We start from the raw sequence: 239,202 nt of genomic DNA, 5'->3' as shown, positions 1-239,202 counted from the left end.
CCTATTATGTTCGAGGTTCTGTTGTGTAAGACTTTCAGTCTGGCCTTGGAAGAGATTACAAAATATCGATGCTGATGTCTCTGAAGAATGAGTTGGTGTTAACTTTTCAACACATCCTCATACTGAAACAAAAGAACAGGTCTACTTCCAATAACTCCCACAACAACATATGAGTGTTTTCAGCATCCTCTATAGGACGGATGGGGACCAGAAGAACGACCATTTTATAATAAACCGCTTTCCAAAACCATTACAAATCCCTGTTCAAAATAATGATGTTTTATGGTGTGGTCTGCCCTCAATTGCCCTGAATTTCAAAAACCACTTGGTTAGGGTTAGGGAAAGTTCATGGTTTGGGTTAAAATGAAATGTGGTAAAATGTTATGTTGTCATCATGGCAAGAGTAAACACCACGATATGTTTTTTTTTTAAAATGCCAGACTACTGGTCGGAAACATGACACTTGCAGTTGGAAACAGGAAGCGAACAGCGTTTTCCTACAGCTAAGTCCACCAGCTAACTATCTGATCTATCAGCTAACTATTTTTGAGGAGGTGCATTTTGGTACTACAAATTACAGTAAGAAACAGAAAAAAGTGTTAAGTTGTTTTAGTTGGTAAGTACAAACTCATTATATTTGGGTTCATACATACTGTAGATGTTAGACAATTCTTTAAAGGACAGAAAACATCAGTGTGTAGTTTTGTGTATATAACTACATATTAGCACACTAGATTCTTTCTTTAAAAATAAACAACCTAATAAGCAAAGAGTCTAATTTACTGAGATTCTTTGCTAATTAACAACTATATATGAACCCAACTATAATGAGTGGGCACTTACTTACAAACGAAACCAACACTTTTTTCTGTTTGTTTATTTTGTTTTTCTTATAATTTGTACCAAATTGCACCAAGCTTTCTGTAAAATGTCCTAAAAATTAATCATTAAATACCTGCAAATTACTCAGAAAATTTTCAGGAAATTAGCATAAAATTAAGGGATCTGTAAAATAAAGCATTACCAAACAAACAAACAAAAAACAATCAACAACAATAAAACTACTAATAATGTTAATAACAATAATAACAACAAGCACCCAGACTATATCTTACGTATTAATGGGACATTAATAGTCAGTAAAAACATTTGATACAGCTCACAAATGGTAATTGTAAGCCTACCACTAAAAACAGTATATACAGTGACTAAGAATAAAATGAAAGAAATTCCTCCTTAATGATCATATAGTCACATATTCTGTAACGAAACATGCTCTAATTGGAGACAATCTGTAACCGCGACTTGTTAGAAGTACAGGAATCAGCAGCTGGTGTTCTGTGCCATCAGGCATTCCTTTAAACTCCAAGGAGGGTTGAATTGAGGGCAACTGGATTTAGTTGTAGATACTTGTGAACGTTTTGCCTCTCATCCGAGGGGCCTCTTCAGTTCCAACTGACTGGCGGGGAGTCCTAGGTATTTAACCTTTACAAGTCGTTGGAGTCACCTGAGGCGAAATGTGAATGGTTGTTAAATCTCCTGGGAAGAGATGAAAGGACATCATTGTAGAACTGAGGAAGCCACTTGGATGAAAGGCGAAACATCTTCAAGTATCTACAACCAAGTCCAGTTGCCCTTTATTCAACCCTCCTTGGATAACCATAACCCGGATGACTGAAAAATAACCTTTTGATGCATGCCCAGTATTAAAATGATGGCCATTATTACTATGTGAAAATTGAAGGTACCGGATATTTGGGATTTTAGACAATGAAATATTTCTTATAAAACAGAGCAGGGAAATAACCATCCTGTTCCCCTCCAATGACAAACCTCTGTTACAATTCAGTGTGAGTAATGTAATAATGTTTTAATAAGACCTTCAGTGATGGAGGAAGTACTCAGATCCTTTACTTAAGTAAAAGTACCAATACAGCAATGGAAAAATACCCCATTACAAGTAAAAGTCCTCCATGTAAAATTCTATTTAAGTAAAAGTACTGATTATTACATATGACATCATTAGATTATTAATACTGAAGCATCAGTGTGTAAGCAGCACATTACTGTTGTAGCTGCTGGAGGTGGAGCTAGTTTGAACTACTTTACATACAGTTACCTAGTTTAGTCCAGTGGTTCCCAACCCTGGGGCGCGGGCCCCTCCAAAGGGTCACCAGATAAATCTGAGGGGTCGTGAGATGATTAATGGGGGAGGAAAGAAGAAAAAACAAAGTTCTGATACAAAAATCTGTTTTCAGTTTTTGGACTTGCCTCTAAATCTTTGATTTCTGGTGAAATATTGGATCATTTGAACATTTATTGAAATGAAACAATGTGAAGTTTAGAGGGAAAAATCACTATTTGGTGGAGCTGTTAACAACTCAGACATCTGAAATGTGACCCGACTACACACTGCTTATTGTAATACATCAAAAGCCAAAAAGGTTGGAAACCACTGGTTTGATCTTTAACAATGTGTTGTATTTTAAAAGCTTGTTATATTATCCATTGTGCCAAATCTTCATCTGAAAAGTAACTAAAACTGTCAAATAAATGTAGTGGAATAGAAAGGACAATATTTCCCTCTGAAATATAGTGGAGTGGATGTATAGAGTAGCATCAAATAGAAATACTCATAAGTACAAATACCCCACAATTGTTTGTAAGTACTGTACTTGAGTAAATTATTTTACTGTTACTGTAAGGTGCTCACTGTGAATAGGAAACCTCACAGAACGTTGTAAAATGACATTGATAAACCTGTGACTGTCGATTTTCATTTGTTGATGCTTGTGTGGGAAATTTTCAATTTTAAACTTCATCATTTGAGTTTGAATGTAACTGTAAGAGTGACTTTCTAACAATAAAGTCATAATATTGGAGCAAGGGAGCTTTTGAAAGTAGGTGAAAATGAACTGTGTGATGAAATGAGTATCTCAAACATACCTTAACCTAAAACCCCTAACCCTAACTTGTCTATATCAAATATTTTGGGTTGTGAACACAAGAGTTTCCTGAATATTTTCTTCACAAATTTGGCTTGAGTTCAAAACAGATATTAGAATTTAAAGACTTTTATTGAAACCAATTAGCTTTTGAGAAATTTAGAGTATCCAATTTATTAATTGTTTTGAGGGAAAGTGGGAGGAAACCAGAGAACCCGGAGTAAACCCCACCACCTCAGTGGACAACAGACTCAGAAAGGCTCAGGACCAGGACTTGAACCCTCACCCTCCAGCTGTGAGGAAACACTGTTGACCACTGAGGTGACCCTGAGAGCTCAAGTCCTGCCCCACATGGAGGTAACCTGGATGTGAGGCCGGACTGAAGCTCTTTACTGCGTTCATCTTCTCTAATGACTATAGAGGCGACATACTAGAAAACGTTCATTTGGGTCGTTCTGGAGTGAAGGTACAATTGGCCTATGTGGTCGTTTCATTACGAGGATGTGTTGAACATTTTGTTCAGAGGAGTGAGGAGAAGGAAAGTTGGTTTGATTTGAACTGCAAACTAAAAAAACAAAAAACAAACTCTCTTATATGGTCTTTTGGAGCAAAAAAGATTTTAAAAACTCAATATCAGCCTTAATGACTGGTTCATGTTTATGTTTTTTTTTTACAGTGTAGTCTGGTGTGCGGGTGTCCAAAGGCTTCCAAACCACCCCACAGCCGGGCGGCTGATTGACAGGACTTGGCTGGCTGTGGACCCTCCTTCCCAGCGTCTCCTCCTCTCTCTCTCCTCTCCTCCTGTCCTCTCTCCTGCTCTGCTCTGCTCTCTCCCTCTCTCCTCAATCGCGGGGCTGCGCTCACCGACTCGACACCGCCAACAGGGATGCAGCGAGGGCGCAGCGCAGCCTGAAAATGGCACCACCACGCGTCCTGTGGATCTATCCATCCCTTTTCCTCCAGTGCTCCCTGCTTCTTTTTCACGCGTTGTCGCCGTGCCGAGCCTTACGGAATTACCCGGAGAATGAAGGTGGGTGTCCTGGTTGGGTTATGTGAACCTTGTAGCCTAGTTGGTTGTGCGCCGTGGTGACGGATAGGGGAGCCCCATCCCGTGGTTCCACTTGCCGGGGGAAGGAGCGGCGGAGACTGCCGTTAAGTGCTCGAGTCGGTTATGAATCATGCATAAAGAAAAGCGGAAAAAAGGGAGAGAGAGGGGGGAGAAAAAAACTGTACGTCACGTTTTTCTTTTCCGAGCATATTGACATTAAATTTGTATGACATATACACACAGGCGACCCTGCCATGCTGAAGATAGAGGAGGCTGATGTAGACATTTCACTTAAAGCTCCTCCACATTTTATTTTTTCGTTCACTATTTTTTTTCTGTCAGTGAAAAGGCCTAACTTATAACGATTATGCCAAAACAACATTGACATCTCTGTCAAAATCCCTTTTAATTATATCTAGATATCATTATAACACACTGATAAATGATTTATTTTCTACTGTGGACTCCAGCCTTCTGCTTCAGTCTGCAAATGAGGAGCAGCAATTACATTAAATTTGTCACACGCTGCTGCTGAGCCTCTCTCAGTTATTGTATTAACATCGATGCTTGGCCTGAAATTAGCCAATACATTTACTTACTAACTACTCCTGACTGCTTGGTGGGCTGAAACATGGCAGCTTGCTTGTTTAATGAGAAGTTCAACTTGCACTAAGTGGGGGTAAAAAAAAATCTGTATAGAAATATAGTTTTCACACAGACGATAGTTTATAAAACAGGTTATCTGAAGCAAAGTGGGGAGAGTAAGCGGTGTTGTGATGCCTGCTGACTGTCAGACAGTCTGACTGGAGAAGATACAGATTGTCATTCTGTGAATCATTTCCCCCCTGTATTCCCCAAAGCTTCAGTCAATCCTGTACTGTAGCTCAACAAAGCTCTCCATCGCTGTTATGAGCTGCCTCTCTTACTCACTCACTCTCACACAACTCCACAAGCGTACACAGGATAGACAGAACAATCAAATGATTCACATCACACACACACACACACAATGACACAAAGGCCACATTAAAGGTTTGATGGGACCTCCTGTCTCTGGATGACTTAACAGTATAAGCTGTGTGTACATACACACAGCGCTGAATGTATGTCACAGCCCCGAGGAGTTCACGCAGAACAAAGGCTCAGGAGGATAGATGGGCAACGAGTGTGAGGAAGAGGAAAGACGGTGAAGGAGTGTTTTAACAGTAGGAGACAACGTATGTGAGGGAAACACTAACACACTGTTGAAATATTCATTGAAAGGAGCATGAATGATGAAACCAACTGGAAGCCAAAGGAAACTCCTGTTGATTTAGATAAACACACAGGGGCATCTGTGAGTTGCGGCACATGTGTATGTTTGTGTGTGAGTGTGTGTGTTTGTGTGATCATGCTCAACTTGAGAGTTTGTGAGGTGACTGACTGGTCAGATTGATTCGATTACTAACACACACTTTTCAAAGAATGTACCAGGCAGAGTGTGTGTGTACATTTCTGTGTGACTCATTTGGTCTTTTATCTCTCTGTCCTGCTGCTTCAGACTATTGGCCTAATTGGCACCTTTAAGCCCTGTGTGGTGTGTGTGTGTGTGTGAGTGGGTGTGTGTGTGTGTGTGTGTGTCCCGGCAGGACGGTAATCCAATGAAGTCATTTTTGTTGCACTCTATGCTCTGCTTTTACCTTTCGGCCTGCCAGTTTTCCTGCTGTGACTGCACGCTTAGCTGAGGGATTGCTCTCTTCTTGATGTGTGTGTGTTTGTGTTTGTGTGTGTGTGTGTGTGTGCGTGTGTATGTGTGTGAGCACCTTGTGTTTGTCTATGAGTGTGCGTATTCTCCACCCACGCTCGGTAGTCGTGTTATTCCAGGAAATCCTCCCTCTGAGTCTGTCTAGTAGCAGAAGCGAGACTGTCATAAAAAGATGCAGCTCTCAAGGCTCAATTAAGAACACAGTCCCTTTGATAGAACTGATAGTGTTAGCAGAAAAATAGTGTTAAGCTGACAACAAGCTTAGTTTACTACCGGAACTATTGATCTAATCCAAAATTGTTGGCATTTACAAGAAAAGCAGTAGCGAGGGTGGACTGGCGGAGCATGGTGCTTCAGCAGAATTGATAGAATTGTTTGAAATAGCTGCTAACTGCAGACTGGGGAAAATGATCCATAGTGAGAATGGCTTCATTCATAAGTTGTTGTGATGAAGAGCATCCCTTTAAAGGTCTTTGTTATGAGATAGAAAGAGGAGTGGGAACGGATGAGTTTTTGTGCACCAGCAGAGGGAGCCCCACACACCCTCTCTCTGAACCCTGAGGGCACACTGATGTAACAGCAGGGTGGATGCTCACCGGTCTTCCCTTGGTTCATTCTTGTCCTGCTGCCCTCCTGCCATCTTAACTCTCTATATCTATGCACTCTTACACAGTGGAGTGACACGTGTCTTACCTGCTTTTGTTTTATTATTACGCGTTCAGGATCACAGTGGGGAAAGGAGCCGACTATCACTTCTTTCTATTTTCGTGCCTTCCCTCTATCTCTAAATATACCTCCTCAATCCTAGAAAACACAGATGCATGATTGGAGCCCTATGCTTCCTTCCACTGCGACTGTTAGTATACTAATAGAGGCAAATGAATGACTTCATTCCAAGTTCCGCCTGAAAACTATGTGCAAATGGGTATAAAACTGAATTAATAATTAAGTGAAAGCAGGGAGGGAGAGGAGAAACAACAAAAGACGGGAACATTGTGAATCACCTTTGGTTTATGTTATAGTTTACTGTAATCAGCCTTGAAACTATGGTACATTTGAGGCTTTACATCGGATTGGCCTCAGGGTGCTGAGGGAAAAGGGCTTGTATTGCTTTGTAAGGTTAACACGAGGGTGAGCAGTTAGTGCAGAGGCAAGCATATGTAAAGCATGCCCTCGACTTACACGCACATCTTATGATTCACACAAGATCCTGACTGTGGTATATTGTCGGGTCAAAGGTCTCCTCTGGTTTAATTGCTTTAATCTATAATGGTTGCTTGTAGTTATCGGCAGAGCCATACCTCACTGAGTGTGTGTGTGAGTCCAAGAGATTGCCGTGCTCCCATGTAACAACCGTGACCTTGGACAGAAGAGGATATAGATCTCCGCTCTCATCAGAGAGCAGCGGAGAGAGACAGCAAGCGCGAGCACCCTCCTGTTTTTCTTTTCTCTAATCCCCTCCTTTCATATCTGCTCTGCTTTGCTCTATTTTCCCTCCATCTCTCTCTTCTGGATTGTTTTTTTTTTTTCTTTTTTAGTCTTTTTCTTCTCTTCCCTCTCCCTGTCTCTTTCTGTCCTCCGGTAGCAGTTGGACAGGAGCCTGTGTGTTTTCTATAATGAGATGGAGCTCCTATATCAGCTTAACACAGGCCCATTCTCGAGCACACACATTCATGTACATAGATGTATGTGCACATGCATGCGCGCACACACACGCGCCCACATACACTCGTCCTACCCTAATGTATGGCTAGGGGGCAGTTTGGTGGTCTTGGTCCAGAGAATAGTGTCATGTATTCCCGGGGCTGGCTGATAGATGGGGTTATAAATACAGCTCAGTGACAGAGAATGATTCTGCTGTGAGGGCTTCACCTCATGGATTCATTGTGTGTGTGTGTATGTGTGTGTGTGTGTGTGTGTGTGAGAGAGAGAGAGAGAGCGAGAGAGAGAGACAGAGAGAGAGAACAAAATTATAAATAAGAAAGAAAAAAGACAAATCCACAAGAGAGAATCAATGAGACAAAACAAAACAAAAGGGGAAAAAAAGGACAAAGAGAGATATGTTCAAAACAAACCGAATAACACACCCATTTATCTGTGGTCTAGTGAGCAGAGCACCCATAACAGCACCCAGAAAGGCTTTGTGTTGTATTCAATGATAGTCAGTGGTTGCTCAATTTGATTTTGTATTCAGCCCCACCCATTCAAATGTAATTCACTTTTGTTTTTTTGTCTTTCTGTCTTTCTGTTTTGAAGGCAGAGGGGTGCTTTCTTTTGTATTCATCATGATAAACCGTTAACCCTTGAAAGCCCCTTTGTCCATGTTTAAAGGAGCAGTTTGACTTTACAGGAAACACGCACGTTTGCTTTCTTGCGGAGAGAAAGATGAGAAGACTGATATGACTTTCGTATTTGTACAGTGAAAGCTATAGCCAGCTGCTCATTAGTCTAGCTTTGCACAAAGTGTGGAAACATGGGAAACAGCTAGCATGGCTCTGTCCAAGAGGAAGAAAATCTACCTACCAGCACTTCTAAAGCTCGCTAGTTAACATTATATCTTGTTTGTTTAATAACCAAAAAAAAAAAAAGGCTATACATGTTTTTACAGGGGGTTGCAGGTTGCGACTGCGTCATTATGAGGTTTGAAACCAAAGGAGAATCCAGGAAATTACTACACCCGCCCATGAAATAGTCCAGCACATAACCCCCATAAAACCACAGATAACCATTTTTATTACACTTTGGTGTTTACACAGATTAAACAAAGAGGATATATGTGTTAAATTGTGAGGTTTTGAGGTACCAGGCTAGCTGTTCCCCTCTGTTTCCAGCCTTTATGCTAAGCTAACCGTCTTCTTGCTGTAGCTTCGTTTTCACTGTACAGACATGAGAGTGGTATCGATCCTCTTTCCTCTCTGCAAGAAAGCAAATTAGAATATTTCTCCAAATGTCAAACTATTCATTTGAGGCCAGAAAAAAAAAAAAGTCTGGTAGCAATTAATGTGAAATCACAACCAACAAATTCTGCAAAATCAAAGTTTATGTGTCAGTCAAGCTGATATTTGCAGACTATGTTGTTTGACAAAAATGCACAGGCTTCATTTTAATTAAATATTGAATCAGTGTGTATTTTAACTGGTGTTATGTAGATACACAAGAAAGAAACAGATTTTTTACACATTACCTCAGTTCTCACCATGCAGGTGAACATGTGTGCATCTTAACCAGCTAGAATTGAACTAGAGCGGTTTTTAGGCTTGGATGATTTCTGTCAGAAACAGAGTTCTTTAATGTCAAAGGAAGAAAGGAAGCTTTCCCTCAGTGTCTGATGTCTGATGGTTGTAGTGAAGTTTGGGTATAAGTGGCCCCCGCCCCCACCCTCTGCTGACCCCTTCCCCCTCTGAACAAGCCCTTAACTGCTGGTCAAATCACTGATCACTGGGCCTTGACCACTTTCTACCCGCCACCCTAACACACACACACACACACACACTTCCCTTCTCCTCCTTCTCCCCTTACTGCCCCTCCTCACTCACACACACCTCCCACCTCCTGTTCTGACCTTTAATTTGGCTAAATTCAATTCGGTTGTTTTCTTACCTCCACCTCTTCCTCTCTCTCTCCGTTTTAGTCTCGTTTGCTCTGCTGGTTTGGCTCGTGCTGCGGCTGTGAAAGGCTGCATTATCCAGCATTAAAAACAAACACCCGAGGGTTTGGGTCAGACGTAGATATGGAATGTTTGCTGACCAGCACGCCAATCTTTTCTCCGCTGATTAACATCTGTGAAGATATTATAAGAGCAAAACACCTGAGTTGGAATTTAAATGTCGGAAAACATTCACACCGCTTTCTCTTTATTGTAATTTACAGAAAAGATTCGGTTTGCCGTTTATTGCAGTTTTCTTGACAAGCTACCTCTTATTGCGGTGTGTATTATGACTGTGTAGTATAAAGTATCCTGATGCTGTAATAGCAGTGGATGGCTGGTTGTATTAAGAGTCCAACTTTGACACAGTTGGCATTGATTTCTTATGACTGTGATCTTTCCCTAAACTGAACCGAGTAGTTTTAGTCACCTAAACTTGAACAAACATTTACTGTGGAAGCGGCAGACCAGAAAATGAGTCTTTTTTTTGTAACTGCCATTTGTAACAGTTGTTCTGTTGAAAGGAACAGCAGACGAGAATATGAATCATTTTGGAAATCGATGATAAACAGTATATTTTGTTTTTAAATTGGAGGACTTGTTTTCATGATTGCAACTTCCTATTTGTATTGTTGTAGCCTCTCAGATCTCGAGCTACAAATGTTCTTCTTCTTGCCCTTTTCTGACATGATTTGTGGAGTTTTTGTTTGTGTGTGATATGTAGTTTCAGTACGCAAGGACAGCTTGTGTTATCCATGCATGGCTATCAGCTGAGACTTTGAGTCATGTAACTGCTTTGCTGGACAAAAATGAACAGCAAAAAAGCTGAAAAATGTTTCTTATTTTATATAGAATTCCTGAAAACAAGAAACATTTTTTAGCTTTACTGCTTTATAAAGAAGCAATATCCTTTTTCATTTCAGTGTTTCCTGTTTTTTGATGTTCAGTCTCTGTTTACTGCTTGATGGTGTCTACATCAGTGCAAATTGATTTAGGTTTGATTTGATAGAAGCAGATGGGCAGGCAGACAAGTTTCTAGACAGACAATTACTGTAGGTGTGTGGCACTGACAGACGTAGAGGTCTGTGTGTGTGTGTGTGTGTGTGTGTGTGTGTGTTATATATATATATATATATATATGTGTGTGTGTGTGTGTGTGTGTACCGATAGTAGCAACCTGTCTAAGCACACTTTTATTTGACATGTGATTTCCTATCCATCTCCACCGCTGTGGCTCACTCCTGAGGTTCCAGGCCAATTTACCCTCCTGTGACCAACCACTGTGTGACAGCACTGTGTGTGCGTGTGTGTGCATCCACAGGGTGCCAGGGCTATTGTCCCATCAGGAGGAATGTCTTAAGAACTAACAGAGCACAAAAAAGGTCAAGATGAAGCCCAAAAACTGTGACACACACATTGAGAATTTAAAGAAAGACACGCTGCAGAATTAGCTGTCCTGTGTCTTATTAAGGAAAACAAAAGCTCTATCTATCACTCCTCATTCACTTTTTTCATTCCTCATGAGGTATCTGAATTCAGTTCTGTAAATGAACGGTGGAATGCGTCACAGGTCGAGTGTGTGGAGGCGTATGTATCTGTGCTTTGTACTGTGAGTCGTTTCTGAATTCTCAAGGTCTCCAGTTTGTGCATGCTTGTGTGTGCACGAATTTGCGCGTGCATCGGTATGTTTGTGTGTGTGTGTGTGTGTGTGTTTGTTGCTCTTTGCTCTTGATGAGTTGTTGGCATACTAGTGGAAGAAGCTTATTAAAAAAACAAGTGTCTGGATCCGACTGGGTGTCACAGTTCAACACTGCAAGCATCCAACCAGCAGACAAACCCTTATGCACACACACACACACAAACACACCCACACTCCAGAGCCTCTTCAAGCGACAAACTAGGGCAGTGCTCCTGTCATAGTCTGTCAGAATGGCATCTTTTCTGTTCTGCTGGTGCTGCCAGTGTATATGAAATAGCAGAGTAGGCTAATATACCTTCTGCTACAGTGGAAGGGGGAGGGAGGTCCAAAAAGGCAACCTCAAGGAGGCAGAGATCATCACATACATGAATATTTTTATATTTTTAGCATTGTGCACCATCTACCTTTTGGGTCGGCTGGGTTCTTTCAAGGCTTCAGAGAATGAGGTTTTCAATAAACCATGTGCATTACTTTTAAAAGTCACTCCACTATAGCAGCTGCCTTGAATGAGAGCTTCTTTACAATCATCACATTTTTTCACATTCATGACTTCAGTATAGAGGGCATCTTATGGCTGTTATCTTGAAATATAGACTATAGCTATAGAAATTTGGTGTCTTCATTGCTGCTGGCTTACTCATAAAAATCCGAGCCACAGTTTAGGCATACAGTAAGAGCTTTTGATTAATGGTGCAGTTGTATTTGCCTGCTTGTCTCGTTTTTGTTTTTTTCTACAAACATTTGGCTGGGTTGGTCTGTTTGTACTGGATTTAAATGAAGCAGAAGGCCCTCTCTTCTCTTCTTCATCTCAGTCTAACTGAGAGAATATTACACAAAAGTAAATGATAAAAACAGAGCAGAACAAAGTGAATTGATTTAGTTTGTCCAGTTGCATTTTCACTTGCTTTGATCAACATTTAAATAATTAAAGCCGACTTGATATGATAAACATCTCTATCATTCATCACAACATATGCACTGCATATCCAATGTGTCAATTTAGCCACACAGAGTGACACTCATCACAGTTTATTTTTGTTGATTAGCATTTTAGTCATTGATTAAGGAGATTTTCTAGCATGTTTGTACGTGCACATCTCTATGTGGAAAAAAAAGAGTAAACAGGTCATTTCACATTTCATACATACATATCTGTGTCTCTCTTCTTTGACTCCTCAACATCCCGTCCACTCTGTCTTTTCTGCACCAACTGAGTCACTAATTTAGGATTTCCTCACTTTGGTTTCTGGCTGTCTGAGTGCTTCTGCATGTATTTCTCTGATGTATTTTGCCTTCTCCATCTTATCATAAGTAATGGAAGATGAAAGCAACAAGCAAGAATCAATTTATCCTCTGGGCACCAATGTCAGACTTTCACTTTCGCTTCAGTGTGTAGATCATTTCAGTGTTAATTGCTATGCAGTATATTATTATATCTTTCCTGAATAACTATGTGACTCGAGTAGAAGATGCACCTGTGCAAATAAATAGAGATCAGAAGCCTTGACATGGTGTTTACTTGCCTTATTATCCCACTCATTTCTCTTTTCATAACCAGCACATTAAGTGTTTATAAAAATACACTCAGAGAGTTGTGAGATGAAGCTGTTTATCACATTGAGCTTGTTGTTGTGTAAAATCCTTTGTGTCAAAATAAATTCTTATTCAACAGTAAATTAATTAACGCAACAAAACTTTTGTCAGCCTTGATTTTCAGTTTAATGGGAAATGATATACAGTTATTATTTTGAACCATTTATATACCATTTATCCATACATGTTGACATCTAATTGAATTTTATTCATATGTTTCACAGAATCAGCTTTCAGTGATCTGCTCCTGTCTGTCACTCATTTGTATAGCTATAGGCTAATTATGGGAGGATACTTAATATAACTGATTTTAATCTATATAATTGACCCAAACTGGAATTTGACTTTGTGTTTGTTGAAGTGTGGAGGATCAACATAATATTTCTCTGAACAGAATGGTTAGAAAGCAGGGGAAATTGAACTGAATCAAAGACGAATTAGGATTTGAATCTATTTAAATCCACTGAATTATTCATATACACAGTTTACAGACTGCTATTATACTCAAAGAAGAATAACATTTTTCTTCCGAAATCAAGCTACATTCCAACCCACCACCACCGCAAAAAAATCTTATTGAAAAATTACATTTATTGGAGATTGGGATATGCCTGCTTCAAGGCCAGTGTGAATACAGATGCATGCAATTTTGCTGCAAACTAACAATGTCTGAAATGTGGTAACATATTTTAACTTTAACTCAACACCTTAAAAGGGGTCAAGCTTCAGGGTTTAACAGGAATGGCAAAGGAATAATGTTAACAAAGATAAATAAGATAATTTTCATGTAATGATATGTGCATCAGGTCAGAATGTTCAAGGCACAATCCAGTTCCAAAGAAAGCGAAGCCCTTCCACCAAAAATCACTCTGAATTTGCTCGATTGGACTTCTAGCAAATATTAGACAATAATCCAATTTTGGTTTATATGTTTGCTAAAGATGCAAAAAGAGTGTTAACATCAAAAATATTTGTAAGTATAGGTGCATGAAGTATCTGATCAGCTAAGAAACAAAATTTTACATAAACTAAAACTTAACCTGTTCCATTATGAAAGGGAATATACCTCAAATTTATGTTGGGAAAAAACAGAAAAAGTCATCTGTAAACAATTTAAAATGAATGTTGAATATCTCTGTCTTCTCGCTGACCCACCATGACAAATGTTTTGTGTTGCATCTACCTCAATGAAAAGCTGCCCTCACAACCGCCCCTTCCTGTAATATTCAAACCAAGTGCTTACCGTTGCTTATATGCTTAATAAAAACAACTCCGGGGAAGGAAGCTCGTCTATGACAAAATAATGGACAGGAAATATCACCAGATAAGGATTGTAAGGATATAACACACAGCCTCAATAAAATGACATGAACAGGGGATGAGACCACAGATTGAGAGAGAAAACCAGAAGAGAAATGACTGATTGAGAGCCTCTGGTGGGTTGTGGATGTTTGGAGAGAGGGCTGATGAAAACACAGCATGGGTGTGTAGCAGTCTTGGTACGACGCCTGTTTGTTCCTAAAGTTCAGAGCTCAACTCTTCACACTCCTTCATCCTGCTCTCCATTGGCCTGTTTGTTGCCCTGACAACACTCTCACTCGTTGAACTGCACTCTCAGTGGAGTGGAAGCAGGGGAATGTTTGTGTGTATGTGGCGGCACTAATACTGAGATAGTGTGTATGTGTGTGTGTACAGTTGTATATCTGTTTTATTTATTGCATGGGGGTGCATTTGAGTACAGTATGTTATCTTCTTATAGAGCAAACTGCAAAGCTTGGTCCTACTAGAGCATAAAATTGAATTGTGTTGTGTTTTCTGCTTCTTCTTCTTCTAGTTTTATTTATCTTTGTTGTTGTTGTTGTTGTCTTAAAAAAAGATATTTCAAACTTAATGACTCTGTCTGATAAACTGAAGGATGAAATGCAAAGTGAGGCAGATTCATATGTAGCAATTCAGTACTATACATCTATACTGTATGGTTTCTTTTTACAACCAAAGTGACATTATAAGGGGTTAACAGTAATGTAACTTCCTTTAATATTATTATGCTATCATTTTATATCAAAACCCCAGAATTCAATTGTATTTATTTTGAATAGTAAAAAAGAGATAAAAATCTGATTTCAAAAATTTTTTTAAAAAGTATCAAAAAGCCAATTTTTGCTTTTAAAAATACCATTTGTAACTCTTTTTTTTAACCTCAAAGGAATAGTCAGCAGCTCTTATGAATTTTTCTCTTCACTTAGTATCATCAGAAGATTTTCTAAGCTGTGTTTGTCACAAGAGAACTTGATCACTGTAAAATGTGATGATCAGCTTTTTTTTGCAGCAGGAAAAAACTTTTTGGTGTGTAGGGACATAAAACCTGAGTGAATGTGTTGGTTTTAAAGATTCTGGCTATTTTTAAAGATAAAAGCCAAAAACAATGACTTGTATGTTGTATCACCATGTTGAATGTAGTGTAATATTTTGTGTTCTGAGCAGAACAGATCTAATGAACTCATTATGAAGTCACATATTGTACTCTATATTGAATCTGTGTGGTGGTCTTATTGTGCAATCTTTTTCTTTGTGGCACTGGCACCATCTTAAGGTATGTGTGTCAGTTGTTTGTGTGTGAGTGTGTGTAAGCATCCTGGTCTCTTTGTGTGCCAGTCTGGATGTTGGCAGCACTGTTTGATTCTTGGCAGGTGGATCACAGCTTCTTGCAGCCCTGCTGAAGCAGTGGATACAGACCAGAGAGACAGAACGGCAGAGAGACGTTAACAGACAGGAAAGGAAAGAGAGAGAGACACCCCAGAGGGTGGAAACAGAAGTGAGAAGAAAAATAGACAGACACAGAAGGAGATGAAGAGACAAAGAGGAAGAGGTTGAAAAATGTTTGGTTTTTCTGTACACGGTTTTATAAGTAGTAGCGACTTTTTACTGCATTTGTACAGGAATTTCCGATCTACACGTTCTCGCCACCCTTCCTCCTCCTCATCTTTCACTTTCAGAATGTAAACCTCACAGTTTGGCGCTGAAAATCAATAAGAGAGCATGTCTCCCTGTAACCGAACAACTCTCACAATTATCAGGTCACATGTGTATGTGTATGGATTGTGATGAAAGCCTGGGGAAGAGTGTGTCTGTGTGTGGATTTGTTCGTGTGCTCTTTGAAGTGGTATTTTTAGGTAGAAAGGCTTGTGAGAGACATGATAACAGGTAGATTTTTGTTTCCATGGTGTTACTTAGTGATCAAATTTGGATGGTGGCCCACTGTCATGAGATGTCATGTTTAATAGTTGATCAGCATGGATATTGGGTGTGTTTCTGAATGTGTGTGTGTGAGAGAGAGAGCGAGTGAGAGAGACACTGGTCATTAGATCGAACATGAGCCTGGCCTGAGTGACTGAGTGATGAGCTTAGTGTTTTTATTCCAGGCTAAAGCAGGCCTGGCCCAGGCTTAGATTTCACACACACACACAATTTAGCCAAATCCCTGGAGAAAGAGAGATAAAGAGGAAGACAGAGGGAGGGAGCATTTAGAAACATAGGCATGTTAGACAGAGGTGTGGCTTCATGTTGGTTTGAGGAAAAATGTTATATTTTCGTAATTTCTCTGTTTTTCTCCTCATCTTTGGCACACAAACACACACAGGTACGCTCATGCATTCTAGCTGTGTCAGCAGACAGGAAGCTATAGGTAATACATAATTGATGAGTCCAGTCATTGATTACAAGTGATAAGTGGTATTGACAGGAGGTGTGAGGAGAAGAGAAAAAGTGTCGATGTATAGGGTTATGTATGTGCGTGTTTTCCCAGTGGGCTGTAAAATGGCTTTAGAAACATTAACAGCCTCAGTAACATATTAGCTTACAAAGCGATACTGTTAAACATGTTTCCCAGTAATGAGAAGAAACACAGTGAGTTCAGACACAAAAAAGTGTCTAAAGGTTCTGTTTATCCAAATTCTGAAAGAACATGTTGTCTCACTCTAGTAGTATTGAGCAATGCAGATAGTTTTGGTTTTGAGACACAGTATCTGTTTCTGAGATCTCTGCCTCCAACACAATACAATGGGGTGATGAAATTTAATTTGTGGTGTTCACAATTTTGGAAAGTACCATATAAAAGAACAATTCAACATTTTTGGAAATACACTTATTATTTTTGTTCTCTGAGAGTTAGATGGGAAGATCAATACCACTCTCATGTCTGAGCGTTAATTACAGAGCAGGAGCCAGGAGGCGATTTCTAAGAAATAGCTCATAAAACCACAACTTGTCTCTTTTAGATTTCTGTTTGCTATCAGACTGAACAAACAAGATACAACATTCTAATTATGAGCTTTAGAGATGTTGGTAGGTGTTTTTTTTTGTTTTTTTTAAACTTTTGTCAGTACCAGGCTCCTAGCTGTTCCCCCTGATTCCATTCACCTCCATTGTTTTGGGGTGCAGGCAGAAATCTCAGAGGCAAATATCTAACACCTGGACAAATAAAGTCAAAACTACCTGGTGAGAAAATGTGTGCTTTTTGGGATTTTTTTGTGGACCCTTTAAAACTATGGTTCTATCAACAAATATCAGCTATTCTACCAACTATTAGGAGAAGCTTTTAATTAATTGTAATTCTATAAACCTTGTTCATAGGTAGCTTTTGTCTCTGTACAGAAATATGAGTGTGTGTGACTCTCCAGGAAATCACATATTATTATACTATTATGTCCTATTTCTGTACGCTACTTAAATGCCTGTGAACTGAGGAAAGCAGTCTAAATGGTCTTCTTTAGTCTGTCTGAATACACACACGGGCTGGAGGCTGCCTCTGACCTTTTGCTGCTCAGCACCTCTCCTCCACTGTTTCTTTCTCATCCCTCTCATTTTCTCTCTCTCTCTCTCTCTCTCTGTACTTCATTATACCATGCGCACTATTTTCTCTGTAGCTGTTTTCTCACGCAGACACTGCTGGGTGCAGCCGCACGCAGATGAGTGTGCCGTTACACGCGCATATACGCACATATACACACACTAATACGGCATGACATGCCTCCCTGTTGTCACGGTGTGCTGAGCTGAGGAGAACGGCTGCGATTCAGTTAGGGCTGATGAACAGCATGGGTGCAAAAGGAAGAGAAAGAGAGAGATATGAAAAGAGGAGGTGGACCAATTTTACAGTCTCTTTGTGATACCTACAGGCAGTATGGATACACAGAGGGGCATGTAAACAGGCACCCACCCTTTCCAATTGAGTGATTAGTCTCATTTGCATTCAGGAGGACAAACTGTATTTTGGGGTTTTTTTTTTTTTAAAGTTTTGAATAGTTTTTCTAGGTCAGTGCAGCTACCTAATAAAAACTAGAGGCAATATGTAAATGTGCTGCTTTTAAGTGATGCAGTCAGTTTAAATTGTGTCAGATCAGCAACTTAGATGTCTGATCTGTGGACTGAAGGCAGAGGTTCAAAGATTTCGATAGCGGGAGGATAACCTGGGAGAACCACAATGTGTGAGACTGAGAGAGAGAAGAAAGAGAGAAGCAGCCGTTTCTGCAGATGGATACTGATTAAATATTGATGGTCAGCGGTGTTGAGGGCTTGATTAGGACTTGACTGAGCCAAGCCTCAACAAGCACACACACGCATGCACACAAACTAACAAGTGACAAACACATACACACACACACAGGTGAAAAAACTTACTCCAGAATCTGGGCAGGTTTTCATTATACCTCCTGTTGGTTAACCCGCCACCTTCCTCTCTTTGCTTTTCATTCACACCTTCCTACATCCTCCATCCACTTCCTCCTGTCACACAGATCTCTTAAACAGGAAACATCTTGTTTAATTATGAGTCAGATGGAAAATCATGCAGAGATTTGTTCCAGAGGATCGCACGAGCAGAGTCACACCGCTAATCAAAAAATGCATGTAAATGTCGAAATAATTGGTTAAAACCAGCAATGAGTCCTTTCTGAAAATGTGTTTTTTGGAATTTGGGTGAAAACAGTGGTTATCGTTTGGCTCACAATGGATTTCTGGAAGTTATGGGGGGAAAAAAAGTATCAAATTGTCCCTCTCAAACCACTCCTGCAAGCATAAACCACTTCAAGCCAATGACGGAGCTGGGATAAAGTGGTTCTGACCAATGGAACAGCTGGTTGGCATGCACCCTGATTTGCTCTAACCAACGCATGTCATGACTGTGTACTTGACAGAGTTGTGCATGAGATTTAAGACAAGCGCAATGTTTTATGCCATATTTTTTAAAAAGATTTGACTATTTGAAACACACACAGGTGTGGTTTGAGAAGTTTTTGTAAACATTTTTGATACATTTTATGTGGTATGAAAACTTGTCGGCATTGGAAGCCGTCGTAACCACTTTGAATACAACCTGACTACAGGCTTCTTTCTCTTTTATGAACACAAACTACAAACCTTTTACAGCTATTTTTCAAGCCTGCAAATTGTGAAGTGGTTGATATTCAAAAGATCACCTCAGTGTTTTAAAATGTAAATGTAACTAAAACATTCTATAGCCTCGGGATCCTGATGCTGTTTCAGATTCACTGACTGACTTTCTGTCCCCTTGAACCATAACAGCTGCAGCACAACCACAGTAATCTTAAAATTGAAATTATAGGTTTACCACTGCTTGTGATTCCACTGCTGTTGTACTCCAACACAACATAAGACACCCTTGTTGTATAAAACATCAAAACATGTTAGAGTCTTATATGGAAGGTTTATGTGGTGCATTCAAGAAAAGATTATCTCCACTCTGTGAATGGAAAACATTATAAAGAGGGTTTTTTTTCAGTGAGTGTATTTATGTGTTTATTCTCTCTCTTCTATGCTCTTGCAGTTACGTTGCTGGACTCCATGTCAGCCTTGGCCGACCTGGGCTGGGAGGCTTATCCTAATGAAGGGGTGAGTATATGCAGCACAACACACACTCACTCAAGCAAAAATCATCCTCTCTTTATGTCGCAGCTGGCACTAAAAGTATAAATCTAATCACTACTAGCGGGTTGTGTTGACATGTTTCATTTTCAGGGGACGAACAAGGACTCAGAGCTAGCAGCAGCACTGGAGTGTGTGTTTTAGAGAGCACCGGGTTCTTGAGCGCTCCTTGCTAAATCGGGAGTCTGCAGGGGGAATTTACAAATTATTTCCGCTGCGCTGAAAACGCTGTGGCACTGGAGCCTCCATTTATTACGGGTTGTGATTTTTGGGACAGAGTGAAGGAGCAGGGTGGAGGGGTAAATATTCTTACGTAAGAGGAGATGGTGTGTACAAAGTTGGTGTTATTTGCATGTGTATATGTGTGTGCGTGGGGGTTGCATAACCAGCCTTTTGCAGGTATAGGGACCAAGGGAGTCTGGAGTGCAGCCACCATGCGTCAGAAAATGACAACAGAGAAGTGAGAGGAGGGGAAGAGGTTGAGAGTGCAGGGGAAGAACGATGAAGTGCATTCAATAAAGAAATAAGAGCAGGTTCTGTATGTCACTCTAGCGCAGGAGCTGTTGAATGGCACTGAATGAATTCTATTTCCCCTTGAGTCACACTTCCTCTCCACTATTCAGCGTCGGTGTGTTAAATTGCAGGATGCCACACGCGGTTTCATGGTTGTGCGCAGCAGAGAGGCAGCTGAAGTGAGCAGAGCTAAGCAAGGTTGTTTTCTCAAGCAATCAAGGGTATCAAGTTCACTTAATTGAAATGCTCTGATTGTGTGGCCATATTGTGTATGTTTGTGTATGTTGTTTTTTTTCCCTTCACTGAGGTCCTTATAGAAGGAGCAGAATGTGTTCCATCTGTGGCTAAGCCAAAAGGTTCAATCTAATTTTGAAAACCAGAGTGCACAGATTACTTTTATTGAAAATATGGTTCAGTTTGTGGTGACTCCATCATGGCCCGGAAAGGAACATTTGTTGTTAGTTTACCCTCAAAGAAATGTGTTTGCTGGAAAGTAAAATATATGTTTAAACTCCGTCCTGTATAACCTTTTTCATGAACTGTCATCACAGAGGGGATCTGGCATCTCCTCCTATAGTGTGTACAGAAATTCAAGCGAGAGAACAAAGAACGTATTTTATTGAAATAGCACTTGGAATAATGAAGTATTTCAAGAGACATGAAGACATTTCAAGAGCGGCTCACTGTGCCTCCACTCAACTCCTCTATCGTATAAATACTACAAATAGATCCTTGTTAACACAGTATCGACTGAGACATTGTCAGAACAAAAGTGTTATGTTTGAGTTTCTTTACTGTCGGGTAAGGCACAAGTTTCATTAGCTGCTTTATCTGACCAAGGAAATTATGGAGTCTTTGCTTTCATGGTCGTTGTCGTTCGGTCTTGTAGTACATGATGGTGATGTTATCTTCCTCTTAGATAAACATGATCCTCCCTGCCCTTCCTTTGTCTAACCATTGTCAGTTTAAAAGACAAACACAAAAGGCTAAATTGTATGAAATAAACAGCTGTTTCTGCTTTTTACTGTTCTAACAGCTGGAAGAAAGGCTGGCTTAAAGAAAAACAAAGCAACTGAAAGTGAACGTAGCAAACTGTCAGAGGTGAACTGAAATGAATAATAGAAGATTCTCCTATGTGTACCCATTTTTAAAAATCAATATAACATAGCCGATTTATTGTGACATCCTGGCATAATTACTATAAAAATTGACAGCATGGTCAAGAGTATTTGACTCACAATGCCAAGCAGCCAGTTTTGCTTTTTTTGGTTTGTGAACTTGACACAACATAAATACAAACCCTTCCTAGAAACTCCAAGACACATCGTTAAATCTCCTATAAACTATTAACCAAATTGGTCTTTGAATTCTCTTTGAGGTAAAAAAAAAAAAACACAACCATTGTGAAAGTTTTGTCATTATCTGCACACATCCCTGCCTGCTGATTGATCTTACCTGTTCAACCGGTACAACTGATTCTTATTGTTTGGCTGTTTTCTTGAATTTAATCTCCGATTTTGTGAGATGTAGTTTGGCTTTGTGAGGCTAATTGCTTGTTGGCACATAGAAGAAGCTACTTTGATATTCCTGGACAGACAGAAGCAACAAACATCGTTTTGTGATAATAAACAATCTCCTTTGGTGCTGTAAAACAATCCAGCACTGGTAGAAGCTGCCAGTCTTGTTGGCAACAGTGTTTGTTTACTATAATTACTATAATATATACATATGTCTCAATATTAAAGCAGTAAAGGCTTATTAATAGAAATGCTACAGGAATTTCATTGAAAGAAGAAAAGGGGATAGAGAGTGATAGGACAGTGATAGACTGAGAGAGGAAAGGTGCCAGGGCTGTGAGAAGGTCTAATGTTTCATATAAAGGGGATTATCTAGTTGACCTTTGATCTTTAAACCTTGGGATTGGTCTCAGCAAGAGGCAATTCCCACCAATCCGAGACCACTGTCTACCTGAATTAGTCCAAAACCACACTTGACCCCCATAGGTCATGCTTAATCCAAGCCGTGCAGGGCCGGATGTGCCTGAGACTGAGTGGAGCGACCCACTTCTGTCACCAGGCGAGGGTGTTCCTGGTGAGGAACACAAAACAGATACGTCTTAATGATGTTTAAAAACGGGAGGCCCCACAGCATCTCTTCTCTGCCAGAGAAGACCTCAGCTTTCATTGCCTCCCGACCCGCCTCCTCCTCTTTCTTCATCTTCAATCTCTGTTTTTCCCTCTCCTCTCACTCTGCATCCTTACACTAAGCCAGAGCTTGTTCCAAAGTTTGAAGGCCAATTATGTCCTCGTAGGTGTACCCATCAGATGATTGCAGGAGGAGGGATATTATGTTAAGCTGGTGAATGGTTGAACCTAAACCCTGATCTGACGTCTCTGCTTCACTTCAAAGCAATCAAGCGGGCTCCGTGCTGATTGGCCGAGGTGATTGAGGGTTCAGGCAGGAGAGTTTCGTTCTGAATGTTAATTAGTGTTCAGACTGAACCAACACACCACTGGCAACAGTTTTAACTGTGTGTGTGTGTGTGTTTGTGTGTGTGCACATGTGTACTCCTCAGCCTATCCAAACATTTTCCCAGTTATGCTTTTGGTAGATTTTTCCCTCGGGCGGCTAGTGTATCATTTGCAAATATGGAAGCCAGCAGGTTGTTTTCATGTTCATAAACACACCTGTGCTTTACACCAGGCAAAAGTGATGATGAACATGCTCGCCAACTAGGGAAATAAGTCGCTCACCAGGAAATGGCAGTAATCCAGCCACTCCAAACTCTGCCTACAAAGAAATAAACAAAGACATCATAAAGCCCTCTTTATCCCTCAATGACTATTCCCATAAAGGCTTTAATCACCAGTCCCCAGGGACTCAGCTTTCTGTGTATGCCTGTGTGTGTGGGGGGTGTGTGTGTGCCCGTCCTGTGATGTCCGACTGGTCTCAGCTCTGCACAGATGGGTCTATTTAGCTGCCAGGCGCGCCTGTAATTTACCAACATTCATTCCTCTCTCTCCCCTCTTCTCTCCCTTCCCTTTTCTGTCTCTTGTTTTGTTCTTTTAATTGAATCGACTGCAGTTGATCACAATGACTCTCAGTTGTTCTGCATGCACAATGTCAATAATACATCCTTTATATGTAACCTCCAAACTTTTAACTGGCTGTCAGGGACATTTGTGTCAGCTCACTGCAGCAGTTTAAACAATCTTCAGCCTCCTCCTCTTCTTCTTCTCCTCACATTTCTTCTTCTCCCTTGTGTCTGTTTCTCTAGTTGAAGGACTGCTGGGTCAGGATCAAGAGAGAGTTGGTTTTGTTTGAGCTCCAATTCATACACAGTTGACGTTTCAGCGGAGGCTGTGGAGATTAAAAGCATCTGAGTGTGTGAGAGAGCTGGAGAGCGTGCGCGAGTCTGTGTGAGAATGTGTGTTTTTATGTGGATCTGTTTTAGTGCTCAGGACTCAGAGGTGAAATGCGTCAAGCTTTTACCGGGTTGTTGGGCCGTCACATCAGATTAACCTCAAGAATCCAACCTTAGTGTGGGCTCCGCTTGTCTGAAAGTTTCTCTTAGCCTTTTTTACTGCTTTGGTTGCTTGTTATTTGCCTGTCCTTCCTCTCTTTCTGTCTTTGTCTTTGCCTCTCAATTCGTCCACCATTCAACTTTCATTTAAATTGTAGGAGACATTAGGGATGACAGGTCTGCATGAGAGTGTGTGTGTGTGTGTGTGTGTGTGTGCATGCTTCAGTGTATGCAGGTGTGTGTGTATACATGTGTTCATACCATGTGTTTGTATTATGTGTTTGCATGATCGGACTACTGTAAAGTGATATGTGCTCATCACTATGGAGCTTAAAGCTTCAGTCTTAAGATGATGACAGGAGCTCAGAACCAAGATGGTGGTCCTCTCATCCCTCACCACAAACTAGGACTCATCCAGTGTGTGTGTGTGTGTGTGTGTCCAAGAAAATCCAGTTAGCTTCCCCTTCAATGGATCAGATATCTTGAGTCACTGAAACCACATTGGTTTATTTTCCTTTTCTTTAAGGAATAGAAATGTTCTTTCTATTTGTGTGTATGTGTGTGTGTGTGTGTGTGTGTGGTGTGTGTGGATTGTATATGTGTATGCGTGCCTCTCTACATCTCTGTGTGTATGTAGATAGCAATGTTTTCCTGCTCATGCGAGAAGTGTTCTCAATTACTGCCTTAGTCAGAAGTGGAAACAGATGGTAGCAGATGACGGGAGACAAAGTAGCTCTGTCCTACCTACTCCTTCTCGCTTTCCCTCTCTCTCCCTCTCATATTCACACACATATACACACACTTCTTCCTCTTAAGCGCTAAATCGTGCATTCACTTTAGAAAAATACGCTCACTCTATGCACACGTGCAGCATAGACAAAGACAGTCCTTCAGTCATCTTGACACAGATCATCACTCATACTCACCCAGACAGAACATGCAGGCTTAGGGTTGGTTTGCGCTAAACCACAGTTCATTGAACCTGGGCCCAGTTTCCCATAAGCAATCTTTGCACTGAGATCTTCTTTGTCCATTGAATAGCGATGAAATGAGATGATCTTATGGCTAAGTGGTGCTGTTTTCAAGCTGGCTCTGATTTGAAATGTATGTTTTAGCTGAAGTGGATTTCTCAGTTTCTCACCTTTTCTCATCCCCTCTCTCCTTTCTGCTATCCCTCTTTTACTCTCCCTTCCTCTGTCATCTCTTTCACCCATTTTCTCCTCCTGCGCCTCCCTTCTTCACCTCTATTTCCCCACTTTTTTTTTTTATCACTTTCTTACACATCCCTCTCAGGTGTTTCCTTCCCTCCTTCCTTTTTTACTCCTTTCTTCCATCTCTTCTTCCATCTTTCACTCACCCTCTCCATCTGCCTCCCTGCTTTCCATCTTCCTTCCCTTTAGCCCCACTTCTTTTTCTTGCTCTCCATCTAAAAAAAAAAAAAGACACCTGATAAAGGCGGAAGATCCCAAATCCGTAGCACAGTAAAATAAACATGTCACAGTGAACTTTCTCTCTCCACCTCTTCCTTCTCATCCTCTAGTGGGAGGAGATTAGTGTGATGGATGAGAGGAACACCCCGATGAGGACCTACCAGGTGTGTAACGTCATGGAGGCCAACCAGAACAACTGGCTGAGGACGCGTCACATCAGCCGGGAAGGAGCGCAGCGCGTCTACATCGAGATCAAGTTCACCTTGAGGGACTGTAACAGCCTGCCCGGGGTCCCTGGTACCTGCAAAGAGGTCTGCACCACGCAGGATAATACACATGCAAGCTTTTTAACACACTGGCAGCATGGTAGTTGCTATATAATAAATGTTCTTGCAACAGGTGTGTGTGTGTTTAAACCGTCCTGGTGAGCAGGCCATTGAGTTTTGGCTCCATCTGTGCTGTTGTGTAGCTGTGTGCTCTCTGAATTCTTTTTAGGAGGAGGCAAGTAAAAATGGATTTCTTTATTTTGGAGATCAGTAGCACAGGAGTAGGTTTGATTTGAAACATGGTAGAGGCAGAAATTGGAAGGAGTCTGGGGTTTTTCTCAAAAAAATCACTAATGCAACCCTACAAAATATTCTTAGAAGTGTAATGAAATTAGTATTTTCTTTCAGTTCTCAAATGCGTAACTCAGAAGAGACATATTGTATTTGTTATGGATACAGTTGATTAAAACGCACATCATGACATTTACAAATTGAAATAAATTCACCCCACAGCACACACACAATAGCAACTCTGTGTATCCAATCAACTCATTTGTTGATTTAATCAGGAAATTAAGTTGAATAACAATTCTCCACATTTTCAATTAAACCTGCCTGATCTTCATATTTTATTTATTTGATACATTTTATTGTTTGCTTTTGCTGTTTTCCTTTACTGCAGCAGAATGAAATGTATCAAGACAAAATGAAACATATTTTTTTCCTTAGACAAGGTTGAACAAAAGAGAATTTATTGTTTGTGGAGTGCATACATATTCATAGCTGGATGTGAAATTAATGCTAAAGCTCTGCATTACACACTGTGCTGCAGCCAAAAAAAAAGTATTTTCAGTATCTTTTAATTTCCATTTTCCATTCAATACACTCAACACAAAGTCTTTGATGGCTGTGGAAGAGGTGGGAAAAGATTGACATGAGAGAATAGCTGTAGAATGAAACAAACGATGCTCTAGAGGCTTATTTTGTGGCTTCTCGTATATATTTTAACTTCTGATATAGTTTTTTACTGTCCCCTATTCGCTTATATCGGTCTGATGTCACTGCTCCTCCATATTCATTCCTCTCCACTCTGCCTGCCCCCCGCACCTTTTCACTGTCATTACATCTCCAGAATGAGTGGTGGAGATAGTATGAGCCAATATAGAGCTGCTGCGCTTTCATGGAACTGCTGAGAGTGTTGCTGACTGGCCATCAAGACAGATGGACTGAGATTTGAGGAAAAAAGCAGCAGAATAGCGAGAGAGCTGTGGGGGCCTTGTTAAAAATTCACATTGGATGGACTTTCTCACTTTTATGTGTTTTGCTTTTACTGTGTGTTATTCAGCTCTGTATTATAGCTTTTCTTAACATCTCTAGAGTGCCAGAAGTTGACAGACACTTTTTGTTTTGCAGACTTTCAACATGTACTACTATGAGTCCAACAATGCCAACCTGTGGTTTATCAAGGAAACTCAGTATGTCAAGATTGACACTATTGCTGCAGATGAGAGCTTTACACAGGTATGGACACGTACCACAAGCATGCATGCACACACACACAAACACACACACACACACACACGTATATAAAGCTGGGAATGAGAGAATATAAAATAGTGCAATGCATTTCCAAATAACCTTAGAACTACTTAACTACTTAATGACACCAGTTCTTTTCTCCACTTTATTTTTTCCACGCTTAAGGACTGTTTCCTCTCTGTCCTCCTACTCTCAAATAAAATGAATTAGGAACAATAAGTCAAAGTCTTCCCAAGGCAGTCTATCTCTTATAATGTAATAATATAATATAATAATATTTTTCATACTTATTTTGGACCTGTGTGCATGTGGCCATTTGATTCTGTAATAGCTCAGTTACATAATTAGATATTCAACTATTTGCTACCCACTCTTAAATAAATCAAGGTCTGAATATGGGTTACATTTAAAATTAAATATCTTATTTGATTTGCTTGCAAAATTGTTTTGAGAATATAATCATCATCATAATCATTACAGCTAACACAGCTAATTAACACTAGCTTTGCTGCTCCCATTCGAACAAACTAACACATGTAAAACGTCTCCTGTCCTCAGGTGGACGTTGGCGACCGCGTGATGAAGCTGAACACAGAAGTGCGGGACATCAGCAACCTGAGTAAAAAAGGTTTCTACCTGGCCTTCCAGGACCTGGGCGCCTGTATCGCTCTGGTCTCTGTCAGGGTCTTCTACAAGAAGTGTCCCCTCACTGTGCTTAACTTGGCCCAGTTCCCCGACACGATAACAGGCGGAGACACGGCGCTGGTGGAGGTCCACGGTTTGTGTGTGAATGCCTCCGAGGAGTTTGAGGCTCCCAAGATGTACTGCAGTGCAGACGGAGGGTGGCTGGTTCCCATCGGGAGGTGTGTGTGTAAACCGGGCTTCGAGGAGAACAAGGACGTCTGCCAACGTGAGTGGGGTGGGGGGTCCCAGAGCATGTGTGGGAATGTGTGCATTTGTGTGCGTGAGAGAGAGAGACAGAGAGGGACAAATTTAGAGAGCAACTGTGTATCTGTGCCATCATGTATTTGAGTGAATTTCCTGCATAGCTTACATTTGAGTGCATATTCAATAGCGTGTATCAATGTATTGCGCAGGTCTTATAAAAGGTTGGCCTTCTAAAGTGAAAGAAACCTGAGCTTCGTAGTAGTGAGATTTCCCGACAGCTTACAAAAACACTTTTATAAACAAAACACAGCAATCTTATCCATTCTGCTCTAAAATGTGAATATGTGAAGTGTAAATATGTGTGTATGTGTGTGTGTGTGCATCTGCGCATGCCTGTGTGTCTTTCTGGAGCGTGTGTATGCAGAGGCATTTTGGCACACGACATTTCTGCTGTGAAACTGAGGATGGAATGACAATGACTCTTGTGTATTTAGGTTACCGATGCACTTTATGTGTGTGTGTGTGTGTGTGTGTGACTTTGTGTGTGTCAGCGTGGGTGTCATCACTCCGAGTGACTTTTATACAGCTCCCAACACTGCAAGGACAGTTCTTGCAGAGAAAAGGGTAGGAGTTGCTTTGAGGCATCTCATCTTTTTTGTTTTGAGTGTGTGTATTTGTCAGAGCTGAATATCTCATTTTCCCTGCTGAGTAGAGGAGAGTGGTATGAGTGTCTGTGTAAGAGAGTGCTTATTGATGTGTGTTTGAGTTGTAGGAGGGCAGGAAAAGGTATGCCTTAGGAAGCAGATTATTGAGTCGTAAAACTCCACAGATAGTGTGTGTGCAGTATGTGCGCTATCTTTGTGTGTACATACTGCGAGTGCATGCATTTGAGTAAGTTAGCTGTATTAGACTCACACCGTCACCTGTCCCCACGGGCTCACTCTCTCCCCCCGAAACGTAAATGGAATCATAGATATTCATCAGTGCAAACTTGGAATTGGTGCACATAATGCAATTTCAGTTGTTTTGGAGAAGCAGCAGCCAAGACGCCCAGAAAACTTGAGAGGGGTTTGCCTGCAGGTCTCCTCTGTGGGGACGGTTCCAGTGCGGGCTCTGTTCTCAGGGCAGCTCCACAGCCAGGACAGGAAATAACACGTAGGGTTTTTTTGCCCTATACATGTCCATGGTTGTTTTCAAGAGCCATACATAGCGGTGACAACGTGACTGTGACCTGTTTGGTTTAAAGTAATTAAATAAGGCAGTCCATGTTTAGTTGTTTTAATAGCAGCTATATCAAAGAAATGTTAAAAAATGTAGTGCAATGTATTGTTGTTGTGAGCTGTGCTCTATGTGCTCTATATTCCAAAGTTGGCCTCTGTGTATTCGGTTACCGTACTCCAGAGTTGACTGTAAGTAGCAGAGTTGACTGTAAGTGCCTATAAAGTATTGTGACGCAGCATTAACTCTGACTCGGTCTTCTCTTGCACACTCACTATCTTAAGCATAGTATTTACAGAAAATGTGAGAATTTATTGGAAACCTGGTAATTGTATTTATTCAGTATCACTATGGACAAAATACTAAAGATGCATTGTTTTGAGTTACATACAGACAGGATTCCCACAGATCCTTAAAAAGTCTTAAATAAGATTTTCAGATTTTAAGGTCATAAAATGTTTTAAAAAGTCTTATTTTTAATTACGGTAGGACTTAAATTTTGAGGTGATGCCTAGATGCATGAGAAATATCTCCCCACAGTATTCACTAATTTAAGAATGGTTTGGTCGCGACTCCCTCCAGTTCTGGATAATAATATTTGTAGTGCGGAGCCGCAACAGCCAACATGAAGGAGAGGAGCAGACTTTTAATTTGGTGAACACTTGTTAAAGTGGATGAAAAGTTGATATACTGTGATGTGTATGTGTCTTAGCTGGTGTTTACAGATTTAACAGGCTGTTAAAGTGAATGAAAGGTAGATATACTGCAAGGTGTAAGTGTCTTAATGGGAAGAATTAACTACAGCCGACTGTGAGTGAAAGAACGACCAGAACAGCTTTATTGTTTCACAGTGTTGTAAAAATTAACAACTCCAAGCAAATTGTAATTAAAATTTAAATTTTAAATTAAAATGCTTCTTTTAACACAAAGAGTTTTATCTAATGTAAAGCATAACAGTGGGACACAGTTAATTGCATTTGCCATTAATTTGATTACTTTATGAGATTTTATATATGATTATTATATGGAGATACAAAAATATTCAGAAAAATATCCCTATTAATATTGTCAAGTTGATTTCAAACATGAAGCTCAGCCCTAATGTGAATTCGTTTTGCTGTAGTAATGGTATAAAATTTTCTTTGTCGAGGTCTTGAAAAGCATTAAATTTGACGTTTGCAGCAACGCTGTACATAGATGCTTTTACTTTTAAGTTTCAAGGAAGTAACCCTCCCTGTGCTTTGTCGCAGCTTTAGATGATATGTATGTGCAAACTCTTTTCTGTAAAACTGCAGCATATTGGTGAGTAAAATGTTCAGTTTGAACGACACCCGTTCTGGTCATTATTTGAAGCTTCCTCTACAAACCAGTGACGGACAAATGTGCATTATCCAAAACATCAACTAGTCTCAATGTTTTGCTCCGTACTAGTTGTGCTGTGAAAATAGTTTATGTTATCAGTGTGTGTAAATCTAAATAACTGTAACTACTGAATGTTATCTAGTCAGGATATCTATTACGCCAACAGTGGCTAGCATTAGCTCATTAAGTCAATTTCACATACACAAAGCAAACTTTTCCACATATGCTATATTAATATAAAGCTTGTTTTGTTAGATTTCTCATATATCAATAGATATAAAGGCTAGGGTCTTTAGGCTATCAATTGTCAGCTTTCCATATTAAATTCACTTGATCACAGTTAAATAATCTGTCTGTCTGCAAAGAGAAACTGTGAATAAAACTGTTTGTGTCTGTGAGACCTAAAGAAAGGCTTCAAGCAATAAGCAGTGTTTGTTGAATCAGTGAGCTATAGGCTATATTTGTTTATGAATCTATCAATAAATATCACCATATTGACAGAGTTAATCACTATGTGCTACATTGACAGAATAAATCAATACATTCAATATTGAAATAACACTGCTACTTTGATAGCCTATAATTATTGAATCAGTATGAATCATTATGTTGGCAGTCAACCACTTTATGGTATGTTGATAGATATATATCGCTATATTAAAAAATTCATAGGATACTATAACGTTACTGCGTTGGCATTATTTAAAATATATCATTGACAAAATCACATGAAACAGCAACATGTATTTGCTGTGAGAGCCGACAGTTCTGTGGTCTTTGTTTATGATAGTGGAGGTATCGTCTTGTGTGCTTTGTTTTGTTTTGGTGGCATTTCCTGTCCTGACGGTGGAGCTGCCCTGAGAGCGGAGCTTACACCGGAAGTGTCGCCACAGAGGAGGCCTGCAGGCAGATTGTCTTGGAAAACTTGGCAGTTGGGCCTTAGAGAGAAGTGAAAAGGAACAAGATGTACTCTGCAGTTTGCAGACTGGTAACACGCACAGATTGTGGCAGAAGTCTGGCTGCATCTCCATCATGAAAAGCCGACTGTTGAGCTACATGTCTGTCTTGTAAAATGACACGTGGTTGTTATTTGACAGGTGATCACAGAAATGATCTCACTATCCACAGTGTGCAGGCCTATGTCACATTCCCTATATTAAAACTTTATTTAAAGTCAGCCTGACACAGTAAAGCAGTTGACCTCTGTGATCTCTATGACCTCATCAGTCTGCTCCCTGAGTCTCATCTCTCCGCAGAGAATAAATAAAGCAATGTAAGAGCGTTTAACAAGCTAGCTTTAACTCAATAACAGTATGCTTGTGCGTATGTGTGTGAGTGCATGTGTGATGTAGTTGTGTGCAGAAGTAACACTGAGGTCTTATTGACAGTCTGAGGTCAGGGGTCAGCAAATATATGTGTCCCCCATCTGGTGCAATAAGTTATGGTCAGTACAGATGTGGATGCATGTGCTCTGTTTTTGTGTGTGTGTGTGTGTGTGTGTGTGTGTGTGTGTGTGTGTGTGCAAGCAAAACAGGTGTCCAGTGTCTGAAACAAAGGAAGAGAAGCCAGGTTTTTGGTTTCACTTCATTCCAAAGCATATTTTTCTAGTGTAGCAATTATTCTGGAAACAATCAACTAGCATTTTCCAAAAGATTTTAATTCCTTTGTAGTAAATTGAAGGTTCTCTGCTGCAGGGTTGTCTGCGCCACCTACTCAGTATTAAGAAACATATTTTTGTGGGATCGTGGGATGGATTTGCATAGCAATCCCCATGTCATATTTGTTTGTTGTCTGTGAAATAATGCCAAATTCATACCCTGGAAACCAGCTATCTTTGGTTAAAATTACCTCGGTGCCTGTACTTTTTCATCTGCACATGCCTCCATTCTGATATTGTTCCCTTCCCTTGTCAAAATTTCACTTAGCCAGCTAATGTAACTGCATCTGTAATCAGCCTGCTTTTAACAAAGACATGAGAGGACACAGAGAAGTACAACAACCCAGCGCGTTGTGCTTTAATGTGTCCCTGAGAGAACAAGGGCCAGGCTTTTAAAGAGTCCTCTCAGTGCTCGGCGTCAGCTCCAAACAAAAGGTTCCTGCCCTGACACAGTCTGAAGGTCTTCCATAGGGAAAACACACTCCGCTAATGCATTTAAATCACCCTCTCTCGTTTGCTGTCGCACAAAGAGATGAAGGGGTGAGGTGGGGGAGAGAGCCGAGGATAGGACTGGAGGGGCATTTGTAATTATCATCATCGTGCAGGTGAACAAGCCTTTTAATGGGCGCCTTGAATTCTCTTTCTCTTGTTCTTTTTGTGTGTGCTTGTTTTCTTTTCTTTTCTACAATTTAGCTGCTCCGATGCTCATTGTTGTCTTGTTCTAATGTTCTGTGTGAATATTCTGCTGGTATTTTTGCCCCTCTACCTTCCTCTTTTTGTCTCTGTGTCACCCTCGTTCTCTATCTCTGACTCCCATTCTCTCTCCCTCTCTCTCTCTGTTCCTGTCTCTCTCTCTCTCTCTCTCTCTCTCTCTCTCTCTCTCGGTGTGAGGCGCTAATGGAATCATTACTAGCCTTTCTGTGTTAGACAAACACCAGACACCTCCAATTACAGCCTTTTTTTCCCTCAATCTTCAGCTCTTTCCCCTCCTCTCTGCTATTTTCTAACCTTGCTCTGGTGTCTGCTTCTATAATGGGACTGTTCTTCCCTTCTCTCCCTCCACGAGCCCCCCATTTTGCTCCTCACCCATCCCTTCTGATACTGTCTTCCTTTTTCACCTCTCCATTTTTCTTTCTGTCTCCCTCCTCCTTCTCCTCGCTGCCGTCATCTCTTCTGTCTGCATTCGTTAAACATTTATAGATCATGGGTTCATCTTTCTCTTTTTCTATTTTCCCACCCCATGCGTCTTACTCCCTAAAGTGAGGCGCAAAATGTGCTTAAATGTGTGTGTATATGTTTTGATGTTGTTCATGTTGGACATTGGATTAGATTAAATCTGCTGAACTGCTCACACGGAGTGAGCAGGAACAGACTGTGTAACAGATTTGTCTGTCATGTGGTCTTAATTTTGAGAAACACAAGCACCAACAAACCATGTTGTGATAGCAGCTACCTGTCAAATTGATAATGATGTCATACAAGTGATCACAATTAATTTAATGATGATGATGATGAATTGATATTTTGTTTGCTGGTGTTATTATAGGTTGTTCTTACTGTCAACAAATCCTATGAAAAGACAACTATATAAGCCAACAATGTGTTAGTCCGAACCTCAATACTCTTTGACTTTCCCACTTTGTCTGTGGCACTCAGTCCCAAACCCATTAGTTTCTTCTGAAGACTTCAAAAAGCAGGTCACAAATATATTTCACTGTCTGAAAAGGTTAAGTAAATAAGGTATGGGTAACTTTTACAGGTTCTGTAATTTCTTAATAATTTCCATTGACTTTTCCTGGAAGAAGCGCATATAAGGTAAATAGAGACAATGTCCTGAGACAGAAGACAAAGTAAGTGAGCAGGTCTTATTTGTGTTTAAAGAAAGAAGCAAGAAACTGGAAAGGAACTGCTCAGATCTTAATGGCTGGAAAAAATGACAGAAAACCCAAGTGAATACTAATTATTGGAAACTTTCTCCATATTGAATTGTATGCTTGGCTATAATTTACAACTACACAGAAAGACAAAATTTGCATTTTCTGTATGTTCAGCTGACCTGCTGTGCACTGACTGAAATGCTTTTTAAATTAAAACGCCAATTAATTGGAATTAACTAATTGGAGGCATAGCAATTAAACACTGTCTCCATTTTTGATATAATACATACCAAATTACAAAATTCTTTCCAGGAACCTTCTTTGACATATTATTTATATCAAAAGAGTTTATGTGGGATTGACACAAAATAAACTACAATGCACATGTTTATTGTAAATGAGGAAGATATCATCCAGTGCACCGGTGTGGCCTATTAATAATTTTTTTTAAACAATTATGGAGGTTTATGGCACAGTGGAATATGATCTATCAGGCTTTGGTAAGTCAGATAATACTGTTGGTCTTTTCATGGGATCTGTTGGCAGTAAGAAAAATATTGAATATCACCAGACTTATCCTATTAACCTCGCAGTTATAATACATATTTCCCTTTTTGCGTTTTGTGTTATTTCATGCACTTTGTTTTTCTGTGTACTGAGGTGTGCACTAAACACACTGCTGCTCTTATGGCCGTGGCTTTGCTGCTCAATCACATGAAATCATACTCATCCACTTTGTCACCACTGGAGTTACATAATCTCGCTCTCTCTCACTCTTAATTCAAACACACACGCACACACACACATTCTCTCTCTCTCTTCCTCTCTGCCACACACATTTGCACACCCATGTCACTTCTCCTCCATCTCCCTCTGCCCCATGCAGAGGCCTCTGTCTATGTAGCCGAAGCGCCCCCCACCTTGTTGGCTCTCTTGCTTTGTTTTCTCTCTGTGTCTTCGTCTCTTGTGCATTCTGTTTCTGTTTTCCCTCTCTGTTTCTGTCTGCCACTGTTTCCTTCTCCTACCCCCTCCATTTCCACCTCGTGCTCCCTTGCCCTCTCCTGCTGTCTTTCTGTCTCACAGCTGGTAGGGGATGTAGTGAATTCTCTTCTCAAACCTCTCCTGCTTTAAACCCTAGGGGTACATGCTGAAGGGCAGGAGTGTGTGTGTGTGTGTGCATGTACAGCTGTGACTCTGTGTGTGTGTTCTCTCCTTCTCTGTGTGTCTGACAGCACCAATTACTGCCTCAGATGCCAGAGAGATGGAGGAGACGGAGTGGAGAAGGACAGACACCTGTCACCTCGACACAAGTTCTGTTGCTCTCATCTCTCCTCTCTCTCTTTCTCAGCGGGCAAAAGTAATATAGGTCAGCATGACATGTTTCTAGTCTGTCTGTCGGCTACACCTGTCTAATAGTCCTCTTCCTCCTTTTTTTCTTCTTCTTCATTTGTCTGTTTGATGCTGCCAATATGAGGCAACAACTTAGTTTACAAGAGGAACTTTTCAAAGTCACACCACACGTCCTCGTACTGATTCCACTTAGCTCTCCTGCTGTTCTTTTCACTTCTCAAATTGGACCGAAACCAAAGTGTGAATCACTTAGCAACAAGTCAAATGTCCCTCTGATCCGGTATGAATTGTCATCTACAGTATGTGTTCATTTGGAATACTGTTGATGCAGACACAATGGGTTTCAACTCGAAGATTTCCGGACTTAAAATAACAGTTTAAAGGAATAGTTCAATCTCATGTCTGTACTAAGTACAGTACTGGATGGTTAGTCTAGGGGGAAACTGCTATTCTGACCCTGTCAAAAGTTAAAAAAAATGTCCGCTGATACCTTTAAAGATGACTTATTAACATGTTTCATAAACATAAACAGAAATTTAAACAAGACACTTTGTGGTTTTAGAGGGAGTTTGTGACTATTTCTTGGCGATTTCCAGGCGCAGCAACTGTGTGTAGCATGCTGAAGTCTTGTCATCACAGTGAGGATGCCAGGTTTGGTTCCATCATGCCTGGAAAGAGACCAAAACAAAAACTGGTGCTCACCGACCGTACAAATATCTGGCACCCCAGATGCTGCACAGAAGTACTGGGCAGATGGAGAAACTGTTGCTCGCCTTAAAATAGCCACAATGTTGAACTATTCCTTTAAGGCACAGCCATGTACAAAAGCCAGGCAAACATCACACTGCTTTATCCCCTTACACACTCTAAACCCCGTTTGACCGTGACTATGAGATCATAACTTTTGGGAGGGATAACCACGGCTTGTACAATGTTTCAGAATAGTTTGATATTTTCGGAAGACATTGCTCAAGCTGTGAAGGGGAATTGGGCTTTCTGTCTGCCTAGTGACGAGCAGCGATCAAAGGCCTGCTGCTCAGCCGTTTAGTCGATCAGACCTGGCTCTGACCACAGCCCAGCAGGAAAGGATTTACAGTTCAAAAATATAAAAAGCTTTTGTTTGTTCTTCCCAGGAAAATGTACGTTCTGTAATGATAAGTGTAAGTTATATGATACATGTGCTGTAACGACTTCATCAAGATATGCACTCAGTTGCTTGTAATGAAAAGAAGACTATGACCAAGCTCAAGTATGCACACTTAAAAGAGACTAAATGCACACACACATATACGCAGCACACAATACACTTTCACACTTTATATCTCATAAGAGGATTCCAGCCTCTGTTCATAATGAAAGGTTTGAGCAGGGAACAGATGTAGGGAAAGGCTAATCTTCGCACCTGTGAAAGAGATTAAGCTCATTTACAGAGTGCAGTGTGTGCGTGTAGGTGTGTGTGTGTGTGTGTGTGTTGAAAGCTCAGTAGGGAACCTGCCTTTCTTTATTGCCTCTCCAATACAGAGCCCTATCCCTGCCTCTATCCTTACAGCAGGAGTGTGTGTGTGTGTGTGTGTGTGTGTGTGTGTGTGTGTGTGTGTGTGTGTGTGTGTGATGTGGACAGTCGAGGCGGTTGGTAAAGTGAGCATTTTTATGTTGATCACATACAGACTTTTGAAGGTCAAGGGCTCCCTCCTGCATGTAGTATGTTCACACACACACTCTCTCTCACACTCACACACACACACACACACACACGCACACAGAGTTCTCTCATTTCTTTGCTCTTCTCCTGGTGGCAGCTCAGGGAGCTTGAGAGCACGAAGGTGTGGGTAGGCAGAGAGTGGGCGGCTAACAGAAGGATTTAGACAGCAAGTCAAGAGATGTTTGTGTGTATGCAGTACACGCAATGTGTGTATCTGTGTGTGTGTATGTACACCGCTGCAGGCATTAGGGCATTAAGCTGTTGAAGTGTCAGGCAGCAGGGTGTTATTACTAGTCAGATGTTCTTAAAGGACAAACGTATATATATGGGCTGAGTAAAGGCCAGTCATCTGTCCTTCTACCCGTCTGTGTGAGTGTATCTTTCCACTTCTCGACTTGTCCGCCCGTCTGACTTCACTTTTAATTTATTTGGATAATGACAGCCACCTTTTCCTTCATTTCTCCTTTATTCGCCCTTTATCTCCTCTCACCTCTTTCTCTCCACTCACATGTCCCCCTAAACTCCATCCCTTTTCCCTCTCTCTCTTTCTCATCTCCTCTCTTTTGTGTTTGAATAAATGACACAAAATCACAAAGGCTTAGGCGCTCGCTATACCCTCTACACACCATAGTCCTTGTCTACATACCCGCACAGTACTGACCCAGATAATGTCTATTCACAATAAGCCTCTCAGTGCAGCTCCTCTCGCCATGGCGGATCACTTGCCAGACATAAGCTGAGATGCCAAAAGCCACCTTAGCACCAAGACGGTGTTTTGTGCCACTTAAGTGTTAGCCACAACGAAGCCCGAGGACATTAACATGGCTTTGGGAGACGGGACCTACTGTAGCTCAGCTGGGTCTGGTGCATTGGGTTGAGCTGTGTGAACAAACCCTGAGAGAGAGAGAGGAAAAGCAGGCCAAGGACTGAGAAACTGTTAACGCATGTTTCAACTCCTCACGTCCTTATATAGCACTATTCCCTACAGACATGTGGGCTAGAGAGGAGAGAGGTGTAGAGGGGAGAGTGTGTCTCCTCTGGGTACAGTTGCCATTAATTGGCTGCGTTCCATATGCAATTGAGTTCCAGTCAGGGATAAACATGTGTGCACTCATGGGAAAGTTGGTTTTCATAATTTTCACATTTCTATAGTATTGAGTCAGTGTTGAGTTTGTTCCATTTAAGATCTAAAGGCTTTCAAGAAAGGTATGTGTATGTAGAGAGCAGAGGAGGCATGCAGGCAGCCAGCGGGTCTGCCGAACAGGAAACACGGGAACAGGAAGGCAGCCATTGACCCTTCCCCTTATCCCCTCCCTCTCTTTCTAGTTTATGGATGGCTTCCAGATGTACGATCAGCCTGTCAGACTGATTGGGCCAGCGTTGCACAGGCGTTATTGCTCAGCTCCAAACACGACGTACAGATGTAGTCGTGGTTGAAGTCCAATTTGTTGCTGCTTTCGTATGCAGTACAGCTGCACTATTGTTCCACAGCCAAGAGGAGCCATTCAGAATTCAAATAGACTTTTCAGCTCCAGTGTTAGACAGAACAAAGGAGGGTTACACAGAACCTGATGAGAGATGTGACAGATTGTTCATTTTGAAAATGTGGCTGTTTAGACCAGCTGCTGCAGTATTACAGGTATAGATGGGGAATTTTCTATGACTCAAAGTGATAAATACACCTTCTACTGTAGCTGGAAAGATTGACTTGTAATACTGGCTTTATGTGCTCATATATTCTGAAACGTACTTATCAGGAAACAAGAGGAAGTAGCTGATTTTGCAATTTCTACTCATTGATGTGTGATAACTTATGATGCATTCTTAGTAGAGAGCAAAAGTATAACTTCTTCTGTCAGCTATAATTAAAACAAAATACAAAAATGCGTAAGTTTTAGGAAATTAAGTCAGATTTAGCACACCGTATGTAAACATTGTCAATAAAACTGAAAATAAATTAAGCCAAAAATAGAAACATAAATCCAGCACTATGCTTAAGCAGCATCACTGAGGTTTGTGAGTGTCATTATCTTTCAAGGCAGCATCATAAGCAGATCTGCCCATAGATCTAATTGTTTTGTCGATATTTATTTGTCAGATGAAAAGCTCCTGTGGTCTTGAACTGTGCAGATTTTATTATGGAGAGCACAAAAGGGACACACAGCGGCAATTTTCCCAAGAGGAGACTCTTTTGTGTGCGACACACTTGACTTCCTGCACGGGCTGAATGAGTGCCGGGGTGTCAAGGAGGTGTGTTAGGGAAAGTACTATTTATGGAATACTTAATTCTTAACAAGGTAAAACTCTGTCAGTCAGGTGGAAGGTGGCACTGGAGGTCACACATAAATACATGCGTTCATTAATAAAGATGTATCCTCAGAGATGTGAACATACTCACACATCATCATTAGTTTTACTCGGCCTTGAGTGAGGCAGTAATATCAAGTGTTCTTTTTTTAAACCCCTGACTTTTCTTCTCTTCACCTGCGAATGAGAAAACAACATACTGTGCAAGTGCAGATTTTCCTGCTGCCATCAATTTGCTGTAAAGTCAGCTGACAAAGTCGGCCACTGCCCACCAACAGATGAAAGACAGCGAGAATATGCCCTCCCATTTGACAGGTACATCCAGGCGTGTGTGTGCACACGCGTGCATGTGTGTGTGTGTATGTGTGTGCAACTGACACAGAGAATAAGGCACGGGGCTGTCTTTTCCTCCTCCGCCTGAGAGAATGAATTATTGAGAGTGATGAACTGAAAATAACGTGGGCAAGGAAAGGAGGTTCACAGCTCCTCCTACACACACTCTGCCGGTCACGGGGCTGGCCGATGTGGGCACGTTTACTGCTGTGGTGTGTGGATGTGTGTGTGTGTGTGTGTTTATATGTGTTTGTTAAAGCTCGTGGGTTGGGTTTTATGGAAGACGTTTAAGCTACGTGTGTACCTGGGCAGAGAGTGTGTTTTGGTGATGTGTGTGTGTGTGTGTGTGTGTGTGTGTGTGTGTGTGTGTGTGTGTGTGTGTGTGTGTGTGTATCGGCCTGCCTGGTTCTGTTTAAAGGAAGGAGATGCTTTGTGTTCCTCTAGCCTTTTATCTTGATAGCAAAACAGACAGAAGAATAAGTTATTCAGACTGTGAAGTAAACTCCCAACAGACTCCTTCTATTGGCCTGTCATGCTCTCTCTCTCTCTCTCTCTCTCTGGCTGTCCCTCGCTCATGACCCCTCTCATACAGAAACACACATGCACCTGGTATCTATTTAATCTGTTTTTAGACTGCCGGACCGGCTCAAAATTAGTGAGCCATCAGCTTGGGTTACCACTAGAAAAGTGTGTGTGTAGATGTGTGTTTGCTTTAATTGCACTGAAATTGAGCTTGCTCTCTTTCCCTTTTGTGTGTATGTGTCTGTGTGTGTCTGTGTGTGTGTGTGTGTGTGCCTGCCTGTCAGCTAGAGAGTAAATATTTGTGCAGGAGCTCTGGAGAAGGTCAGGGTCAACGTATGACAGACAGCCCACTGGGAAATAAGACACACATACGAAGACAGACTCACTCACTCACTCACACACACACACACACACACACACACAAATAGAGACACTAAAGTAGAGATGGTAAGAAAAAGAGAAGAAAGAGACAGAAAAATAGAAATAGACAGACCGGAGGGTAAACACAGAGATATATGGAGAAGAGAAAAACAGAGCGAGACGAGTATGGAAAGACTGAGATGGACAGAATGAGGAAGAGGATGAGCTTCATCCCGTGGTTCCCCTTGGCCGATCCCAGTAATTGGCTGGTATCCAGAGGACAGAGAGTAGATCAGAAATCAGCCTGAGTGTACTCATGTGCTTCATGTACTGGACATCACAAACCATTTCATATCCGGTCTGACTCTGTGTGTGTGTGTGTGTGTGTGTGTGTGTGTGTGTGTGTGTGTGTGTGTGAGTATGTTGGAGAAGTCATAAGATGCCATAAACACAGTAAGGGTCTGTCCTGAGGTGTCAATCAAGGAGGCCTATGTCTCCTGTCTGGACACAGCTCATAACTCTCGTCTGCTCTGCAACCACGTGATCCTGTGTAGTCTTTCTCTAACAGAAGTCTCTTGCAGGCAAAAGTAATTGCTGCCATACAGTATCTGCGTTTTAAAGGGGTACATAATAGTTCTCAGGACATTGTCTTGTTTGTCAGTTTACCTTTTGTATGTGATTAACACAAGTGAATGACATTTGGCTTGAATGGGGATGAAAACTTGTCAGTACTGTGAAACAGCAACTGCACCAATCTAAACTTTGAAACTGTCTACTGGGAGACAAAGAAAGCATTCACACTATACAGAGTTACATGTAAAGCACATATAACATCATTATTTTTTCCCCCAAGGTTATATACTGTATAACATCTGGGAGAATTTTCCTTTACCCACATCAAACACTGTATATGTACATGCTAATATAAGTCCACACATACCAAAGGGACTTACAACTGACATTCTTTTATTTGTGCATCTGCTATTTATCAATTTACTGTAGTTATGCAGTTATGTTTGCTCTGAACAGTTTTCTTTTTTCACACAGCATTATGACCCATATCTTGATGTAAATGCTTTTCAGAGCCTTTTCTTCCCTGCCAGGACTAAAATTCTGATGGAGAAACATTAAATCTCTGAAATTCTGGCCTAAAACATGATCAAATACAACTGCATTGAGTCTATACATATTGGAATCAGTTGTCAGAGCTTGAAAATAAAGTTTGTTCAGGTGTGTTTACCTTCCACTGCATCCCAGAGCGCTGGCAGGCAAAGATCCAGAGTGCTAGTGCCCAGTTTCAGTGAGCATCAGTCTAATTTAAGCACACCAAAATAGAGTACATGTGCTGTCCATTGTAGTCATGTTGCATTGCAAACCTGCATGTAAGTAGACTACCAAGTATCTCTGCAGTGTAATTTACATTGACATGTGACAGTTTGGGTAATGGTTTTAACGTTCACATTTCCTGTTGTTTAAAAAGAAGCTTAAAAATGACTTGAAATAACTGACAGTGTAATAGTGTTAAACTGCACTTCCAATCAGCCATGCTTAATTCTCATTCCCAAAACAGAAAGTATTCAATGGCAGTTCAAAATACAGCACCAGTCAAAATTTTGGACTCACTCACATTAACTTGAATGAGAAAGTGTGTTCAAACTTTTGACTGGTACTGTAGGTCATTTGTTTCTGCAATATTTTTGTACATTTTATCAAACGTCTACAAAAAGAACTTCAAGATTTGGGCCATTTTATTTTAAGATTACTTACCATTTAGTGTAATTGCTGTCATTTTTTTCTGACTGCGAAGATAATGATAGTCTCTTGGCATCACTTAATATAATCCATGCTTAAATATGAGTCTGTAATAAATGGGGAAAGATTGATGATTATAATTTACGTGTCCACTTCTTATGTAGTATGTAAGTCGATCAAATGGTATTTCACTAAAATTTGGTACATTATGCAAGAATGTGCTGTATATGTAGTTTTCCTGTGTTTTTGTTGTTGTCATCAGTAATTAATGGTCAGAATTTGTTTTTGAGCAGATTTAGCATCCCTGTGGACCTGTGAGTTATATACGACTATAATTATCTTTATAATTTTTGGTTGATTAGTTGTTGGTCACAACAAAACCAAAACATAAAGGCAATAAAATTGTGTAATGCAGCGCAGTGTTATTTTTCATACAGACAGTTAAAGTTTCATAAGCAGATACTATAATTTTTTTAGATAAGAAAGAAAGAAAGTAGATGTGATGTACGGGGGCAAACAAGCTTGCTCAGGAATTGTTTGTGTGTGTGTGTGTGTCTGTGTGTGTGTGTGTTTTAAAGGATTAGTAGTAATGGTAATATTATGGTGTTGTTATGAACTCTGATTGAGGATTAGAGGGTCTCAGCAGGGGGCTGGACTCTGATGCTGACATCTCTATTCCACACACACACACACACGTATACACACTCACAAAATAACTGAAATTACATGTCCACGTTAATATTGTGAAGTACCGTTCAGTGATTTATTCACACCTATATATGCATCTTTTTTCTATACACTATTCTCTATATAAGGTACAATGTTCTTTTTTAACTTGTTCCCTAAGTTTGTTTACCATGAGGACATGTTAATTCGACCGTAAGCATGTTTCACGGGCATGTACACATGAGCACAAACACACACATACAGATGCGACCTCGGTGGCCGTAAAGGACGTCAGATTCGATCTCGTCAGATTTCTCCACTGACGCTTGATGTATCAATTTTTAAGTAGCTGGCCTCAACTAACGCCTGGATAGCCTGCACACATACACACACACACACACACAGGCTGCTCTGTGCTCCAGGAGCTGTGGCACTCGAGGGGTACTAGAAGGGTTCCATCTTGAAAGCCTGTTGCCATGGTGACCATTATGGAGCTCATCTCCCGTGGGCCAGCAAGCTTTACACAACTTCCCTCTCAAAAGAACACACACACATACACATACACACACATACTATACCCGCCACACACCCAACCACCAACACACACACACACACACACACACATTAAGAGTTTTCTCCTCTTTCTGTCCTTTATGGTAAAGCCGGCGGGAAGCCAAGGTTTGACTTGAACCAAATGCAACAGAAAGCAAAAGAACAGAGCAATTAACAGTTAAACTAGCAGGAACAAATCACAATGGAAAGTGGAGGAGAGGAGAAGGCACACAGCCAAGCAGAGGAAGTGTTTGTTTCAGAAAAGTGGAGCTGATGTGATTTTGCCTATGTACTGAGCCGCCTGGTTGAGTGTAATCAGAATGTAATGACTATGACTGTGAGATATCTGGCTTGTATTTTTCTGTGTGCATTTGTGTGTACATCTGTACAGGGCCTTTCTAATGTTAACTGAATCCATTTCCTGATCTGTTCCGGTACAGTTAGCAACTTCTGTCATTCACACAAGTGACTCCTAAATGTCATTCACACATAAATGCAACTAAATTTCTCTGATTCCAGGAATTTGAAGTGTCATTTATCACAGTATACATCACTGGATTAACAAATGAACTGTAAAGGCTTGTTTGAATATATTATATTATGTTGATTTCATGCTATAGAATACATTTGTTGGAGTGTTTGAAAAAATCTGAACCTATCCTTTAAAGAGGAGGGGAAAGTGAGTGAAAATCACTTGAATCAATCGTCAGAAAGTTAATAATGTGTTTTACAATCACTTAATCTTTTAAGTAATTTATCAAGCAAAAGTCCTATTAACAGATTTTTTTGGCCACTTGAGGGCAATGGAACAAGCTGTCAACACAACATTGACATTTTACGACCATCTACAGTTAATATAGCTACTGTGTTGGCAAACACTTGCCTGTTCACACATCCCACAGACACAGAACAGAGTTGTGTTACTGGCCACCTGACGATTGTAAGTCATATTTACTCTCCTTTTTGCTCTGTTTCAGTCTCGACCAGCTCCTGACAAAATCATTAGCAACTTTAGCAGCTAAATGCTGCACTATGTTCACCAGCCAGTTGCTAACTTTGTCTGTCGTTTGTTGCTGGACAGCTAGTGTACAATGGGTTAATTCAGAGCTTTTTAGCTGAAGCAGCTAAAAAAACTGCTATGGCTGGAAACGAGGTTGATGACTGTGGTGAAAGTGAACCAAAACTGTGAAGTTGCAGGCCGTAAAACCATAACAATGAGCTGAAGCACGCTAAAAATCTCTATAAAGCTGAGAAGAACTGCAGAGTCAAGGGATAATTCTCTGTGGATGTGTCACTTATGCATGACCCCTTTTACATTACATGTCATTTGACCCATTATTAATATAAATATATTGATTAGTGCAGCTTTAAAGTAATATTCCTGGGGTTTGGGAAAGTGTAATAGGCTTATTTATCTATTTTCTGACATTTTATAATCGATTAATCCGAAAATAATCAGTAGTTGCCACCGTAAAAAGTATAGAATTGAATATATAATTGAGTAGAATGGAACTCAATCAGCTCATACTGTAGTGTACATTTTTTTCCCAGAGGAGACAGATGGGCTGTTCCCTTCTCAATCAGTATGTGGTGACTGAGGGTGTGTCTTGACTAGCAGTACTATATCATATCTAAGAGCTATCGATTGGCATAAATACACAGAGTCTCTCTGGTGACCGGATGAATATTTAATAAGACACTGGATCTGAGGCCACTCTTTGTCTTTAGAAAAAACATACACACACACACACACATCTCACACATACACACACCCTGTGTACAGCATTGTCAACTGTTACTTTGAAGATGATGCAAATTTTGAGTTAGCTTGTGGTTCTGCAACATAGTTTTTGTGTCTAAACTTTTACTCTCCTGTGTGTCTGCTTTTTGTGCGAGTGTATGTTTATATGAGCACTGTCTTACTGCCTCTCTCTTTTTCATATCTATGGTAAAGCATTAATCATAAGGGAACCAAGTCAAGTAACATGTTTCCCATGAGGCAGGCACTGGGAGTAGCTTGAGAGAAAAAAAAAGAGGCAAGAAAATTGGGAGAGAGGGAAGAGGGGGACTTTGAGAGAGAAAGAAAAACTGGAGGTGGAAAGCAGAGCAGAAAACAGCAGATCAGGAGAAGGAAGCTCCCCTTGAAGCAGCCAAGCCGCCATTCTTGCACAAAGTTTGTGATCAGGCATTTGTCGGGACGCCAGGCCTGGCATGGGGCGCCCTGTGTGTCCTCTAGTGCCGGGGTCCTTTGTGCCTCTGTGGCTGGCCAGCGCCCGGAGCCAGGACTCTCCGGATGAAACGTCCCCAGAGAAAAGCTGCTTTTCCACCCTGCTCCTACAGCCCAGCCAACAGAAACACACACACACACACACACACACACAGTCACTAGCACAGCACATAGGCACCCATTACCTTGGAAGCTGACAGGAAGGAGGAAAGAGAGCAGAAATCCTTTGAGAATTATCACTCCGTCTCCCTTCCTTACCCTCCCTTTCTTTCTTTTTCTCTCTTTCACACCTACACACACACACACACACACACACACACACACACACACATCCCTTTTCAGCGTTCTCTCAAGTCTTTTGGGGATTGTGCTAGTGGACTGTGCTCCCATATGATGAATGATTTGCCTAAAAATACTATCTATATGCAAGCGAGCACAGCGTCCAGGTGGAAGAACTTACCTCCACTGTGAGAAATCACACTACTTTTAGGCCACTTTTCCATTCCTCTATCCGCAGGTTAACCACTGCGTTGAATATATGTGCAAGTCTTTGAATGTATGTGTGCGCGCGCTTGTGTGTTAGTGTGATAATTTACAGCTTTTCTGGGACGAGTGACGTGTAGCTTGATTAAATCCATGACCTTCACCACCAGCACAAGCAATCAGCAGGCGAACACACACGCTTACACACACACTCGCAGCATACTTAACACCCTCTCGCACACAAGCGCTCGGCACACGAACATGCAATCAGGACCTGGCGGATTCTATCACATCATTGATCCAACCTATTCACGCACACACACACACACACACACACACATACACACATACACACATACACACATGCATGCATACATAAACACACATGTGGCATCTATTGAATTGCATTTCAGACACCCTCATTTTCCTTACATGGGGTTTTGTATACTGTAATGCTATTTACTACGGTGGCAGAAAAGGCTTTGCGAGGATGGGAATACCAGGCCTATGAATGTATAAATAAATACATGCGTAATCTATATTCAGATTACCAAAGGGAAAGTCAGGAATTCCATTTTACTGCCTAGGATGCAAAAGGGAAATCATTAAAGTCCCCAATCTATTTCAGCTGGCTGCTCCTGTTGAGCGGTAGCACAGTCTTCCCTCCCCAGTTTTATGACTCCACATAATGACTAATATGCAGCCACTGTAACAGCCGTAGAAATAGTCATATTATGTTATTGTAACTATTGCTGTGACTGCGGCTGTGTATTTTTGTTCCCCTGGTTGCCTGAAGATCTAATGCTTATATAAGAGGACTGACAGTTGAACTGCTGTTGCACTGTGTTATTGTACTGTACAACCCCGTGGTTATATAGGCCTACAGTCTGATGTAAAAGCATTTCACGTAGACCTAATGTCACAATATATTAAATCAAACTTTGTTTTCCTGTTCTTTGCCATGGGTGCTGCACGGCACATCTTATCGTTCGTACCTCTGTTGTAGCCTAACTCCTCATGTCGGTCTATATTTTTTGTACACTTTTTTTGTACACTTCTGATTCTCCTCAATTTTCACACAAGCTTAAAGAATAATTCTGGTTTATTACAACATCGGACTTAGTTTTGTAGTCTGTCCATCTTTTTCTATTGGTTATGATAACATTGTACCCATCAAGCTAATTGCAGAGATCTCTGAAATGTGGTAACATTGCTACAACAAGTTATCATTCCTCTTTGCGCAGAAAAACTGTGTGCACACACACTTAAGTAGTTGTGGTAGGTCAAAGCTGAACACAGTCTATAAACTGTGATGGATGTTTAATGCAGACTCTTCTTCCAATGTAGGTGTTTCTGGCAACATCTGACTATTTTTTAGCAACGTTGCCTTGTTCCCAGATCTTAGTAATTACTTTGGTTAGTACAGTGACAGAAACGATGGCCAAAACTATGACATGAGACTCGACTTGTAAAAAAACAAAATCATACTTTAAGGCATTTGTAGCGGAGTAGGGATTTCTAGCACAACGTCACCTACTTCCAAGGTGTGCGGAGAAGGAAAAGGTCAAACTCCACTGTCACCTTTATTGTCAGATCTACACACTTGGGCTCATGGCCTTCATCAGTGTCATCATATAGCACATTACAAAGAACATTTAAATAAGGTCTTCTTTAAAAGTTTTATGTCACGTTCTAAAATTTTAATAAGATCATATTTAAATATTCTCTGTAATGTGTTGTATGATGATCCTGATTGGTCTCATAATGATGTTTTCTTTATCTACTATTTCAAGTGCCAGGGTTTTGACTCTTTAAAGCATTTGTACCAAAACCTTTTAAAAGCCTAGTCTTTATGATTGATGGTTATTGACCGGCATGTAGAGCATCTGCAGTGATACCTCATTTAACCCTGTGTTTATCTGTGTTCTTGCTCCAGCATGCAGACCTGGTACCTACAAGGCCTCGGCCACAGACGCCTACTGCACCAAATGTCCTCCTCACAGCTCATCCCCGCAGGAACAAGCCATCGAGTGCATTTGTGAGAAAGGCTTCTACCGTGCAGATACTGACCCTCGTTCCATGGCCTGCACACGTGAGTGATAAAAACACTGGCAAAAAATTTAAACATTTACACATCTTATTAACCACACACACACAATCATACAGATGAAAGTTAATTTCCCACCACGCTGCATACTCACTTTTATGTTATAAAACAGCTTTAAGCTACGATGACTGATTACATTTCATTTAATTAGTTTGTTCTTGCAAGTCCTTACACTGCACGGCAGCTTTCTATTTATTTATGTTTCTTATCTATAATCCATCCATGCATTTTCCTTTTCCTCGGCTGCTACTGGTTTACACAACACTAAAGATACACATATATACGACACACAGACCTCAGATGTCATTGATATGGGTGATACTCTGGTAGAAAGCTGATGAGATTTCTCATTCTTTGTCTCTCTCTCTTTTACACACACACACATACACATATACACACACACACACATGCACACACACGCACACACACACACACACACACGCACACACACATATATACACACACACACACTATCAGGTTACGGTAGATTACACTCATTAATCGTTGTAGCAGGTGAGATGTGACAGGTGTTATCAGCTGGAAATGAGTAACGGTTCGAGCGCATATGTATAGACACACACACACACACACACACACACATCTTCTCCTGAATGGTGAAGATTACTGAGGAGGATGGAGAGGGAAAATAAGGAGAAAAGGTGAAAGAATTAGTCATGGAGAGACATGGAGAATGACATTTAAGACACAGGCAAAGAATAGAACAGCAGGGGAAATAGTGGACTATCAGAGGCATATAATCTAAATGTCATAAAAGGCCGATCAAGAAAAATGATGATGATGGACAGTTAAGTGTGGCATAAAGAAGTGGGGGATGGAGAAAAGAAAAAGGCAGAATTAGCAGGATCAGTCAGCACACCCTTTCGGCAGATTTATGACAGACAGCCTCAATTATCCCCAGCATGGCGTCCATCCCCCACGCCCAGCTTTCCATCATTCGTCCTGCACTTTTGAGAGGCTCGCCACTGGGAAGGCTAATCAGGAAAGTCCCAGGCTCTGGCAGGGGCCCCCTGGGGCTCGATGCTCAGGCAGGACATGATGAGATATCAGGCTGAATGGGCATCCACTGCTAAATTTCCATATGGTTGAAATACCTGCAACATGCTGTGCTGTGAGCAACCATAATCAGTGGTTTTCCATGTGAGTGGTTTCCATACAAGGAAGGAATGGCATGTAAAGGCTTACCATGGGGATGTGTTTGGAAGCTTGTGTGTTCTTTTCTGACAGTATTTAAAACTGATCTGAAAAATGCCCAAATGTTGATGTACTTAATTATTGAAAAAGAAGTTAGAAGTTGATTGCTAACTTTGGTGACAATGCTAGCACTTCCTGTAGCTGCTTCACAATAAGGCTGTGTTCAGATAGACAACAACGCTGCATGAAAAATGAATGGGATCATTGTGTTGATGCTGACACACGCCGCATTACATTCCTGATAAATGTATTTATAACATCAATGGCAAATTTCTACTGTTTACCTCACAGTAGTAAAAAGGTCAAATTATTGCCGGCATGATAACTTTCCAGAGTAATATCATAGTATTGTAAAGTATAAACATTTTTGGCATTTCATAAGCCTTCAAACTGATGAACCTGTTACTCAAACTGGACTTCCTGGATTGTACTTCAAAATCTCACCAGTACCTGAAGCAACATGTTCACACCAACACAACCCCTTGCATTTTTTACTGTCACTGGGCAGTTGAATGCCCATTAAAAGGGTTCTGAACTGTGGCTTTAAAAAGCAACAGACTTCATTAAAAGTTAGAACAGTAAAGGAGAGCAATCAAAACAAATCAAACAGTGAGGCTGACAGCTGACGCGTGAAGGCCATGGATGGAGTATGTTTCACCGAGCCAGTGGAGAAACAAGGGGTATGACGACTGTCAAACACAAGTGTTTCTGGGGCCCTAAACAAATTTATTATAAACCCAAAACTTGGTCTAGGGCCCCCCAAACATGCTGCTTAGCTGCTTATGCATCGGCTCAGCTCTCCTCCTTCATACCTCTTTGATCGATTCACACGCCCATGCTAGTGACTATGGAGTGTCATAACTTATAACTAACATACACAATGAAATAACTATTCAGTCACATCTCTGAGAGTGAGTATGTGGCTGAGAATCAGTATAAAAGAAGCATAATGCATCTTACAGATCTACAGTATGTTAACAATGCCTCAAATGCAAAAAGAATTTAAAAAATATATATATCATTCACACCTACAGCTACATATGCTGCATCTCTGCTACCTTGAAATTGATTACTGACACACTTTTTGGTCTCTGACTCTGCCATACACTAATCATTTCAGCTCAAGTTCAGAGTAATATCAACTGCTCTAAATCATAAAATGTACCTGACTCATGAGAAAATTACTCCGGGCACTTTCTATAGATCATTGTCCACTCACTATTTATTGTCTGCAGTGCAGCTCAAGAGAGTATCAGTTAACTTTACATACTAAAATCCTCCCTGCAGTTCAGCAGTCAACTATTTAACATTTTGTGAAACCTCTTTAAAGATGGGTTTAAACTTTGGAAGTCTATTATAATATATTATTGCCATACCATTACATTTACAATCAGCCAGGCTCTTTTAATCACTGTCTATTCTAAAGCAATTCATTAATCGAGCACTAAGTGTCCACCCTCTAGCTGGAGTCAGTTAATTCATTTTTAATTAATCAATGTGAATTCTATTCTAAATAGAAACTGCAATTAATTTGGTAATGAACATGAAGACAATGCACGTTAAGAGAATGCACATTTGGGGGGAAAAAATAATATTTGCCGGTCAGTATTTCATGAGCTGGGGTGGTGTAGATACTCAGTAGTAGATAGACTGTGACTTATCCAGTGTGTACTGTGCAACACACTCAGTGCACACAAACACAACTATGCCTTATTCTTCCCTCAGGTCCTCCATCTGCTCCAGAAAACCCCATCTCCACAGTGAACGAGACCTGTGTCACCCTAGAGTGGTCACCGCCCCGAGACACAGGAGGGCGGGGAGACATCACCTATAGACTCCACTGCAGAAAGTGCACGGGCGATGGCAAAAAGTGCACGCCCTGTGGTAGCAGCGTCCATTTTGTGCCCAGACAGTTTGGTCTGTCTTCAGCTACAGTGCTGGTCACCGACCTGCAGCCGGACTCCAACTACAGCTTCACCATTGAGAGCCAGAATGGAGTGTCGGACTTCAGTCCCACACCCAGAGGAACAGTAGTGATCAATATCACCACATCACAGACAGGTGAGTGTCGACATAAATATCAAAACTAACCCATACAGCGGGTGAAGTAACATCTCTAAAACATCTAAATCCTAACATGTAATGTATGTCAATAAATCTGTATTTGTTGACATAGAAGGCTCTTTCACTGTATAATATTGGAGCGAGGTAGGGCAATTTCAGATGTAAATTGCAGTAAAAACTTGAGAAGAAAGGATTCTGCAGGTGTTCAGTGATATCCAACTTGTTAAGGCTGTTAAGAAAATAAATCCTACGGGGAAGAACATATTCATCAGCCTCAATTAGGAATCTGAAGAATAGCAAAGAGAGTGCTTTTCAAAATTGTCTTCTGATTGCAGTGTGCTCACAAATAGTATCAGATACGTCATTGAGATACCACAAAATGACACCTCTGCCTGCACATATTTAATCATATGTGCATCTTTCACAATGTGAGACTACGGGAAATTTGTGCAACAGAAGTGCGTATGACAGGGTGGTGATGACTAATAGGCCTGTGTGTGAAATAGCAGGAGGGGGGAAAGGTGAAAGGGGTGTACGAGGTTGTTAACCTCATTAAGATCCCGACATGTCACAAACACTACTCTCAACTACTGTATGTCACACACACAAGCTCAAGCAAACACGCACTTTCAACCCACATGAGCATGTGCCCCGATGTGGGAAGGCTGAGTCGGAAGTCACAGGGTTGGGGTGTGCACATTAATAACACGAGCAGATCACGTGCCATACACACACACACACACACACTGTAAAATGCTGTGATCACACATATATAAAACACCTTGTAAGCTCTCATTAGCAAAATTACATAGCACAAATGTGGGCCTTCTCGTTATAGCACAGTAGGTATCCATTTGAAATCTCTCTCCTCGCCCTCACAGCCCACACACTCTCTACCTTTTTTTTCAATGCTTTTTTTGTATCATCTTGTTGAACTTTACTCTCTCTTTGTTGCTGATGCATTCCCCTCTTGTTCTTTGTTTTTCCACAGTGAGCGTAGTGTTGAAGGAGAGGCGGAGCAAGGACAGTGTGACTTTGGCATGGCAGGGTCCAGAGAGACCCAATGGAGCGATAGTGGAGTATGAGGTCATCTACTACGAGAAGGTGAGACACACACACATGCATGCACACACACACACACACACACACACACACACACACACACACACACACACATTTTTAAAGGGGCACTCCTCCAATTTTTATACACGAAAGATCAGTTTACGTTATGGTAAATTTTAAAACCTTTTGGAGCCTGCGTTTCAAACTTGAGGAGTTTAAAAGACATGAGCGTTTACAAAGAAGGGAAAGTTTAATGAAAGGTGATATCAAGTTGCATTATGGGAAGTGTAAGATCAGGCTCGGTTGGTCTGTTGGTCTTTCAGTTAGTCGCCCCACCACTTTGGTCCAGACTGAAATATAATGCTTTATTCTACAGGTCCCTTAATTTTATACTAATTTCCTGGAAATTTTCTGAGTAATTAGCACATATTTTACAAAATGTTTGGTGTGATTTGGTACAAATTATAAGAAAAAACTGAAAAAAGTGTTAAGTTGGTAAGTACAAACTCATTATATTTGGTTTCATATGTGGTTGTAAATTTGCAAAAATTCTGGATGTTTCTTAGAGTTTTAAGAAAAAATCTAATACGCTAATATGTAATTTGACACGTAAAACTACACACTGAAAACTAAGAAAATCTGCTGAACAGCACCTCTGATGCTCACTAATTAACACATTATACCTTGTCTGTTTACATACAAAAAAACAAAGTGTAAAAATGACACATTGTGGGGGTTTTTTTGGAGAGGGGGTTACGTGCTGGACTATTTCTTGGCAATGTGTTGTTTTTATAGTTTGGCTTTTGGATGGATTAAACGAAGGAGATGTCATTTGTTAATTAGTGAGCTAGTAGTGAGGTACTTAAGTAGTGAGGTGCTGACAGGCAGATTTTGTTACCTTTGGACTGAGCCATATAGATGTTTCCCCCTTTTCCCTCAGCCAAGCTAACCTATTGCTGGCAGCAGCTTTATATTTAACGCACAGACATGAGAGTGGTATTGATCTTATCATCTCGCACTCAACCTGGAAGCAAATAAGCATTTTTCCCAAAATGTTTTACTATCCCATCAAGCACAATACTCAATCGCTGGAATACCCCTTTAGAAGTTTTTAAACTCATCATGTTTCCCTCCTCTCCTCTTTTTCTCTTCATCTACACGTTGTCTAGGCTCATAAGATATGAGTACAGCCTTAGGGCATGTCTGTAATGACTTGTTCGTCACAAACATCTCTCTCTTTCAATCTCTCTATCTCTCTGTCTCCATATCCCTCACGTCTCCTCTACTGCTCACACCAAGCCAATTAACCACACATCTGTCGTACAAACCTTGTAAAACATGGCCAAGGTGATGAAATTAAGCCTCTGTGTCTGTATGTGTGTGTGTGTGTGTGTGTGTGTGTGCGTGCATGTGTGTTAGCAGGCATTAGCAGTAAAATAGCGTTAATCCGTGTTGTAGAGTGTCTTCCATTAGGTAGAGTATCAGCCTCTCTGCAGGGAATCAGCTTACTGACAGGCACACTTATTCTTTATTCATCCTCCTACACACGCAATCTACATGCGCGCACACACACACACAAGGTGGTCGAGGAACGAAGCGTGGTGAGACTTGAGTAACCACATATTGTCCCAAATTGTAGCGAGGATAAGATTTGGAACTTGACAGATGCTCATGTATAAATGTGAACAAATGGTCCAGTGATGAACAAATGAAAACTTAGTGAGCGGTATGTGGCCTCTGGAGACATTTAAATTCAACAATTTGAGGTTTCTATTATTTTCCTATCTTTTTCTGTCTCTCTTGATACCACAGTCCATTGCTCTCTGTATAAATCTATCTAGTATAGCCATATTTTGAACCTTTTTATCCACTTTATTTCTCTGAAACGTAATATTATCGACTGAACTCCGTATTTACTTCTTTCTTCCTCTTTCACTTTCCTCCACTTTAGAATCAGCGGGAGCAGAACTACACAGTTTTGAAGACTCGCTCCAACATGATGACAGTGGACGGGCTGAAGCCAGGGACCACCTACGTGTTCAGGGTGAGGGCTCGAACAGATGGGGGCTACGGGAGCTACGGTGGAGAGATCGAACTGGAGACCAGCCACGAAGGTAAAGACATAATAATAAATAAGTTTGTTTACTGGTAATGAAATTCTTTCTTTGGTTTTTTAATTTGTATTTTATGCAATTAGATCCATCACCACATTGTTATTTTTTAATCTATTTTCCAGCACTTCAAACACAAAACCCAGTGTTAAAATAAATCCAAATAAAATTGCAGGTGAGCAAGAAGGACAAAGAGGAACTGCAGAGAAAACAGTAGTGGTATATTATATCACAGTGTAGTAAGAGTCTGATTTGTCCCTCCTGCAGTGTAAATCAATCCACCGGATTGTTATAAAATAGCTCACTTTTCATCCAAATGACTTCTTCAGTTCTGGTGTCAGACAGAGAAACCTCGGCAGCCACACGGGTTGTCATCCATGAAACTGAACCAGCTGTTCTAAAGTATGCTGGAATACTTATCAGGTAAAAAGGAGACAAGCCAATTTCTCAAAGAGGAAGAAGAAAAAAAAAGAAACGGCAACCTTGTATTCCTGCACTGTAAAGAAAGGAGGAAACCCAGCATGGAAGCTTTATGGGTAATCCAGACACACAGAACTTTACCTTCACCGACCACTGGAGCAAAATCTGGAGGTTAATCTGACTTTTATTTTTTATCCATCTAGTGGATTGATTTAAACTGACTTACTGCCTGGACGAGTCATATTTTCAGATTTATTTTACTCTCCTCACTTGCAACTTAACTGTAACATAAGTGATCTGTGCAGAGCAGGGTTTGTTTACCTTTTCTATTTTAAAAAAAAGTAAGCGCTTACATTTAGAAATGTGTATTGTACTTAGACATTGGTAAAGTAGAGGAGGAATCTATGCTAGGTTCAATCCAGTCCACTGACGCCAGGCCTCACAAACAGCTCTGGGCATACTATGATGTATCTCCCTCATGATGTTTTCAAACTCTTTGTCACTCGTCCTTTTTTGCTTTGTACGCTGTCACCCACTTTCATTATCGCTTCATTATGCGCCCTAGGATTTTCTGCTTTAGAGGCCCTATAATGTGTTCTTCAAAGTGAACATTGATTCCCGGCGAGGCAGGCAGAGTGGCATAAATCAGTTAATGTATAGTGCTGCACTATAGATTGTCTGCGTAGCATACAACAGGCACACATTAGCCTACTAATCATTCAATAATCAATAAATGTAATTCAAAGCTGGATTTCTATTTCTCTCCTGCGACAAATACCTGGAATGTGATGTGTATGTGCCTCAACATTGTCCTCACTCATAGTTATGGAGCTCACTGGTATATAGAGGTGTTGATGAGCCTTCCTACAGGAGGTTCACAGTCAAGTTCAATACTGTAAAATGTAAGATTTGCCACATGCAGCTGACCCGATAGCAATCATATCAAAGTTATCTAATCAGATCAATTCTATTGATTGTTAAAGAAGGGTGTGTATGTGTGCGCCAGTAAATGTAATAGATCAATGCTTATCTGTGCTTGCCTAGGGGCATTCATTTGCCTCTCCAGCATACACACACACACATACACACATTCATATATACGTACACACAGAGACACACGTGTCTGCTCATGCTTAGCTAAGCCAGATAAATGGAGTATTTGTTTTGAGTAATGGCTCGATTGGTGTGGCGTAAAAATCGATGCATCTTTGCAGAAAGTTCTCGGCAGTAGCCTTGTTATGTGCGATGTTAACATATCAATTTGGACAGCGCGGCCGAATGGGAATGGCTTTCACGTCCACTCTCATACCCTCATAGGCAATGCAGCGAGGGAGAGCAGTTTTCATCAAGGACCTCGCTTACTATTCCATCCACCTCCCTCGCTCACTTTTACTCGTTTGGCGCTCTCTCTTTTTTCCCTCTCCTTCAACCTCTGTCTTTTATCTCCTTTTCTATTGCTATCATATTTCATACTCTCTCTCTGCTTTCTTCCACCACACGCACCATCTCTCTTGCTGTCTTTTTTTACTCCCTGCCCCACTTCAACTTTTCATCCCTCATTTTCTGCCTGCAAAAACATTCTCAGCTTCTTTACATTCTCCTTTGTTTATTAATCTATTGTGTTCCCTCTGTCTCCCGTACAGATGTTTTGGCTATCGGGGACCCTAACCAGTCCACCATTCTGGCCGTGTCCATCGCTGGGGGAATCGTTCTCCTCATCTTCCTGGTGACTTGCTTTGTTGTCAGCGGAAGGTAGGGTCAAAAAGAAGAAACACAAAGGTCCCCTGTTGGGGAATTATCTAAATACAGAGGGGGGGACTGGCAGTGAGTGTCCTGCAAATATTGTGATATGATTTTTAAGGATAAGTCTGACAATATTCTATATTTTTTTATTGTCAACAAATCTGTGTAGCCAAAGCTTGATATAGCTTTTTCCTCTGTTCTATAGACCTCCACTGTTGTCAAAAAACTATAAAAAACAAATAAAAGAGCCACACCTTTGCAGTAGGTGACATTTTCTTTTATTACTTATTTATTTACTATTATAAACATGGGCATTGCTGCTTTAAATACTTACTAGTCACCAAATCCGCAACTGAAAATAGTCCCCGCAAATGCACTATTTGCTTATGTTTGAGTATCGTTTTTAAAAGCCACAGTGACAAGCTGTTTTAGGAAATTATTGAGCCTTTTCTTTTTAAATGAAACATTTGTGGTCAGTTTTTAAAGATGTATGTCTTCAGTGGGAACTGGTGGGCTTGTGCCACAGACGGGGAGTGGGGGAGTTTTGGCCTTTTATGGGATTTGTTGACAGTAACAAAAATATAGAACATCGACAGCCATATCCTTTAAGTTGAAGTTGTATAGTTTTGGACCTCTGAAACACAGAATGAGCATCATTGGCCACCTTTTTTGTTACACCACTGACAGCCTCACTGGTGACGCCTTATAGGAGCACCAACAAAGAAGGTTTAAGTTGAAACTGACTGAACTTTGAGTGCAGCGTCTAAGGTTTTACTGTTGCAAGGTTTGCGTCTTTGCCGTCTCCATAGGAAAGCAATAGCTCATGCAGTCCAAATCTAAGAAGTACTTTATTGATCCCCGAGGAGAAATTGATCCTCTGGCCTTGACCCATCCTATACACACACACACACTCGGAGCGGTGGGTGCAGCACCTGGGAATCAACTCCAGTTCTTTTGCCAGTGCCTTGGTCAGGGGCGCTGACAGGAGTATTAGCCCTACATGCAACATACATGTCTTTGATGGTGGGAGGAAACCAGGGTTTGAGCCCAGGACCTTCCTGCTGTGAGGCAACAGCTCTAACCTCTGAACCAGCACATAATCATTTGTAGATGGCCTAACCGGTCATGTACATATACATTAATGTACACATACCATCAAGGTCTCCTACTTGGTCTCTTTTTATATTTCTGTCTCTCTCTGAGGGATTACATGTGGGTGTGCCAAAGCAGGGCCTCCAACTTTGACATTTATACTGCTGCCAAAGCCTAACTAAAGGCTTTGTTATTGTGTATGTGAAGAGCATGGACTCTCTATGATCACTCTCTTTGAAGGTTAGGCAGCTGTTAATGCTCTGTCTCAGTGAAAGCCAAAGAGATGAGAGGGAGAAAGAAAAATAAAAGAATGCCGATTGGTGAGAGGCGAGAAGATGAAAGGATTAGAGTTAGGAGAGGGCTCTTTGGAGGAAGAAGAAAGGGACCGGAGCAGGAGAGGAGAGGAGAAAAAGGGATGACATGCATCTGTGATTTACCGTGCCTGTAACTAAATGTTTATCCTCTATGAGCTCCGACTAGATTAGCAACATGTTAAGAGCTACACACATACATCCGCACGCACACAAACAGACACACACTAATGTACACACACTAAAAACATTAGTATTGATTCAGGTGATTGCTTATCAGGCTGAGTGCTCTATTCACTATTGACTAGGAGGGATGTAATCAGCGGAGACTGTCCTGTGTGGCGCGCGCACACAAACAAACACGCACACACACGCACACACACATACCTGAGTTCACATTAACATTTTTTTAATCAGAGGAGATTTCTGAGGTTATGCCTGTAAGAAGCAAAACAACCTGTTAAACGTAGTGTGTGATGTACACACATGATGACGGAAACACACACTCACACACACACACACTCAACTAATCAGGTTTCACAGGCTGGGGAGGTGTTAACTAGGTTTTACAGAGGGGTCGATGCACTGCCATCAATTCTAGGTCTCTCTCTCTCTTCCTCTCTGTCTGTCTCTATCTTCCTTCCATTTAGAAGCGGGGACACTTGGGAGGAAGTAGTGCTGATTACTGCTTTCTATTAAACAACATTCTGTACATCTGTCAAAATGTGTGTGTGTGCATGTGCATAGGTGGAGTGTGCACCGTGTTTGTAACTGGGGAGTGAAGCGAGGATCAAAGCCACGTCACTAGAGAGACAAGAGCAGGAGAGAGAGAGAGCTCAGGGGGGAGAAAGATGGACAGAAGTGAGGTAAAGGAGAGACAGAAGTGGAGGATAAAATGAGAGCGTATTAGATAGGCAGTGGGAATGACAGACTGCAGCAAGAGGGGTGGGGGGGTTGGTGGGGGGGTGGAAGTACATCTGAAGTATGTTTGCACCACTAGAGAGCTACATTTGGAGATGGTGTAAAAGATAGAGAGAAAGAGGAGGAGGCTTGAGAGAGATGGAGAGAAAAGGAGATTGATGGAGGGAGGAGGAGATCCAGTGGTGCAACGGGAAGAAGGGAGAGGTTTAAGGAGCAAAAGATGAAAAGGTAGATCACAAGTGTGTTTGAGAGCGGAGGAGGAGAAGGCGTAGCAGAGGTGGTGGGTGGGCAATTGCACTGTTAGGTGCAATAGGGGTGTCATCCTTCAGGTTCTGGAGGAATCGGGATAAAATCTAAAAATAAGGATTGCTCGCTCTCTCCTTGTGTTGTCCACCTTCTCATCTATTGAACTTCCCATCTAATCTGTCAATCAACCCCCGAGTCTCTTCTTATTTCGGTCCCTACTCTCATTTCACTCTCTGCTTCTGTTTTTCTCTTCATTTTGCCTCTCTTTTGGCTCTCTGACTTTCATTTCCTGTTCCATTCTTGAAATTTACATTTGGATGAAACCTTCCCCCTCCGTAATGTATCGAGAATCCAATGTGTTTGCTGAAACCAGTTCAATGTGGACAATGATTAAATTTGAATTGAAATTGACACTGAGAGTCAGCCAGGGTTGGAATGATTTCCCACCAGACGTTTGTAAGACCTTTTTCCCCCCCAAAATGCCAGCTGTTTAAATCATTTGCCCAACAATCACTTGCCTGGTTAGAAGAGCTTTTTTGTTCTTATTTTACACCTAGTTCACCTCTTGAATCCCCCAATGCTCACCACATTTTGAGCAGCCTGATAGAAGGTTTTTATCACTGAACTATAAAATAACAATGTATGCCCATACAGTCTCACCGTCTTTCTGTCACTCACAATCGCACACACCCACACAGGCACATACACACTCCCTGCAGCCGTTGCTGGCAGGCTACTGAACAGCTATGCCTCATAAACAGGCTGATTTGCAGGCCATTCTGTTCTGTCCTGTTCTCGTTTAATAAAGTGCTGTTATGCTATTGTTACCGTAGGAGGGAAAACATGAAAAAAAAACGTCGAAAGCTCCTCAGACGCAGCATGGCTCTGACAAATCACACCAGTTATTGCTGTGTGCATGCCATTATTGCACGGCGAGTACATGCGTGCTAGTGTGTGTTTGTGTGTGAAGTTGGTGCCTTTGTCCTCCCGAGGGTGCTTTGGCAGGCTGGCAGGTGCGAGCGATGGGTAGCTAGCGAGCGACTGGCATAACCATGGAATCAGCAGATGGCCTTTCACTCAAAAAGTGTTCTCCCCTTCGGTCCACACTTTCTCTCACTCCTTGTTAAACATGTTACAGCTTCTGCCTCCCAGCATCTGTGTGTGTGTGTGTGTGTGCGTGCGTGTTTCTGTTTTGTCTGCAGTCTAATGATTCTCCAGCCTTACAACCATCTCCTTTTCTGAATAGCTGCAGGGTTTGGTTATGTGCCAGATTCCCGTGTGTTTTTCTATGTTCATGTTTTTAATGTGGGAGTTGTGGTGAGAAGTCAGTGTGAAGTTGTTACATCTATGTGATGCCTGTTTTTTTTTTAAGCAGTCTCATCTGCTGTGTGCCTCAAAGTCTGCCTTTATGGAGTACATCTGTTGTCAGAGTTGGAGATATTCCGCAGGGAGTCAAGCGTTGCAATCTGTTAAGGAAAATGTCTGAAAAATCCTAAAATAATAAGCAGTGATTAATTGGATACTTAGTGCAAAATAAGATGTACAGTTATTTGCTGAGGTTATTTGCTCTTGTTGTTTTTGTGTTGTTGAGGTAAGATCAAGCTTGGATTTTTATTGATCACCATCTTGCAGGGTGGTTTCGTTTTTTTTATCCGTGACAAAAAAAAAGAGGAGAAAAGAAATACTATATTGTGTGTTCACTTTCCAGAGATGGATCCTACAAGCCTAGTTTTCTCTCCAACAAACGTAGGGAGAAAAAGAGCCACTCTGAGGAGCCTTTTGAATAATAAAGAATGAAAGAAGTAGCGAGAAAGACAAGGAGGAAAGTGAGATGTCATTATAATGTGGCTGATTCTGGCAGAAAGACTTCTCAGTCTCGCTAATAGAGAGCGGTAGCAGCTCTACCTTTTTAACACAACAGCATGTCCTGTTGATGTGCATGTTTGTGCGCGTAAGCTCTTTTACCTCCGCAACATTTGTTGTGTGGCCTGGGGTTATTCTTAAAAACTTAATGACACAAAAGGGGGAGAGGAAGAGTGAAAAGGGGAAGCTGAAAACATGCTGTTGATAGAGACAGGAGCAGAGTTAAGAGGTAGCAAGAGAAACAGACCTGTAAGTGAAGAACTACAGTAATTGACTGGAACACAGCTTTAAAATGGTGTGTGTGTGTTTGTATGTGTGTGTGTGTGTGTGTGTGTGTGTGTGTGTGTGTGTGTGTGTGTGTGTGTGTGTGTGTGTGTGTGTGTGTGCTTGTTTTTATTTCAAAGAAGTTGTGAGAAATTGAAATTAAAAACACCAAAGACTAGAAGTAAGAAAAAATGGTGAGGCTTTTTTTATTTTTGTAGCTTGGATGCGGGAAAGCATTACAAAAAATCAAATGCTTGGTTCTAAATAACAAAAACAGATACCGCAGAGGAAAAACAGGAACAAAGGCACAAATTATAGACCCATGTTTGCCAAATGGTACTTATGGTGAATTTGTCGGAGGTAGAAATCAGCCAATGCATTCCCTTCCCGCGTCCCAGCGTCGGCCTGTTTGCTTGATAATAGCACTAATAATGATTCGGCAGCCAAGAGTTTCTGTGTACACCAATCTGAAACAAAACAGACCGGTGTGGGGAGGTGTATGTGTGCATATATGTGATGATGATGCGCGTGTGTAATGTCATTAGACAGATTTGTATGTGTTGCTTGTATTCTGTTGCTTTCAATTAATGCAGCTAAGCTTTAGGGTGTAGGCGAATACAGCTTTGTCTGCAGAATACCTAGAAAGTAGCTACAAACACTGCAATAATAGCAGCTAGTTGCCGCAGGTGCAAAACTATTTCACACAGACGTTATGCAAATGAGCAGATGTTGCAGTGGGATTGCTCAAATGTCCTTTAAACAAATAGGACAAATTCAGACAAATTTAAAATTGGCTTTTTTCGACTGGAGTGTTAAAATTTATTGCACATTTAAATACATTTGTTGGATTCACACACACGCGCGAGCGCACATATTACGATCACGGCCTAATCAAGTTGTGTCGGTGTAGTAACATCATTAGGGGAATTATTTTCACACTGATCTACACACTGATCTGTTAGCAAATATAAAGATACACTTCACTTAATGATACAGATGACATGCTCCTCTGCTTTTTCTCTCCCTCTCTCTCATTTGACCTTTTCACCAGGTTGTTAAAAATTCTGCTACATTACACCAATTACCGTAGCCCAGCCCGAGACCTCTCCTTCTACCCTGTATTGCTTCTCCACGCCTCTCTCCTTCCTATTCCTCTTCCTTTCCTTTCCTTCCATTACCACTCTCCTTAATGAGCGAGAGCTAAATGAAATGTTTCCAAACAGGGTGTTAATGAAACATAGACAGATTTATTAGTCATAACTCTTCAGCTAATCATTTCCCCTTCCTAATAATTAGCCCAAGCTGAGTAAATCTTTTTACGTTGTGGTCAGAGAGTGCTGAACCAGTGCCAGTCGCAGCCAAGATGGAGGGAAGGCCAGAAGGGGAAATCTTACTCACTTGTGTTCCTGAACGCTTGGTTAGATCACCCAGACATCTCTTTTTTTCTTCCAGACTTTGTTTTTATTCATGCTGTTTTGACTCTTAATTAATTATCCACATCAGCTTTTATAAACCTCGTAGTTTATTAGCACCCAAGCAGTGAACGCATTTTGTTTTTCAGGTGGTGTGCAAGGCTTAATTTTGCTGGGAAATTATGAGAGTGAATTTAATCCATTGATTTCATTCCCAGTAATTATTTTTTATTTAATAGCTTGATATTAAATGGAATCACCATTATCATGAGTAATGACGAGAGCAGATACCCACAGCAGGGTGTGTGTGCGTGTGTGTGTGTGTGTGTGTGTGTGTGTGCACGTGAGTTTATTAATGTGTGTGCTTGTGTGTGTGAGGTGGGGAAAGAGGAGGATAGTTGTGTCATTTCATTGTGTCATGCTGCAGGGGTGACTAATGATTTACTGATTTCATTTTTCTAGTCATTCTGATTAGCAGTGGGAAAATAATGTGGAGAGACAGGAAATGAAAGAGGAGAGGAGAGGAAAGGAAAGAAAGGAGAAGAGAGGAAAGGATGGGGAAGGACAGAATAACTGCGTGTTTGTACATGTGTATCAGATCCTCTCTGACTCTTCCTTGTCCTGGAGTGTATCATTTTCTACTCACATCTTCCAGCCAGCAGCCTACCTCTAATCCTATAAAATGTGGCCGGTCATATAAAACAAACTAGGCGATACAATACAGCACACAACTACACACACTTTATTAGCTCTCCTCACGTCTCAGGCTAACATCAGTCCAAGGTTATTCACTTACATGAAGACAAACACACACACCATCTCTGTCTCTCTTTGTCTCTGCTTGTGTCACTAATACATCAACGTCCACACACACACACACACACACATACACACACACACACACCTTTGTTTGTCTTTGGTCCGTCTCCTTATACATTTACACATGCCTCACTTTGTTTCAAGGTTATCCCACCATCCATATTCAGCCCACTCTCTCTTTTCTTCAACCTTTCTGTCTTTAGTGCATAATCAAGCTTTTTATTCTGTCCTGCCAAAGTTTCCCCTCGTTTGATCTCCTCTTGCCTCACTCCCCTTTTCTTTCACTATTCTGTCCCTCTTTTATTATTTCTCTTCTTTCCCTCCTCCTTCCCTCTGTCCCTTCTTGTTTTTTTGGCTGGACCACCAGCCCTACAAACGTATTTGTCCCTGACTGACTGACTGAATGACTGAGTGATGAGGGTACACTATTGGTATCCCAGAATGCATTTCGCACCAACCTGCAGCAATGGCTGTTGTAATTTTCAGTGAAGGACAGTTAATGTCACTTTATTAAGTTTTAATATTTTTTCAGCGAGATAGTAACCATTTAGATTTCCAATATGTGGTCAGTTTATCCAAATAACGCCTGTTTGAAAATTTGCAGTGACATTTTTGGAGATGTGAATGGCCAACTGGCCCGCTGGCCCGGTGAGACCAGATGTTGTGATCAATACAGTCCTGTGATGCAGTCACATGACTGTCCTGCTTGAGTAGTGTGAACAGTCTGCTAGTATTGGCATACTTAATTGTTCATTAGTAGGCAGTATGTTAGTATGTGATTTCGAACACAGCCAGTTGGCTTCAGTCAATGCCTGGCGCACTTCCTTAGGGCTTAGTGGCCACATGTCGTCACTTCCTGTATCAGTTGTTTCAAATTAGAAGCCCTCTAGCATTTCATACACAATCCAGTCATATATAAGGTTTTGACCTAGTCTTGTTTGCTGTTCTCACACTCACTCCCTCAATTTCTCTGCTCACCACCTCCCACCTTATGATATTTTTCTTCCTCTCCCTCTCTCCATCTCTGGTTCAGATAGGGACTCCAGTGACTCAGCTGACAGTTCTGACAAGATAACTTTTTTGTGGAGTGCAGGTTGTAACAGCTTTAAATACTGTATATTAGAAGCATATGTGTGATCTGACAGGGGTCATTCTCTAATTCCACACTGCACTATGAAGCTGTAGTAGCCCCAGAAAACTAAAAATGACAAGAGAATCACTGAGTGCTGGATTTAATTATTTGAGGAAGTACAAATCAGCACAGTGGATGCTGTTGTCTCTCTCTCGTTATAGCCTGGCATTAGACTGACGGAGAAATGGAAGCAGCAATTGAGCCCGAGGCTAATAGACCAATAAGTGAAGACTTGGCAAAACAGTGACAATTTCAGGGAACTGAAATCTTTATGAAGATTATACCAGTGGGCTGATTCACAAAATGTTTTCATGCAGGACACGGCTCATCTGCATTTTGACATGCCTAGTAGCTACAGTATCTGACAACTGTAAGACCATTATCTTTAGGTCTCAAGATTCAAGATTTAAATGCAGGGTACATAATTTTGAGGTCAAGCTAAAAAGGGTGCAATAATTAGATTAACAGTACAAAACTACTTACAGTTGTGTGATGTGGAAACTTGAAACCTCTAATGCTCATACATTGAGAATAGACTTTTCAGTGAAGACATCTTGTGTCCAGTAGTTAAGCTTTTGAAATGAATAATTCTTGCATATTCATAGATTTGGGGAATTTTAATGAGGGAGAATGAAAAGATGTAATTTTAAGGATTTTAAGGAGGTTACAGAACTTTTTTTGTGGAAAAACCCAGCACTATCACCAGACAGAAAGCTGATCTGAAGTTTTGTGTTCGCCCCTTGTTCATGCGAGTTGTCCTTTGGATGCCCTGGTTTCCTCCCAATATCAAGGGGACATTGAATACAGTGGACTGTCTATTTGAATGTGTTTATCTCTTCAATCCATGTCTTGTGATGGACTGGCGACCAGCCCAGGGTGTACCCAGCATTCCCTTTGGTCAATGAACGCTGGCATAGACTCCAGCTTCCTGTGATCTTGAACAGGAATATGTGGTCGAAAACAATGAGAAAATGGCAAGAAAATGCAGCATTCATCATACATTTGCTGGACTGCCCTCAATTTACTGTTGCAGTGTGTTTAAGAGTTGAGATCTTATAAGATATATGCCATTCTTTCTTTTTCTCTCTCAGGACACTTCCTACAGCGAAACTGTTGACTGACACTCTTCTCTTTATCATCTGCTCTTAATCTGTCCATCAACTCTCCTATCCTTTGTCTTTCTCTCCTTCAGGGGAGCTACATGCTGATATGGCTATATACTTTGTTGTTCCACTTTCCTTCTTAATCCTCCATCCATGGATGCAGTATCTGACGTCTCCATTCCTTTGTGTTTCTATGGTCCTCTCTCCTACACATACAGTCTCCTCTCACTTTCTATTTAGCACTCTTTCTTCTCATAATGTCTCCTCGTTCTCTTCTTCTTCATCTTCAGCCCTTGTTGTTGCAACACAAACACTGCCCCACCCCTCTTTTCATCCACATCCCTTATGTTACCCCTCGGGCTTCTATTCCTATGGCTACCTCCCCTTCTCTCCTCGCCTTCGCCCTCCATCTGATTGCTTGTTAGTTGGTATGCAGGCTTGGACCCCCATTGTGCGTTCTTGCCTGTCAGCACTCTCTTTTTCCATCTCCCTCTCTCTCTCTTTATTTCTCTTTCCAGCTCCTTGTGTCCACTCTTTCTATCAAAAAAAAAAAAACCAAACACAGCACTCAGAGAAAAAGAGAGCGGAGGACGAGGCCTGTTGTGGAGAGGATAAATGGATGGAAAATTGAGGAAGAAAGAGAAGATATGTGGGTTATTGGAAAAGGGAATATTTTCACTTAAAGAAAGAATTAGTAAAGAATATAACACTCCAGTGAGATAAAGAGCAGCAAGGCAGAGAATGAGAAGAAGAGAGAGGGAAATGGGGGAGGGGCCATGGTGACCATAATATATAGATGGAGTTCTATGAAGGTGGAAGCTTGCTAGCAGAATGACAAATGGGTCTCGAGTGACAGAGTATTATATTAAAAAGTAAATTGATATGCAAATGTGGAGTGTGTGGCTTTGGAGGACAGGGATAGCCTGTTGTCCTCACTGAAGTGGAACAGAGAGAGACAGAGAAAGGTGAGAGCTGGGGTGTGATAGTGATATCGCAGTCCATTAAGGTGTGTATGTGTGTTGATATGTTGTTTTATGTAATGCCTGAAGAGGGCGCTTCAGTCTGTAGTGTTTAAGAAACTTGTTCTCTGAGTAAAGTTGCTTTTGAATGAATGATCTCGGTGCGTGAGGTTGCTTCAAAACATTTATAAGAGGAAGATAGCATTGTTGCTAACTGTCGCGGGACATGCAGCATTGGATGTTTTCAATGCCTTTACGTGGGATGAAGATGAAGAAGACAACTATAAAGCTGTGATTGCTAAATTCAAAGCATAGTCCACACCAAGGAAGAATGAGATTTATGAGAGGTACATTTTCCATAGTAGACTACAGGGAGACGACAATGAGTCTATTGAACTGTACATAATGGACCTCCAACTCAAAAGCCTCAAAAGCCAGTCATGCAATTTTTTTTTTTACAATACCAAATTGTGATTGGAATCTGTGGCAAGAAGGTGAGGATGCACGCGCAGTGCAACGAGACCGTGTGAGACTTTTAACTGTGAGCGCAATAGCAATATCCATGCACGATGGAAAGGCCCCACATTTGGAAAATGGCAAGATATAAAAGGCAAACAATTTGACAGTGAAGAATACCGGTTGTTTTCCAGGAAATATGGATTCACACACGTGACATTGAGCCCTCACTACCCACAGTCAAACAGGCGAGCGTAAAAGGGAGTGCAAATAGTGAAAAGACTGCTGAAAAAGGAGGATCTTTGGCCATTCTGAACTACAGAGCAGCACCTCTTGAGTGTGGGAGGTCTCCAGCAGAACTATGATTAACAGGAAACTGCACGCTCAACTTCCATCAACAGAACATAGTGGGAGGGGACCACACTACTGGATAAGACAAAGAAGGAACTATAACAAGTCTGCCAGACTGCTGCCACCACTAGCAGAGAATGATATTGTCAGAGTGAGAAGTGGGATTGAGTGGGGCCCGATGGCTAAAGTACTGAGGGAAACATCTCCTAGGTCCTATAAACTGGAGACAGAACAGGGTAATGTGCTGTGACGGAACAGACGACACCTCTTGGCTGTGCCAGGCACGTCATCAGTCGAGGCAGGACTATGGGATAGAACTGAGGGCACAGTAGAGGAGGCTGAACTGGTTGAGATGGATCTCAACACAGGTATTGACACATTAGGTGAAATCTGGCCTCAGGTTGCAAAGGACACATCATATATAAGAAAAGAGAAACTCCTTGAAAGCAGGAGCGTAGGGTGGTTCACAGACCTAAAAGACTAATTGAAGAATGTTAGAGATGGGTAAAAAAAGAAAGAAACATGGGGTTGGGAAAGTTAGGCATAGTACTGCTAAGGGGAGTAAGGATATGTATAAAGCTATGTGTGATTAAAAAGAATGTATAATGTAAGTGGCACTATTCAGTTATGTTAGTGAACATTATATGGTGCAGGTGATTGGTGCAGGTGTGAGCACTTTAAATCTGCATTAATATACAGCTATGTGTGTGTGGGAAATGTATTTACTGTATGAAACGGCAGAGTAAAGTGCAGTTGGATGGCAGCTAAATGGAACAATGATTTCTCTCACAGTGACAAATAGTGCTAACTTCATGCTGCAGCGCAGCAGTGTAAAGAAGCAGCTAGTGGATTTGCAGGAGGACTTTTTCATTATAAACTCTGTTCCAACTCAGAATTGTCAGTACTGTAAAGTAAATATTGCATCCACACCAGACAACTAGCCACACAACAAGGCTACTGTATGTGGTGTCTGTGACCAGACTAAAGCCTTTTTGGGCCAGTGTGAATACTGTATAATCGTAAAAACAATATGGGTTATGTATGCCAATTTTGCAACCACATATCCTACAATATACTACTAACTTTCTTTGCCAACTATATTTTTGAGGAAACATAATTGCTGCCTAGATTACAGTATGTGCACTGGCAAAGTTTCTTCCAATCCAGACAGTGTCCTGTGTCCCATATGTTGTTACTGTATGTTTCGGCTATGGTCACAAACTAACCCAGAATAAGTGACAAAAAAAGAGGAGTCACCCATAAACAAGGATTCATAATTTAATTTATTCTGAATTTAAGCAAAAAATAAATTCAATATGTAGGTTATGCAAAGTGTGGATGTGTGTACTGACCGAGCAGCAGCTACCATGGCTTGAGGCTGAAGCCAATGTGTATTGCCACCGACAGCCACTAGATGCTGGATCCAACTGACTCCCATTCAAAAAGCAATCAAACCATGGACGTTGCGGTTATATGGTATGCACCTTAACCATTAGGCCACTAGGGCACCCCATTAAGACAATGATTGCTCCATTAGTAAGATTTGAAGATTTATAGTAGACTTTGATGTCTGCCATGTTGGTGTTGATTGACTGTTATTGACAGTTCATTGCTCTCCAGGACTCGCTCCGAGTCGGACTATTGTCGCAATAGTTAGCACAGTTTCACTAAAGTAGCTAATGTTAGCCTGAGTGTACACCACTCAGTATTCCCAGTAAGTTCATCTGTAAAGTCAATGATACTGACTGTATGATATGTGCAAACTAAACACGAAACCTTGACACTAACTAACAGGTATAGACATGGAAGGAAGAGAGGAGAGTGAGGGTATAGTTACAAAGCCACTTAAATGGGCTGTCCCCAAGACACTCAGGTGTAGTTTCCTGGTGTCCTCTTGTACTCTGTAGACCCTTTTCACAGCAGACATTTTGACATGTCACAGCAGGAAAAACACAGGTGTAATCAATAACATTTATAACATCTACATTCCATTTAGATTAGCCAGTTCCAGGGTCCTGCTATTGTGCATGCTAACTCACTGGAATGGCTTACAGGGGCACTTAATGGACCTGAGTCCTTGTTAATGTTCATTAATTGCACATGTGTTTTTTCTACTATGACAAGATGTCTGCTGTGGAAAAAGGTCCATTGCCTCTAGAATGCAACACTAAACCGCATACACAGCAAACAGAGAGGGAAGGACATTACAATGTTTAAACACAGGGTTGATTCTCAACAAGTATTGTGTAATGTGTCTCGAAGAGATTATACAAGGAAGAGACAGATACCTGACTAATTCTTTTGATTGTAGCCGATGAAAAAGCAATAACATGAAACTTGTGAAAAGACAATCTTACAGAGAAAGAGCAATGACTACAATAGATACTTATCTGAAAATCTACTAAGTGGAAGAATTAGAGCTGAAGAGAATATTTTTGATTACATTTCGGAAAAGTGGACCATTACAATGAATTTACATGCCAAAAAAGTCACCCATTGTTTAAATTAATGTGAATATGTTTGTTTATATGAAATGCTTGACTACCCTATGACAACTATTGGTTCAAGGTGATATAGTATATGTTAATTGTTTCAAATGTGAAAACTAAACAACAAAATATTAAAAGAATACTTGTGGCATTGGAAAATGGCTTTCACATTATCCCCCTGAGTCCAGTTACAGTGCCGTTAATAGACGAATCACAGATTGGTCGCATTTAGTCGAAGGTATTAAATAAAATATCTATCTCAAACACACACACAGACACAGCTGTCAGGGGAAAACAAAAGCCACAGCCATGTCAGATTTTGTGCCATGTTTAAGACTGCAGCGCTAATGATTCATGACACTTCTAACTGGAGAGGAGAAATTAGTTGCTCTGTAATTACTATGGAAATGTGTTCATTTCCCATCAGACACACACACACACACACACACACACACTCTCTCACATATGCAGCCATGCACCCGTGAAGACACATACACACACTAACACAGATACACATCCAGCAATGATGGAGAAGTGTTTTGAGCGCAGGTTTTGCAGAACGTGTGTGTGTGTGTGTGTGTACGCCCTCATGGGATTATCACAGTTGGAGCAGAGGTGTGACCCATGTCCCCATTCCCCATATGCTCTAAACACATGCCCCAAAGCGCTATGTGTGTGTGAGTGTGTGTCAAGGGGGTAATGATAGTCCCTTGGTGTTCGACTGGCTTGAGCCCAGCTGATAACCAGGTGGGGTCCCCCCTTTCATAAGAACATTATGCCCCCTCCTCTTCATCCCCAAATACCAGCAACCGGTCTCTAACCCTTATGTGTGTGTGTATTCCCAAGACAGCCTATTGATGTCTGGGGTATACCATGCATTCAGCTGTGTAAAATCAACACAAGGATTAAAACACCAAATGACCGAGATTTACCGAGCCTAGCACCTTTCTCCACTTCTGTCTCTCTGTCTCTCATTCACAAACTCTGTTTTCTTTCTTTCTTTGTATATCTCTTTAATCATGTTTGTATGTTTTGTCTTTATCTCATTTCTCCTCTTCTTTTTACTTATCAAATCTTTGCTCGCTACTTCTTTCAATTTCCTTTTCCCTTCTGTCCTCCTCTCTACTGCTTCCTTAAATCACACACAGTCTGCTTCAGATTCCCAGTTACTCTTGGATCTCAGCCCAAATCAATTTGTCCTCATGATGGATAGACATACTGACTGGTTGCTGCTATACCTGTGCAGCACTCTTTCCTTTCAATCTCATAGAGAGGAGAGGAGGCCATGTAGTATTTATGTCGTGTTTAGTACCTCGTTATATGAAACTACTTTTACATTTTATGTTTTTTGGACTAAAATCTTCGTTCTGAATTCAAAAGAGAAGTAAATCCCACAGACAGTGTTATGGGTGATTAGGGCTGCTAAACAGTGTTTGAGGCTGAATCGCAACAAAGAGGAGAGAAAATACACTGAGAAACACAACAGCGCTGTGTGCACACGCGCACACACACACACACACACGCACAAACACACACACACACGCGCGCAGGCATCATTGCCCTGTGAGGTCTGTAAAACAAAATAAGTTCAACACTTCCTCACAGCTGGACAGCAGGATTGAGTTGATCAATTCGTCAATATTTTGTCTTGATCGTTGACCCGCGCTGCAGGGTGTGTGCATGTGTGCACAGGGGGGTGGGAAAAGGGCATAGATGTGTGGTTTTGTGTATGAATGGTAAATTTGGAGGCAGTGGTTAATGGCCAGAGGGGTCCATAGAATGGTAAAAAGGGGTGCTTTAATGCATGGATCTGTGTTAGCCTCTGTAGGGACACACACACACACACACACACACACACACACACACACACACAAACTCATTCACTCAACCTCAGGCATAACAGCTTGGAGGGAAGTGGGGAACTGACACGTAGAAGCAGACAAAAAGAGGAATAGTTTGTTTTTTTCCCTACAGGCCTGTCTTATACAGAGGAGTGTGTAGAGACAAAATGAAATATCTCATTGTTCAAGCACACAGCTATTGGCTGTGCACAGTGTAGCATAGGATTTTCCTGGAAATATCATAGATTCAATGTAGCAACCAGACATGTAAAATTATACATACGCGCTTAACAATAAAGAGAATGTGGACTTCCACAGATGTGCTATATAGCTCTACTGATGTTGGAAAAACAGTCTGTACTGTGTGTATAGGTTTATATATAGGATTATAAGCCAGCTGTTTATTTCTTTTTCAGGCACTGTGGATATATCAAAGCCAAGCAGGACCCTGATGAAGAGAAGATGCAGTTTCAGCACGGCCGAGGTAAACACTAAATCACACTAAGAGACGCAGAAGTGCACAATTTGTTACAATCCAAAAATGGGATTGTGTCAATTTGTTATCATAAGCTGCAGTGAAAAATTATGCCATCATTCCTAAACATGTAGTGCATATTGTATAGTTAGAATTAAATGGTTGAAGTTTTATTGCATGTCTTGGTTAAGTTTGTGCTCATGCAAGCCCCCTCACAGACATATAACTTGTCTTAAAACCAAACTTCACACCCACCTGCAATAAATCACATCGCTGCCAGTATTTATGGCTATAAACGACAGACAGAAGGAGGAATATTGTATCCTATTATATTAGATTTATTATATTTTAAGACGCCAGGAGCAAAAGTCCTGCAAACACCATGAAAGTTAATTCAGTTTAATCACTTACAACACTCAAGCTTGTTTACTGTACATATACCTTTAGATAAGAACTCAAACTTTTAGAGCTGAAGACCAGCACGCAGCTACTGTGTGGGATTCTTATCTGTATAAACCGTGATGTCTCACAGTTTCTTGCACAAATGTTTGCTGGCAGAATGAGGTTCCTCATGGGTTCCTTTTATGAGTCATTTTAACACCACTGCTAACAAAGTAGTTATGTGTTTAATTATGTAATAATTTTGTAATGCCACTCAAACAGAGCACCCACGCTCAAGCTCCCATTTCAACATGCATTCACACTGCAGATATGTACAAGTGTCAGCTATGGGAGAACATTTCTTTATCATATTACTCCTGTGAACTTTTTTTTTTGAAGATTCTGTAATACCCTACAGTAGCTTATATATTCCAGTACATTTAGGAAATATAGTAAGAGCATTCATCTTTTCTTTCTCTCCTCCTTTCTCTATGTTTCCACTCCTACAGTCAAGCTTCCTGGCAGCAGAACATACATTCATCCTCACACCTACGAAGACCCCAACCAGGCTGTCAGGGACTTTGCCAAAGAGATCGATGCTTCCAATATTCGCATAGAGAGAGTCATTGGAGCTGGTGAGTTGGCAATAAAACTGCAGTTGCCTACATTAATAAACTTAATAAAAATTATTAAAATGCAACCTAAATTAATATTTTAGTATTCATATGAGGCATGGATGGACTGTTTTTCTTGGGAACTATGCAATAAACATTTGAGTGAAGATAAGAAAGCACAGATATTCTCTTTTGCCAGCCATTTTAACAGTTGTATCATGCTTTGTTGTGTGTGTGTGTGTGTGTGTGTGTGTGTGTAGGAGAGTTTGGGGAGGTGTGCAGTGGTCGGCTGCGTGTGCAGGGAAAGAGGGAGATCTACGTGGCCATCAAGAGTCTGAAGGCGGGATACTCTGACAAACAGAGGAGGGACTTCCTGTCTGAGGCCTCCATCATGGGACAGTTTGACCATCCAAACATCATCAGGCTGGAGGGTGTCGTCACAAGATGTGAGTGATGAATAAAAACCTTACTTCATCTTGCGTGTGTGGGTGTATTACGTGTTTGGTTGTTTGTGTAATCATACACTTTACCTTCTCTATATGTGTGCTGTAGTAAGAGTGTGTGTGTGTGTGTGTGTGTGTGTGTGTGTGTGTGTGTGTGTGTGTGTGTGTGTCCTCCACATACCTGTGTGAGACACAGCAGAGCTGCTGTTGATGTAAATAAGAGTTGACCCTGGATCAGATAAAAGCTCCATTACCATGGTAACACATTGATGACGCATGGCAGTGTGCATGTGAACGGCGACTGGCTGCCTCTCAAACGTCCACTTGTTTACTTCACATTATTGTGTTAGACAATTAGAGCGAGTGTGTGTGTTCATGCACTGTAGGTGAGATAGACACAGGCCTGGTTCAACGAGATAGCTGATTCGTTATCGCTGGCCCTCGCTCTTTCCATCACCCTCTCTCTCCCTCCATCTATCCTTCTCTCGTCTCATATCCCCATCTCACACTCCTGCTTTCTCTCTCAGTCAGTGTCCATCTAATCTTATCATTCAATCGCTCCCTATTTCTCTCTCTCTTATTCCCTCACTTCTCTGTCTCATTCAGTCAATCCTGGTCTCCTCTTCTCTCCCTCTAACACCCTTTTTCTCTTTGTCTCTCTCACTCAGTCACAGAGAATGTGCACACTAAGCTGAGAACATTTGAAAAAGCATCTTTATGTTCACATTTACCCAACATTTTTCATACCCAAAAAATTGAGCTTTTTGAAAATAGTCTCTAGAGTGGATAACTCTGAAAACCAGCCTCAGATTTTAGTGTGGGCAGGGACATTGAAATCTTGGAAAACAATGTCATTAGCCTGAACGGGGGCAGTGTGGCAGTAAAGTTCAGAAGATGAATTTCCATCAAATTTAACCCGCTCTGTGGTTACACATTTTACATGTTAATATAGTTAATCACTCAATACAAGTGTTGTAATTAAGCCGTATATATGTTAATTTTGTCAGACAACTTAGTAATAATAAAATAGGGATCTGTCTCAGCACAGCAGTGCTTGAGTGCCTGGTTAACAGGAAGCATTCATGGCCTGCCATCAAATCACTATTATTTGCTTGAAAATAAGTCCAACTAAACTGCGAATTTGGCTGTATTAAAGTAGGTGATGGAGAGCAGGAGGGGACTGAACAAATGTTCAATCAGCTGAGACGGCAAATTAACCGTGCTGTGGCCTCGACACAACAGCTGTGACGCATAGTTTATGCAATTAAATAGAACAGAGAAGAACAGATTTACCTGTCGCTTTTGTATGGAGATCTTTGCAAAAACTACCTGAAAACATGAGTTGTTATACCTGAACAGCCTTTTCAAAATTACCTTGCTTTGCGTGGAAGTTAGTTTCAGACTCCCCTCCTGTTCATTCTTATCAGTGCGACTGCTCTGTTCCTCCTCTGGTCTGACACCTTGTTATGCAGATGTTTGTGAGAGATCTACAGAGAAGCAAAAGGAAGATGAAGACAGTCAGTACAAAGAGACAGAATTGTAAACATGCAGGCAGACAAATAAACCTCTGCTCCCCCCCCCCATCTTATCCCCCCCCCCCCCCCCCCCCCCTCTCTCTTTCTGTCACATACACACAAAAGATGTTCAGTCCATCACACACCGGTGCTCAGTGGCACTTAGGCCAACAACAAAGGAGCAAATGCATATGCATAGGCTTTTATCATGAATATTAATAATTCATAAAGTTAATTGGATGTGGTTTTTAGCCTCATGAATATTCAGCAGCATGCATATTAAGAATGAGACCCCACTGCATTTCTTATTCATTTCCTCTCTGTCTCTTGTCTAAATAATGCTTGATGTTAACTGTGACCTTTGGTTAGCAGGATTGAGGCAGTTTGTAGAAGTACTACAGCAACAAACTGAATCAAATGTGTTTTTTTTCATTCTGACAAACAGACATGTAATTATGGCACTTTATTTTCAGTGGCGCACGCTATTCCGATTTAAAACATCAGAATAAATTCGAGAATTACTGCCAAATTCTTGATATTTTGTGTCAGAGGACAATAGCACAGTCGACAGTGGAAAAACAATTAGGTTGTCTTTACTTTGCTGTGTTATATGAATATAAAAATATGTTTGTGCATGTTGGGTTTTTTTCCTCTGTGTGCATGTAATGAGTGCCTGTCTACTTCTACATGCGTTTCTTTGTATCTCCCTTCTCACCTGTCTTCACGGCACATTGAGAAGCTGATAGAGCCCCTCAGAAACAAATCTCACTAGCGGAGCAGTAATTTCACAGGTCACAGCCCAGGGTGTGTGTGTGTGTGTGAGCGAGGGGGTGAGAGTTGAGATGGGTCAATAATTCCTTCAGGCCCTTTTCTCTGGCACCAGCTGGTCCCTTCACACTGCCCTCAGTCTAATCAGGCAGACTGACCCTGCCTGCCCTGGGCTCAGGTGTGCTGGATTGGCTTGTTTTGGTGTAAGTAGAAGTAGATTTTAGTGGTAGTGGGAGTAGTATTCGAGTAGTACCAGAAGTAATTGCTGTTGTCACAGTTCTGTTGCGATAGGAGTAGTAGAGATGGTAGCATTAGCATTTGCAATATTATTAAAAGCAGTTGTAATGGTACTGTAGCAATAGCAAAAGTCATAGTATAAGCACATTAGACAATGTCATATATATATATATGTATAATAACTAAAACGGGAAGCAGGAAGACTTTAGAATGATTGATATGAAGTACATCCTTTTTAAGGCAACAACATGCCTTCTTCAAAGCTTAAAATAGTAACATGATAGTGTTTTATTTATTGCCTCCAGGACATCTGGATGTGCAAAATACATGTGTATATAATACATGCTACTGCTACTACTACAGTACCTCTACTCTAACAGAATCATTACTTCTCATGCTGCTATTCATTGTGTAGGTTATATACTCAAACCTACTGCACAAGACTTTCTGTTAAACATTAGATAACGCAACAGGGCTGCAACTAACAATTGTTTTCATTACCGATTAATCTGAAGATTATTTGCTCAATTAATGAATTGTTTGGTCTATAAAATGTCAAAAAACAGTGATAAAGGCCCATCACAATTTCCTAAAGCCCAAGGTGACATTTTCAAATAGCTTGTTTTGTTCCTACTAACAGTCCAAAACCCAAAGTTTACTTCATTTACGAAGATATATAACAAAGAAAAGCAGCACATCTTCAATATTTAGTAGCTCGAACTATAGGGAATGTTGGGCCTATTTGCTTATTAAAATATAGCTGCCAATTAATTTTCTGTTGCTCAACTAATCGATGAATGAACCGATCATGTCAACTCTACAACATAACTTTACAGGAAGCAGTAATGCCTGTATCACTAGTAGTATAAGTGTTCTTGTTGATATTGATAAAAAACAGTAAACTTTTTGTAGCAGTTATAATCATACAGTAGCACACAGCATGATAGTAGAAGTGGTACTAGTAGCTGCAGTAGTAGGGGTGATACAACCTGGTAGTTTTAGCAGCGGGGGTTGGTGATGAAGGCAGTCGTTGTAGTGGTATTTATTCCAATTTTTCACAGATGTATTTTGTTATTGGGTATGTGCATGAGAGTGTGTGTGTGTGTGTCCTCTCTGCTTAAAACCTCATAAGCCGTCAGCCCCTGCCGTGTGCCACTAATAACCTACTCTGCTGTCTGTCACCTGATTGTTGCTATTGTCATGCTAATTAGAGCACCACATGCAGAAAAAGAGAAAAAAATAGATCTTTCTTTTCTCTATCTGTCTCTCTACACATCAGGAAAGTGCAGCAATCTGCCCCCCCCCCCTCCTCCCTTCCCTCCCCCTCCATCTCCTTATCTTCCCTTCATCTCCCGCGTCCCTCATTTTATCCATCCGTCCTTTATGTGTTTTACAATCGCAGCAACAATCGGCTCATTTGGAAAACCCTCAATTACTGAGCTCCATCTCATCTGCCCGTATCGCACACACAGCTACACGCACACACACACACACACACGTTTTCACAAAGCTGCTCCACAAAGGTGGTGTTAAAACTGGCAAAACCGCACACAGGCTTTCTTTTTCCAGCCCGTCTTCTGTTTGAAGAAACTAGTGATTAGTTTTAACTGTGTGTCTTTGTGTGCAGAACAATAAGTGTTTCAATGTTTGAAATTATTCATGTTTTGAATACATATGCAGATTTGGAGATTGGACCACAGAGACAAATGAGGAAGAGGAAAAGCAGGAGGGGAAAGTAAAGAGGGAAAGTGACAACGCATGAGGGATGGAGAGGGGTAGGGTGAATGGATGTGAGAGGATACAAGAGCAAGGAAATGAGAGAAGATGGGACTTGAGAACAAATGAGGGCGACCGGGAAGATGTGTAAAGAGATTTGAAGGAAAGATCGGTGAGGAGACAAACATGAGGAAATGAGAGGAGATGAGAAAGCGAAGAGGGGGGACGAGAGGTGACAAGAGGAGAGGAGATAAGGTTATTGAGTTTCTGTCTCTTGGTTTTTCGCTGCACCCCCACACCCTCACATGGCGCTTCCCAGAACAGAGATCTGTCCTGTGTTAAAAGCATTGTATCATTTAGTTCAGACCCTTAACATTAATCAATACAGCAGTTATTTCATTTTCTCGTTTGTACCTTGGGCCGCCTCATTCAATAATGTGGTAATACAGCCCACTGGCGCACACACAGATAGCCACTCATAATGTAATTGTCCAGATATATACAGACTCTATCACTTTCGTTTACACTCACACCAACACACTCACACACACAGAAACAGCCTTTCATAATGTAATTTACCAGATACACTGTATATATGTAGTCTCTATCACTTTCATACTTTATACACAAATACACACATGCACACATTCAAGGTCTTGATGATCCTAGCTTTATCCTCAGGTAAGGAAAGACAACACTTCCTACTTTCACTTAATGAAGAGCTGTAAAAAGAGCAAACTCGTCTCTGATCCATTCCGTAACACACTCCACCTGGCAGAACATCAATACCCAATCTGCGCGCACACATTCATACACTGCAAGGTGTTTTTAGCTCCGTGGAATGGCTGTGTTATTTCTGAAGGCGATGAAAGGCAATAAATTCGAATGAATATGAATGTGATTAGTTAATTATGCGCTTTCAGGAGGAAATTGAGGAGCGCTTGTGGATGTTTGGCGGAGTGGAGCTCCATGACGAGTTCGAGAGGCTCCATCATCCTACCTGTGTGTGTGTGTGTGTGTGTGTGTGTGTGTGTTTGAAATGTGGATGCTGTGTGATCAAGTCACAACAAGAAATGAAAAGGATATATTATATTGTTGAGTACGAGTGTGTGTGTTTTTGCGCTGGCGCCTGACAAAAAAAGAGACGGAAAGAGCTAACACGCAGCGTCTGAGTGTGCGTGGTCGGTTTTATTGGGTAACCTCTGTTATCTTTCAGAGTTACAGAGATAATTCCATATGGCAGGTGTCCTGATGATGGCTATAGCAGAGTGTGTGTGAGTGTGAGCACATGCCAGGCTCGTATGGTCTTCTACGCCAAAACGACAGGATAAATGTGTTTCATTGTTCTTCTCTCGACTGCATCTAACACTGCAAGCCAGAAGGTAATATTCTCCTTCACTGGTAACATATATGGTCTTACATACACACACACACACACACATGTAGCACACAAACAAAGATGAGCTCAAACACATAATTGGTTTTCAGAGGTAGTACTTTATAGCTTTTTTTCCATTTCATGGCTGTCTACTTTGTAGAATATGACATTTAGATGAGAGTATGCCTATCTGTTCTGTATGGATACCCACTGAATAACATACATGTATTCACAGGGTCTATAAACCAAGACACACCAGCACTCGCAGGTGGATGGAAAGCTATGAAGAGTTAGTTTACAATGCAATTACGAGTTTACGATTTAATTTAGCGGATGCTTTTATCCAAAGTGATGTACATCTGAGAGCTGATACAACACAAGCGAGGATCCAGTCAGGAGAGAACAACGCGAGTGAGTGCCATAAAGCTAAGTTCGAGTGCGATAGGATGTAGGTGCTAACAGGCAGTGTACAGAGGCAGACCCCCCTTTCAGTCAGGATCAATCCCATCAACTGTTTTATCAGTCACTGTGGTAGAACACACGCACAAAAGCGCGCGCACACATTGTCCACCTCTGATCAGAGCTGAAATCAGCCAGTCATCATCATGCCCTCCCCACTTGCCATGCCCTGAAACCAGCTCTCTCTCTCTCTCTCTCTCTCTTACACACACACACACACACAGAGCAATGTACCACACACAGCACAGGCCCCGTGTGGAGATAAATGTGACCAGCAATCCTCACCCCCAGCAGAAGAAAATCCAATTCTCTTTCACTTTTATCCCTGAGACTAATGTTACTGTCAAAGAAGACACCCCCACCAGAGACCAGGCGACTCTGTTTGTGTGTGTGTGTGTGTTTGCTGCAGTGAGATAGTGAATTCATTTAAGGTGATGTATTGCTGTCTTTACCTACAATCTCACTGTAGGTCTCGGTAGTGTTGTTCCTGCCTTTCCATGACAAGCTTTTGACCCTTTTTCCTCTCCTCTCCTTCCTTCCTCATCTTCTCTCCTTTCCTTTCCTTTCATCTCCTCTTCCCCACCCCCTCTTATCTTTAAACCCTCAGGCTCAACCCTCTTTCCTTTAGTTCACTTATAACTCTACACCCCCCCCCCCCCCCCCCCCTATACAAGCAAAGGACAATTTTTTTGTCATGATGGTTTGAACATGCTGCCACATAAATAATGTAAGGTAATTAATATATAAATATACTGTATATAAAGTAGTGACAGAGTGTGCGTGGAGTGAAACTAGCTCCTAAAAACAAATAAAAGATAGAAAAAGAAAGCAGAAAATCTGTATTTCATTTATGAAAAGAAAGAAAGCAACGAGGGAGAGAAAGGAAAAAAGAAAAACTTTAATTAATAGAGTTTGAGTGAGCACTTCCTTTGGAAGGGAAGGGAAAGGCTGGAGTTTGGAAAATTTTCATGTCTATTACAATCATATTTTGGGAATTCTTTGAGAAAATTGACTTTTGTCTCCACCTCATCTATTTCTCTCTCCCCCTCTCATGCCGTCTTTATCTCTCCCCCAAGTTTTTTTCTCAGCCTCTCTAAGGTCTGATTGGGGAAGTGTGACCTATTCATCACAGCTGACATAGTCTGTGTTTACAAGCCATACACACATACACACTAACACACACACACACACACACACACACACACACACACACACACACACACACACACACACACACACACACACACACACAGGCAGGATGATGGAGCCTCTCATTTGTAACTGCACATTGTGTGTTTGTGATTGGCAAAGCTCGGCTGTAGGGGGTTGTACCTATAGGGAGAACCCTGTAAGACAACTGCTGTTTTTGTTGTGTGTGTGTATGTGTGTGTGTGTGCGCGTGTGTGTACATGTGATTGCAGGTACTTTGTTAATCATTTGTAAGCCCCACCAGATGCCATGCAGGGGACTGTAGTATGCGGGGCCTGTCAGTCAACCACCCCTCCATCACACACATGCACACAAACACACACTCATGCAGGTGCAGGTGCATAGCGATCCAACCACAACCCCCTTCCCCTTGAGGCTGATTAGTATTCATGAGATCTCAGGAGGCCCCCCATATACACACATACACACACATATTCTGGTGGATTGGTCCATTCTAATTATCTCTTGGCGTTTATGGAGAGGGCTGATTAGAAGCTGTCAGTGTGACTGATGACGACATGCCATGTTATCCCCCAGAGAGATTCAGAGAGACAGAGAGGAAGGCTGCTGGTCACAGCTGTGGACCGCACTACTTCTCTGTCCTCATCTCTTTATAGTTTGTGTCTTTCTTCCTCGTAATTCTTCCCCACTAACAGCTGCCTTGTTATGTCTCTTTGTAGGTAAGCCAGTGATGATCATAACAGAGTTCATGGAAAATGGATCTCTGGACACTTTCCTCAAGGTGAGTCACAGCTGCCTGGCTCAGCTGGAAAGAACACACTGCTCACATCCCATCAAGGTCAGGGCCACAACTCCTTACAAAGGCCATGTGGAAATTGATGTCCCAGCTGTAAGTGTTCGAAATTACAGAGTTCATTCCCCAAAAATTGCTGTAGTTGAGGACACATTCTTTTAAAAAATGTATAAAGGTACCTGAATGAAACTGTCTTTCATTTCTCAAAGCTGGAGAATTCAATCTATAAAAGTTTTACAGTGTCTAACAAGGACTTAAATTAACAAGTATCCCTAAAAATAAACAATACTATGTCAGCTGGTAAGAGTTTCTAAACTAGTAGACAGCACATTTAAAGGAACAATAATATCTGCCAGTTTTCAATACATAAAAATGCAGCATATCTTCACTAAATGATAGAGTACAGTACTTTATGAGCTACTGGATTGTGTCACCCCTTCAACATTTATCAAAGTTGCAAATAATATACCATCAATATACATACATGGAGAAAGCACTGGGAGTTATGATATATTCAGGATACATACTCAGACACTGAACCTTTGCTTTACCAAGTACGGATAGAGAAGTATAAGAATAGAAACATTCATATGGATGCATAATCTCTCCACACTTGACATGATGTTTGATATTGGGTATTTTCATAATCCTAGAGCAGAAAACAGTAGCAGACCGCTGAAAAATGGGCAATAAAGAAAGTGTATTGCTTTGTGTGCTCCATCAGGGGATACAATAATGAGCAGTTCATTTAAAATGTAATGTGACAGGCTACCACAAAAGTAAATACTGTTGTTAGTTAAGATAGCGACTAAGAAAAAACACTGAAAATCCCCTCCAGAATGCCAGAGATTTAAAAGAAATCGACTTTGTCATGAATGAACATTGAACTACAGTCAGCAGAAATATTTTTAAAAGACAATTATTATGCTGGTCAAGTTTCTGGGAAATATCTCTCTAAAGAGACTAGTTTAAAAATAGACAACTGACAAAACACAGAGTTCAAATCCAGGCCATAGTATTACAAAAGTAAGTCCTGAAAGGCAGATTTTACTCTAGGTAATTGCTGAACAAATGATCAGTGAACAAATTTCAAAATCGAAAGAAGGCTATGGAGGTATTGCATTGCTACTGAAATCGACAACATGACAAGAGTTAGTGGGCTCTGTCACTCAATACGTCATTACATTGATGTTTTTAACGAATTAGTCCTTCAAGCCATCCTCTGAAACATATCACAAAGCTGCAGACATATTAAGCTGATTTCAGAAATTGACTGACCTTTCTTTAAATTGACTGGAGGTTTTGGTGGGTTTCTTAAAAAGTTAATTATGTGCACAAATACAGTTCTTCACTTACAGATGCAGAGGGTAAGGATAATAATGTTAAATTTGATAAATGTGCGATTTATGATCTTCATACAAAACATGTAGCTAGAAATTGCAAATGTGCAGTATTGATTTAGCTGAAAAGCTTCGAATTGGGTTTTGCATACATCCGGATGAATGGATTGTTGTGGTCCTGGTGTGCCTCACATTGAAAGTCCCCCTGATTCATATTCAGAGTTGTTTGTCAGCCAGTAAAATCACTGCAATGCTCCAAAGCCATTAACCCTGTGATGATGGGCCCAACGCTAAATAGACACCAATCCCATCAGCAACACTGAAGCAAAATGAAATGAAAACAGGCTAAATTGGCATAAATCATAAAGTCCTGAAACACACACACACACACACACACACACACACACACACAGATACATGCATGTTGTATGTTACAGTATACATTGTAATGAGGGTCATAAAGAGTGTACACAGTGGCTCAATATAATAATGGAATCTGTTTTATGGTTTTTACAGCTGATCTGTGTTCCTGGCATCCACATGTGTCTTTAATTATGCTGACCATTTATTAAGCAGCCGTCCCTGAGAAATAACAAAACCACTGTTCTGTCAGGGAAGCTCTTCCTCTCTTAGTCTGTCCATCTCCATTTCACCCTCAGTTTTCCATATTTTCCATAGTTTCTCCTCATTAGTTTTTGCCAAAAAATTTTTTGCCAAAAATTCTCATTTTCCATCTTCACCTTTCTCATCTGTCTCCTTCATCTCCTTGTCTAACCTCTCTGCCCTGCATTTGTCTCCTTTCTCGTTCTCTGCCCTGCCCACCCTTCCTCCTCCTTACTGGCAATGCTATGTGGTGGGCAGATTGATAGAGGAAGTCTGTAGGTTTGTTAGACAGTCCAATCAATCAGCATCTCACAAAACCACCGGCTAATTAACTTACTCCACAGCTGCTGAGGGAGGGAAAGAGAGAGATAGAGAGAGAAAGAGAAAGAGAGAGAGGGAAGGATAGAGGCGGGGGGGTGCACAGATGCAGAAAGACGAAGGAAGATAGATAGATGGAGACTGAATCAAAGTAATACAGAGTTCTCTCTCAGAGACAGAGGCTGAGGAGAGACAGAGATGGATGTAGAGAACAAAGAGGCAGAGGGAAGGAGAGATGACATAAAGGAGAGAGGGTGACTGATAACATGGATGGGTTTTTAACGGGGACCGTTGGCCCAGGGCAGAAATAATTGGCAGAGGAAGGTGAGCTGGACCGTCATCGATCAACAGCCTCTGCTCTCTGCCAAAGACAGCTCAAATCTGAAATCCAGTGAGCTCTGCTTGGGCACGCGGTCAGTGTTAGAGAGGAAAGTTTTGTCTGCTCTGTCAGATCCAATCCTCTGCGAGCAGGATTTGTTTGTGATCCTGCATTGATCGCTGGAAGGAGAAATTCATCTTTTTTCTTGCTACCCTCCAGAGGGAGGTCAAAACGCAAGGTTAGCAGGAGCTGGAAGAGATTCAGAGTCTTGCTCAGGGACATTTCAGAAGTGCGGATTGCTGCCATCGCAGATGCCTGAATCTGCGCTTCCAGGAGAAGTTGTTGAAGGACCCGGCGCTAATCACGATGCCACCCTGATGCAGCTTAATGTCAGCATTTACACCGTGTACTGCGTATTAATTCATCTTTCTCCTTGTCTCTCCCTGCAGAAACATGATGGCCAGTTCACGGTGATCCAGCTGGTTGGCATGCTGCGTGGCATCGCCTCAGGTATGAAGTACCTGTCAGACATGAGCTACGTTCACCGAGACCTGGCAGCTCGAAACATCCTGGTCAACAGCAACCTGGTGTGTAAGGTGTCTGACTTTGGCCTGAGTCGGGTTCTGGAGGACGACCCAGAGGCTGCCTACACTACAAGGGTAAGACGCACACACAGGCTGCAGCTGTCATAAAAATGTTCACCAATTATAGTAGTTTATCCATCCACTGACCTCTGCATTACCTGACCCAATCTGATACAGACCTGAGGATAATAAGACCTGCTACAAAATATGCTTAATCCAAACAGACCCCAAAAAAAGAGAGAGAGGGAGACAGACACAGAGAGAGAGAGAGAGAAAGAGAGAGAGAGAGAGAGAGAAGGATGTACCACCAGTTAACGTGCAGCCACAATTAAGTAGAAGAGTAGCCATACATATCATTTTACCTTCACACTCGCCATCTCACCTCACTCATTTTTTCTCCTTTGAGGATGATGACCAACCATGTGATCAGAGCTCAAAGTGAGTCCACTTGGACCCACTCAGGTGTCAGAAAGAGTCAAGTCAATTTTATTTGTATATTTCAAAATCACAAATTTGCCTCAAAGGGCTTTGAAATCTGTACAGCATACAACGATCTCTATCCTTACAGCCTTATACGGAACAATATAAGAGATCAATAGATCAACAGACTCAAAAACATATATGTAGAATATGGATCTGGGAAGACATCAAACTGGGAGGAACTGAGCCACACAACTTCCTCTCCACCAGAGAAGTGATGAATTCTTCTCTACATGTAGAAAAAGTTTCAGTGATGACTGGATAAAGGCATAAGGCTCTAACACTGTATTATATAGTGCAGTAGGTTTGTAAACAGTTGAAGTTTTCTGTGAGGTCACTACAGACAATTGATGTGATAAACATGCACTGTTCAGAAAATTGAATTACGTTATGTTTTGAATTTCCTCTCCTTTGGAAAGCACTTTGTGCTTATTGCTTGAAAAGTGCTCTATAAATAAAATGATTATTATTATAATGCATACATAGGATGAACGCATAAACACAAACCCCTCCTCCCCTTCATGTTTTTGCCTATATATAGTCAAATCTGAAAAGTCTTTGGTAACATTGCCATCCTCTCACACAGCTCTGAGAGAATGAAGAAACTCAAACGTCAGTGAGTTAAACCGCTGTAGAGTAACTCATCTAAAATGCCCACAAGGAGATGGCATTATTCATATTCATAGGAAGTGTTGGGGATGTTATTTTTAATATGGCATTAGCATTGCCCTGGGAGGAGTGTATCAGCCGCTGACTGCTCTATTGCAATCACACACACACACCCACTGATGTCAGGAGGCCTAGATGGAGAGCCGCAGGCATGGGAGGGTGGGAGAAAGGGAGAGGCCGAGGCGGAGATGGGGAAGAGACAGAAAGAAGGGAGTGGATATCAAATAAGACTGAGATCGCGGGAGGCTCAGAGAGAGAGAGAGAGAGAGAATAGGAGAAGGCAGGGGGAAGGATCCAGTGAGAGCAGTTAAGAGAAAAAAAGATGATGGGGTAGGGGTGGACAGGGGGGTGGGGAAAACAAAAGTACAGTGACGAGTGACTTGGCAGCTTTGTCTTTTATTTGACTTTGACCAAGCGGAGATGGGGAATGCTAGGTGGTGCAGAGGCAGCTGCCGCATGTTAAAAAGCTGAACAGAGCCCTATAGACGTATGGTGTGTGTGTGTGTGTGTGTTAGAGCTAGGGAGAGAGGGCAGAGGGTATCTTACCTTGCCTATTGTGTCTGTACAGTGGACTTTATAGAATCCTTTTGATCTGTGCATCAACAACAAAGGCATAGTAATGAGCAGCATGAAAGGAGAAAAAGGAAATAGTTGACAGAAGAAAGACAGGTGCAAGAAAAAGCACCGGGGAAAAAGTAACTCTCTTCTGTGAGCGCAAGTTGGTGTGTAATCTCACCTGCTTTGTTCTTGAAGGTGGCGCTGCACCAGCCATTTCTGCAGTACTAACTATTTTCATATATTACAGCGCTTAGCCAGAACCCTACTAAAAAAAACAACCTTTCAATATTTACACCATTATGGCTGCAAGTTCAGATTGACATATTCAGCATGCCAAGAATGTACTGACTGTGCTGTGAACCATCCACAGGGAGGAAAGATCCCCATCAGATGGACGGCTCCGGAGGCCATAGCCTACAGGAAGTTCACCTCAGCTAGTGATGTGTGGAGTTACGGTATCGTCATGTGGGAGGTGATTTCATATGGAGAGAGACCCTACTGGGAGATGTCCAACCAGGATGTGAGTCACACACACATGCACAGTGTTTCAGTTACAGTGTTAACCATCATCAGTCAGTCTTCATCCTGTATCAGCAAGGATTATGAGATCATTCCTCATGCCATAAAAAGAGAAAAAAAAAAAAGTTAATCTTGAGGTTGCAGCATTAAAGCAGTGTTATACTGTTAGGTATAGTGCATGCTATAAAATATGGCACAGATACAATGCCTGCAAATCGAAAGCTGCACTTCTGTTTTTCACAATCTTCAGCTCAATTCATAACTATTAAAAGTTGTATTTCTCTCTCTTGTACTGTTGACAGAACCTGATATTTGCCTCTGTCTCCCTGTAGGTGATCAAAGCAATAGATGAGGGCTACCGTCTTCCTGCTCCGATGGATTGTCCGGTAGTGTTGCACCAGCTCATGTTGGATTGCTGGGAGAAGGGACGCAGCGAAAGGCCAAAGTTTGGACAGATTGTCACAATCCTTGACAAGCTCATCAGAAACCCAGCCAGCCTCAGGGAGCTGGCCAACAGCTCAGTATGGTCAGTAGGAGAAAGCTATAAATGAATTTATGAATTCAACATGTTCACTGACACATGCATTTAGTGTTTGGATATTTGGAGGAGATTATGGGATGGTTTTGAAAATTGTGAAATGTAGAAAATTACATTTCTTTCAGTTACATCACATCTTTGTTTTTGGTCTATGAAAAGTTATGAATATAGGGTTGTAAGTTTGCATATACATAGTCTCACATTTAGTCTTGACTTCTTGCCTTGCCAGTTGCAATACACACATCCATAGAATATCATTATTTTTACATTTACATTTTACACTTCAGGCATGTAGCTGCAGTTCAGAACCAGACCAGAGAACGAAGAGTGCAAGAGAATGCATTCATTCAGCCCCTTTCAGAGCAGAAAGAAGACACTCTAAATAGAAAAAAAAAACAAATCCCATCACAACTGAAAAGACAAAAGACACTCCAAAGCATTACTAACAAGGGCCTATATACTGCAAACAACGTGACCAGAAAGAAGAGTCTTTACATGGGTCTTATAGGCAATGGCACGGCTTAAACTGAAGCGTACACTGTATTGTTTGTAAGTGCAGATGGAATTAGTCCTGCATATGCAAGGGGTTTACTAAGATTATGTATGCAAATTAATAAACAAACAGATAATTTATAACAATAGCTAGCAAGCAAATATAAGGTGACACAAATCTAAGGGTTCGGCAAGGAAAGCCATGTGGGCTTGTGCTGTGGGGGGCAACGAGGGGATGAATCATCAGTCATACTTGGCACTAATGGGTAGGTCTAAAGTTCAGGGTTTATTTTTTCTTTTCACAGTGGATTGGAGTCTGTCATGCTGCGGTTGCTATAAAATTAAAGCTATTCTGTCCAAATGCAGATCCAGTACCATGAATGAGCATTAACTGGCTCCTAAAGTGTACTGTTGACAGTTTTTATTTTTATTAATGCCCTAACAAGATTTGGACTTAATAACAGTTCCAAGGACAAATAATTGACCTACACACAAGTCAAAAACTGCTATCTAACCACTCAACAGGCCAAAACCTCATTGAGTTGTGTGACGGCCCTGGCTGCTGGGGTGTGCTGTCAGTTACTCTGCTGGTGTGTGTCGTCAGTTGTGTCTATCTTTGCTGTTTTGAGGTGCCGCAGGAGCTGGTTGCAGGAGGCTATCAACCCGATTTGGAGCACCTGGACCCAGTGCTCCACAGGATATAAAAGGTCCAGCTTCCTGCGTGTCTCTCTCCCTCCCTGCCAGTGTTCGCACGATTTGTTTTGCTTAGCCTCGCTTTACTTTTTACACAACACTCTGCTCCACACCATCCACACTCATCCACATGAACACTACTGATGCCACTGACTAACACACCTTACATTCTGAAGTTACTTTGCAGTTTGTTTACTTTGCTACAATAAACTATTTGGTATTTATTGGCATTCGGTGTCCCTTCCCATTTTTGTCACAGCCTAGGGGGCTGGGTTATAACAAAATGGGGGCTTGTCCATTTTGTTCCCGTTTATGTTGCGCAGGCTAGTTAGAATATGTGTGGATTTGTTACATGTGTTTGGTAGCTCTCTGACTGTAACTAGTTGCGTGTTGTGTTAGGGCCCGAGCCCAAAGGGCCCTATTGTATTTTGTGTGTTTGTTTCTTTCTTCATCTTTCTTTCTTTATTATTCTGCCACTTAAACCCTAAATTTGACCCCTTAAACATGCTCAAAAACTCACCAAATTTGGCACGCACATCAGGTGTGGTGAAAAATTTGATAAAATGTAAAAACAAACCCCCCAAAGTACCAAAATGTGCTCTCTAGCGCCACCTATGTAACTAAAATGGCCGCCACAGCCCATAGGAATGTCATAGAGAGATCAAACCAAAACTCAATTATTCGTCTCATCAAGACCTACAAATCATGCGCTGACACCCCTGACCTAAATCCAACAGGAAGTCTGCAATTAGCCTGTCAATATAAGACTTTGCCTCAATTTTGGCCTCCGAACAAACGCTATCTCCTCTGAGGGCTTCAAACTTTACACTGTGCTGAACAAAAGTTGTTAAAAACTTTGTAATAACTCGAACGGTTTGGATTTTATAAGCCCTGAAAGTTGCAGTGCCACAACACATCAGATGTACCCCTTACAATGTAAAAAAATGGGGGAGGCATGGACTTTGTGTCAAACAGGGGCTTCTGGCGTCTAAACAATAAGTCTGACCACTTTCAACCCTGTATCAATGGATCTGTCACGAAATTTCCTACTAAGAATATGATTTTTAATGTAAGATTTGGCCAAAGTCATGGGATTTATGAGGAGATTGCACAAGAAGAGTACTCTGAAATTCCTCTCTCCAACTGCTCCTGGTGATGTCACTCCCTCAGTGCTGTGGAAACACACACTCATTATAAAGTCACAGGAGGAGCAACAAAAGACTCTTAAAATCTCAAAAACAGTAAAAGATAGAAAAAACATGTAAATTCAAGATTTGTAGGTCAAAGTCTTGTGACTCATTTTAAGTTCAAATGAAGTTTGTATCTATAACTATGTGGAAGCAGTAAATGTTCAAAAAGGTGTGGGTTCAGTGTTTCCCCTAGGTTGACTGTGTTGGAGGGGGGGGGGGGGGGGACCCATCAGCCAGACATTTCTCAGTTCTCTGTTTAACAGTGGCTGAGATTGACACTAAAATGAGAATTGCTGGTCCACCTTAAAAGTCAGTCCACCTTAAGTGAGCCTGGTCAAGTTAAGCTAACGCGTTGTTGCTAACTTCGGGGCTAACCCCTTTCAATAGATGAGTATTTTCTTTGTCTTGAGGAGCTGCAGCATTTATTAACTGACAAACAGCATGTACTGTACATTTACTGTCAGATTGACAAGTTACTGCTAAACTTTTCCTCTGCTCCGCTCGCGTTCACGTCATGTTTCTGCCACTCACCCTCTGCGCTCACGCAACTACACACGCACATTTACACACACATACCCACACACACAATCGCAGTGCCTTATTCCTTTACGGAGCTACGCTACTCTTGTACCTTTCACGTAGATCAAGAACGAAGAGAGGGAGGATGACTAAAGAAAATCCACAGTATTGTGGGTGTTATTGTGCTCGCACAGTGTGCGAGTGAAAATCATGAGTCGCTCGCTTATATTAATGATTGTCTGAAATTTTAGCAGCGGCATTGCTAAATGAATGAATATAGGGGAAACACTGGGGTTCGCTCACACTCTCCATTCAAATATATGAGTATTTTCCTGTGTCCAGCTGCAGTTACTTATTGTCTCTACACACCTGACAGTACACATGTAAATCAAACTTTGACCAGCTCATGTGGGTTAAAAGTCTTTCCTTTTCTAAAAATAGACTTTATTAAAATTAGGAAATTAATTTGTTTTACATACAAACTCATTAAGACTTTTCAATTTACTAATTGAAATTCAAGTGAATGGGCCCAAAACTTGCATAATTTTGATGCCACAGGTGTCAGCAAGACAGACATGTCTCACCCTGCAGAAAATTCTCATCCTCACACAGTTGAGATTTGATGCTTCACCATGACAGAGGAAGTTGCTATAACTTTATTGTAAATGCTCCAGTCTGCACCAAACCTTTGTTTGGCCTCCACCATAATGTCACACACAGAAAAGCCTACATGCAAACTCTGAGGCCTGGCCACAAGGCCGCCTCTGTTCCTTTGTTCCCTGGAAACAAAGGAATCCACTCACAGACTCCATTTCCACTGATGCCTTGCAATTTCACACCTAGGTGCAAACCCACCAGGAAGTGTCAGACTCTCTTCTCTGATTGGCAGAGACGTATCAACAATACAGGGAGTCATGGCAACGGAGCCGTGACGTCACTTCTTTTTAAAGCGTTTGTTGTGACTGAGGGAAAGGACACAGAGCATTTTGGCTGGTTGAACAGGGTAAGCTGGAGGATCTGCTTGGAGGTTTTGGGCAGGGCTTTGGTTTGAAATATGAGTTTGTAGATTGTTTTATTATCTCAGGCAGAGAGTTTTAGTGCTAGGGCCAAGTCGTGGTTTGCGCTGTTAACAGGTGGGCCGGATGACAGGTGTCGGTCCTCGTGTGCACGGTACTGATAAAGCGGTGTAGAGTTTTCCCTGGTAGGCTGTAGCTGTGTTCCTCTTTTGGGTTCATTGGGCGGTCTTGGTAGTGTTGTGGCCATAATAATGGCCATAATGGCCATTATTGAAGCGTTGCTTGGGAGCACATCCGTGGCTTCGGGAGGGTTGCTAGTTTGCTAGTCGCCCCCCCCCCCCGACCCATTTGGCTTTAGTGCATAAATACCCAAGAAGCCGCATGAAGACTAGGGGAGAGCTTAGGTAGGGGGACTGGGTATTCAGATAGCGGGGAAACTCCAAACTGGCTGGGGCGTAAGCCTCTTTGCACACAGGAAGACTTTGATGCATCTTGCTAGACCTGTGTCAGCATAAAATTGGGTGGTTGCAATCGGGAGAATCTGGAGTTGAAATGGCTTAGAGTGAGGCTTCATTGCTACTCCATCCGAGGAGGCTTTGGAGAGGTGCACAAAAGAGCAGTTGCTTAAAATTGCTGAACATCATTCAGTGGTGGTGGGGGATATACACCTCAAAAAAAATATTAAAATGGCTTTGAAATCGAAACTAGTTGAAATGGGGGTTATGACGGCAGACCCAGAGGTGCTTTCTCCAGTTGTCACCTCTATACCTGTTCAGACGCAGGGGCTGAATTTTGAGCAACAAAAAGAGCTTCTCCTGATCTAAATGGAGCATGAGAAACGTAAACAAGAGTTGGAAGTTAAAAATCAAATTGAGGTGGAGATGATTCGACAGCAGACAGAGAGAGCAAGGTTAGAGCTGGAGGGACATCTCATTCCGGGTTAAGACAGCAAGTGGTCCAGTGAGGATCAAGGCGGATAAGCGCCTAGGTCTGGTGTGCATCCCTTTGATATTAATAATTTGCGTTTGTTGCCACAGGGACCCAGATGCTTTTTTTGTGATGTTTTAGTGTGTTGCTAAGGCGAGAAGCTGGCCTGATGCGGACTGCACTTTAATTCTCCAATGTGTTCTCACTGGAAAGGCGCACAAAGCTTATCCATCCTTGAGCCTAGAAGATAGCTCTAGCTAGCAAAAAGTTATGTCTGCTGTGCTTAAGGCCTATAAGCTTGTGCCAGAGACATATCGCCAGCAGTTCAGGTCTTGGTAGAAGAGAAATGGTCAAACATATGTTGAATTTGCTAGAGATCTGACTAACCATTTTAAACGCTGGTTGACTGCATTCAAGGTTGCTACTTTTGATGACTTATGTGATTTGGTTATTTAAGAGCAGTTTAAAAATAGGCATCCAGGCCGTATCGCAACCTACATTACAAGAAAAAGGTCACCACTGCTGCTGAGGCTGCTGTGTCAGCAGATGAGTATGTGCTGCTCCATAAAAGCAGTTTTAGGGAGCGCACGGCTGCGTGTGATTCTGGATGGAGAGGGACTAGTTCTGGTGCAGCTTCATTCGACCAGACGCAGCCAGGGAAAGCTGGTTCGTTTAAGTTTGACCATAAGTCATGGGGCACCTTGGATAAGAGTAGAAGCTGCAACTACTGTCACGAAATAAGGCATTGGAGGGCTGAGTGTCCTGTGTTACAGACAAGAAATAAGGGAGTAAACCTAATGTTAAGCCTGCTGCGGCTGCTGTGCCTGTTGGTTCTGGTTGTGTCTCGGAGGTGCCTTCCTTTATTGGTTGTGAGCCTGATGTTTTGGCTGCGTATGCTCCTTTCATTAGAGATGGGTTTGTGTCACTAGTGGGAAGCGATGCTAAAGTCCCGATAAAAATCCTGAGGGATACAGATGCATATGACTCGTACATAGTGGACTCTGTGTTGTCTTTATCAGCAGAAACTGAGGGGGATGGGTTTAACCAGGGGGTGCAGCCAGCATTGCCCATTGAAGGGGTTCACTTTATTTTGGGCTGACATACTCTGTCTAGATGACGCCGGTTCTAGCGAGTATTTCCAGCCTGTGTGGTCACACGCTCAATGGGGAGGTTTAAGCCAGAGGGGTTACCCGACAGGAGGTGTGGTGACGTTGATTTGGAGGTTCCATCTCTGTCTGATTTGCCACTGTCGGTGTCACACAGTGAGCTGGTGCAGGAGCAGCAGAGTGATTCCTCCCTAAAAGAAATATGGGACCGTATTTTGTCTACTGCTGTGATAAACAGTGCGGCCAGTGGCTACTTTGTACAGAATGAGTTGTTGTATAGGAAGTGGGTCGCTCTGGGTGATGACTTTGTGGGAGATGCTGTTTTCCAGTTGGTGGTGCCGGCTAAATTTCGCCCTCTTCCTAAAAGTGGCCCATGATGAAGGTGGACACTTTGGCGTGAGGAAAACTTATTGTAACATCTTAAGTCTTTTTTTTTTTTGGTCGTGCGTAAAAAGGGGCGTGGCTACATACATAAAAAATCAAAAGCGAGTCTTACACGTAAACCTGTTGAAGCTGTATTACGAGCGTGTGACTGATTTGGATAAAGCTGTTAATGATAGTGTGCGCCCTACTCTCGTTGTCAGTTCAGTGTCTGTGACGCATGAAGGAGATGGAGTGCCAGAGCCTGATGACAGTTTGTTGTATAGTCATCTGAAAAATTCGGAGTCACTTTATAACTTGGAAAAGCTGTTGTAGTACTTGTCCGAGTCCAAATGTAGTGAGCTGTCTGAATTGGTACGGAAATATCCCTGTTTATTTGGCAACACCCCTTCTCGTATTGATGGGATACAGCATGATATTGATGTTGGAGATGCGCAGGTGATTAAACAGCATTTTTATTGCATGTCAGCGGAGAAGCTTAAGCACCTAGACTCTGAAGCCACTTATATGCTTCAAAATAACATTGCTGTGCCATCCTCGTCTAGTTGGGCCTCCCCTTGCATTTTGGTGCAGAAGCCGGACAAGATGCCTAGGTTTTGTACGGACCTGAGAAAAGTAAATGCTGTCACCAAACTAGATTCCTTTGTGCTGCTGTGAATGGATGACTGTATTGATCAGGTGGAGTCTGCCAAATTTGTAAGCAAATTTGATCTGCTTAAAGGATATTGGCAGGTACCTCTGTCAGAGTGCGCCCAGGAAGTATCTGCGTTTGTTACATCGTCTAGCTTCTATTCTTATATGATGTTGTCATTCGGCCTGAGAAACACTCCAGCAACCTTCCAGCGCCTGATGAATCGAGTTGTGTCAGGTTTGGAGGGCTGTTCCGTTTATCTGGACGACTTGGTAATGACACATGGAACTCTTACCTTCAGCGGATCCATGTGCTGTTTGAACGGCTGGCTGAGGCGCAGCTTGCCATTAATCTGGCGAATGAATTAATGAAAGTGTGAATTTGCTATGGCAACGGTGACATCTCTGGGCTGAGTGGTGGGGCAAGGCCGCATGGCTCCGGTACAGACCAAGGTTTTGGCAGTTGATAATTACCTGAAGCCTACAACAAAGAAAGAACTCCAGCATTTTTTGGGTTTAGTAGGCTATTACAGGAGCTTTTGAAAGAACTTGTCCACTGTTGTGTTTCCTCTGACTGAGCTGCTGAAGGCCAAGGCAAAATTTGTTTGGTCATCTGAGTGTCAGCAAGCCTTTGATAATGTAAAATCGCTGCTGTGTTCTCCTGTTTTAACAGCAATTGCCCAATCATAGCTTAGCAACCATAACTAGGCACTAGCTTTGGATTTCTCCACATGCTGTCAGATGGATACTTTTTTTTTTTTTTTTGCCTTTTTTGCCTTTTGAAAACCATTGATTGGCCAAAACTTCATTGAGTTGTGTGACGGCCCTGGCTGCAGGGGTGTGCTGTCAGTTACTCTGCTGGTGTGTGTCGTCAGTTACCGTGTCTATCCTTGCTGTTTTGAGGTGCCGCAGGAGCTGGTTGCAGGAGGCTATCAACCAGATTTGGAGCACCTGGGCCCAGTGCTCCGCAGGATATAAAAGGTCCAGCTTCCTGCGTGTCTTTCTCTCCCTCCCTGCCAGTGTTCGCACGTTTTGTTTTGCTTAGCCTTTTGTTTTACTTTTTACACAACACCCTGCTCCACACCATCCACACTCATCCACATGAACACTACTGATGCCACTGACTAACACACCTTACATCCTAAAATTACTTTGCAGTTTGTTTACTTTGCTGCAATAAACTACTTGGTATTTATTGGCACTCGGTGTCCTTTCCCGTTTTTGTCACAGCCAAGGAGGCTGGGTTATGACAGTTGTGAGTGTGCTTTGTATTCCAGCAGGGAGGACCCGTCCACCCCAGAGTTCAGTGTGAACACAGTGGATGAGTGGTTGGAGGCCATCAAGATGGGCCAGTATAAGGAGAACTTTTCCAGTGCTGGATATGTCAGCTTGGACTCAATCCTCTACATCAGTGTCAGGTACAGAGGGCTGGTGTCTCACCGCTCATCCATGTTAAATGAAACGCTCAAAAGGTCAAGATTGTCAGTAAAAGACGCATTACATCCCACTTGAGTGTCATTTGAAATTAAAGAATGGGATTCACACAAGGGTCTAGGACATGAAACCTCAGCAGCTGCTTGGTATTTGAAGGGCAATATAGATTTTTTTTCTTTTCTCTCATAAATAAATAATATTATATGTGCATTTTTTCTGTTTTCCTTGTAGTGAATTGGCTAAGATGGGTGTCACTCTGGCCGGCCACCAGAAGAAGATTTTATCCGGTGCGCAGGGCCTGCAGACCCAGGGGACGCACGTTCAAGTATAACAGTTTCCACACAAACACACAGTGAGACAGAGCCAAAATGGATACTCCTGTGAAGAGTTTCCCGCTGAAATGGAGTTGTAATGGATACTCTGTGCTCGGGCCTCCATTGATTTTGAGACACACTGAGATGGAGACAACATGGACGCTTGCCTCCTTCACCTTCTCGCAGTTTCACCATTCTTCCCATCCTCGATGGGCACTACCGGCTTTAGCACTGAGTCCCAGCAGCACAACCACCATTATGGAGCAACAGAGAGACACATGTCCAGCAACAAGGCCACATCTAGAGCATCCCCGACCATTTCACATAATATCAGCTCAACAAAAGAAAAGAGATTTTTAACAAAAGAATGACAAAAAACAAATTAGAATATAATTATCACTGTCTGTGAGGTGTACAGTTGGTTTTTACTGTCTTCTTGCTTCTGTTTTGAGTTTTCACCTTGAAGAGTTTGAAAAGGATCAGAAGATATGTATATGTGTAGATATATGTTTATAGGGGCTGTGTGTCCCACAACCGTAGAGATGGACCTAATGTTTGTATTGGTGGTGAGGTTTATATTGCTCAACCGTAATAGGAGTTATTACCTAGTACATGTATGGCCCCTTCCATTGCTCTGTGTTTACAGGAAGCCAATGAAAGAGCTGAGATTCTGAATGACATGAATGTGTGGGGTGAGGGGAACAGAAAAACTGGACCTTTAGAAATAGAGAAGGATATAGATTTTGCTAGCTCATGTAGGATGGAAGTATGATTTGTTTAAAATTGTTGACCAGGACAAGGGCTTCCCTAGCGACTGCTCTCAGACACACTTCCATAGCAACTAGACCCAGTGCACATTTGCTAGTTTGCTTGCACTTATGATGTAACTGAGTGCAAAGAAACAGCAGAAACTGCTTAAGGTGCAGTTAGCACAGAGACATTTTTACTCTTCCATAACTGACTGTCTATTTCAAACAACATTATCTTTTCAGCTGTTGCAGAATGATGTTGTTGGGAATATTTCAGCCCAAGAGTTTGCCTTCCCATGTTTCAGGTGTGTTAAGAACGTTATAGTGTTTTGTGGAGGGCAAAGGTGATGCAAAGGTCATGATAGAGTTGACACTGTTAAGAACGTGTAATTGTTTTTCCAGTGTTGTGCCATGTACAGTAACCATGAAATGTTCATCTGGGCAATATACCACCATTCTTACTATACTATTTCCTTTCATCAGTCCCCATGACTTGATGGTTACACAAGGTCAGTCACAGTAATTACAGTGTTTTGTCCAAATAGTCTGCTTGATGAAAAGGATTATTGGAATGGACTTTTTTTTTTCTAGAAAGATTAAATATATACGCAGTGTTGATTTTTACAGCTGTGCCACTATGAGGGTAAATTTTACTTAAAAAAAAAAAGATGATTTATGTGTCTTGTACTGTCTCACTTTCTTGTTATCAGTCACGTCAACCTATTTCAAGCATCCCGCATTTCAAAGCAACACCCATAAGATAAATTTATGAAACAATGTTTACAGCAAAAAAACAAATAAACTGGTTTGTTGGTTTATCTTTATCAGATGGAAACTGCTACTTATCACATTAATTACAAGGTTAGATATGATGGGACCCTCTTTGCGTGCACTGCATTAATGGCACTGAACCTGCTTTTAGTGTATTCCCAAACCCAGTTTTAATATATGTGGTACTCTATAGGACCAACAGTGGCATAAAGTACAGTATATATGATTGTATCATAGTGTAAAATATGTACAGTGTTGATTTCCAATGTTAGAATGTTTGTAATGATAATGATGATGATGACTATGATGTACTTTTATTGTGAAAAAGAGATTTCTGAGTACTCGTTCAGGGGCGGGTCATAAAAGTGAAGGGAGGTGATTCGTTGGTCTGAACAAAGGAATGTAGCATGGTTGCAAAGCTTCAGCTTTGATAGATGGGTGACAGTGACTGCAGTTTCTACCATAGAGTTAGAATGAGTAGAATGGACTTTCCTTATTGATACACTGGCTTAATTTGCATATCCACTGTAAAAAGTCATACAAACACTAACACAACTTTTAAACCTGATTGTTGGAGTGAGGGAAGTTAGTAAGGAGGGTGGGTGAAGTAAGAGAAGTCCTCAGGTCAAATTTCTATCAACTAACATCACAAATTGACAGTTCGCTAAATCCCTCTCCCAAACAGCAATTGCCCAATCATAGCTTAGCAACCATAACTAGGCACTAGCTTTGGATTTCTCCACATGCTGTCAGATGGATACTTTTTTTTTTTTTTTTGCCTTTTTTGCCTTTTGAAAACCAAAAATAAGAAGAGTAAAAGTTTACGGAATTAATTTAATAGTGTTTGTCTGCTCTAAGGCAATCTGCCAAACGCTACTTTTTCCAAACACATCAATTAGTCCTAATCCTTAAAGTCATGCTTTTCTTTTTTTTTTAAAAAGTCAGCTGAAAACAAAAGTCAGCCTGAGACGTTGTTTTCAACCTACTCATGGCACTACTATTAGCTGCAATGGCTTAGCTAGCTAGCTAGCTACAGTGCCAGTAAAAAAGCTGGCAAAATTGACGGTGACTGGCTAGCTTTGGTCTACCTCTATCAGAAATCAAGGACTCAGTGTTGTTTCGACAGGAAAATCTTCCACTCTTATTGTTAACTGTAATATGTGCCATGATTGAACAGAAAACTTGACAGACGTAGCAATAATAACTGAGGTTGGGCCTTAGTGAACTGTCATTTGGGACGGGACTGGGGGCAGGAGAGTGAACCTTTAAACCACTAGAACAGTGGTTCTCAAACTTTTTCACGTCAAGGAACCCTAAACTGACACAAATGTTACTTGATGGATGGAATTATGGTGAAAATAAATGATTCCCCTTTTTGCTGGGGACCCCCTGGAACCCACTCAAGGACCCCTGAGGGTCCCCGGACCCCACTTTGAGAACCACTGCACTAGAAGGCAGCATAATAAGCCTTTTTACTTTTTTTTGTCTTATTGTTTTAGCAATGGTAAAATAATGACAAAAATGTTTCAATACACAGAAGGCATACAAGTACATGTACAGCTAAACAAACATGACTTAGAGATACATTTCTTCTTGCCAAACCACTTTGCTGTATTGTCAAATATGCCAAATACAAAAAAATATTTGACACTTTCAGAGAACCTGAAAGTGTGAGTACATTCTACTCTCACTAACTCTATGATTTCACTCTAGCGGACTACCCTTGACCGCTGGCCTTTTAGATGCCTTATTTTCTGAGCTATCGTTCTTTTCTGTTGCCCTATAGAGGCGATATTAGGAGTAAAGTGTATGTACAGGTAGTATTTATCTGTGTTCTTAAGATGACCTCACATCAACACCCTGGTTTTGTAATATCCCAGAGACCTCCCCTCCAGTTGCACCTTCACTTTGATTGGTATAGGTAGAAGAAAGTCATTTTGTTTTGAAAGTATAATAATAATTCTTAAACCTGATGACCCCGTAAAAGTTAATGGGGAAATTGACAGTACTGTTATTATTTATTTGAGTAATAAGATATTCACTGATCAAAATGAAATGCAGATCATGGATGTGATTGGCTTACAATTTGATATATTTGGTTGCATAATTTGGTTAATATGCACAAGATTAAATATCGCCCAAAAAATATGGGTACATTGCTAAGGTTTTTTACAAGCTTGTTCAACACTCCCACTTAAGAAATTTTAAGAGTTTGGAAGTCATACCCCCACTTCAATTCCAGCCCTCAAAATCCCAGGTTTTTTGTCACTATTCACTCTATCAAAGTTAGCTATGTGGGTTGGTTTGCTTGATCTCAAACACAGTGTTTGTCCTTCATTCCCCACCAGGTCTGTATTGTGAATGTTCATGAGTGATTCTCATTCGAGACTTTCATCTCTCCGTCTTTCTCTCCTCCTCTCTCTCTCTCTCTCTCTCTTTCTTTGGCCACCATACAATGCTTATTTGCCCCCATGCCAGTTTCCTCTGCGTTGCTTGTTGTAAAGGGTGTAGGCATTCTAATGTCTTTCATGTTGCTGTAATAAATATGCTAATATTTCTAATTTCTCACCTGAAGCCTGCTGTGTCTTTTTCTTTCACACATTCTCTTTCCACCCCCCACCCTACCACCCCCTCCAACACACACACACCAATTTACTTGCACACTTCCACAGTACAATTACACTGGGACTTACAGAATATGACTGTATAAAATTCAAAGGGCCTTTACAGGAAAGTAATATAAAGGCCTCAATTATTTTTTTTGCTGTGTTACAAAGCCTGAAGGTATCACATTTTGTTTTGGTGAGCGCCTGACCAGTCATGCAGTGCATGACTGGGAAATTCAAGGGTAGCCTCATTTGTCCCCAGCTCTGAATGGTGATAGCGGTTGTGAAATTCCCATCATAACATTCTTGAATGGCAAAATATGGCCGCCTTGCAACCACATCTTCATTATCAGTGTGTGTGTGTGTGGTGTGGGTGTCCCTTACTGAGAGATAATTCTGTCTCAGGGGAGGGGGAAGGTCAGCGACTCCTGGCCTTGGTTAACCCCATAATGCACTGGCCCAGTCGCTGTCACTCTATGTTACCGCCATTACACCTCATTTAGCCCATCATATTAGGCTCCATATTCCCCTATCGCTCGCTCCCTGTGTCTCCCTCTTTTGTCCTCGCGCCAACACACACACACACACACACACACACACACACACGGCTAGACAAAAAATTCAGGGCCTGTTCTCCATTTCCTCAGTACCAACAGTATCTCCTCCTCCTGCCCTCCTCTTAATCTTTCTGCTAGCCTTGTGCATGCCCATTTTTTTTCTCCGATCCTTCCCCTACCTATCCATCCTGTGCAGACAGGCATAAAGGTTGTGGCTAGTTCTCTGATCTCAACTACCCCATTATCTCCCCTCTCCTCACTTCTCCCTCTTCTCATAGCTTTCTAATTTCCCTCACCTCCATCCATCTATCCATCCACATCCAAAAGTTTTCTCCACATGCAGCCCCTCTCTTAGAGGTCCATCGCCTTGTTCTGTCTCACTGCTATCAACACTGGGTTTTCTTTCACTATTAAAGGCCAATCCATAAGTTTGAGCTTTTGTCTCCAGGTGTCTCAACAGGGAGAATGTCATCTCACGTATTTACTCTGGATAACATGGAGGCTACTGGGAGCCAAAGGCTAAGGCGATTGATTCATCATACAGCTGCTATTGGCATCATGTGAAAAGGTCAGGTGTCCCTATGGAGAGCACTTTAAAAGGCCATTGGTGACTGATGAGCCTGTCATGTTTGTATCACATACATGCACAAGCACCCTGTCTCTCGCTCTCTCCATATAGACACTATATTTGCCTTCCTTTATGTTCCTCCTCTCTGTACTCTCTCTCCCTCCCTGACACACACACACACACACAAGTTCCCATGGGAATGGTAATTGGGCCCCTCTGTCATGCTGTCAGTTGTGGGTTTGAGTGTCCCCTCATGTGCAACAGCAGACATTAAAATAACACAAGAGACCAAACAGCCATAGATCCACCGTGACCTCTGCAGGGTCAGCTTGTTTACTTGTGTGTGTGTGTGTGTGTCCACAGATGTGTGAATGTTTGTGGGTTCATAATCCTTTTGAGACCAAAATTGATGCTTGTGTCAGTGAGTGTGTGAGTGGTGTAAGTATCAAAAATGGAGACAAAAAGAGTGAAAAGTAGATAACATCTGAACCAGAGGAAAGATTTCATCAGACACTGGTTAAATTTTCCTGGAGTTCCTGCTTTGTCGCTCTTGATTGCATTGCGTGTGTCCTCGCTAATCAAATATATGGCCGAGTTCAGATGGGCTCAGTGTTTCCCAGTCCGCACACACATGCACACATCAGTGCTCTTCTGTCTCATGAGGTTTTAGTTTGCTATCAAAGCGATTTCCTGTCTCAAATTTTCATCAGTAATCAAAGTTCCTGATTGAATTTGAAAAGTGAGTCCAGCTCTATAAATCACATTACATGCCTCACTCCCATCATGCCTGCTCTCATCAGCCACAGGAATGAGACGCCACCCTGTGTGTACAGTAAGTCTGTGTCATGGTCTGTGTGTATGTGTGTGTGTGTGTGTGTGTTCTTGTGAATTCAGTGGAAAATGGATGTTGACAGAACTGTGATTTGATCTGTGCCATTTCTTTTTGAACAGATAATAAAGAAAGGAGAGAAGCATGGAGAAATGACAAAAATAACACACACCTGGGTCTGATTGTACGTGGAAACAGTTCTTGGCATTTGTTTTAACATGCATTTGGTACCAGTTGGGTGGAGTTTACTGAATTGGTGCAGCTCAAAACAGCATGTAGGGAAAAGGGAATTAAGTGAAAAAGACCTTGAGATGCTTTTCAGGTTGGCACCAAAATCTGTGAAAAAGAATTTCCAAATACTGTTTTATCCAAGTCAAATGGATAACCACAAAAAGAAAACCAGCAAAAATACTACTTGTATTGGACAGCTGTCACCACCTAAAATCAGGAACAGGTTTAGAAATGAACCAGAAGCAGACAGAGGATGAACAGAATAAGGAGATAGAAGAATAATGTTTGAGCTAAAAAATAAAAAGAAGGTGAAGAAAAACTCAGAAGGGTTGGAGGGACTGAGATATTATTGACCACGTAATCCTTTACAGATGTAGAAATCACTGCTTAATTCTTGGCAGACATGACATGCTGAACTGCTATTGGATGACTCAAGAGGGACTCTGACCAGAGAAACTTACTCTCACTCAAATTTTGCTCTCTATTAATGGAGTAAAAATGATGATCTAAATTTGGAGCTAACATACCAAGACACATCTGCTGGTCTATAAATTACACAAACAAACACACACACTGTATATTTTTCAGGGACTCATATAAGGTATTTAAAGGAGCCTTATTTATTTAAGTGTAAACATACTGCTAATGTCTTCCTACTCAGAAATGTAGTACCTCTGCCCCTTGGTGAAATTCCTTTATGTACTGACAGCTGATTGCAGTATGTTGCATGATTTTCTGTGCATGTTGCAGTGTGTGTACAGTACATGTGTATGAGTGTTCTTTTGTACGCACCAAGTGTTTATGTGTGTTTCCTATCCTGTATAATCAAACACAGCTCTTTAAGTACCATCAATCGAGCTTTGATGTTACGGGCGGAAAGCATAGAAACCACAGAACCCCCCCTCTATGTGCTGAGGGTGGGCCAGGGGGAGCTGTTTTAATGTTGGTGCATCCATAGGAAATGTTTTCTAAACCAAATGGAGGTGTAGAAATTCAGGGGCCTACAATGAACTGTTTGCATTATGTAGCCCATCAGAAATGTGGTTCGGCTGGTGAAAATACATCTTTTGGTGGTTAATATCTACGGTTTTTTGTAACATCAAAGCTTCAAAACACTATGGTTCTATTCTGAGCATCATTCTGCATACTCATGGCCTTTTCATCACCCTATTCTTTGTCTTCAAAATCTGCTACTTTTCTTTTGCTTTCTTTTGTCTTCTGCTTTGTTTCTCATCTCAGTCCACTATTTAGCAAACATGTCAGCAGGACAGTGGGCAACATGTCTAAAATCTAAAGAAACCTGCAATGGCACAATTGTTGCAGATCAGATATAGATATACAGCAGATCCAGTAGAAACAATACATTTGGTGTTGTTAGAAGTTGTGCCACTTTTATGGTAAAAGAAATCTTTTCATAGATAGTAAATATACTTGGAATTTGTCTTGCGCACTTTACAATGTGCCTCTCATTCACCCATGCACACACACACACTGATGGTAGCAGTGCTACTATACAACCAGGACAACCATCAGGAGAAAATGTGGTTCAGTGTCTCACTCAAGGACGCCTCAACATGTGGACAGGAAGACTTGCAGATTGAACCACCAACCCTGCAATTGATGGACAACCAACTCGAAAATTAAGGTGTTGCTCAGGTGTTGTTGCAGAATTTATGGGATTACCCATATAAATTGTAACTTGACTGTAATAAGTTTTAGGTCTAGAATGAACCTAAAACATCTTTCTGAAAAACACAATCCATGTGTACTGTGTACTGAAAACGCTAATTTAATACCAGCATTCCATCGTTTCAACTATCAATATCTGGGGGTGAAAACATATCTTTATCATAGCTTTTATGCCCCCAAAAAACTGTTTGGTAGACCACTATGATATGATATTCTTAAGATACGAGGTGGTCCCTTAAAATTTTCCAGAGCTGTAAATGGAAAGTTCAGAGTATTTTAGTGGTGGGTTGGAATGACTTGAAACTGAAGGTCCCACTAGGACATCATTAGAAAATTAGAAAATCTGTGCCACTGTACTGCAGGTTAAATTTAGAAGTGCCTCCATATTGTGGTATTATTCTGGCTATGACTGGAGCGTAGATTACTAAACCATATGAACGATTAAGAAAAGCTGAGGACAGATTTCTAAATCATAAGAAGAATCTTAATAATAAAAAGTGTGTACCTCTACTTGTGCTCTATTTTTACCATTATAAGGCCACCCTGTCTTTCCTCCTCCAGATCTATGTGTCATCTACATAATGGCTGCCATTGACAAGTGGGCATGTCTACTTGGCATTGATTGGTAACGGCCTCTGGGGATGTGACCAGGGACATACGAAAAAGCAAAGGGGGAGTGGTGCTGTTGGGTGTGTATCTGTGCGTGGGTGCGCTTTTGAAATTACATGGTACAAATAAGGAACATTCACAAGGTGCAAAGAAGTGGAAAGACGTAAAGTGGAAAGATGTAATAGTAGAGTTTTTATTCACAACAAGTAGCCAGCACTGACTTCTCTGAGAAAAACAAAAGAATTAGCATAGGACAAAATGAGGGATCAACCAGTGTGTGTGACAGGCTGCTTAATGAGTTGAAGATGGTGAGCACGATTTTTGGTGGTCAAGGGTCAATAACCTACGTAAGACATTAAGCTCTCTATCGGACCATCTGAGGCACTTGAAAATATTCATTTGGTTTTCAGCACTTAGGTAAATTTGTTCATTTCTTGTTGACTTTCATTCCAAAATGACATATACACTTTTTGAAAAATGTACCTAGTGCTCGCATCTAACTGAAGTATATAATGAATATTGGTCACTTGGGGATTTATGCATATGTAATGCATCTGCTAGTAGGTTAAAACCATTTAAATGTTGGGTCATGGCAAGAAAAACACTCTTTAAATGTGACCACCATAAATTATTGAGTTTCTTGAATGGGTTTTTCAAAAGGTTTTTATACTGTCGGTTGGCTGGTCACCACTTTTGGCCCTGACTTGATCTCTAACGCTTTTCTCTTAATTAAATAAGTACAAACACAATTAGGCTGTTTAAAATGGCTGCAAATCTTTAGATCTCAACCTTATTCTTGTTTCTAGAGTGCATACAAGACCCTGTGATCCATCTACTAAAGTTAAAAGTAACAAATGGGTATGTTTCTAACATGAAAATGACATTAGCTGGGCACAGTAGTATCATCATTTATCATCTTTTTAGAAATATTAAATGTCATATTTTAAGATAATACAATTTTTCCAAACCTTATACAGATTGTTTTGGAATTCATTTCAATTCAATTCAGTTCAATTCCATGAACCCTTAATTTAGCAACCAAATGCACACAGTAGTTAGACTTGCTTGGGGAGAAGTAGAGAAAATAAACTTTGGAAGTATACAAGGAAAACCAGCAGGACGCCCAAATTACAGGTTAAAGAGAAAAACTAGTTGGTGGGTTTTTGTAGTGTAAAACCACAATCATATGGTTTGTAAAATGTCATGGAAAACTAAGCACAACTTTGGAGGCACACCAGCACATGCACGCACGCACACACACACCATCCACAACCACTATCCATGCCGTTCACACACAGCCACACACAGTGTGATGGCTGATGTTTGACCACACAAGATGGGTTACTAAAAGAGTGCGCGAGTGCTGACTCAACTTGTGGTCTGCTCACAAAAAATATAGAAACATTTAAGCCTTTCTCTCTGTCTATATCTTTGACATTCTCTGTGTAATATGAATTAAGTTTTATTGTTTATGTCATTACAACAGAGAATTTGTTTGTGCCTGCATGTGTGGGGTTGTATACACAAACACACACGAAGCACAAACACAGAGGTAAGGGGCAGGCAGTTGAGGCTCTAAATCAGCCACGCGCTTACTAACAGAGGTTTGACCCAAATAACAGTGTAATTTATGAAGGCTTTTAGGCTCCCAGGCAGCCATGGAAATAGAACAGAGAATAATGTGAGTCTGACCAGAGCCGCATCACTTCAGTTTATGTCCTAGTCTTTTATTAGGACACACGTCTGCAGTTCTTAATGATACAGAGACAGTAAACACAGTGTTAATGGACACCAGGTTTACAAAGATGTGCTCAGCTGCAAATGCACAGCCAGACGCACAATTACTGACATGCTCACAAACAAGAATACTAAACAGGTGCAGGTACTGACAGGCATGCTAACAAACAGAGATGCAATCAAAGGGAGCGACAGTACAGTAAATGAAGGATATATAGTTATAGAGGCAGTGAGAAACAAGAGAGATGGACGGATGGAGAAGGAGGGCCAGACTGAGGCAGAGAGATCATTAGTACTCCACTGTAAGGCGCTGGCCCCAGGCAGGGTTAGAGGCTGAAATGGACTGTTAGCAGCTGCTGGAGGAGATGACATCTCAGGCAGACCCAAAGGACGAGTTAAGACATCCCAAGCACTCATATAGTTCGTGTGTAGGTGTGTGTGTGTTTGTGTGTGTGAGTGCCTGTATGCATATAATCCTGTGTGCTACCCTACTGTGCTGTAGAGGGTCATTTGCCTCAGTGTTTGAAGTGGAGATGCAGCTCTGAGGATCAGGCCTCTGTCACGGCTCCACAGATCAGAGCACAGAGTGTCAGGATGCTATAAGAGAGGAGGAAAGGGCAAAGACAGACAAATGATACGACATGAGACCTTGCCCACACAAGCCTCTTTTCTTTTTTCTTTTCTGTCTTGCTTTATTTCTTTTGCAGACCGTCCACACTAAGCAAAAATTTGAAAAGACAATTTATGAATGAAAATGTGCAAGTGCATACGCATTCATATTTTCAAATTGTTTTCATAGAGATCTGTATTCACACTAACTTCTCTTTCCTCTTTTGGTCAGTAAACTGCAAAAACAGCCAAACTGTGGTAAGGAGTGGGACAGACACAACCCAGTTACTCTGCTGACTCTCAGTTGGTTAAACCTCTGTTCTGTCCCCTCCTGCTCTCCATAATAACCTATATTATACTACAGCAGAACTGATGATTTAGCTGTGCTCTCTTACATATTTTCTGTTTCTGTTGTGAGAAAACTGAAAAGGCATAAATTACTGCATTGATAGAAGCTCATAAATGCTACCTGCTAACCAGGTAATTCCTCTGCTGCTGCACTAAGACGTCAATCAGAAGAAACAAATACGGGTTAATGACAACACCTTTGCTGTTTGATTGACTATGCTGACTTTTAAAATGAGCCCCATTGTTTTCTTTTCCTCACCCACACTAAAATGCAAGGCTGGTGTTTTCACATTTATCCAGTCTGGAGGTTGTTTCTGAAAAATCTTCATTTTGGGGTGTCAAAAAAGCCGACTTACTGTAGTCAGAGGGGCCAGAATAGAGAGAAAAGGCTGCGTGTTCTGTATGCAGTCTGTATGCAGTCCTTAGCCTTTCTCACACACTCAGAAAACTGAGAGACCATTGACAGAGAGCCGTGAGAATCAGGGAAACAAGCAGTACATCAGTAATGACATTACACTGTTCTTTTATCATTTGATACACAGTCAGATGATTTACTTAATGCTGTCCGTAGACTCATGACAGACAGAGAGAGGAGGAGGAAAGGAGAGCAGAGGGGAAGAAGCAGGAGGGGCGAAGAGAGAGAGAGACAGAGAAAGAGAGATAGAAATAGAGAGAGATAGAGAGAGAGAGAGAGGAGAGCCAATTTGTGCGTTCACATTTTTTCTCAGAGTTATCATCACGCAAATTAGGCCCTGCTTTCTGCTGATAAGGTCAGCTGTCAGTCTAGACTTATTTAAAGGAGTGGATATACACAAACAGACACATGCGCAGACGTACGCACAAACTGATTTTTAAGCTGATTTTGCATCATTATGACACTTACAGTACACACACACACATAAACACATTTTTTAATTTCATTTAAAGTGATGACAGCATACTCCCACTCTCTGGAAAACCCCTGAATACAGAGCCTCACCAAACACACTGTTTCTTCCCCCCACTTTGTAATCTAGATCATGAGTCATAAACAGTAAAATTCAATTCCACATTGCGATCCACCACTACGGAATCACTCGTCTGAGTTGTGCAGAGCAACAATGCCACTAACAGTCAAGTGTCTTTCTGTAGAAAAATATTCCCATATGCAGGTGCCAGGTCCTGTCATTCTGACATATTCATTCTGACTATGGCAAAGAAGGTGCATAAAAGGTATTGCCAAAAGCTGAGTGTTTGTTAAATGAAGATGAATGGGATGGTTTGGATTGAAGGTGATATTTTATTTAGGATCAGACGCTCTCTGTTTGGTAATGCAACAGCCACTCTCGCAACAACATGACAGCCCCAGGAAATGGATATTGATTAGAAAAGGTTGATGCCCCCCCCCCTCTCTTATTTTTCTTTTTTTTATACTCCAACCATCATTCCTCTCTCTCTCTCTCTCTCTCTCTCTGTCCCTTGCTGTTTTGCTCTTTTTAATACACCCCCCCTCCCCATAGCTGTCTCAGAATTTCCCTCCTTCTCTCCATCTCTCTCTGTCTGTTGTCAGGCCATAATATGTGATGTGCTATAAAGCATGATGGATGGTTAGAGCTGATTTTAGGGCCCCGCAGCTGAAGCTGGGGTTGGAGAGCACCTGATCAAATTTCAGACATGTACATGCTATTTTACGTGTATATGTGTGTGTGTGTGTGTGTGTGTGTGTGTGTGTGTGTGTGTGTGTGTGTGTATTTGTGAACCAGCAAGAGCAGGAGGAATAGAGAGAAGGGAGAGAGAGATTTGTCGGTGTATGTAGAGAAAATGAGAGCTTTGCAACACCAAAGCCCGAAGATGAAATGGTTCTCAGCTCAGTTAATTCAATAAAGTGACAGAGGAGTATGTACTCTATATCAGCTGTGGCGCGACCTGTGGATTATCTAACAGCTCAAATAAAATACCACAAAGCAATAAATTATATGATTTTTAAGCCTATAAGACATCTTTCATTTAACAACAGCATGAGACAGCCTTGTTCATTATACTATCAATCCATAACTGACTGAAATTGAGAAAGAAAATCACTGTGTGTAAATGTTTCTCTCTTTCTTTCTCACTGTGTGTGTTGCGTGTGTATGTGGTCGATACAACCCCCTGTTGTTTGCCTTATTGTCGGCTCACACAGTCAACACTGCAGATATTCAGCAGATGTAAGGTTGTGTACAACTGTACTATACAGGATTGTCCTCATCCAGTCATGTGGGGACACACACTCTTGTTTTTGACACTTTGGACATTGTATTGACTTTGATTCATTCTCTGGAGTCTTACCTCAACCTTAACCATAACATACCCTTTAACTCACTTCAACCCTGACCTTAAACCCACAATAACTGATTTTTTGGCAATTTGGGGGCAGAAAAAATAAATGTGGTGAATGTAAGTCCAGTATTCACTTTCTTTTTAGCTCTGTTTTTGGTCTCCACCAACTCCTGGGAAAATCTCTCTTTTTTAGCAGCTAAATGCTCCACTATGTTCACCAGCTAGTCTCTAACTTTATCTGCCATCAATTTGGTGTACACTAGGTTTATCAGAGCTTTTTTGCTGAAAATGGTAAATGGACTGCACTTATATAGCACCTTTCTAGTCTTCTGACCACTTAAAGCGCTTTTACACTACAAGCCACATTCACACACACATTCATACATTGATGGCAGGTGCTGCCATGCAAGGTGCCAACCTGCGTATCAGTAGGATCTAATCATTCACACACACACACACACACACACACACACACAAACACACACCTATGGTGCAGCCTTCAGGAGTGGGGTTCAGTATCTTGCCCAAGGACACTTCAACATGTGGACTGGAGGAGCCAGGAATTGAACCACCACCGTCTAATTAGTGGACGACCCCTCTACCTCCTGAGCCATAGCTGTCCCCTCTGGAAAAAAAACTGTTGCTTATGGACCAACGCTGATGAAAGCACTGAAAAGAAATTAAAACGATAAAGTTACGTTCCTCGAAAACCAAAACAATGAGCTTGAAAAATTCTGTAAAGCTCCAAAGACCTGAGGGAAACTGCAGTCAGGTGATAATTCTCTGTGAATTTGTCACTACAACCTACCCTTTTAACCAACAATTAGTCATGTGATCCATTGTCAGTAGTAAAAATATTGATTTGCTGCTTTAACCGTTAGTGTTAACCATAAAAATATAATGGTTTATCTTATGGGTACCAGCTTTTTGTCCTCAAAGTGGAGATAATACTCCTTTGTCTTTCCTTTGTGACTGTATAAGCTTATTTTTGTCCCTGAAAGGTGATTAATACAAGTACACACGCACACACACGGACACAAAGAAGGGAAGGCGTGAAGAAGATATATTGTGTTTGTGAACAATAGTTTACTCTGCAGTAGGTGGTGACATCATTAAAATTCCTCACACACACACATTACTCCCAGTGTGCCTCCACACCAGACATGAACACACACAACACAACTGTCTCTCTCACACAAACTCACATGCAAAGACACACACACACACAAACCTCTCTGGCATTATCTCTTGTGTCCATATGCCCTCATTACCATTCAGCTCTGATCCCTGATGATAACCTCTCCTGGGTAGACGCAGACACACGGTGACCAGGATTATGCCTTTTGACAAGTCCAATTAATACAGAGCTAACGACGGCGATCAATGGCATTGATTACACATGGCAAGGATATTCATAATTGCCTTGAGGTTAAAGGTTAAATGACTTATACAAAATCTGAATGCACCATTAAACACACCTACTGTAGTGCTCGCTGTTTTGTCGTTATTCCTTTATGATCACTATTCAAGGAATAATTGACCGTGAGTCTTTTTAAGGGTCTCAACAGACCACCGGCAATTATTGCATTCTTCCTTTTTGTTCTTTTATAGTTGAGGGCAACAGCGTCTAGCATAGTCATCAATGCAACTGACAACGTAATTTGGATGTTATTGTCATAGCCAACTCACAATATTGACCGCAACATAATGCAGAGGCTATAAAAAGAAACACCATTGATTAGTTATTGTAAGTTCATCAATGGATCCTTCTGAATGGGACCATTAGCCTCCTCAGTGTTTATTTTTTTGTCCACTTAATCCACGCTCTGCCACTGTGGTGGGTAACGTCTCTATAAATGGGCTCAGTTAAGGTTTGTTATATATTTTTGTTGTATATTTTCTCTCTTTTTGTTTGAAGGACCAGTGTGTTAGATTTACAGGGATCTATTGGCAGAAATTGAATATTTATAAGTATGTTTTGATTAGTGTATAATAACCTGAAACTAAGAATCGTGTTTTCGTTACCTTAGAATGAGCCCTTTATACCTACATGGGGAATGGGTCCTCTTCCACAGAGCCCGCCATGTTGCACCGCCATGTTTCTACAGTAGCCCAGAATGGACAAACCAAACACTGGCTCTAGAGAGGGCCTTTTGTGTTTTTTGCAAGTTTTGCTTACCTTGTGAGGTAGCTGGATTTGTAAGATCATGACATCACATGAGAATCTGTCTTGTCAGGCTTCAAGTTATGCACTTCTAACCACTAACTTCCTAACCACCAGTGGTTCGGACCAATCAGCGTCCTACGAGGATTCTTGTGTCATCTCGTGAATCCAGCTGCCTCATAAGGTAAGACGCGATGGACAATGAAGGGGCGATGTTGGTGGTGGCAGTTATGTTGTATAGGTAGGCCTGTTACATTTTTTCAAGGTAATATCTTGTGTCAACTGCTGATCAATTGGATTATGGCAGACTTGTCTTCGTGAAGGGCTATGTAAATGAAAGAAAGAAAGGTTTGGGAACATACACAAAACAGAATACCATAATAAAACAAACTTTGTCAGTTTTTTACACAGACAAAGCCTTTTATTTTCTCTAACTTTAACAATGCTTAAATCTGCATTAATTATTTTGCCACTTGAAAGCAACAAGCTGAAAACACAATATTGACATATCATCACCTTCTATAGGTGCTAATGTATGATGCCTATTTACACATCCAGTCAACCCGGAGCAGCATAAGCATTCAACTGGAGTTTTGTCTCTGTCCTCCTGGCAAATTTAAGTCCACCATTTACAACATTTACTCATTTACTCTTCTTTAAGCGCTGAGAAATATCTGGCTCTTTAGCTGCTAAATACTCCACTATGTTCACCAGCAAGTCATTAACTTTGTATATCTGCTGTGTGGTGCTCAGCAGACAGTTTACAGTTGGTTTAAGTAATCCCACATAATATAAAAAGGAAAGAAAGAAATTACAATAAAAGGTATCTAAAATATATTCTAAGTGAGAAGAGCTGTTACAGGTTCAAATTTTAAATTGAAGAGAATGAGATGAAATGTACAAAATATTGACCAGGAGCAAACAGTATATGCAGTTGTTATTATTATTATTATTACTATTATTATTATCAATAATAATAATAATAATAATAGCAATCAGACCTTTTTGGAAGAAAATATCTGCCTGCTGCAGCTGGAAATGACGCTGATGAGAGTGTTGAGACGGAAGAAAACGTGGGCCGTAAAACCAGAACAATAAGCTGCAAGATTCTTCACTACTCTATGCTTCTGACAGCAGATTTGGCTGACAGTTCTTTGTGGGTTTGTCACCATGAGTGACCGTTTTCACATTACACAGACATCTGATCCACTGTTAATATGAAAATATTGATTTGTGCAGCTTTACGGAAAGAAGGGTCTGTACTGTTTCAGATGTACAGAACATTAAAAGCCCAAAATAGATGAAAATCTGTATTTTCACCACAAGCATTAACCAACTGGAGGTGGACACACAACCGCATGCAAAGAAAAAGCTTGGTTATCTTCCAACTTTAGTGTCTAACATATGAATTAAATATTTTGTTCACCATTACTGTTAACAGGGATTACCAGCTAGGGTTTAAATAAACATTGTTCTACACTCATACCATTCTCCTAGCCATTTAAAAAAAAAACTGTAATGATTTTTTTATTTTCTCTCAATGAACTCTTCAACAGCTGACATCTAAATCTTTACTCCAGTTGAACTACACTCTGCTGCGGATCCAGATGCTCTCAGCAAGGCCCCCCCCCCCCCACAGCTCTCCTGTCTTCTATGTTCTGCCCTGAGCAGCAGCTTCACTACCAAGATGAACAAGATGGAAGGCAAGAACCAGACTACTGCAAGGGCATGCTGCCCAGCAGCCAGGCTTTGATCAACTCTCTGAGTCAAACACACTTAACTCCCTTTAGCAACCAGCGGGGGTCAACACAGGTGTATCTCCTCCGTCTCTCTAATCGCTCTCAGCAGTGAAAGACTGCTGCAAAATGCCAAGAATAAAATATTATGGTACAATAATAATAAAATCTTTTTTATCCAAATTAAGATCAGTCCCATAACATACCTCTACCAGAAAACTACATGAAAAACACAGTGCCTCCCTCTTCCACAATATATTCTATTTATTTTAGAATAGATTTTTCAGAAATTACATTATTTGACATTTTACTCAGTTTACTCATCTATTTAAGCATCTGCTACATAAACAAACCTTTTTTGTATATTCACTACTTTCTTAAAGCACTTTCCCTGCATCTCTTTATGAATGTATCAAAACCTATGACCAGAATTCCAAAAGCAGACGTATTTTTGTTTAATGTGAAAGCCTCACAATAAGAAAAGTTCTCTTTTCCTTTCTGCCTCCACATGAACATCAGAGTGCAAGATCTTTTATTTCCTTCTGAGCTTGTCATGGGAGTTTTTTCCTTGTCATTGCCAGTCAAACATTAGTGGTGCCATTTTCATTTACTGTTATCAGACTGTGGGTGTTGTTGTAAAGCTCTTGGGGCCTGTAAGTGTAGTAAAAGGCTACACAAATAAATCTGACATTTAAACAAGGCAGAGTAAAAAGAGAAGATAACTGCATCTGCATCATCTTCATTTTACAAGATATTACATACTTTTGTCTTACTTCTTCTTACTGACAGGGAGTTTGGGTGCTTCTTATTACACAAACTGGTTTTTAGTTTATTCCCCCAGTTTAATAGTCAAACAGATTTTTTTACTATCATTTTAGATGCCGTATTTCAGCACTTCGTCTTACATCCAAACAAGTTGTGCATCTGTGTTACTAATATGGCCATTATGGCAACTGTGCCAACAGCTTACACACACCACCATGTGTTTGAGTGTTTTTTGAATTGAAAATCCATTTTCCCATCCATTCTCATACAGTACTCTTCAACAGTGCTGTGCATTGTTGAAGAGGAGGCAATCAAAGTTGCAACTAAATTACATCACATCTATACAATGCAACTATTGGAACTAATATAGCTACTGCTCTGGTCTTAAATGCATCTGCAAGGCTTGGAAACAACATTTGTGTGAATAGAAGCAGTGTTACATACTGAATCATGCACTTGTTGAGGATATAACATTGCCAGTTGTACTGTCACGCACTGAGTTTATAGCCAATAAGTGGTGTCAAAGTGAGCTCAGTTTTTAAAAGGGACTTCTCTGTCTCTATACTCTTTTGGTCATCACATGGTAGGGAATGTAAAGTACAGTGTATTTGTATAGTGTATAACTAGGATCACAGTATGCTACATCTTAAAATAGGTGTCATCTATTATGATAATGTATGCGTCTTCTCTTCTGTGTTTTTGTGTGTCTGCGTGCACATGTGTGTGAGTGTAATCACCAGGGTTCCTTGTCAGAGAAAGGGCAGGGAGGGTCCCCAGACGTGTCAGAGGGGACAGCAGGGAGCAGACAGAGGTGACACAAGGAGAGGACTCTGGTGACATTTGCACAGTGGGGAAACAACCATCACAGCATAATGACGAACAAGGTCCGCTTTTACTAATGAGAAATAACAAGGAGGTTGTGATGTGAGCAGAGAGATGGCCTGTCATCCACGTGCTCGCACTCACTGATACATGCATAAACTCAAGTATACATCTTTGTCTATGGAGAACAGTCTCTTTCTACCTGATTTAGATTTAGCTAATAAAATGAGAATCAATTCATCATTTCTTGCAAAGGGTAAACAGTCAGTGGTTTGAACTCATCCCTACAACCTATACAGGGCTTGCACAAACACACACCTGTGTTCATGCAAACGAACACACATAACCCTCCGGTCAAACAACGCTCTAATGTAGCATTCTCTGTGTATTAACACACACTTAACCAGAGGCTTCTGTGAAGCAGTCAAGCACAGTCTCGGTTTAAACTAACCACTGGCAGTCGCTCTACATCTCAATAACAGATGTCCCAGGGCTGTCAATGACTCACACTAGCCGGTCAGGAATTAATGAAAAGTCTGTGCATGTGTCTATACATAGATACATTAGTGTGAGTGCACACAAGGGCCATGAAGTATTTAGGTAATCTTATCCTGTCTGCATCATATCATTGACTGTCTTCTGCCTGTTTAATTTGTGTTAATTTGCTTGAAGCCATACATGATTGTCTTGTGTTTTTTTTTTTTTCATTGCTGTGGCATTTCCCAAAAGTAATTTGGCAATCAGACAATGTCACCAGTACAGTTGTGTCTTTTCCCTTGAATATTCTCTTGATAAAGTTAAAGAAATAGCTGAATGTTTTTGGGAAACTTGCTAGTTTGCTTTCGTTCTGGGAATTAGATGAAAAGATTGATACCACTCTCATGTCTGTGTCTTAAGAAGAGAGCTGGAACTGTGAGGTGATTAGCCTAGCCTAGCATAAAGACCGGAAGCAGGGGGAAACAGCTAGCTTGGCTCTCTTCAAAGTACCTTTTTTGCTCAAGTTATTATTGTTATCATTACATCTATTTTGTCATGGTTATGCAGTCAAGTGGACCCGAATGCAGAGACAACAAGCAGGCGACAGGAACTGAAGAAAATCATTATTTATTTACCAGACTCTGGTTACTGGCAGACAAAGACAAAAACAGAACTGGCTGACTTGAAACACATGAGGAGCAAAAAACAACAGCTACAAACACCTGGATACATTGACCACAAACTGACAAAAAACTCAAGGAACAGCCAGGTATAAATACACAAGGAACTAATCACAGAACAAGACACAGCTGGAGTGGGGCAGGCACTGGAAAAGGAGGGAAAAACAAAGATTGGTTAACAATGAAGACAACAAGGGTTTGGCAGGCAACAAAAAGTGCAAGGCTAACGAGACTAAACACTGAACAGGTGTGCAGGGGAAAACAGCCTGAGTGGGACTACAGCAACACGTCAGAAACACAAGGTTACAAATTGTCAAGAATAAAACCAAAGCAAGGCAGAGATAAAACTGAAGAAAACAAGAGCCTTGGACTCAAAGGAAAGCAAAATACCGAGCTCAAGCACTAAACAAAGAAACACAAACAGCAGATGCAGCTGTCACAAATTTGTAACCCAGAGCACATTCAAAACACACTCAGAGCAACACAAAAAACCCCCAAACACAAAAAATCCAGAAACAGAGTCCATGACATATTTAGTTTAACCCGTGCAAAAAAAAGTAAAGTGACTATATAGTTTTAGAAGGAGTTGCTGTAACTGGCCCTTGAAAAAGTGTTTATTCTAAGCTATCCAGATTACCTCTGAGCTCTTCATCTTCATCAAACCTCTGAAAGAAAACGAATAAACATATTTCCCAAAATGTTCAGCTATTCCTTTAAAAGTTCCTTGAGTTTAACATACTTTTCTTCAGTATAAGTTTATTGTTACAGAAATGTAAAACTGACCTCAGAATTCTTCCAGGAAAGCCATACCCAATACCAGATGTTCAAAACAGCAACTATATACAGTCAAAGGCTTCTTGAATTGGATGTAGACTGAATTCTAATGTGTGTTGCTATTGTTATATCAAATTGCAATGAGAATAGCAGAACTGGCATTTATTCAAATGGAAATGAAAAGACGTTGTATTGTTATATGGCAATAATTTGGGAGATGCGTTCTTTGTTGGGCAAATGGATACACAGTTAATGGGCAAAGGTGGTGTAGATGTTGATAGAGACAGGAACTGCAGAGATAAAGAGACTGTTTGAGTGGGTTTCAAGTGCCGTGAACAGAGACAAACAGAGCCATACAAGAGGAGCCACTGGCTACAGCCTGTACAGGACCTGGGCCAGTGAGACGAGCTGGGTATTGATCTGTGGAGTTTGAGTTTCTTTGTGAAACAGGATCTGAGGACACAAGCGAGAGCCTTATTTAAAAGTCTCCCTATTCACATCCATATCTATTGATCCATGCACACTTTCATCCAGCTTTAAGTAACTCTCTGGTTCCTTTCTTTCTTTTTTCTGCATCTCCTCTTCTCATTCTTTATTTTCTCATCATTCACTTTTGGCTGTGCGGGCTCATAGATTCCTTATTTTCTTTCTTCCACTCTCATATTTCTTGCTTTCTACATTTCCCTCGGTCCCTTTTTAAGACTTAGGTGAACTTTTAAGAGCATACAGTATTTCCTGATCAGGTTTCCATGCAATCCATCTCTGAGTGATTGGAACGGTTTCTTTTATGGGTGTTTATTTTTCTAATGTATTTCCCATAAAAGTCTGTCTCCCTGTCCTCAAAATCCCTTATCTTTGACAGCAATAAATTGAGCCGATCAACTCAATGTAGCACAATCACATTTAGCGATGACAGGCAGTTTTCAACACCCAAACGCACACATATACACACACACAGTAGAGATAACAATTTTGTTCTGTGGTAGATTTGATTGGCTACAGATACTGTTGTCAGACTGCAGGAGTAAAATATGGCTGTCGTTATTGCGTGCTGTCATAACTTGGCCTGTAAATCTCTCCCTGAGTGGAAGAGGAGAGGAGGGAGGAGAGGACTGATTCTCTTGTTGCGTTTCATTTTCAGCCTCTCGGCTCTTGGTGCGGAGCCAAAGGCCTTGGAAGCCATCTTCATTATGTGTCCATGTACAGGAGGAGACAGTGTCAGGGGCCCCTCACTCTGATGTCATTTTAATTACTCTCATATCTAGCATGCCATCCCCTTCTTTCTTTATTTCCCTGCCCACCATCTTCATGTTTTTAACCTTGGCAGATTCATATTCCCCTTCTTTTTCCTACTTTATCAATTTACTGCTTGCCTCCATCTTCCCATCCCCTCCCTCGTGCTGTTCTGCTGTCTGACTCCTACCCAGCAGCAGTTCTGAGCAGACCTCCACAGTTAAGCGGGGTACAGCTGATAACGTCAACCATGCTGTCTGTGACTGACAGCTGGGTAAAATGGCTGTGGCAGCACGCAGAGGCATGGAGAATCCGTTTTCAGGCTGCACCAGAGTCGGTCCTTGCGCCCATCTGTCAGCCGAAAACAGGAGCACGGACTATCAGTCACAGCTGACCCCCAGTCAGCCACATGAGGGACCAGTTGGGAGGGGAAAGGCTCACAGCAACACAAATAAGCATGAAGATCAACAGATGGCTCTCTGTCAATCATCGTCTCTTTCTTTATTTTCCTTTTTTTTTTAATCTCATCACACTTCTATTCTCCACCTTCATTTACTCACTCTTTTACTATTCTTGGCAATCCAATATATTGTTATCTTCTTATATCTTTCTATCTAACTCTTCTTCTTTTCTTCCACGGTTTCCTCTATCTCTCTATTTGTCCCTGGGTGGTACAGCAGCAAATGTGACAGGGGCTCAGTCAGGTGTTCTTCTCCTCTCCCCCACACAGCTTAGATTGCTGTCATTACGCTCACTCTGTGCTATTTCACTCCCACTGTAATTGGAGGTGCTGTGAATGAAAGCAGGGTCCTTGATTTCATACTTTGAAGAAACTGATAGCCAGCGGTGTGCTTTGCCAAGGGGAGGTGTGTGTGTGTATAGGTGTGTGTATGTGGGTGGGTGGTTTGGACTCTGTAAAATTTAGTATTACAGAAAAAGAGACTAAGGAGAGGCGGACATGTAGATTCAAGCGTTGCACATGTTGGATAATTATGTCAAGCAAATATTCATTCCCAGTGACCCCCTGCCTTGTATTAGGGAGCTATAGTGAAGTGCGACATGGGTTCACTTCATGGCTTCTCTTTTCTCAGCCCCCTATACAGCGCAGAGAATAATGTCTACCGCCTTGTTAATGATCTGTGAGCTGAACCCAAGAGACACAAATGGATACAAGCACTGCAGGACATAGAGAGACTATCTTCTCTTTTATGCTAGCAGATGTATTCATCTACATGTAAAACCATAATTCTGCTGAAAAAGGACAGAAATGTACTTTTAGTGAGGAGAAAAAAATCAATGTGGCAATTTAATTTTGTGTAGAGTGAACACTTTTACATATTACTGTACAAGATGCAAATGAGATTTCTCCCCTTGAATAATCATCCGTCTAAAAGGCTGAACCTCACTGGGAGGTAATTACACTGCTCTGATCATCAAATAACCCCTGTTCTCCCTCTCTTACACTTTTTTCTCTCACAATCCTTCCAACGCTCCACACTTTTCTATAATATACACTGAAAATATGCCACAGGTTCCCACACGAGTTTACACAAACATCACTTTTCTCACAAAAACTCTTGCCCACACAGATATAAATGCACAATGACACATGACTTGCACACCTCCATGCCTTATTCAAATTTTACAGACTTGGTATTAGCAACACTTATTTCTATAATGATTTTTTCCCTAAACTCTTCCTTAACTTGTGTGCAACCATCTCAGTCACCATATGAATACATGACTGTGGTTCATTTTTCACTCATGGTTTGCTAAATATTACTGAGCCTCTTCAGTGGAGACGTAGAAATCAGTGTTAATTTTGTCAACGACAACTTGCAGTGTCTTATTCTGCGTTTGCGGAATCACACACTACTCTCTTGATTGGTAAAACAGTATCTAAATCACCTTCTAGATGTTCACTAAAGGAAAATCATTGCATTAAATGATAAAATAACGCCTTTAACCATGGAAACTGTACAAATTAACAATGACTGTACCCACAGAATGCTTAGAATACAAAAAAAAATTAAAATGCATGATGAAATTTTACTGACAGAAACAAGACTAAAGCCCCCTTCCTATTGAATCAATATAATAGAAGGAGCTGGGTAATGAAATATTTCAACCCTTCTCTCATCATTCCAGACAGCATTTTAGCAATTTGGCAAATTACAAAAGCTGACTCTGTAATAGACTGTGATATACTGTGGGAAAACCATGTGACCTTCATTACCAGCAGGCTTTCTTTTTGGAAGTCAATTAGGCTATGCTTTTACAGTGAGAGAGGGACTGCAACATTCTTTAGTTCTTTATTTTGTGCATGTAATAAAATGAAACAAAAGAGAAGAACTAAACAACAACAAAAGATGCACAGGTGGGATGAAAAAAACCCTGAGAGCTTGTAAAAAGAACCCACCTAACATTGAAATTGACAGTTATATATGCTTGCCACAAATTTACAAACAGATATTTATTTATTTTTTTATATTATAGAACATATATTTTTAAAATATCTTGAAGAAGATAATACAAAGAAAAAAGAAATAAATACAAGCATTGCAATAACATATATTTGCACTGCCTTCCTACATTGTTATCATACCTTAATTATATAGTACTGTACTCCTTCAAGAGAAGCTGTGTAAGATCTTTTTTAAAAATCTGACATAAGGAGAGACTGCGAAGTGAAGCAGAAAAGCTGTTCCATATGACTGGAGCTCTGTACCTGATTGAAAAATGGCCAAGGCTAGTTCTGTAGAACTGACTATATAGAAGATCAACAGATCTGGTGTGATAACAGTGAGACCTAGTTACAAAGAAACTGTAAAAAGAAATGGGAAGTGAATTGTTATGTACTTGCCTATACTATATTGCCATAAGAAATGAAAGGATAAATCATAGAATAATATAGATCCAGAACGCTTTTTCTTGACAAGATACCTTACTCTCCCTAAAATACCAATTGTTATGGAATTTTCCATCTTTAGGGGTTAAAACTTGGGTTACATTGGGTCAAACTTGGCTTTGAGGTCACATCGTAATTCTTAATCAGAGATTAAGATATCCTCTCCTTAAGACCTCAGCTGTCTGTGATGTTTTGGGGAAGGCAGAAACCTCTCTGATAGAGGGTATATCAGCATTTCCATGGTTACCAAGGTCAGAGGAGGCTTCCCTAAACAACACAGATGGGTGGATGACACAGTCAGATGCTCAAACCAAAACTGCTGAAATTACATGCAATGTGACTTAAACTGCCACAGGTAAAGTGCAGTCCCTTGTTTAGTGAACCAATGAGACAAATTTTTCATATTGTAGGCTGATAAAGACTAGGATTCGGACGTTCAGAGGGCAGAACGGAAAGAGACAGCATCAGAGCAAAACACTCTGGTGTTTACTGTTTTTGGTTCTCCACTTGGCCAAGTGCTTTCAATAAACATTTCCAGCATTAAGACATCAAAAGTCTCGTGTGCGCCTTTCTCCACTGCTGACCATCACTCAAAATATCCACAACACCAAAATTTTCTGCAACTTTATTGGACACATAAGAGATGTGCTTTTTCCAATTAAAATTGATGATCGATGATTACACCTAAGAACTTAACATGTGAAACATATTCATGTGCATTATTAGCTATGAGAATGGGACGAAGATCCTGTTAAGGAGGTAGCTTTCAAACCAATTAAGTTCAGTAACAATAACACCATGAGCTTGTAGCTTATTTAATATATTATCATCTACAGTGTCAAAAGCTTTTGACAATAAATATTCCACTTGTAAATTCTTTGTAATGTAGCTATTCTGCCCGCTACTTGCACCAAGCCCATAGAGGTAGAATGCTTGTCACAAAATCCAATTTAATAGTCATATAGTAACTTATTATCCTTTAAGTATTTGACTGATCTATTGTACACATTTTTTTTAAGTATTTTGGAGAAATGTGGAAATGAAGAGCTGGTCTATAATTTGATAATAATGATGGATTTTCAGCTTTAAATAATGGGATAACCTTGGCCCATTTCAGTTGATCTGGTACAATACCTGTTTGAAGGGAACGATTGAAGATGTGACACAGTGGTTGTAGAATAGCAGGGAGGCACTGTTTTACTAACTTCATTTTGAGATCATCATGACCTGCACCTGTTCATTTCAAACTTGATACAATATTACATATTTCTTGCTCACTTGCAGAAGAAAAAGTAAATGAAGGTAGATGGGAAACAGACTCTATATTAGAAGAACAAGTGGGTATGATGGTATTTTTTGCAGCCAAAGCAGGACCTATATTGACAAGAGTTATTGAATTCACTGGCAATCTCAGTGGGATCTTCTATGATGGTATTATTAATATTAAACTTACTATGGGGCAATTTTTCAGAAGAAGGCTTATTTACAATTTCATTAATGAATAAACTTAATTTAAGGAAGAGGGATTGGTTAGATAGTCTTTATATAGTTTGTGTTTCCTAGAGATACATTTTTTTTACTCTTTAGTCAACCAAGATTTACAAGCTTTAGGTTTGATGGCTCAATTTTCACATGGAAAAGGTTTCATTGAAAGTACCAAAGAACTCATCATCAAAAAGATTACACACATTAGATGCATCATTTGTTGCTATAATTGTATCCCATTTAATACCATAGAGTTTATCAACAAAACTTTTCACATTAGACATCTTGAAATTTCTTAGGAAAGTATTTGTAACAACTTGCTTAATCTCAGTAGGATGGTAAGCAAGAATATAAATAGGAAGGTGGTCTGATATATCAGTAGAGAGTATACCAGACAATCCATGTTTATTTGTACAGTTAGCTAAATTGACAATCTCCATGGCAACATTAGTCATTCTGTCAAAAATACGTCATTTCTGTCGAGCAACACTTATCAGAAGTGTTGAGTGATGATAAATTAACCTTTAGTGCCCTTAAGTGTTTTTTTTTTCTCTCTTAAGGATTTCCTCTTTGTCCTGAAATCTGAGTAACTTCATGACAATTGTCCATGGCCTGTTGGACTGCTCATCTTTCCATTGCAATGCGCATATTCAATATCAATTGATTTTGGGTCAAGTTCCAACTTATCAGCCAGCAGTAGCTTTGGATTCAGTGACTTGCCATGATTCATATCTCTCATCAACCCTGTTGAATCTCTAATTAGTTTGGCTTTACAAAGTTAGAGCAGCAAAGACAGAATCACTTGTAACATGATGTTACAACAGCCCCTTTTGATGAACTTGCAGGGTCTTGATCTTGTAAGATTTATATTTTACCTTTTCCCTCGTTGACTGATGTTGATAAGTGACCTGTCAAGTTGGCAAAATTCCTTTCTACTTCCTTGTCACGCTGCGTGCGGAGCTGATGAAACTCAGTAACAGTAAACGCAGATAACATTGAAATCAACCCACCTCCCCTGGAGAAATAAGTCCTGTCTGAATGGGGCTTAAAATGTTTTGAGTGTTTTAACTAAAACTAATAACTAGTAAACTTTTTTATCAGAAGACTAAAACGAAATCTAAATCAGGTGCCAAAATGAACACTAGTAGGAATAAAATATTTGTGTAATACAGGTTATAGTTGACTTAACCAGATTAGTTGTAGTAGTTGATTAACCACAGTTAATCGGGTAGAACTGTACAATATATTGCAATCCAATACAACACTGATGACTCAAAAATCCTCATGTTGTAAAATTGCCATAGAGTTAAATTAACACCTCTGACGTAGTATCCTAAATTAGTATCGTAAACAGGCATTGCTTCATTAGGCAAGCCAAGTTTATTTGTATAGCACATTTCAACAAGGCAATTCAAAGTGCTTTACATAAAACATAAAAGGCAGAATCTAGAAGCAACATAAAAAAGATAAATACAATTTAAATACAATTAAAAAGTCTTAAATTGGAAATAAAAATTAGCTAAAATCAAAGAGATTTAAGAGAGATAAAACAGGAGAGTAAAAGTGCAGTATAAGATATCAATCAACACCTCAAATTTGATTTAAAAAATAGGCAGCGGCAAACTGAAAAGTCTTCAGCCTTGATTTAAAATAACAGAGTTGCAGTAGACCTTCAGTTTTCTAGGAATTTGTTCCAGATATGTGGAGCATATAAACTGAACGCTGCTTCTCTATGTTTAGTTTTGACTCTTGGAAAAGAAAGCAGACCAGTCCCAGATGATCTGACAGGTCTGGATGGTTCATAACGTAGCAGAAGATCAGAAATGTAATTCTGGCCCTAAACCATTCAGTGCTTTATAAACCAACAGCAGTATTTTAAAATCAATTATTTGGCAGACAGGAAGTCAGTGTAGTCAGATCTGAGAACTGGAGTGATGTAATCCACTTTCCTGGTCTTAGAGGGGACTTGAGCAGCAGCGTTTTGAATCATCTGCAGCTGTCTGACCAATTTTTTATGGAGACCTGTAAAGACACTGTGACAGTAGTCGAGTCTACTGAAGACAAATGAATGGACAAGTTTTTCCAAATCCCGCTGAGACATAAGTCCTTTAATACTTGATATATTCTTCAGGTGATAGCAGGCTGACTTTCTAATTGTCTTAAATTGGCTGTTGAAATTGAGGTCTGAGTCCATGACTACACCAAGATTTCTGGCTTGGGTTTGTGGTTTTTAACATTATCGATTGAAGCTGGGCACTGACTTTAAATCATTCTTCCTTGCCTCCAAAAACAATTACTTCAGTTTTGTCTTTCAGAAAATTCTGAAACATCCAATTGTTGATTTGTTCAATGCACTTACTCAGTGCTTGTATTGGACTATAGTCCCCTAGTGATACGGTTATGTAAATTTGTGTGTCTTCTGCATAATTATGGTAACATATTTTGTTTTCCATAATCTGAGCTAGTGGGAGCATGCAGATTGTTAAACAGAAGAGGCCCTGAAATGGAGCCTTGGGGAACTCCGCATGTCATTTTTGTCCACTCAGATGTGTAATTACCTATAGACACAAAGTAATCCCTGTCCTTTAAGTAGGATTCAAACCAGTTTAGTACTGTGCCAGAAAGTACCACCCTGTTTCCAGTTGGTCTACTAATAACCAAGACTGAAATTCTGCCACTGTCTGTGCTTAAGTGGATGTCATTGAAGACCTTAACAAGAGCAGTCTCAGTGCTATGGTGTGGTCGAAATCCTAACTGGAAGCAATCAAAACAGTTGTTTAGTGCCAAGAAGTTGGTCAGCTGTTAAAAAACAACTTTTTTTTTTTTTACGATTTTACTTAAAAACAGGAAGTTTGATATGGGCCTATAATTGTTAATTAGTGACATGTTCTAGACTGTTCTTTTTTAAGAGTGGCTTGATAACTACAGTTTTCAGGGCCTGTGGGAAGACACCTGAGAGAAGAGACATGTTTACAATTTCAAAGATCTGAGGCCATGCAGTTAGAAACATTTTTGAAAAAACCTGTTGGCAGAATATCATGGCAGCAGGAGGATTTCAGATGTTGTATAAAGTCTTCCAAGTTTCTGCGGTTAATAGGATCAAATTGTATTTATTTATCAGGACAGTGTACAGGTTTTAACATAAATGATGCACTGCACCAATAAGACATATGGGAAAGAATCATATCATGCATAAATATCTTGGCTGCATCCAAAGAGAGATAGTTTCTAATATGTCTAAAATTTGCTAAATTGTACTTAATGGTTTTCATCGTTTTCGTAACATGTTTCTTACAGGTCAAGTTTGGATCCAGTGTCACACCAAGATATTTAAAATCAGTAACTAGGTCAATCTTTTCACCTTTGATGAGAATATCAGCGTTAGGAGGTTGTATCATGATTTTAGAGAAAAACATACCTTTTGCCTTTTTATATTTAGACTCAGACATGATTGATCAAGCCAATGTGTGATCCTTTCCAATGCAATTGTTAGCTTAACAGCAGCTAACTCAGCTGTTGTGTCTACAGAATGGTGTCATCTGCATACATCTGTAGTTCTACATCATGACACTGTTGAGGGTGATCATTAATATTTAGGCTAAATAATAGGGGTCATACTATTGTGTCACACTATTTGAATTGATTTTAAGTGGACACGGGGACAACACATATCCAGTACCTGATATGGAGGCACTAACTGCTTGTCTAATTTTGAAAAGGAAGCAAATTCATTGCAGACCCTGATAGATAGTTCAGTCAGTCCAGTAATATGCTATTTAAAAATAGCGGCAGAGATCGTGAAGGTATTGTTACTTCACTTGTGGCATTACTTCAACTGTTTCTGGCTTGTTTGAGAAGCTGCTTTACCTGTCTCACAGCTGTAACACTACCAAATACCTCAACCTGGCACAGTTGACAGTTTGCTTCACTCAGATTAAAGAATTGCCAAACTGCAGGCATTTTTTGTCACTGGAAAAGTATTGTACTGTGTCAAAGCACAGCTCTTCAGTGGAAGTACAGGTGATTTTAGTGAGTGAGTAGCGGGAAAACTTTATTTTCTGCTCCTTTTACGACTTGACAGGTGGATCAGTGCTGGTCCTGATAAGACAGATACATCAAAGGAAAGTGGTATACAACAAAATTACAAAATTGATAAACTGTTAAAAAAAACTGACTGCTTGATCACTCTTTACTTCAATGTTTAGAAAATATGGTCAGGTTTCTGATGTCTTGGATGAAACTGGCTCTAGAGGACCACAGCAATACAGCAGCTTCACAATATAAATGTTCTCTGTTGCTGGTTGAAATCCCAGCTACACTGTCTGCGATGTATAGGGATCAAAGTAAAACCTAAATAGCAACCTTGCTCCTTCATGGAAGACGTTGCTTTTCCAAAACTCATTATGCTAGTTGTCAGGAGAAGGTCAGGACTATGACACAGAGCTCCAAGCCGCCTGGAGGAATTTAGTATGGATCACCTTCTGCAACACGCAGAGCTCAATTCCAGCTGTCATCAGACTGGAGGAGGCAGAAATGCATTACCAGCCAGGATAATATGCTTTATTATATAGCTTATATGCCAGCTCACGCTGCCTCAGGGCAACGAGAGGAGCAATTACAAGGACAGGGATGTGTAGAGTGTGTGTCTGCATATGTGTGTACGTACATGCACACAAACACACCTGCCAGCATTTACCTCTCAAAGCCAATAAACTTCTAATATGGTATTTTCAAAGTCGCATCAATGTTTAAAATGTTATCAGCCCTCGGACATGCACCACTGCTTACTGATGATCTCCAGTACAAGGACATAATCCTTATCCTTCCAATGTAATCCAAACACTAACACAAGCATGAGCACACTCATATGGTGCTATACATTCCCGCTAAAACGGCATAGTTGTCATTTGTTGGTTTGTCTCACAGTGACTCAAGTCATTTATAGTGTGAAGCTCCAGCGACAATCTGGTAGTTAAGAAGATTCAGAGTAGTGACTCAAACACCCAAAAGGCTTTCTTTCATTCAAATGGGAACAAAAGCACTAACTGAAATCTCTGTTAGATGAAATACAATTTCACCATGATACCACCAATAGAGCCTCTCCCGTGGCACAGTAATGTTGAGAATTGCCGGCTTTTATGGTCCATCTAACAATCATCCTTTGCGCCTGTGTTGAACCCCAATCCTGCACGTTCTTAACACACCAATATAACAGCATTATGTGTTTTCAGATAAGAAAACATCACAAAAGACTGAATCAAATATTCATCCTGTGTTACCCGTTGATCAGTAATCTCCCTTTTTCATTTTGTTGCTGTCGCTTTCTCCTTCCCCTATTCCCCTGCTCTCCTGCTCCCCAGTTTCATCTGCACGCTATTTCCGATGTAATCTTTTTGTGGGTGTGGAACAAGAGAGAAAGAAAAATGATGATACTTTAACAAAGACACAAAGCTATTTGCTATACTGCAGGAGTTACTGATGATGTTCATCTCCCAATGTTTGCAGGTGAATATGAGTGTGCTTATGTATGTATGGCCATGTGCGTGCATGTGTGGGTGACTATATTTATATGTGTATATGCCTGGAATGAGTATCATCACTTTGCAAGAAACATTGAATCAATTTTCTCCTTTATCTATTAGATTTGAATCAGCTCAGATTTAAATGTGAAATGACATGTTCTCGGCAGACAAGAAAGAAATAACAATGACCATAAATGATTTTCCAAAGGCTGCAGCACTGCTGGGAGCTCAATGCACCCTTGTATATGTTAGCACTGATAACTCTAAAGTAAGTGTGTTTGTGTCTGGCCTCTGCTCTCCACAAGCATGTCTCCTGTTGATTGGATAACCACACACAAACACACACTACCTGCTTTACTGTTAACAGCTTAACAACTTATGAAGGAGACTCCAGATATTTTAATTGACTCACGCTGACGTAAACTTCTATGGCACTAGCAGAATGATAGGCTGCCTGTGGAAACATGCCTTTAGTATACTGCAGTATTTAAGCATAGTTAGGGATCCATAACTCTGTAGTTTAAGCATGTATTGTTTTGTTTTGGCACATAATCCACAAACCCCTATTTTTTATACTATTCATGGTCAGTATTTTTTCAGCAAAATAACCATTCAATATACTTGCATACAGCAATTACCTCTCCATGCAGCAGTTATCATTGTTAGTGCAGTGCTGGATTCAAATTGCTTTCACAAACCTAAGGAATTCACAGAAAACGATGCAGCATGTTACTGCTAATGTAGACTGAACATTTCCTACTGCTGCTGTCACATAAGAGGTGGCCTTCATTGTAAAACAGGAAGCGTAATGTATTTGTCACTGAGGTTAGCGTTTGCATCAAGAATGCATTTACAGAACAACACATTGTTATTTTTGCCATTTTTTGACAGTTGATCAGTTTTAAATATTGCAGAGAGTAATAAGCTGCAGGCTACACACCTCCAACTCCTCAGCAGGGTAACCAACTTTGTTGTACCCTGCTGTTCAGTGGAAAACTACTCATGCACCGCATGAAATCAGACTGCTGTTGCTCATGGCATGATGGAAAAAGGCCAATTACTGATTGACTGCTTTATTCTTACAATGCAATGCAATATTTGTTTGGCTGCACTGTAAACAGATACACCAGATGGTCTGCTATGTTCCAATAAAGTAGCAGCTCAAGCTGCCCTAGGAATTCTGGGACTAGTATTAGTATTAAGGAGTAGTATTAAACCGCACTTGTTACAACCAGTAACCAAAAGTGTCATCATCAACCAGGACTGAAATCTTAAGAATTATAACTTCAAATGGCGGACATATCACTTGATACAGCTGTCATCATCACTTGAGGACCCTGTTTACTGTAAAATGTGGTGTAAATGTGGTGTAAATACAAAATAAATAAACTGTGGGAATCTCTCAGTGAAAGTCTTTAAGAATTGAAAAAAATTAGGTTTACACATGTGCGCTTGTGTGTGCACACATTTTACTGCAATCTCTCTGTCAATTTCTATCACTTTCCCTCTCTCTCTCTGTCTCTCTCTCTCTCTTCATTCATCATTGCTAGAGATCCCAGAGGTAATTACATGGAGTTTCAGACAGTGGTTTTTGAGACCTGGGACTCTCCACCAACCATTATTCTCCAGATCAATTGCTGTGGACTAAACTGAACACACACTCTCAGAAGCACAGAACAATTAAAAGTCAACACAGGGGAAAATTCAACACACACTTGCATGGAGTCATGTATGCATGTGCATGCACACACACAGGCATCCATATGCACTTGAACTGACATGAACATGAGTGAACACAAAGATATGTAGATTCAGTTGAGACAAGTGAACTTTTTCAGACATCTAAACATGCATGCACTAATGCACACGCACATTCCAGGAGAAAGACCGAGACAAACGAACACACTCCCACATGCGAACACAAAACCTACGTACATAATGAAGTAGAAGAGGATTCAACAGAGCTTAAAGCCAATCTGGTGCAAATGGAAAGTAGCAAATGAGAAATCTTATTTGATAACGGCTTCAAAACAGCCTACTACTGCGAGGGCCCCATGGAGCCAAGTCGAGCGACAGCACCAAACAAACCTTTGCTCCAAGCACAACAAACGTTTTCATGTTTTCTCTTCAAAGGATCACACACTAATACACTCCGCAGTCTGCCTTATCAAAGCTCTCATATTGCATGTGTGTGTATGCATACGCATGAGTCAGTATGTGTGTAGCATGTGCCTGCGGATTTACATGTGCTTATATATATATATATGTGTGTGTTTATATGTGCGTTTCTGCCCAGAGCTCCACATACATACACAACCCATATGCGCACATTATTGAATATGAGACACAGGGGGACTAAACTGTAACAGGCAAAGAACACCACAAATGGTAATTGGCTTGAACACAGCGAACTAGCAAAGTAAAAACACTTGATGTTCCAAAAGCTTCACAAAGAAAATGTTTTAACAACCCACAAAGTCAAATGAAGGACATTTTGTAAACCTCACTCATACTAAATCTCATTAGAAATAAAAGAAACTGAGGAAAAAAAGACTTATTTAAAAGCTTAATACATGTGAAAACACATGTATATATACACCCACACAGGCACACAAAAACAGAGCTGAGTTGGTGATTGAACGCCTGAGAGACTGAGTCTTGTGTATGCACAGTTGGATGCTGGGAACGTTCTCTTATATGGATCTAAATATAGGAACTCTCCTCTTGCTGTTTGTGTGGACTCTCACTTAGTCTCTCTCTTTCTATCTCACTGACTTGAACACACACACGTATCTCAAAAAACACACAGGGTTATCACAAGTTTTTGTCTCGCACACACACATACAAACACACACAAACGTGTGCATCTATGTGTGTGAGTGTCTCGTGAGGACTCTGGTGAAGTAGGGCAGGCTGGAGGAAAGTGGGGCGACAGGGGGGCGGGAAGTGAGCCCAGTCAGAATATCAATAATGGATAAACATGTTGCCATCAGGAGGGACTGAAGGAGAAGGAGATGTGGAGAGAGACAGAGAGAGACAGAGTGAGAGAGAGAGAGAAGGACCTGGAAGAAAAAGGGTAAAGAGAAAGGACAAAGGGCAAGAAGAGAGAGAGAGACACGAAAGTGGAAACAGAAGGAGCAGAATGACAGCAAACATCAGAATAGGGGTGAAGCCGAATCCGATTATAGCATTTGGAAAAGCACAAATAGTGGGTTTTTATGAATACTTATTTCGTACAAATATTTTAAAAACTGTTTTTGGGGAGAAAAAGAGGACATGTCAAATAACAGCACACAGTTCGGGACTCGGTTACATTGTTGTCTCCATCTCTCTGCTCTGCTCCACTCTGCTGTCTGTCTCTGTGCGATGGATGTATAAATAGCTGCAGGTCTGTGGGTCTGATGGACCTGAACTTTGGTTGAGTGGTCAGCGCAGTCGTCCGTAGTCTGGGAGACTGTGGTTCGGGACCTGGTGTGGGAATCCTCCTTTGCAAAATAGTTTATTGAAGCATTTATTTATTTATTTTAACACTTTAATATCCTAAAATTAGAAGTGTAATCAAATACAAATACAAATAATTTTGCTGCCTCGACAAATACAGATACAAATACAAATACTGGGCTCTCTGCACATCCCTATGTCAGAAAGACCAATAAATGAGGGGATATTGAGTCAAGGGCCTTTGCTTTTAAAAGGATCAGTTAACCTAAAATAGGTAAAAATCTCAAGTGGTATGCAGACAGCTTTGGTTTTATATCGATATCTGTCTCTGAGATTTCTGCTGCCTCTCGAAGGCCGCATTCAGACCAATTTAAGCCTTGCATGAAAAAAGGCAGCTCTCTCATTCATTTGAATAAGGCAATCGATGCAGTGGGTGCCAATTATTATAAAAACTATGCAGTGGTTTGGTGCCTTCAAAATCAGGAATCTGTTACTAAACTCGACCTCCTAGATTATATATCTTATATATCTCATCAGTGCTTTAACACATGATTCTGAACTCCTGCTGATACAATGAAGCTGAACGGTATTTTGTTTGTGCTGCTCACAGCATTGAAAAATTATATTGAGAAAATTCAGCAGCAACTTGTCCTTCAATAAACAACGTTCCCACTATTTTGGATAAACCACAGAACACGCTGTCAACAGTTGTCATACTACATACAACACATACACTCAAGCAGAAAGTAGTTCCAATGTGACCTGATCACAGCAGAGCGGCTCTAACAGGGGAATCCAGACACAGACTCCAGAAGGACATGACACTGTTGAGTTTTTTTAAATGTAATTTTTCCAATGCTATGGGCGCTACAAATGAAATTACATTAACCTCCATTGTACTGAAGGCATAAATCTCAGAGACAGATATTATCGCTGTTATAAACCTGGGCAAATAAAAGAAAAATAATCTCTGTGGCTATAGAGGACTACGGTAAGTGAGAAAATATGATTTTTGGTAATTTGGATGAACCAACACAATTTTTCTTCCAGGTAACCATAAAACAAGAAAAAAAAATCCCCTCTTTTACTTCACCATTTATTTTGTCACTTGTAACACTAAACTCCATTTTCAAATGAAAAAGATGCTGCAACTCCGTTTGCAAATACAATAAGTGCACACGAAACACCTCTATCAATGTGAGTGCATATTTTTGTAGTGATATTATCTCTCTAAGTTTTTTTATAAAGAGTCCTTGAGTCATGAGTAGTGAGTATTGGAGCAGAGGCGAATGAGAGAATGGGGAAAAAAATGAAAGAGCATAAGGTTGAGTTTGGAACTGTACCATTTTTCACATTTAAGTAGGCAAACCAGTGTGAGAGGTGAGCTATCAACAGTGTTCCAAATCCATTTAGCCCAAGGTAAATGATGAAAATAGGATGCACAGGGCTCCACTCTGCACGCCATTGTCACCCCTGATTCATATTTATGCAGCCTCTAGCATAAAATCAGGTGTGTGTGTGTGTGTGTGTGTGTGTGTGGGTCTGTTTTTCTGTGCCTGTGAGAGCAAGTAAGAGTAGAGAAGAAAAAGAGTGCTACAGGGTATTCCAGCACTTACTTTCAAATTTTTGGATCTTGTAACCCCGCCCGGGGTGTGTGTGCCTGTGTGTGTTTATGTGCAATCGTGAATGCACATTTATGTTTGTGTGTGTTTAAACCAATTACCGATTGCCTCCTTGGCTCTTGTATTCAACAGTCCACCCAAGGCATTTTTTGAGTAACTCTGGGTTACCATGAGGGCTTGTTGCTCATGGCAACTCAGCTGTGTCCACTTTTGTCTGCTCCTTTCCAACTTGAAAAGACAAGATCACAGGCTAAGAGGAAGAATGAGGCATATTTTGTTCCATATAATGTGTTCAACAGTCAAATATTGATTCAACACCATTAAATCCTCCCAAACAAATTGATACACTATTCTTTCATCGATGAGCGACTTAGTTGTGTTTCAGTTCTGGGAGGGTGGATATGTAAGCGTGTGTGTGTGTGTCTGTCTGCGAGTGTAAACACACTGACAGGTTGCCTCATTTCTCGTCCCTATGTACAAGCTTCTCTATTATTCCTTCCTTAATGACACTAATTAGACTGTTCCCTTTAATTAATCTGTCCTTGATTGAGCGTGTGTTTGTCTGTGTGTGAGTGTATTCCGGCTTATGTGTGTGTGTGCGCGCACTGCTGCCAATGAAGCATGATAATCAGACTGCTAATCCCACTGATCCTGATACTCTGTGAGTGAGTGATAGAAAACAAAATGTCAGGCTGAGTTTGACGCGGCATGTGGAGCCCCTTGAATTCCAAGCTCGCTCCTCCTCACTGACCTCCAAACACAGAAAAGGGCAAAACTTTACAGCGACAATTATCAAGGTGGATAGAGTACAAGTGGAATCAATTACAGTCTCCTAATTACTTGCAAAGGCTGCAATTAGTGACATAGTGCATTGGGTTTGCATGAGGAAATACGAGAGGGGAAAAAATCCGTGAATGATTTGGAGGTGCACCAGCTCCCCTTTTTCTCTAATAAATATGATCAGGCATATTCCCTCTGTTTTCTTTGTCTCCTTTTGACTGCTTCTTATTTTGGTTTGCCTGAGGCCCTGTGCAAAACTCAGTCCACCCCAGCAGAGAAAATGAGACAATGTTTCTGCCTATTGACTTTCTGTTTTCATTCTATAATTGTTGCCATAAAGCATAATTAAACTTCATTGTTCATTCCTTCATCCTCTCTCTGTCTCTTCGCCTCTCTCTCTCTCTCTCTCTCCTCTTCGTGTGTTAGAAAGTAATTATATCTCGGTGTGCCTGCGAGACGGCGCACTCCTGATCCACTGATGAGAGCAGGCTGGGAGGTTGAATATAATGAAATGGAATACATTACATGATGCTGAGTGCCATAGGCTTGGCCTTCCAGAAACCTGCTGCTCCAAAATAACACACCTAGAGCTTCAAACAGAATTCTGCCACCGTTTCATGAAGGACTTTACTTTTTTTATTCAAATGTCTCTTTTAGGCCAAAGTTAACAGCTCAAGTGAATTGATTATATTGATGTCATGGTGACGGTAAGTATATTGCACTGTTGTTCCACTCCCTGGAGGAATTTGTGGGGTAAGAATTCAACTTTTGCTTGTGTGTTTCAGCTATTGACAGCTACATAACCTGATCCAGCACCCAAGATAATTAAAAGGAGCATATCCTGTGATCACAGTTGGAGGTAAAGTGACATTCTCCCCTAAATTTGCATTCAGCTCCATGGATTTTCCTTTCATGTAAGCAAAGCAAGTGAGGTGGGAGATCCTTTAAACCACAACAACAACAAAACCTCGCCCAAAGTCTCCAGAGTGGGTATGCTGTGAGTTGTTTACTTTGTTCCTCTGACTAACATGCAGCAACCCCTGCTGGTAATTAGACATATTATGGACACATACAGTAGAACATGAGGCTATCTCTTCAATCTTAACAGTGTACATTAAATTAGATCAATTGGATACCGTGTGAAGCACAAAACTTTGACACCAGAGACTTGGTTTCACACTATGAGTCCTGCATGTTGTTAAGTTCAGGCAACAAAAATTTCTTGTCTTGTGCTTCATGAAACTTTGATTTTTTCATTATCCATCTATCATTCCCTAACATTAGCTAAGTGCTGTTAGTGCCTAAACATAACCATGAATATCCGCTCATAGCTTTTAGTTCCGATGAGCGGATATTGTATTGCAAGAGCACACATTATAACTATCAACCTTTTTCAACATATATTGTAAATATATTAATTAACAAGGTTTACTGACTATGTTAGAAAATAGTCAACATCACCTGGTGGTATAAAGTTTCTAAAGTTTCAGTTAGGGTTAGTAATGGCGTTGTTTCTATATTTTCTCAGACATATCTTTTGCATTTCTGTTTACTGCAAACTCTTGTTACATATCAACTGACACATATGCTGATACCAACATATGATGAGCTAAAAACATTATATTGGATGTATCAGTCGGGCTCTAATCACAACATATTAACACAAGGCAATTTAATTTGTAACATTTTGGATAAACTAACAACTATTTCAATTTATATCAATTAACTAATTAGCCAGTAACTTTGCTAAATTATTCCAGCTACAAAATCTTAATCAAAGCATACAAACACAAAGCACAGTACACAGTATAATTCAATCAGATTCAGGCGTAGGACCAGAATAAACATTACCAAGCATTTGTTACCAGGCTTCTACAACAGCATTCATCAATAAAGGACTGAAAATGAGAAACGAGAAGAATTATAATAGGTAGAGACCACTACAAATAAGACATTGGAAGGATAGACGGGACAAGTGCAGCGTGGGTCAAAGGTCAAGCCGAGAAGTTCTCTCTTGTGTCAGAGGTTGTCTCTCATGTAAACTAGCTCTGTGAGAAGCTGGCTTTAAGTGTGTGTGTGTGTGTGTGTGTGTGTGTTGCTTGCAAAAGGAGGGAGTTTTAAATACCATCTGCCTTTAGGCTTTGCTATCTTAACATAGGAGAGATGACTCATACACACACATACATACAGTGAACACAGATAGATAAGAGAAAAGGGTGTGTTGGGGGTTGAAGCAAGTTAAAATGCACACAAGAAGAGAGAGAGGGAGAAAGCTTTAAAGAGAAAATGAATGACAAACTATGAGATAGCTCAGGGAGGTGCCACCTCTGCAGCCACTTCTCTGTCACCAAGCAAAGGAGTCGGCATCACAGCATCAGCATATAAACACCTCGGTAATGAAGCGCCAGCAGTCCTGGGCTCTAACCATGCAGACCTATCCATCTCCCCCATGCATTATTCACCGCACACAGCCATTTTACTGCCCAGCGCACCCGGCAAAGATTGGTTATTTATCTGTTTTTCATCCCCCTCCCTCCTTCCCCTCCTCCTTCCTTTCCGCAGCTTTTCAATTAAATTAAGGCAAGCGCGACACTAAATCCATGCGGCAGAGGCTGCCCACATGACAATTAGACTGTCAGCCAGACAGAGAAAGAGGGAGAGACAAGATAGTGAACACAGTCCAGGTAAGTTGGCAGTGCTGAAATGCTCATTTAGGGCAGTGAACAAAAGCCCAGACAATATGCCCAAGTCTGGGCATGGCTGTTCTTTGAGACCACCTCCTGCTCAGACTACCAGTAGTCTCTCATTTAAAGTCAAATTTCAATATTCAGATTTAAGTCAAACGTCAAGAAACTGAAAGATAAATAATTCAGACCATAATGTGTCAAAAGTATCATTTTAATTACATTAATTTTAGCCAGGAGTGACTTATTTACACTAATTTATATTCATACATTGTTGATTAGACCTAGATTACATTTTTTGGCATAACTCCATCTCTGATTAATTTTTATAATCATACCACCCCTGCTTGGTGTGGGAGCTACTGCTCAGATGTTGGCATCAGTACCAGGTGCTGGAGGCAGCATGTTACAGGTGCAGCTAATAGGGTTAATAAAGAGCAAGCTGGCTCTGGTGTGAGCTCAGAGAGAGGAGTGGTAGTTTTAGGCTCATTTTATTAGATGGTGGGAACGAGGAAGCAGTTGCCTCTTGAAAATGAAACCAATCGGATAATAGGAGGGAGCAGGAAGAGATATCGGATAGGGACCAAAAGGCATGGAATAATGAATGAAGGAGCCGAGGAGAAAGAATTAAGAATGAAGCAATCTCAATTTTTTTCTTTTTGCAGCTGATTAAACTGACCGTATTACATGCTCCCCATGCCTCGGCTCCGTTGGCTCTCAGTCTGTCATTTTCACAAAATCTCCTAGCAATCTCTTCCACTAACATGCTAATTTGTTTTTAGTACACACATTCTTTCCAGCAGCATGATAGCAGCTGACGAGGAGATTACTGCTCCTATCATCTACTCCTCCAGGCAATATTTGGAAAATGTTTCCCCTAATTCCCTTTCACAAAAGGCGAGACTCAACAGAACACCAACCCAAATATTTCAAGAAATTGAATAACGGAAAAATTGCACACACTCTTAATCACCTCCAGATAAACTCTCTCTGTTTAGACTACAATGCCCATTAATTGCATCCTGTTTTTATTTAGTTCAAATTTGTAGTCATTTTTGGAACTATGGGACTATCCTTGATTTCAAACAGATGCAGAGAAAAGCAAAAAAGCAGGCCTCTCATTTTTGCTGTTGATTTTGCCAGCTGAAATTTCACCCATCATTGGTAGATTTTATCAGCTTTAGTCCAGCTTGTTTTTATAATAACAACATGCACCTTTGACAACCATAAGAAGCATAGATACAGAGCACATTCAAGTCCCGCCCACCCTGGAGGTGAAAACAATTCATTGCTCTCCGTTGACTTTGTATTGAGTGAAGGTGTCTCCTTGTCATTTCTGTCTGCTAGCAAACAGAAAAATGCCTTCAAGCTGCTCTGTGGTGGTGGGAGGCATTGCCAACAGGATAAAGAATCCAGAACTAAGTTTTTATAAGCTGCCGAACCAAAAAACTGAGTCTTTAAGAAGACAAAAATGGATATCTTTACAGGGCTGTGTGCCATGCAGTGGAAGAGACAGACCCGACCTGAGCTAGATACGGACAGCCTGCAGCTCAAAAACCTCCGTAAAATTGACACATATACCTGGACATGCTGCTAGTCACAGAGAACACACATGAAAGTAAAAACAGAAAAGCTGTCTAATGGTAAGATATGTGGTGTTTGTAATATAAGTTTAAATCACAGAATAGCTAAACTGCATTCAGATGACATGCTAACTACAAAAAAGAGCCCGAATGGGAAATGAATGCATGTCTGTGTGTGTAATTTCCCTGCCTATGTTTACAAACTGTACTTGCCATATCAGCTGTGAAAAGTGTCATGCCAGCCTGTTATGTAGTGGAGTTTGCTATACAGTTGGGCTATCTCTATTGTCAGCCCTTGCATTCATGTATTGCATCTTCAAGTAACAGGTTTCAGCATATGCAATAAACTACCTTTTCCTCTCTGGTAGACATAGGGTGCTAAAATAATCATTTGACATGCTGTAATCTAATATTGTTAGCTAGCTACAGGCATTGTGTTAGAGTTTCAGCCCTCGGTTGAGTATTATTATAGCACTGACTGTTTTCCCCTCTGGTGGGTGTGGTTTGTAGAGTACGATACGTTGCGCTCTGTCTCTATTCAACAGAAGGACTAACAGTTTTTTATGAGCCTGTCCTCTCAAGATTTATGACACTATAGGTCATTATGTCAGTCACCAAAAATGAACTCTAGTTCCTTTTAAGTGACAGATACCATCTAGCAGCCATAGTAATTATAACCAGGAGAAGTGGCACAGTTCAGATGACATCTACATAAAAAGGTGACAAATTTTCATATTCAGAGGTGGCAGGTTAGATCCTAACTTGCAAAAAAGTGGACTGTGTTGCAGGAAACCACTGTTCGCTTCTCATTTCCAATTCTAAGCCCGCACAGTTTTTTAAAAACTGTAACTACTATTGTCGTGGTGTTTTGTTTTTTCTTTAATGGAATATTGAAATTCAATTGTATGTTCATTAACTATTTAAATAACTTATATTTTTCTTCTTGAAATTGGGCATGCTCACCAGGATGATGGTTTCTTAGTGGCTGATTAAGTTTGCTGTTCCAAATGTTTTCGAGGTTGTTCTTCCATGACTTATTTTGGACTTAAAGGTATTACAGATTGCAAGCTTCTTCACTCACATTGAAGAACTTCCACAACAATGACATGTTGTGTGTGTGTGTGTGTGTGTGTGTGTGGCTGTACTATCTTTGCGCTGTCTGCACGACATGCATGTTATGTGTGTGTGGCTGTGGTTGTCACGCTGTGTGTGCAACGTGAATGTTGTGTGTGTATGGCTACACTGTCTGTGCAGCAGCTGCCACTGTGTGCATGACGTGAACCACAGTGCGGCTATGTGCAGAAAATTTGACTGGCAAAAAAAACAGATATATGAGATTGAGCCGGGCCGGTCACTGGTAATGGCTGATCAGCTGAAAACTATCCGTTTTCAATCGGTGCATCTCTTGTGTTTACTATTGTCATGACGACGAAGGTTGCCTAACTTCAAGGAAGCAGTAACTTTAACCCACACCCGTTTCAATGATACATAATTTAAACCCAAACTATGATCTTTCCCTTATCCTAACCAGACCTTAACCACAGCGTTATCACATTATAAAACATAATATTTTTAAGTGATTTGTACAGGTTAGCACAGACAAATGATGTCTTATCAATTGCTGCCCATAGAGGCCGCATATTAGAAAACGCTTCTATTGGTCATTATGGAGCACACAGTCAAACAACCTTTTTGGTCGTTTCATTTGGAAGACTTGTTGTTTTTTACATTTGTCATCTCAAGTGCATCTAACTACATTTGTGAAAAAAAGTCCATGAGCTGATGGCAGGTAGTAGAAGGACAAGGGATGTGTGACGTCTCAAACACAAAGAAACAGATACTGTAAGGTGGAGGGTTTTATATACAATATACCTTTAGAATTTTTAGAAGGACGGATAAGAAATAAGACATAAAACTCTCCAAACATATTGATTTGTGCTGTCTGTCTTTTCATATGACCTTGAGTGACACTGAGGAACAAATTGCCTTACTTTCTGGTTTCCCTGGCAACACCTGATGCATATGTGTATGTCTTTTTGCACCTCTGGTTAAATGTGTGCGTTTTCAAATGTGGGTCTGTTGGTTGTCAGCTGCAAAAGGTAAAGCAAGGTTTTTTGCCAGAGACAATTGGGAGTCAGCAGCCATTTCAGGGAGACCGTTGTTCCTGAAATGAGCAGACAGAACCCAAACCAAGCAATTAAGGAAAAGGTCAGGCTGGATAGATAGTCTCCCATTTCATGAAGGAGGGGAAGCACACATACACACATGTACTCATGTAATAAGTAGTATTACAATGCTTGTGAGGACTCAGTGAATACATTAATTCCCTTACAACTAAAAATGACTTTAACAGCATCCACTGTGTGTTTAATGGTAACATTAACCTAACCTTAGTCTAATTCTAATTTTAACTTTATGCCTAAACCCAAATCCTAACGGTTTAATATCCTCATCAAAAAGCAGTGACTGAATGTCCTCAATTTGGCAAATTTCCCTTGTTTTTATATTCTTGTGACCTTGGTTCTAATAAGATTGTATAAAATGAACACACACATACATATGCAGACACAGGGGAGCAGACAAAGTGGCAGAGTAGATTCAGTGACACACACGAGGGCCCTCACATGCACACTTACATGCACAAAGATGCACATCACTTTTTTTTACATTTGAAAGCCAGTGTCCCATGTCGAAGGGTAGTTAAGAGGGTGACATTTCACCAGTGGGTCTTTTAATGACACGTGAATGGTGTAACTGAAGCAGAGAGGGGAGATCCTGCATGCTGTAGCATCAGTTTAACAACAGAGAGAAAGGAGCCGGCAGGGGCTGACGGGCTGCACGATGTGAAACACGCTACAAGGATTACGGTACATACATGGGAATGATGCATGGGCAGGCAGCGTTGAGAGGAAAATGGGTTAGTTAGGGATATAGGAGGAATAAGAAAATGAGAGTCGCTGAGAGAAAAAGGAAGGAGGGAGGGAAGGGAAGGGAAAGAGAGAGGGAAAGCAGGAGAGACACTCAGCTGAGCGACAACACAGAAAAGTCATAACCCAGATTCAATTAACGTCTGATTGCTGTTCTATTGCTGTAATATTATACAGCTGAGAGCAGTTTCATATTTCAAACAAAGGCCAAGCGTCGGCCTCATTTATGATCTCCCTCACACATATGCACTTATTCTAACACACACACACACACACATAAATATATACACACACATTGAAAATGCTATGGAATAGAATGAAAACAAAAGAAGTGATGACATCAACAGAAAGTGCATGCATGTAAAAGATAGAGACAGACAGAGAGAGCGGAGAGATGGCACTCAGTCAACAGGAGTTTTGGAGGGCTGACTGACAGCCTATTTATTTGGGATGATGAAGATATTTCCATCCAGGCAGCCATTTGTAGCGTTAGTGCCTAGGACAGCCTGTCAAATCTGCTTTAGTTCTCCGTCCCTGTCTGCACACTGCTGCCACCACACACATACACACACACACATCAACACACGCTGTCTGCCTCCCCACAGACCACAACAGGTGTGCATCTGTGTGACTGTGGTTATGTGTGTGTCTTTTTTTTTTTTTTTGAAAGAAAGAAAAAGCCAGCCTGCTTTTGGGGCACCATTACCAGCACATCACCTCTGGGCTGAATTATTTAAACCCAATACACATACGCGTGCGCACTAAGTAAATGCGTTATACTCACCTTTTCTGTGTCGGTCTGACAGAAATCACTCTCACCCCTCTCTCACATCTACCCAGTGGCAAAACATTATATGGGCAGGAGGAGAGAAAGGTGGGAGGCTTCTATGTAGTTAGCAGGTTGAATGCTGTTGTAGTAGTACAGAAAAAAGGTAATTTAGTTTGTCAAACACTACACATCCTTCACTGCTGTAATAGCAGGAAATAGAGCTGAAACCATAATGTCACAGCAGGCTATAAAACAGGGGCAACAACACAAAACCCCAAGTCATCAAACACTGGACATCTGTAACAAATGCACACATAAGGACACATATGAACATACGTACACACACTAATTGTGTGTCTCCACACAGTCATAATTTTGTGAGCACATAAGTGGCTTTTGGGGAGACTTGAGGCAGGGAGCTGAAGACACACATCCTCTGTCTCTCTCTCTTCCCCAACACACACATAAAGTGGCGTAGGGTAGACTGTGAACTCTGGTTGAACTCGGGGTAAAAGAGAGGTGAGAGGCAGAGCCACTCACATGTGAACACACATGCACGGATAGATACACACATACACACCAACCACTATTACAATAAATATTGTGTGATCCACTATAGAGGTATACAATGTGCTCGGAAACAACATACAGTTGGTTTTTGACAAATGTAATCTTGAATGATGTGCTCTTAATTAAAACATACATCCAGTGAGCCTGGAGAACACACACTGAGGCTGACCGTGAGTGTGTGTTTGCACTCACAGTGCTCACAGTCAGAAACCCATTAACCTTTTCAGACCTCCCCTCCTTGAATACAGTTTGACTGATTGAGTGTTTCTGCAATCCCCTATCAATAATTGAACAGAACAAGGCACCACCGTATTCGCCTTACACATTAGACAAGAGACACTTAAACCAAAACCAAAATTTAACAGAAAAATACAATCTTAAATACTATTTTCTAACTAAAATTGTGCATTTTTGGCAGGGAGATGTGATTGTGGAGTAAGATAAATGATAATGTGAAAAACTGCTGTATGGGGAAATTCTGGTAGAGCGTGGTGATGGTGGTGATGGTTGTGGCGGGGTTCCCTTTAAAAGATTAATGTGTAACTTTGTATGACCCTGGCTCACTGCCTCACTACACTGGCAACCTTGGCCAGGAGTGTTCACCAAGAGCTGTTAGCCATGGCTCATCACACACATGCACACACATGAAGCCACACAAAGAACCAGACATCCACGGAGCAACATGCAAGCAGAAAGGAGCTCATAAAGGTGCACATACTCCAACACAGATACCACAGACAAGCGCACGCACACACCACTCACATAACACACACACACACACACACACACACACACACACACACACACACACACACACACACACACACACACACACATACATACACACACACACACACACACACACACACACACATACTGGCTAACTGGTGGTTGATCAAGCCAATCTAAATGCTAAACAAGAATCTGTCTCAGGAGTAAACTACTGGCTGGCTGCAGACTGTCTCTTCTCTAGAGGCACTCAACAAGGGGACATAAAATTGATGTGCGCGCGTGCATGTGTGTGTGTGTGTGTAGAGCAGAGTTCACTCTCCTTTTATTTTCAAGACCCCAGGCCCTTGGTCACACTGAGAAGATTTTGAGGCACTTGGTAGAAATGATTTTTTCTCTCCATTGTAATTGCTAGGTAGAGAAGAGAAAAATATCAAACAAACACACAAAGGCTAGTGGGGGTGACGCACAAAAACACACCACAAAACACACACTCACATATATAGACAATATGCTGCAGGTAACTCAGTCAACAGCAATAATACAACCTTTGAAATCATCTCCCTGATTCAACATAAAGCCTATGTGATGATGCTTCTTTGCAGGCGAACAGAAAAATGTATACATGCATGTGCCTTTACTTGATATTCTGTGCGGCCGCTTTACCTTCCCACAAGCCCACAGCTACAATAAAGAGGACTGCAGATAAGTAAACCTGCAACTACAACTTAATGGGTTTCAGGGAAAAGACAACAAGCTCCACATTAGCATAATATGTAGTGAGAGGTTTCACTGCATATGCCTGTGAAAACCCTCATTGTTGGTTCTCACACGGCTGCCATTTCTGCTGCTCCCTCTGCACCTAATCAAAAGGTAAAATGGTGTCATTAGGACACAGTGCATAAATACTGGCCTTTAAGATATATGAAATATAGGGGGATGCAAGCAGTATGTACCTGTGTGTGTGTGTGTGTGTGTGTATGTGTGTGTGTGTGTGTTTGCCAGTATGTGTGTTTGAGTCAATGAGAGCACACAGAGGACAGCATGATGAAGATTGACTTGTTGAGTAATGAAAACCCACTGCAGCCCTCCTCAGAGAGACAGAGCGCAGGAGAGGAACGAGGGAGTGAAGTAATGAAGTAATGAAGGAGCAAACGGCTCAGAAACTTCCACTTTGGAGAAAGGGGTGTCTCTGGGGGACAGAGAGAAGAGGGGCAGAGACAGGGAGCTGAGGAAAGAGAGGAGATGGGGGGTGGGGGGGGGGATTAGAGAGCAATGGGGGCAGGGAAGAGACACTGAAAAGACAGGAGCCATGATGGATGGAAAGACATTTGCATCCATTACACATTTAGGGTGAAGCAGGAGGACAGGGTACCTGAAGAGTCACAGGAAAGCAACATCCTCGTCTGTGTTGGTGTCTCACCTGTTGGAATGCCGAAGCATACAGTCATCTGAACATTTTTCGTGGACCAGAATGTTTGAAAGTTATTTCTACCTGCTTCAAAATATAGGAGAGGGCTCAGGTGTGTGACTGGGAGACTCTTCAGCTTCTATCATAAATCCCATGGCGACCCTGATCTATAATTCATACCGACAAATGGAAGCGACACCAGGAACACAGGATCGCATCTGCACATACACACACCGACACACTTTGAAAGCCTCAAAATCCGCTACCATACACACACAATCTCATTCGCTCAGGCAATCTGTGGAATGTCTGTGTCTCTCGGGGTGTAGGCTAAACACCCATTGCTATGGTGATGGAGCCTGGGCTCTATCCAAAAAGACAGAGATGATATATAGAGAGGTTCATCCTTCATGGATGGCCATGAGGGGAAAACAGAAGCCAAATAACACCAGTGCCCAAAGGGCCTCGGGGCCTTTCAATTTGGGGGAAATTGTTGCTCGCGGCTGCCTACGAGGAGATTTGTCACGTCATTGGATGATCCAAAACAACAGATCACTATCGATTGGATTGTGCAGGTTTTTATGTGACGCTGTTCACAGGAGGATGTTGCTGTGCGAAGTCGGTATGTCAGCTCAAGTGTGTGTGTGTGAAGGTAGAAACTGGACTTTATTAACCTACATGCTGATGAGGCTTTTTCATTACTGTCAATATTGTCTGACTCCATTCCCTGACACAGATATACTAGCCTAGACGGTGCACTGATTCTGTTCCTGTGGTGTGTGTGTGTGTGTGTGGCTTTGTGTTCATTTGCGTGTGTGCATGTATGTGTTTGTGCATCTAAGCAGGTGAGCGTACAATTAGACACATATCTTGGATCGGACCTGCATGATTGTCGGTAGGTATTAGGTTCTCTGGAGTCTCAGGATTACCATCCAGCATCTTTTATTCCATCCCTCTCTTCAGGGTGAGAGAGGAGCGAGGAACGGGGGAGGAGGAGTGCAGAAGGGGAGGAATATGATTTATCCCTCACGCTACTTGATGAATCTGCTCTGGGTGGCTAAACTATTTATGAGCCTCATAGCTAAATTCCTCCATGCGTCTCTTCCCTTTCTCGCCTCGGAACCCAAATCTAATTCGGCCTGGCGAAATACACACATACACGTGCATACCCGTACGCGTACACATACTTACACAAAGTCACTTGAATTTACGCACGCAAATGCACACACTTACACATTTGCACAATGATTAGCATTTGTGCCCGCCTGTACACAAATCCATATTTCATGAGGAGAGAAGGCACAAGTGTTTAGTGCGGCAGGTTTAGCTCTTGTGAAGACCAAAGACCAGCACAGAGATGAGCGGAGATCCTATTATCTTAACATGCCAGGTCCTCTCCTCTGGGTGATTTCCATCTCTCTTTGAGAGATAGAAAAGGAGTTGGAACTGCTTTGTTTACTGAAGAAAGCAATTCTCCAAAATATTAGAAAGTGTGCTCCTTCATCTGTGCACAAAAACGCTAAATGGCACTTCACACTGTGTGAAATTAAAATCAATGAGAGTGTGGAATATTTATGAGCCCACTGCTTCAAAATTGGGTATTCATTGCCATAAAGCTTGCATATCAAAGTTTTTTTTTTTGGGGGGGGGGGGGGGGGGGGGGGCTAGGTAGCTAAGCAAGAATCTTGGCAACAAGAAATGGAAACAGACAAGAATTTTAAGATTGTGTGCTTGGCCAGTCTTTGTAAATGAGTTTTCCTCAAAATATTTAAATGTGGCACATGACACAAATCATTTGTGTGTTCATAAAGTTTGTAAATCATACACTATAGAATGTAACCAAAGATTAGAGCTTCAACAATTAGTCGATTAATTGATCGACAAAATTTTAATACTGTTTTGGTGATCGTTTAATCATTTATTTTCACACAAAAAATCTCCATTTCCAGCTTCTCCGATTTTAAGATTTTCTGCTTTTATTTGTCATATATGACAGTGAACCGGAAATCTTCTGTTAGTCAGACAGAAGTTTCTGTAAATCGACTGTTAAACTGACAAAACAGGACATTTTAATACATCTCCTTGAGCTGTGGGAAATTATAACACACATTTTCCTCTATTTTCTGAAAACTCAGACTAAAAAAATTAATCGAGAAAATAATCAGATTTATCGATCATGAAAATATTCATTAGTTGCGACGCTACTGAAAGTGCCGTAAAGAAATGTGTGATTCAAATCAGTACACTTCAGTTCCAACAGTTTTATGACAGTATGAAGATATTTTTGAACTGTAACCCACTCTGAACAGCGCTGGTATTGTGAGATTTCTCCACTCTAACTGTAAATCAGCTGGAGGTTGACTTAGCAGATTTTCCCACGCCCTTGGCTTTGTAGATAAGCAGCGGCTCTAATGCAGCATGCAGCCAGCACTACAGATCAATGTGTAACAATAATACATACCAAAGAGCTCCGACATCCATTTCATAATCTCCTAATCAGCTCAAAATCAAAAGCATGATGTGAAAATCTTGTGGAAATATGGAATATGCTTGTGATCAAGATTATTTTGCTTATCTTGTAGAAAATAAATTTACAAAGCTGTTTTATTGCAAAAGGAGATCTGAGAGCTGAGGTTCAGCCACATTCGTGCGACCCAGAACTGTAATCGTTTAAACAATGGCGGCTGAGCAGTTGGTTCCTGGTTGAACACTTGTTGAACAGTGTTGCTTTGTCCCAGAATGATTATAAATGAGCCGGAATAAACACCATGTTTTCTTCATTTTATGTATCGGGTTGAGTGTGCTGTGGTACAAGAAAAATCCCGTACAAATCCCAACGGTAACAATGGTTGCTGCTTTTTCTGGCCACAATTTTGACAGTAAAGCAGTGGCTTTATGTTTGTTTGTCATAAGCTCTACTGTATGTATGCACATATACAGCAGTGATGTGTCTGTGTCACTGTCACATGGTAATTAACCCTTATAATATAGTCTATGCACCCCATGGCTTACATCTACAGATCAACAGCAGAGATATTATGAGTTATTCTAGTTCTAAGTGGTCTTTGACCTATATAGTACCATACTTTCCATAGTTTTCCTGTGCAATTAGGGATTTTTAAAGGACATTACAGGTGCATTCATTTTTAGTTTTACCTCCAAATACTCTTGTTTACAATGTGTCTGATCATCTGCCTTCTTGTGTTTCTTGTCATAGAAACCATGGCAAAAACTACAAAAATAACACATAAGTTATAATAAGAATGATCCTTTAACTCTTGCTTTACACAGATTTTAAAGAAATTGTTCAACATATTTGGAAATGTGTTCATTAGCTTCCCTGCAGAGAGTTAAATGATAAGATCAATACCACTCTAATATTTGTATGCTATATATGAAGCTGTAGAGCTAGTTTAGTGTATAACTGTCAGCTAATCATAAAGACTAGAGAGCAAGGGGACACAAAGATTCTAAAAATCCACCTACAAGCACTTCTAAATGTTTATAATGTTTTCTAATTAACATCTTTAATCTTCTTTGTTTTATACTTTCTTTCTTTCTGTATACTAACCTAAGCTAATAGTATGCTCATATCTAGCTTCATATTTAACAGACAGACATTAAGAGTGGTATACATCGTCTCTTGGAAAGAAAAACTGTTATTTCCCAAAATGCCAATCTATTCCTTAATAGTTTGGATTTTTGAGAAACACTTAAAATGTCATGATTGTAGTCTACATCACAAGATGGCAGAAGGTACAATGTCAGAGGTGTGAGTCAGACCGACAGACAAAATTTAAAAAAAAAAAACAGGCAGAGATGGAAGAAAATTACAGAGATACCGAGATGTAATGTAGCCTACTGTGTAATAGAAGGGCAGGGGGCTCCCTGAAGGACAGGGCAGAAAATGATAGAGTGAAACAGAAAAGGAGAGAGATATGGAATGGTTGCAGAGTGACTGGATACACGGAAAAAGGGAGTGACTTAGAAGTGGCAGACGGAGAGAAAATGACAGTGGCAGGAGAAGGTGAATGTCTGTTCTCTGAGGTGCACTGATCATGTGGAGAGGTCATTATGGCCAAAGGAGACAGACAGATAGACAGATAGATGAACAGACAGGCAGACAAACCATCTGGTCTTTCTCCTCATTTTCTCTGTTTCTCTTATCTCTCTCTCTTTGTGTCTTCATCTGCACTTCACTCTGAACAAGGTTTTCAGGGACACTTGGCAGGTTGCGAAGCATGGGGCTGAATTTCAATCAGCGCTGTTTTTAGTTAATACACCACAACTAAGGTTAGAGATGGAGTAAATCATTCAACTAGAATTCAATTTCTACTCTGCTCATGCCTTGTTTGTACATAATCCTACCTTGAAGCTAAAAGAATAAAAGGAAAAGGCTAGAGGAAAAAAAAAAAAACAGGTGAAGAAAGTGAAGGCCGTCACAGCAGAGACAGGGAATGGATTGAGACGGAGAGTGAGATAGAGAGAAGATAATGATGGAAGAAGATAGAGTAATGATTTGTCAAAGTACTGGGTTTGAGAAGATGAAAGAAGAATAAGAAGGGGAAGCGATGGAAGAATGAGGAGGGGGGTCGAAATGTGGAGAGAGAGAGAGAGGTGGAAACCGTCACATACTGGCGATACTTGCCTTTAAAACGGCTACCCTCAAACAATCATCTGAGGCTTTCTACTCTTACCTCCTCTTCACTCACTGTTTCCCTTTCATCCCACTCTCCTCATCATCACCATCACACCATCTTGATGCTTGTTTGTTTCTCTCTCCTCTAAGCCTGTCTGTGTTTAAGTCTCTCTCTTTTTCTATCTGCCTGTCTTTCTCTCTCTCTCTCTCTCCCACCGGAGCATTTGTTTGTTTGCATCTCAAATATTCTAAACGAAAGGGTGTTGTTTTATTCGACAGGTCGGGATTGCTTGCAGGCATGCTGTGTGCGTAAAGTGTGTGTGTGTGTGTGTGCGTGTGCGTGTGAGACACAGCGGTGCATGGCAAAGAGGTAATGAATTCCTCAACGAAGCAGCGACACACAACAGCTTGCAGATCAATTTTTAATAAGAACTCTGCAGTTCACAAGCAGCACACAAACTGTGTGTGCGTGTGTGTATGTTTGATAAGAGCTCTGGAGTTAGCTTGCAGAGTAATAAACATATTGTAATCAGTGGCTTCTGACCAAAAACCTAATCCCTGTGTCTGAATGTGTGTGTGCGTCTATGTGTTTGTGTCTACTTGTATGCGCACCAACTGGGAAAGGGAGATCAGCTAGCCGCTTCATCTCTTCATGCAATATGAGTATAATTTTGCAAAAACAGGACTAGATCATTAACAAAAAGCTGATGCATGCATCCCTATGATCATCAAACAGAAAAAGTCTGGAAAAGTTCAGTGAGTCATCTCAGACAATTCTCACCATTAACTAAACATGGTTATTGGACCCTGTGCAGTCTTTAGGTTTCCCTATTATAAAAAAAAAATATGTTTAAATCCTTATATTTTTTAAGACAACTTGTTTGGGGGTCATTACATCCATTTCTTTAAAAAATCTGGCACTTTTTATATTACTTTGCATATCAATAAGGCACATTTTCTCTCTTTCCTTCAAAAATCTGAATTTATAATCTGTCCTCACCATGTTCAATGCAAAATGTAAAGTGTGTCCTCTAACAACAGGAAACAAATCATCTTTTTAAGAGAAGGAAACACAAACTCAAGGTGAAATTCAGTTTCAGTGGCCTGTTCCTTTTAAAACAGGTGTGGTTGCAGGTATTTGATGGGATGTTAAAAACTATTCTGACTAACATGTATACTGATGCATGCTATAGACGTCTTGAATCCATTAGTATGTGTGTGAAATTTGTGTTCCCACAGGTCTGTAACAGATCTGGTATTGGAAAATCATCTACGGCAGACTATTTTGTGTTATTTATTTACCTTATTTTCTTCTCCCTGCTCCTATTTGATCATGCAGCGAGTATTACTTTTTTCAGACATTACAGCATATATTTTATGTTAAAAAAAAGTGTTGGAACTATATACTTAATTATTTATTTATTGTCTTTATTTTCTGTGGATGTAAATGGGACACTCCTGCCGACTTAGAGTCTAGACTTCTTACAGAAAAGCTACAATGCAGCAATGACAGCACATAAATATGAATATTGTATAATATCTAATATCAGCTTTCCTGCAAGTCTCCTCTGACCTCTTTCATGAACAAGGTGAATGAATCAACTGAATTTTTAATCACATATTCTTCATTTTATGCACTGCATTGTGTACGGAAATGTCAGGGAGGAGGACACTGGCAGCTGCACATCGACCACCAATAATCGTATCACTTTCAAAGTTTCATCATTTAGTTGAACAGTTGACTGAACCTCTGGAACATGTCTGCATCCTCTTTTATACAGTGATTCACGACCACCTCAATCACTGTCTGGAGCAGTGAGCTGTTTAAATGTGTGATAGACCTACTGTTATAATGAGCCAACTGATGTACATAAAATACTGTTAAATATATTTGATTAAGTAGACACTGGAGTTTGTAAAACTATGGTAACAACAACCCAAACTGTTGTTTATCTACCGAAGCAGTCGTCCTCCGCACAGCGAGTGACCTGTAATAAGTTATCGGAGTCAGTGTAATGGCCTCCTACTAGAAAGAAAGAGTTAACATTCAGAGCACATCTCTGAGGTGTAAGTATGAGCCCCGATCAAGCCAGGTGACTGCAGGGGAGGCCATTCATATTCAAGCCGAACATGGCCACTCCGTTTCCATCCATTATTCATGAGTTTTCCTCCTGCCTGCCTCATCGGCTGGCCTGCTGGTCCAGCCTTTTCCACCTCCTACACTGTATAACACCTGAACTTGCTGTAAAAGTGGTTATTCACTGAACATTAGAGAGATTGAATATGGGCTAATGCTGGAGGGGAGGGAGGAAGTGCGAGGTGTTCAAGGTTATTAAATATGGAGCTCCGATTTGAGGTGTTCGACTCATGAATCACCCCGAACAAAGGGAGCAAAAGAGGAATGACCCTGATTCATTTGTCTGTTTGCCTCCTATTCTCTTTCTTCTTTCACTCTTTCCCTAGAAACAGCTATAAAATAACAATTCTAACACCGCCCTGCTCATACACATTTAAACACTGCTCAGCATGAATTAAGTTTTCGCCTCTCATTCTTGCAAACACTGAGCACTGTCGACCTCCAATTAGGCCAATTTGAAAACATAGACTTGTTGAACCACTGCAAAACTCTGCTGTCAGTCCTCTGATTTTTTCCATCTTCTGCTCTGTTATGAGAGCGAAACACAAGAGCAAATGCATATTTGCCCTTGAAAAAGCAGAATGACAAAAGCATTGTTTGCAAAGTGTTCAGCTGAAAAGCATCGGCCTTGAAAAGCATCTGAGGACTCGGTACTCAGATTACTTGTCAGCATACCGGCATTAACACCACAACCACAGACACTTCATCATGCAGAGAGAAGAACGCAGCGAGGCTCCTTCATCATGTCCCAGTGGAGCATGAGGAACATTGATGGTCACTTTATGCAGACACAGTTCAGTATAAAGCTATCAGAAAAGCAAATCACATAAACAAACGCAGAGAGGGGCATGCAGATGCGCAACTAATCACTTAGAGCAGCAAGAATAATTGGCCGACATTGATTGTGCTTATCTGGGCTCCATAAACTCAGCTACAAAGTGTATTGTGTGGTGTGTGTGTGTGTGTGTGTTAGTTCCCCTGAGTTTTCAGTCTATTTGCATGATTAATCTGTTTGTCATTCCATGGTGAGGCAAAAGGTCAGAACAATAGGAAGATATTTCAATTTCATTTCACATTAGCTTCTTTCAGTCCCATACTTTATATGGAATATTATTAAACTAGTACGATAAGTCCAGTATTTTGATACTTGAGTCGTATTTTCATAGTTTTAGCCATCGTTCCTATTGATACTAATAACATCGAACATGAATAAAACATAGTCACATGATCATAGTTCCAATAAACCTTAAATATTGGTAAATCAAATTTAAAATCGGTATCAAATTAACTTTTATACAGCCTGCATTCCAGTGTTACGGTTTGTAATTTCATATTATTGATATCAGCCACACTGTTTATGGTCACTCTCTTCTAGTCGTATCAGAGCTGTGTTAAGTTACATATAATGCAAAGCGAACATTTCCTAATGCGGCTCATTCACATTAAAAGCATTCAATCAGCAAAACACAGGAGGGTTTTATTGTGAGGCACTCTGAGGAAACATAATGTAATTGTCACCGAATTAGAACTGACAGCACTCTCATTGTTAATCAAAAATGCCACCAGGACTGAACTCTTAAGCATTATAACTTCAAGTATACTATATTTAACACTTTATTAACTCTGCCACTCTTATTCATTTATTTTTTCTTTTTTAAAAGAAGAAACATCAGCTATTGTGCGTTCATGTGGACAGAGGTCATTAGGGATGCAGCGACTGAACGATTAACCACGCTTTAAATCTCCACAGTTTTGTAACCGTAAATCTCAGCTACACCCAGTGTTTCTGTTCTCATTCTCAAAAAAGGGACATTATGGTACATTATTTTTCCAGAACAACGGTTGTGCTATGATGAAAATTAAACAAAACTAGACAGTTGTATTAAAAAAAAAATTCAATAGGCGAAATCGGCAGACTGCAGGCGGAACCAAATCAAACCTGGTGTACCAGCTTATAATGCTGTGATGCAACAAGTTCAGATGCGCAAAGTTACACATGCTGTCATGAGAGTGACTCCCCTTATTTATGTTTGAGGGGGGCTACATTAGCTAAAGGAGACGAGAAGTGTTCTGGCAATGGCTGAGGGACCCAACACTGAAGCATTGTATCCACCAAAAAAAAACCACTAAGTCATCAGTGTGAGAGTATTTTGGATACATCGAGAATGGCCAGGGGGTTGTTCAAGAAGACAGATCTCCAATTTGTAAAACTTGCTGAAGAAAAGTTGTTGCTAAAGGATCCAATGCCTCGAATTAAATGCAACTTCGAGATCACCATCCAGCTATACTGCTCAAGTGAAGGTAACACACTAAGTAATAACAAAGTTAAAAAATCATTACTTTAGTAGCAAGTCACTTAATGGACCATTGAGTTAGTAGGGAATTAAATATAAACATGTCACTTACAATCAACAAAAGAGCAGTGAGTTAAGAGTTGGGCTTTCAGTGCAACATAAACAAACGGCAACAAAGCAGGAAAAGGAGCATTGCACCATTTATAAATTAACGCTCACCAAGAGGGCATGTAATCCCCTTGAGGGCTTCAGTGCGACCATTTACATACTGTTGCTTCCTTCTATCTGTATTGAGTAAACTCTGATGTGGTAGGTAAATATGCTAGGTGTAAATGAACAACTTAACATTAGGATCTTGTAGACTTCCACACTGTATGGGATCTAATTAATTGCATTTCAGTGATTAAGACCTGTATAGATGTTCTCAATTTATTTCTTTCATTTTTACTAAAACTGCAAAAAAAATGTTTTAAAATGAACAAACAAACAAAAAAACAAAAACAGGATTTTCTCAGGTTACATGTAAAATTAGATAAATTATGAAAATGGATAATTTAAAAAATAGGCATAGATGACAGTTGATTAAAACACTTCGGTTTATTGCCTACATTAGTAATATTTTCCCCTAGGGGATCAATAAGTTTCATCTTAATCTTATATTAATAATAATTAAAAATACTATTTTTTTAAACATTAGAAATCAACTAAAGCCATTACTGCAATGTCCAATAAAAGTTCATCTTGGCATGGTTTATTTCTTTTCATTTTTCTTATTCACTTTTAGCCTTAGACTACCTCTGGTACTGCTGCAGTTCAACCCACTGTTGCAGAATCCTTGGCAAAGTGTGTGTCTTGCTCACTCTTCAAAACAAAAAATGCTCATGGGATATTATCCATCCATAGTTTTATGAAATAAATCAATGCATAATAATCGTGAAACCGTGATTTTTCCCCAGGCTATAATTATACCATCAAAATCTATAATCGTTGCACCCCTAGTCTGCATGCAATCTTGGCATAATATGCGCAAAACTGTATTCTCTGGCCATGTGTACTTAGCAATATGTCAACAAGTGTACCTGTGTCAAACTCAGTTGTGCTCAGCATAATTTGCAAAAGCCAATTTCATACTGAGCTGTATATTATATTGCCCTGGAGCCAGGAATTGCTCACAACACTTGTGGGAAATTCAGGTCTTCAATACAAGCAAGTAAACTTGAGTATGAACAGAAATTGACTGTTTGCTCGGGTACATGTCCACACCCTGTATTTTTATATTATGTGACAGCTTTCATGTACATACATTGAAACCACAGATGCACAAACACAGAAATGCTTAACTTAGATTTGTGGCTTGTGTTCGCTCCAAAAAAATGATGAGGGACATTTTTAGATGCAGTGTAGTGGGTTGTGGCTGGGGGACGGAGGGTGGGTTTGTGAAGTGGGTTTGGCAGCAGTGTTTATTGAGTTGGCAAAAGAGAAGTGGAGCCTCATGACTTAAACATGAAGTAAGCATGTAATAAGTGTGTGTGCATTTTGGTGAATGTGTGTGCGCGTCTGTTTTGGCACTTTTGAACTGAAAAAGGAATCATGCAATACCCATTACAACAAAATACTGTACCCCTAAGAGATCTATCCCCATCCCTCTCTCCCTCTGTCTGTAACTGGGTTAGTAGTAGCCTTCACTTTTCTCAATTGCTGGGTCCAAGTGTAAACACAGAGACAACAGACAAACAAACACCTTCCTGCCTGTTCCATTCACAGCCTAACAACCACCTGTGTAATTCTCCCCATCTCAATACAGTGGTAATAGTAGGGAAATTCTACAGGCCTGCCCATTACTGGGCCAACTCTGCACCAGTCCAAGAGAGCACCTGCTGTGTCTGACTGAAATAGCACTGCATTCAAAAACGTAAGAGGCTGTGTTGGTGTAGGCGTGTTGCTACTGAATCAGGGAGTCCAGTTTGAGTGAATCCATTAATTTGTAAGTTGACTAGACGCAAAATCACTGCACAGCAGTTCATAATATCCTGAGGCAGGATTTCACTACTCTGAAAATTTATAATGGTGACACTTACATTAAGCTCTGTTTCTAAGGTACAAAGTATTCTACCAGGAATATGCACCTACACATATGTGACTGGCTGATGCAGTGTGTTGTCAAATGACGTTTCATGGTGTTGCAGCAAAAAGTGAGTCAGGTAAGACTTCTTTACCAGGTGACTTTCACAGTACAGGTAAAGGCAACGGAAAAGAGGACCCGTTTGCAGACACACTCAGGCAGAGCAGCTACTAGTAAAGGGATTTTACAAAGACAAAATCAGTTAACAGGCTTACAGTTACAGGCAACTGGTAGGCAGGCAGTACAGACAAACACATGTGACAGGCAGGTATGGCATGAACACAACAGCATGGAGGCAAAGTGTCTGATGAAGTCTGAAAATGCAGGGACTATGGGAATAGAGGTTCTGCAGTTGTATGGGGGCAGAAAGAGAGCCAGAGCAGGTGTCACCATGACACTGACCTTGGCCAAACCCTCTGTGTTGGGACCTATGCTGCGCTAACAGTGGTCACATTGAAATGAATGTGAAATCGCTACCGCCAGTCTGAGCACAGCCATAGTGCACATAAGTGTTGACCGGAGCAAATGTACATCTAGACACTGTAGACGACAAGGTTTTAGTGTATGTCAAAACTTAAAATATATTATGTGAATGTCGCTTTCCCCCCATCAACCGATCAACTGGTTGAAGAGTAGGTACAATTTCAGTTCACCAAGATTTTCTTTGGTTGAATACAGCCCTAGTAGCAAGTATATATGCACATGTGGCTTAAAATATTGCCAGGATATATTTTATGTATAGTTTGAACTATTCAAATATATCAATTCAAGATACCCAATGCAAAAAAAAAAACAGGACATGGCTAAATCTCATTTGACATTACGTTTATTTTGCCTTTCTGTTTCGCCTTTCTGATAAAGCTTTATTAAACACCATCAAACTTACAAAAAAATCGACATCTCACTCATACACATACAGGTGTGGAACCATGCCAACTTTACAGCTCACCTCTGCAATCCCAAACACACAGCGCACACACACACATACGACCTAAAAGTCTCAACTCAAACTAACAAATGCAGTAGTGATCTCACACAAAGAAACCTAAACTGAACAACTTTTAGGAATCAAACAGTTTGATTGTTATTTAAATCTAGGAGGTGAAGGAATCATGCAGTGTATACCTGCTGTACAGGCGAGCATCATGATCATAAGCCCCTAATATAACCGCTAAATGCCTTCCTGTCCCCCCACCATCAAGGAGCCTCACAGCGACATAGTATGCGAGTGTTATAATTACACCACCCTGCTCTGTCTAACATGTTGCATCCAACTTAAGTGCCTAGAGACAGCAGGTTAAGAGCCCTCAGTGGGACTGTTTAATGTAGATGTGGTTAGGCGGATTAGTTGTTGCCCACAGTAAATGTGCACACGGGTATATGGACACACATAAGGTTATACATGCGCAAACATCCACATTCTGTCATCTCTCAGACATACACCCTTGCATGCAGCCAGTTTACACAAAGCCTGAGGCAATCAGCCAGAGGTTAGCTTGTTGATTCAGCTGAAACCAACTATAAATAAATTAGTAACGGCAGCACAGTAAGACAGAATTTATGATTTGCACTTCTGATCTAACTTTTGCACATTTGCAATATTTGTTGACTTATTATGGTGTATTAAAAGGAAAGAATAGGAAGGTCTGAGAAAGAGGAAACATGCTCATGCACTGACACACAGACATGCATGCCTATACATAGAGACATTTTTTACTTTGCAATTTGTGTTATGACAGCTTTGCTGTAGATGGTTATGACCCTAATTAACCAAACTTTTACGCCTACCTGCACACACACATACACACACTTGAGAGTCATGTGTCACCAATAAGTCAGTCTGTGACCGAGTTGACCCTACGCACCATGGGAATCCCTGGCTTCACATTGAAAGGGCAACATGGATCTATCTTAAAATACACACAGACAGACACAGACACACACCACACTGTACACATGATTATCATTCTTTATTCTCCGTTTCAAACACACGCAGTGCTGAACCCCTCCTCACCTACAATACAACTCAAGTTATGGTTTTCATTTTCTATGTAGGCAGCCATTTGCAAAATCCTCCATCCTATATGTGCATTTCTAATGCAGCCACACTGAAGATAAGAGCTGAATAGCTTAGCAGGACCTCTGCCTCTGCTGCCTTCATCTTGGTATAATTGTCATCTAATGTGACAGGTGACATTTTCTACCATGTAAAGCCAGCTTCTTGTTGAGGATTCAAATGCATAATAATACAGCATAACTGAAAAACACCATTTACTTGCATCTGCACTCAAAAACACATCACATGTGGACATCTTTTCAGTGCCTTGGTGAATCACATGTGTATTTGTATGTAAAAAGAGGGAGTAATGGAACGCAGGGTGATGATGCAAAAAGGCTTCACACAGGTTCGAATGAGGTAATCTAAAAGAATAATAATAGCTCTCTGTTGGAAATGAGACACTTTGGATAAAAGCGTCTGCTAAATGAAAAATTGTAATTGTAAAATTGTTGAAATTGTCAATTGAGACTAGAGCCTTCATGGAGAACATAGTCTGCTACCTCAAACAAAAGAAAGCAAAGAGAAAAAAAATGAAGGCAAGCACTTCCCACTCCTGCATGTTTTTTACATCACATACAGCAACTTGTCATTCTTAAGTGCTAGTACTACTGGCGCAAACAACCAATTAAAATCTGGATATGCAAATGTATGGATTTCCATTATAACTGAATTACTTTCCTTGCCACTGTAATCTGCAAAGCTTTCAGTCTGAATTCTTTTAATGAGTTCCCTTTCTAAATCACAGCTAATGTTTGCTGTCATTCACAACTGTCTGTGTGTGTTTTCACTAATTTCATGTTGTCCTGTGCACATCCAGCAATGTAAAAGTACACAATGGCTTGCAAAGGCACTTGACAAGCCAGAGCAGACACCCGTTGAAAAAAAGGTCCTGTGGCCCCTCTGTTCACATTAACACACAGGTCATCTCTGGCACACACACGATCACATACACTCCTAATTAATGTAACAAGAGGTAGGAAGGAGGAGGGGACAGCACGAGAGTGACAACACGAGAGAGCAAGGCGAGAGGGAGCAAATTTGAGAGCAAAAAAAAAGTAAGGTTAGAAAGGTCTTGCTGTACAACCAAGACACCCTCATTACCACATAATCTCTGAAAGGACGTGAAAAGAGACAGACGGCTAAGAAATGAGAGATGGAGAGTTGCAGGAGATTCAATTTGCATTGACGAGGTGTCGGTGGAGCTCAGGGCTAGTTGTTTAAACCGGCATCTGGGGTTGGGAGGCAGAAGACAGGAGAAAGGGAGTGGGAGAGAAACAGGAGGCTGAGGTACAAGATTAGCGGGTGAGAGGGGCAGAAAAAGGAAAGACGGACAAGAGTAGAGAGAAAAAGGGGCAAAAGGTCTCGAAAACAGCGGTCATTAGCAGGCAGAACACAAGCCACAAGAAAGACACACACGTACACACGCACACACAGAGGGCTTCTCAGTAGGCTAAGCACATAGTCTTGATAGTGCATCGTAATTAATATTTCATAGGCTGTCTCCTGCAGGTGAAGGGAAATGAAGACTAGATGGAGAGACGCGTAGAGGAAAAGATAAAAGTAGAGAAAGAGAGACAAATAAGCAGAAAACTTTTTATGTGTGCACATGCAACTTTGTATGTACTCACACTCAGTCACCGGACAGACCTGTACATGCATGCATAGGTATACTTGTACATCTGAATAATCTGCAGATTAAACTGGTGATCCATCCTAAAAGGTTCTCAAATTTTTATACCAAAACTGTTGAAATGAGTCAAATAAAAAGTTAACCATGTTACTGTCTCTTTGGGTTAAATCTTCAGCATGAAGCCCATGCAAAATGTTCAAAAATTAATTGATTTTTTCAGCAAATTGCTTTATAATGAGGACAGCAAAATAATATTTTTCCACCTAGCTTATTCTCCAACATGTTTAGCCCCGGGTGTTTTGTGCCAGTCAGTCATCCAAGTGAAAAGAGCAGTGTAAATAAGCGTATAATGAAAAACAAGTTGGCCGTGCAGCCTGGCCATTCCACCGGTGACACCACTATGTTTCCAGCCCTTTGTTTTAAGCATATTGTCTGTTGCAGTTCCCCAACGACCACTTCCCTCCAGCAGCATTCATGAAAGATTGACACGGTAGAAACTGGCTGAGTGGCACAGGGTCTCTGGAGCCGCTTAGATCAATGGGTGTCCTTTGAGCTTTCCTCCATTTCAGAAGGCATGGGGACCAGAGAAGGAGGGGAAACCAGATTACCATAGCATTAATAAAACAAACTGTAATCTGAAACAAGAGCAAAAACAAAAGGCTGCATCCGTGTTTTCCCCCAGGAAGAGTCTGTGCGTCTGCAAGTGCACAGTCGCTGTGCACTACATAGACACAAGCACACACAGACACACAATCACATACAAACAGACGAACACACAAACACATAGTGGAATCCACCCATGCTTGTAATGGTATTGTTCCTCAGAAAGGTTAATTCATCCCAGTTCAGCATGCTGTGATGGAGGGAGGGAGAGTGAGAGGTGAAGGACAGATGAGCGAATGAAAAAAAAATGCCAAAGGGAAAATCCAGGTGGAAGCATCTGAGAACCACAATCTGAGAGTGAAGGAAGTAGCCTACATGAATACACAAGGTGGGAAGGTGGTACATATACTGTGTCAAGGTAAGGAGAAACTGAGAGATGCTAAACCAGGAGGTAATCAATACAGGGACAGCAATGAACACACAAAATGAGACAATGGGAAGACATAAATCTAGGCACATGGCCCAAAGCAAAGCCAGCAGCCAAAAAGAACAGTGCACATGGGATGGGACTGTTGACATTTTCATATCTGGCGCACAGCACACCTGCAGCACAGCAGGGTGGGATCAGGAGGAATGCAGGTAAGGTAATTTATCAGCCATGAACAATCAAATAAGAGTCAAATTTTCCTCTACATTTGAATAAATTTGAAGTTATGTTGTAGTGACAGATTAATTAAAAAATGAGAGCAGCTGTGTGGATTCCAACAAGGACTCTCTAACCAACTAACTGAACTAAACCTTATAATCTCCTACAGATCCTCAAGTACTTTAAGATCTCTGCAGGCAAGCCTTCCTTCTCTGAGTTTTCTATTTCTTTGGAGTAACTGCCTAGAGAAGATGGCTCTCTTGTGATCATTAAATATTGACTGACAACATAGTGATTCTCTCTACCTGTAATCTCAGCGTTATTTTTTCGGTTGGGATTTAATATAGCACTGCGGAGTGACAGTGCAATTTGGGCTTAGCTCCGGTTTAGCTAGGTTAACCTCTCACACATCAGTGGTTAAATGTCAGGGTATTCTTAATATTCACGGTTCTCTGTTGTCTATTAATTGTTACATGGATGTTACATGCTAACAATGCTTTTTCCTCCTCACTAAGACAGGGTCATCTACCTGACTACTTGACCACCTGACCAGGTACATCTGCAACTTGGGAATCCACCCCATTTTCCAAATAGACAAAAAAAGCCCATGACAGTGTTCAGGGACTGTATATCAGATTACATAATTTGATGACTACAGAAATGATTAATTAGGCTTTTTTTTAAGTGTTAATTACAATGCCCCACATATTAGCAATGTCTGCCACAAATCTTTGATTGATGATTTCATCAAAACACCGCTTTACTCCATGAAAACAGCAAAAAAAACATGAATGCACTTTGTGCGGTTGACCTGGTCCAGGCAGGCATGCAGTGCAAATCTTGATTAAACTTGACAAAAAACACAAAGCATCTGGCACCCTCTAAAGCATTCCTCCTCCAAATTTGGTGTACAGCTATCGAGTCATCAAAATATGAAAAGGAACACAGATTAAGACAAGCATTGCTCTGCCTCAGGAAAACGTTACTTTGCACACACAAAGCGGCACCTTTCACTAAGTGACAGTACAAACCAAAGCCCACATATAGAGACAGGGGAGAAGGAGACAGACTTTGTGTGGCCCAGTGCTTACATTGTGAGCAGAAGGCAAATGAGTGCATCTTCATTGTGATTCAGGGCTGCTGTTTTGTTTTCCTGTTTTTTGGGTTCTCTGCTGTGACTGGGGCATATGGCCCAGCTTTATCAAGCTAACGATTCCCTCCGCCCTTCACATTTAACATCACCAAATGGAGTCACGTAAACATACTTTCGAATACAGCCTTATTATTATTCAGCTGATCATTCCAAACACAAACCAGTGGTTCCGTGGCATTTACTTAACTAACTTGGCTGGTATTTACTCCTACCACATAGGGGACTGGTGGAAGACGAGGCAGATGGTGCATCTAATTGTCTGAGCTGGATTCCATTTCTTAGCCGTGTCTGACTTAATTTTTATTTAAGAATCGCACATGTAACAGCCGTAAGTGGGTTTTCCAGTGGAATAGGCATGTGACAGAAATGAAAAGCTATTCCAAAGACACCCTGAAAACATGTAAATTATAAAAGCTCGAGCCACTGTGTAGCCACCATCCATGTCTTTGTCTACTGCTTTATAATGGAAATGATGTGCAAATGGGTTTCCGCAAAGCCAATACAACCAAATGGTCCCCAAACAATCACCTTCGCTCTTCCAATCTTTCTCTCTATTTCTGCCTTTTTTTTTTTCCTTACTCTGTTCATGTCCGTGGATGAGGAGCGTGTCCAACAGCTACTGTTAGACTCTGGATACAGACACATCTCAGTATGGCATAGCAACCTCTTAGGATGTATAAACGAGTAGAAAACTGGCTTTTCTTTGCATTGTCAGCCACAGAGGAAAAGGAAGAACAATGAAAGAGGAAAGAGGACGAGGACAAATGCCAGAGAAATGCGTTGGTCAGGGTAGCAATAGCAGGAGGGAGAGATTTGAGGGAGGGGGGCAGAACACTTGGAACGAGGGGGGAAATTAATTTAGCTGGGAGTGGGCTGTCAGAAGTGGTGATAATAACAGGAGGTGAGATGATGATAGCCTTGATGGGGGAGTGCTTACTGTGGGCTGCTCCTGTGCACACATGTATGAGCACGCACGTGCACACACACACACAAACACACACACACACGCAGGCAAATTGTCTTTGGGTCAGCGCATATGAATATTATAAATACTCACAAACTCGCCCAGACACACTTGCACAAGCACATGAACGCGCACACTCAAATGCCTTTGCTGTATCAGTTCTCATAGATAAGTGAGCCCTTGCTGTGATGTCTTTTTGAACATTGGATTTGCCACCCTTATTTCACTGATGTTGCATCTAGTGGCAGGGAGGAGCAACATTAAAAACAGATCCAACAGATAACACGCTACCTCTTCCTATTGCTGTGGAGCTCACAAAGCCTCAATGGGAGGCTACCTGTGTGTGATGTATTATGATTGAGGATGATGGAGGATAAGACAGTGAAATAAAGGCTTATAGAGCAAAGATAGCAAGAATGAAAACAATGTAGACTGAATGCATTCATGAATTACTTTAATACCAAAGTATGTGTTAGTTTTTCTGCTTCTCATTCTCCTCTTTTATGTGTTTCAAGCACACACATAAATGTACAAACATCTGGAGCAAACACCTCTCTCATTTCTGTCTTTTCTCTCTTCCCACCAGGTTTCCGCTCTTTTTTCACAGGATCTGGTGAGTGAGGGATGGCAAGTCAAGAGATGGTATCTAGTTTTCCAGATCATTAGTACGCGGCATGGTGTGGTGTAATGTTGCGTCTCTAATGCCCACAGCCAGTCATGTTCACTAATGATGTTGAATCACCACCACAGGGTGCCTGCTACTTACTCTGGTGATGGTGGTGTCAGTGGTGATGATGTTTGTCATGGGCACATTTAAGGAGAAACACTTAATGGTAATTATTGCACTGGCACAGCGATGCCATTGAGGGGTTACACCAGCCATGGAGAGCACACTGTCACCCAGCACTTTATAAATGCCACATTTATCTCAGATCCGGCTGTCTAGTTTCTCTCCATTATGAATGTTTCTAGTTTTAGAGGGTTTTAATGTTTTTTCCTCCTGTTTATGTTTCTATCAGAGAATCCTTTAACCCTCTCGCCTTTCTTTTATCTTTACCTGTCCTTGCTCACTGAAGCTTAACAAGTTCACCATTATCTTGTCTGCCCCACTCTGTGTATCTTTTCACCTGTCTCCATCTTCTTTTCTTTTCAGGTTGTTTTCTGTTATGTCTATTGGTTTTCAGCAGTTCAGGTGCCATCAGGTCCTCTGACTTGTATCATTAATTTCTTTGTCTATCATCTTCCCTTTCTTTTTCTTTTGTCTCTCTCTCTCCTCTGGTCTTCAGGTTTCAGGCCATTATCATCCCTGCTTCCAGTCTCATATCATTCTATTTTTATTCTTCTTTTACGAGGAACCATTTCTAAGGCTGGAAAGCCAAAGAGGAACTCAGGCGGCTTTGAAGCGACAATGGTCTGGGTGCCGAAAGCAATCTATATTCCAAAATGCTGCTGTTCAAAGTCGGACTTTCATGCTAGCTGAATAGAGGGCACCTTTTAACTCGGAGCCAGTAAAACTGTCATAAAGTTTTTTACTAAAATCTCCCATTCCCTTTTTAGCAGAGAGAAAAATTGGATATTAGGCTTTGAAGAAGCAGTCTTTTTAACACGGTGAAAGGTATTTCAAGGGTTAACTTTTAAATCCAGCAACCCCTGCTATTAATGAGAACACTGTACATTACAACATACAGGAGGGTGACTTTATATGATTGAAATATTTAAGACCTTAAGGTAAGGGGACGTGGAGAGGAATAAAAAAATCTGCAGTTTTCACATTGATTCCTTTTAAGAGCCATTTCCCAATAACTTGCTCCATGTTTTTATGGAGAAACATACTTTTATTGTTTGGGGTTATAATTTCCAGTAAAATGGGTTTGGCTTCCTTTCAGCCTCAGAGTCTTTATTAGTTTTTAAAAGTGGCAATTACCCTTTAAAGGTCAAACAGCCAATCAGGCCACTTCCCTTCACTGGCACTTTTTAATGACCTTGCTGTGGCACACATTAATAACCTGGGTATCTGTGAAATCCCTGTGAGAGATACTTAATATTGCATTTACATTCAAGCTTTGTACTGTACACCCTGTACAATTCTCAATGTCCATTTCTCTACTAACATGTATAGTAGTTCTGTATGCGTTCTCTATGTTTCAATGCAACTTCTTAAAGTGTGAAGTGAAAGAATAACAACAATTAGTGGGTTGTAAACTGTCAAAATCAACGAGCTACGTGCTGAATGAACAATGCTGTGCAATAATTAAACAACGAGCAGGACAATTTTCATGATGTGATACTGATGTGAAAAAATAATAATAAACAGAAAAACTAGACATCACAGTGTTCAGTCTTGCTGCTATTCCCAAAGGTTGCTCTTGCACTCTTGAAAGAACAAAAGCCTTATGTCGCTCTGCAATCACAGTAAGAGTAAGGGATAGGTGCACACACTCTCCCACGCACACACAGGTGCCCACACAGATGGGTAAACACACATGCAATTGACTTGAGAAAGCATGCACGTAAAAAGGGCATTACACATGGGCATGAGCAAACACATGAGCACACACACCTCCACACTCATGCCAATCACTAGGCTTGTCAAATGCAAGGAATGATAGCTCTGTAATCAGCAGGTAATGATGGGACCCCCATAGTGAGGTGAGGTGAAGAGAAGAGAAGAGAAGAGAAGAGAGAAGAGGAGAGGAGAGGGGAGGGGAGGAGAGGAGAGTAGAAAGGAGAGAGGAGAAGAGAAGAGAGGAGAGGAGAGGAGAGGAGAATAGAGGAGAGGAGGGGGAATGAGCTGTCACAAGCCCCTTCAAAGCGGCATAGGGGGGCTGAATCTGAATTGGATTGCAGAGTTTCAATGAGAGCCTGTCGGCACCAGGTGCCTGCTGAATGCCACCCCCACCCCACCTCACACACACACAAAACACACACATCCTTTCGCCTCATCTCACTTTGCACTCACTCACACCACCTGGCCCATGCCATCTAAGCACAGCGGGGTATCTCCCTCTCTACTTCTCTCTTCCTGAGGATGAGGCAGATTTACAGTTCATCAGGCTCTTTTTCACTTACATGTGATGAAGATCTGTCTACACTGAAATCATAGCCTGATTGGAACGAGGGCCCACGCTGAGCGCACTCAGAGACCAATATAGATATGCAAAGACATCGTCTACAATTATGGGCAGGAAACATGAAATGTGGTAATCATAAAATCAGAGGCGAGATGCTGCAGCTGCCTCGCCGCATACACTCACACACTCACATGAACAAACAGTAAAATTAAATGTTAACTGTGGAATTCATCAGCATATTCAGAATCTTAACTGTGTATCTAACCTCATTTCTAATTAACAATATATTAGTACATTGCAAACTGAACCAAATCAGCAGGTGTCCACCGGACTGTATGAATGTTTGTTAAAATGTCTGAAATAACTCCATTAATGTTATTTGGTCATAATATCAGACCTCAGTCAAATTTAATCGTGTTTTTTGTTAGACTGTTTTTATAGATTGAACAAAAGATATCTATTGTAATATTTTACATTCGTCTGTGTATGTGCTGTACATTCTTAAAAATGGATTCTTGTAAGGTACCTGTCTATCTGTGTAGGTGCATCTGACTGTGTGTGTGTGTGTGTGTGTGTGTGTGTGTGTGTGTGTGTGTGTGGTGGTGGGGGACTGTGAAATTGATTGTGGCTGGACAGGAGGCAGGCAGGCAGGCGTGTGGTGGTGCCCAAGGGGCAGGACAGTGCTGAGTGAGCAATACTTCACCTGCACTGGAGACAACACACACACTCACACTCACACTCACACACACACACACACACACACACACAGTCATCTAAAGTTTGTCACACACACTGACCATTAAGATTTACTCTAGTCATCCAGCCCATTGATCCAGAGAGAACAGGAGAAGAGAGAAAGAGAGGGAGCCTCAGAGAAAAATAGAAAGACGCAGAGACAGACAGAAGTGTTGACATAAAGATTAACCTTGAAGCAACAGTGTAAATGGAGAGGGTGAAGTCACCTCAGGCTTTGTGGGACCCATCTCTGTTTGTATCTCCAGCTCAGACACAGGGACAATATTTAATGTCCAGCCTAGATGATAATTAATACCACCATTCTGAGGTTTGACCACTCTCTGTCCCAAATTATGTTTACTTTAAACCATAAAAATTATGACAATGTCATAGTGCCCTCAAAGTGTTAAAACACACCAAATTAATTGGATATGGTAACAGAAAAAGTCAATTTATGGGTACTACTGCCAATGAGCCCTTTTGAGAATGTCAGGGAACAAGAGACATTATGAGATAACAGATCTATATTCCCTACAACATAATGTGTTGAGACCAAACTTCCTCTGGACCCGCAAGTTTGTCTGACTTTCATTTCTGCCTTTCATATTTCCTTACAACATAAAGAACATATGCTTTCATAGCCTAGTGTTGTGATTGTCAGAAATGATAAGCTTGTCTCCTGCTCAAAGCACTTGCGTCATGCATCTTTAACTATGTAAACAAATAGCCAGGCCAGTGCGGTTTGCATCATCTTGAGCCAAGAAGGGCTTCTTAGCAACCTAGCAGGAAAAACTGTTGACCCATGTTAATAAAGTTTAATACTAATACTAATAAAGTTGTTCTTCATACTACAAGTGTTGCTTGAGTTCTCATCTCTCTAGACTTCTTTTCCTTTTCCGTGCACCTTGGAAGTAGGTGAAGTTGTGCCAGAGACCCTTACTCTGCATCAATAAAGTTTAATACAACATATGCTGAAGGTTCCTTGCACCATCTGAACTAACTGCAAGTACCTATTTTTCTATTTTCACCTGTTTTGGTTGGCCTCATGTTCTGTTTAACGCTATTCATTTTGAGATATATGACTATATGGAATAGCAAGCCTTCCTTCAGAAGCGGTTTTTCAATGAAGTAGGCTACAAATATTTGTACCTTCAAGGGCCTTGATTTAGCCTTGATGAAAGGGATTTTATTAAGGTTTCATGATTGATATGCGCATGTGTGACATAGGCCTATTTGATCTGAACCATTTTTTATTGTCATAATAACAAAGATGCTTTGTGAACATCTAAATCTTACTTTCTAGTTTTCTTAATAGCTGTATACTTCTCAAATTATTTGAAATTAGAGCCTTGGATTGGGCTTACTAATAGCTCAGTCTAATCAGCACTGCTGTGTTGGGCAGCACTGCCCAGGGTGGTGAAAGAAATGATAACAGTGCAGGGGGTGAAGTAGTCTGTGTGTGATGGGCGAGATAGTCCATGCCCCCTCCCTGACATGTTGTCCAACCACGTCTAAAGGCAAAACTGTTTAGACCCATTATGAATGACCACACCTCAAGGCAGCGCGAAAGGCCTGCCATCATAGTGTATTTTTTGCACAAATCGGGACACGGGCACACAATTTTGGACAGTCTCTCCTCTAAGAAATCACGGCCCTGACTCAACTGCAACCCCAAAAGTGATTGAAGTAGTTGTGTGAATAATTACAAAAGAGTGCTTGAGAGAGAGATTCAAACCTTGCATACTTTCTCACCTCCACAAACCTGAGCTATCCCTACATGACATGGACGTGGTTATCAGATTGTAATTTCAGAAGGTTACACAAACACAAAGTGATGCTGCCTCCAAATCCAGTGTCAGAAATTCTGTTATGAGCAAAAACTCAAAAATCAGTAAGTGACAGCAACAGCTAAACTATCCTTACAGGAGGCATCTAAAACAATTTTGCCCAGGTTTGGGTAGGATTAGCATCAGTGTAGGAAATTTTAAAAATATTTGGGGGGCAACATTTGCCCCCACTGTCTAAAAGATTGGGGCATTTACAAAATTTTGGGGGCACTTTTAAAAAATACTAATTAGTGCATAAAGTTGTGTTTAATGTGAAATGAGCCCAGATTAAAATGCAGTCAGTAATCATCACCTTGTGTAACTACAACCATATCAGTAAATATGTCTGTTGTGTTTGTGTTTCATTTGTAATAATTGTCTACATATTCTAACTTCAATAATAATCACATGAAAAGCAAAACAATGCAGGCCTATTCCCTTTCAACAACTAAAATTTACTTAGGAAGAGCCTTCAGTATAAACCACTAGATGACAGTATAAGATAATGATCATGGGATCATTACAATCTAATTGATCTAATTAGATTTAGCAAAAGATTTGGTTGGTGGATTATGTCATATTCAGATCTCCTACAACCCAAAACCAGTCTGAAGCATTGCATGCCACAGCCTCAGGTGTTTCACAAAATTACAGACTAGTAGCGACAAGTACTGTCAAAAGAGCCAAAACGAGTGTAATATTCCTTCCTTATCGATGCAGTTCTGGAAATAACTTTTGTTGAAATTTTTTAGTGTGCTTTATTTCATCTCCAAATTTAGCCCTGCTGCCATTTTGAGCATGGATGAACTAACATTATAGACTATAGACTGGTTAGTAGACTGAAAAAAATATGTTCTAGATTTGGGACTAAAAAGCTTACTTCACTTAGTGTATTGAGCTCTGTAACGTTACAGCAGTAAAGGCACTGATCACCCCACCAGTCGGCAAAACCCACATGTAAGCTGTAACATTAATGTTATCTAGCCAACTTGCTAACACTAATGTTAGCTAACGTGCCAGACCAAACACATTTTTTTCTCTAGCATTAGCGTTACTTACCATAAGCAAATTGATGATTCTTGATTGTTTGGGGATGATGAGCTGAATAGTTTTTAACCTGTTCGCTTCCTTTAACAAATTCATGATTAGCTTTTAGCTGTCCAAGGCTATGTTTGGGTGGATGAGCCCGGCATGCTTTACAGAAGAGGAGAGTCGTCTTATTCACCTCTTCAACACCAAGCCAGTCTATTTTCCATTTTTTCCAATTGTAGAAACGGCAACTTTCTATGCTGTCTTATATGCTGGGAGTGGTGTTCGTAACGGCCTAGGATTTGGGTTGCTTTCTGTGGTAACAGTTGGAGCTTTTTTAATGAGGTACTGGTCCTTCGCAGCAGCCAACTTCACTGCAGGTTCAGGATTGCATGGCCTCTGCCAGGTATCGTAACAGCAGCGTAGTGTGAACAACAGCGCTGTTTGTGTGAGTGTGTGTTAGAGACGGAAATGGAAATTAAATGAATTGAATGATAACAAAATGATGGCTTAATGTAGGATTAGGATATTGGCCTGAACATAAAATCATTATTTTTTTTAAATCTTGGGGGGCATTTTTGCCCTTGCCCCCAGTTAATTTCTTACACTGATTGGCACTGTAGTTAAATAAGAACAGAAAATCAAAACCTCACCCAGTGGGTGAAGTAGGAAAGTTCATGGCCCGAAGTTAGAACAAAACTCAGGAAGCCCAAGTTGAAGGCAAATGTTTATGACCATCTGCCATTGCAACACAAATACTTAAACTTTCCCCAGCACTATTTCAATGTCAAACAATAGCCTGTTTCTAGGTGTGTCTCCTTCATGTAACATTTTCAAGGAGGGGAAAATGTATTTCTCTGAGTTTATGTGCATGAAGTACATATTTGCATTTTAGGACATTGTGTCTCATTTCACAAAATCTCAGGGGGATAGGCTGTAAAACAGAGTGACAGATTGTCATTTTCTGCCTCGTGATTTGCTTTGGCAAAGGTAGCCTGCTGACAAAAAACACTCTCTGTAATAATAATTGAAATGAACAGAAGTACTGATAGTTATTTATGGGACAGGGCTCTCATTAAACAGTCACATAGATTAGGTATAAATGTATCGAGTTTAAATGGTGTATTAAAGCGTTTCTGCAATATTGCCTTTTCAAAGACTTACTTCAATCTAAAAGGGATAATAATTCACAGAGAGAAAGAGAGAGAGAGAGAGAGAGAGGGAGAGACTGACTATAGCAGCTCATTAAGTAGTTAAGTGCTTAATAAATGTCACATGCATCCTCCTTTAATGACCAACAGGGGTTCTATTCAGAGCACCTGTACATGAACACACTAACAAATAAACAGCATTCACACAGAAATTCTCTCATAAAACACAGACAGGCACAAAGTCCATTCGACCATTCATCAAATAGAGAACAACTAAAGATTTCACAATAGAGAAATTGAAAAGAAAAGAGCAGTGTGTCCTTTTATGTAACTCTGTATTGGTTTTGATGGAGAAAAAGACTCAACAAGTGCTCTATTGTTGCTTTTGTTTGTTCCCAGGAAGGCTTAACAAGAGAGTCTAATATTCTCGCATTGTTCTCTCCAAACGCCACACAGCATGATGAACTTCAAAGCACTTAGCTCCTGACAGTTATGCACACAGCCAGACTACAGCATGCACACACGCCCCCACACACACCGACGGTGTCTGACACAGCCGCAAAGGAAATTGCCTACACGTTAGAATACACTATAAACAAAAGCGGCAGACTTGGTGTGTAAAGATCTGACTAATGAATCAATATGCTAAGTGAACATTGGCTTCCCAATAAAGCCAGAGGAAAGCGTTTTAACGTGACACTGCTGACGCATATCCAAAATAAAGAAAACAATATGTTCCTTCCACAAACACACATTATGGGAGAGAACAAGGCAATGAGTTAATTAGAGAGATGAAGGCTCTGAAGACCTCGGCCACACCTCGTGGATATTGACAGATCTGCAATAACAATCTCACAAAAGAAAGGAAACACAATAAGAAGAGGGAGGAGGAGTGAGTGAGGAAATATTATGAAATGAGGTAATATAGAAAAAAAAAATCCAAGGACACAAGACGCCTGCGAACCTGTGAGAGGAGTCAAGAGAGACAAATGGGACATGAATGGATGCAGATGAGATGCAAAGAAGCATGACATCAGAGAAGGCAACGCAGCCGAGAGATGGAGAGACGAAGGCATCAAAGGATGAGTAATGTTAAATTTATTCCTGTCCTCCATCTACTCCATCTAACTTCTCTCCATCCACCCAGAGTGCAAACAGCTCTCCATCAACATGAGATGAGGCTTTTGTATTTTCCCTGGTCACTTAAAGGAGATATACGGTTATAGCTTTGTCAATAGCAAAAGTTATTTAGATCAAACAAAACCACAGCTTGATTTGTCTTTATCTGACACACACACACACACACATACACTGTCTCTAACTAGTTGTTTATAGGGTCACTTAGATGTCTGTCTATCTCAGCTTCATCATGGCTGAGTATCTGTCTTTATTCAGCTGGTTGACGTGAATTCTTTATTGTACAGTATCCGAAGTATCCTTCAGTCTAAACAGGATGACAGTGATAAAGATGTCCATTGCCCTGCCCTCCCAACCAGATGGGAGAATGCAATAAAGCCAGAAAAATGTCATTACATATTCATTCTTCTAACCAATCTGCTGCCTACCTTTTTCCCTCATCTTCAGAGATCATGTGTGACACAAAGCATTGTAAAGCGTTGTGCATAAATGAGAACTGAACTACTTTGAGCTTTAAAGTGTTATTCTTCTCATTAACGACACAATGACGTGTCAATTGTGTTTTTGTGTAACAGTGGTATTCATCAAACCAGCTCACACTTCACAAACGAAACTATTACAGCGATAAAGGGCTTGGCTGAAATCCTGCTTCTTTCTGCCTCGGCTGTTTCTTCTCTGCTTTTTTTCCCCCCAAGTACGCAGCACCATACCCATCATTCTTCCTGTCGAATAAAGTCTCGGAAAAAAAAGAATACACTGTCCCCATCTTCCAAAAAACCAATATCTGCACAAGGCAAGATAGAGAGAAAAGAGAGAGAGGAAGAATAGAAGGAAACAGCAGGAAAGACAAATTATAAAGAGAATAAAAGAAGTGTGACAATCAGAGTGAAATAACAAGGAGAGGAGGGAAGGGGAAGAGATGATGGTAGGTTGGATTCAGGATTAAGAAAAAGTTCTACTGTGCTCCTTTTTGGCATAGACTTTGTAACATGAGTTCATCTGGTAAAGTAATAACCTTTTGCATTTCATACACATCTTTGTTATGGAAAAGTTTCATTATAACTTGATTCAGACGTCACAGAATCCCTACAGATAGAGTAGTAATCCTTTGCAATGTTTAGCAGATGGCAAACAAGACAAGGTAACATGAATTTACATATCATGTATGAAATCTGTGAAATCTTATTCTTTGAGCAAAGAGCTGTCTTGCTCTCTGCTCCAAATTCCCCACCATTTCTACAAAAGCAGTGTGACGTGTGTCACTAGCTAGCAGAGGTCTTGTTTTAGAATAAAATCTGATGATTCAACACAATCTTTGTTTTGCACAGTATTTACAATAAAACATCAAAAACACTTTTCAGTCAACAAGACTAAGAGTCTACAGCCATGCTAGCAGCTCTGTGAGGCTTCATTTAGGCACAGCAGTGCGCTGAAGTAAATGCTAACATCAGCAGACTGCAGACTACTACTACAATGACATGTGAGCATGTTAGCATTATACCTGCTAACATGCTGATGTTTAGCAGGTATAAGGTTTTGACCTGATGATAGCGCTGGATGAAAAGTTAAAGATCCCTTCCAGACGCGTTTTAAGACCTCATGATGAATTTCTGTACTAAATGTTGTGGCAATCCATCCAATAGTGGTTAAGATATTTCATTCTGGACCAAAGAGGTGTCCCAACCAACCAAATGACTGACCACATATATACATATATATATATATATATATATATATATATATATATATATATATATATATACACACACACACACACACACACACACACACACACACATATATTTTTTCTAGTCTAGTCCAAGAACATTGCAATGTTGTGCATACCTTTACAAGCAATGTGATGCCTTTACTCTCATTTTAGGGCAGTCTGCCAGTGACTTTTACAGGATTTTTACAGGAAAATGACTTGGGGTCCTTTTCAAACCAGCATATTAAATTGACAGAGCATTTATGAATTACATGCAGTGCATACAGTACCTAAAAGAGGCTTAAGATAGAGAGACAGACCAATGTAAAGGGTAGGGTGGAGTCACACACAGAGAGAGAGAGAGAGGGCACCATGCTCCTACATTAAATCAGGCCTGACGGAGTGACCTTTGATAGCCCCAGACATAAAAGGTTACATGAGCGGTGGAGAAAATGGGTCTATCTGTCACTTACCAGCTAGCTATAAATGATGTTGCGTCTGTGTGTGTGTGTGTGTCTCTGTTTGAGGTCAAACTAACAAAGAAAACTAGGTGTATCTTTCTTTCATCCACAGAATATTAACACAAAATTGTTCTCTGTAGAAATCACTTCAAATACTTTCCCCTTGGTATTTCAGGGATAGCGAGAATGTTTTCTGTGGTGCTGCACAGGTAGGCAAAGACTAGCTCCTTTCCTGTAATGCATAGGTCATCATATATAAAGAATTTTTATACCAAGGAATGTGAAATAAACGTACAGTATGTAAGCAGATGGTTAGTTGAAATGGCAAGACATGCATCACTTTCAAATAAATAAATATCCACTTTTCTTCTGTGTTTCTCTAAACAATACAACACAAGAGTGAAACAACCTTCACCCAACTCATTAAAGCTTTTGTTGCATTACGCTGTTTTAAACATCCAGTCTTGGGTAGGTCTTTCCCAGAGAGCAATATGCTGTGCTTAAGAAAGTGAATAATTTTAAGCATTTGCAACAGTAGCATAAGTGGTGTGTTTAGAATAAAATAACACTAACTACACAAAGTTTTGTTCATTAACAGAAAATCTAAAGCAAAATGTGCCTCAGTGCTGGTCACCCTGTTTGATTGCAAAGTGATCTCTGCAAAATGCAGCACCACAGCAATGACCACAGCCAAGAATAAAAGGAAAGCAGATTACCACCTTTAAAAGCTGCAGCTAAAAATTAAGTAGCATTTGTCAGGTGGTTCAAATCCCGGTTATACATAATTATATTCACAATCATCAGCACCTCTAAGGCAGTTTAATAAGTAAATGCTTTGCTGAAGGGCATGATGGCTGTGCTCAACAACTTACCTATTATTGCTGGCAACACTAATTTACATCCCAAGCTATGCCAGTTGCCTGTGCCCTTGATACTCCCTTAAGTCCCCTATGCCCCCATAGTGCCAAACGTGCTAAATTAAGCTTACTGTATTTTACAAACCTCAGCGACCCATGCTATTTAATAAACTACTAATGGAGGGAAACACAGGCACCTCATTAGGAGGTTGCCAAAAGACATATATACACACACACAAACACAAACGACTTGAGGCAACTTTCCTCTGGCTCCGAGCCGGACATTAATGATGTTCAAGCTGGTTTTAACAACTATTTATTTACTTGGGGAATAATTTTGCAGTGTAGGGGAACCTGCTGAAGGTGTTTAGGGAATTCTTATTATTAATCAACCTGCAGAGAAGAGGAGAGGAGAGGAGAGGAGAGGAGAAGAGGGGAGTGGTAAGGAGAGGAGAGGAGGGGAGAGGAGGGGAAAGGAGAGGAGCGGAGAGGAGAGGAGAAGAGAGGAGAGGAGAGGAAAGGAGAAGAGAAGAGAGGAGAGGAGAGGAGAGGAGAGGAGAGGAGAGGAGAGGAGAGGAGAGGAGAGGAGGGGAGAGGAGAAGAGAGGAGAGGAGAAGAGAGGAGAGGAAATGGAAAGGAGAGGAGGGGAGTGGTAAGGAGTGGAGAGGAGGGGAGAGGAGGGGAAAGGAGAGAAGCGGAGGGGAAGGGAGAGGAGCGGAGAGGAGAGGAGAAGAGAGGAGAGGAAAGGAAAGGAGAAGAGGGGAGTGGTAGGGAGAGGAGGGGTAAGGAGAGGAGAGGAGACGAGAGGAGAGGAGGGGTAAGGAGAGGAGAGGAGAGGAGCGGAGAGGAGGGGAAAGGAGAGGAAAGGAAAGGAGAAGAGGGGAGTGGTAAGGAGAGGAGAGAAGAGGAGAGGAGAGGAGAGGAGAGGAGAGGAGGGGATGCAAGGGCAGGGCTTTTGCATTATTCACACATGTACACACATGTGCACACACCCACACACTCACACATTTCTTTAGTAAACACAGTAGAAAGGGCTATTTAAATGGCAACTTGGTGACAATGTGCTGTGATTGACAGCAGAAGGAGGGGGTTGATGGGAGGATTCTGTCAGCGACTGATAACAGCTGTCTGCTTCATTCACAAGAGAGACAGAGACAGAAAGTGAGAGAGAGACACACACACAGCTAAACAGACGCACCGTAATGCACCCTTGCATATATTTTCAATTAAAGTTGTTGGTTGCGTCATTCCTGAGTTACGTAATGCATACGGAAAAAGGTAGATTACAGACTCCATCATGTAAATTTCCATCAGCACAAACAATCCATCGGAGCCTGACACTCCTCTGCACCCCAGATGACAAACAGAGATGCAAAATCACACACACACACACACACAGTTATTAAACATTCATCGGAGTGAGTTTGGGGTAATGAACGGGAGTCAACAATGAATTATGGATCATATTCTAATGGTTGGCTTACCCCTCTCATTACTGGCATGCTAATGTGATTGGGAAACAAATGATTATCAGCTTTATTAGAAAGGAGAAAAGAGCAGGAGAGAGAGCAGGGGCTCATGATCACCATGACACCCCTGACTGTTTCACCTGGAGAGAAGGATGAAGTGGGAGAGAAGTAGGAAGAAATTGAGATATTCAGGGAAAGAAAGATCATTTTAAGACTTTGGAAACTGTTGAAGTACTGTTGTATTAATAACATTGTTCTCACGCATCATTGAATCTAGCTTAGGACATAAAGTACAACATCACATCATTCATTTTGTTTAACTGCTTTTGTGTGCCGTTTTGGTTCGTCCTAAAGTAAGATATTTCTTCTCATAGATGTGTTGAAAATGGATTTTTTGCAATCACATAATGAATTCCTCTCTGCAACACAAAATGCATTTACTAACAGTAGTTCTGCACCAATCTGCACAAACCTACAGCTCCCAACTGATGTAATACATCGGAGTGCATGCGTACGCACCCTCAGACATTTATCACAGCACTGGTCAAGGTGGAGACATCTCCTGCAATCCATCTCTCAGCTTATTGGCACCAAAAGACCTGCTTTTATGCTTTGCCCAGAGATTTATGAGCGACTAAAGGCGCATGTGGGTGCTTATGGATGCGTGCGCGCGCGTGCATGAATGCATACATTAGCAGCATATGCACACCTCGCAGTCGGAAAGAGATCAGGTTGATGTGCCTATTGACGCCTCACCTCCCTCTCCCTTTCTTCCACTCCCCATGTTGCTGTTTCCTCTCCATCCATCCATCTATCCTTCAATCCATCACCTTCCTTTAAAAGCCTGTTAGGAAACCCAATACCTTTCATTAGCACAAAAAGATTAGCTTTTTAGCAGGAGGGGTGTGTGTGTGTGTGCCTGTCTGTGTGAGCAGAGAAACAGTAGGTGGTGGGAGGGATAAATAAAGATAATCAAGGATGCCTGTGCCAGACAGCCACTTAGCTTAACCCACAGTGAGCTGAGCACATTCAAACACAAGCACACATAGTTACAAGATATTACACACCTTACAACACTGATATCGAAGGGTTTAGAACAATCTGAAGAGTTTAATTCCAAAATAAGATATCCACCATTAGGGAAATTGACACGACTCCAACAAAATGACTGCTGACATGAAAGCAAAGCTGATTGTGGATTATAATTAAAGTTGTGACTCATCTTAATCCCTTTACTTGAAAAACAGTAATGGTTTTGATGATACAATCATTTGGGCGGTTGAAATGTTAACTGATGAATTTCAGATAGTATGAAATTGGGATGAAATAGCATGAAAGACATCATAAAGTAGTTGATTGATAAAGAATTCATATTGTACTTTACATACTAATAGTAACTATCTTCAGTGAATTACATATATGGGCAAAGACAACAGGACCAAGACAGCTGATGATCTTCCAAAATAAACATAAGGTCCTATGTCAGAGCTTCATTATTGACCCACACTTTCAATATATGAATGCCAGTGAACATGGAGGAATAGCAGCTTGCTATATTGCTTCGGAAAAGTGAGCGGATATTGATGTACGAATTCTCACACGGTCACATATGTGTTTATTATATTGTCTGTATGTGATTGTTCATTGACCCTTAAACACTGTGCCGTTGATATGCCTTGGCCTTTTTAAAAAAAAATCATATAGCCACAACAATGATGTCATTTTAAACTTGTATTAATTGAGATTTTGGCCAGTTGGGGGCAGCACAACAAGCTGTAAGCACAACATTGATGTATTGGCGCAATACAAAGTTGTTTTATCATGATAGCAAACAGTTGCTTATTTACACATCCTGGAGACAGAATGACTCTGAAGTCATGTGAAGTCATAGTGGCCAAATATAAGTCCAATATCCACTCCTCTTTCAGCTCTGTTTTGGTCACCACCAACTGAGAGAAATATCTCTCTTGCTGCTAATTATTTCACTATGTTTACCAGTAGAGGTGGAAATCACAAATCACTTTGCTGATTCAAATCAACTTGTTCAATTCAGTTCAAAGATTCATAGTCACTGACTATCAGTTCAGTACAAAACTAGCCTATACAAGCACTGTATAAGCTCTCAGTCACCCCTGAAGGGATCCCCACTGCTAAAAGCTACTGATAAGGTCACTGACAACGGTGATTCAGTATTATCAGTTTGAAGGTTCTTTAATAAAGATTTGTTCGTACATGTACTGAACACCTCTACTCGCCAGCCAGTCTCTTACTTTTGTCTGTCTGCTGTTTGGTGCTCAGCAGGTAGTGTACAGTGGGTTTATCAGGGCTTTTTTTTGCGAAAAACTGCTGCCTGTTGACGAGAGCAGTGAGAATGTAAAACCAAAACAATGAGATAAAAGCCACTAAAACACTCCGTAGAGCTGACGGGTGCTGCAGAGTCAGCTCATTTTTTTGGACAGTTTGTTTCCTTTCTTGTGGAAAATATTTAGCTTACCCATGCATCAGGAAGACCTGCTTTTTGTCCCATCATTGTTGAATCCAAGTAGCATCTCAAGTGCACACATCTGTGTTTTCGCTTTACACAGCAATATGTCAGGTAGTTAACTACAGTAAATACCCTTCTTATATTTGGTTATAAAAATTAATACTTTATATGGCATTAGGTTATGTATTTCTGCTATAAGATGCACTTAATGTCTTTGATGTGTAATCAACACTGTTTAAACTTAAAAATATATGTCAACATGCAATATTGCTGGTATGTGTATGCCATGCTTTAAGGACCCAAGGCGTAAAGCAATTTCTCCTGAGGGCAATAAAGGTTTTATTCATTCAAAAAAAAGTGTGAGATAAAAGCACACACACACACAAACATACAGACACACACACATTTGGCACATTTTGAGTAATCTTGAGGGATTTGCCATCAGTTAAAACAATACCAATGCATTTATCCTGGGACAAGAAAGCACTCCTATTAATCTATCAGACAAACACACCTTATAGCAAACACACACAAAGAAACACACACACACAAGCAGAAAACACAGTTATTTAACCCACTATTTCCCTGGAGAGAGGGTCTTTAACAGTAACAAAGCAGCATCCAATCACTTACATGCTTTCCCCTGGTGCGTCCTCTTTCCATACAAAACAATCTGGAGAACAAGATTACGCACAAGTACACACATACAAAAGCATACATGCACACACACACTCACACACACATGCCTTCACCTAATACCCATCAGCTTTTGGGACAGAGGAAAATCTATATTTCATCTGCAAAGCTGAGGTGTTTGTGCACACGCTGAGTTTGTTTGTCATTAGGCCTAACCCCTGTGGCTCACCTAATCAGGTTGCTGTGTATGTGTGTGTGTGTTTCATTCTGTCTATGAGGGTTTGAGAAAAGAGAGAATATGACTCTGTGTGTTTTTGTGTGCATGCGTGGGTATGGTGTCAAGTGTAGAGGAGTGAGAGGTGTGTAAGTCAGAAACGTGCAAACACACACTCGAATCCGAATTAAAGTTATCGATCGTCCATGGCATGCTCTCACACAAAGATCACAGCTTAACCCTGATCAATGACTAATCTATTTGTTTGTTTGTGTGTGCGTGTGTTTTTATGCATCATCTCAATTTCCATCACTCTGGACAGCTGTATTAATATTCTCAGATTTCTCATGTTGTGTAACTAACCTCTGCTTTATCTTAACCATTAAGCCTTGATATAACAAGACTTAGAGTCTACATTGATGCATGCAGCTCTTTGAGACTGTACTGAGGGACAGCAATGCTTTGAGCTAAATGCTAGCATCAGCATGCTAACATGTTCACAATTACAATGCTAACATGTTTATGTCTATCAGGTATCATGTTTACCATGTTCACCATCTTAGATTAGCGTGTTAGCATTTGCAGATTAGCACTAAACACAAAGTACAGCTGAGGCTGATGGGACTCTCATTAGTGTTGCAGGTATTTCGTAATAAACCCAAGTATTAGACACATTGAAGTTTTGACATGACAATGGCTAAATGAAAAGTAAAGGGATCAGAAAAATTATTAAAGAGCATAAAATGATCGTACTCTGCTATCTTTCTAGCGTTCTGTCTTCTTTAAAATGGACATGACAATGTTTTGACTACAAATTTTCTTAGATTAAGATAAAGGGGAAAACACACCTTGACATATTGATTAGCTTTGGCAACACCACACATGAATTAGATCATTTGTGAATTTCAAGTACAGAATGTCTGTACCAAATTTCATTACATTAGTTGTTGAGACATTTCACACCAAATTACTAATGTGACCCACTAGAGGAAAAGTCAAGGATCACCAAACTCAGGGATTCATAATTTGAAACATTGAATCCTTTAAAGATGCTGCCCTGTAGCTGAGGGAGGTAAAGAGAATTCCCTGTTTGATAGTCAAGCATCACAAAAATCTGACAACATCCAAGTGGTCCCTGCAGCGGACAACACACACCACATGATAACTGTGCAGAAGGCAGCTTGAAGCCCTGTTCTCTTGACCACCAACCCTGCCTGTGGCCTAAGCTGTGTGTTCAGCTAACAATTGCTCAGTTTCCCAAAGCATTTCAGTGCAAATCTGTCTACATTCCATACAATAACAATGAAAGAACAAGTGTCTTTTTCGCTAATAAGGACAACGGACAGCACCACAGTTAACCTATATGCAACATTAAACTAATTGCTGGTCAAGGCCATAATTGAGAATGAATGACACCAAAATGACAGACAATCAGGCTCTGTGCCCTACGATTTTATTCATCAGAGTGAAACCTCAGTCTATCATTTCCCCTCTGTCTACCTTCATTAGCACGTCTTCACATGTAATGGCAGAGCACTGTGGCAGCCAATCAGACGAAGTAGTGTCATATAAAAAGGAGGATGGTGGTACAGTTAGTGTGTCTAATTCCTGCTTTGTTCCCAGACATATTTTAATGGAACCATGGAAATGCTCAGCTCCTTTCACCTCATTTGGCTAAACCACAGACCATGAAAAAAGATATTGGGTACAGTATGGTATTACCCTTTATCTAATCACATGACGGTGGGGCTTCTAAAGAAAGCCAAATGTCTTTGAGGTGAGACAGCTCTGCCCCAGAGCTTGACTTTTGTGGCTTCTTTTCAAAGTTTAAGAAACAAAGTGAGGTTTTTATTTCCCTTTTTCTCCCCAGCTCTCAATGCTCTGAAAATGCTATTCACCAGTGGTGACGACCAGGTACAGTATCTGTAATTTGTATTTGTTGAGAGGTTACCCAAGTGTATTTCATTCCACCTTTATTGTTTTATGGTCTTAATATCTCTGAGGTGAGCAGATGATGATAAATCAATAGAAGCAATACTTTCTCGCGATGTCAAAGACCAAGGGAACACTCGGTGTATGTATCTGAGTCTAAATCTGTACAAACACGCTTCTATTAGTTTGTGTGTACTAGTATCTGTGTGCATACCTATAGTATTATGTTTACTATAATCCTGCAGTGTAGTTATGCCAAATCCAATTCAGCTATTGACTAGGAGCACACATAACACATATCTCCCCAGAGCTTATATGGGTATTCATAAGCAACAAGAGGATGAGGCATGGGAGAAATTTTGAATTAGACCATCCAGGGGATATTCTCTGGAGCCTGGTAGAGAAACAGCCCCATCTACAGGATTTATGTGCAACTAGAGGCCATCACAAAGCCTCCCATAACATGCAGGCAAGCTTTTGTATCTAACTTTAAATTCCAGCGCATCTCTTTGTCTCAGCAAAGCTTAATGAGCCTCCTGAGAGCACGCCCAGGTGAATTTGCTGTAAGAGGAAACTACCTGTGTCTACAACAGCACAGAACAATGCTGTCCTTTTTTTTTTTTTTTTTAACAGAAAATACTGTATCTGCAGATTTTGGAGGGGACACTGCAGTACTTTGCCCCTGAAATAAGGGTGTTCGCTTACACAGAGTGTTGACTTAGTGAACACTATCCTGGAAGTGGTCAGCATGGACTCAGCGATTCTGAGCACAAGTTGCTGGGGTCCCCCTCAACTAGAAAACACTAACACGCACACACTTGATATACTCAGAGGAGAGCAAGCTCAGGACTTAAATTCACAAACACACACATACTGGGAGATTGGCCATGCTCTCTAACCCCTTCCTGTATACACGGACCTGCCTCTCAAATATCACTGAGTCCAGACACAGGAGAAAGACCTTTGCAGAACAAAGGAAAGGTCTGATAAGGTACAGCTTGCTGGTGACACTCTGCCTTTTCTCCTAACTATAAAGAGACTGCCTGCCCCTTGTGGTTCGTCCGAATTGTCCCCCTGTCTTGACTTATTTCTGTTAAAGAAAAACTCCAAAGATGTGGCAACAGAAAAAAAATGGAAGGAGGGCAATTTTGAAGTGGGTCAGATTGGGGAGATGAAAGAGAGAAGTTGCAGAGAGAGTGGAGTGAGGATGAAGAGACAGAAAGGGAGACAGTAACAGAGGGTTAGATTGAGAAACTGAGAGGGATTAAGTAGAGTAACCTTGACTAGAAGGGTCACGTTTCATCCAAACTCATTCTTTTTGTAAGGTGCCTGAGTGTCAACTAGCTGCTTATATTTTCACATGTTTAATTCACACAATAACATTGAAACGTGCAAATTTCTACAACACCATTAGAGACAAGGCACATTAAAATGCTGTTTGCTTGCAGATGCAGGCTCTGACCAAGTCCAGAAATCTCAGCCAATAATGTTTTTGTGTCTGTGTGTGTATATGAGTATACATGTGTGCAGAGGAACTAGCAGCAATGCAGAGCTATGAGACAGATGTGTGTGTCGGTCATTACTGTAATCGCTCCATTTACTTCATCTACCCTGGGAGGGACGGCTGGTCAGCACCATCTGGACACACGCACACACATACACACACACAAAAGCACATACATTGCAAGTGCCAGACATGGTAGGTTTCATGGCTAGTCAGCCAGCAACAGGAGGGAAGCTTTGAAATGTGTTTCTATGTCTGTGACAGTGTGTCTATACATGTGCCATCTCTGTCACTGTCTCAATTCCTCCCCATCCTTGGTGACATTTTGCTTTTTTCTCCCTCATCTCTATCCTCCTTTTTCATCCATTTCTCTGACTCCCCCGAGACCAACTGCTTCAGAAATACATGAATCCTCCGTTTTCCCCGAAGACTACGAGACAAAATGAAAAAGGCCACAGACAGTAGTAGCAAGGTGCGGACTTGTTCGAGACACCCAGCTACTGAGGAGAGTGGTTGAAAGATACAGAGACTTCAAGCTCATCTACATGTAATTTTCTCCTATGACTGAGGACAGGGGAAGGGTGATGAGGAGAGGAGTAGAGGAGTGGTCGTGGAGAGAGACAGAGAGCGAGTCAGGCTGATGCTCCGGACTCAAGAGCGGCAGTCTGATCGTCAAGCAACACGTAGTCATGGCAACGGCAAATGAAGGGAGAGAGGAGGAGAGGTAGAGAAACAGAGGAGGAAAAAAAAGAAATGAGGGAGACGCTTCAGGTTAAAACTACATTGCTGAGAGATTAAAAAGAGTTTACCTGGTGCTTTGCTATGCTACATTGGAGCATAATATTACATCCACTTACAGGTGATATTTCAGTTACAGTCAAGAGCTGGGAGTTTAAATATTGCCTAAGGATATGTTTTTCCATTTGCCCTTTTATTCCTCTTGTTTACATTACTCAGCAATGACTCTGTTCACAACTACATTTGAATCTGTGTCACCAATAGCTGGTTAAGTGCATATCTCTATTCTGCTGTTGCTCTTCTGCTCCTTCATCACTCTATTCTGTCTCATTTGTATTCTGTGAGCTCACTGCCCCTCCTCATTCTCCACCTCCACATACACCCTCTCTTTTTTCCCCTTTGTGTCTCCATTGGCTCCCTTTCCTGCTCTTCTAGTGCCCCTGTTGTCCTAAGATCTCTTTTTCTGGCCTCCATCCCTCCATCCCTGCAGAGCAGAGCTGACATTGGGCATGAGGTCAGAGAGATGGGCAGTCATGCTCCTGCTGTCAGCAGACTCAAATGGGCTTAGATACAGTGTGTGGAGACACCCAAGGGACACCATTCCACTAGCCTTGGGCTCCAAAGAGATATACACACACAAACCTCACACATTAAATCACACACTTTTGCAGGCATACAATAACAGAAATACAAACAAGCACATACATACATTATTACTACCAAAAACTACACACAGAACATACACACACACAAAACATACACAAACACACACATGCATACACTTATGCAAACAGAACGAGGCATGGTATTACAGATTTCAAAAAGGACAAATTCCCATTGGAGAACTGCCATGGATTATTGGCTGGTATAGCCAGTGTTGTGCACAATGGAGATATTCATAGTTGATGAATGCAGAACGATTATGTTAAAAATAGAGTCATAAACCTACAAAGGTCATATACATCCATTAAGCATAGATACGTCAAGCGAAGTGAAAAATCACTTCCATCAATTGTATATAATGTATCAAAGGGAACATTAAGTGAAAGGGAAGTGATTGCAGAAAATACAACAGTTGTGTAAATAAGAAAATCTTGTAAGATTCAATGGGGAGTAGTTAGATTGCATTTAAATCATCAGGTTTTGATGAGCCGTCTATAAAAAAAAAAGGCACTGTGTCAGACACTTTTTCTAAGAAAATTTGAGCAAAAGATGATCTATTTGTAGGCATTGCATAACCCTGTATTTGGATCAAATGTATGACCATAAGGTTAGCAATACACTGAAATGTCAGACATCCCAGAAGAGCTCTGCCCTCTCCAGTCAGTCCATTTTATATTAGGATATGATTACATCCATGTATTAAGGTTAAACCCAGGAAGTGCAGGATCTTCAAAAGGGTAATCATTGCTGTGGTATTTTAAGTAACACAGTTAGAGAAATGTCCCATTTTTCCATGTTTTTACATAAATGGCATAATGTGTAATAGGATGTCATGGCTAGGGTCACTTTGGATTACAGTTGAGAGATGCTGTCAGGAACACTGTACCACACTGCCCCCCTGTGGTGATGATACACATTAAACAGGTTAGTAGAAAACACACGAGAAGACCTTTTCTATTTGAATGAATTTGACTAGAAAATCTTTTTTTCAGTAACAGTCACAGTTTGCTATATGTTTTTCCACTTCCTAAAACCAGAAACCCTTAACACACACCAACATACAATTAGTAATCTCTCAAATTATCAGTGTTTTACTATTTGTTACCAACAAAAAAAAAACTTATGTTAATACTACACCACTGAAAACCCTAATGTGTACATAGTATGTGTAATGTCATTACCTTTCCTGGGGGTGGCACCGTCATTTGGCATCCTCTGGAGGCTCAGGTTACAGGATAGGGTTGCAGGCCATACAAGCTACACAAATAGCCTCCACCATGCAGGATTGTAAAGCCAGCCCATACTGCATTGTCACAGTTACAAGGGCACCTGTCCATCAGCGTGTATATCACTTTTCCACTTAATAGCCCTCAGAGTGGGACACTAGACCTTGGAGACTAGACAAGTTGGGATGATAGAAAGAGTGCATCATTGTTATGGTTGGGGAAGCATCTCATTTATAACCTCTTATCTTGACCAGAAGTATTGAGGTGAGTTTGTACCTTTTTATGTCGCTCAACTTGGATTCTCTTTTCTGGGTTTTACATCCACTCCACAATAAATCAAGTAGCCATAGTCTTCATTTCTCTCTTCTTCTGTCTGTTATTTTTATCTCCATATTGTCCTTCCCGCCAGCTGAGTCCTCATGGCTGAGGCACTCAGAAGCAGCAGTACTAGTAGAGGTTTGGGCAGTGGAGGGTCTGGAGGAGTGCGCATCCCCCAGGAGCCATCTCTTAAAGCTGGGGTGGTCTTGTCAGATGAAAGGGTGGACTTCCTTCGGGAGCAGGCCTTCTGTGTGCTGCGAGTGAAGACGGATAAGTGGAATCGCTTCATTGGCGCAGAGGAGAACCAGAATATCATACTAGATTTCCTGGACCACATCTGGACCAACAGGCTGCTGCTCTTCACCGGACCTGGAGGGACACTGCACGCAGGGGATGCTCAGGTAAGAAACACACTCAATGATGAATACACAACAGCATAAAATGTGTTTATATAAGCTTAAGACACCTACTTTTATAAATATGTGTGTCATTTTCTTATCTCCCCATCTTGGGTAAAGTAAATTTTGGAGGCAAATTCAATTATGGTTATAGAGTAAATATTTAATAGAATAGTGCACCTATTCTCCTCAGAACCTCTAAATACTATCTCCAAGCTAAAAACGCTGTGGGATAATAATCTGTCACACTGACAGTGGCACATTTCACTAACCGTTTGCCTGGGTGGCATTAAGACACAATTCATTAAAAACTGATGGCAGAGAGATTCCTCACAGCTTGAGGAAATTTATATGAACACTGTCATACATGCGCAATTAGACACTGACAGCTCTTAAACAATAAGTCATGTTTAAGAGCTTAAGTCTCCCAAGCTTGCTGTCTACACTACATCTAACATATCAATTTTTGAAATAAGTCACTACTTATTTCTGGTGCTTTCAATGCTGTTGAAAGCATTCCTACTGTTTTTTCATCTCTGAAGACATCCCCACCATGGAAGACCAAGCTGTTGTGTGTGCTAAAGAGGGGTGTAAAGAGAATCACTCGCCAAGGATTCAGACACCAACTCCGGCTGGGGGAAGTGCCCGGATACCCCATGGAGCACCTACCTATTGTTATCTCAGAGGTGGGCTTGGGCTTGGGTTTGTGTGTGTGTGTGTGTGTGAGATTTAAGTCATTTTCAGGGACACACACCAGACTTAAGACCAGCTGATTGGGGTTGGCTTGCGCAATTGGGGACAAAAGCTGTGTCCCCAATTGGTAAAAAACAGATTTTTTGTTCAGTGGTTAGGGCAGGTTAGGGTTAGGTTAAGTTTAGGATAAGGGTTAGGTTTAGGCAAGCAGTGGTTATGGTTGGGACAAGTCTTCAGGAAATGAATGTAAATCTATGAAAATATCCCAAAAGTGACTTAAGTAAACCTGAGTGTCTGTGTGTGTATAGTTAGGTGTTCAAACCATATACTAAAGCAGGGGGCATATGCGATGTGTGTGGAGCAAATGCAATGCAAATATTGTTTTTCCAAATCAGAGTATTGCTGGTAAGGCAAAGTAAGAATGCATGGTGTGTTTGTAACGCAATGAAAGTCTCCACTTACCTTAAAACAACTTGAATGTCTACTGCATGCATAGGTGCTAGTGTGTGTGCTCTCCAACGGTCTGAACCATGAGGACTGGCCACGGGTGGTGTCTGAAGACATCCATAGGCACCTGGAAAAGCTGAGGAGCAGGGTGGTGACTCTGCGAGGCCGCGCTGAGGGACGAACCCTGCTGCCCCTGCCCCTGTGCGTGGAGAGGGCACGGCCTCAGGATATTGTGCTCAGGTCTGTTCAGCAGTACGGAGTGTGAGATAGACAAGAGTGTGATGTACAGAATTATTAGGTGTGCAAAAAATTGTTCGTTTCGTTCGTTTTGTAAAGTAGAGAGAAATAAAATATTTGTATGACCTTACATTTTACTTTTTGTGATGACAGACCCTCAACTTGTCTTCTTTTTATTTCCTAGCTAGTTAAATTAACGTTAGTAACTAGCTAGCTTGCTAGTAGTTAGCTAACCGCTCTTGAAAAAGTTTTAGAAACTTACCACTTGTTGTTAAGACATTTGCAGATTCATTATATCCTCTTTTATTCAATTGGAACCAATATTATTTTGGAATATTATTCTGTGGGCTGCACTATAAAATATTTTAACATGTTTCACATGTTGCAACGGTGGCTGTATGAATATATGATTGTAACCGTCGTGTACAGATGTAATTTTCTAACCGGAAGTGACATAGCGTTACCTGCCCGCTTGTATGACACAACGTCAACAAAATTAATGATAAATAAAAAATAAAAACATCACTAAATTTGAAAGTTTTAGTATAATGTTCATTTATCTGTATTAAGCTTAATTTACGTCTTCATGTTTAGCTAATAACATTTCAAGCGATGTACAAAACAAGGAAAGATTCTGAAAAAAGGTAAAGGTCAAAGGTCACTCCGCGTGTCATCTTCGTTTACCGCAATAACAACCAGTGCAATTTAATCGAGCTAAACTTCTTTATTTCGCAATAGACTGATACATTTTCATTCCCGGTTAGCTGTAGGAGTCTTTTGGAATGTTTTCAAAACAGCTGTAAGTATTGTCAGTCGACCTGCAGGGTATAACAAATTTTTAGCTTTAAACAGATGCCTAACGCTAATTGTGATCAAAGCAAAAACCTCACATTTATACATTTCTCATAAGCTTGTGAAGATGCACAAACTGAGCTGTTACCACTGAATATTGCATAATGTACAGCGCAAGACGTAATATTCTGTATAGACTTAAGCCATTTTTCAGATATAATGTGTAAATTAAGCAGCACATAGAAGGCATAAACAAGTAGTTACAGAAATAAGCTCAGGTCTACAATTAACAGATGTATAAATTGGCTGGGATAAGATTTACAACTAACTAACTAACTTTGGTCCTCTTTGTAGTTTGTCTACTGCACTTTCATCTTACATAGCCCATATTGTCATGTTTACCCCTACTGATTTTTTCCGCTCTGTCTCCTTCAGCCCCACTGGTTGGCCACTGGACCGTGGCTTGTTATACTCAATAGAAACTCTGATAGTTCAGTGGTCTGGACAGATATGGCATGTCCTGAAGAAAGACTCTGGTATGGTGCTGCTCTGTGGAGACCACCCAGGCCCCAACATGGAGCTCCATTTCTGGACCACTCAGAGAGAAAATCTTCTGGGCATCCAGTCACAAGTATGAGATTGTTCTGTGGAAGTTGGCAGGGTGCAATCAATTCAAAATGTAAACTAAAACTGCAATTCTCAAAGTAATAGAAGTGTTTTTTTTTAATTCTTTAACTGGATATGAGACTCTTTTTATTCCTAAAGACCAGTTACTGAGTTCACAGCTCAAAAGGGCTGACTTATGAAATACCCACAGACCCTAAATATGTTGCACAACATTTTATACGTTACATTAATTGAGTATTTATCTTCCTGTTTCAGCCCAGGTCATATACATCCAATCACACTGTTCTTGTTTTCAGATCCAGAGCCCCAAAGTGGAGCAGATCATAGAGATCCTGAGGAGAGTCAAGAGCAGTTACTATTCCTCCTTCAAGGACATCTGCCTCAAAGTCAATGAGGGTAGATCAGCACAAGCGTCACTCATCATCACTCGTCATTGGCCTAATAAATGTGGCTCCTGTAACTGGAGTTTGCAGTCATTAGTACGAGGGTCTCCCCAAGCATAGTTCCTTTGTATTTATGTTTTTGCAATTAAATTTTCAGAAGCTGTTTCTTGTCCTTGAAATCCAAAAATGTTTGTATTCTGCATGATAACATTTCCATTGCCGCTTGAAATTGTCAATCTAAGAACACAACTATCAGACCACAGTTTGATTGCAATTCTGTAACTCCCCACTAGGATCATGTTTTTCATTAGTACTTCTATATGTGATTATCATAGCGGTGCTGGAAGCAGAGGATATAGACCTGTATCTACGCCCTCTGAGGAGGCTGATCAGCAGCTTAGAAGAGAGAAGTTTCCCTCAGGTGGACACTCTGCTGCCTCCTCTTTTCCACACACTCTGTCTCATCTGGAGCCGTTCCCTGTACTACTGCACTCCGCAGCGCATGGTGGTCCTTCTGCAGGAGTTCTGCAACCTCATCATTGAAAAGGTACAGTGATGCATCTCTGTGTACGTGTGGAAGAGAGGGAAACCAATCGAGAAAAATTAAGGAACTTAAACAACCAATCTTCCAAATGATTGTGTGTCTGTATCCAGGCCTTTGCCTACCTTATTCCTGAGGAACTGTTCAAGATGGAGCTTGAAGAGGGGATGGAGAGGGTCCAAATAACCATCTCAGTTTTGCGCACCTTCAAGCAATTGTTTCACTCTCACCGCCAGCGGATTCCCAAGTACTACCGACATACCCAGACCATCAAGCTATGGGACTTCCCTGCTACTCTTGTGTTCCAGCGTTCAGAACGCATCATGGAAAGGCTGTTTATGATCGAGGTGAATGGGTTGACGTGGATAGCTCAGTGTGTATTGCTAGTGCAGGAAGATTAGAAATCTGACACATGTGGCTGTAAGTCTTGAAAAGGAATTGCCAGCCAAATGGCTGTATGGTTATTATGAATGCATAGTTTTGATTTATAGTTGTGAACAGCAGAACTGCCTCCTCATACAAACTGTTGTTTTTTAACTATTTGTGTAATGCCTCAATCCTATCACACCAACTCATGATTGTTTTTTTTCCCTCTCATCTATAGGAACTATTTTCAACAGCGTTGGACTTTCTGAAGCTGGAGAAGGTTGAACTCGGTGGATCCAGAGGGAAGATCCTCAGTGAGATGGTCTTCAGCATGAGCGAGGAGTTTCATGACCGCTGGCGGGCCCTTAGAGAGAGCAAATATGACCCCCTGGACTATACTAATGATGTGAGACCTGCTCAAGTGAGATTGTTGCAGTTGTCTTTGATATCACACTGCTATTTAATTGATAAACCCCAAAGAGCTGTCATTCACAGGAATTTATATGCGGCATCGACAAGCACAGCCAAATAATAAAAAATAACAATTAGATCTTACTTTTCTGCCCAGCAGTAGAGTAATTGTAAAGTGGCAAAGAACAGTAGTTGCTAAGCAACACACAAGAATCAGTGACAGCAGTCATTACTAGTCACTGCATCAATATTTAATCTAGTAGATATTTTACAGCTATTTTACAACAGCTTCCAGTATGACTCAGCCAATCAAAACTGGAGCCCTGTCAGAAATTGATCTGTGGTATAATATACTTTTCGCAAATGTGTGTTATTCCAGCCAATACCGATCAACTGAGCTAAGGAGAACTTGAAATACTGCACTGAAATTTTAATGGAATACAAAATTGCTAATAATAAAAATGCATTCAAAGCTTTTTAATCATTCCAGTGACTGAAAATATCCATCCTTTCATATGTAATGTCATCTTGTGTGCAGGACTTTGTGCGTCACCATAGACGTTTCATGGAGCAGAACAGAGACTTTGACCAGAGGCTGGGAACTGTCCTCAATCTGGCTTTTCAGCACTCAAAAAACCTGAAGTCTACCTTTAAGGTATGTCTGTTACAGCTTGACCCCTTAATAGTCCAATCACTGTATTAATTAATATAAATCCAGGCCATCAAGGGACAAAGTGTTGATCACTTGCACTTTTGTGTAACAGGATGAAATGTCTGAAACTTTTATCATGTTAGCATACTATTTTAGCATTACGTTAGCATCTAATCCGCAGAGCATCCAGGAATTAGGTAAATATTGGGAATTTTTAACTTGTTGGTGACTCTAAAGAATCACCTAACCACTACATCATACTACCTTAATGTCTACAATATATGTGCACAGTCATTAAATTGCATTATTGTTTCCCATCCAGTTGTTAAAGATTTTTGGCACCCTGCTCGACAGACCCAGGATCCATCAACTATTCTCTCCTAACTACAGCGTGTTGTTGGTCATGTTCAATCATGAAATAGACCACTGTCAGTTTTTGCTTGATCAACACAGAGTTGAGGTGAGAGAGGGGTAATGGGAATAAATAATCTCAATCTTGACACACTCAAAATACAGTCCCATGACCAGACTGCAGCCACTTACTACACAAAATTAGATAGGGAAGTCTCTGATAGTTTATTATGGCTTAAACGTTATTATAACACATACACACACACATACACACAGCTTAACCTATGTTACAAAACATCTTTGACAGGAATATTGACTTTGAGTACTTGATATTACTGAGTCATCAGCCAAATTAAGCCTTTGTGTTTCAGTTGCGTTCAGGCTGTGCAGTCCTGTCGAAAAATATGCCGTCAGTGGCTGGGAACCTCAAATGGTCACAGGAGCTTCGGAATCGCATCCTCACCAACAGGAGCAACCTCTGCCAACTGGCCCATATGTATGGACCAACCCTATTCATCACACACACATCCACAACTGTCCAATATAACAACTGACACCTAGCACATCTGTTATTGTGTATACTGCATTGATAGAAAGACAGTTAAGGCTCATCATCAGAAGACTATTCAAATGAAAGTGTAAACGGTAAACAGTTTATTTAGATTGCTGTCACCTTACATATTTATGTTTATTCATTCGGCACTATCACACTTCTTTCCAAAATATGTGCAAAAGAGATACAAATGTCTTTATTCTGGAAGGAAATTCGACACATTTTCACTTTTGAAATATAGTGTATTTATCAAATACAAATATTCAAGAAGCAGATTCAATTTTGTCCTAAATCTTCATTCTTCTCACATTCTTCCTTCCTTCCCTCCTTCTCTCCCCTCCAGGCCTCTGGGGTGTGCTGAGGCGGATGACGTCCTGCAGAAATGTGAGCGTGTTCTGGAGGTTTTGGACCAGCATGATGAGGAGCTGTTTTCAGAGTGGACTGAGGGGCTGGAGGAAATCTGTCAAACACACCTGCAGGAGCCACTGCTGACACTCGACACTGACTCAGGCCTATTTGAGGTCAACTTCAGTCCTGCTGTAAGCACAAAGAAGATACAATCACCAAGAGACATATTAAACAAAAGCAGGGAATTCACTGATGTCATATATGTGCAGTAGTTTGCACGAATGTTGAGTTTGTAAATAGTCCATAAATCGAAAGTTAAATCCTTTAAATATACAGCACTGTGCAAAAAGTTTTGGCACTAAAAGTAAAGTGAGGATGCTTTCAAAAATAATGCCATGAGTAATTTTATCAATCTATCAATTAACTTCAAACAAAGGTCATTAAACAGAAGAAACCTAAATTAAATCAGTTTTCGGTGTGACCACGGCACAACAAAAGCACCAATTCTCCTCAGGTACTTGGCAGGTAGATATTTCAAACATCTTGGAGAAGTTGCCACAGTTCTCCTGTGAATTTAGGTTGTCTCAGTTGCTTCTGTCTCTGCATGTAATCGCAGACTGGCTGTATGTTTGGGGTCATTGTCATGCTGCAAAATAAATTTAGGACTGATCAGATACCTCCAAGATGGTACTGCATTATGGATAAGAATCTCAACATCTAGCTACATCAGTTCCTAAAACTTTTGCACAGTACTGTACATATTTATCACCGGCCACTTCATTAGGTACACCTGTGCAATCTAATGCAATCCAGTTTATAGCTCTGCTATAAAGTCTACATTTACGAAGCTTATACATTTTTAATTTTTGTTGACATTGTCAGAAAGGTGATAATTCTACTTTATGTTTATTATTGAGGTTGTAGTGGGTGGTGATGGTGTACTGGAGTGCATTATATTGAATGGTGTTTCTTATATTTTGTCCACTCCATTAACACACATGAGGGGGGGGGGTTATTGGGAACACCATTCAATATAATGCACTCCAGTACACCACCACCATCCACTATGACTTCAATAATAAACATAAAGTAGAATTATCACCTTTCTGACAATGTCAACAAAAACTGTGAATGTATAAGCTTTGTATAAGTAGAATTTATGGCAGAGCTGTTGTATTGTATTGCATTAGATTGCACAGGTGTTCCTAACGAAGTGGCCGGTGAGTGTCCATGTTCTGCTGCGATTTATCACATTAATATAATATGATAATGATTTGTACTAAATTCATAAAACTTTTGCTTTTGCATTTGCTTCATTTTCTTTTCTCAACAACCAGTAGCTGGTGTGTCTCCCTCTGGCAATGAGAAATCACAGTATTTGTCTCGAATTACCAGAAGTAGCCCACAGGGGCTGAACAGACAAACAACAAAGGAACACAGTTTCATCAACATAAAATCAAAGGCACGCTCTAAAAATGAGTAAAAATCAATGTCAAAATCAGGTGCTATAATATAAGTATAAACAACTTTTACCACCAATTTGTGAACAAATTAAGTTTTTATGGTGTACTTTGCACATTTCTTATGATGTATTGTATATGCATACTTCATTCCAATGTACATAATGACAATGACTCTTATATCCATTACTCAACAATTCATGTCTAAATTAGATCTCCACTTTGAGATGCTGGTCCCATCTATTTAGATTTTTTTGCGAAGGTAAAAGGAAACAAAACGATAAACTGCAACTTTGGATTCATCAAATAGTTTACTAGATTTTCTTCTCCTCTCTCTCCCCAGTTGACATCAGTACTAAGAGAGGTGAAGTATCTGGGCATGTTGAAGAACCAAAACATTCCTAAAGCTGCTCTCCATCTTTACTCTAAACGAGAGAAACTCTACATGGTGGGTAAAAGGCTTCTAGTGTTGTAGTGGACTCAAGTGTCAGACAGCTGATTGTATATTTATGAGTTGTGGGTATTTTTTTAACTGTAAATGGATTGTTGACCTTTGAAATATTCCCAAAAAGCATTCAGTTTACAGCATTAACATTGCATTGTATCCTGTAGTACACACAGACACTGACCTTGGTGACCCAATGGTACAACCAGCTTAACAGTACTATCCTGGCTGTAGAGCTGGGATTGGTGAAAAATGAGATGAATGGGACAAGACAGCAGCTAGATCCGGCCCTTCGAGAGCTGACATGGGCTCAGGACGAACTCTGGGACTACATCCAGAGCACACGAGACCTTGTCAAGGTATTTCTGACATGTTTACTTTTATAAAAATCTTTTGACCATATTGTCTACACAAATGAAGAGCAAGGTAACATTAGTAAGTTAGGTATCTTTTTTTTTTTTTGCAGTACTTGTGTCGGCAAAATTTTACAGCTTGTTAACACTTTTCTGTATATTTTTCACAAGTTCTGGGGGTTTATTTTAGACTTTGTTCAATAACAACCTCAAAAGATTCTGTGAAACTGCCTACTCACAAACCATTAAACTGCCATCCTCCTTATGTTGTCCATGCCAGTTTTCCTCTGTTGGGGAAAACACACTGAAACATAAAACAATTTGCAGCTGTTGACCTAAAGGAATGTACAGTAATTATCTGTCATAATCACACCTCCCCTTTGCCATCACCAGAGCATTTCGTGTCGTGTCCAGAAGAGCAAAGCTAATGTGGAGGCCATCCAGGCCCTCATGGCGAAATTTAGCCACCGGGCCTTTGTTACCAGAAAGAGCCGTTCTACGCTTCTCATCTTCTCTGACATTGAAGAGAGTGTTGCCAAACAGCATGCTCTCATCACCGGTACTGGGGAGCAGATACACAAACTTCTGCAGGTATATTCACACACTCATTCTTGATGCTAGAGAGAAGTACCTGTACACTACACTGTACTGTAGATGTTAACATCTGCAGATTTTTTTCATTTCTCACATCCCATTTCCATGTTCTAGGAGAACCAGTCTCTGCTCGGTGTGTCAGACCTGGACAGCAGTGAGTGGCAGGCTTACACAGACTATGTGGACCGGATGATCCTGGCAGGCTTCTCCAGCGCAGTACGCTGCTCACTGCAGTATCTCATGGACAACACAGATGCAGCCCAGCGCATTACACCACTGTTTGAGGTCCAACTGGTACTCAACGCCAATGAGATGACGTTTGACCCCCCGCTGGATTTCAGCCACACTGGCAACTTCTTTGATATCGTGGATAAGATAGTGGCCAACATCACCAACATGGCATCCTTCATTCCCAGAGTGGCAAAGCATACACAGCTGGATAACTATCAGGTAATGTACAAATAGGCTTATACATAGTGTGCATACATACTGTACACACACAGTGAGATATGTCTGCCCTTCTGACACACACCTCTTCAACACTTTGTATGCTCTCTTCTTTTCTCATCTTGTAGTGTGACATAAATGAAATGGAGGATTTGTCAGAGATGTGCCACATAATCCGCTCACGGGCACGTACAGCTATCGCTAAGGCGAGTATCTGTCTTCTGTCCGCACATGGAGGCTCATTTATGATGTTTTACAGGCTTACAGTTAGACTGTGTGGTTTTTCAGGTCAGAGAATATCAAGGATCATTTGCCAGCTACCGCTACCTTTGGACTGATGACAGGTCAGAAGTCTGTGGCTTCCTGTCATTTTCTTCTATTTTCCACAACTATTACTGAAATAAACACATAATGTACATGTGTGTTTCTTGCACATAATTTAATTCCCATCACTCAAAAAATGATAAATAGACTTTGGAAAGAAAAGTTAATGAGGGAATTTGCTAAAGAAGAGAATTTGCATTTCTTAAGAAAAACCCTACCAAAACAAAGCAGGTCTCTTTTTTTTCTTCACCATTCATAGGTCTGAATTTATGAGGCAGTTCCTGATATATGGCCATGTTTTAAGCACAGAGGAAGCCGAGCTCTATGCCGATTATGAACTGAAAAAGAACCCACCCACCCTGGACAACTTCAAAGAACAGGTGTGTCTCACATTTGTGATTCTTCCAGCCTTTAACTTCAATTTATATAAGATATATATTTATGGAGCTGGTCAGTCTTTCCTCTTTGATTAACCATTTCATTCTCCATTCCAGATCAACCTATTTGAGTCTCTGTATGTACGTGTGAGTAAGATGGAGGACAAGAGGGTGTTTTGTGGCTGGCTGCAACTAGATATCAGACCCTTCAAGCACACACTGATGAATGTCATCAAGAGGTGGAGCTGGATGTTCAAGGAGCACCTGCTCAACCACGTAAACCAGAGGTTAGACACAGACAAGAGCAAACACTCATATATGTTTAACACTCTAAAAGGATAAGCAAAAACAGATGAGAATTACCTAAACATTTAACATCATCCTCCTCCCTCTCCATGCCATAGCGTGAGGGAATTATCCTCTTTTGTCCAGGACACAGCTCATGGTCTTTCTAAGAAGGTGTCGGATGGCGACTACGCAGGCCTTGTGGACATCATGGGACACCTCATGGCTATAAGAGACAGACAGATCAGCAATGAGCAGCACTTTAAACCTCTCAAATCTACTTCTGAGCTCCTCAAGACATATGGACAACAACTCCCAGAGAGCGTCTACACACAGCTAGAAGTGGGTACCAGTGCAAAAATGCACACATTTTCAGTGCTGGCGCATATGTACATTTATCACTACACTACATTCTTCACTTTATTACCACAAAACACAGGAGCTGCCGGAGAAGTGGAAGAGTCTGAGGAAAATTGCATTCACAGTCAAACATGAAGTGGCGCCGCTGCAATCAAATGAAGTTTCAGTTATTCGCAGGAAATGTGTCCGGTTTGAGGTGAGGCTGTGTGTGAGCGGGGTAATATGTCAGTGTGGCAACCCCTAACAAAGAGCTCAATATCTGACATATAAACCTTCTCACTTTCTGTTCTGCATTATACATGACTGACACCACTACCCCCAGTGCGCATAGTTGTTGATGGAGAGTTGGAGGCAGATATGCATAGGAACTGTAGTGTCTATAAATACTGAATGTGCAGTTTCTTCATTGTAGGTCAAGCAGCATGAGTTCAGAGAAGAGTTTCGCACTGAAGCCATCTTTAAGATCAATGTGGAGGAGCCATATAAACTAATTGATAAGGTGAACAGTGAGAAATGTACATGACTACCTACTCAAAATTAAAGAGTTTAAAAGTAAATGCTGGCAAAGTAGTACTTTCCAGTATATGAATAAATAGATAAAAAAAAGTTTAAACTACAGGATTTCAAATTGTCTTTGTCTCTAGTCTAATCGAGCAGTTGCAGTGATGGAGGCAGAAATGAAGAAGCTGCAGGACACAGCTGATCTGTTTGAGGTCAGCTTTCCAGACTACAAGCAGCTGCGCCAGTGTCGCTCTGACATCATACTGGTCAAAGCAGTCTGGGACATGGTCATCTTTGTCAAGGTACAGATTAATCAGCACAATGCACACATGTTGGCATTTTGGTTCCGTAGCTATATTTGAGTTCCATAGATTAACCATTGACACAGGCAGCAGGTCTTGCATTGTGAGACTCAGCCTTTGACAACAAGTTTCCACACCGCAGGTATCCACAAACTATGAATTCCACACCATACCTTTAGATGTTGGTTGTTTTTGGTGTTTTTGGTAGTTGACAGTGCTCTGACTTCCATGTAGACTGCTTTTGAAAGAGATTTTTCATGTGTGGATTTCAGTAGAGAATCACAGATTAAACATTTCCATCCTCTTTGCCAGACCAGTATAGAGGATTGGACCAAGACTCCATGGAAAGAGATCAACGTTGAGCAGATGGACATGGAACTCAGGCGATTCGCTAAAGTACAACAAGATTTCATAGATAAACACTATAATCTTTCATTTGTGGAAGGGTTGAGACAAAAATTTTTCTCATAATTAATGACTCTCTGTTGTACAATGAAGGAGATGAAGGTGCTGGATAAGGAGGTGCGGGTGTGGGACGTGTACGTGGGTTTGGAGTCGACTGTGAAGAACTTGCTGACTTCCCTGAGAGCTGTCAACGAGCTGCAGAACTCTGCTGTCAGGGAGAGACACTGGCAACAGCTTATGAACACCACCAAGGTATCTCTTCTGCTGCTTCACAATGTCACGTTCCACCTGATTCAATAATATTTCATCAATGACCATGTTCTGTACTGTATGCAGTACCTATCTGCAATTCCCTTGACCAGATTTCTGTTCTAATTCAGTCTAGTCTTCATATACCTTCATTCAGCTATCCTGCCAACTCCTGTTCAGGCCTGTAATGACCAGCACAGTTCAGTGAACCCAATTGTCCTGATCTGAAATTTGATCATACTCATGGTTGTCATGTATTCCTTTTGGCCCCCAGGTAAGGTTTGTGATGGGGGAGGGCACCACCCTGGGGGACCTGTTGGAATTACAGCTTCACCGTGTGGAGGATGAGGTCAAAAACATAGTGGACAAGGCTGTGAAAGAAATGGCCATAGAGAAGGTAGGCATTGAAATCATGTGACAGAAAGGCCAAAATAATATGTTCTGTCAACTTTCTAGTTGGCAGTAAATATATAGTAACATATAAATGCAGTAGTTGTATGTATATTTTTATTTTGACCTGATAATGGGACTAGAAAAAATCTTATTAAAATTCATCCTGGGTAGGCATAAATGTGTGAACCAAATTTGAGACATTTCACTCAAAACCACAAACATCAACCTCATGGTGACACTAGAGGATAAGTCGGCAAATCAGCAAAGTCATTAGGATTCATTCTCTGGGCACCATCGATACCAAATTTCATGACAATTCATCTCATAGTTGTTGAGATACTTCAGTAAAAGCCAAAAAAGTCAACCTGCTGTTAGAGGAAAAGTCAGGGGATTACCAAAATCATTAGGATTCATCCTCTTGGAATCAATTTCATAAAGATCCATCCAATGTGGTAGACTAACCGACCTACAGACCAACATTGTCATCAGTAGAGCTACTAGCTTGGGTAAAAACATACACAATTCCTTATTGAATCTGTCTCAAGATTTAGTTCAGTTTAAATTGATTTTCCAGTGATTTTCACAAAGCAGAATGCAATTTTAAAGATAGGGAAAAAATAATATCCTATTAAATATAGGAAAAACATTGTAACCTCTGTTATATTTTAAAAGAAGAGCACTATCTAAGAGCAATAATCTTGAAGCAGACTAAAATGGACATGTAAAGTGTAATCAAAATAATAGTGCAGAAAAAAGACAGATAACAAGCTTAGTAACATCCCTGGTAAATTTTAATCTTATCTAACCACTTGTTTTGTGTACATTTTTCTCACTGTTTTTCTTTCTTGTTTATTTTGAAAATCATGATGTCACATTTCCTATATTTGCGTAGGTTTTGGCAGAGATAACCCAGACATGGAGTGTTATGTCATTGTCATATGAGACTCATACCAGCACTGGAATCCCTCTGCTTAAAGCAGATGAGAATCTGATAGAAACACTGGAGGACAACCAGGTGAGCCTGTGTTAACTGTGCTGATTCCGCAGCATGTGATATGTTGTTTTTTTCAGTAGTTGAAGAAATAAACTATGCCCTAATGTCTCATTCCATAGTTGTTGTATAAAACACCAGGCTGAGGGTTACATTAAATATTTCCGTTTCTACGGTTGCTTTCTGCCTCTGTGTAGTTTGCTGCTTTTGTTGCTGGATAGGAAAAAGAGGCTTTTTATAGACAAACATGTAAAGCTCCTGTTTCCTTTCTCTTCAGGTGCAGCTGCAGAACATCCTGATGAGTAAGTACGTGGAGTATTTCCAGGCAGAAGTGAGTGGATGGCAGAGGAAGCTGATGGTGGCTGACCTGGTCATCTCCTCCTGGATGTCTGTCCAGAGAACTTGGGCCCACCTTAACAGCATCTTCACCAACAGCCACGACATCCGCTGCCAGTTGGCCAATGATGCTGAGCGCTTCCAGGGAATACACACTGACTTTCAGGTAACACATAGAGCACTGGCCCACACACACCCATGTCACATTGTATCTTTTTCCCCTTTTCTTATTCATTCTTCCCTCGTCCAGAGCTTGATGACTGAGGTGGTGCAGAACAGTAATGTGGTAGAGGTGACCAACCAGCCTGGCTTCCTTGAGAACCTGGAAGCTTTGCAGCAGAGGCTGTCTGTGTGTGAGAAGGCCCTAGCCGAGTACCTTGAGACCAAGAGGCTCATATTCCCCAGATTTTACTTTGTCTCTGCCTCTGACCTGCTGGAGATTGTCTCTAAGGGAACACAACCCAAACAGGTGACACTTACAATTTCTCTATGTTTTCCAAAAGAGAGATCATATAAAATGATCAGCAGCACATTGTAGTTATCAGTAGAGTACAATATATTCTGCAAACTGAGTTTTTGTGTTATGGAATGGAGGTCTGTTGTTGTTTTCTTTTTTCTTCAACTCTAGTCAAGAGATTGTGGTCTGTTAACAACATAACCTTTAAAATAGAAATGCAACTAGGGCTGGGAGATATGGACAAAATCAAATTTCACAATATTTTGGACCAAATACCTCGATATCCATATTGTGACAGTATTGAAGGGATGACTATTGGTGCTTTTTCATAAATAATCATCATTATTGTGGATATATTGACTGAGTGGGTAAAGGCAAAGAATAGAACAGCTAGAACAGTCTGGTAAGTTCAGAAAATTACATCACTTTACTGTGCAGCCTTTAAAACCAGGAAAAGACAATACATATGTCATATCACGATATTACGATATTCAAAATCTAAGACAAAATCTAGTCTCACATCACAATATTGATATATTACCCAGCCCTAAATGCAGCCGTAGTCCACATTGTGTGTGTATGTGTGTTTTTCAGGTGACCAGGCACTTGCTTAAGCTGTTTGACAACATAGCAGATCTTCGCTTCAAGGACTCAGACAGAGATGGAGAAGGGGAGGAAGATGGGGAGGCAGTTGCTATAGGGATGTACAGCCGAGAGGGAGAATATGTTCCATTCTCTGAGCCGTGTGTCTGTGAAGGACAGGTATTGAAAAGCAATATCTCATGTGTGCAAATACAAGTACAGTTAAACTCACTTATTGCTGTATTCACTGATCCCTTTATTATGGTACAGGTACAATAAATTACTTCCACTGTTCTATGATTTGTAAAGTATGTATATAAATTCATTTGCCCCGTGTAATAATGTTCGTACTTTTCCCTAATGTTATACAGCATGGATTTCTTTTTTGGTCTTATTTTATTCTGCTCATTATGTGCCTTTCCTCAGGCTGAGTGTTGGTTGAGTGCCTTGGAGAGCACCATGCGCTGTACCGTTCAGAAGGAGATCCAGGAGGCCGTAGCTGCCTATGAGGACAAACCACGAGACCAGTGGCTCTTTGACTACCCTGCACAGGTCTGGTAATATCTAATCTATAGAATTACCACTAATACTTTATGTACACATACATTCTACAGCATCTGTTCTCCTTCCTGTAGGTTGGGTTGACGGGTAGTCAGGTGTGGTGGGCCACAGATGTTGGCATTGCCTTTGAGAGGGTGGAGGAGGGATTTGAGACTGCCCTCAAAGACTACAACAGAAAACAGGTAGTGCCAACACACAAGAGTAAGATAATGTTACAGTATGATGATGGGTGAACATACTTGTTGGCTTGTTCAGTGATGCTTGCTGAATATTGGTTTTCTAGATCACACAACTGAACTCACTGATCCACATGTTGCTTGGGGATTTGACCCCTGGAGACAGACAGAAGATCATGACCGTCTGCACAATTGATGTCCACGCTCGAGATGTAGTCGCCAACCTCATATCTCAAAAGGTAATGCTTAAAAAAGACACATAGGTCGTAAACGGTCGCTGAACATGATCCATTATACGAGCAAAATGACCTTCTTGTTTGTTTGTGTGTCTCTTAGGTTACAACAGGACAAGCGTTTGCATGGCTCTCCCAGTTACGTCATCGCTGGGATGATGAAACCAGAGACTGTTATGTTAATATCTGTGACGCTCAGTTCCAGTTCAGCTATGAATACTTGGGGAACACTAACAGGCTGGTCATCACCCCACTCACTGACAGGTACACAAACATAGTATTATATTACTGTACTGTACTGTACTGTACACCAACACACATGCACGAAGATAGTACACATTCTTAAAGATGAGTTCTTTTCTAAGATTGCTGGTGACTCCAGTCTGAGCACAGTGAAGACAGATCTCAGTAATGAACTCCCTTAATCAGCAGCTGCAGTCATCAACACCTGCTGTAACTGCTCCAGTCAAGTTGTGTAGAGGTTAAAAGTTGGTACAGTAGCTTCCACAGCAAGTTTGGGCTAGTTTCAGGCTAGTCCGCCAAGCACTGACGTACTGTATCAGACACACATATTACACATGCTTTAATAGGATATTATTCATCATTCATATCAAATGCACTGGTCCATCCTGGTGAATCCAAATAATTATTATGATGTTGGTTACTCATGTTTTTTATATCGCAACCCTCCTTCTGTCAGGTGTTACATAACCCTCACCCAGTCCCTCCATCTGACTATGAGTGGTGCCCCGTCAGGCCCAGCTGGCACCGGTAAGACAGAGACTACAAAGGACCTGGGACGCTCCCTGGGCATCATGGTATACGTGTTTAACTGCTCAGAACAGATGGACTACAAGGTAGCACAGACTGTACAGATATTTTCTCCACTGTCTCCATTTACATCATATTTACACTATTATTGTCATTATTGTTTTCATTCGCCATCCTTTCTGCTTTTCAACCTTCACTCTGTCTCTCACACTCCTCCAGTCTATAGGTAACATTTATAAGGGTCTGGCTCAAACAGGAGTGTGGGGCTGCTTTGATGAGTTCAACAGGATCTCAGTGGAGGTGCTGTCTGTGGTAGCTGTGCAGGTCAAGACTATACAGGATGCTGTACGCAACAAAAAACAGAGGTAGATGTTGAAATAATGACATGCATCATAAACTATTCCTATAATTATTCATCCTGCTGTCTGCTAATCTACATGTCTCTACACATCAGTTTAGCAATTTGTAATTAGTAATATTTGTACGTAGGTTCCATTTCCTGGGAGAGGAGACTGAGCTGAAGCCAACCGTAGGAATCTTCATCACGCTGAACCCAGGTTATGCTGGCAGGGCTGAGCTCCCAGAAAACCTCAAGGCTCTATTCAGGTCTGATATAAATAGTGAGAAAGAAAAAATTTTAAGTGCAAGACTTAACTAATGTCAAAGGTGACTGATTAATAGCCAGTTTGTGAACTGTTCAGGCCCTGTGCCATGGTGATCCCAGACTTTGAACTGATCTGTGAGATCATGCTGGTGGCAGAAGGCTTCATAGATGCTCGTCTGCTTGCACGAAAGTTCATCAGCCTCTACACTCTATGTAAAGAGCTGCTGTCCAAACAGGTACATAAAATCAGTTTCTGTTTGTCGAAGACATAGAATAGACTGTAACTATCCTTTGTTATCCTTTTTTCAGGATGAGTACATACTATTTAGAAATAAGAGTGAATGTTAACAGAAAAAGATGGGAAAGAGTTGGGATTAGGTGAGCACAGGTTTCTGGTTGAATCAGACTACTTCTAACAATGATATGATAATGTATTAATATATCTGATTTTGTTGCTTTTGTTGTCATTTTGATATCCTACTGTCCCATGTTTGTATTTTTTAATCTGTCACTTCATTGGTTTTGAACATCCTGCCAAAGGACTGCAGCTGAGAATGCATACAAAAATGAATGAGTGTGTGTTGTCTTTATAAAGGAAATTTACATCTACAGTATGCAACATCTACATATACAGCAATTAAATCAACTTTTTCATATTCTGCTATAATTGAGTATTTTGTGTATAGCATGGTGAATAGATATGAACAAAAATAGGGGGTGCTCTCATCATTCTTCTTCATATAATATAATTGCTCTTTGCGCTGATCTTCATGATTGCACATTTAATCTAGGGCTCCTAGAATCATATTAAGTGTCCTCTACTGAAATACATGAAAAAAACACTTGAATGTAAAATGTTGTATATTAGCGTCCTTGTGTCATGGCTTACATAAATTCATTCACTTTTTCTGTCAGGATCATTATGATTGGGGTTTAAGGGCCATCAAATCAGTTCTGGTTGTGGCTGGATCGCTAAAGAGAGAGGACCGCAGCAGACCTGAGGAACAGGTACATGTCAGTCTGTTGTCATTGATGGATGCTGTTATTCACACTGAAAAAAAAATGTAATGTGAAAATAGTTAAGGTGGTTTTATCTGTAACAAGTCTGCAGTAGGATTATTTTTCCTTTTAAGGTTTCACATTTATAATTGCATATATGTGTTAAGACGACCAAACTGTAATTTTCTACTCAGGTGCTGATGCGGGCACTGAGGGACTTTAACCTGCCTAAAATAGTGACCAGTGATGTGCCCATATTCCTCGGGCTTATCAGTGACCTGTTTCCTCAGTTGGATGTGCCCAGGAAGAGAGACCCTGAGCTGGAAAACGCTGTCCGTCAGTCGGTTAGTGAGCTGCGCCTACAGCCTGAGGAAAACTTCATACTTAAGGTGCCTAAGTTTAACATCATGTTGAGCTGAAAGCCTTTCTGTGGAAAAATAAAATGTTCTGTTTCAGTGGCATAATCACAATGATTTTTGAGGACTACAGGCCTCTGTATAGATATAAAGTGCACATCACAATCATGCTACAGCAGGGAATTAATGTTATGAGCTAGTTAGTTTTGACGCAGGAGAATATACAGAACATAAAATCATTTGGAAGACAAATAAAAACCTTCATATAAATCTGTGTTTTTTGTTAGAAATATATACATATATGTATATATGTATGTATGTATGTGTGTGTGTGTGTGTGTGTGTGTGTGTGTGTGTGTGTGTGTGTGTATATATATATATATATATATATGACTTCATGGAAATCCATGTTTTTGTGTCTACAGGTGACTCAGCTGGAGGAGCTGCTGGCTGTCAGACACTCTGTGTTTGTAGTAGGCGGACCAGGAACTGGAAAGAGCCAGGTTGAGTAGAATATAACTATGCTATCAATAAAATCATATTCAAGAAAGTATTTTCCCGTTTATTTTGAAAGCCACATAATATAAGGATCAGCGTATATACACTCCCAACATACCTAAAACACAAACATATTTCTGTTGTAACTGTAATGTACGTCTCTTTGTGCTTCTCAACCTGTTTAAAGTTTTTTGATTCTAGATTAATTATTTATTAAAACATAAAGGATGTGCCAAACAAATCCCGTGTCTCAACAGTCCTGGGCTGAGAGTTAACTGCTGCTGGGAAGTCAAAGTCACCCACAGCTAAAGTCAAGAAAAAATTTCACAGTTCTCATATCTATGGACTATCTTCAGTAATAATAATTTGTTTTTGTGTCATACATTTCTAATATTTCTTCATCAGATCTTGAAGACCCTCCATAGAACCTATGCCAACATGAAGATGAAGACAGCATGGAACGATATCAACCCTAAAGCTGTGACCACAGATGAGTTGTTTGGATATCTGCACCCTGCTACCAGAGAGTGGAAGGATGGTGAGGGATTTGAGAGGATTTTGATTTAATGAGCAACAAATGATGATCAAGGGAGCCAGTGTTGTCTCCAGATTTTGGGTCGCAGTGAAGGCGGGAGTTATTTTGGTGCCAGGACCATGATTTATTCCCATTCTTTCCTCTTCTCAGAATTAATTAGAATTTGTTAACATACATTTTGTTGATCACAGTTAGCCCTTGTTTGAATAGTTTTTATATGGAATAGTGTTATATGCATGTGCTTCAGAACAACATTAACCCCCACATGACAAAATTATGTTATTTGACATTTTTGCTCTAATGATGATGCCAATCTAAAAAAAAAAAAACAATTTAAATATACCACATACAGTACTGTATCTTTTACTCTTTAGGTCTGTTCTCCTCTACCATGAGAGAGCTGACCTCAGTGAGCCATGATGGACCCAAATGGATTGTTCTGGATGGGGATATTGACCCTATGTGGATCGAGTCCCTCAACACCGTTATGGATGACAACAAGGTCAGATGAAAGGATGAATGAATGATGGAATGATATGATAATGTGCTATGTTTCCATTTTGCCCCTTCTGTTATAACATTATTTGTTCTTCTTCTTTCTCTAACACTCTGTCGTTCATCCGAGGGTTTAAATAAGGCCAACTGACCCAAACACCAAGCGAAAATTTGACTATTCAGCCACCTTGTGTTTTACAGCTTCAGTCTATATTTAAACCAATACTTAAGTGCAGGAAAACCTGAATATCCCTTATATTTGTCAAGGTGCTGACTCTTGCCAGTAATGAGAGGATCAGTTTGTCCTCTTCCATGCGTCTACTCTTTGAGATCTCTCATCTGAGGGCTGCTACTCCGGCCACTGTCTCCAGAGCGGGAATACTGTATGTGAACCCACAGGACCTTGGCTGGAGCTCGTAAGACACAAACACACACAATGTTTTTCATTTGTATTTCACATTTCTCTGTGTTGCTTGGTCAGCAGCTCTTTCTGTACTGCATTCTCAGTTATGTGACAAGCTGGATAGACACTCGACAGGCTCAATCAGAGCGAGCCAACCTCACCATTCTGTTTGATAAGTACGTTCCCTACTGTCTGGAGCAAGTTCGCTGCAACCTGAAAACCATCACACCCATACCAGAAAACAGCATGGTGCAGGTGAGGACATGCACACAGTGCTAATTTAGTATATCAACTCTAGGCCAAAAAGTCTTCATTTAAATTCACATCAATTAAACATTAGACATATATTTGACATATACACTATTATATTAATGATTATTTATAGATTAGTTATAAATCATCTGTCAGCAGTTTGATTGTATAAATCTGTCATTTCAGTGTTGTTTTTTGTGTTACTAGCATTTGTGTTCTGTTCTTGTATGTCATCAATGTGTATGGAGCAATGTGTTTCTGTGTGGTGTCTAATCAGAGATTGCATTTTTATATGTTTTTTCCAATCAGACACTGTGTTCCTTGTTGGACTGCTTGCTGACGGAGGACAACACTCCCCCTGACTCTCCCCGAGAGCTTTACGAGATCTACTTTGTCTTCGCCTGCGTCTGGGCCTTTGGAGGGGCTCTCTTCCAGGATCATGTGTGTGGTGACACACAGTTTGCTAGAAGAGCTAACTCCTTTCCATTGCTAGTATTTAACATAGCAGATAATCAGATAATTCATATTGTTATATCTTATTATGATATTATGTTTTCCCAACATCCACTTTAGTTGAATGACCACCGTGCCGAATTCAGCCGCTGGTGGTCTAAAGAGATGAGAGCGGTGAAGTTCCCTTCCCAGGGCACCGTCTTTGATTATTTCATAGACTCTGAGACCAAGAAGTTTACTCCCTGGAGCGAGAAGATGGTTCCATTCGAGCTGGAGCCTGATGTCCCATTGCAGGTGTTTACTAATTATGCGTTTGATTGTGTACAAGGAACACAATTACAAGACATTGTGTTCACACACATTTTTGACCTCATTTTGGACAAGATCTGTCAGTCAGGTCATGTGATGTCTCTTTCAGACAGTGTTGGTCCACACCCCAGAAACCATCTGCCTGACCTACTTCATGGACCTGCTGCTCCAGAGAGGCAAACCTATCATGTTAGTGGGCAATGCAGGAGTGGGAAAGACCATCCTGGTGTCTGATAAAGTCGCCAAGCTGAAGGAGGACTACATGGTGGCTAAAGTGCCCTTCAACTACTACACCACCTCAGCAATGCTGCAGCGTAAGATTAGCAGATGAGCACAAATAGTTTTGGGAGGTCTGAGCTTACAAATAATTAAATAAAGATATTATTTATTACTATCTACACAGTCTCATGGCACATCAGGGTATAGAAGCACCAACTAAGTTAACAAGTATTTTAAAATGTACTGTAAAAATTAAAATACCACCTGTAATATGTGTTTAATTAATTTAAGAGAGAATATTCTCAATTACAGGGCTTCCTTTATCACTATTAAATATTTTGTTTGTTAAATAAGAGACATGTTCTGTAGAAAAGTGCTGTTAAATGTCATATGTGTGACAGAAAGGAATTATTGTAGTAGTTTGACTTTAATTCTAATGTTTGAAATGTCCAAGGTACCATGGTGATTGTGCCATGACCTCCTGGTTGTGACCTCTTGAGGAAGGTCATGGTGTTTTGTTTAAGTAGGGCACTGTCGCTCTTTTTTCAGATGTTTCCCTTGACATTTTCATGAACTGTCTTGTGCAATATGTGGACCTCAGGTGTCCTGGAGAAACCCCTGGAGAAGAAAGCTGGTCGCAAATTTGCTCCTCCTACTGCCAAGAGACTTATCTACTTTATAGATGACCTCAACATGCCTGAGGTGGATGTGTATGGGACCGTCCAGCCACACACACTGATACGTCAGCACCTCGACTATAACCACTGGTAAGACAAACAATTATGGACACACACAAATTCAAAGCCCTCCCATTTATAAAATGTACATTTGCATCCACATTCAGTATGTGAATACTGATTACAGATTGCTGAATTGATGACTTACTATATGTTGAATCAAAATAAACTGAATCTTTGTAGGTATGACAGACAACGATTGGTATTAAAGGAGATACATAACTGCCAGTATATCACCTGTATGAACCCAACAGCTGGAAGCTTCTCAATAAACCCAAGACTACAGGTACAGACCACACATATATACATACTGTATATGCAAAGATACCCATTATCAACATTGCTATTTCTATTACAACCACTATCATCATAATCCAAACTTGATTAGCATGTAAAACAATGTTAGAAAGTAATTGATCATGACGCAGATTAAATCAATAGTAAATACAAGAAGCAATTTAAGCACAAACATAATGAAGTAGAAAACAAAACTTGAATTTCCTTAAAAAAATAATAACCAATGAATACATGAAATCAGCTAATTTAAAAGTCAAATTTAAGAGGCAGTTTTACAAGTAATGTTGGTTTTGAGTCGAAGTTCTGAATCCTGATGGTAAAAAATTCTCACAAATCTCTGTTTCCCCTCCAGAGGCATTTCTCAGTATTTGCAGTACATTTCCCCAGTGCTGACGCATTAGCCACCATCTTCTCCAGCATCCTGTCAGCGCACTTCCTTCAGGGAGGATTCAGTTACGGCGTCTCTCGCTCAGTTGGAACTCTCATACAGGTACATCTACAGCATTATTGCAACATTTGTCTCAATTAAAACCCAATTTCACTCTCTGCTTCAATCCATGCAAAGAGTGAAGAGTGAATTTATCAACCACTTTATCTATGACAATGCCCATCTGTTTGTCTGTTCCAATATATATATATCTCTAACCATTTCTACCTCAATCCATCTTTTTGGTTCTGCTCATTCAGGCAGCAATCTGTCTGCACCAGAAAATCAGCCAGAACTTCCTCCCTACAGCAATACGCTTCCACTACATCTTCAACCTGCGAGACCTCTCCAATATCTTCCAGGTAACACACATAGTCATTCAGAAAAAAACCCTGAATATTAAGACAATCGAAGGCCGTCTCCTTAGACATGTACTTGTTTGATTTTTACTTCTCTGATTGAGATTTACAGTATAACAGCAGTACACCTATATTTGTAGTTTTCAGTGGAAGTTATTACTCAATAGTATCAACCTCAGTTGTCAAACTATTTAAATCCAATCCTGCTGGAGAGAAACCTGTTTTGTGGGGATGATGAGGTCACAAATAAACTGGTACTTTAATGTAAAGTGTCAGTAACTGTACAGTATCAACTCCATGTATGTTGGTGCGTAGGGCATCCTGTTTGCCCTGCCAGAGTCTATCCGTTATCCCATGGACCTTGTTCACCTGTGGCTCCATGAGAGCTCCAGGGTCTACTCTGACAAACTGATGGAAGAGAAAGATGTGGAACTATTCAACAAAATCCTGCTTGACACTGGCAAGAGATATTTTGAGGTAAGAAACAAGGACTATAACGTCTAAAAACATCTAAAGTTCATATCAACCTACAGATGTCCTCATTAAAGTCAGAACAGCAACATCTTTTAAACTAAGAATGCGAAAAACATCAATGACCTTTCTAAGGAATCTATGGAGCTTTATATAAAATATAATGCTCCATATCTAACCAGTGAAGGTCAGTTTAATTGTGGCATTGAGGTATTTTTCTGCTTTTTCCATATTTCTGTTTCTTCCACATTTCAGGGAATAGATGAATCCATCTTCATTCACCAGCCACTGGTGTATTGTCACTTTGCTCAGGGAGTGGGAGAGCCTCGCTATCACCAGGTACACGTTTATACACACACACGTGCCATTCACAGCTATTCAGGTCTGGACTCCATGTTGATCCTTTCAAGCATCCATTTATTCTTTATTAACCGTGGTATTAAAAATTGTTGAGTTTAATTGTTTTCGACTTTAATCAATTTAGTATGTGGATTATCTGGAGCTCTCATTGTGAAAGACCTTATGGCACAAATTCTGCTGTCATGTCTGATCTGTCAGGGAATAAATTAGGATAAATGCACTGTCATTAGCAAACTAATTACCATTCTTTTCTAGACGGGGGTTTGAATTCAAAGTTAATTGACTGAACTCTTGATAAGAACTTAATTTCATTAGAGTATCTGGGAGTTATCACATAGCGACTTGGACACTGCTGCCCTCGAACAATGGAGCCAAGTTCATTTGTTTATTTGCCTGTCTTGTCAGGCTTCGGACTGGGAGAAACTCCAGAAGACATTGGCTGATGCTCTGGAGCATTATAATGAGCTGCACGCTGTCATGGACCTGGTACTGTTTGAAGAAGCTATCCAGCATGTGTAAGACACACACACACACACACACACACACACACACACACACACACACACACACACACACACATGCAAACTACAGTCAAAACACATGCCATCTGCTTATATGCACAAGGGAGGATTTACACAGATGAGTGCATATGTAAACCACAGACTGCAGTATATACACACTATTATTTGTGATGTTTGTTTTCAGATGTCGTATCAGCCGCATCCTGGAAGCACCCTATGGTAACGCGCTGCTGGTGGGTGTCGGGGGCAGTGGGAAGCAGAGTCTGTGTCGGCTGGCTGCCTTCCTCAGCATGCTGGAAGTTTTCCAGATCACGCTGCGTAAAGGCTATGGCATCAATGACCTTAAGGTAACACAAATGCACAATATGTACTAAATGTTATTTATTAAAACCTATAATATTGTTCTTTTCTCTGCTTTCCAACCTCCATTTAAAATCTCTCCCTGTTTTAATGTTTTTTAAAAATCTTTTTCTATTCTTTTCTGCATCCCCTCATCTCCAGAGTGACATAGCAGCATTGTATATAAAGGTGGGAGTGAAGAACATTGGCACAGTGTTCCTTCATACGGATGCCCAGATTCCAGATGAACGGTTCCTGGTGCTCATCAACGATATGCTGGCTTCAGGTTTGGCTCCACTGTTTGACCGAGGATGATTGTCTTTGATTGGTTCTCTTTTGAAGAGCAAAGTGCTTCTGCTTTAGTGTGCGCAAAGGTACCATTGACAGATCTAGAGGATGAGCTTACTTTCTTCTTGGGAATATCAAAGACCTGAATTTACAGTGTCAAAAATCTTCAAAGCATGAATTCATAAAGTCTACAGAGGGGACATTTCATCACCCAAATTTAATTCCTCAGAGAGTTTTTGAAATAAAGAAAAGAGAGGACACATCGCACAAAGGTTGGATAAATGTAAGATTGACTGGATAAACCACAGACCAAGCTAAGATCTAAGAATTACATTTTTCATTAATGAGATGGTGCATGAATGATTTTGATTCAGTCCAGGTTACACTGGCTGGTAGAAGCACTTTATAGGATGGCAAGAAAATACACTAGAATGTGTTTTGTCTGACCACAGCTAGCATACGGTAAACTAATGAGCAACAGATCTCCACTGAACACTGCTGAATTCTTCATTCACATTATATTATTAAGAACAAATACACACTCTAACCGAGCATTGTTTGTGTTATTTAGGGGATATTCCTGACCTGTTTAGCGATGAAGAAGTTGACATGATTGTGACATCAATCCGTATGGAGCTGAGAGGTTTAGGACTCATAGATACCAGAGACAACTGCTGGAGCTTTTTCATTGAGAGAATACGAAGACAACTCAAGGTCTGAAACATTATTTATTTTTGTAATCAAAGTATTATATGACACCTGCTTCATTTAAACACATTTAACTACTCATTAATTCTAAAATATTGTCTTTCTTTACCGCTCTTCATCAGTCTCTCTCCATGTCCTGCCACCACCTTCTCTCTCTCTCTTTAGGTGGTCTTGTGTTTCTCCCCAGTCGGATTCACGTTGCGGACACGTGCACGGAAGTTTCCAGCTTTGGTGAATTGTACAGCCATAGACTGGTTCCACCCCTGGCCTCAGCTCGCCTTGCAGTCCGTCAGCTCTACTTTCATTGAGAAGATACCTGGACTGGAGGTGACAACAAATTCACTTCCTTTTATAGACATTGTCTAAGAATAGAAAATGGTTTCTTACACTCAGTAGATACAAAACACTGCAGGTGGTATGCCAGTCATATCCATAAATATGAAGCAAAGTAAATATTTGTATGGCAGTAGTGAAATATTTTTAAAGGTGTGTGTTATTTGGTCTATTAAGAGAATATGCTGCTTATCAATGTAATAATTGTCTTAATTTCCTGTGTCAATTCATTCTCTGCAGCCAAATGTGAGGGCATCTATCGGTGAGTTCATCTCCTACGCCCATACCAGTGTCAATGAGGTAAGAGTTATTGCAAAACACCATATGTGATAACCACTCCTGACACCTTCTCTAACATAATTTCTTCGGTGTTCTTTAATTACTCCTCACAGGTGAGTGTCAAGTACCAGCAGAATGAAAAGCACTTCAACTACACCACCCCAAAGAGTTTCCTGGAGTTTATGAAGCTGTACGGCAACCTGCTGGGGAAAAAACGCACAGAACTGACCCAGAAGATGGAGAGGTTAGAGAACGGCCTACAGAAACTACAAACCACTGCCTCACAGGTCTGATAACATACACTTCACTGCCTGAATGCATACCAGAAGTTTGTCATCTATTTTATCAGTTTTCCTCTCCACTATACTCTCTCAGTCTGTGTTGTCCTCTTTTTCTTCAGGTGGAGGATCTGAAAGCTAAGCTAGCAGTGCAAGAAGTGGAGCTGTGGCAGAGGAACACAGACATAGAGGCTCTCATAGCTAAAATAGGACAACAGACGGACAAGCTCAACCAAGAAAGGGCTGTGGCCGATGCTGAGGAACAAAGGGTAGGAGTGTGTGTGATGCTAGGGTTTCTCAAGCAGCAATAGAATAGACGTGACATCCTGAATCAGCACAGTTAACTGCATATTTTGAGTTTCATTTCATGCCAGTTATTCTGTGGGAGAGTCAACAGTGGGAAGAGAGAGGAGGGGTAATGACATGCATCAGAAATCAGTCAGACTTGCTACAATCTGTTCAAAGTATAAAAATACAGTAAATTACATCTTTTTTTTTTGGTTGTGCAGGTGGCAGCGATTCAAGCTAAAGTGACCAAACAGCAGCAGGAGACTGAGGAGGATCTGGCCAAGGCTGAACCTGCCCTACAGGCAGCCAATGCAGCCCTTAACACACTAAACAGGGTAAAACACTTGCATACACAAAAATACAGAGACATCAATCCTGAAGTCATATATTTTATTTGTCATATTTTATTTCAACCGATTTACTGTGTGAGAGCCTGGTGCACTGTGCAAACATACAAAGAAAACCATGTTCCATGTTACAAGGTTGGCTTCATCCCAGCCCCCTAATGAAAATTTTATCTGCCTTTCTGTGTGTGTGTGTGTGTGTGTGTGTGTGTGTGTGTGTGTGTGTGTGTGTTGCAGTTGAACCTGACTGAGCTGAGGACATTCCCCAACCCTCCAGCTATTGTCACCAATGTCTCAGCAGCTGTTCTGGTGTTGCTGGCTCCCCAAGGCCGAATCCCCAAAGATCGCAGCTGGAAGGCTTCCAAGATGGTCATGAGCAAGGTGACATTTTACAGTGACATCTTATTATTTTCTCAGATTAATGGCTGGCTGACACAAAGCCAGAAAGTCCTTTGCAAATAAATTCAGTAAAGTGTTGAATTTAAAATAACTTCTTGCAGTTTTTTTGTCATCCCTCATCCCTTGTCTGAGCAGCCAACAGCACTGAAAACTGAATAATATATATCGTTTTTGTAGATGTATATTGATTGGTTGTATTATTTTATCACTTTTATATTATCCTTTTGATTCTTTTCAGTCTGTGTTTAATGCTTTATTACCTCTGTGTTTTATGTTCTTCTGCTATCCTGGCCATGACACTTTCACACATGTAAAACAGGTTTTTAATCTCAGCGAGGCACTTTGCTGGTTAAAGAAAATAATTACATTAGACCAAAGACTCTGTGTAGCTTAGTGCATTTTTATTTGATGCCGTCTCCCAAATCCTGCTCACGGTTTAAGATCTGAAAAGCCTGCAAAAGTATTATATATCGACATACAGCAGTAATGTGATGCCCTTTAATCTAATTCATGCAAATGCACGTCCAGGTGGATGACTTTCTGCAGGCTCTGGTGAACTTTGATAAAGAGCACATCCCCGAAGCCACAGTGAGATGCGTGAGAGACGAATACCTCAGTGACCCAGAGTTCAACCCCGAGTTTGTGCGACAGAAATCCTCAGCTGCTGCAGGGCTCTGTGCCTGGGTGATCAACATAGTTCGCTTCCACGAGGTGACTTCACACACATGTGCATCAACGTTCATATTTAGCATCATCTGAGCTGAGACAGTGTGTGATGTTTTTCAGTGTACGGCACTGTTTTCTTGTTGTTTGATAGGTTATTTCCTTTTTTCCTCAACTCATGTGCTGCCTTGGATAGATTTTTGTAAGTACAACTCCTCTTTGCTGTTACAATTCACACCATTAAACTTGATAAACTAAACCCACATTCCTAAATCTAACAGATGGCATTTCTAGTGGATTCATCAGAGTAACAGATGGGTTTTGGCTCAACCTTGCTGTGTGTGTGGGTGTGCGTGTGTGTGTTTGTTTTGTCTCCAGGTATTGTGTGAGGTAGAGATGAAGAGGATGTGTCTGTCTCAGGCCAATGCTGATCTGGCCGAGGCCGCTGAGAAACTGGAGGCCATCAGGAAGAAACTTGCTGTGAGTCTGTTTACATATTTGGTCCTTTTTTTTTTTCTTTGCGTCTTTCTCTCTTGTTTGTCTTTCTTTATTTGCATTTGAAAATATGTTTAGACTGCAGAGTGGAATATTTCTGTTGGACAAGAATTGTTTTTTTTGTTTATTTTCATTTGTCTTTGCTGTCTCTACATAGCTGAATTACTTGTGACTTTTATAGGCCAGCAGAGGATCCATAAACTCACACTCCTCTAGCAAATATTTCTCTACAGTTCTAATTGCTTTTGGTTGTATTTTATTTGCCAGGAGAACTTTTCATTTCATTTTCATTTTAATATTTTTTTTTCATTTAATAGTAGAACATCCTCAATGTATTTTATACAAAGATTTATTTGCAGTTTTAAACTACAATTTTTGTTTTATTGCACTAATTGCCAAGACACCTGTAAGTTGTGCTTAGATCATTTCTACACGTTTCTAAAAGTTGTTGTATTTAGGCTTAAAAGTTATTATATTTCTGGCTGCTCCTCTGCCTCTCTTTCAGGAGCTGGACAGTAGCCTGGAAACTCTGACTGCAGCATTTGAGAGAGCCACGTCAGAGAAACTGCGTTTTCAGGAAGAAGTTAACCGCACCAACAAGACAATAGAACTAGCCAATCGGCTGGTCAAAGGGTTGGAGGTGGGCACAACAATCACCAATAAGGGATCAATTTGATTTGTTTTTCAGAAAGTAGATTTCAGACATTTTGTTGTAGAGTATGTTGTACACTGTATGTCTTCTTTTTATATATTACATACAGTGGATTATATTGAAATAATTTGGGATGAGATGATGCCAATAAAATACCTGTTTTTAACTGCATATTTTTCTGTTGACGGTATGTGTATGTATTTGTATTTGCGTGCCTCAGAGTGAAAATGTGCGCTGGGCCCACTCAGTGGCTCAATACCATGAACAGGAGGAAACTCTTTGTGGGGACGTCCTTCTAACTGCAGCCTTCATCTCTTATGCGGGGTCATTCTCAAAGAAATACAGGAGAGAGCTGCTGGACAACCTCTGGATGCCGTTCCTGCGCAGCCAGAAGGTCACAATGTTAAAAACACCTAAATATTCTTACAGGATTATTCTACAATAAAACAAATGCTTCTAAATTTTGTGTCTGTTTGTAGATTTGTTGTGAGAATCTCCCATGTTCTCTCTCTATCCTTCCCTCAGCTGCCTTTCCTTCCAACAGTATATTATATTCAGAATACCATAACATCTACTCATTTTGCTAATTTCTCCAAATCATCCCTCTATCAGATGCCCATACCTATGACAGAAGGCTTAGATCCAGTGTTGATGCTGACTGATGATGCTATGGTGGCCCAGTGGAACAACGAAGGCTTACCAGGAGACAAAATGTCCACTCAGAATGCAACCATCCTCACTAACTGTGAGCTTTAGATATACTACGTCACATCACCATGGTGACTTTGCAGAGGCAATACCAGCACAGTGCGAGGTTTGCTTTATGCTAATGGCATATCTCAATTTCTTGGTTGTGTTTATTGCTTCAGGTGAACGTTGGCCTCTTCTCATTGACCCTCAGCTGCAGGGTATCAAGTGGATCAAGAGTCGCTTTGGCAGCCGCCTCAAGGTTGTCAGTCTAGGTCAGAGAGGGTAAGTGTTTTCTCATTCTTGTGTCAACGTCTTCAGGTGGTGATAAAGGCTTTCCATAGTGGAGCTGCTCAGGACCTGAAATGCCACTATTAATCTATCTGTAACATTCTGTATGAATGTGTGTTTTTTATTTTTTTTGTGAATGATAAAATTTTATAAATTTGACTTGTTGCTTCAGCTATGTAGATGTGATAGAACAAGCTGTTGTGGCGGGGGAAACTGTCCTCATTGAGAACCTTGAGGAGACCATTGACCCTGTTATTGACCCTCTACTGGGACGACACACCATCAAGAAGGGCAGGTAACGACACAGACAAGTGTGACCATGTGTGCACACAAAAGGTCTATTTTTCTTGGTTGTTTGCCGTTTTCTCATATTCTACACTCTGTCCCGAACTCTCACAGTTGTATAAAGGTCGGGGACAAGGAGTGTTTCTTCCACCCGGGCTTCAGACTGATCCTCCACACTAAGTTGGCTAATCCTCACTACAAGCCAGAGATTCAAGCCCAGACAACACTTATCAATTTTACTGTGACCAGGGATGGACTGGAGGACCAGCTCCTGGCCCAGGTGGTCAACCAGGAGAGACCCGACCTTGAGTACCTCAAGGTGGGGTAGATTAGTAATTGGATTCCTCTGACTCTACTCGGTATCAGAAGTTGGTGTTGGTCTGCCTGTTTATCACTGTTTTACTAGTGTTTTCACTTTATACTTTAACCCAGTTTTTGTTCAGTTTAGACTGAGCTCTTTTTTTTTAGAATCTATTTTATTCTAACAGTGCTGGTTGATCTTGATGTTTTTGCCCACCTCTATTGACTCATACATTGTAAAATACTGTGATGTACAATAACATCGAAGCCTTAATGATACAGTATGTTTGTGTAAACTCCCTGCAGAGTGAACTGACCAAACAGCAGAACATGTTTAAGATTGAACTGAAGCTTCTGGAAGACGAGCTGCTGACGAGGCTGTCTGCCGCAGAAAGTAACTTCCTGGGTGACAACGTGCTGGTGGAGAAGCTTGAAACCACCAAGCACACTGCTGCTGAGATAGAGATGAAGGTAACTGGGTGAATGTGTATCTGTTCTGCCATCTGTTTTACCTCTCTCACCCTCCAAAATCCCCCCTCCATATTTCCTCCTGTGCTCCACTCCTTTATTTGTTCCATCTTATCTTTACATCTCCTCTCCTTCTGTCTTCTCTCTGCTTTCCATCACTCACTCTCAGGTCCTGGAAGCTAAAGTTAATGAGGTCAAGATAAACGAAGCCAGAGAACACTACCGTCCCGTCGCCGTCAGAGCGTCTCTGCTCTACTTTATCATGAATGATCTCAACAAGATCAACGCCATGTACCAGTTCAGCCTCAAGGTAACTAGATGGGAAATTGAAGAACACTGTAAACTGGAACAGATTCACAGTCTAAAATGTGACATGACGAATTAGAAACAAGCAGAAAAAAAAAATCATTAACTTGTGTGTTCCAAAGATTATTATACCAAGACTTGGGACACTTATGTAAAGGGAATTTTTAACCACCTGGGAAATTATAAAAGTAAATGGAGCAGTCAAGAGTAGTGCTTGTGTTTCAAAGTCAAGCCTTGATAATGTGTTATTAATATTATATTTACCTGAATATGGACATAATACACTGACTTATATTAATGCTCCTTTATCACAAGCTATTCTGTTATAGCTATAACAGTGTCTTAAAATGCTATAAAACATATCAAACACATCACTAATCTTCCATTGAATGTAATATCAATTAATACCCTTTATCCTATGCAGATAAGCAAACATTCATGCAATGATTTTCCATTCTCCCGTTCATTCTCAGGCCTTTAATGTGGTTTTCCACAAGGCGGTGGAGATGGCGGAGGCCTGCGAGGACGTGAAGAGCAGAGTGAACACGCTCATAGACTGTGTTACCTACTCCACCTTCAACTATATCAGCAGGGGATTATTTGAGAGAGACAAGCTCACCTTTACCGCACAGCTAGCCTTCCAGGTGTGTGTGTGTGTGTATGTGTCTGTGAAGGAGAGAGTGTATTTTGTCCCTAACAATGTTCTCCCTCTCCTCAGTTGCTCTTGATGAGTAAGGAGATAGATGTGCGAGAGCTAGACTTCCTGCTACGCTTTAACATTGACCACAGCTACGTCAGCCCCCTCGACTTTCTTTCCAACTCAGCATGGAGTGCCATCAAGGTGCACATGGACACACACACATATACACACTCATGCACTTCCACTTGGGATTTTTTTTTCTCTGACAGCAGTAAATGATACTCTCAATCACTGCATGCTGTGCCTTGTCTTTGCTCAGGTGATGAGTTTCACTGATGAGTTTCGTGGTCTGGACCGGGACATTGAAGGCTCTCCTAAACGCTGGAAGAAGATGGTAGAGTCAGAGTGTCCAGAGAAGGAGAAGTTTCCTCAGGAGTGGAAGGGGAAAAGCTCCCTGCAGAAACTGATCATGATGAGAGCTCTGAGACCTGACCGCATGACCTATGCTGTTAGGTAAGGAACTTTTTTCCTTATTGTGTTGCTTTTATGTATTAATTCTTCCCTAAATGTCTATTTTTACATCATTGTCTTCTGAAACAAATGCATGAAGTACTTGCAAAATTTGAAAGTAAAAAATCTGACTGAATTAGTCGCCCCTGCTTTTCTGATTTTCACTGCCTGGGTCGGACATTCAGGTCCTTTGGGTTCTCCAGTTTTCTATCACATTTTTGTAAACCCTGTTTGTTTCCTGCTCTGTTTGCTGGTGTACTTCAGGAACTTTGTGGAGGAGAAGCTTGGTGTAAAATATACAGAGGGCCGGAAGACAGAGTTTGCAAAGTCCTTCAGAGAAAGTGGTCCAGCCTCTCCTGTGTTCTTCATCCTGTCCCCTGGAGTGGACCCACTTAAAGATGTGGAATCACTAGGTACTGCACACAAACCACCTGCAAACACATACAAACTGCATGCAGATACTCATATGTTTTTATTCATGCAAAGGGATGTTTTTGTGTTATTGAAATGTCCCAGTGTATGATTTTAAAAAGTTGTCCCATTGCTACATAATGCAGACAATAGTACTGAATGCAGGACAAGCTTAGGGAAGATTTAAGAAGTGAGATATAGTCAACTTTTTATATCAAGAAATATTAGAAGATATAAGCAGTTCTTAGTCAGAATATGATCCCATTAGTATTAGTTCAAGGTGAGTTTGTAGCCTGCATTGCAAATTAAAAAAGACAGAAAATCGAAACCTCTGTGTTCCCAGGAAGGAAGCTGGGTTTCACCATCGACTTTGGCAAGCTTCATAACGTGTCCCTGGGCCAGGGCCAGGAAGCTGTGGCTGAAGTTGCCATGGAAAAGGCTGCCAAGGAGGGACACTGGGTTATATTGCAGGTCTGGTTACATGAAAGATGGGTATACTCTGGATATTTAGATAGATAGAAAAAATGGTTTATAATAGGATCAAAACATTGGACTGAATGCTAATCCCTGCAATAGAAGATCTATTGCAGTTCACACAAGTAGTTATAATTTTAATCCATTTATAAACTAAATTTAAATATGAACGTTTGTCCAAGGAGATGTTTTATTGAAACTCTAAACACTCTGTTTATGTGCTTCAGTGTATGACCACTATATATCAATAACATTAAGTACCATATTTCACACTCATGTTCTGTACTATAATGGATCTTGTTTATGTGCTTCCATTCATCTCCCGTTAGAACATCCACCTGGTTGGTCGCTGGCTCGGTTCACTTGAAAAGCTCCTGGAGCGCTGCTGTGAAGGCAGTCATCCTGACTACAGAGTTTTTATGAGCGCTGAGCCGGCGCCAACACCTCAGGAACACATTATCCCACAGGTACATGCAGTACAGTAAGGTTATCACAGTGCATCATAGAATCAAACCCATATATATACATTTATATGTATATAAAGAAAGTAGGTCACCAGGTATCTTCCCTGTTGTAATGTTCACTAAAGTTCTTTAATTTTTTAAATAGTGGCAGTAAATACGATTTGAATCTTTTAATGTCACATGTTTTACTCAGGGCATTCTGGAAAATGCCATCAAGATCACCAATGAACCTCCTACAGGCATGCATGCCAATTTGCACGCTGCTCTGGATAACTTTGACCAGGTCAGTGTCTGCTTTGTACTGATAGTTCTATTTATTTATGCATGAATTAATTTATTTCTTGTTCCCTCTCTAGGACATCCTGGACACGTGTAGCCGTGAGCAGGAGTTTAAGACCATCCTGTTTTCTCTCTGTTACTTCCATGCTTGTGTGGCTCAGAGGAGGAAGTTCGGACCTCAGGGTTGGAACAGGAAGTATCCCTTCAACACCGGAGACCTGACCATATCAGTTAATGTCCTCTATAACTACCTGGAGGCTAATGCACAGGTGGGGTGTGTTGTTAGAGTTGTTGGTGGATGAGTTAGTGCATGATTGGGAGAGAGCCATGTGTGAGTGTGTGTCAGAGGTGACGTACAGTCGTTAGCAGTGTGCCACAGCATGTTGAGTAAGAGGATGAATGTAAATAACTGTGATTATTATAATGATTATGATGATGAAGGTGCCGTGGGAGGACTTGAGGTATCTGTTTGGGGAGATCATGTATGGAGGACACATCACTGATGACTGGGACAGAAGGCTCTGCAGAACATACCTGGAGGAATATATGCAGCCCAACCAGGTTTGTACATGTGTGTTCATGAGACAGAACAACAAAGAGAGAACATGTGAATGTAATTCTTTCCAGTTTGGTGAGTGTCTGTGCACACTCAGCACTCAGAGGACTAAGCATGAACTGGCTTCAGCTTACAGTATATGGTTGCCAGAGTGTTTTTGAGTGTGGGCTTGGGACATTTGGGTTTAGAATCAGTTCCAGTTAGCAGCAATTTGGCTAATTTTTGGCCAGAGACTGCCTATGCAAGCTTTAGTATACTGGCATGAGGGTCTGGCAACCAGTTGTGCCAGTCCCAGTCATTTTGGCCACATGGGTTGTAATAATCTAATATTTTGTACAGTGTTTGAAATCTAAAGCTACTTTTTTTCCCCCCACAGTTTGACCGGAAGCTTGCATTGGCTCCAGGATTTGTTGTTCCCTCCAACCTGGACTACCAGGTAACTAGAAATAGATTCTGTTTGAGGAAACATTTCATTGAAACAGGTGAATCTTCACAGTCAGACCAATGTTGAAGAACAATTAACTGGTGTACAGTTTTTATGAATAAATGACAATAGTAAATGGATATCATTAAGCATTTCTTTCCCCACATGTCCAGGGCTACCATGATTTTATAGATGAGATGCTGCCTCATGAGAGTCCGGTGCATTATGGGTTGCATCCCAATGCAGAAATAGAGTTCCTGACTGTGACGTCAGATAACCTTTTCCACACTCTGCTGGAGCTGCAGTCTCCTGATGCTGTGATGGGGGAGGGAGCCTCACAGACCCTGGAGGAGAAGGTAGCCACACCTACATGTTCAGTTATTTCTGACTTAAAAATGAATCTTGCAAACACATGAAGATAATGACCCACAAATTTACTTACACAAGCTCCTCTACCAATCAAATGTTTGAAATGTCTCTCACAATGGCAGCTGTTTTAAATGACTAATTTTTAGAGATTCTTAAACGGTAGAGAGGAGCTCATCACTAAATCTAATAACTGTAGGAAATGTCTTTCATATGCTTTTACTGATTACTGGATCCATCAACCCACAGGTGAAAACTATTTTAGATGAGGTGCTGGAGAAGCTACCAGAGGAGTACAATATGGCCGACATCACATCTAAGACAGCTGAGCGGTCCCCGTACATCCTGGTCTGCTTCCAAGAGTGTGAGCGCATGAACACACTCATCTCTGAGATACGGCGCTCACTCAAGGAGCTTGACCTGGGTCTCAAAGTATGCTTATACCTTTGTGTGTGTGTGTGTTTGCAGTGCAGCCCTCAACATCTCAACACTGTTTAATATACCTTGGTGTGACTACTGCACACAAATGAGACCATGGCTGTGAGACAATTGGCAGCTTACTAGCCTCTATGTCCCTTAAGAGTAGTGGCGTTTGTTGTTGTGTTCCTCAAAATTAAATATGCCATTCATGTAATTCCTGTATGCTCACATATCCCTTCATTTAGCAAAGATACTGAAACTATAAGCTCAGTGGAACAAAAGCCCTCTTCTTGTTTTGTCACAGTCTGCAAATGATTCATGATGTTAAATTGCTACATGTGGCACTTTGAGTGAGTGAAATCGTTGTGATAATATATTTTCTCTGTCAAAGGGTGAACTAGCGATTTCCTCTGAGATGGAGAAACTGCAGACAGCTTTGTTCTTTGACAACGTCCCTGATACCTGGACCAAGCTGGCCTACCCCTCCACCTACAGCCTGGCTATATGGTATGTTTGTGTCAGTATGTCTGAATGTGTGTAGTCTCTGTATATGAGGGACCAGCAGTGAATGCAGTTACTGTGTTATTATTCATCATGTAAAATAGTGGTGGGCTGTAATACAGTATTTTTATATATGAATATTCGATGCAGTCGTCTTGAGATGATATTTTGTGATACGATTCCAAGCAAACTAATAAAACAAATAAAGTGAGTTAATGAAGTAGAACCAAGTTCATTACACTGACTGATTTATGATTATGATCATTTTATTTTATGTGTAAATTCTAAATATAGTGATGCATATTGATACTGAAAAATATATTTTTTAATATTGTGATATTAACTTCACTTGTGTCCCCCAGCCCTGATGTAAGATACATACTAATGTTCCCATGTTTAGTGTCTTCCTCCGTCTTACCGTATGTTTGTGTGTGTATCTCAGGTATAATGATGTGTTACAACGTTGTAAAGAGCTGGACAGCTGGACTCAGGACCTGTCTCTGCCCAGTGTTGTCTGGCTGTCTGGACTTTTCAACCCACAGTCTTTCCTCACTGGTAACACACATTCTTGCATAACAGGTCTACATAAGCACACTTGTGTAAAAAATTTTTTTTCTTTTTCTCCCTTCTCTGTCTACTCATCATTAATCTTTTTGTCGTGTTCCTGCTTTCCAGCGGTGATGCAGTCTCTGGCGCGTAAGAACGAATGGCCCCTGGATAAAGTGAACCTGACAGTGGACGTGACCAAGAAATTTAAGGAAGAGTTCAACCAGCCTGCCAGGGAGGGAGCATATGTATATGGACTTTACATGGAAGGTAGTCAGACTAGTAACAGATGCTGCATTAGTTGATTTACCCTGAACTCAACCAGATGGTGAAAGGTTTAAAAAACTTAAAACATGGCGATTTACCCTCTCCTCCTCACCTGTGTCCATCCACAGGTGCGCGGTGGGACACTCAGGCCGGGGTGATCACAGAGGCCCGTCTGAAGGATTTGACCCCATCCATGCCTGTCATCTCTGTCCGAGCTGTGCCGAACGACCGCCATGAGACCAGGAATATCTACGAGTGTCCGCTCTACAAGACCAAGATCAGAGGACCCACATATGTGTGGACTTTCAACCTCAAAACCAGGGAGCGGCCTGCCAAGTGGGTCCTGGCAGGAGTGGCGCTGCTGCTCAGTGTGTGAGGGGGAGAGTTTAGGGGTCAAGATTTAGAGGTTGACAGAGTGATGGGGGGTGATATGCAACAAAGGTCCGCAGCCAGATTCAAACTGTGGACATTGCAATTATACAGTATGCGTCTTAACCAGTAGGCTACCTGGGCGTGCTGTGATTTTATTCTTGATCTTGAACAAGGTAGGTGTGTACCATTTGTTACCATGTGTTAAATATGTGGGTTCTCAGCTCTCATAACGTAATATATATATATATAAAGTGGAGGATGGAGGAACTCCAGTAGAGCAAAATCACAGGAATGTAAATCAGTTTCTTTTCTTTTTATTGAAAAAGGATAAAATATACAGAGAAAAAAATGCCAAAAAATTCACACACTAGATCACAGTTAGAACTGATAAAGTCAAAGCTCGTTTTGAACAAATCAAGTCTACAAACTACAAGATATAAGCAGGAGAAAAATATCAGACAGTGCTGCCTCATTAGAGCGGCATTCAAGTGTGTTATTTTGTAACACTTGTACCTCTTACAGTATGTTATGCAGCAGTTTTAATAGCACGTTAAATTACACAGGTGAAGTCATTCTGACATGACAAGACAACCTCCGATTGTCTTGTTGCTCCTTCCTACTTCACAGTACACAGTTTGTAATATTCATCGCTTCAATAAAAAAAAAGAATATTTTAACAAAAGAAATGTGTGTATAATCAGTTATTCTTCAACTGGAGATTCTAATGCACATACTGTAGCTCAGATACCGTATGCGAACAAGTCAATCTTTCTAGTTTGGCCTCTGTGTGTATTTCTATGTGTGTTTTCTGTGCGTCTGTGTGTGCTAATGTGTCGTCTAGTCACTGTCAGACCAATCGAGCTCCATCATGTCCATGGCTGCAGTAGCCATGTTGATTTTGGTTCCGTGTCGCACACTGCAGCTCTTCACAGAGTTCTGATTGGACGAAGCCCGCATGCTCACCTGTACCCCCTGCACCCCCGAGTGACCGATGACGCCTACTTCCCCTCTTATCTTTTGGCTCATGGCCTCACTGACGTCACCTCTGACTCCCTGGACTACAACTCCCACGTCACTCCTACGACCCCTGACCCCCACCTCACTCCTGACACCATGACCTACGACCTTCATGACCCCCATGTCCCCCATGTCCATGTCCATGTCACCTAGTCTGTCCATATCCCCCATCTCATCTATGTCTAAGGACAGCATGTCCCCCAAGCCCCCCAAACTCCCATGGAGACCCTTAAACATGGTCGGCAGCCTCCCTCCTTCCATCCCTCCCTCATCTAGCCTGTCCCCAACTTTTTCTATCTCCCATCCTCCCTCTTTCTCCCTCTCCCCTTCTGCATCGAACCCACCCGAATAGCCTCGGACTATGGTGGTCACCCTGCTCCTCTGCATCCCTCCTCGCTCCCTGTCTCCCTCCTCCCACGTCCTCTCCTCCCTCTCCACCACACCGCCCGGGAAGCTCCTGAGTGTCACCTGCACCCTCCCCCCCTCCATACTCCCACTTTCACTGTCTCTATCCCTCTGCCCCCAGCCTTTCTCCTCCAGTGTTCCCTCCTCTTCCTCGTCATCCTCTCCGAACCTCCCCTGCAACCCTCGGAGCATGGCGTGCAGCCTCCCACTGTCGAGGGAGCCCATCCCCCCTGCACTGCTCCCCCTCTCGGTGTCTCCGTTGCTGAGAGTGCGGAGAAGACAGCTGACGCCAGCACTGCTGACCCCTGCACTGTTGGAGTCCTGAGAGTGCGAGCGGAAGAAAGAGCCGGAGGAACCGATGGACATTGGTGTGAAGAACTGATGAGGTCAGAGACAGAAGGGCCAAGATTAGAATAAATCCTAAAAAGGTTTTATCTGTCTCAGCAGATTTTCTTAATTCTTTTACTTCTACTCACCGGTGAGCGCTCCATGAGTAGGGAGGTTGGACTGGGAGTCATGTTGGACCTCTCCATCAGCCTCTCCTCCCACAGTTTGAGCCTCCTCTCCCTCTCCTCCAGCTCCTTCTCCTTGGAGTAAAGCTCCCTCTCCAGCTTCCGAAGGCGTTCCAGAGTCGACTCAATTTCGCACCTGGAGTATTAGCACAAACAGTACGTACACAGACAGCATGTCAGTAATCTGTCGTGACTTTTTCCATGCAGATGTGGCCTAGTTTTAACAGCAACTTTACTGAAGCCAGCATGGAATAAATGACAGGTTCCATGTCAAAAAGCTATTTAGGAGGAGGAAATTGAAAGTTGCATCTTCCCCTGTGTGTATTTATTGGTTTGATCAGCCAGTATGTTTCCCTCATGTCTCATTCTGTTAGGTCTGTTAGTTGAGTTAACATCTTGTTTTGTTAGCCTTATTTTTCATGTTTTGTTGACCTCTTTTTTTAAGGGCTCTATAACTCTTCATTCAGTTGCCTTCATTTATTTGTTTTTGTTTAATCTTTTTTAAGAAAATAAACCCAATTTTTCCTTGTGCTTTGACTACAGTACATGTGCTGTTGAAAAATATGCTACCATACTGAATCAGACTCCTCTTTACTCCTTTGCTTTAGTGTTTGTGCACATAATTATGTGTTGTGAAGTTGCATTTATTTTTGTCAATTTTAGTTTATTTATTTGGAAAGAAACTCACAATCAAGGCAAAGCCATCTTTTCTTCATTGGAATTCTGCAAATGCAACAAGTACTGTGTCCCAATTCCATAATACATACTAATTCAATACTGAGTTCTCCTTGTTTTGTTTTGGGTTTTTTTAAAATGACAAATTTTGATTAATTCAGTTTTGAGGGGAAAAAATCTGACTGCAGTCTTGGAACGCCAGTACCAATTAAACATCACCAAAAGAAAGCAAAATGTTTTCCAAAGTATGTATTACATTTTTGTTGTTTTTTCATCCTTCTGGAGCTGTCTCACAATCTCAATTTGTTTTAATTTCCTTTGTGCAAAAGTACTGCACATCAACAACAAACGCAAATCAAGATTTTTTTAATATACAGTACATAACAACTTATGTATACTGAGCACACTACACACTAGGAATTAGGTCAGAGCTACTTATTACTACGCTGGCAACATTAAAAGGTGATATGTATCATGTTAAAAATAAATTCTTTTGTCCTATAGCAGACTATATGACATAACAGTCTGACACAGTTGGTTTACTATTTACCAAACTGCTCTTGCAAAAGACAAAAATGTAACTTATGCAAAAAGTTCTCTGTATATTATCAGTGTAAAATGTGTCCAGCTGCAGTACTGCCTTCTACCACAAGAGGTCACTGTGAATTTGTGAGTGACAGTACATGAAGCCGCATTCACAAACACAATCAACTCTCACAGTAACTAAATATAGACAGAGATCTGACGCACAGCCATACCTCCTCCTGTGTTCCTTCCATACCTCCCTATTCATTCATCCCGCCCCTTCACCTCCCTCACTGACTCTGCCCTCCCCCTTCTTCCCTCCCCTTTTCTTGTCCAAGTTTTTCCACCCATACCCAAAACTTCACTCAGAATTGATTGCCTTGCTGTACTCATGTTAAATATGCATAGAATCTCGCACCTTCTCTCCTCTGCTCCATCCCCCACCTCTCTTTCTCTCTCTCTCTTTCTCTCTCTCTCCCTTGTCTCACCCCTGTCATCTGTCCACCCTTGTTTCCCACTATCCTCTCCGTTTCTCTCTTGCTCAGTGTTTTTGATTTCACATGCACCCAATACATTTCTGTTCCTCCCTGAGCTTCTCTTCTTCAGCTCGTATTTGATTTCTCCCTTCACCTCTCCCCAACCCCCCCTCCTACACTCACCCCTCTGTCTTTCTCCCCTTAGTGGAGCGAGGGCAGAGTGGAGGAGTAGAGGAATCTCTTCCATGGACACTTTCCAGAGAGCTTATTATAGACTGAAGTAGAGTACAGGGTCACACATTCAGCTTCTCTCCTGAGCTTTAGAGTCCACAGAGCTGTGTATATGTGTGTGTGTGTGTGTGCTGGCACGTGTGTGACTATGCATATTGAGTTTTATATGGAGTACAGTGAACCATAGACTCTATATTTGTCATTCTGACAAGAGCCCAAGACCTTTACTATATACACTTAGAAAATGACGGAAAACACTTCCTGCTCGGAACTGCAGATTTACTCAGTGTTTTCATATGAATTTGGGCTGTGTGTGTGTGTTTGTGCGTGTACCTCCACTGGTCCTTGTTATGTAGAAAGGAGTTGCACTGGTCCGGTAGCCTGCTGTCGTTGGCCATGGTCTCCAGGGTTACCAGCACCTGCTTAAACTGTGGACGCTCCTGTAAGCACATGTGTGTACACAAGATAAAATAACCACCAGTTACATCTCACAAGTAAACAAGTGAGCTGCGAGAAATATTTAAACAAATAAATATTTGTATCACTGGTGCCATTAGTTTACCTTTGGGTCTGCTTGCCAACATTTCCTCATAAGCTCTGCAAAACTTGCTGGACAGCTGGTGGGGATGGTCAGCCTCTAGATACCGAGATACACACAAACACACACAGAGGACTTCACTTTTTGTCAGAAAAGTCATAGCGTGTTTTTTCAAATAATTTAAACCTACTGACAACAAGAAAAAATGAAAATATGCCTGTAAATCTTAAATGTTTCTCTACAGCATTAAATATTCTATCAGAATATTTTACTAGATAATTAATTAGAAGTGCAACAACTGGTCAATTGATCGATCAGTCAATGGACAAAATTAATTGGCAACTAATTTGATAATTGATAAATTATCAAAATTGGAAAAAAATACATTTGATAGATGCTGCTGTTTCTTGTCTTAACATTATTGTCAAATGAATTTTTGGGGCTTTTTATCATTTGATGACCTCACTGTGCGCTCTCGGAAACTGATTGGAATTATCTGCAGGCTTCTGATCAACAAAGTTGATGTCAAAATATAACAATGTTTAAAAAGAGTTTATAGCCATGCTAGCATTTCTGTGAAGCTGTACAGAAGCAATTTGACAAAACATCAGCAGTCTGACATGCTGATGTTTAATAAGTATAATGTTTACTGTGTTCAATGTCATTAGTTTTGTAAGTAACTAAGACATTGGTCAAATCAATGTCCAACCAATGACCAAAATAATTGGCTTATGACAAATCAAAATTTGTCCTGATGATGATGCTAGATTAAAAGTTAAGAGATCACTGAAGTTATTCATCCTGAGGAGAACATGTATGTATGAAATTTCATAAACATCTATCCAACAGTTGTCAAAACATTTTTACTGTGAGCCAAAAATGTCAAGCTGCTGGTGACGCTAGAGGAAAAATCGGGGGATCACCAAAGTCATTAGGATTCATCCTCTGGGGAACATGAATGTCTATATAACAGTTGTTGTTCAGAGTTTAACACTCAAAACCTCAGCTAATCTGCTTCAACAGGATGTGTGGTGTGGTTTGATCAGATTTTAATCGACAATGGCCCGGAAAAATACACAAACAACCCTGCAGCTGCCATCTCTGATTCTGAATCAAGTATTGCTAAATCCTGATGGTGCTCAGACATATAAAACATCACCTTTTTCCAACTGAGTCCTTGCACAGGGAAATAAAGGAAATGCAACAACTTAAAACCTAGCAATAGGCTATTCAAGAAAAAAATTTACATTATGAGACATTTGGTTTTAACTGATTAATTTTTTTAACATTTAAAGTTTTATAACAAAATACAGACCAATACATTCTTAATTACTCAATCATTTGAACTTAAAATGTATATTCTGGTTTATCTGTTTATGATGTAAATGGGGTCCATGTTTGCCTTTCTGTAACATGTAGCAACAACACAGAGCCACACCATGCCACTGAGATAATGTCCCTCCATAAAAAAGATCTCATGGCATCACCAAAGGTCTGAATCAGCCCAGACAGCTCCATAGTACAGTGCAGTAAATGGAAACAGTTTTCTCTGGGGATTAATCCTAAAATATCACAGACTGAGTGGAGAGAGGGCATGTAAGAGGGTCAGGAAGAGAGGTATAGCAATGGAGGGGAAAATCAGAGGGAGACTGGGAAAGGGAAAGAGAGAGAGAGAGAGAGAGAGTTATTTAGGGAGAGTATTTGGAGATTAGCCAACAGCTACGCAGGATTCATGTTCTCTGAGTTGTTTGTTGGCCCCCTGTGTGTGTGTGTGTTTGAGAGTGCGTGCGGCTGTTGAGGGGGATTCAGGCACGTCAATAACCGAAACACATACACAGTATAACCATCATCCCCCACCTCCCATAAACCTCCTGAATCAACCCTCCTATCACTGCAATCTTTCTTCTTTACCCCGCTCTCTCTCTCTCTCTGTCTCTCTCGTAAAGGCTTTAGGCTTGGGGTGGGGGGTTGTCTGGCCGAGCTCCACTGCCTTACAAGAGCAGAGAACTGACATCAGGCCTAAAAATACCCAGCCTCAGCCTCACCAGCTCACAGTGGAAACCATGAGAGCATCGCATTGTTCCTCCAGCCTTCTCAAACTCTGGTGGTGCTACATGCTTACAGTGTGTTCAGAGAGGTGTGCGCACGCGTGTGTGTGTGTGGGGGGGGTGTGTGTGTGTGTGTACCTCTTGTTTTTCCACCACCAGCCACGCAACCTGCAACCCTTCAAAACCTTTGAAAGGAACTTCCCGAGTCAGCATCTCCCACAGCACCTGGACACAGAACAGACTGTGTTGGTTCATTGAGACAGACATAAATACTTTGATGTATGATATTCAGGGTCTGTTTTTATATGGATTTTTCTGGAATGAATGTGAGGATGTTTTAACAGATTGAAAGCATGAAATTAAATTAAAGAAAATACACAGTACAGTAGGGCTGAGTTTTGTTGGAAAATTTAGATACCAGAGTTTCAGCACTGATACCAAAACTCTTCATTTGATGCTTTACTTTTTCCTTTCTAATAATGTAAGAATAGAAGCCAAACTTCTCTTAAATGTTGTCTAAATAAAGCAGTCATACAAGAACTTTACCTTAATAAAATAAATTGGCACAATTATGGCATAAAATCAGAAACTGTCTGAAGGACTACAAATGTGAGCAAGCATTTGATGCCTGCTTTCGGTAAATAACAATTTTTGATATTACATCAGTTTTTAAAAAGTACCAGTATTTAGGTTTTATTAGTGGCCTTACAAAACAAATATTTATACAATAGAGCCAACTCACCACACCGTAGGAGTAGGTGTCACAAGTCTCAGAGACAGGCAGGCTCTGAATGACTTCAGGAGCCATCCAGGGAAAAGTGCCCACCACTGTCATATGGGTGGTATGGGACAAGAACTTGGAAGCCCCAAAGTCACAAATCTGGAATCCCAACAGAAAAGGAGAGAAAAGTGAAGAAACTCAACCATAACCTGTGTGCCTGAACTGAATGATCAATGCCAGTATGTGGTTTTCCATACAAGACGTACAAACCTTCAGCACTTTGTCAGCAGTCATGACCACTGTGAACGAGAGAACCAATCAAAGGTGTGTAACAATAAGTGGTAAAAAACTGTAGCTAGCAGACAAACAGTGCAGAGAGGCCATGTTTCCATGTACATATGTACTGTAAGTACAGTAAGCATACGGTTTGAAGAATAGATTAGATTGTGGTTTAGATCAGTTACCGTTCCGTGACTTGAGGTCTCTGTGAATGACTTTGACTGGAGCTTCTCCATGGAGGTAATGCATCCCTGTAAGGAAAATAAGGGTCAATAACAGCAAAAAAACTACAACTTTTTTGTTTTATGTTTAAAACAGCTGCTGGTTTTAGGACTTGATGTTAACTTGTTTCAGGCTCAATTTCATTTTTACAGAAATTTACTGGATGAACTAGAGTGAAACCTGAGAAATCTTTAATCCAAATCACTATAAATGACAAAAGGTAGAATATAGAGGACTAGCATCCTTAAAAGATTAAATCATTATTAAACTTATCTGAATTTGATACTGAGCTGACAGGACTGACTTTCATTCAGTTATCTTGTATTATACATTCTATTTATTTGTTGTTTAATTTTTTAATTATTTAGCATGTTGGGGTTGGTCTGGACTGCAATTGAAGGCATCAAGAGCACTAAAAGCTATAATCTGTGGAACATGATGACCTCTGTACAAAGAATCTAAAGATATGTTTTCAGATTTTTATTGTTTTACTTTCTTAGAAAGATTTTATCTCATCTATGTCCACATTGAAAGTTTATAATAAAGTAGATATCAGAGTGATTCAACATTGACACATTTTATTATTATCATATTTTATTTAGGTGTACCTTTGGCTATCTGTATGGCCCATGTCATGATCTGCTCCATGTCCATCTCCTCACTCTGCTCACTGGAAAGGTACTCATATAGAGACCCTCCACTAGCATATTCTGTAACACACACACACACAAACAGGCCATGGTCATTATAATAGAACAAAGTAAAAAACAATATGATCTGTACTAATACACAGCTCGACATACAAAAAAAGCACAAAAATGTCCATTTTGAGACTTATCCTTACAATCTTCATAACCTGCCTCCTGAAAGAATAAAGTCTCACGTTTATAATGTTGTTACAGCAGGTATCACTCTACCTGTTTAAAGTCTGTTTCACATGACTGACAACATTTTAACAAGTGATTATAAACATTATAAACAAGTGAAATCAATTAACCCTATCCCATTTTTTTTACTTGTCTGGACATTTGCAGTGCAGTTTTATTCTGCATCAATTTATTACATATGTTTTGAGAAAGATGACACTCACCACACAGACCAATTCAGAGAGAAACCAGCTCAAATCAGTTGAAACCCTTTCTAATCCCCTGACTGTCTAAATCAGATTATTTGAGAACTTTTAACCTTTCCTATTTATTTCTTGGAATGTCAGAGATTTTCAAGAGACTATTGAAAGAAAGAAGATACTGACTAGCCAAAGGAGCGTTTTGGGTAGAACAAGGAAAATCTGTCCCTAAAATTGCTCTTACCCTTTGCAAATTGCCACCAACTACAGTGCACACCAAAATCCACCTCCTGAACAGTTCTTTATGCCTACTGTGCTTTTTTTAAATTTTTACTAAGTGCTGGACTCGATTAGACTCAGCTGCAGTGAGAATTGTTACAAGACAAGTCTGTAGTGGTGTGTCGGTGCTTTATCTTAACCATATGACCCCATCCAGGATTACAACCATGTCCAAACATGCTGGTCTCAGTTACAAATGTCCTGCCAGGAAACAGCAAGAAGCAGCTCTCAGAGTATACACCAATACTTCAAAACACACACACAAACACTGGTACGATAATCGGAGCATGTGCTAACGTGTCTGTAAGTTTATGATCCAGCACACACTAGTAGAGCTCATATACAGACACATATAGTTTTATATGAGAGGGCAATCTGCCCAGACTCTGATCCCTTCATGCCTCATTTAAACCCATGACCTGACCTTAACCTGATGTTACTTATAGCCACTAAACTTTAACCCCAAAGAAAATAGTACATAATTCATAATTTGTAGAGCACTTTTTCAAAAGATAAGCCTTATCTGAATGAAGTTGGGGATTAAACTTTATGTTCTCGTGAGGACATCTGACAGGATACATGAATCTTACAAACACACACACACACGTGGGTTCTGACCTGTGACAATGCCATAGTTGGGAGATTCCAGCACGGCTCCATAAAACTGAATGATGTTCTTATGACTCAGGACACTGAGAATCTCAGCCTGGACAAGGAGACGAGCCAAGAGACAGAGAGAGAAACACAGGGATATGAACAACTTTAATAACAGTTTACAATGCGACACTAGCAAAGAAACATGACCTTTGAGATAATTAAGTGTAAATAATTCTTGATGTGCTGTAACTGTAAAAGCTTTTGAATTGTTATTTAATTTTAAAGTTATTTCTGATAGCGTCTCTAGGATGCCTGACCTGAGGTCTCCAAACAAAGACCTTCCACACCACTGTGACAAACATGCCATTAATCTAAACTGACATACAGGTCATACCCTCTCTGCATATGTGGAATATGTAACTGTTGCCAAGCAACATAATAACTAACCATTAATTTGAAAAAAAAATCACACAAAAAATGCAATTTATTATAATACTTCTCAGTAAATAGTTGTTCTTCACAACAGCAATTTACCTTTCACTTTTATTCCCATTATTTCCTCCATGTGTGAGATATTAGTGTGTACACAACTTCAGTTTGTGTGCATGTATTTGCACAAGTGGTTTTACGTGTGTGAATGTGATGTTGGTGCAAAGATTTAAGATGAATCTCTTCTCAAACTGCTCCATTTTCCATTAAGGGTTGCAGAAATAAAAAAGATTTACGTGACTGTCTTAGAAAGACCACTACACTGCAGTTCTCCCATGATCCATCAATTTGTATTTACACATGAAATGTACACCCACTTTTCATGCATGTCTGCCAGCCCACCCGCCCACCCGCCCGCCCTGCATGTGTTTGTGTATGGGTGTGAGAAAGTGAGTGTGAGAGAAATAAGTCAAACAACAAATCAGATTCTGTCTCCTCTGCAGTTTTAACGTACAGTAGTTAACCCATGTTTCACACAGTGAGTTTTATCCTTAAATTCAGTACTTTTATTCCGTACTTTTGACTTGTCTTTGCATTTGTTTGTGCATGCTTTACATTACATTGTTTAAATCTGCTTCCACAACAATAACGCCATGCCCCCACTCACCCACAGGTCACCCTAACTTCTAACAGTTTCCTGACACTGAGTTGTGAACCTCTACCACTCTAGTATTAATAACATGGAAGGAAATTATGTTTGGATTACCGTTGGCGTCACACTCATGGAGAGCCACCCTGCCTGAAATGCAATGCATAAAGCCAAAATGACCACACACCTCGTCCTAACATACAATGGGAGGAACAGGGGAGTGCTGGCATAAATAACTCCTCCATCCACAAAAGAGTGGGAGGAGGTAGGGGGACGAGGAGAGGTATGTTTAAGATAAACACATGTTCAACAGGGGAGGAGAATCTGGGACATTAGTGGAAACTGATTTGTGTTGAAGTGTGGAGCAGTAACATGCCACAGAGGAGAATCCTTAAACGATAACAATGTTGGATCTTATTATTATGCTCGTGCACGCCTCTGAAATCTAGGTCTTCTGCAGCAGTGTGTATCTGTGTGCATATGTGTGTGTGTGTATGTGTGTCTCCTCCCTACCTCTTTGTCAATCTTCAAAAGCTTTTTCACAGCCACTTCCTTGTCCTGGGATATCCAGAGGGCTCTGTAGACGCTCCCAAAGCTGCCTCCTCCACAGTTCTCATAGAAGAGCAGGTCCTCATGCTTTATCTGCACAAACGACGAGCCGGGGGACGACATGGCATACTGACTCACACGCACACAAACACACACACAACACAACACACACACACACTCACTCTCCCCAAAAGCGTGCACGCTCAACCGCCGCCGCTGCCCCGAAAGTATTCAGTCACCGATGAGCACAGAGCAAGTGAAGGATAAGAAATAAAGAGAGGCGGAGTAGTTTCCTCTACAGGGTCAGAGTGGATGTTGTCAGTCAGCAGAACAGATTGTCAGGGAGAAGAAACCAGAAAGTGCTGGAAAGAGAGAGAGAAGTTTGCTCGCTGTGAGTCAGTAAAAGTCAGCTGAAGGCATAGCCCTGCTGTCACTACTCGAGAAGGTATTACATTGCCTGATAGTGGTCATCCAGTGGAACTACAACACAAGGCAGACACACACATGCACAGAGCGCAAAGATGAAGGGGAGGTGAGTGTCTGAGTGTGTGAGTCTGAGTTATGGGTTTGCAGTCAGTGTGTGCAGTCTGCCTGCAGCAGACACACTGTTCAAATATGGTCACTGGCATCCAGGGCATTCCTTCTTCCTGGATAACTGTGGCTATATAAAGCTCTCCATACACACACGCACACACACACACACACCCACACACACACACACACACACACACACGCAGAGATATACAACTCTAGCCTATAGCGTGTCAGACATAGTAAATCAGTTAGCAACAAGGATGACTGCCACAGATACCTAAATCCATCTCTCACACACTCTGCATCTAAAAACACACACGCACACTCACCAGAGAAGCCAGGCGGGGATAGTGTGTTACACGACCCGACAGGAATGACCCAGTGACATCATCAAGCAGGATAGCCATGCTGACATCACTGTGTAGGGACAGGTGAGATCAGCTACTGTGTGGGAAGTTAGGACATTTCTCGGTTGTTAACAGTAATCAAGCGCAAAAGGAGACTACCTTGTGATTCACCGAATAAATAAAACATGACTAAATGTCTGTTGGCAGCTTCTAGAAGCTGCAATGAATTATTACCCTTCAGAGAGCAAAAGTGCTGGATTGAAAGAACATCTTGCTGATTTTAAACTATTCAGAGTTTTGCTCTTGACTCTGAAACTGACTTCAAGACAGCACTACATAACAGGTCATTGAATCACCAAAAATTAAAAAGGGTTCTTCCTCTGGGGAGCATATATGTGCTGAGCAGTCAACCAGTTACAATATACAACATCTTGTCTGCAGAAGTGGAAAGTTTGCTGGTAGGGTGGTATGAGAGGAAAGGTTACGAGGTTCATCTACATCCTACATCCAAATCTAAGAGGGTTTCTCCTCTGAGAACCATGAATATATGCTGCAAATTTCTATGCAATCTGACGATTAACATTTTCTTGTGTTCAAGGTTGATCATTTTGACCAAAATGGTGCTAGAGAAAGTTCACACAATGACCCTGAATGGACAGAGATCCTCTGGTGAGCAATGTAGTGTCACAATTACATAAAGAGACAGATTACATGAAAAATAGTCACAATTGTTGCAGCAAAGGTTGTGATTTGCAGACTTTTAGTTCCTTCTATAGGTCAGTCTCCAAAAGTTACGGATGCTTCTACACTTCCCAGAACACAGCTAAATAGCTCAATGGTGTCTTTAATTAGATCCTTCCTGCCTGGTAAATGCCCATGTCTTTCAACCACAACCCCTTATCATAACGCAGGCTTTCTTTAAAAAATTTGTAACCTCCAGGTGATGTCACATGACTAATTTTCTTAGACTTGACAAAACTGCCC

At 40.8% G+C, this 239,202-nt stretch overlaps 3 protein-coding genes and 3 long non-coding RNA genes across 11 annotated transcripts; 2 read left to right on the top strand and 4 right to left on the bottom strand.

Moving 5' to 3' along the window:
• The first annotated feature begins 3,246 nt into the window (after nucleotides 1-3,246).
• Nucleotides 3,247-99,151, top strand: epha4b (eph receptor A4b). 2 transcript variants are annotated; one of them, XM_067605551.1, is made up of 19 exons: nucleotides 3,247-3,975; nucleotides 19,520-19,584; nucleotides 25,194-25,394; nucleotides 26,763-26,870; nucleotides 27,447-27,798; nucleotides 48,081-48,236; nucleotides 51,189-51,524; nucleotides 52,519-52,631; nucleotides 54,541-54,703; nucleotides 56,764-56,872; nucleotides 72,539-72,606; nucleotides 73,488-73,613; nucleotides 73,853-74,038; nucleotides 81,997-82,058; nucleotides 85,100-85,309; nucleotides 87,312-87,461; nucleotides 87,793-87,986; nucleotides 96,230-96,370; nucleotides 96,618-99,151. In XM_067605551.1, the coding sequence occupies exons 1-19, from the start codon at nucleotides 3,861-3,863 to the stop codon at nucleotides 96,715-96,717; spliced, it is 2,955 nt and encodes a 984-aa protein (XP_067461652.1). In that variant the 5' UTR covers nucleotides 3,247-3,860; the 3' UTR covers nucleotides 96,718-99,151. The 2 variants fall into 2 exon arrangements, with proteins under 2 accessions (XP_067461652.1, XP_067461653.1); XM_067605552.1 differs by lacking the exon at nucleotides 96,230-96,370.
• LOC137194037 (uncharacterized) lies at nucleotides 9,344-25,321 on the bottom strand. Its single transcript, XR_010930916.1, has 3 exons — nucleotides 25,245-25,321; nucleotides 25,011-25,079; nucleotides 9,344-9,517 (listed from the first exon to the last, which is right to left on the bottom strand). It is a non-coding gene; the product is annotated as an uncharacterized lncRNA (long non-coding RNA).
• On the bottom strand, nucleotides 75,415-186,839 carry LOC137194035 (uncharacterized). 4 transcript variants are annotated; one of them, XR_010930914.1, is made up of 4 exons: nucleotides 186,749-186,839; nucleotides 186,428-186,643; nucleotides 110,787-110,970; nucleotides 75,415-75,522 (listed from the first exon to the last, which is right to left on the bottom strand). It is a non-coding gene; the product is annotated as an uncharacterized lncRNA (long non-coding RNA). The 4 variants fall into 4 exon arrangements; XR_010930912.1 differs by lacking the exon at nucleotides 75,415-75,522 and adding an exon at nucleotides 107,016-107,643; XR_010930913.1 differs by lacking the exons at nucleotides 75,415-75,522; nucleotides 110,787-110,970 and adding an exon at nucleotides 116,877-117,091.
• A 243-nt stretch (nucleotides 186,840-187,082) lies between these two features.
• Nucleotides 187,083-189,155, bottom strand: LOC137194036 (uncharacterized). The gene is made up of 3 exons (XR_010930915.1): nucleotides 188,828-189,155; nucleotides 188,344-188,527; nucleotides 187,083-187,170 (listed from the first exon to the last, which is right to left on the bottom strand). It is a non-coding gene; the product is annotated as an uncharacterized lncRNA (long non-coding RNA).
• Nucleotides 188,384-226,306, top strand: dnah9l (dynein, axonemal, heavy polypeptide 9 like). Of its 2 annotated transcripts, XM_067605543.1 has the most exons (89): nucleotides 188,384-188,568; nucleotides 189,793-189,988; nucleotides 190,281-190,380; nucleotides 190,703-190,914; nucleotides 191,022-191,255; nucleotides 191,513-191,680; nucleotides 192,224-192,340; nucleotides 192,660-192,797; nucleotides 193,060-193,184; nucleotides 193,585-193,780; nucleotides 195,393-195,497; nucleotides 195,662-195,853; nucleotides 196,241-196,438; nucleotides 196,556-196,891; nucleotides 197,017-197,094; nucleotides 197,177-197,232; nucleotides 197,472-197,592; nucleotides 197,707-197,876; nucleotides 197,994-198,216; nucleotides 198,314-198,430; nucleotides 198,647-198,733; nucleotides 198,879-199,037; nucleotides 199,350-199,433; nucleotides 199,536-199,694; nucleotides 199,966-200,088; nucleotides 200,977-201,099; nucleotides 201,353-201,577; nucleotides 201,662-201,880; nucleotides 202,463-202,630; nucleotides 202,877-203,002; nucleotides 203,086-203,193; nucleotides 203,295-203,426; nucleotides 203,524-203,684; nucleotides 204,121-204,277; nucleotides 204,411-204,556; nucleotides 204,681-204,797; nucleotides 204,893-205,031; nucleotides 205,711-205,803; nucleotides 205,989-206,183; nucleotides 206,576-206,653; nucleotides 207,054-207,186; nucleotides 207,558-207,685; nucleotides 207,946-208,094; nucleotides 208,186-208,336; nucleotides 208,643-208,774; nucleotides 208,907-209,080; nucleotides 209,205-209,409; nucleotides 209,916-210,081; nucleotides 210,235-210,337; nucleotides 210,701-210,838; nucleotides 211,036-211,137; nucleotides 211,450-211,611; nucleotides 211,861-211,944; nucleotides 212,371-212,480; nucleotides 212,671-212,833; nucleotides 212,988-213,111; nucleotides 213,685-213,827; nucleotides 213,987-214,148; nucleotides 214,395-214,454; nucleotides 214,547-214,720; nucleotides 214,834-214,980; nucleotides 215,221-215,334; nucleotides 215,581-215,724; nucleotides 216,271-216,453; nucleotides 216,784-216,885; nucleotides 217,406-217,540; nucleotides 217,773-217,946; nucleotides 218,165-218,297; nucleotides 218,422-218,524; nucleotides 218,703-218,825; nucleotides 218,930-219,134; nucleotides 219,422-219,586; nucleotides 219,753-219,893; nucleotides 220,363-220,533; nucleotides 220,608-220,730; nucleotides 220,849-221,042; nucleotides 221,304-221,452; nucleotides 221,794-221,921; nucleotides 222,254-222,391; nucleotides 222,582-222,671; nucleotides 222,745-222,936; nucleotides 223,109-223,228; nucleotides 223,600-223,659; nucleotides 223,821-224,003; nucleotides 224,263-224,445; nucleotides 224,825-224,940; nucleotides 225,377-225,489; nucleotides 225,610-225,750; nucleotides 225,876-226,306. In XM_067605543.1, exons 2-89 carry the CDS (start codon nucleotides 189,896-189,898, stop codon nucleotides 226,121-226,123), a joined length of 12,759 nt encoding a protein of 4,252 aa, XP_067461644.1. In that variant the 5' UTR covers nucleotides 188,384-188,568; nucleotides 189,793-189,895; the 3' UTR covers nucleotides 226,124-226,306. The 2 variants fall into 2 exon arrangements, with proteins under 2 accessions (XP_067461644.1, XP_067461643.1); XM_067605542.1 differs by lacking the exons at nucleotides 188,384-188,568; nucleotides 189,793-189,988; nucleotides 190,281-190,380; ... (58 more) ...; nucleotides 215,221-215,334; nucleotides 215,581-215,724 and adding an exon at nucleotides 216,560-216,607 and having other exon boundaries at nucleotides 216,415-216,453.
• Nucleotides 226,307-226,417: 111 nt separating this feature from the next.
• Nucleotides 226,418-237,897, bottom strand: LOC137194032 (mitogen-activated protein kinase kinase kinase 20-like). Its single transcript, XM_067605553.1, has 11 exons — nucleotides 237,302-237,897; nucleotides 235,732-235,819; nucleotides 234,377-234,478; nucleotides 233,732-233,797; nucleotides 233,538-233,566; nucleotides 233,289-233,426; nucleotides 232,685-232,771; nucleotides 230,523-230,597; nucleotides 230,294-230,400; nucleotides 228,018-228,189; nucleotides 226,418-227,919 (listed from the first exon to the last, which is right to left on the bottom strand). Exons 1-11 carry the CDS (start codon nucleotides 237,458-237,460, stop codon nucleotides 226,957-226,959), a joined length of 1,986 nt encoding a protein of 661 aa, XP_067461654.1. The 5' UTR covers nucleotides 237,461-237,897; the 3' UTR covers nucleotides 226,418-226,956.
• Nucleotides 237,898-239,202: the final 1,305 nt, after the last annotated feature.

The sequence above is a fragment of the Thunnus thynnus genome, chromosome 12, assembly GCF_963924715.1.
Source record: "Thunnus thynnus chromosome 12, fThuThy2.1, whole genome shotgun sequence".
NCBI lineage: Eukaryota > Metazoa > Chordata > Actinopteri > Scombriformes > Scombridae > Thunnus > Thunnus thynnus.
The sequence above is the reverse complement of the archived record's forward strand: the minus strand, read 5'-3'. Positions and strand labels throughout refer to the sequence as shown.

Excerpts from the sequence above, each read along its gene's own strand:
- epha4b (XM_067605551.1), top strand. The coding sequence starts at position 3,861 with ATGGCACCACCACGCGTCCTGTGGATCTATCCATCCCTTTTCCTCCAG. Across the intron at positions 19,585-25,193 it reads AGGCTTATCCTAATGAAGGG|TGGGAGGAGATTAGTGTGAT; the intron begins GTGAGTATATGC and ends CTCATCCTCTAG. Across the intron at positions 26,871-27,446 it reads CAGATGAGAGCTTTACACAG|GTGGACGTTGGCGACCGCGT; the intron begins GTATGGACACGT and ends TCCTGTCCTCAG.
- dnah9l (XM_067605543.1), top strand. The coding sequence starts at position 189,896 with ATGGTGCTGCTCTGTGGAGACCACCCAGGCCCCAACATGGAGCTCCAT. Across the intron at positions 200,089-200,976 it reads AAGAAATGGCCATAGAGAAG|GTTTTGGCAGAGATAACCCA; the intron begins GTAGGCATTGAA and ends ATATTTGCGTAG. Across the intron at positions 201,100-201,352 it reads AAACACTGGAGGACAACCAG|GTGCAGCTGCAGAACATCCT; the intron begins GTGAGCCTGTGT and ends CTTTCTCTTCAG.
- LOC137194032 (XM_067605553.1), bottom strand. The coding sequence starts at position 237,460 with ATGTCGTCCCCCGGCTCGTCGTTTGTGCAGATAAAGCATGAGGACCTG. Across the intron at positions 234,479-235,731 it reads CAACTATGGCATTGTCACAG|AATATGCTAGTGGAGGGTCT; the intron begins GTCAGAACCCAC and ends TGTGTGTTACAG. Across the intron at positions 233,427-233,537 it reads CTGCTGACAAAGTGCTGAAG|ATTTGTGACTTTGGGGCTTC; the intron begins GTTTGTACGTCT and ends TTGGGATTCCAG.